This window comes from Trachurus trachurus (assembly GCF_905171665.1).
Source record: "Trachurus trachurus genome assembly, chromosome: 21".
NCBI lineage: Eukaryota > Metazoa > Chordata > Actinopteri > Carangiformes > Carangidae > Trachurus > Trachurus trachurus.
Window position 1 is genome coordinate 8,477,823 of NC_139899.1, and position 211,803 is coordinate 8,689,625.

Consider the following 211,803-nt stretch of genomic DNA (forward strand, 5'->3'; position numbering starts at 1 on the left):
GTTAACCTTTTTAAGCGCAGTGTTGATAAATATCCTCTGATGTGATCCCTATATAGAAACATTAATTAGGGTGGGGTTTAGGGTTAGGGTTCGTCTGGACCTGCTCAGCTGGTCAAAGACACCAGAGTCAGGATCAGATAGATAGCTTGGACGGATATAAAACCATATTGGAACTTCCAATATGTGTTTAGTTAATAAGAAGTCAATGTTGAAACATCCTGTCAGAGGTGGATAAAGAAATGATTAAACACCCAATGTACTGTTTAATTCTCTGCACTGTGTAAAGACATCGTATTAGCCATGAGAACATTGATCCTGAATTTTCAATTTCCAAAACCGACACAGATTTTTGCATTCAAAACATACCGGGAGCTCATAAGCCCAATAAATTGCTATAGTAACAAACTACCCAATGAGGTGCTTTGACTTTTGCACCACCCAACAACATTAAAATGCTGCACACAGGTTAAGACATCAATAATTTAAAGCCACAATCTGTGATCTAAATGTAAACCAAAGGTCAGCCCTGCCCACCATCCATCAAAAATTTAAAACACACAAGTGGAACATGCTCCCAAAGTGATTGACAGGTCTTTTGATACAGCAATGAACACTTGGCAATGACTAAATGTTTTATGGTGCTGTTGCAGTTTTTTGTGTAAAGTTCTATTCACAAATGCAACAGGATATCATGGGCATGTCTCTTGAGATAGAATTATAGGGGAAACCAGCAGTAATCTATGATAATAAATGTTGTATGTTGTTCATGATATTGATGTCATATTCTGTCTTCACCGTAGTAGACCCTAAATAAACAAAGACATGACTAACTCTGAATCCTCAATCTCTCTCTATTCCTCTAAGAAGATTCTATTTTGGAGCTGGAAATCAACAGCAGAGGACAGTAACATGGAATTGATCCACCCATTAACCAGTAAACAAGACTACTGCTAGGTTTCCCATGTTAACATGCTGACAATGCTGACACTTGATCAAAACTGTCACCAAATTTGTAAATATCCATCCTGAGGGGGTATGAATGTCTTTGACAAATTTCATGACAATCCAAAATATAGATGTTGTTGTTGAAATTTCAGTCTGGACCAAAGTGGACTTACTGGCAGACCGACATTGTTGTGCAGTGGTAAACATATGGATCCTCCATAGTGTAAAGAGTCACTAACAATCTGATTTTGCCTCGGTGTGTTAGGGAGCAAAGAGTTACATGCAGCTATTTGTCATTTACAATTACCCGACAACATGGTCTTAATCAATAGTCTTTTCGCCACTGTACTTGTCCTGTGTGTGTGTGTGTGTGTGTGTGTGTGTGTGTGTGTGTGTGTGTGTGTGTGTGTGTGTGTGTGTGTGTGTGTGTGTGTGTGTGTGTGTGTGTGTGTGTGTGTGTGTGTGTGTGTGTGTGTGTGCGTGCATCGGGGGGAGGGGTTTGCACAGATTCATTCTGAGCCAAATTCATTCTGAGCTCAGTTTGGACAGGCTTTTAATTACATCTGTTCTTAAAAATTAATCAGCCTCGGCAAATCATCCCTGAGATGACGCTGACTGAACACCGGGTCAGTAGTCCCATGATACCAAAGTCAAGCATGGAGCCATTGTTCAAACTTGCCATTTCAGCCAGTGGTAAATTATAATTATCAAAGTGACCTTTAAAATATTTTTAAATAGTTTTTGATTGCAGCTGCACATCTTGTTAAAAAGGAAGAGTAGGGTAGGAAACATTTTTTGTGTCAAGTTAAAAGTGACAGGTAAACCGTCACCAATAGTTCTGAGTAATATCTATCATCACCCTCACAAAATGTTGAATATCCTTGTTTGTTTGTGTTGTATTTCAGTTGTTTTTTTTCTTCTTCCCCAATGAAAACCACACATTATCTCTGGCCATGAATTAGCTAGCAGCCAAATTACCATGTAGAGTACTATCCGAAACAAAGCTTGTTGTGGGTGCATGTTTGTATTGAGTACTATTGTCTCTTATCAAAACACAAAATCAAGTTAATTTTCTGCATTTGAGTCTATTCCCTCATCACTTCAAGTGTTGTAAACACAAACATGGCGCACGCACAAGGACACAAACACCACCTTTCTGTCTTTGTATCTCTCCAGCGCAAAACATTAAACGGTAATGATGGAACTGCTTTCGAGCGCAGTTTAGTGTTGCAGTAAGTGGACAGCTCTGAACATCCTGTGTGAAAAGCCCCCTGAGGTTGAGTCCCTGTGTATCGAGAAACAATAAGTAACACAGCTAATGGGTTGTTGTGTTTTTGTGTTGTCATATGAGCCCCTTAATAGACACTTTGTTGATCATTTCAGCTATTTCCCTACGTTGTCACCAGCAGGGAAAGCTGTACTATGTATCTGAACAGAACATGCCAGACACAAACCTAATGGACAGTAAATGGTCTGCACATTATGGCTCAAGGTCAAATTTTTTTTTCAAACACTGTCCAATCCTATTCAATTTCCATGGCTCTTGATTTTGAATATTAATGAAATGGCCATAGTGTGTTGCATGTATAATTTTCAGTGAGATAGGAACTTACAGGATCTTGTCTCACTCTTAAACCATATAAAACTGACTACAAGGATCATACATTTGATCATGTAGTAAAAAATAAAAAATAAAAATCACAATGTTAATGTTCACAGTCCACATGCTGATGTTCAGATCAGCTACATTGGACAGTAGTGGATTGGATTAATTTTGATTTATATTTCCAGAACTTGGTTTTATAGTATTGTTCCAGGCAGTTTTTGTGATAACAAACATTAACCATCTCATTCTTGCTTCACAACTACAACATCATTTGACCATTCATTTTTAAAACCTCATATTTGCAGTTCATTTAATCTATTCTCACAGTTGTTGTTTGCTTCCAGTGTACCAGCCCAGCATGGATCTATCTGTCAGCTCACTGAAATTATGAACCTCTCTAGAGTTTGATAGCTGTGTTTAAATACTGCATGACTTGGTCTCAATGGAGTCGATGATGTGCTTCATATGCAAGTTTAATCCAAGATGTATTTACACAAAGTTGAAAGCCTCCCCACCTTATCTTGCAGTTGCTGTGTAGGTCCTATGTCATTCCCCAGTGGTATACTCCCAAGGAAATCTTGTTGTGGATCTTTTTCCACTGTATTGCAGACACTGTAAAAAGTCTCATATCAGGTACTGATCTTTTTTCAATCCTTAGTCTTTATTTTGGGAGGAGTGCGAGTTAGAAAAAATGTAACCAATGATTAAAGAAAGACCCTAAAGACTCAACACTGGATCTTGAAGCCAACACCCCTCTTGGGTGTTGTATTGACATCTGCAGAGCATGCAGTCTTGTCAGCACTCCGGATAGCACCACTGACACAAACCATGAAGTGCAGCCTTTTTATCATCTTATCTTAGATCGGAGGATAGGACAGACAGACAGACAGACAGACCATGTGTGCTGTGCTCTGGCTCCGTAACATCAAGTATTGCCTGGGGACAGAGGCTGGTGATGTAAGTGCTTATGCAATATCACTGGTCCTGAACATTCAAATAAGGCAATAATGGCTTGGATTTAATATGAGAAATGTAGGCCTACATGGAATATTCGTTTTTTCATTGTAATAAATTTTCTCTTTTTAATTGCGACATGTTCTAACATTGTTTCCAATGTTAAGAATGGGCTCATTAATGATATTTAATTTAAAATGGATCTTCTTTTTTTAATCTTCCGTCCTCTTGTTACTGTACCTTTGGTGATGCTCTGACTTTCCATTTGGGTGGTCGTCTTTAGTAACAGCAGTGTCAGTCAAAAATAATTGAACTATAATTAAAGTAACTGGTGTATGGAGAGCCTATGAAGCCAGATTCAAGTGTCATCTAGATGATTTTCATGCTGTTCTGAATTCAAGAGAAACCTATCACTGTGTGGAAGGTGGTAAAGAAATGGACACACTTATAGGCTTTGGGAAATGGTTTGTGGTTATGTAAAGTATACTTTCTACAGTTAATGGACTGAAACACGTTAAACCATGTTTTAGTCCACTAATGCATGGTGATGGTGAACTACTCAAAAAGCATGTTAATATATGATTAGCAAGATATTTTAAGAACCACACTGGGATTCGGTATTTGTCATTTAAAATGTGTACAGAACCACCATACACCATTCAGTGCTTAGTGCTGTCACTTAAACAAAATGTCAATTCCTGTTTGATGCCAGTGAAGGACTTTCTTTAAATTATTATTTCTATGCAAGCAAATTATTTTCACCATATTTCATTGCTAACAACTGCTGAGGCAATTACATGATTAGACTGGAGAGTTAATTGATCAAAAACATGGTATGACCAAGCAGTGCAAAATTTGAATGAAAAATCAAATTTAGTCTGACATGCAAGCATGACCTGAATGCTTTCAGGACAGCTGTTCTAAAGCTGAAGAGGTTGGGGTGAGAAATACATAGCCTAGTTGCAAAAAAAATTCATGGCCTGAAGCCTGATCATGTCATTTCTTGTACATTCAAAGTGAAATATTAAAATCCATTAAAGGTCGAGACAATTCGAGGTGTGATTAGTATATTGTTCTTTTGTTTCAAGAAGTTCAGACACGGACTCAGTCTGCAGACCCTGTTGATGGAGACTTTCTAAGTTAACCTGTGGGAAATTAGCAGCTACAAATGGAGCCAGTTAACAAAAACCACGATGCAGCACTCAGAAAGGTTTTAACCATCAACAAAATGCAACTAAGTGCTTGATTATCCTCTCAGGACTCTCCTTAATAATGTTTTAGTTAATGCGTTTTTCCATATAGGTCCAATGATGAATGAATTTCTGTTTCATTCAAGGTGATCTATACCTTTAATACCGTTCCCCAGTTTTCTTCCTCTTCCTTTTCTTAATTCTGTTTTTTAATTTAGACCTTTCACCCAATCGCTGGTGAGGGAAGGCGGAGGGAGAGAGAGAAAGAGAGGGGGGGGTAGGGGGCGGGGCTGGCTGGTTATGGTTTTCCAGCACCACGGACAGCTCCTGTCTCCTGTTTCTGGACTGCAGGGAAGCGACGCTGAAGCACAGCTGGACAGTAAAGCTTCAAAAACCCCGACTCGCATCGATCCTTAAATTAACCTCCAGTTCACATCGCCCACGCACCGCGTTTTCCCCTTTTCTCCCCCTTTCTCCTCTTCGATGCTTGAGGTCTCGATCTCCTTGTTTTTTCGGCCTGATTGTGGACTGCATTGCCTATGCGTCTTCAGTCTGCTTCCTCCTCCTGCCTCTTCCTGTTTCTGGCAACCACGGTGCAGTGAAAGTACTTTTTTTTTGGGAGGGGGAGTGGATTGACCTGCTCCAAGTTTGTTTTTTTCTCCCTCTCTTCTGTTCTTATCTAGATCCGTCCACTTCACTCTGTGGCGTCTGTTCGCATTCTTGATTATGTTTAAGAGTGGGATTTTTTTTCTCAGAGCCCAGGCGTGGATGTTATTTTAGGATGCAGAGGGAAGATGAAGTTGAGTGGTTTCAGTAGCCGTTGGTGCTTGCTCTGAGATGAGATAGGCGACCTGCATCCGCAACATTGGCTGTAATCCTCCGATCAGAGTGGATCAGACGTTTTGTTGTTGCTGTTTTTTCTTTTCTTTTGTGGACAACAGCCAGAGAGCAAGATGAGGTACCTCTGTGACTTTTTAAATTGCACCTAAGAGAGAGAGACAGAGACAGTGGGTCTTTCTAGCCTGCTGCTGCTGCTGCAGGAAGCGACGTTTTCTATCTTTTGTCGTCTAAACGAGTTTACATCTAAGAGGAGACCGGGAACTCTGGAAAAAACAAAGAGAGTAGAGTGGTCTTCCCCCCTCCCTCTCTCCATCCTTGACGCGACGCAAATATTAAACAGGGGTAGAAAATGAAGAAGTTTCGGAAGGTGTTGGATGGCTTGACCACCTCCTCCCCGGGAGGGACTCTCGGATCCCCATCGTGCGGCAGCGCGGCAGGGACTCCTACCTCGGCGCCAACTCCCAAGGAAATCGACGTCCAGGAGACGCTGATATCGGAAAACTTTCAGCTGTGCAAGGTGGGTACAGTAGATAAAGAGATTTATTCAGGTTCAGAGTACCAGCATCCCATCATCAAAAGAGGGAGGTCCACAGTCACACCTTGATTTCTGCTTTCACCACCTCTGTTTTGTTTTTTCACATAGCGAGACGGGACAAAATGATGTCTGCAGAAGAATTCATTAAAAGAGAAGGAGGTCGTAAAAGTTGCTTCTGGAGTGAGTTGAGCTGCTGCGCTATAGATTTGGTGGCCTGCTGGTCTGTGTTTGTGCTGAAACTTCAGCACCACGGGCAGCTCCGTGTTTCCAGTCTGCCAAAGGACAGATGCAGTTTTAGGCAAAGCAGCAAAGAAAAAGCTTTAAAAAAAAAACCTCAGTGAGATAAGATTATAAGGGCCCTAACGTCAGAGAATCGCTGTTATATTCCATTAGTCACCCATTGTTCATCTAGGAACATAAAGCTTTGCGCCCGTGGACATGTGTGCACAGCTGGGGAAGCTGGCGTGCGTGTGGGCGCGCGCGCGCGTGTGTACAGTTTTTTTGGGTACACTCCAGCTCCCACCGGTATGTGCAGTATATAGCTACAGTCTATGCGCCCCATCATCAGCATGCTGTATAGGCTGCTGCAGCCTACACACATGTGAGACAAACAATTCAAAGGAAGTCAATGAATAGCAGCCTCCCCGTTGCATCAGCAAGCAGGCACAAATGATGTAGAGCGATGACATAACTAGTATCACTCCCTTGCATTTAAAAAAAAAAAAGAAGAAAAAAGTGCACAGCTAGCCAGCGGAGGGACCCTGCAGTCCTGTCTTAGCTGATGTGCTTTTCACAGAGAAGGAGGGAGGGATGTGGATGGGTGTTGGGGGGGTGTGGGGGGGATGGAGAGAGTGGGGTTGGGGGTATTTATAGCAGCCTCTGCCGCCCATTGCAGCCCTTTTCTGGATGCATTTTGGAGCTGACTGCAGCGATTATTCCTCACCCGTAAAGAAATGGGAGGTACATCATTTTGGATATGGCTGTGCATAATTCATTGAGAACCCAAGAGAAACCAGGTTGTTTGCAGAGCTATATTATTATTGGGCAGAGTGACACTGAAGGGTTTGGGGGGGGTTGGGGGGCTGTGAGGAAGGAGGTTGATTCACAAGCTGAAAAGGATGCTGCAGAGCACCCTCGGCAGGCAGGCAGGCAGGCAGGGAGGCAGGGAGGGAAGAGAAAGTGCTGGAAAAGAACAGCATGATTGCCTGGTCCCATGCAGGAAGCTGCTGCTCCTCAGTGAGTGGCTTAATGCATGGTTGTTTTAAAGGACACTGAATTGGCTTAGTGGCTCATGAAAAACCCATGAATGTACAAATATGCTCTCCACCATCACATTTACTCAGTGTTTTTTATTCAAGCTTGTGCAGGTGCAGGTTGTGTGTGTGTGTGTGTGTGTGTGTGTGTGTGTGTGTGTGTGTGTGTGTGTGTGTGTGTGTGTGTGTGTGTGTGTGTGTGTGTGTGTGTGTGTGTGTGTGTGTGTGTGTGTGTGTGTGTGTGTCAAGTGAGAGAAAGCCATAGAGAGAGCAGGAGAAAGAAGCAGTAAAGCTGCAATTGCATCTGTCAACTCATCTTGCGAATGCAGACAGGGCCCACAGTGGGATGGATATGTTAGTGTGATTGGTCCATTACATTGTCACATTTTTGTCACCAATTATTCATTGCTGCAGGTATGTCTCAGGTTTTCATCTCCCTGCAAACCACACGCATGATAAACTGTTACTCTCAGACAGAGCTTTGGAACAATGCTGAAAACTTTTAATACCTGTCTGAAAGTAAAAGTTGAACAAGGTCAGTATTTTGTTGGATGGAGGCATGAGTGTGCAAAAGGAGAATATCTTGTTATTGTCTTCCCATAACCTTCTAATGAGGGTGCTGCTCTCTTATGTTATGCCGGGCAGAATGTGGGATGCAGACGTGCACAAAAATAGACCTTAGAAGAACCACGTAATGAATAAAAATCTGTCTCCCCTGACCCTTTTCCTCAGTCACTGAGCTACAAAGTATGAGTGTGCTATACACAGACAAAAACTGGTTTGTTCCCAGTCAGGATGAAATGGTATTTTTTGTGACTATCAGAATAAACAAAGAGGATTATTGTACGTACATCTGTGTTTCATCAACTGGATTAACATAACATAACATTTGTTTCCTGAATGCAAACCAAATGGACAGTCTCCACAACTCATTCTTATTAGAGATACAGTAGATACATCCCAAACAAAGATAAAGAAAATATGACAGTCATCATTACACACTTATGTTCATTGTCCCAAATATTTGAAGATAGGATCTGCACCTTCTAATGGGGACATAAATCTGTGAGCTGGTGCAGTATGTGTGGGAGTGTTTGGCAACCTGGATAACTTTTGAAAGTTAGTCATGACTTCTGTCCTCACTGTGCAGTGTGGGAAGATGCAATAACTCATATGCAGTGTTTTTTTGTGTTTATAGTTCATAGCAAGGTGCTGCAGGAGACGATAGCTGAGGGAAAATGGTGAGCTCACCCTTAGACCGAGGGACTAAAAGAAGGAAGGAACCCAGGTGGCTGAGAGTCTCATTGGAGCATTTCTGTTTACAGCATAATGAGTTCATTTTGTGTTAGTGATAGGAAGTCATGGAGACAGAGAGGGAGAGGGGGAGAGGTTGGATTGAATTGCATTTGTTGGATGTCAATTGAATTAACTGATCTGAATGATACAGTGAAAATGTATTCACGAGAACGACCGGCAACCCTTAGATTCACACATACGCGAGTATTAATTTGTTGAAAGCAAAGCATGCAGAGCATACAGTATGATACACTCCATCCATTTATCAGTGCACTCCAAACATATTAAAGTTGTTTCGGTGTTATGATGTAATGAAATAAAGAGGAGGACAGAGGGATAGCAGACGGCTAAATAATGGTAGAGGAGCAGGCTTTATACTTTTAGCTCAACGCACTTTCAGGAATACACATATCACTTTTCTTTCAAATTCCACAAATATTTTACTACAACAGACCATGCAGAGTTGAGTTTGCTTCAGATAAGAGTGGCATATATTTTCAAACTCAAATCCAGAAGAACAGACAAAACCCTTCTAACATTCATGCCACCTAAGGGTAAAACATAGTTATTTGATCTAAATAATAATGAAATAGAGATAGCACTCTCCCGCTGGCTAAACAATACAGCAACCCAAACATGGTGAGAGGGAAATGGGAGAATGCCCTCTCCATCAATTTACCAATAGTACAGATTTCACACAGGCTTTTATCTTTCTCTCTGGCGTAATGGTTTTGAAATCCGTCTTTAAAGAGCAGCAGTGACTGGTGATTTACAGCTTGACCTAGCAACGCTGTACACAAGACAGTTACAGCCAATAGTTGGCTCAATCTTAAATACAGTCATCACTTAAATTAATCAGTTATATTGACACTGCGTAGAAGCAATGTTTTGATTAATCAATTTATTTATCTATGCCATGTGCTTGTGCTGTGTCTTAAAGACTGAGGACTCCTTCACTGCAAACCAAATTTATCGATAGGTACTGTACCACAAAAATTTCGGTAACACTTTATTTGATGCCTATCTCTATAACGCATTATAACCATACTATAAGACTTTATAACAATAAGCATAACACATAGAGCATTATAACTCTACTATAATACTTGATCTTACAAGCCATTATATAATTCTCTATGATGTGTTATGCTTATTCTTATAAAGTCTTATGATAATTTATGAGTGTTCATAATGATAGTTATACACGTTTATAAGCCAATTATAACACATTATAACTATATTTGTAATGCATTATCGATGTGGGCATTGTCCACAAGTTACTAATAATTATAACGTATTTTAATATCTGACCTTAAGTCATGATAAAATGCTTTATAGTGTGTTATGATTATTGTTATAAAGCATTATGATCATTTATGAGTGTTTATAACTACAGTCATACCATGCTATAACTGCATAATAATTAATTATAAATATGGTTATAATGCGTTATAGAGATAGGCGTCAAATAAAGTGTTACCAAAATGTCCTACCTACCTACCTATACACCGAGCACCCGCCCACTATGATTAGATTAGAAAAATCTAATCATAGTGGGCGGGTGCTGGGTCACCTCTTAGGTTTTTGTCACCTGCCTCTAACTTCAGTGATAATATGAACAAGGACAGATGGCCTGGCCCCCATACAGCCCTCATCTCAACATCATGGGGCCAGTCTGTGATTACATGACTCAGTTAACTTCCCCAAGATTCTTGGAACAATCTACCTGCCAAATATCTTCAGGTGTGTCAAGGAGAACTACAAGAACTGGCACTATTTTAAAGGCCAAGGGATCTTACACCAAATATTTCTTTCTTTCTTTCTTTATTGTTCTTTGTCTGAAAATTCTCCGAGATACTTGTGAAAGCAAGTTTCAACAGCACCCTTTGCAACTGGGATGTGGCTGCTATTTAAGTCTACAAAGCCTGAAAACCAGGTCACGGGGTCAAAATGTGGTTATATACAGTGTTTGGAGATTGCCAAGAATAGACCAACAAGAATCCTGCAGTTGTTGGCATTTATGTTGGGGAAAACATTTAGACAGTGAGAGAGATATTTTGTTCGAGCTGACGAGAAGGTCACATGTATTCAGATTGTAACTCAGAGCAAAAGCACAAGGGTATCTCTGAAAACTTGTCAAGCCTTGAAGTGGGTGGACCTATCAGCAAAAGCCATATGTTTTGCTAACAACAAGAAGAGAAAGGAAGGAAGTCACCAGAACTGGATGACTGAGTGGTCCACAGTTCAACAAATCTTGATCTCTGCTGCGACATGCTGATGACGGGATCAGGATTTGGTGCAAACACATTTGAATCATAGATCTGTTCTGTCAAGTGTGAGTGTCACAAGCTGCTGCTGCTGCTGGTGAAATAACATAGAGCGTTTGCTTGTAGTGCTTCATAAGAGAGGAGCCTGATTGTAGTGTCATACATACTGTATGTTAACATTGTTGCCAGCCTACCGTCATGCCTCCTCTCAAATGGGCTCTTCCAGCACTCATCATCTCAGCATGAATCCAGGAACACGACAGTAACTTTGCTCAGTTGTCTCTAGATGTCTTACTAGTGAAGCACCTCTGGCAAGAGTCAGAGCACAAAGTTTGTTATTTGCCTTTCTATATGCATAAACCCAAATATCTTAGTGAGCAGCTGGTGGAAACCATGCCTGAGTCAAACAGGGAAGACACAAAAAGTAAGACGTTTAGCGTTCATTATTTTATGTTGTGTTTCACTTAAAGTTTCTTGCAGAAGGAGTTGCTCAGTGAAGATCAGTGTTGTTCAAGGCTTTTCTGTTATTTCTTTCTGTTTAACCCCAACTGTTTGTGACAATTTCAATACAAATAGTGACACATTTATCTACCGGTATTTGAATTGTTTCATGTTTTTATCATTCAGTTTAGTGGGTTTACATCTTAAGTGCCTGAAAAGTAGGGAAGTGGGAGAGAAGATGACAATGCAGCACGATTCAGACTTGAACCCATGGCAGCAAGGACTTAAGCAGGCACCAGGGCGCACCAATCATTTGTTGTTTTAACACTGACAATGCAATAACATGGCTACTGTACTCTGTACTCATCCCTGCAGCTTGGTGTAGTTTGTAGCATCTTCAGTCTACAACAACAGTTTTGAGTCACACTCTCTGCTCTTTTTGTACAGTTGTTGCCAGCAAAGAACAGCTGCTTCAGCCAAAATGTTGCATGACAGCATGCAGAAAGACAGAAAAACATAGCAACTAGCATGATTCCAGATGAACACTAATTGTTGTTGTTCTGTATCTACTGGAAGAGTAAATAGACAACTGGTTTCTAACAGTAGGTGTTAGAAACAGAAGGTGTTTTACTAGTTCTAGTTTTATTCTCTAGTTTTCAGGTCTAGCATTCCAAGAGTTCAGCCCATAAAGACCTTCACACTGCTGTGCTGTGGTATATTGTTTAGCCATTATTCTGACTGATAATGGAGACACTTTCATCCCCAGTTGCCAGGGTAACCAAGGTCTTATTGATAAGGATGTAGACAAAAGCATAAACTTAAAAGTCCAAAGCCAGTGCTACCTAAGTCTGAATTAAATACAGTAGAATGGAAAAGCATGTGACATCAAGTAGGTCAGGTCATTTGACACAGGTTTGAGAGCCCAATAAGCTTCTACACAGCTTCAACACATCTGAGCTCCTCACTCACAAGATCTTTATCACAGTCATGCCTTAGGCCTTAGCCTATTCTCCCAGTTTGTCAACACATTGTCATCAAAAACACAATTACACATTTTGCATCATTGAAGTAGTAGGACTATTGAAAGTTTGGTATTCATTGGATATTGAAGGTCTTTGTGACCAAAACGATGTAGGCTAACTCTTATTAAAACCAAAAAGTTAGACAGTGTACAGGAGTTTTCCTCTGTGCTATTCATCTGCAAAATGTCAGTCATTACATTGCTCTCAACTGATTTCATCCTTATTCCTTTTGCCACCTCTGTTTTTCTGCACCACTCACTTCACTGAAAGTGGAGTTGTGTCTGTATTATTGTAATCAATGGAAATTATGGTGGTTTCTGTGATGATCATAGATCTGACTGACAGACGCATGTCAGCTGTGACAAAATGTAACTTATTCTGACAGATTGTGCCTTAAAGGTGTTCAGAAAATTATCCTGTTTGTCGCGCCTCCTTCTACGAGTTTACCCGAGTAAGGAAAACGAATCTGATCGGTCGTTATCAAGTGAGCGGGATATTCAATGTTTGGGGCGAGACCAAGCTCGGTGTGTGTGTCTCAGATGTTTGATTGACGTATGACGGATCCAATATCAGTGGCTGATGAATCGTGAGCAGCGTGACGAATACACTGTAATTCGTGTGCCTGCATTATCCAATGCGAAAAAAAACTTTAAAAAACAGCTTTAAATTGATGAAGGGTTAGGGTAATTTTAGCATGCTAGGATGCTTTGTGCATTCAGGGGTACAATCCTTGGTCTTGGCTTAGTGATCACAGACAAGTATAGGTAGAGCAGCAACTCAGGTACAACCAGGGTAAATCAGCTGATACACATGCAAAGCCAAATTACTTCTACATACGTTGCAAAAATTGCACACTTTTACTCACATGCTATTTTGGCTGCGTGCATAATGTCTTTGGAGTATGTTATTCAGAGTCAAAACAAAAAACATGCATTATACCCAGACATCCACACAGAACAGTTCCCTAAGAGGTTTTGCAACACGTTTTGATAGTGAATTTGTTTCTAAGAGACAACGATCACTACACATGACATTTAATGTCGTGTTAGCAGTGAGAGAGAAAGAACAATTTTCTTCTACTGGTCTTAGATCTCTGCATTTGAAAATCTGTGTCTGAACCCAGTGAGGTTTTAAGAGTTTTTAATATTTTGGGATTTGGAGCTTGTTAAAAGGTGCACTGCTGAGATATATTGACCCCATTCACAATTTGAATCTCCTTTAATAAATGAGTAATCTCAAAAGGGGGTGTATGATTACCCATAACACCATTACAATCAGATATGGCTAATTTTAGACTGTGGAAGGATACTTACTTTGTGTCGTATATTGAAGCCTACCTTTCAGGAACACTAATAGACATTTAGTAATACTAATGCAATACAAGATTCAACATTTTAGATTCTCTTTGTCTTTGGTGTCTAAGACGGTTGTTTTTGATGACTTTTACCAATGCTGGTTTAATGTTTCTAGGTCACGTGGTTTGATTGGTTCACCAGTTTGATCCAGAATGAAATATCTGTTCAACTTTAAGATGGATTGCCATGGTGATCACCTGATTTTATTATAGTCCCACCAACAGGTCAAATTTTTCACTTGCCAGTTCAGCCTTTGATAAACCTCCCTCACTTGCAAAATTATATTCTCATCAGCCTCAGCTGCACTGTTTAGTGCTACTCAGCAAATATATATGCTCACATGCTTACCTTGGATGGTGTACATGAATTAACTGCTGATGTTAGCATTTAGCTCAAAGCACCACTTTGTCTAAGTAAAGATTTAGCAGATTTGCTAGCATGACCACAGTTTAGACTAGTATAGTTTAAGATGACATGCTATTTTTTTTTGAATAGGAATAGATTTATTTGGCTAATGGAAAATCTTAGCTGCTTTCCCTAAATAGATTCAGATTTTTCTCTTAATGCAAGCTTGCTTGAACCTTATCGACAGATAGGACACAAGTGACTGTATACGTGACTGTTAGAGGTGCTAATTAGTAATCCACAATGGTAATTTAACTAACATTAGCCCATGTTGTATGCATCAGCACATTAATGCGTACACCCCTAAATAGCCCATACAATACGTATTTTGGCTGCTGTTACAGAAACTACTGTAACACATTTGTGAAAATTTCAGTGTGCTTACTTTTTTTTTTTTTTTTAAACATATCTTTATTGGTTTTTGTATTCATACAACACTTTAAACATGGCAGTAATACAAATAATAATGAAAATACTAATAATACAGAAAAGGTAAATAATTAAAATGTCCTAATAAAATAAATAATTAAAAAAGGATAAATTAAATCAACAAATTAGTCAACAAAATAACTGAGTAATAAGTAGTGTGCTTACTTTTATAAGGGAAGGAGTAAATATTGAAATTGTCAACCATAGGCCCCAGTGAATCCTATATACAGTAGTATAAACCATTAGCAAAATTGTTTTATAAAAATAATCCAGAGGTTGGGGTGCAAATATTTTTTGTTGAAGAAAACGTCCTCTTTTTTTTTTTTAATTTACCGCTGTATTGCAGGGGTCAGGAACTTGGGCCCTCCTTTCCCTCCCTCTGGTTGCTGTCCTTTGACAGCATGATGACATCACCTTACCCCTCTGCAGCGACCCCGTGAGCTCTCCATGGGTGTGATGACTCAGTGGGTTGACTTCCAGCTAGTCTCACATTACCATGTGTCGGCTGCCTGTCAGAAGCCACAGTATGCGATCAATTGAGGAGGAGTTGATGTCAGTCTGAGAAGAGAGGAAAGGGAAAAAAGCAGTAGTGCAGGAGAGATGTTCTGTAAAGTGAGACACAGGATTTTAAAGTGCTGTGTGTTTGTGTATTCGGAATTCAGTGTCCACCATGTGTACAAAAACATCAACTATTGTATCATGCCAAAAGAAATATCTTCTGTTTGATTTTGTGTGGGCTCACATAATGCTTTGTCTATTCGCTCTGTAGGTGACAACAGACTGTCTGCCTCACCTCACACTGCGCAAATATAATCGAGTGAGCTTTTCAAACAGCCCTTCATTTCACTCGATTTTCCATCACTTCACTCTGATGAAGTCTGTTTTCATTTTGCAGCATTTGATCAACCACCATAGCAATTTGGCTTTGTGTGATGTGTGGCTTCTATTGAGAAGAAAATTCTCATTCATACGTATATATCTTAACAAAGACAACCAAGGAAAGCCAGTAGAAGACTATTATTATTATCACGAGGGCTGTTAATATGTATGAAGGTACAGCTCTTGAACCTTAAACCCTCAAGGTCCCACATGGAAGATCACAGATTCGCAATGCTTCTAGAGAAATGTCAATTTCAGTAATGCACATTTTCATAAATCTATTGCCCTTTCTGTGCACTTACTATGGAAGAAAATATGACCCAAAATGATACAAACACAATGCTTTTGTGCATGACTGAGACTGTTGAGTTGAAACCTAATTATGGAAAACAATCCACTTGAAACTCCAGTGCTGTAAGCTTTAAAACCAACACTGGGGCTTCTTCCTTGCCTCTCCGAGTGGTTATTGGATCCCTCTGCTCTTAAGATCTCTCCAGCACTAGACAAAGCTCATCTACTTGATGTCTCCTCTAAAGTATGGAGTTGAGTCTTCTTCTTCATTTTGATTTTAGCTCATTATAAGATCAAAGGTTCCTCATGATATTTTTTTCTGGATGAAATTCAATTAAACAACAAATGCCTTGTTACAGTACAGCCTATGTGTGTAAGAGACAGGATAGATGGAATCTGTCTCTTCTGCTTCAATGTTATACTTTGTTCATCTTCCGTGATCATTGGTGCATGTTACTATTATAATCGAAATATAGTATTAATATGTTATCTGTTTGTGAAGGAAGTTAATAATACAGATGATTGTTGGCAAATGTCACTAACTGTGATCCATCATATAAATTCTGACTCGTGCAATGTAAGACAGTATGAACATACATGTGGGGCGCCATCTGGAGAATGGTCTACATTTTTTACAGAAAGCAAAAAATTAAACTTGTAATTTTTGCTTTTGCTGCATAGCCAATGTTTGCTGTTGTTCACTCATAGGGCAAAAGGAAGTGTTTTGTTTTAGTATCAACATTCATTCCTTTACCATACAGCCCACCTTCTCTATACGAGGTAGTGCTGGTCACAGAGCATCTTAACTTCTTGCCTTAAAATGCAACAAAATGTGAGTAAATAAACAGCAGTTGATGCTGTTGTTGCCTATAGCAGAATAACTATTAAATATTGCATCATTACAAACATTACAGTTAACACTATGTTCAAGTTCTACTAAACTGACAAGGAAAATGCAATTTACCTCATGAGTGGATTCAGTTAAACATCTGACCCAAAAGGTCAGAGTGCGGGCTAACCACATTTGCTTGCAGCCTATGGATGACACCAGCAAATCTATGATAGAAACAAGATTTTTAGGAAACACGCTTGTTTGTTTTGCTTTGAAAACTAACTATGTGTGAATGTAGGTTCCTCACAGAAATAATGAGGGGGCAGACCGACATGTTACAGTGCCGTGTTGTGGGTAGCAACATGTGACTAGTTGGTTCACTCCTACTTGCCTAAGGCATGATGGAGATGCCATGACTGATTCACTGACATGCCTGCTGCTGTAAAGGTTAAACCACATACATAGTACATCCACACATGGCTCGTTTGTAACTCCATAGCTGCATGAAAGCACGACATTAAGCCCCAGCATACAATCACAACAATCACCTCCTCCACACAATACAGAGAAGATTGCCATGCGTTCAACACTCATCTCATTTATAAACAGATTTGTATCAAGTATTGCCTGCTATACAACTGGTGCAAGTGCAAACTGTGCAGTATAGGAACATTTCTGTGGTTAATCATATAAAACTTGAGATGTAATATAAATGCATAAAAATGCACACAGCCAAAGCAAGCGTACAAATATACTCGAGCCACACACATAACAGTGTGTAGTCTACCGCTCTCATACAAATGACCCCACTACACTCAGCAGGGAGAGAAACTTATCCAGGCTCATTCATTTGTTCTCATACTTCCAAGCTCTCACACAGCTTTCTCACGTACTGTACTGTATGCGTATGTATGTGGTGTGTGTGTGTGTGTGTGTGTGTGTGTGTGTGTGTGTGTGTGTGTGTGTTTTTGCAATATTTGCATGATCTGTTTTTTTGGTCACTCCTTTGCACATCATGTTACTGTAATGACATCATATCACCTTGTGAGTCTGCCCCTCCCTAGTCAGTGCAGACTTGCTGCTTGCTGAGGTCTTGCCAATGGGGCATGGGAATCTATCAAATAGGGAACTTACAGTACTGTATAGACCCTTTCAGAGAGTATAAACAAAGACAGGTGTGGCTCATTAGAAAACGCTCTGGTACACTAAATGGAATGGAGCCTTAAAGCAGATATCAGCTTCACGGCCGTTTCGGCTAATGCTGCGTTCAAGGCAGGCTTTTGAAACCGTAAGTTACAGCTTCAAGTCACGACTTGGTAGCGTTCCAGGTAACCCGTAGCTCGTGTTTTTACCATCCTGTTGTCTGTGAAAGTTCCCTATAACGGCCACTCGTAACTTCCGACCCGTGAACTCGTACCAGATCGAACTGGTATGACTTCACAGGAAGGAAAAACACAAAGTACGAGTTTCTTTGAACGCACCATGAGTTAGCAGCCCCCGCCCTTGTCAGGCATCAATTGGTCCTCGTGCTACGTCACCACATTCACGCGCATCCCTTGGCTGCACACACAGCCCTTCATGCCGTTCTCTCTCCTCATTGGATAACACTTGTATCCCACAAGGAAAATTTTCTCCTCGGGTTACAGCAGAGCAGAGTGACGGAGAGACTCGTGTTTAGGCTGAAATACTTCATGTAAGTGATTGCTGACGGAAAATAGGACTATTTAGGACTTATATTAACAAAAACATTCCACTGATATCTGCTTTAATTAGTATCCTTGGTAACACCTGTCTTTGTTTATACTCTCTGAAAGGGTCTATATGACCCTGGTCAGACCCGGTATTAACATCTTTCTCAGGTCTAAGCTCAGGTGTGAATAGACGCAAGACACTGTCGACACTGTCAACACACATCCGTAGTTTCACACACATCAGTTTTGTGTGAATTGCATGAAATCATGAAGAATAATACACTCGTCTGCACATCACAGATTGGTGTACGTGTAGATATAGATATTTATATCACAGATATAAATATCAGTTGCTACAGAGAGCAAGACAATTTCTGTCTTTTCTTGTTGTTTTATTTTGTATTCATGATGGTTATGTATCATATACTACTTGATGACTATACATGAAAAAAGCAAGTAAGGCCAGGCTTAGATTGTGCAAAGCAGTGCAGTGATTGTTTTTTATTGGAGCGCGTCACAACCACAGCGATACCCTGAACAAAGGACGGCGGCTGGAAGCCGGTTGCCGGTTTAAATGCCATCACAATATGTTAAGTCTAACGTTATAAATGCTCACTCAGTGAACCATACAACATGGAACCATCTTTGATCTCGAGGCCTCACATTGAACTTTCAGCCCCTCTGGTTGGTGGACACTTATTTTTTTTATTTTGTACAGTTGCTGGAATAAGAAAGTTTTTAAAGATGACCAAAAAGTTGGTCATCTTTAAAAGCCAGTGTTCTTTCATTGTACTACGCCTTATCCGTTCATCTTATTTACAGTATTATATGCTTCACATTTATAACAGGAATAAGGGCATGGCCTCTGTTCTTCATAATATTCTACTTGAGGCCTCTCACGACTCTCTCCCATTTAGATCTAGCAGCAACAATTCCCTGACCTTACTGTACAACTTCGTGTTTGATTGGGATTCAATTCAGGGAAAACAGAAAAGACGCTCTTCATAATCCAGACCTCAAGCAATTTCATTTAGTTCCATATAAGATAATTTACACATTATAAACTAAATCTGATGGGCAAACCTCAAGACGCTTTGTGTAACCTTCGCCTTTTGAAGGCCTCAGGTACTTAGGGTCACATGATGTATTTTTATCTGTAAGAGCCCATAACCATATGTTCTTTTTTAATTCATTAGAAAAGGATCCTGTCAGCTCCCTGCCAAAAAGATGCCTTCTACTTACAGCAAGACTTCCCATTCAGATTTTCTCTATTCTATTCTAAATTTGGTGCTCTCCACGATATGTGCAAAGTTACTGGTGAACCTGCACTCAATGTTTTTGCTTGGATCTGTTGCAATCGTGTACAGCCTTTTGTAATACGGGGCTGTGTACTCCCTGCATAACCTTGTATGTTGAACTGATCACTAAACTCTGCAGTTCCCCACAATTCCCCTTGTTGTTTTCGTTTTATTCATTGCATCTTTAATGTTTCCGTTCATGGTCACTGCTCTCATCATCAGCAGTAATTTTCAGCAAATCAACTCTAATGCTAACATTTTTATGATATCAACTGTGATCAGTGTTTCTGCTTGTGCCATCTCCATGTGGAAAAAAAAAATAAAAAAAAATAAAGGCAATGTAATTTCAATTTTAACAACTAGGCTACTGTATATTTCAACTAATGAGGGTCCATAATAAATCTATATGTTCCGATTAAAATGCATCATTAAAATGAATTTGTTACTGTAACAGATAAAACCTGCAACCAAATGAATGTAGGCTAGTTGTCAGCTGCAGAAGAGGCATTCTTTCACCTTTATATGTTTGAATATTGGATTTAACTTGTGTCTTTGTGTCTTTCAATCCTTGGTCTTAAGCAGACCTGATGGGCACAATAAATGATAAACGCTAGGTTAGAAAATAAAGGCAAGATTGTCTCTGATAAGAAATAAATGAGACTGTGATGTGTTATATAACCATTGTGTGGTTCCGACTCATTTCACACATTCAGAAACCCCTCATCTTCTCTTCCAGTCCTCCACTTAACATCTTCTTTCCTACCCACGTTCCGATATGCCTCTTTTTTGTTTGGGGCTGCTCCCGACAAGATCAAAGGAATTTGTTAGCAACCTCAAAATATCTTCCTTCAAACACTGGTTGGGGAAGCCACGTGTATCTCTGTTTGTTTGATGGGTGCTCTGAGTCTGTAGAGTAAATTGGAATGGATGAATGTGATGGGAATGCTCTACTTTTCTCTGCACTACTGTCTCTCATCCTGACATTTAGCCTCGGGGAACAGGTGCTAAAACACCTGGGTGATGCAGAGGCAGAGTTCGTATGCATGCATACAACACACACAAGGAGAAACTGTGTGTATTAAATCAAAAGTGATTAAAGGAAAACAACATGAAGTGTCTTGGTAAGTTGTTGCCGGGTCACCATGTGTTGCCAGAGCAGCATCACTGTTTGGCGCAGTCCTGATCCAGTCTCCGGACTCATTGATAAACATAATTCTTACAAATCCAGAGCACTGTCCAAAATCGCTTATCAGTACAGTAGCTAGGCTACTGTAGCGGGTTAAAATCTGGTGCCTGTGAAGGCTACAGCATATGATTCATATCATTAGGCTATAGGCCTAGTCATTAAACTATAGTTGGGCTATAGCCTAATCTATTCATTGGTGCACTATTCACACTAAACCTGAGCATTGCATAGCCTATTGTTCCTTTCATGGTTTTACGTGACCAGAATGACAATAAGGCTTTGTTGAATACCTTGAGAGCTTCCTTGAATTCATACCATGGGTCACTGTGAGACCATCCATAAGATAGACATGATTCATCACAGGATTAACGTGATTACAATCCAACTTGTATTGATTTGCAGTGATCCCTTCCCAGGGACAAGTAGCCTAGAACAGTAGATCAGTGATTATGGTTTTACCCACTGAAGTCTCAAACGTGCATTTATTTTTGATTGATTGACTTATTTTCACGAATTTATTTTTCATCTGATGACAGAATATTTTATTTAGGCTACTGCAACAAAACACCTTCTGATGCAATATGCCTGTTGTTGGAAGGCTACTATACGCCTGCCACGTTAAGATAATGTAGAGTTTTAGTTGGGCTTGTTGACTAATTGCTGCACGTGTGCAGGGCTGCAGTCTTCCATCTGCACACCTTCGCGCGCACCTGCTGTAATCAGGCTAACGCCAGGTCAGTAGAGTAGTCCCTCACTGACCTGGCTAGGACAGGCTCGCGTAACCCACGGTACATTAGCCTACTGTCGAGTATTTTTACTGCCCGCTGTCACCGAGAAGAGGGAAATATATATTTTTAAACTTTTTTTGCCACAAAAATGGACCAGACCCTAAAGTGAGGAAAACGTTTAGCTTAAAGTTAGCTAAACCAAAGGCGTCGCAATGCAGTTAACAAGGACAAGAAGCCGGACAAGAAGGATGCCCCGAAGTTGCAGGTGATAGCCTATTATTATTATCAAAACGCAGGTAGCCTATTTGGTTCAATTTCGGTTGTGACATCAAGTTACCAGAATAACGAGACAAAGGTCGTGCCCAACATTTGCTAAATTATGCCTGCTGTCAGTTTTCGTTTCTGTACCGTCTGACATTAGCCTGCCTTTCTGGTTACTTACTTTGATGCCCAGTGCCCGCTGGGACGTCTGGGGATGTGTGGAGGGTTTTGCCCTCAAGCTAACCTGCAGCTAACATGAAACATTAGCCTACAATTACCAAATTTTGCACTGGCCATTGTAGTAACTACAGTATTTTCAAAACATCAGAGTGGCTGTCGGCTTGTTACATAACAGTAGGACCTGGTCCATCAGTTTTGTCAGAAAAACTAGGGATAGCTGCATACTGTTGTTGTAATCAGTAGGCTAACATGTCAATTATTCTGGCCAGGAACTTGCTCATGCTTTGTCAAATCAAACTGCTAGCTACTTCACTGGCCTTGAATAGCAGGCCAGATGTGAGGTTTGCCCACACAAAACCTGCAGACATACTGTAGCCTCTCCCTGGAAAATTGCCTTAACTATGAATGCGACTAATTAAAAAAAGAAAAGAAAATAGTAATATACTGTAAAAGGCTAGAAAGCAGATACTAAGTATAAAACAACATTTATCTTCAGCTAGGCTATGTCTGTACTATAGCTGTTAGATAAAGATCACAATCTGGCACATTTTATTTAGTGTAGCTACAATAAGACAATCTTGTCATCATCACAGCCTGAAAATCAATATATATATTCTATTTTCTCAAGTAAAGTATACAGATATGCATGTTTCCTTATCTACCGTGTATTTCTCTCCATACTGTAGTTTCCATTTTCTTTTGCTTTCCCTCGCTGTCCACACATATACTATTCTCCCTATGCATTATTTACTGCTTATTGCTCATGCTTCAAACTGCACATCACAAGAGGTCTCTTCATCCATTACTTCATGTATTCTTGGTCTTTGCACAGCACTTTTTTGTGATTTTATTGATTTTTAGATTTAGGAGCTATCAAGGCCAGCATGCCTGACGGGACCCTCTTCTCCTCCTCTGTGCAATCATACTAAGGGAAAATTCAGAAGGGGATGACAGGATGATCAGACTATGCATACTGTGTAACCCAACTCTAAGGTCTGCAGGGTCCTCATTTATAAACGCTGCGTACAGTAGGCTACGCACAAAAGAAGGCGTATGCCACTTGTAAGCAACGTTTGGGATTTATAGAAAACAAACTTGGTGGGAGAATGTGCGCACCACCACGGCAGCTCTGACCCTGCTGCACGCACAAAATCTGCAGAAATGGGTAAACTGTGACCCCAACAGCAGAAGGATGAAAATGTGTGAAATAACCATAACGTGTAAAGATGCACAATGGCTCATCTAGCACTGCTAGAGGATGTGGCGCACTGGAGACTCCATAGTGAGCGGACCTATCGGCGCGTGATGAGCGGCCCACGAGCTGGTTCCGACTCACTAGCATTATTTCTCGGCCTGAATCCGGCAAAAGAAACAAAAAAAAGATGCGCCTGGCCTGAAGCTGAACCGAGTCATTTGTTTACCCAAACCAGCGCGTCTGAACATCTGACCAGGCCCATTTCCACATGTGTGAAATATATTTTCTTGGCTTTTTTCCCCTTTTCCGCTGTCATTGATTTGGTATGAATTAATTTTCATCAAGGGTGGTCCCTGACCTTATATATAGGCACCATATGGGTGGGGTAAAGCGCTTCCTCACGTGCGCCAACTTTAGAATTGATTGTGATTTATAAATGGAAACAGGCGTAGGACGTGCATGCGCATAAATGCGTTATAAATCTGAAAGCTTTTGTGCGCACGCGTTTTCTGTGTTTCCTCCGTACGCCACCTGTAGTGATCTTTCCTACGCACAGTTTTATAAATGAGGCCCCTGATCTCTGTGGACTTAGCTGCTCCCATCCTCTGTAGTTTCTCCTAGAACATGGACCTTTAGTTTGCCGATTTTTATCTTTGTTGGTGATCTGGTAATGAAATGTAGCCTAATGGATTTTGTAATGCCGGTACTACAGTACCCATTGTCAATGTGCCTCCCATATTCATTTGTTCATCCATCTATTCTGCTTATCTATGCAGGGTCACTACTCTGTTGCTGGAGTATAGAGACAAATTTTCACACATTCACATTCACAACTATGGGCAATTTAGATTCACCATTCAACCTAACGTGCACGTCTTTGAACTGTGGGAGGACGGTGGAGCACCGTAGGCACAGGGAGAACATGCAAATTCCACCTGGAAAGATTATGCTGAATCTAAGTTGGCTACTTGTTCTTTTTTTCCCCTTCTAATTGTGTGCTGTCATTAAAAAAAAAAAAAACTATAGGCTACTCCTCATTTTCTCAGGACTGAAAATGTTGCTATTGCTGCATAGCCAACATTGCTATTAACAGCTGTTGATTTACTAATCTAGATTGTATTATCAATTATTTGTATGTCTAAGATATATACAGGGTATAATAACGTTTTGTCTTTTTTAACTCGGTGACGGCTCAAGTCAGAATTGCCACCACTCCACAAGAAAAATATAGGCTAGTCCTTTTTATACATTTCATTTGCACTGACAACACTCATCATTTGATTTAAATTGTCCTGCTCCATAGGCATTTTGTACATGAGTATTGCATGAGTAATTCAAAAAATGTGAGAAGAAAGAAGAGACAATACTACAGATTGGGGCATAAAAAAATCTTGGTATTTGCCAGAACTCAACACTCAAAAAAATTCACTTTTTCACCTTTGCTTTCTGACAATATGAAATGACATTTGGAAATATGAAAACTCCATTATCTGTAATTGCAGATAAATAAGAGGATTTCATGTGATAATCATGATGTCATGATCCGTATTTGGAGGTATGGCTGCTCAATACCCAATTTGCTGATAGTGGTAGACATGGGTGCTACTTGCTATTTATAGAACCAGGGGTCTAGACCAGCTCTGTGTGGAGAAAGAGGGGATGGTAGGTGACATGAGGTGGTATGAGCCTCCGGGGGTGTGGATGGCTGTGTGTGTGGTTATCTGATTAAACATCAGGCTTATGTGTCTAAAGATTGTGTATGTGTGGAGGGGAGAAGCCAACACGAGAGAGAAACAGGAGGGGAGGAGGTGGATTGAGAGCAGAGTTGATGTAATGCAGCCTCTGGCAGCCATAACACAGGTCCTTTGCAGCAGGTCAACATTTGCTGCACAGCTGACTGCATTTCTTAATGTACTTCTTGGCTGCCTCAAATGCTGCATGAATATATCTTTCGTAATTCTTTAGTGTTTGAATCCCCCTTGTTACAGTAAGTTTTGCACTGTCTGACAGATATTGACAACACAAGTTGATAAGGTGTGTTTGTATACAGCTGCTTAATCAATCTTTATTAGGTACCTCTATTTTAGGCAACATAAGACTGCAGTGACATGTTACTGTGGAGATAAATAAAAGATAGAGGATGGAAGTGTGGGTGAACCTGGTCATACACACTGTGGACGTATTCACAGATACACACTAAAAGAGGGAGAAAAATAGCTTTATGGCTTTGACCTTAAAATATGTATGAGCAGCATGGAGATCCACCAGAGTAAATGTATTTCTCATCCACTTCTTAACGTCCTCTATGTATATGGGGAGTGGCTCTCCTGTATCCCAGCAACTGTGCACCAGAGTCAGGCTGGAGAACCGAAAGGTGCCTGGTGGCAAGACCTGGAGGATGAATGTGTTCTTCCTTTGATATTGTGTTTCTCCACTCTGTGCAAAGACGATATACGTGTTTTGCATATGAATGTGTATGTGTGACCATCTCATCACACTTTCAGTCGTGGCAGACTCATTTGTTGATGCATTTGTGTTGATTACTTCCCGACAATTGGGATAAAGATTTGACTTTAATTTTTTGTATGGTGATGGAGAAGGCAAGAGATTCTTAACGATAGGGTGAGGGCATGTGTCAGTTCCCATCCCTCAAACTTCACTTCTACTTAACTTTTGAATGTTCTAGTTACTTCTGATATCAAGTTCCACACCAACACCTTTTCATGCATGAATACACCAGATTAGAGTTTATCGTGCATTGATAAGCCAATGCCTTGAATTTCATATGTACTCAGCAATGAATATGAGTGAAAGGTAGTACCTGAAAAGTGAACGGTAGATCTTTGGGGGGGGGGGTAGGGGCTGCTCGGTGCGGGATTCAAACCGGGGTCGCCTGCAGTGAGGACTATAGCCTCAACATATGGGGCGGGTGCTCTACCAACTGAGCTAAACACCGCCCCAATTCATGATCTCTTGTTTCAATCTGTACTGTCATTCTTACAGTAATTAACATTACCATGTGGTAGGCTAATGTTTCCATTCAACATTGCTGATGTCCGTGTCTCCACATCCATACAGAGCAGTGAATGATGCACTGCCGGTAAACTAAATATGACTAATTGCAGACAACTGCAGTGGATCTCAAATGTGTGAGAGTGAGAGACAGTGGTGTCTTTGTCTCGTCAGGCCTTGGAATATGAATGTTGAGGCTAGTTCACTTCCAGTACAATACTGATGTGACATGAATAGATGGTACAGTTTCTTTCTCTAATTATGCAGTGGGATTTTAATGGTGTATGTATGTCATAGGAGAATATTGACCATGGTTTTTTTAGGTTTTTGAATTTTCAATAAGCTTTCAGTCAATTGAAACGATACACTCAGATGTTTAAATGTTATGCAAATGGAAATGTGCAATTATAACTATATGTATGGATACATTAGGTTGCAATTATAATTCCTTCCTTTTGTATTAGTACTGGGCCAAAGTAGCATGAGTAAACCTCTTTATTTCAGGTGCAGGACTGTTAGGACATTCACTTTATACAAGAAAATATTTTTGCTTTTAGTATTGTAAAAGCTTTTGATTTATTGACAACCTAAATGAATGAAGTGGTGGTCATAAAACTCATTGTTGTCAGCACAATTATCTTGCAAAAATAATAACATTTTTAGGGAATATACAGTTTTACGAAATCACAAGGCTTTGTCTGGATTCACACAGATGAATGTCATAGGGGCAGGCAAAATCATTAAATGATAAAATCATTCAATTACCTGCAAATGTTCAAAAAAAAAGTTTTTTCTTATTTAATTAAAACATTGTTCTGTATTTTTATCTTGCAGACGGTGCGTCATGGGTTCCCTTTCCAGCCCACTGCATTGGCCTTTGACCCTGTGCAGAAGTTACTGGCAGTCGGCTCAAGATCAGGCGGAGTACGAATGTATCCTTTACTCATCATCCACTTACTTCCTCCCTTCATGTAGTCTGGAGACACATTATAAAAACACACATTGTGTAGATAAACACATATTTATTGTCTACAAATACTGTCCCTGGCAATTACCACTGCTTATTTTTGTACATTATATGAACACTAAAATATAATTTATCACAGTCTCTATTACCACACACACACAAGAGTGATGTTTTTGCTGTCAAATTTTTTTTTCAAGTACAGTATTTACTTACTGTGCCACAGTTATGCTGCTAAGTCCAAGGCTGAATTACTTTCTCAGCCAACACAGCTCTTCACTTAAATGGAAATGTGTAAGTAACTTGAAGGATACAATAGTGACATGTTTTTCACCAGATATCACCTTCTGTTGGCGATGTTAGGTGATGGTAATTGCTGTTACCCATGTGATAAATTAATATCATAAATGAAAACATGGAAAAGGGAGAATGTGTCTATATTGTTTTATATAGGCTTTCATGTACATAGTAATTTTATTCAGTTGTGCTCCTTGTTGTGTGTTCAGTGGTTACTCTCACTGATCTTTGCAACATCTTGTTGAAAGAAATCTAAAAGGAAGTTGAGACCAAAGGGAGGTCAGCTGTATGTCTGATGAAGCAATGGGATGTTGGTGGTGGCAGTAACAGTTTAGATCATCCCATATGGGGGATCTTTGTTTGGTAGGATAGCAGTTGGTCTCAAGTTGCCTGACACCGCTTTGTATAAATGAATACATTTTAAAGCAACACTATGTAGTTTTTCAACCTTAATATTTAATGTTTCTAACCTCATTTAAGTGGTAGAAAAGCGGTTAATAGGATGAATCGTGTCGCCGGCTGCAACTGTACTATGTAACTTTACTTCCACTGGTAGGAACACGCCGCCACCGTGGTCCTGGTCCATCGCAGCTCCGCCGAGCTCAAGTCCAGTCCCCCTGCTCCTCTCTCCACCCACACACGAGTGCCCTGTGCTTGGCCGCACGGCCAGCCAGCCTCCCTTCCAGAGCTCTGAACGACGGCACCGGTACTGGCAATGGCAACAAATTCATGGAGGCTACGACACAGGTAGCAGACAGTTTCCCTTCTCAACCAGAGTACCAGTACCTCTGACCTACATAGTGTTGCTTTAATAATCATATTCAATTAAGGCAACATGCATGTCAGTATTGTCAGGAGGAATAACAACATTGTTCACAAAGCATGTATTCTTCACAAACCTGTGGCACGGCTATATACTATCCTATCTCCAGGCAGGGGCCTTCCTCTTCAGCCCCTCCTCCTACACCCCTACTGTAATTCTCATCGCTCTTTCCGCCCTGTCATTTTATGTTGCTTGCCTGTCATGTCGCAGGCTCAAAACTGTCCATCCAGCAGCCCATCCCCTGGGTCACTCGGTCATGGGGATGGGCGAAGAAGTGTGATTGCAACCCGGGTGGGAGATTACACTCTTCTAAATACCCAGGCTTTCCAGTTTCCCTGGGAAGCCCTGGTAGCTAACAATTATTGATGCTGCAGCAGCTGCAGTGCTGCTCCTGCAGGGGTGATAGATGGACAGATTGGATGATTTCTGTGCTAAAAGAAACTGAGAAAAAAGAGTTGTGACAGAGGGAGATGTAACATTGTTTGAAGTATTTCAGAGACAGGGAAAGAAATGGAGAATAGGCGGCTGAATGTTGAGGAGAGGGGTAAAGGTGGACAGAGGTGTTTGATGACACAGAGAATAGCTGATGAAGAGACAAATGTGGCTTGGTTACTGATAAGCTCATCTGAAGGCAGATATTTGATACCAATAATACCTCCCACTCCCTGAATATATCACTTTTCTCTCTAGCTCTCTAATGAATGCCTGACTGTAAAGCCAGGCTGAGAGCTCAGCTGGATTGAAGCCCTTGAGTGACTTAGTATTTACATTGACATGCTGCACGTATACCTTCCTCTGCTCCCATGTGGCCTGTCAGTGACTTTGTCTTTCTCTTTCAAATGCGTGCTCTCACGTAATCTTTTTTTCTTTTTCTTATTCTTGTCCTCCATTGCCTTCTCAAACCCGTCTACTTTTATTCATTCAATTCACCTTTCTCATGTCCTTCACAGACACTTTTCCCTTTCTTCTCAGGGCTTTGAACATCTGTTTGTTATCTTCTGACATGGTCTATCTTAGTTTTTTTCTTGTGTTGCATTTTTTTAATGCATCTCCATGTCCCCCCCTTTTGCAGCTATATTAGTGCTGTCCATAGTGGTAACCACAGTAGGAATCTATCATTCTCCATTTCTACTTTTATAATAATTATCTGCTGCACACAGAACCTACTTGAGATATCTCACAATTTCACCTGTCTGCTGTCACTCGTATCATACATCAGCCTCTTCTACTGGTGCACCAGTATTTGGTAGACAAATATATTTTTTGTTTTAGTAAAGAAATCTGTTTTCACCTTCTGGGTCTTAAAGTTAAACATTCAGATGACACTATTGATTTGTGTGGCTCTGCGGTTATGTGTGCTCTCTGTGGGTGGTGCCTGTGCAGGCACGAGTGAGAGGGTATGTGTGTGTCTGTATAGGCAGAGGAGTGATCAATATATCTGAGTTTCCATGGAGGCTTGTTGTTTTGTTAGAAAACATTTTGCTCTCTTCTGCCCATGCAACTGAAACATTAGAATTACACTCTCCTCCAGTTGAGGTCTTGTTTTGGTTGTTGATTCTACTGCAGCTGTTTATCTAATGAACTGAGCTAGACTATGAGCACAAGTGAACTGCTCTAAGTGGAGGGGTGAACACACCAAAGGTGCATTTGAGATCTGATCATCAGGTTTGGAGGTGGTCTAGGTCACAGTCTTTTAGAAGTGATGGGCAACACTAGCCATTTGTTCCTGTTCGTAAAGTCACCATAATATAAGAATTAAAATATCCTATTTAGTTGTAAAACCAGATTTCATTGTAAAGCTGTGGAAAGCACAGATATTCTCTCTCACAAACATGTAAACTCTGGATCTGCCTGTCAGATTGTCTTAAAATAACAACACTCACATACATATTTACTAGTGTTGTTTTTGGCGGCCTGTTTTAATTTTAGTTTTAGTCTAGTCTTTGTGCCAAACTGTCATTTTATTTTTTATTAGTTTTAGTCACATTCATGCTCTTTTTTGTTTTGTCAAGTTTTAGTCGGCTAAAACTCTGAACATTTTAGTCTTATTTTAGTCAGAATAACCCATGACTATTTTCGTCTATAGTTTTAGTCGACAAAAACTGATGATCATATTTCGGCATAATTTTCGTTGACGAAAGCAACACAGATATTTACACATGGAGGTGGGAACTGAGATCCCATCACAAATCGTCACTTGAACAAGGTATTTTAATCCCAGATATAAACTGAAGTAGGCTGTTTAAGAGATGTTGACCTGTGATCAGATCACCTGAGATTCACGTTAATGCCACGTCTGAAGAGGGCAAGAGATACAGTATGCCCTGTTTGAACCATGTCTTTAAATTCTTGGCTGTGTGCTGTTTAACACAGATTGATATGGCGCACGGGGTGAGGTGGCTTAAGTAGGGCTTTGTTGTCAAAGGAGATCAAAATGCTTAAGCTTATTATGATCACGGTGCAGTGTAAGGTAAAGAAGAGTGCTTTTTTTTGTATGATGTAATCTTAGACTTACTGGTAATGTACAGTACAACTGAAAAATAAAAGGGAGGGTTGGCTTGTTTTAAAAGCTAAATTATGCCTGATACCACATATAATTTGAGTCAGTATTGTGTCTGAATCGTGCTGTATATTTTGCTGCACAATTAGGAAGTAGGAAGTAAAATAAACAGCAAAATACTAGACTGAAAAAAGAAAAAAAAATCTGCACTTTTGCTTAAGATTGCTCTGTTGTTGTTGCTTTTGTCCACTTCTTTATCTGAAAATGTACTCGAGTCAAAGTGGTTCCATGTATTGTGCATATTTAGGATTCTCTAAAATAAATGTTAAAATGTTGCCTTTCTGCTGCAGAAAAAGAGTGGAGGAAGGAAACGGGTGGAGAACAATAGAGTTATAAGACAGAAGAAAGACAAAGAAGGTGATAGAGCATTGAGAAAGGGGAAGACAGTAGGGTTTATTGTTGAGATGTGACAAACGGGCATTACAACAAGTGGTTGAAGAGAGTAGTGTGGGCAGAAGAGCATCTGCATGATAATGACATAAATAAAACATCTCACAGCACCAAGGGTATTGTAGCACTGAATGCCCATAACATTGCTATAAGTGAAGATGTTGGCAGTACCCAAATAAGAAATAGAATTTACTGTAGAAAAGAATAACCTACTATGAACTTTAAGTAGCTTCCAGGTGTGACCCCTTTTTTAAACACCCAGCCACTGTTATAATGTCAATGTGTGCCTGTGTGTGTGTGAAATAAATCAATTCAATTTAGCAAGATAATAAATAAATAAACATAAAAGTTTGTATTTACGGTATTCACTATTCTGCTCACAAGTATTTTAACTGTAGCACTGTCTTTTCTTGTTAAGTATAATGTTTTCCATGAAAACAAAAAAAAGTAAATGTATGACATCATGGTCTATTTTTAGCACAATATACATCTTGTTCCACACTAACAAAGTTATCCATGATTGAAACAGCAGCAGAGCCAGTCAGATCTGATGATTATTTTCCCATCTGTATCCGGTCCCTCCACTAAACCTGTAGCCCCTTCCTCCTACACAGTATTTCCTGGCATTATTAAGAAAAACAAAAAGTAAGCAATCACATTACCCTGTCTGATAACCCACAGTATGTGTTACGTATTATATTATCAATGCAGTTTCTTTTGCAATTCTTCAATAACAAATCACTCTTTTCATAAAATTGCATCCCATGTGCAGTCATGATTTTCCAACAGATGGAGAGAACTTAAACTCTTCATCATCATTGAACAGTGAAGGTGCATGATATGCATACACTTCTTGTTGTACAGTGCTTTGGACATGTGTGCAGTGTGTTTTAGTTCCACATATTCACCATAAACGGCTGAGGTAAAGGGCCTGGTCCTGCTCTGGTGAATGATGCATATTGACGATGTCATAAGGGTTGACGCAGTGGGTTGGCAATGAGGTTGTCTGCAGTGGGCTCCTAGGACACTCCTCCCCCTGCCTGGGACAAGAGTACCTAGATCTGCTAAGATTTGGTTTATTGAGAGCATTTGACAAGTGTGTGCATCGATTTGTGTATCTCTTCTCTTTGTCTGTGCCTATCTGTGCGTCTGCTGAGTGTGCATCCATGCGTGCCATTTACCTGTGGCAGTGTTGTTGGTGTGTCTGTGTGCATGCACAGTTTTACTCCTTATTGGATTGTGTATTGGCACAGTGGAAGTGGATGTAGTTTCAATAAAGGGTTCAGTTAATGGAATTGTCCAGAGTCTGATAGACAGTCACTTCTCATAACAGTCAATCAGATCGAAGAACAGGAGAGCAAGAATGAGGTGAGAGATGGCAAGAGAAATTGGAAACATTGATGGGAGGGAGGAAGGGAGGAGAAGGGCTTCAGTTTGATATCAACAGCATGTTTCTAACGCATGGGACAGTTTACATTGATCCATGTATCACCTTTTTGAGGTGTTACCTGGCCCGGATGAGATTTCTGTCTGTCAACTTTCAGTGGAATCATATTGTGCTGCTGATATGATCATAACTAGCATTATTTAAAGTGTGATTAATACCAATAATTTTTATGTATTACATCCCACCAAAATCCAGATCCTTCATTAGCACCGGTTTAATTGTTTTCAAATGACAATACAATGCATCCCGACATGGTGGTAGACTGTCACAGGTAGGGATGTATATCGTTAGGATTTTATCAATACCGATACTTATCGCTACTCTTATCGGTAATTTAGTGTAAAAAAATAAATGTAGGCAGCATACTGTCCATGTAATGCAGCTTGGACAGAACAGAAGCTATGTATTAGTTAGGACTAGGCAACCTGCAGTGAGAGGGATTAGGCAGCTGTACATCTACTGTACATATCTGTCATCATGATAAAATAAGATCTCCTCTAATTTAGCTTTTTTACTCATAAAGTTTTATTGCTCGGACTCACAGTTCACGTCGGCTCAGGTGATCTGCAGGTTATTGTTTCACTTCACTGCTCCGACGCTGCGCCCCGTGTGTGCGTCTGTGTACAGCGCTCACACACAGACACACACTGTAAATGTAACGCTGTAACTGTAAAGCCTTAGTACATGTTCTTCACGCCGTAGACCAGCCAATATATCAGACGTGTTATTGCAAATGACATGAGCAGCTCCGTATTTTTAGTCAGAGTTTTCCCCTCCGCTTTCGTACCGAAGTAACATCATGTCGCTCTGCCTCCACACTGCTCCTCACAGCAGCAGACATGATGCTGCTGGAGCCTCCTCTGTCTCCAACACTAATAAAAGTACTTTGCTGGGTGTCCGGTGCAAGGCTTTAAACACATGATGACCTGACACAGGCAAACTGACCGGGTCAGACTCTCAGATTCTCATCGTCACTTTCAAGCAAACTATACACACTCACAACAGGAGGTGGTGTGTCAGACAGACGGCAGACTGACAGGCTTCTGTCCCGTTAATTTCGGCAGTGTCACAATTACGCGACGGTTAGGCAGTCGTTCAAAAAGTACTGATAATAGTATTGTTTGTCCAGAATCTTAATGGTACCCTGGTACCGAACCAATTAGGAACTGGGACCAAAAAATACTGGTCCTCGGTATACACCCCTAGTCACAGGTCATGCTTCTGAACTTACCTTAATGTAAGACAGGCCATGACCCACTCAACCAAATGGGTCCGTCAGTATAAAATCAGTTGCCAGATTGTTAGGTATACTGGAGGTATTAAGCTTCACAATGATAATGGTACTGTAGCGCCATGGTGTAATATTATTATATCATTATCCATAAGTCAACAACAAGAATATTTGGTCAAAAATAAAATGGCTTATCATGCCTTTCTCAATCACCAGCCTCTCTCCCCTCCCCCCCGTCACCTGCCTGTCTTCCCCCACCTCACTCCCTCACCCCCTGACCCCCCTCACCTCCCTCCCTCCCTCCTTCCCTCACTCCCCTCCTTCCCTCCCTTCCTCACTCACCCATCTCACCTCGCTCCTTCTCCCTTTCTAACTTAAAATAAATAGGGGTTCTGTATCTGCCGTCACACAACACAACGTGGAGCTGTGCGCCACGGACATGCATGAAAAACAAAGCGCATTGCACCGAATGCGCGCCGCTGGCGTCGCTTTGGCTTATGAGCGCATATGATGTACGTCTACAGTAAAAGTAATGGCTAGACGCTACATGTGAACGCCCCTATAACACTTTAACCAAGGCGGCGGCCAATATCATCCAGGCGGCCTGTATTCACTTTAGGCAGACAGGGAACAGCACAACAGTTCAGTGCTCAGACCCGACAACATGGCAGGTAGATTGAAATTCCAGTCGCAAAATTTACTGCCATTTGGCGTGTGTTTGGGTGTTAATTCCATGCCCTGTTTATATCTGATCCCTGATTGGGACATCTCTATTCTCAATGCTAAATATATCAATAAAATCAACTAAAGCTGAAATTGCACGTCATCCTCTATAAACTGAAGGCATGGCCAGAAATTTGTTGACATTGATTAGCAATTGAGGTCAGTGTTGACAACACTCCTCGTCTTACTGCTTAGTAAAAGGGTAACTGCAGCTTTCATTTTAAGAATAAAATCTCTCATCAGCAGCCACATGTTGTTCAATGACCAGCAGCAAGCAATTAGTGAACCTAATTTGGCCAATGGACCATGAGTGGATAGTGGGAGGAGGTGAATCTGTAAACACACAGCAACTGATACACTGCATTATTAATCAGTGTGTGTGTGTGTGTGTGTGTGTGTGTGTGTGTGTGTGTGTGTGTGTCAGGACAGCTTAGCAGTGCCAGTTAGACAAACAATAACATCAGATAGTCATCAATTAAGCATTCATTGTTGTCACGCGGTGTCATTGGCTTTGCTTGCTGTGTGAGCAGGCCTGCAAACATAATAACTGTTTTCCTATCAGTAGCTCACTGCAGAAGGCTTCTGGTGCCATAATCAGCTGCTACCCAGATTAAGCGTGTTGGTGCATTTGCCCGCACCGTGCCCTATTTGCATAATTTCCGTCACCAATTTTACCATAAAATCTCCAAACTTGAGCTCATTATCAGAACCCTGGTTGCCATGGATATGTGCACATGAACACATAGTCGCAATGAGATGAGTATGGTCCTGCCTAGTGACTCAGTCTTGATTGAATTACATTTAATAGGATTTGCACCCCTGAATTTGTAAGATAGAGCAATTGCAGCACTGGCACCAAAGGTGAGTAAAGTGAAGTGCTGTAGTGGGTGTAGGAAGGAGATGAAGAAGCAATATTAAGCTATTCATAACCACACACTGCACTCTGTCCTTACTTTGCCTTTGTAGGGTGCACAATTAAAGAATTGAAGGCTCTATGTAGTTTACTCCAAGGTGTGAAAAGTGTAACATGTACAATAGCAGGTGAATACAAACATAATTCACTGTTTTGTAAAGAAAATTAGTTGGCCTGCAACTAATCCTTATTATTATTGTTGTTAATTTGTTTATTTGATTATCATTAATGGCAACATGATTTATCAATTAAATTGAGTAAATGGTGTTCCACAACTGCTTGGGTGAATCAGACCATTGATGTGCTGTCATATTTTCTGAGTAGTGGGGCTCAGGTACAACCTTTCCCAACAGAATATGTGAGAACTTTCTAATGCAACCATATAAATGCATTCTATTTTGTATCCCTTTCTCTGTCTTGTATTTACCGATATGTAGTTCACTATGAATTGTGAATATTTTGTTGAAAGCTATAAGACCAGGGACTGCATCATGCTTCCTCTAACTTACCTCCTCTCTGTCTTTTGGGGCTCTAGTTTTGTAGACCAGACGCAGGCACGGTGCACCTGCCCTGCGCTGCGCCAATGGTGAATGGTGCAGCGCGGCGCAGTCTGGTGCAAGCCCGCCTCCGTCCCTCCCACCGGTGCAAGTGGCAAAGAGGGAGGAGAGAAGGCATGGAGTGGGTTTAACACAGCCTAGTCCGTTCTTTACCAATCAAATGAGCTCCTCTCCTCGCCTTTAAATGCGCCGCGGGCGAGGCGCAGTGCAAGTTTCATTTCTCCATGGAAGGAGACAGCAGTGTTAGACGGCCAAACTTCTCCCAGGAGGAAACTGATGTTCTGGTCTGGGAGGTCCAAGCTCGTAGTGTCCGAATATACAGACCTCACGGGCTGATGATGCAAAATTAGTCTGGGAGGAGGTTCCTGATATTGTTACCCAGGTTTGCTCTGACATACTGAGAACCGTTGCCCAGTAAAAAAAACCCCACATACACACCCCTTTTCCACTAATAAAAACACTCATATTTAGTAACCTATATTTAAACCCCCTGTAACAAAGATGAATAGTGTGCATAGATCTCAACATAAACAAATACCAGGCGTAACGGAAATGAAATCAGAAGCAGCTGTTCGTAAAGGATGCATCGCTGAGCGTCTCTCTTTTTCTTTTGAATTTTGAATTTTCTAGGACGGGGGATGCCAGTATACGTATGTTCACTATCTGATGCCGAGGCTGATTGTGGTTGGCTAAGAGAGGTGATAGTTTGTTTGTTTGTTTGTTTTTCATTACGGCTACGTGATGACGCGGTCACTCGCCCGCTAATAAATTAATAAGTAAATAAATAAAGCGGATCATCACAACGGCACAGTGCGTAGTCCCAACACGGCAGCGACATGCAGTCATCCACCCTCACAGTCCTGCTCTTGTGACATCCACGGCTGCTTTTTAGTCCCAGTTTGTCCCTGCTTAATTCAGGCCAAGTTTCCATTACGCATGTCTTTGATCTGACATCAGATGCGACGGGACAATCTACAGTATTTAGATATAAATGTATGTGCTGATTCAGATAGTTACATTAAATAGTGGTTGTGTTTATTGATTGCATTTAAATGTGCCTAGAACTGTGGAAACCTGCCTGTGAGGCCTTTGAGTCTTGGTGACATGTGCGCACTGTGTGCCAGTCAGGCAAATTACCATTGCGGCGCCTGTGCTTTGCCTTGTGCCAAGAGTAGACCAGGTTGGAGCTGGCGGGCTTTCGGCGCACCTTTGGCGCACCTTTTGGCACGAAATTGTCACTGCGCAAAGCTGAATCTGTCGACACCTCCTCCTGCTGCATCGCCACACCCATTTTGGCACGCCTCGGTCTACCAAATTACCAAATTCACTGCACACGTTCTGCGCCAGATGGAATTACCACTGCGTTGCGCCACGAAATTAGAGCCCCTAGTCTTTAGAGAACAGAAAAAGTTGCTGAAAAAAAGGTCACAATTCCAAGTTCAATGTCACAGTGCCCACACATTTATTACCGAAATGTACTGTATCAGGAATTTAATTTCATCTGTCACAAGCCTTACCGTGGACCCAAGGATGAGCTTTTATTTTGGTAGTTAAAGGTCGAGGCCACAGTGACCTCGAAAAACATGTTTTTGGCCATAACTTACAAACGAATTAACTAATTATGACACAATTAAACTCAAATGTCTGTTAGGATAAGGTTAAGTGATGACATTTTATATCCAAATGGCCAAGTCCAACTTTATTGTGACATCATAATGTTTTGAAAATTAGTCAGAGCTGTAACTCAGGAAGGGGAGATGTCCATATTTCTTGCAACTTGTTTAGTTGGCAAAGGCATAAAACTGTGTGCACTAAATATAGTTTTATTGTTCACTCTCGTATAACTGGCGCTGTATGCTAGCCTGCTTTTACCAAATTTGACCTTGGGGCACACAGTGTGAAACACAAATGATTGATTTTATTTTTCAAAGTTTAGCATATGGATTTCCTACTCTTATCCTTAAAGCAGGCATCTATGTTGTCATTTTGAGATGGGAATTTCACAGCCTCATCTTCTTCACCCTCACTCTATCTATACCACTTGTTGTCTTTGCTCTTTGCTCCTTCAGTCTGCTCAGGATGATGAGGTAGAGAAGTAATGAAAGGTCAGCTGACTATTAATAGCAGCATTGCGAATGGTCTACGAAATGCCACTGGTATAAACTGACAGTCCACCTACTAATAAATGATACACTGGACAATGTAGACATTGACAGGAGATGTTTTCAATCCCAGTTATGTTTTTTTTTTTTTTTTTGGCTTTTTTGCCTTTATTCGATAGCACAGTGAGATAGACAGGAAAGGGGGAGGCAGAGAGAGGGGGAATGACACGCAGGAAATGTCTGCCCGATGCGGGACTCGAACCGGGGACGCCCGCGTTGAGGACCGCAGCCTCTACATGGGGCAGCCGCTTTAACCACTGCGCCACGCACCGCCCCAATCCCAGTTAAGTTTCATACCAGAACAGGTGTTGTGGGTACTGCACTCTCTCTTACTAATCATACATGGAGGGAAGCATGTCTGACGACCTCACAACAAGGTCAGACACACCTGGATTAATCAGTTTGTCCAATAATGTAAAACAGGAAATAAAGGAGCTGGCTAAAGGAAGTAGTGGAGCTGTGCATAAAGCCTATTCAGCAGCAGATTGAACATACTGACTAAGCAAGTGAGCTACTTCAAGCCTCACTTGGTACACAAATCCAGACAGATTCGTGCGATCATTCTTATCAGTCTTTGTCTTTTGCCTTGCACTGTCTGATGTACCACTTTAGTACAGGTTTATAGCCTTAAACGAGAAAAAAAGGTGCCATCCAGGTGTGAGCTGACCTTTCATTTTATCTCATGTGTTAAGACTGATTGTTAACCTTTACTGCAAAAAGGCCACAGAAAGCGTTTACGAATATTGTGCAGTGTGATAAGTGACGGTAAAAAGTCAGAAAAGGAAGGGAATAGGAAACAGGCAGAGAGGTACAGGTGAAACTGTTCTTGAATCATTGAGCTAGTAATACCTTAAAGGGATAGTTCACCATTTTGGCAAATTGGCCCATTGCCGTAATCCCTATAGCTTTAGGAGAAGATTCGTTACCTTTAATTGTCGGTGCAAGCTATTTTTAGAACAGCGGAGCAGAGCCGCGAGCTGCTCAGAGCTACGCTTTTGTTGCTCACCCCGATAAACTCATACCATATGGGTTCAGTCCCTACTCTACTCTATTGCAGCAGCCAAAATCAAATCTGACTTGTGGCCATTGGCATTTACTGCATGTCACCCACCTCTCTTTCTACCCTTATTTCCAGTATTGGCCTCACTAGCTAACTAGCTCATAATTAGGCGTTAAAAGCCAGTAAAAATCTTTAATACCGGTACCTACGTACATAAATAAATAAAAGCAGTATTGCTTAGATTACTCATTGGCCCTCTGGCTCATGGGGCTGTACACACTGATGTGTACCACCAGCATACAAACAGCAAATGTCTATAGATGTTTTCTAGTAGAATATCACTGGAGCGCCTCTGACTTCACTAGTATCTTACTGTACCCTCCAGCTGAGAGGAACTTCAAATGGCAGGCAAAGGAAATACAGAAAGAGGCCTGTACTGTATCACCTGCATCACTGTGCCTGCTTACCTTGTGCCCATGCATACACTGTATATCTGAACCTTCAATATCCTACCAAAACGGGTGAGTGGCTTGAGTGGGTAGAAAGCACGAAGGAGAGAGAGAGAGAGAGAGAGAGAGGGTAAAAGAGAAAGCGAGAGAGATGGGAAAGGGAGAGAGTGTAAAAAGTACTATAGAAGCTGAAAGTCAAAGATTTAAGGCTTCATTTTAAGGCATGCAGTGCAAAGCACAGTACAAAGTGTTGCTCAAAGCACAGCTCTGTGACGGTTAAATGGCATGTTCACAGTTGCTCTGCTGTATGAAGGCATTCTCCTTGCAGGTGATCAACAAACGGGTCTGTGATCTGTGATCATCTGCAATCTCTGATTGGTGTGAGGTGCTTTTTTCAACCATAACTATGTTTGCCAGACCTGTAGTTTAGTGTGTGAAGCTGTGTGACCAACTTTAGGCTGTCAAACAACCACATTCATCAGATCTATTACCCATCTAATCCTGCATAATTTTGTATGCAGTCTAAAACAACATGCAGTGTGATATGTGAATGAGCAAGGTTGTCACTGGTGTCACACTCACCTGTATTATATGATAATGACTTTTTTTTCCCTTCATCACCATAAAACGAGTTTAAAAGTGTTGGGTAATACTTGTTTCTGACAAAAGACAAAAGTGTTTATAGCCCTACTCAACAATGTGTGGTTGTGATATAGATGTAAAGGGACAAAGGTTGTCTTTCATTTAAGCCATAAACCATAGTTGTGGGATTAGTACTTCTGTAGTTACTGTATAAAGCTTTAATTGCAGTGATACAAAAACAGGCGGAAATTGCCAAAAATGGCCTCTGCATGAAGAGGTTAATGATTACCATTTCTCACTGTGTCTTTTGGAAAACATTCAGTTATTGTTAACAGTTAGACACGTCAGACAAGTACTTTTCTTATCATACAGCTCCCTCAAAGTAAAGGTTTGGGTTATATGACATAGGGCTATGAAGTGCTTCCATCGTCAGTGCAGTACGTCTTTTCCTTTTAAGACAAAGTATGCATGTGTTGTGTAGGCCAAGTTCAATGATTGAGATGTAGTGCCAATCAAAATAAGGCAGTGAAAATATTCAAAATACAACACACCTGATATGTTTATTTTTTCACTTTTCCTTTTTTTCCCCCGTTTATTTTCATTTTATGTGTTAATTTTTGGATGGCTAAAATATATTTTAATGTTGTCTCTGTCCACCACAGTTTTATTGTTCTGCATTTGTGGCAGTACTCCCAACTATTTTTGGAAACTGGGAGCATGCTGACTTGGCAGGTGATTAAATGATTACCTCATAGAGCAACATGTCAAATAACTTGAAACATCACTTTAGGTTTTAGGGTATTTAGTGTATAACACACTTGACTACAGTATGCTCATGTGTTGGTTTACAAAACTAGGGGTTTGCAGCATAACGTCATCAAATTTAGCTGCTGTGCCTCAGATAGTTTCTGTTTGTTGCATCTCTAAAATTACTCCCACACAGTAAACCCAACGACATAGTTTTAATTACAGTGTGGACTTGTAGTAGTCATTAGTGTTGGCTGTTCATGTCCCGGTATTTAGCCACCATGTCTTCATATCATCTTCATTAGTGTGACTTTTTGTTCGTGTTCATGCAGTTTTATTCCCTCTCTCTCACACACAATCACAGTTTACCACATTTACAGTATGTTTTAGAGGGAACAATGGAAATGAAGCCAGAATCTGACTGGATGGTGGTCATGCTGTTATCGGAAACTGCAAATAAATTCTGTGAATACAATTAGCTGTGCTGCCAATGCAATGGTTTGTGTAATCTGTAAATCTTAAATCAGATCAGATTACATGTCCCTTTGAAATTTGGCCTTTTGGATGGTACTTGGTATGTTTACTCCATGTGGTGTGAGGGACGTTGTCTCATCAAAGGCTGAGAAAGCATAAGAGTTCATGATATAAGAAAGGATGGAAGGATGTTGGTGGAGGCAAAAAACTGCTCTGTATTCTTATCTTAGCACCCAGAAAACGATGTGCATTGCAACACAATGGAAAATTATTACCGTAGTTGGATCTATGTCTGCTTTTCAATACACTGGAATTGCAAAGTAAATAGGTAATAAAAATACCAAGATAATGAAGGATAGCTTTTCAACAATTTCCCTTTTAAATAGTGGAACACATTTCAGGTGATTGCCATGCCAGTCCCCTTATGTGATGCAAATCTAGAGTCATCTACATTATGCGTCTTCAACATACTGCATATATTTTTTCGACATACTGTATACAGTTATTATAAACATGGGAAAAAAAGAATGGGTGGTAGGATACTGAGGACCTTCAGTCTCGGGTAAAAGCAGGTTGCATTCCTCAGCTTAGAAGAACCATTAAATGCACTTGGCCTTGTTGGTCTGTCATAACTTATTCAATGTCAAAAGGGAGGGTTGTTTTCATTCTCATTGGTGTTGCGTCACATTAGCTTTAAAAGGTATAGTTTTTTATTATGGACTTAGCAGGTCTTTATTTATCACAGTTCTGTTGGAATTAGATTTGTATACAGTGGTGGCCAAAATTATTAGAACAGCTGAGAGATCTGAAAGTACCTGACCTTAAAACATGATTTCATTTAATGTTCATGAAATATGCAGATGGTTGCTCTGAGCACAATTAGATGAAGTGAGTTTTGTTTTTATCTACTTTTAACTTTATTATTTGCTTATGTCCATCTTTTGTAGCAATTACAGCAGCACATTTCTCTGGCATAGTGTCAATATATTTCCTGAGAACTTCAACACTGATGTTATCCGATGCCTTCTGCTACTCAAGCCTAAGCTTTTCCTTAAATGTTGGTAGATCTGTCCAGTTTATTTTCCAACTCGCCCCAAATTTGCTCGATGGGGTGAGGTTGAGACTTTTGTAAATAATTTGGCTTCTTCTGTGAAGGAACATTATTCTGTGACATTGACAGTGAAATAGGCCTACAGTACAATAGCTTGTTTTTCGTAAGGACAATTACCTAAATGTTCGTATGGCGGCTCCATTCTATGGTTTATAGAGCGTAATGATGATTAATGAACAATTCAATAAAAACAATTGAAACCTCTTAAATATGTCAAGTGTCCTAATAATTTTGGCCAACACTGTGTATAGTATGAGGGGAAAACTGATGATTCAATATCCTAAGCCTTTGGATTAAGTTGTACTTGTGGACAAGACGACATACAGAGAGTTATTTTCCATCTATACTCTGCTGGGGCACATGTGTGGTAGATCACTGTCTAGGTATTCCATGTAGGCTATGTGCACAACAAATTGAATCAAAAATGACGACATCAGTGGAGCTTATTTCTCTTTTGTGCTTATTCTTATTAAAGATTCATTGTAGTGCTGAGGGCGGGGGCGTACTGTTTTACAAAGCTGCTCCTCAAAATCAAAGGTAATATTTGTTTTCCAGCTTATGCACAGCTGGTGCCCTTGTAATTTTGTGGACGGACGGACATAGTAGGTAGTATAAGGACATGGATGACCATACTAAAACCTTAAACGCACCCAAATAAACAAAGATAAACAAAGATAGTCTCGCAATAATTGGCACCATCATGTCGCTATGGGTCATTCTTGTACCCTGACATGTAGTTCAATTAAAAAAATAAATGAAAAAATACCATTTTCACAAGATGCTTGTGTGCCTCTTGAAATTATTGTGATTCTACCATGGACTTTAAGATTCAGTACAAAAATCTAATAGTATCTCTGTTTGCCTGTATTTCTTCATACTCGAGCATGGTGGCCAGTATGTGGAGCTGCATGGAAACTAGAGTCATAAATCATGTACTGTATACATGTGATGATGACCACCTCTGAGATAATGACACACACTCACTTAAATTCAGTACAGCCCATATGGAACCATATTCACACACTTTTCTTTACACCAGAGTCTCAAATGTACTTAATGCAAATGAAGGGGCAGTGACCTGCCTATGAAATGTGAATCACGTAGTATGATGTGATGTGGAGATTGAAAGACCTTGGTCTACCAGATCTTTTTTCCACACTTTTTGACAATTAGTTAGCAGGACTTGTAGTGTTTTTATTTCTTGAAATAATTAGTAGATTACCTCTGAGGAAAAAAATAAATAAATCTTGTTATTTATTTAACTGATTTTTTAAAAACCTGTAGCACATTTTTTTCATGCGTCAGAATACATCACATGATATGCATATATGATATTGCCATATAAAACCTCATGTTCAGAAAGTGAATGTTTTTCTTGTGCAGACTAGCATATCCCAAAGCTAGGTGCAGTTATGGTTATAGTGTTTTTCACCCCATCAACCTTAGAGGATAGCACTGAGCTTACTCTGTTTTCCATCTTGTGTTGTTTTACAAAACAATAGCTGCCAGGAGAAAACTGGGGCCCATGAAGGTGCACAGCTAGTTACAGATGTGCAGAAGGCATGTTCAGTGTAGTGTGAGAAGATTGTAGACCTTGAAGTGCTGCTACAAAAGGAGAATTGAATCTGGTTTTGTGATGTTGCTATGGAAACATAACGCTGCCTGTCATGGATGGGCAAGATGTACTTGACTGTTCCATTTCATTTATGAGATAAAGCAGGACACTGGACATCATGCATAGAAGTTACATGTTTGATATCACAACTGAAATCAGTAATAGCCTACATTAGCAACCCTTACATTCACATTGTGTACATCACTATGACAAATGTCTAGGGTCGTTCTAGCTTATTTTCAAGGACATGCACTAGCAATATACAATAGCCTACTGTTGACTGTCAATTCTGTAATGGAGAGAATGCAAAATGTGTACTTGGTGAGTGCACAAACGGTGTTGTGACCATAGTCACTGTGTCACAAGGTGTGACAGTGCAGCATAGCACATCATGCCTCATTAATTCATCCTGTCTATCACCAAAATAACAGACCCTGGCCAGAGGGTTTTACCAGTGCCAGCTGCCTCCCCTGTTAATTTGATTCTTCACCTTTTTGCTGGGGACTGCAGTCAGTCATTGAGATGTCCAGACGTTTTGTCTAGACATCTGCATGTGGAGACAAAGAGGCTTTTGTTCTTTTACTGATTTGCCCCATCACAGGGTTTTTTTTTTTTACAAGCCCTGGTAAAACCCACTACAGGTGCCAGAGAAGGATACATTTTTGTTCATCTTTTGTAGGATGGATGAGAAGAAACAGTTGAGAATTATGCAATAGTGACCACTGAAGTGAGGGAAGACCATAGTCAAAATTGAAAAATGGACGTAGACTGTCTAGGGCAGTCACTGGCTGCATGTCATAACACTCTGTCAGAAAAGTTCTGCAGGATACAGTGCATTGCTCTGAAACTACCTAAATATCATCATTTCATATGATGTGGTTTTCACTCATAGTTAAAGTATATGCATTTTAATGATACTAAATTACAGCTACTGTAATGCAGCAAGGGTGAAACACATTATGCAGTTGGAGTATCATTTTGGGGATTTAAATCAAATTCCTAAGGGATTTGAACGCTCATGTGGCCGTGCCTTTGAACTGGAGAACCACAGTGATTTGGAGGAGGATACCACCCACAGTACAGTTGCACCAGACTGTTGGCCCTCACCCACACCTCCTCACCTGCATCAGTAGGTGGAGGATGTGGGAGAAATGAACAAATCACAGCATGCACTTTTGGAAATGTAAATCAAGTTTTGTCCAGCTGACATCCAAACACACTCGTCCAACTCTTAATTTCACACTGCTTGTAATGCTTTATAATACAAAATGGAGCAAAGTTACGTTGGTTAAACAATGGATGGTGCTGCTCATCCCAAGTCTCATTTGCTTGGATATACTGTACATACAGTCACATGAATCGTACCTGGTGTTACTCACCATTATGCTAATGAGAACAAGCATACAAGTACAAGCTGTGCTGCTTTTTGAACAAGAGATTTTTGTGGCTTCATACCAGACCCTCTGTCTTGCCAGCCATGCTTCAGAGCAGAGTGTAGATAGGCAAAAACAAATGCCAATTGCTGCTATTTCTGTTGGCTTCCATGTCTCATGCTTGGGCTGATAGGTGGCTCTTTTATCTGCGACTTCTGGCCTCTGAAAGAAAAGAGAAATAATAAAAAGGGCAGATCCCGAAGAAACAAATTCCCAGAGACAGATAGTAGGACACTGCAGGGTCAGGCTGTGAGAGAGGGAGATGTAGAAAAGAAACAGTGAAGGATATAATGGGGAGCAGGAGAGCGAAACAGGTCTAGTTGGTGCAGTGTGGGTTGGAGGTAGGGCTGCATGATTTTGGGAAAAATGTGAATCATGACTTTTTTGGTTAGAATTGAGGTCAGGAGTCTCTGGCACAATTTTGTGTTTATTAGCCTATTTATTTGTTAGGCCCTGTGGCAGGGTGGCAAGCGTGTTTTTTGTTTCCCCTATACTGTAGGTAACGGATTAATGAATGATCACGAAAACACGACTATTCATTGATTTCAAAAAAAGTATTTATTGAGCCACCAAAACTCAACTTTAAATATAACTTTTAGAAAAACAACCAGAAATAAATTAGCAACAAGTAAAAAGGTGTTGAGTGACTAGATTATTCTTGAGGATTCCCAGTGTACGCAACGAACATACAGTAGGAGCACAATAATCACCCACATACCGTAAGCACTGGACAATATTGATCTGCCTGAGGAGGAAAAAATTAACATTGTTTTCATTACCAATTAGCTACTTGTTTCCTGAATGTGTTGTCCATTTGTTCATTAGTGCAGTAATCTGAGAACTGAGGCAAAACTTAAAACTAAAACACTTGTTTAGACTAGGGTATTAGGGAAATGAAAAAAAATGGCTAGAATAACACTTTGTCACTGAATGTGACAGATTTGTCCATAACTTTTTATGAGCATTTTTTTTTTACCACCATCAGTGTATCAATCAATAATTGAGAGCACCATTCAACAATCCTTCATGACTTCAGCTATTTGTTTTTTTAGAGCGTTTTTTCTCTTTTCATCAAAGAAAGAAATACCATCCTTGGTATCCTTCAGTATCATGGGTTTAAACAGCAGAATCACAATAAACCAGGACTGCTACTAGACGTGTGTTATTACCATTTTCAATCACTGTAGCACTTTCCTCCTGCTACCTTCCATTTAAAAAAGGATATTTGGTCTCTGGTTGCTGTATAAACGGTTGTAGTTCCTGGGGTGAATGAATCATGCCTCAACACTGTAGCACTCTAATCCCTCAGTGAGCCATCTATGCGTTCACGTGTCACCATGTACACATTCCAAACGTGAACCGTGTGTACACTCCAGCGTGAGAGAAAAGGCAAGGTTGCAATAGGTGTCTGCAGGCTCTTTAGAAAAGGATGCACGCCTCCAAGCGTAAGCAGGCGATTGGTGTAGGTGTATGTGTGAACACAAGGGTGAATACAGAGACACCTGTGAGGAAAGGAGGAGAGAAAGAGGTTGGAACGAGAGATGGGTTCTTGGCAGCGTTGCAGAGTTGGGCTGATTTATCATCCCACATTGTGACTCACCATTTGTCAACCATACAGTGTGCATTTCAAAGCAGCTACTAAAAGATACAGAGAGAAAGAGAGAGCGAGAGAGAAAGAGGGGAAAGAATGGTAAAGGAGAAAGAGAGAAGAGATGAGCTCAGAAAATCTGCATTTTGAATTGTAGAGGAGAATGCCGAAAGTAGGACATGCTATATCCTGCTCAGAAACAAAGCTGTGTTGATTGAAGTAAAATGACAATTCAGGATTTTTAGATTGTCGAAAAGGTAGGTTGTGTTTAATGCCGAATCAGAATGTGCTCAGTCTTTTGAATCCATCGGTACTGTAACTGCCTTGATGTCTATCCTGATCCATTAATGTGGACCTGTGATGTGACATCTCTAAAAAGAAAACACATTTACGCATCTTCCGCATAAGACTGTAGATTTAAGAGCAGAGTGTAAGGACAGTACAGATAGCACATTATAACCTTGTTACACATGGTTGGTTGACAACGTGTGTGTGTGGGAGGACTGCAGTGTTTGGGTGACTGCCTTAAGCAATCACCACCGTGTGAGCCAAGTAATAATGTGTCACTATTGGAAATGTGTACAGTAAATATTGGGCAAAGATTACACTTGTTTTGTAGTATGGTTTGTTTGTAAACTTGGGTCCTTGTAAAGCTGTAAAAAGGATTATGCTGTTGTATTGTAAACTGAGAACATGCATACAGTCTATCACTTAATATCTGTATATTTTACACATGTGCAGTGTATGCTGACATAATACATATCCCTTCACTTAATGTCTTTCATCTTTCTGTTAAAAGCACTTGATAAAGACCACCCAACACTTAATGCCACTAAACAGAAATGGGTATGTTTATGATTGTGTCTCTCGGGGTGTTCAAAACCAGCACCAACCCCCTGCTACATGATTGCCTCTGACAGCTGTTCAATTTGCCTCACACAGGGATGACATAGTTGTTGAGCTTATTTTGGTATGCAACATGTCTGCCATGCCACACAAAGGGAGCAACAACAACAACACCACAGCATTTGATTAACTAAACCTAACCAAATACAGAATCTCTGTCAAAACAAGTAAATACATAAACTTGATTATTTGCAGTACTACTCTGTGATTAATCACAATTAAAATACTTAATAGTACATAATACTAATATTACATTAGATTTGATGCAATTTTACAGATTGGTGAAAAATACACAGATCATAGACTGTATAGACAGGCTCTACCTAAGTCACATGACGTGATTAATTGTGCGTGGATTATTTTTAATGGTAATTGTTTCTAGATTAATCACATGCATTAAAGAGTAGCTATGCTCTATGCTATACCACAATTGAACAGCTTTGAAGTAATTGTGATAGGTAAATGACCTGTACCAGTTATGGGGAGAATGGAGGTTCTCCACCTAGTGTCTCTTGGCCGAAAACCAACCTTGCAAGATTAGCGCCTCTGGCCCGCTGTCCCAGCTCTCATCTCAGCGGCACCACGACACAAATACACCCCGTAATCCGTGATCTCTTGTTTATGATAGATAAGACTACACAAATATACACATTGTATCATGTATAGGATTGCCTTCTTGACGACTTAATTAAAAACAAATGCACATGGCCAAAGGGGAGGGAGGTAGGTTAACAAAACAGCAGTAAGACTGGTTTGGAACAGCAGCCAAAAATTCAGAGGTCTCAGCCTGAACGACCTCCTCATTAAAGGTCCGGATGACCTCAACTTCATCCGTGCTTTCCTGTTGAGGTTCCGAGTGGGAGTCCTTGCTGCCCTAGGTGATATGAGGAAAATGTATAACTCTGTCTGGCTGAAGTCCATCTGCACAGGTTCCTTGAGCAGGACTCTGAAAATGACCAAATTGAAGATTATGCCATAACAAGAGTCACTCTGAAAATTGAAAATGATGCCATAACAAGAGTCAACATTGGAGATAAACCTGCTGGATGCATTGCTCAACTAGCCATGCGTGAAACTGCCAACTTACCTCAGTTCAGTCATCTCAAAGAAGAAAGGTGCATGCTCCTTCAAGATGCCTACAGTATGTTGATGACATCCTGACCTCTCAACACAACCTGAAGCAGCTGAAACTCATCACATCTAACGTTGAGCAGATCCTAGATGCTGGGGGGGTTTTACATGAAGCCATGGGTCTATTCCAATCAAAGTGGGAGGAGAGTGCCCAAATGTGAGGAGACATGGCCCAAAACAATAGTTCTTCTAAATCAGCTCACTGAAGACGACAACAAAGCCCTCAGCCTCGGGTACACACTCGACGATGACAAGCTCCACGTCATGGTCGCCGCAAACTTCTCAAAAAAGAAGAAAAAGTTGCAACTCGGCCAGAATCTGATCAAAGAGGAAGTGCGGATACAAACTCCAAAACCACTCAGACACACTCAGAGAGCTGTTCTTTTTTTTAAGGTAAGGTTTTAATGGAAAGCACAGTCGCTAGTCCAAACTTGTTTGTGCGAGGCAAATGGCACACCACAGAAAGAAACGTTGCCGTTGGAGACGAAAACGCCCTGAGAGGACAGTTCAAGCTTTGGACAGTCATTACCGTGAATCCTGACTTGAGAGGTATCGTAAGAGATGTCGATGTTCAAGTCTCTCCAAGCCATTATGTTCCGGTCAACAGCTATCAAAGACCAACTGTCAAAGGCTCCGCATCCAGCGACAAGAGAGGTACTGTGCTGCATAGTGTCAGGCGCCTTGTTGTCCTCCTTCCAATGGAAGACCAGGACAAGATCACTGACGCTACAACCTTGGGCTTGCCTGGAGTAACCTGGAGGTTGTGGGATCTTCCCTAGGACCCATGGAAATGCACTGTTAAAATATTTCAGTTAAAAGGATGTATTCAATTATTAGTTCATTATTTGGTAAGCAGAGTAAAAGTTGAGTAAAAGTGTAAAATATCAGTAAAACTGAACTGTAAAATAAAACTGTTAAACGGTGTGCTGTAAAATCTGTAAAACATAGTTTAAAACATTTAATTTAGTTAAAAATCTAAAATAGATGATGAAATTGATGAGTCTAAAATCCTTTTTGCCGAATGTGTCCATAGTTATGTGATATTTAGCAATGCTGTGCTGTCATAGTCACGGCTAATTTTGGATCTGTGTTTCTTTTTTATTTATTTATCTAAGGTTTTTCCACCTATGCCCATTGTGGAATAAAGGAAGTTATATGCACTGTGTGAAGTACAGTGTCTGGTTTTAAAGAGTGTGAAGTGTGAGTAGAGCTGTAATTGTGTAATGGAAAAGGGAGCAAAGTAGTAGTAACTGGTAGATTATTGTGTGTCTGCCCCTGTACTGAAGCAGTGGCGGCAATAATTTAGTTGTGGCGGGTCGCCACGAAAAAACGCATGTAACAGAAACCCTGTGCTTTCATGCACAGACTTTGCTCTTGGTTTGACTAAGCCATAAACAAACAGGACCAGACAGGTGTGCACACAATTCAGTGAAACAAAGACAGCATAATCCACGGGAAAGCAACATCAAATATTCAGCACTAGAGGCAAGATGAACACTGTTTATATACATAATAGCGCAGATGATTATGGCATCTGATTGGACAAGCTCCGTCACTGGTCAAGCTCTTCCACCTGTGACAAGCATAACTAACAATGTGAGCTGCAGTGAGTGCCATTGCCAGCCTTCTGTCTGTCTCTTTGCAGTGTTTATTCCTGGATCTGCGCCATAGTTACCAGTCCTGACAAGTGCAAAGACACTGCAGATCCTGGCTGATACACCACACCGGAGCAAGGCAGGAGTTTTGCCACCTAAAGCGATACCAGTTTGCACTAGCTCATCAGTGAACCAATCTCATGAAAATTGGGTCTCTGAAATAAGATGCCACTCGGAGGGATTGGAGGCCACACTTGTATAGAAGTGTATTCAGAGGCTAGGAAGGTTTCCATGTTGTTACTCTTGGATAGAGTCTGAATTCAGTCCAATTTTTGTGATTCTCATGTTTGAACAAAAACACCATGACACATTCTGTCAGGAAATCATATATGCATCTAAACATTTTTTCTTTTCTTTTTTTCTCAATATGAAGATACAAACACAGTGTGTCAAGTTGAACAGTCCTTTCACTACAGTATGATATCTTGGCAAAATAATCGAGAAGAAGTAGAAACATTTAATTGCAGATAATTCTGGACTGCACAAGACAAATTTGATGACTTTGTCTATCCCCCACAAAGACAATCCTTTTGAAATGTTACTGGTGCCTAAACCTTACATTTTATCAAAAATGTAATGACAAATAAAAGCCTAAAATGATCGTGTTCAACTGTAACAGTTGAGCATTACTAATGGTGACACCCTGATACCCTAACTTTGTTTCAGTCAGACTTAAAGATTCTTACTAAGAAGCTGTTTTGCAACTTCTGGCTCCGGTGGATTAAAAAATGACATAATTACAAATGGGTGACAAATTTAAGGGAACAAAACCCAATATAAATTGTCTTATCCACCACATGCTGCTGGAAAAGCAACGGTGAGCCTTGACACTGACTCCTACAGATCTATTGAACTCTATTGGAAGGATGGAGCATCAGTCTGCACATGATGACATGGTGATATCTTTCAGCAAACTATATGTGAAATGCACAACATGGAGGCATGAAAGCATGGCTTCAGAAATCTTAAACATACATGTAGAACTCCCCCGCACATACTGTATGCAAACATACATCAGCTAATCTCTGTCCCCATACATAAAGGATTAGGAAATATACCACAAATGTAAGCAGCAGCGAAAAACCCTGATGATGTGTCTTGAATGGTATAAAATACATTTACTTTCTGTTTTGAGGCTGAAAAGTGATTATGGATATGTTGTCTAACATTAGGTTTTTAAAAGCATCCAAGGGTTTCTGTTCATACAAGGACTGATGAACAACACACTTTGTTTTGTTTGTTTTTGTTTCTCTTAACATCCTCCTAACTCTCTCTTGTCTTTTCTATTTTCTGTGAAAATAGACAGTAATGGTCCTTGTTTGCATATTTAAGTTCTCTGTTTCTCTACACCCTCTGCTCATCTTCAGTATATCTCTTTTTTTCCCCCATCAAATGTCCCACTTTATTCTTTGCCACGTCTGCCTTCTCTTTCTCCTCCCCAGTCCCCTACATTGATTACTTTCCTTCAATTTCCCTTCATTTAACTATGTTTATGATAGTCATCATTATCTTCCCCTCTCCTATCCCTACTGTCACCCCCATTTCTCCCTCTACACAGTGTATCTGCCTAGATGGAGAGGCATTGAGGCAAAGAAGCAGGCTGGGCTGGGCTCTGGGTCATAATGATGGTGCTGGCTTCTATAAAAAGCCTGCAGGCAGCTGAATCGATATCTCCTGTTGTCAAATTGCACGTTACCCAGAGAGAGCGACAGAGGATCTTGAGCTTCTACTGGCTGCTGCTGCTGTGTCCATGCCTTGTGTGTGCATGTGTGCCTCTTGAATCCGTGTGATTGTGAGTCCTGAGTGGTAGTGCATGTACCCTGGCAGGATCTTGTACTAGCCGCACTTAATTCTTTGGAGCAGAAAATCTTTCTGAGCTTGTCGTTGTGGCACTTGATAAACGGCTCTGACCTGCATCTCACAGGCCTGAAACATTCACACCAGTGTGGCTTATCATTGTAAATAAAATGAATGAAAATCTCCACTGATCATGTTACATCTGGATTAAAATGTCATATGTGCATGCCAAGGTGAGCTCGTTTAAGTTATTGTGGCTGCTCTGCTGTGCTGTGCTTTTATGACTTTCTCTTGTATGCGAGGCTGAGGATGCTTTCCCCTGGGTTAGCTTTGACAGGAATAATGGTTTGCAGAGAGTTCACAATGAGGGCGGCTCATGTGTGATCATCTGTGCTTGATGGAGGGGCTGCTTTGTCGAGGATGTCTGGTGTTTTTACATGGAAAAGCAAAAGACCATTTAAAAAGACTTATTTGATAATCAGCACAGCAGCCATCAAAATAAATCTCCCCTTAATCAAGTGAACATTTTCGTTGTCGCTTGGCTGGGGAGGAGGTCTTTTATACTTTTAGATTCCATGCTGTCAAATGCATTTTGTCCTGTATTGTTTTGTAAGTCGGTGGCCACCATTTTATCAGATTGTTTGTTGAGCTTGCTGAATTGAGACAGATATTAGATTTTCAATATATAATGTCTTCATCTTATTTAAATCTAAATTACTGTGAGTTATTAATTGGTGGTATAAACTTAGACTTAAATCTTTAAATTTTAACCTAAAGAAAACCCAAATCAGGTTGTACAAAAAAAACTACAACAGACATGAACTGAGCTTGTCCTCACTAGAAACACCTTAGCCTGGGGTCAGAAATACAGACAATTGATAAATTTTCATTTTGCCAGTCCTCAAATTAGATGCTGGCTAGTTTTGGGGGTCTGAGATAAGGAGTGGGTCTTGGAACGTGGTTTCTTCACAAGTATATCATAAATCACTCAACGTGTGTGTTTGTCTGTGCGTGCGTGTCAGATACATTATTCATCTACACAGCAATTCTGTTGGCTCATTTGCTGCTACACTGTGATTTGATCTGGACTGACATGTATCCAAAGTCTAACCGCGCTGACACTGTAAATTTGCCTGACGGCTTTCTGTTTTATCACCTGCTGTGCCTGAGCTGCTCTGCAGGTGTGGACGCCTGCATGTGGTCATTTATTTTACATTAGCACAATGAATCCTCATTGTGTGCTCTGCTCTTAAAATCTTAGCAGTTAGCAATATTTATCTTACTAGGAACTTCACTCAATCATAGTAATGTTTTCACCAAGCAGTGAATCAATTTGTGCTGTTTTCTTTTATTGCAGGTTATTCTGGTGTGAAAGCCATTACTCCAAATAAATAATAATAAATAAAAAAAAATACAGAAATCTATCACACACAATAAAACTGGATTAGTTTTATTTTCATATCCATGCATACAAGCCTTGACAACTTCCAACTGCTGCCATTTTTGTTTTTTGACAATATTAGATTCCAATAGTATCATCATAGGATCATACAAGTGTGTTCTTTTATATTTGTCTGTGTTGTCTATAAGCCCATTTTGTTGATTCCAGTGAATAAATCAGTAACATGCACAGACTAAAAGCTGGACTAAAATATAAGGAGGACACTAATTGGCTAGTTTAAGTACATAGAAACAACATTTCACTTATTCATATATCCTCTTAGTATTGACATTTGAAGAGAAATATACCGGCAAGAGCTTTAATGCAATTATGTAAAAAGTCACTTTCACGTTTTGTACCATCAACCACATAACTGTGTGCTTCTGTCTGCCACAGTGCTTCTTGTGATAACACCACCCGGAGTTGCCTGAGCCAGACATTCAAATTCCTCACATAGGTACTTAAATCATTCTTAATTCAAGAAGTGCCGCTTTTTCCATTGTTATTTAGGAGACAGAATTGTCCCCAGGCCTATCCTGACTCTTTCCCACTTTCAGTCTGGTGCATTTTGCAGTCCTTTTCTTTGACCTGTAAAAAATCTCTATACTGCAGACATGGTTCCAGCTCCTGGAGGACCAATTTTATTGCCTCAAAGCAGGTTATCTGCAGGTTAATTACTCACTGAGCTGCTCACTGAGATGCAGCCAACAGTGTACAGGTGGTCAACCGTTGGCACGTGTGTGTAATTTCTTATACACAATAGTATGTGGTGGTGGTGTTAAGCGGTGGTCCACGCAATACAACACCACTGGCATTGTTGTATACACTTTAAAGTCATTTCCTAGATTTGATCCATTTCTGGGGGGGGGGGGGGGGGGACATGTATCAAAATGCATTAGGCAATAATCTGATGTTCTGGCAAGGAAACGACCAAAAAACAAAACAAAAAAAACAAACAGGAAATTACTGTTGAGACCAGCAGTAAATGCTTTGCAGAGCAGAACACTTGTTCTGTTTTTATAGTCATTTACAGGCTGAGCTAAAACCCGAGAGAGAGGAGGGTGCACCAAGGGGGCAGTTGTGGGTCTGAGAAGTGAAGCTCACTTCCGCATTCAAAAAACTGCAATCCCCTCGGCTTCCTCTGGGGGCTGGTGTCAGAAGGGAGCATTCCCCATAGACCCCCATGTTAAAATCGCCGATTTTACATCCTCAATAAACATGTTAAAAGCCTGGTGTCAGAACGTTTTTTTTTCTCAATCGATAGTTTCTACCCCCGCACACACTCTGAGGGGGGTGAATTTTTTTTTAACTCTACCGTTTTACTGTTATTAGGTTAAAACTCTGGCCAATTAGGGCGCGGAAACGTTGAGTGACAGGTCCGAGCAGCTCCGTGGACAGCTGCTTCGAGGCCAGTGGGCGGGTTCTCGGCCGGCCAATCCAACATGGCGCTGTTCAGGCCGCCATATTTGAGTCACAAAAACGACTCCCCAAAACCAATGGGTGACGTCACTGACGCTACGTCCATTCTTTTTACAGTCTATGGGGTGCACACAGTTCTGTTCTCATTAAAGGACAAACCCCAAGCAGAAACATTGACTTGGTAATGGCGGAGCCGTGTCTTACCTACCTCCTCAGATGAATATCTTTGCTGTGTCACCATTTCAGGTCATGGTCAGTTACAGGTCTGTTGACATCAAAAGGTGTCTCAAGGGCACTTGAATAACTCAGGCATTGCTTCTCCCCAGTGAAAACATCTACATTATCTTTCAGTCTCTGGGTGTTTCGCCTCTTCTCTGCCACTTTTTGACTGTATCTCTTTAACATTTAGGGCCAAAACTGTAATCAGGACACAGAGGGCCTGCTATGCCTTGTTTGTATGGACTATGTTGGTGTTTCCAAGCTCATTTGCTATTTTTGTAGCTTGTCTAGGCTACATATTTTACATTTTGTGATGTAAGATGTAAATACAAAGCAGGCTCTAACTGCAGCCATGGGCAGCTGGTTGTGTTTGGATGTCATGTGTTCTCAGCATAATGCTACGGAACTTTAATTTGCAATGATCTGCATAATAACAGAATAAATCGAAGCAAGATATTCGTAACAGTCCAGCACCATTACAGGAATAAAACTTCTTATTACGTCATAGTTGCAATGAGGCATGTTTTTTATGACATTCCATGTGTCAGAAAGGGTTAAATCTTTAGTTGAGACAGAGAGCATTTTTTGTGTTTCGGAGATTTTGTGACTATTTTGCAGCTGCCTGTGTCATTTGCATGAGTGCTAATTGGCTTTGTGATGTTCACTCAGAGATAATTTTGGCAAAAATACTGACAGGTTTTTGGTGATGTCAAAGCAAGGATATGACAACTTTGTGATACAAAACTGTTACAGAAGCAAGTCAAAGTGATTTACATAATAGAGGAAAAAAATAGTTCAAAACAGCAGTTTAAAGATGACGAAAAGGACGGTAAATTAGATGTAGACAAAAAATGAAATGAAAAAAAAAAGCTGAAAATTGTAGACTTGGTGAGACATTAAAGGGATAGTTCACCCTAGAATGATATTTCGCTCATTATCTACTCACCCTCATGTTGACTAAGGGCTGGAAGAATATTCAGAGTCCACCGTCCCTTCTCTGAGTTACAGGGGGTCTCGGCGTAGCAGTGAATTTCAATGCAACGGTTGCAAAGGGACACCAGAGCTCTTCGTAAAAAAAACACACACAAAAAACATCCAAATACCTCCATGATGCTCGTATGTAATGTCCGTCTTGTGCTGAAGCCCCAAATTGCGTAATTGTGCCGAAAAAAATTAAATAAGTCTATATTTTAAGCTTGTTTGTAGCGGAAGCTTCTCGAAGCTCCTCTTCCTGGTCCGTCCAAATCTCTCGTGATTCGCAGTAACCGCACTGACGCCGGCGCAAATCACGCCAGATTTGGACGGACCAGGAAGAGGAGCTTCGAGAAGCTTCCGCTACAAACAAGCTTAAAATATAGACTTATTTAATTTTTTTCGGGACAATTACGCAATTTGGGGCTTCAGCACAAGACGGACATTACATACGAGCATCATGGAGGTATTTGGATGTTTTTTTGTGTGTGTTTTTTTACGAAGAGCTCTGGTGTCCCTTTGCAACCGTTGCATTGAAATGCAGTGCTACGCCGAGACCCCCTGTAACTCAGAGAAGGGACGGTGGACTCTGAATATTCTTCCAGCCCTTAGTCAACATGAGGGTGAGTAGATAATGAGCGAAATATCATTCTAGGGTGAACTATCCCTTTAAAGTTTTGGTGCATTTACAGTGGAATAATAAACAATCACAAGTTTAATAAACAAAACTTAATTGCAGTATGGAAAATAAATCCAACAAATGTGTGCAACCAGCTGGCCAATGATAATCAGCTGAACTACTACTCAGCACAGATTGCGGCCCATGTCTCCATGAAATAAAAGAGGAGTTATGCAGAGAGTAGATGTGTTTCAACATTTTAATCACTATGACGTGAAACAGTCAACAGCCAATTACATGCACATATCTTTAAATGATGAGGGTCTGAGCATAGACGGATTACCGCATGGGCAAAGTGGGCGTGTGCCCAGGGCCCCAGATCCAATAGGGGCCCTTGGCCTTCAGAGTTTTTTTTTTTTTTTTTTTGGTACAAAAAAAATAAATAGGCTATATATATTGGAATGAATGTGGTTTTGAAAATGTAGTATGATTATAAAATCAATTGAATGCTTTAGAAATTATATGACACAATGACGTAGCCTACGTGCGCTGGGGTCAAATATACAGTGCGTTTTTAAAATGGAGACGCGGGCGCTCAGTGGATCAGCTGTTGCTGCTAGACGAAAACAAAGGAAAGAAAAAGCTGAAACGGTTGAAACGGCTGAAACTGCGCTATGTAAGTGGCCGTAGAGGACAGACTGATCCGAGTGTTGGACTAGGTTATCAAGAACTTTTCCAGGAAAAAGCCGGTGGTTTTGGTGAGTAGTTTCTATAGGCTGTAGCCGATATCCAAGTACTCGAGTAGGTTACTCGGCATCTGAGTGCAGTCCGACCCCCTGGTTATGTGTGTGTGTAGCCTGTGTGTTAATCTCTCTCGCGCTCTGTTAAATGAATAAACATAAACCGCTGCAGAGCGCGAGCCTGGCACAGAGGTGCGCGCTCTGGCGCATCTGGCACAATCTGTTAACGGCGCAGAAAGGAAACTGGCTCCACTGCGCCGCTATTTCACGTCCGACGTCTATGGTAAACTAACGTTTTTATTGACATTGTCGTGTCCGATCCGACGTAACTACAACAACTTAACACAAATGTATCTGACAGCTCTCACTTCGTCATCTGCTCCTCCTCACTAACTCACCTACACACACACACACAGGACTCTGTCCTCCTCACACTCACCCCGGCCCCTCATCCAACCATACCCTACCTGCCCGTACACATTGACAGTCAGTCAGAAATCACAGAACTTAAACATCATAACAAGAACGTTACTGCGGGGTCGCTACAATATTTACAGTTTTTCAGTTGTGCAATAGGCTCTTATTAATAATCCAATCCCATTGCTACGTGGCATGATGCGCACCAGTGTTTAGAGCCCGGTTCAGGGGAGCACAACCCTCGCGCAAAAAGACCTAAAATGACAGTAATTTTGTGTTGTTGTGTGTTGCCCGGTGTTGTTATGTGCGTAATGGGAAGAGCGCCTTTGCGCGCACACTGTTTGCATGAGTAGACAGGGGCCCGTGGCGAGTTTGTGTCCAGGGCCCGTGGTCATGATAATCCGTCTATGGGTCTGAGCAAGACAAATGTCTCCTCTCGGCTCTCCTCTGTTGTGGTAGGAGCAGGAGCAGCAGAGAGCCTCATACTGGCCCTCATTTATGAAACTTGCATACACCAAAAAAATGGGTGTACACCAAATTCACCGCAAGGATCGGCATTTATTAATCTGAGCGTGAGCGTACGGTACGCACAAATCTCACGCCAGCTCTGACCAGGTGTACGCACATTTGGAACCAGCGTAGAACATGCAGGAAGGAGTGCTGCTGTGTCAGAATGATTATTAAACCATAGTCTAATAACGCAGCGATGTGGACCACATGTTGTTGTTGTTTATATTGATAAAAAGTTAAAAAGTAGCCAAAAAAGAGAAACGCTACAACCAAGTCCGTGTTGAAAATTTAACTCGACTTTTATTTTGAGCAACTGAGATGAATTAAAAACCACGACGTGACAGATGCTCGTTAATCAGCTGTGTAAACAGAAACAGTCAATGACAGACAGACCTGTTATTGTAGATCACACACACAAACTTCCAACATCTCCTGCACCAGAGCATGACCGGACGGCTCCTCAGTCTCTCTCTCTGCCGGACACCGGAGCCCCGGTGGGGGTGGGGGGTGGGGGGGGGCTCCGCTACCTGTCCAGGTCCAGCTGATCTCCGCGGCGGAGTGTTTTTTTTTTTTCCCCCGTCACCGGGACCTGTCAGCGGGACATCAGGCCGGTGTTTCACATCCCTCCATCAGCCGAACCATGCCAGCAGTGTTGATGGTCATAAAGTCGCGTTCGCAGCAGTAATAATATGATTTCTCCTCAGTCACTTGTGTTTAGTAAACTGCAGGAGCATTTCATGAGGTCGCTGGGTTTCCTGACGTGGTCGGTGACACGTGCGTCTGCAGCCTCCATCCACCGGGATGACGCTTATCAATCACAAAATCTATCAATCTATCAATGTCCAGATATTTAATGTTGCCGCCCTCTCCCTGTTCAACGCGGTAACGCCAGTAAAGTCCCTCTTCTTGGCCGTCTTCTGTGTCTCCATGTCGTAAAAGGGGCAGGGCGACGCCTCTAAAGCAGGAATATATCGGGGCGTGACATTTAAATTACGCTCGTTTTCAGCCGCCGGATTTATCACCACCACGCCGGTTCTACGCCGAAATCAGCAGCGTACACACTTTTAGTAAATCACACGTGACACTTGCCGTACACTGATATTTACACCAGAATCTACACCAGATCCTGCGCAAGTTTGATAAATGAGGGCCAATGTGTATTCACATGGAGATGTTTACACTAATTTAGGCCTTTTCAGAGAGATGTTTATTTCCTTCCCAACAATCGTGAGTGAACTGATTAAATCAGTGCTCTGCAGTTAATTACAACACTGTGTGAGAAAAACCTGTGTAGTTCGGTAAGCCATGCACCTGCATGTGTGACATTAAAAGTAGGCCTATATGTTTTAAGTATAACTTTCCATTTATTTTAAATGATTTTACTGTAGTCATTGGATATTTGGATTTTTAGTGATCAGAAAAGAAGTGATGCAAACCTTAGCAGCAGCTCAGCATCTTCTGTTAGCCTACATATTGCATCCACTGTGCAGCATTGGTTGAACGCTGAGTTTAATGTTAAACTGCCTTATTCAGTGTCACCACTGGTTCTAATCACCTGGTTTGTTTATTTGATGAAGGCATCTCTGGATAATTCACCTCCCAGTAAATCCCCCATGACAATTGATACTGAGGGAATCTGAACCACAACAAGCTAGCAGCAATGACGACAATGGTGCTAAAGACTCCCACAACACTTCACAACGTCACCCGACACTGTCTTTTGTTAATGTTTTGATTGAGAGACTCTTAGCAGCCGAAGTTACATAATGTGCATTGAATGACATTTCACAAAGTTTTGTGAGACTGTTTGGTCCATCAGTAAACTCTGTTGGTAAGAAAACATTGTAGAGTGCTAATGCACAAAGCTGTAAACAACCCACACAGACGCACAGCAACATGTTCACACACATGTACACACGCGCGCGTACACACACCTTTTTTTCTTTCCACTCTGCTGTGAGATGTTTATACTCGAATCTAAATTACCCAGCTGTGTCCCCACTGCTCCACCAGCATTATTAAACACACAGCGGTTATTACACACCCTCCTCCTTTTCTGTTTCTCTCTCTTTTGCTCTCTCTCTCTCTTTCTCTCTCTCTCACGCACACGCACGCACACACACTTACACACACACAGGGAATAGAAAAGAGAAGCAGGACAAGATTAACTGATTTATACTGGAGAGATTTCTGAGTGTGGGTGGGGGAAATAAAGAGGATGAGTGAATAGCAGGTCAATTAGACTGAGAAACAAAGTCTCACATTGGGATCAATTCAAAAAAACAACCACAGTGCTGTCCTTTTGAGGAATTCATGGCTGTAGTCAACAATGAACCAAACTGTCAGCACAAACCATCCCAGGTACTACAAACACTACTTGTGGAAAAACATGGTTAGAGGATCTGACATCCAGCAGTTTCTTGAAATATAAACCTGGCCACTGGGTAGATGTGAGATTTGCAAAGCTACAGTAGTAGCCGCCACAGCAGTGCTGATAGGCTGAAATGCCATTTGAGACCTAGAAATTTCTTTTGTGCTGTATTTGAAGATGTTCCTTCAAAGTATCATTTTCACATGACCGCAACTTTTTTTTTCTGAGGTCGCTATATCCTTTTTCTCTGATCCTTGAAACACAAAATCAAATCATTTTATCCTCAAGTCCTAGTGAGTATTTGTGCCAAATTGAAGAAGCTTCATTGAATCATTACTGGGAAATTGTGTCCATGAGAATGGAACAGACATACAACACAAAGACAGCACGCCTCTAGCTCTGCCTTTTTGAGGCATGAAAACACACACCTGTCTGATTTATATTTGTTGAGATTATTCTTGTTTCTTCCATTGATTTGAACAATGATGAAAAACTGAAGTGACTGCTGAGATAATGCAGCATATCAACAAAACAACAAACTGGTAGTAGGGTTGCAATCCATCCATAGTGCTTTATGTTCATCATCACCCCAGTTGTAGCAGTAACAACAGTCCATACATACATATACAGTACATGTAAATATAATACTTCCATATGTATAATGGCATATATATAAGCAGATGTAATGTAGGGAGACGACATCCTCTTGAACACATGGCTGCACATGGCTGATTTGTGTTTATTAAATGTTCCATGTGTTATTACACCAGTCAAGGTGTTAAATGAAGCTGATACAAACCGTCTTATCACACTGCATATGCAGAAGGTGTCCTGACATGAAAAACATAATTTATTCATTTTTTCTTCTTACTTATGTACATCTGAATCATCTGGTGGAAACATATGGACTCTATTTATAAATGGCATCTCATATAAAGAGTTTATCTAGATATGATTTTAACCTGCGATCTGTTTCCTCTATGTTATCTGCCTGTCGTTTGTTTGCAAGGGTTCAAAAGGAACCACAAAGGAGACTGTAGTCATCCATGAAGGTTTGCTATTGTGTTTGCTTGCTTTTGGCAGCAGCCGAGGATCACAACTTGAATGCAATTACACTAAGTGTTCAATAGTATCACAGTGAAAGTCTGACCACCTCCAGAGGTCGTTTGGTGCACTTTCATGTGGTCGAGCACAATCCAGTTGCAAGCTGATCACCCAAAACTTTGTTTGTGTGTGATAGCCTGGCCGGATGAAAATGGGGTGAAGGAGATAAAGTTTTTAACCTGAACTATCCACATATTATTCAAGGGGAACTATGCAAATCTGGTCACTTTTCTGCAGTTTTGCTAAACCTCCTTGTGTTATGTGCATTTGTTTTCAACAAAGCCAACGGAAAAGCAATCAATAGAGCCATAGATAACGGTATTTATTATATACGCATTACAATGTGTATATTTGTGTAGCCTTATCTGTCATAAACAAGACATTGCGGGGTTACGGAGCATGTTTGTGTCGTGGTGCCGCTGAGACGAGTGGCTACATGGAAAGCAGAGAACCTCTATTCTGCCTGTAACAAGTTACAAGTCATTTATTTAACCATCACAATTACTCCAAAGCTGTTTAATTAAGGTAAAGATGAAGCATAGTCAAGATAAAAATCCTGCATTTCTCCTTAAATTATGAGCATTCTAGTGTCCTTCCTCTGTCAAATCTTCCATCCACTCTATTGTGTAAGATAAGACACAGGCATGGAGTTGTCAGAACAGGATGAAAATACCTGGTGACTGCAGAGAGGCCTGTCACAGTCTGTGATTCAGCTGTCAGATTGAGAGGAAACCAGACATGGCAGATTACACCTGACTGGCAACATGGTTCAGCCACAATGACACAGCATTGTTGGTTGAACAAAATGTGTCTCCATTAGTGTGGTTTCTGGTTATGGATTCAATAATAACACCGAGTCATGTCTTTCCTGACCTGAACTGTTGCCACAGTCTCACCCTCTAATTGTTTTTCTCCAACTACTCTCTCTCTATTCAGTTTCCAATGTAACTGCCATCATGCTCAGTTAATGTGATTCAGTCCGTGCTGCTACACTAAATAAATATTGCATAAAGGAGGTGTTATTTGTTTATTTGAATCATTATTAAATCACTTAGTCATCACTAATGACATCATATTCTTAGCTCTTAAAGGCTTCAAAAGAAGAGTCAGTAAGATTTAGGCTTAGTTGAAAATATTCAAGGATTGTTGGTTAAAAGAAGGCTGGGCTAAGTTTGGCCTCTTCTGCAGCTGAAGGGCAGTTCCTTCCTTCCAGACGTCACTGTGTATACCGACTCTGGTCTGTTAGAAAAAAATAAAAACCTTGCTGATTCTCTATGAAAGGAGGCAGTCAACTATTTTTCTTAATACGTCATATAGAATGTTGGTCTTTTTTTCAGTTTAGAGTGCAGTGTGTTATTAAGAGTCATTGATGAGTTATACATTACACGGATTATTAAGCAATTGTTGATGCATGTTCATGATCTTTAGCTAAATGAATAAAGTTAACTTATTATTACTTTTTTTTTGTTTTGAGGATGGGGGGTGTTGTGCGTCTAATGGTGAGTCAGCCTATCACAGTCTATTGAGTTGATCGGTATATTGTTCAGTAAACTGTGAACCGCTTGCCTATATTTAGTTCTGTGTGACATTTACAGTGATTACTAGGCAGATTTACCATCAAAATTCAGATTCCATCTGTTGCACCAGTTCTGGTATTTTAAGGTTGATATATTTAATTTAATTCCAACAAAAACTTACACTTAGTCAATTTATTCAGAGGATAGATTGACATTTGGATTTTGGAATTGTATTTCTCAACTTCCAGTGTCCTAAGAGTGATATAGTATACATCGGGATGAGGGCTGACCTACAGTAGCCTATGTGTTTGGTGAATGTAACAGTGTCTCAGGTAAAAGGTTTGTCAACATTATCTTAAACTCTGTTGGACATTCTTTAAGTATTCACTTTACTGTGCACAATTTAATTTGTGTTGAACTTCATAGTGTAAGACTCACATACAGTAGCTCTCTCACTGATTCACACAATAGAAGAAATTAGAGTCCATTGCATGTTACAATACCACCGTGCAATTGTAATATTTGATAGATGATTAACTGCATACTGATGACAACGATGAAGTGAAACATGCTCAAATGCTCCACAGGATATAGAGGACACACACTGAAGGAGTCTATGAAAGGATGCACAAGATTAAAGTGGAGAACAAAGAGGCTCTAGCTGAATTAATGGTTTGATTGTGAGGAAAAGTCAGACATGTCCCTTCTTTATCATTATGTGAGGACTGCTTTACATTGACTGTAGAGGACTGTATGATCCTTGTGCTTAGTTATAGTATTTTTGTTCATTGAACATTTAGCTTGTTGGTCTTTTCTTACAGTATTCATGCTGGTGTGAATGTTTACACAAGTGATTAAAGTGTGGGCAATGTTAGTCAACCTTGTTGTGATTTAATTACAATTTTCTCCTCCCTATCCCTTCCTGTGTTGTTATTGCTTCCTGCCACAGCAAAACAAACAAAAGCCATTTCCCTTTTTTTTCTACCATTGGACTTATACTATGTATTGCCTTCCCTGCTGAGATAAATGCATGCTCGTGATTGGAGCCTATTGTGTTCTGCTCTGGATTCATGTTGGAAACTAATTTCATTGATTATCCACAGTCGGTAATAATTGATAGTCGATTGTAGTAGTTACAGCTCTTAACAACTATGGAGGTGTCATCTCAAAGCAGTAAGTGCAAACAACACCACCAAGTGGTTACCACTCATTGATAAAACAGACGTGATGCTTTCCTTGGTTATTCTATGGTATGAGGTGTGTCTTAAACTGAATTTAGTTTGTTTATTTTTATTCTATCTGAGCATTGGAAGGTATGTAACTAAACAAAAATCAAACACACTCAGCATTAACAATGATGAGATTATATACTGCAGTATACCTGCGCTTGCAGCCAACTGTATGAAATAACAAGAGCTGTTTGTTGGTTAAATGTTAATGCATGGTGTACTGTAACTGATTTTGCCTTTGCTCAGAATATGAAGCAGAAAATAACCACAGATTTAGAAGTGATGTTTCTTCCTGTGCACACAGGGGGGATAAAAAGAGGACAGATGAGGAAATCTATTTGGATTCATGATACTGAACATGACTGCTGTCATTTCACATCACTAATTATTGAACATTTCTTTTGACAATAGATTTGCCTCCTCTGCTTTTCCTTTTAAACCACATCGCTCTGGTTGCATCAATAGACATTCTCATTGAGTGTTTGTGTGCACATATGCATTTGTGTGTGACACAGCTGTTTTTGTTGAAATACTTCAGAAATGTAACAAGCTTTTGTGAATTTTTTACATTTTTTGAAACAAGTTCACATCTCTCTCAGCCAACCACAAACAGCCTCGGCATCAGATAGTGAGCATAGTATATTTGGCATCTCTCATCTCAGAAAATTCAAAAGAAAAGTTAAGAAGAGAGATGTTCGCCGTCAAGGGCCAGGCCAGCTGCTTCTGATTTCATCCACGTTACGCATGGTATTTGTTTGTATTATGATCTGTGCACACTACACATCTTTGTTACACTGGGTTTAGATATAGGTAACTAAACGTGAGTATCTTTATTAGTGGAAAAAGGGTGTTTGTTTTTTACACCGGGCAGCGGTTCCGTGGAGTTACCATTCTGCCACTGTGAGACCTCCCGGACCAAAACATCAGTTTCCTCCTGGGAGAAGTTTGACGTCTGGCGTTGCTGTCTCCTTCGTTCACGTCGAAATATAAAATGACAAAATTGCAGTGCACCTCGCCCGCAGCGCATTTAAAGGCGAGGAGAGGAGCTCATTTGATTGGTGAAGAACGGACTCAGCTGCGTTAAACCCACTCAGGCCTTCTCCCCTCTCTCTTTCCCACTTGCGTCGGTAGGAGGGACAGAGGTGGGAAAGAGGAGTGTACTTGCACGGGAGTGCGCGGCATCTGCGCCTCGCTTGCACCTGGTCTGCAAAACTAGAGCCCATTATGTGCAACTAAGCCCCTGGTGTTAATGGATCAGCTGTTTGCACCAGAGGCAAATTGTTAAACAACACATGTTGTAATTCTAATTCATGGCATTCATTTGCTGTCACTTGCTGGTTTGCCAAGCAGAAATAAAACCAAACACAGCAGGTTCGGCGAGTTTTCTCACTGGCATTCTCTCTTGTTTGGCAGTAACACAGCGTATGGATGTAGGCGACTTCACCTTCTCGTCAGCTTTGTGTTTTGACAGCATCTTATGTGTTTTGATGTTGGTCCCGAGTGTGATGTGAATTAGAATGGGTTGTGTACAAAGACTTGCCTGTCAGGGAGACAATCATGCAGACTGACAGAGAGATGATTCAAGACGGTCGCAAATCGTTCCCTTTTAAGTCAGCCCTTGAATCTCACTCACATGCTTTGGTTCTTCTTTGTTGAGTGAATGGACTAAGTCATGGTCATTGCATTGTAATGTATTACAAAGTCTTTCTGTCTGATACATCCAGCAGGCCAGAACACATTCAGTCTGTATACATATATATGTAACACACTCACAAACAGCTAGCTCTAACTTGTTTTTATTCATTCCTTCCTGCTGGAAGTCACCAGCTGTGTGTGATTCAGAGGAGAAATACAGTACACTGTGTAATGACATGGACAGACCTGATTCCCCTCGGTTTGGTGGCTCAACATGAGTGCAGAAGTTCTCCTTTTCTTTATTTTGCTTTTCTCACTGATGTGGTTCAGATGATTTGAATGAGAGGGAATGAAAAAGAGATGACGGATGGAGAGATGGGGAAGAAATCAATTGGAGAATTCCTATTTGATGCCCCGTGTGCTCTCTCTGAAACCTTCTCGTTTTCATGGAGTTTGGTCTGAGCCTGCCTTCTTCACTCTTGTGGAATTTCATTACAGGAGATTGTGGTTTCCCAACATCCTGAAGGAAACATGGTAATTAATTGAACCTATACTGGCTGAAAGAAGTGTTGTATTGTGTATAACTAAGGCATAGCTGATGCATGAATGCGGTCGACTACAATGTGTTTTTGTTTTTTTTCTTTTGGAGCAGACAAAATATTTCCGCACTTGAAATAATTCAGGTACAAATGCATGATAACTAAATAAGTGGAATATAAATAGACCAAAAATAATGCTTATTCATTTACCAGTATTCTTTTCTTTACAAAAGCTGAGAATGATATTGACACAAGACTGTAACTTACAGTATGAGCATTTCAACCATGAACTGTCTGAGTCTTTCTTCCTCAGTGCATCTGAGATCAGCAGCCATGGTTCAACAGTTTACCATATCAGGGACCAGGGTCCATGGGCGCGTCTGCTTCTGCTGTAGATGTGAGTTAGTCTAGCAAGACTGTCTGGACATTTCTGCCCTGTTGGTTGCAGACTACATTGTGAAACTTCAAATCAGATGTGCTCACTCTGTATACCGTATTATCAATCTGTTGAATTTTTGATTGAGCTCACTGATGTATCTGCTATATGTCCAGCATTACTGAACATACCCTGTCTCTGGTATTTGAAATCCAAACTTGAAGTGCATTTATCATTTAGTAATGGTTTTCTAATTCATGACTAGTGCATTAATTAAACATACCAGATGACCTTTACAGTGCTGAAAAATGCACAGTCACTGCCTTTTTGCAGCTTTTTCATACAAACCAGCACATCTTGTATTTATACATGTGCCCCCACGGAAATACCTCTCCACTCTGCAGCAGGTTAACCTTCAATAAGGCCTCCCATTCTCCATTTTTACTCATACTCATATCCCTCTATTTCTTTCCACTGATAGATGACTGAACTTGACTGTGGCTCATACATGTTAAGGATGCCCTGAGTTGTGATGTGTGTGTGTGCCATTAATGCCAAGTGGGTTGGATTTTTAAAAAATAAATTTAAAAACAGAAAAAAAGTGCTTCAGCAAAACTAGCCACTTCACAGGAGCCTGGTGATACATAAGCTGCTTCTGAAATGGATACAATTGTTTAGGTTTATATGCACAAAGAGAAATAAATTAAAAGTTGATAATGAAAAGCTAATCAGTGGTGAGACTCAACAGGGTTGGTTTGTTCATTGCTGAACTGCTCATATGTGGATCTGCCTCACTTAGAGCATAAACACTGGCAACAAGGTTGAGTTTCGAACAACCTGTAGTGATTAAATAACTCCTCCTGAACCACATCCAAATGGCTCTGTTTTCATGTTGTGTCGTGTCCCCATCCTGCTGGTTTCCACCTGCATTGAGGGATGTGCTTGGGGATTGTGCTTCCTATATTTGTCCCCTAAACAAACTGCATATACATTTATTTGCTGATCACGTAACTATTCCTGCACCACAGTTAATGTTATATTTTTTATTTGACTAACTGAGAGGAACAAAAAATCAGTACACGATGGAATAACAAAATTGCCATCTGTCAGTATTGAGAGTTTGCTGTAAATTGTATTTATGCTCTTAGATTACGCTGTATATTTGCTGGACAGACTCAGGATGAGTTGGTCTATGTTACCACCAATCGCACATACTGTAGCTGTTCAGTGTTTTTTTTTTCTCCATGAAATTCCTTCCAAGGGCTTCAAGGTCACTACATTTAAAAAAAAAAAATGAAAATGCATCCTGAGGTTATGTTTGGATAGCACATCTAAATCAGATCAATGCCTCTCCAGTGAGAATCTACAGATAGTCTTACAGTGGTGTTATACATGAAATTTAATGAGTGTGTTATTTGTTTACTTGTTCAGTTACCCTCTAAAACAGCTAATTAAGCTCTCCTGCTCCTCACATCATGTGTAAGAGGAGCTACTTACATTTCTAGGCTTGCCCTTGACACAACACAGTGTAGTTGATGTTTGTTTTTAATTCATTTATTTGTTTTTTCATTTGATAAGTTTATTTTCTAACAAGACTAGACCTGGTATCTGAGCAGTATGCAGCTATGCGGACAGTTGCAATGTGGTTTGCATTGCCAGGATTTTTTTGGCTTGTTCATACACCTTTACCAAGACTGATAATAAAGCCATGCAGTAATGTGAAGATTACAGTCGTCAGGTTTGTTGAAACTGTTGTGTGTGGTGATGTTGTACTACATTACACTGAGAGGTGTTTCTAATATTTAGTCCGATGTAAACATGGGACCTAAATAAAAACTATTTTATTTTAATAGCATCAAATTATAAATTGAATTATATTAAAATAAATAAATCATAAAGGCATCTCTTTGTGTACATTGGAATGAGGTTAAACCTCTGCACTAGTGAAGTACAGAGCAAAGCACACAGCTCTTCACCTGTGCTCGTGTGGGTGTTTTGCAGTGAACTTGACTGCCCCGGGGTGACAGGAGGGGCACAGCTGGGGGTATGTCGGAAATCATCAAAGAGCACAATCCACCAGTCATCCTTAATGACTGCATTTGACAATTCCTTTGACCTTGCGTGCCTGCTTATACTGCATACAGTGCTTTCTGCTCTATTGCAGCTGCTGCACGGATGTACTTTAAAGCAGAAGTAAGCGATCCGGTCGTTTTGGCTAATGCTGCGTTCCAGGCAGGCTTTTGAAACCGTAAATTACAGCTTCAAGTCACAACTTACGATTTTGTAGCGTTCCAGGCAACCCACTCGTGTTTTTCCCGACCTGTTTTACCTGTGAAAGTCACTATAACGGCCACTCGTAACTTCCGACCCGTGAACTCGTACCAGATCGAACTGGTACAACTTCACAGGTCGGAAAAACACGAGTTACGGGCTGCCTTGAACGCACCATAACAGTCCTCGTCCCTACGTCACCACATTCACGCGCATCCCTTGGCTGCACACACAGCCCTGCATGCCGTTCTCTCTCCTCATTGGATAAAAACTGTAGGATACGATAAAAGTTTTCTCCTTGGCTCAGAGCAGAGCAGAGGGACTGAGAGACCCGTGTTTCGGTCCAAACACTCTATGTAAGTGATTGCTGTCGGAGGATATAACTATTTAAGACTTATATTAACACAAATTTATCGCTTACTTCTGCTTTAATCCAATAATGTTAGATCATTTTTATGTTAAAGGTTTCACAATGTTTGAATTTGACAATACATTGAACTAATAACACAGGGATATTTAAACCCAGGCACTGTAAAGTCCAGTAAATGAAGAAACTGAAGAAATGAAGAAATCCTCCAAGTGTTGGATTCAATGTTGACTCTTGCTTTTTGGCTGTATTGTGTTGATGTACCCATAGTGCACTTGTGTACACACTTCCTTGACTCTGTGATGCCGTCAGACTGGGTCGACCTGGGGTGGACTGCTACTGTCAACATGAGAGCGGAGCAGCTGTTCTTCAACTGCAGTTCCTCATCAATGAGGTAAGACAAACTCTATTACAATACAGTCTTAAAGCTGGTGATTGTGCAGTGATTATTTCTAAGTTTATGGGTTGTGTTGACAATAATTAACCCCAGGCTTATCCTCCAACACATACATCTGAAGTTCATTTAATAAGACTGATGTATAATCTTAAAAGGTGGATAAGACTTAATTGTATAGCAGACTATGCAGATTGGCATCATAACAACCCTCTGTGGTCTCTGTTAGATTTATATCAGTGTAACATTCAGGTTACTGCTGCAGAGTTGGATAGTAAAATGGATACTATATGGACCTTTGTGTCAACAGAGAATCAGAGCACGTGACTCTGCTTTTATATTGTTCAGTGGGGAACAGAAGCAAAATCGAGAAAATATCTCAATTCACTTGTCGGAAAGTACTTTGGGGAAAGAAATTGCTTGCAAGAAAGCAGAGATGAAAATCATAACCATAATCTTGGTGCACCTTGGGAAGGTTGTCCTGTGATTGCATGAATGATGCATTCAGTTGCACGCCAGTGTTATTGTTTTTTGACACTACAGGGTTTGGTTTTAAATTAAGTGGATGGATTTTTCTCAGTTCATAGAAGGGTGCCATGAAATAAAACCTCAGAAACTGACATATTTGTTTTTTGTTTTTTAATTTTTAGCATGCAGTCATTGGATTGGCTGACTCTATCAGTTGTAAAACCTTTGAAGAAGCTGATGTTATAGAGAACACACAAGATTAAACTCTGTATAACAGCCCATTTATACTACAGATTATTTTCCCTCTTAGCTTTAAAGAGCTATTTTCCCTCACTGTCTGCTTTTCTACTGACAGACTAGCTCTGTGTGGGCTGACACATGGCAGCGCTCTGCGTCAAGTGGTTTGTTTTAAGACTTTAGGAGGAGCTTTGGTAGTGCACTGCAGTTTGATGCTATATTTTGTTTACTAACAAAATACTGTAGGTGTATTAGAGAAAATACAAGGGTCCTTATGTTAAAGAGCAGAAGCCAAGTCGCACAGATCTGGAACACAGAGCTGTCTCTCCCCCTCTGTGCTGTGCTTTCTTGTTTCCCCTTGACTCTGCTGTAATCTGTGTGTTCTCCCTGCCTCTCTGCTTTTTTTCTGTACCCACTCTATTTCTTTTTAAGCCCACTGGCTCTCTCGGCCCACTTCTCCATCACTCATTGGCCTACTTGTGATGTGTCTGAGGCAAATAGATGTGGATGGGCCTGAAGAAGACATTAACTGTGTGTACGGCTGTGTGTAGGTTTGAGACTTGGTGACTCGTGTTGTCTGTGCCTGATTATGTGTTTAGCTCTTTCATGTTCTTTTTTATTACCTGGGTTTCTACGTGGAGTACAAATGGCACATACAGTATGTAGCACACAAACACGCACTCACTCCTCACAGTGACGGCTGTCAGTCCTCCCATCATCTGACAGTTGGGCTAATAGCTGAGCTATATGTCAGTGATTCTCTTGGGCTCAGTGTGTGGGCTGTCAGCCACCTTGCTAATGGTTGACTTACATATTCAGACGAGCCTCTTGACAATCAGCGAGGTGTAAAGATTTATTCACATTAGACGGATGAACTTGCAGATAGCTGTGGATGCTGAGTCTTGTATCTCTCTTCTCTCTATCACACTAAAGTATGTATGTATCTACTTGCCAGCATGTTATAATTAAGTCACAATCTCGTCACCGTGTTACGGTGTCTTTTGCAATATTTTATGTAAGGAGTTTTTTTTTCTACTACAATGTGGAGGGTATGAATAGGCTAATTAATGTGTTTGTTTGTCTATTCTGAATTTCTGAATTCATTATTTTTCTTGATGAATTATACATCTGAAGAGGCTGAGAGGGCTGTTGAAGGTTGGTGTCAGATGAGGTTTGGTGGTGAGGAGTGAAGGGAGAGCTGCTTGGGGAAGGAAAAGGTGAGATTGATTAGATTGTGTTGTGTGCAGGGAGAAGAAGAGGTCAACAGTAGTGATGTAAAGAGCTGTAGACTTAATTAAATCTTAGTTAGATTTTGTGATTAAGGTACATCTTAAAATAAACAGCATGTAACTTCTGCTGCTAGAGGTCTCTCGATCAAAACAATAACAAAAGAACAGCGTTTTCTGATTTCATCAAATAGCACAGGATCATGGGAGCTGTCGTCTTTACAACCATTAATGTAAGCTTCTCCCTGTTTGGATTCCTTCCTGTCAGTCATTCAGGAAATCAAACAGACCTGATGATTATAGCTTTTAAAAATACTGCCAAATTATCTGCAGAGGTTTTTTTTCTCTCCATGTTAATCAGACCAGAAACACCCATAATAATAATTAAAAAAAACAGTAATTTACCCCCAGTTGCTCACCTGGTAGAGCACGTACCACAGAGGCATATTCCTATCAGTTCCAGTCAGACCTGGCTCACATGTTATCCCCTTTTTCTCTGCCCGACTTCCCCATCTGTCTCACTGCAGTGATGCCATAGAGGTAAAAATCAGTGTTTCACCAAAACGTTTCTGCAGACAGGGATAATACATGGAAATTGAGATGGCTTACTTTCACTTCTCTAATAACTTATGCACTTGGTGTTCCATAGTTTTTTCATCTGCAGCCAAATCACCCACCTTTCTCCATCACAAACAGAGCAGGCAATTAAAACTAGTAAACAAACAAAGCAGTTTCACTACAAAATTCAGTGATTTGCCGATGGTGTTCAGTGAACAAAGATCAATATATCTGACGATCCAGACATCCAATGAATAAATAACTTCAACTGATTAAAATATGAAGTTGAAATTGGCTAAATTGTGGCTTAAAAATCTAATTGAAGTCAATTTTGAGCCTCATAGCAAGTAACCACACTTGCTCATAGGAGATACGGTACGCTACAATGCCACTGACATAGACACACACCCTTTACATGATTATAACAAAATATATATTATAATGTTTGAAATGACTGTGTCTAAGTCAATGTTAATATCAATAAATAATATTCTCTGATTACTTTGAGATATTCTGTATTAATAAGGAACATAGGAGCAAAGACTATTTTTAGTAACAAATTCAGAGAACATTCACACTTCCCAGTCCTCTGAACTGTTTTATCGATTCATGGTTCATTTACAATGGCAGAAAAATAAATACCAGGGCAAACTTACTATTGTTATGTATTGTTAAATAAGCCCCCTTAACAACTCAAAATCTTAAAAACAAATTGACAAATTTTTATCACCATTGTATAAATACAGATACAATACAGAAGTCTCCATCCTGACCAGTACGTTTCTTCATATGTAGAGAGGTAAGGGAGGAGGAGTAGCAGAGGAAGGACAGATGAAGTAGATGTTAACACTCACAGGCAACCAGACACACACCTCATTAATGCTTGAAATGACCCACAGTGACCTGAGGTTGGAGAACTAAATTGTCTCACTGCAGCTAATGAAGCAGCAAAAATCTTTGGCATCTAAAACTGTGCTTTTACACTTACATGGACATTTTCAAGTATCAAGTCTGCAGCACATGGTAAGGTGTATCATATGTATTTATACCTGTCCAGAAAGAACTGTTCCTAGTCTGAATTAACACTGTATTTTCTTTTTTGAGGCTTTGGGACTGAGGCCATGTATTGACTAATGCATATTGATAAATCAACCAATAGTAGAGTGTCTGATTTAATGAGCAGTATAGACAGATTCCTATCGACTGACATAGACAAATATGAGAACATTTAGATTGTAGAGTTTAGATGACAATTCACTGGACCACCACAGTGTAGTGTGATTACAATATACAGTAGATACTGTACATGCAAATGCACCTATAGCCATTTTCCTGACAGCTCAGTAGTGTAGTTCTCTGTTTGGCCCCAGTGACAGTCATTCTACCTTTGCTGTGTATCATACCTGCACCTGGTTGCCTTGCCTGTGTTGCCATCAAGACGTCAAGATAATTATACCATAATGGAACTGCAGCCCCAGCTCTCACCCTATTTGCCTCTGGTGTTCTCTCTTCTCCCCATCTGCTATGATTTCTTCATTAGCTGTTGCTCCACCTCCTCTCACTCCATTTCACTCTGTCCTGTGCATGCTTCAATCTTCGAAATGATCCTTTTGTGTTTGTGAAGTGATTAATGGTTGTACAGAAGTGACAGAAAGGATTATGGAACTTGATGTTGAGTAATGCCAGCAATTCTGTGTCGAATTATCTCCATTTAGGTCCATAACATTGGCTCAGCTCTGGTAGATTTATATGTCCTCTGTAATCCTCCACATGGTGTATAAGCTCCAACCAGCTGGCTCACAGGTCAATAAATCATTAGATATTTTTCAGCACAATCCAGTCTTTAATTTTAAAATGACCAGTTTGCCAAAATAAATAATAAGAAGTGATAAATCATACAGTAGAAATAAATATGACAATTTAGTGTAGACATGTAGTAATAGGTAGAACAGCTACTCACCAAATACTATCCGACTAAATTCATGCAAAGAATGTGTTGTCTGAATAAATAATCTCAGTATGTTTTTATAAATGAAAAAACAACAAGATAAAGGCAAATTATGAATTTGTTTATTTATTTGTTTATTAAGATCCCCATTAGCTGCAGCAAAGCCACAGCTATTCTTCCTGGGGTCCAACAGTATCAAATATACAGTTGAAAACACAAAACATAAACATTATCAAAATTTAAAACAAAAAAAAAAAAAAACAAGTGAGCGATAAGCTTAACCTAACAAAACAAAAACAGAATAAGTGTTTACATTTCTTAACTGTGCTTCATTCATTCTTCGTTATATTAATTGTTCACATACTAATCCTATTACCCACATTTCTACATATCATATATGTATACATCATTACACATCACACATCATACTTGTATATACATTCATTCTACAGTCCGTTTTATAAATTATAATAACACATATATCCATCGAAATATACTCCATATATAAATATACCATGTTGTCTTACTTTGATAAATGCTGTTTTATTAATATTTTGAATTTCTTTTTGTTCGTGGTGAGTTTGATATTTTTCGGCAGTGAATTCCATTCTTTCATACCTCTATACAAAACTGTACGCTTGATGGCGTTAGATCTTGCTTTAGGTAATGTAAAGTTTCCTACAGCTGCATGTCTGGTGATATATTTATGACTCTCTGCACTAAAAGCCAGGTTTTTAAACAAGATAACAGGTGTTTTTAGGACAGATATATTTCTAATAACAACAAACAGTGAGTACAATAGTCTGTCTTTGACCAGTAACCAGTTAAGTTTCTTGTGCATAGAAATTATCCTTGTCCTGTAGTCACACTTCAGTATTGTGCGGGCAGCTCTATTCTGTATACATTGTAGTTTATTTAACATGTCTCCAGTGGCATTTGACCAAACTGCTGGGCAATAGTCGAGATGTGATAATATTATCGATTGGATTGCTGTTTTCAAGATGTTTATATTTATAAAAGTTGCATGTCTTCTTAGAATTGATATACCTCTACCCATCTTTGCAATCATATTATTAATGTGTTTTTTCCATGATAATTTGTTGTCAACTGTCACTCCCAGCAATTTGGTCTCATGTACCTGGTCTATAGTGATATCTTTGATTTTAATATTTAATACAGGATTTCTATCAATATTATGATTTGAGCCTACAATCATGCACTTGGTTTTAGATATGTTCAGGACCAGCTTGTTTTCTTTAACCCATTCAGCCACACTTTCTAGTTCCTTATTCATAATAGTTTCTAATACATTATTAGTAGATGCTGATGTATATATGGTTGCGTCATCCGCATACATAACTGTGTTAGCTTTCTCTAATACATACGGTAAATCATTTGTGAAAATACTGAATAATAAAGGACCAAGGCAGCTCCCTTGAGGTACTCCACATGTCGTGGTTTTGGTTTCTGAGTAGCTGCCGTTAAAAAATACTGTTTGTGTCCTGTTTGATAGATAGCTATAAAACCAATTAAGTGCAGATTGCTCAAAGCCATAGCAGGACAGTTTTGTTAGTAGTAAGTGATGATCAATTACATCAAAAGCAGCTGAGAAATCCAGAAATACAACACCAACCATATTTTTGTTATCAATTGCTCTAAGCCAATCATCAGACATGCTAGTCAGCGCCGTTGCAGTGGAGTGAGCCCTTCTGTAAGCATGTTGAGAGTTACAGATAATGTTATTCGCAGATAAATAGTTATTAATTTGTTCAAATACAATCGTACATAATCGTATACAATCACCTAAATACACACAAAAATGACTGTCTCGGTGTCAGACTAAGAAAAATTTAGTTAAGAAAATTACGTGATTGAGAAGAAATACAAGCGTACTGTAAGTGCCATAAAAAAGAAATGAAACAAACCAACACCTTGAGGCACCGCTAATCAAATGAGTTTTGTATAAGTGAGTGTCACCAGAGAAACCAACCCAAAAAATAAATTACCTTCCTCACGAATGTTTACGGCAAAAACAGTTTTAATCCCAGCAAGATGCAATTAGATCACATGACTGGAAGCATGGTCTTGATAAGGCAAGATTATGTTAAAAAGAAAAACAAAGAAAGAAAATACAATCATCCGGTAGGGTTTCTGAACGCACCAGGTTATCATCAGTGTCATCAATCCCCCGTGAGTAGGACGTGATAAGCAGCAACATAACATTTCACATGAGTGGAGAGGGGTGCTGAGCAAATTAAGGGGCAGTAGATGATGAATGCTCATATAATTATGTTGTTTATTAAGTATTTCTTCTCAATTGATTTTCAGGAAGAAAAATAATTTGTCTTAACAAGCCTCATTAATCACATAATGCAGCACTGAAAAGTTACAGGCATTCATTCATATAGAAAACCTCACAAGGGCAGATGAGTTGTTTTGGTTTTTTTATTTTTTTATTGCTAGACAGTAGTAACGGTTTTAAAGCCAGCATTTGAACAGCTACAAAAATACATTGAGAGAACCGTGTGTGTGTGTGTGTGTTAGCATTGCATTTCATTGTACAATGTGTATCTAGTTTAATATGCTTTGAATAAACTGGGATTGTTGAACAAATGTCTCTTTTGCTACAGACGGGGAGTGAAGGGAAAATATTCACCAATATGGAAAACAGTGGGAAGCAATGTTTTCATGCTGCCTGGCACTGTACAGTCTTTAATCCCATGATTAAGTTTGTAATCTAAAGCTAATTCTCCCTGGGCTCCAGTGTTTAAAGTGACGCCCCGGTAGCAAAACCGCAATGGGAATTACACTGAAATTACATTTAGCTTTCTTCAGAAGTAGGGCTTAAATCAGCTGATGTCATTTGAACTGGTTTGTCATTTTCCTTTCACTGTTTCATATGATGGCTAAGTTTGCAGACATGCTCTGCCTTACAGTAAATATAACTTGTTAGTGTCTTATTTTGGGACCATGCATTGTTCTCCGTTGAGAAGAACGCATGCTATTTTAACCTGTATGTACTTGAAAGTTACTGGGGTTACATCATGTTATTGCGATTCATTTGCTTTGCATGCATGTGTTTTTGATGCCTTACTCCTCAAATCTACAGTGTTTTTTTATAGTTTGTGCTGTCTTTTATAGTCTAGTGCATCAGCACTGCAGGAATTGTGTTAAATCCAAAAGCCGAGATGTCCCTCTGTGTCCCAAAAATGATTCAATACTGATATTTATTTTACTGTTTTGTCCTTTAGGGAGCACTGGTCACAGCCTGTGCAGATGACACGCTACACTTGTGGAACCTGCGTCAGAGGCGGCCGGCTGTTCTCCATTCACTCAAATTCAACAGAGAAAGGTAAGCATAGATTCCATTAGATAAAATACACATACAACTGTGCAGACACTCACACAGTATACAAAGACACACTCAATACAATTTATGTATACTGAGTTTTCAGCTTCATCTGCCATGACTGGTGACTGGCTGATCACTCAAATATATCTGATTCTGTGGAGATCACATTTACAATCATGCTCTGCATGACGGTTCTTATTGGCACAGTCACAGTCACACACACACACAGACACACGTACACACACACACTAACACGCGCATTAGTTTATCAGCACACAAGAATGATAACATTCAGAAAAACAAACTCCATCAGACATTTCCAAAAACATCACCCTGCCGAATGTGTCTAATTTCAAGCAGCTAGTAAAAGCATGTGGGTAGAACTAATACCACACACCTCCCTCACATTCACTGTGCCTATACTGCTGCTCTGGTTTGCACGTATGTGTTCACAGCCCCAGTGATGCTGCTGTACCTTGGATAATGGCCTCCAATATAATAATCATCCATCATCACCAAATTGTAGTCAGTGTTTTAAGAAAAGTTGTAGTTTTCTCTAGCTGTCAGTTATAGTTGATTCATAATCTACCAAGAAAACTGAAATATCTCGTGTAACAAATGTATCACTGCTTCCACTCGGCAGCACCCCCTGCGTTTAGAGAAAGACCCCTACTCACAAGGCATCTCAGACCACCCAGCAGATACTGGCCACTGGACCATCTCTCATTTTTGACCATTTAATCTGGCACGCATTTAAAACTTAAGTCTGGAAGACCGCAGACTGAGCTGACACGCAGAGTGTGGAGTATACTGTACGAGGCCAACTCCTCTGTTCTGCCCATGACTCTGATCCTTTTTCACCATGTCTGATAAACCATAGAAAGAGGGTCCACTGGCTGGAAGCTCACACTTCCATCTCAGCTGGCAACTCCATCTGACTTGTGAGTCACTCCCCACTACCACCACCACACGCTGGGAGAGATGATTTCCCGGTGGTTATTAGGCAGCTGAAATGATCTCTTTAGACATGCTACCAGCACTGAGCTACATGAGACAGTGTTCACATGGTGGCTGAAGACTTGCATCATCAGAGAGAGCTAGTGGAATATTTTAATTGGATGTTTATTATGGAAATGCAGTTAGTCTGGATGCAATGTTTGATTAATTTAATATAATCATTATGGGTCAAATGAGCAACCTCTGCAGACAAAGGTACTCCAGATATCACAGGTGTTCATTTTATTCTTGGGGTTTGGCAGATGGAGCCGTGTGTGATGGTCCACCAGCACACGCTGTCCTCCCTATATCTGTTACTATTCCTATAGATGACACCACTGGAGGCTCCTGGAGGTTAGAGGACAGGTTGTTACTGCTATGTCGTTTCCCCCAAGACAGCTAAGATGCAAGAGGACAGAAGTGCTCAATGACCAGGGCAGAGATCTTGGCTGACTAGCTGTGGGAAGGCCAGACCCACTGTGGGTGACTAAGGCTGAGAAGCCCCTCACTGTGTTTGGTAATTTGGCAAGTCCACTCTCTCTCGCTCTGTTGTTCAGTCTGTGTCAACATTGTAGCATTTTCCCCAACTGGACTAAGTTTCATTAACTCCCAGCATCCTCTACTGTTCTCTTCTTTAAAGCAGAAGTGATATCCTTGATGTATCTCTCTTTTTTGATCTCTGTGTCATACATCCTCACCCTCTGGATGAACAAGACATACCACACATTCAGCCAGCTGCTTCTCTCAGTCAATCAGCTGTCCCTCTCTCTGCTTAAGGCCATCTCCTCTTCTGTAGAATAGCAGACTGTGGGATGTGGTTGTCAGCGAGGCCGTGGCTCTTTGCTTTTCCCAGCAGTGACAGCTCAGTCTCCACTCTTCACCATTAAACTTTAATAGCAAACAACTGCCTCTAGATGCAGATGCTTGGGATGGGAAAGCTTTTGCCCTCTATCGGCCTGTGGAAAACACACACAACATATACCTGTCTCTGGCCATGCACGCAGGTGACGCAGTTGATAAAAAACAACACCTTTAGTTGTGCCATGTACTCACTGTACCCCTGCCTGAGTCATTTCAGAAGCAGGATGTTCAATCTGAGGGTGTCCACTGCAGTTGTTTACCAATCCAGGACACACAGGCAAAAGAGCCAGGGGCGTGTGCTGAAATGAGCAGGGATCTATTTCACTCTGGTCAGCGTTAATTGAGCTCTTCTTGTTTCTACTACAGTATGTCATCACAGGCGTTTTCTTTGCTGTTTAGCATCTGCCCGCACTGTTCTTTTTGGTTTTTTTTTGCAATATCATAAGTGTAGCTGTATAACATGTCAACAACCGTATAGGGGGACAGTTGTTGGGGCGTTAGGTGAGCTAATCTTTGACTGATTCGGGCAAGTAGTGAGGCAAAATGATCTCCAATGATTTGTGGAACAAATGGATACCTTAGACATGAACACCTGCACCATGAGAGGGAGAGGAGAGACACAGGTGCAACACATTAGGGCGGGGCAAGTGATCACACAGATGGGAAACTTGACAGGAAGTTGGGAATGACAACAGACAAGACAGAGGATGTGATAATAAAACAGGAAGTTAGCCAAAGACAAACTTAGAACAGATTCTCTGACGAGACACACCCTGACACCACGTACAGGCAGAGAGCACCGCACAGCCACATCTATCTCTCTCTGTCTGGCTTGCTCCCTTTTTCCCTCTTTATCTGCTCCTCTCTCTGATATTTCATTTCTTTCACATTGAGCCGCTAGTCCAATTTTTTGTAGCAACCCACTGGGAAAAGTCTTAGTTCTCCCAAAGACCAGTCCTGCAGTGCTTTGTCTGCATGCTGGGAGTGACGCCTAAAACATGTAACCGTCATTGCACCAAAACAAAAGCTTTAACTATAATAGTGATTGGTATTAATCACTGGTAATAATCACTGACTAGATTGACTCAGAATCAAGGTGAAGCAGCCATCATACACAATAGAAACTTATTTGAAAAAACGTGTATTTACAGTAAACTACACAGTCCAGACTCCTCCTCCTATTCCTCTTAAACTAAACACTGCTTTTTGTGCAGGTTGAACTTACGTAACGCGATTGACGTAGTTTAAGATTGTTGTTTTCATTTTCTATTTCATATTTTCAGTCGTTTTGCAAAATAAAGAGTCTATTCACTGTAACTAAAAGCTGATTTCCACCTGTGTCACGGGCAAGGACATTTAATGAAAATGACTACATTCAGGCTAAATGTGATGGAATATGCTGCTTTTAAGAAGCACAAAGATTGCCGTACCTATTTTTCTCTGTCAATACAAGGGTGATGAAGTAGTCATATCAAACTCACCAACCTACCTACGTACTGCTGGCTTTTCATACAGTAAGTCAAGAGTCAGAGGGCTTGTTTTCTCTTAACAGAAACTTTCTACTTTCTAGAGAAGTTAGGTTTTTCTGAGTCAGAACAATAAAATAATGCTTCATAAAACTTGACTAAGCAAGACGGCCTTCAGGGATAATGACCAAGAAGAGTTATTGAATAATATATAATAATATAACAAAATTCAACCGGAATAAGCTGTATACATGCACTGAGAAGACGGATTGTTGTGCAAAAAGCGAGGTATGTATCCGGGAGAAAATTAGCGACTCAAATCTGCATCCGTCCTCAAATTTTTCTCCGCTTTCAGCCGTCTCCATCTTTTTTTATTTTTTTCAAATACATCTCCTACAGATCCTGGTTTTGTTTCTGCTTTAGTCAATACCTGTACGTTTTTGAAAATCATAGTTGTCAGTTAGTTCAGTATTTCAAATAAACGTGATTCTTAGTCTCTGGTGATATATTGAGTGATTTTATGATTACTTGCCAAACATTTCTTACATATTGCTCCTTTAAGGATATCATTTGTAGTGACAGGGATCATGTTATTAGCAGTGTGTATCAGAACTCTATTTTTAGGGTAGAATATTTGTTTGCCTCTAATCATACCTAGGAAGTCAACGTTACTGGGCTAAAAAAAAAAAAAAAGTAATAGTGCAGGAATGCACATTCATACAAAAAATGTAAGTAAGTTTTATGGAAGTGACTGAGACAGCAAAGTCAATTTAAGGACTGCTGACAGAAAATGTAGTGTTGAATCTATTTTGGGAGATGGCTAGTAAAGTTTTGTCTGTATGTGTTGGTTGACACTGTTTAAATATATTAGAATTGAACTTACACACTCATTTACACAAACAATTCTCTCATCTCTATAACTATTTGTGTATGTTTTTGTTTTTTATTCATCTAATATTCTGTGACATGTAAAATGCAAAAAAGAAAGAAAGAAACAATCCTCAGTAGCTTTCTACCTGTCTTGTGGCACGACAAGGTAGCAGTCAGAGTCAGAGCCACCTGCTCCCAGCTTCAGAGCAGTGAATCATGCTTTAAGATAAATGAAGAAAAGGGGCATCATGAGTCATCCATCAGACGCAGGGCAGTGACTTTCTATTAGCTCTGTGTCTCTAGGCTGAACCTCTGACAATTAGCACTCTAACACCTCCTTAGATTCCCTCAAGAAAAACACATGAATCAGTGGTGAAATGGTTGAGGGAATTGTTTTTGATAACAATCAACCTCCATCCCACGGCAGCACCCTCTCTCATCTCTGTCATGTCATGTGGAAAAGGATGATGTCTTTCAGTTCAAAGAGCATTCACATAAAAGAATGAACATTTGACATTTCCTGTAGTTTTGAGGACAGTAAGAGTCATCTAAGCCAATATAACCTTCTATCCCTGTTAGAGATGCACATGATTAACCGTTAACCGATAACAAGAACTTTGACCAATTAATACTGTCAGTTATTTTATTTTATTTTTTTATTAGCTCCTTATGTCGTCAACTCATGGGGGCGTCTCGACATGTGCACATGCCATCAGTCATATTTCGTAGCAAAAAGTTACACTGGAGGACTGACGGTAGGTATGAGCCAGTTATGCAGCGCAGTCCCTGTGAAAAAAGAAAATACATCATCAATCGCCCCCCGAGCGTTTTCATCTTATCAGTTAAAGGATAATCCATTTTTATTTATATAGCACATTTAAAAACAAAATCAGGCTACAGAGGTAGAATAAATGAATAAAATCAACATTAATTGAAATAGAGAAATACAAACACACCAACTAAAAGCTATAAAATGAATGGACATCCATAAGAACAGCACACCAAAGTGTTTATGTCTCAAACTGTGTTAAAAGCCAATCAATACATCTATTGATGTATCCAACATGGCCATTCTTTGCTGATACACTGTAGATAGTCATCGTAGAATTCCTTAAGTAGTTGTGTCAGATCTCATGCAGAGCAGATGGCAAGGTCGCCAGTGGCCATGATGATGTCACCAATTCAATTAATCCCTGCATCTGTTTACTTCATTAGGGGTATTTGCTCCTCAGCTGGTTTGGCATTGACTGGTCAGCTGGAGGCTAAAGCCATGTCTCCTCCTGTCCTCTTGGATTGATAATTATAAGGCTTGATGACAGTGCCTGCTCTGACTGTCTGGAGTCAAAACCATTCGTTTGACTTTCCCTCTTTTGCCCTCTGGATCTGTATTCACCACTATTTACTACTTTCCACATCCTTTCATCTTCTCGTCCTTTCCTCTTTAGATTTTTTTTCTTAAGAGCTTTGTCTTTTATTTGATCTTTCCTGTGACATTTCAAGGAGGTAATCAGCGCTAAAAGGCTTTTTCTAAGTATACCTCATCCAAAAGCGTTTTCATACATGGGAAATGTCAAGACTCACTAGGTTATTATTATATTTTTTCTGAAGTAAGAGTTAAGATGAAGTTTGACAAGAGGTTTGGATTGCATCTCATTTGTTGCTATTTTTGTGGAAGAATTGTAGTAACGCAGAAAGCTTGATCCCTAAGCTTCTTGATACAAATATGTGTTACATAGGAGCGTTAATGATAAATGCATATTGAAAGGACAGAGGACTGTACAGGCCTCTGTTTCTCACACTGTGCCTCTGCTGACCCCCTCCCCCCCTCTGCCAGTTTGAATATTGTCATCGCCCCAAGCCCCTAAAATCCTTATTGAATTGTCTGCCATCTCATTTGTCTTCTATCTAATAATCCTGCCTCTTGCTGGGTTGGTGGCTTTGGGGCTGGAGCCCAATGATCTCCCACATCTTTCCAAGGTAATCAGCATGGACAGGAGTGACTTAGTGTGTGCTCATCTTTATTCCCTGGTTAAGATGCTTACAAAGATGATGAATACTAATGCGAAAGCAATAGTGGTTTAAGCAGCCTATTATCGGATCATAATTATATTGTGGTCATGGAAACCACCAAAAGGTTTAAGAGAGGTCTTAGAAGACTGTTTTGTAAACAGGTGATGTCGTTACTCAGGTTTGGTGATTGTAAGCTCCAGTAGTACCTCGTCTTGTCAGGAATGAACATCAAGTCAAGGTCCAGGATTTATATTTGCACAATAATGACTGCTTGGAATACTTTTCTGCATTTAATGAAGATGTTATGCAATTCAAGGCTTTGAATAGAGGAACAATGGCTATGTGTGAAATAATGGACCACCTTAGCCTGTGCTGCAGAAATGTACTATAATGGAACACAGAAAAAGTTCAGTGGCAGTCATTTTTAAGGGCTCTTTGAATAACTATTTATACCAGCACAGAGTGAGCTGGTACAGGATGAGTGCAAAAGTTCACTGAGTGGCAACATAAAGGGCAGGAGGAGCGAACGTAGGCGATAACATCTATACATAAGGTGCCGCATTGTAGAGGGAGACAGACTTTCACCTTCTTGTCGAGTTCTAAATTAAACTGTGATTCAGAGTGAGTCAGGGCATCTCAGTTGAATGAATCAGGACCTGACTTTTTGAAAAGGGACAATCATTACCATCGGGCACCGCTGGTTGTGACGGTGACACCATAGATACAGCCAGGTGCAGGATATACTGAAGGCTAGAGAAGGTAAACACATGTCAACAATTGTTTCATCGAGCAACTGCCTCCTAGTCCATGTTTGCATGGTCAGTTGGTTTGTGTCGTGCCCAACAAGAGAGAACCTGTACGAACCTGTCATTCCTGCAATTGCACCTTCATTTTAAAGTTAAAAGCTGATTTTTAATTTTTGAGTTCACTGCATCATACTGCATAAATAAGACATACAGTTTTCTGAAATCAGAATTGTACATAATACTCACAAAATCAAAATCAAATACAGCAGGTGTTGATTTATTAACTATATTGTTAATTCATGTTACCACTGCATATGTGGTACAAAGCTATTGTATGTACGCAGTCCTGCATTTTTTCCCTTTCCCATCCTAATCACGTGATTAACTGCGTGATTAATCTCCCGTCCTCTTAGAATCCCACAAGAATCCTGTGACCCAAAGGATTCACAAAAAAAAATTGTCAGCCTTCATGACTGTTCTTATTCTAACATCCAGTCTCTTTCTTCCTTTGTTTCTTGTTCTCCAGGGTCACATTTTGCCACCTTCCCTTTCAGAGCAAATGGCTGTACGTGGGGACAGAGCGCGGAAACACGCACATCGTCAATATCGAGTCCTTCATTTTGTCTGGATATGTCATCATGTGGAACAAGGCCATAGAACTGTGAGTATCTAATGCTCCAAATACTGGAGATGACAGAAATGATAATAACAGTCATTGTGAGCACACTGATGATTCCTAATGTAATGACAATGACAACGGTGGTGGGGAGGGTACTGGGTCAGGCGGCACATTGGTGATGAAATAATGAGGGCCAATTTACTAGGCCGGGTACGCTCTTAATGCATTCTAAGTAAGTATGTAGGAAAAAAAAGAAAGATTAGCTCAGTACCAGAAATAAGGTTTAAATGTGTTGGTAGTCCTGCAGTGAGTAGCCCTTCGAGTGCCATTTGTCATAATTTCCTGGTTCAAATCTCAGAAGTGGTTGAGTTTAATTACAGGCTCTTAAAGTTGGACAATAAGAGGCGTTAGTGCGGAGAGAAGTGAACACTGCATTGTTGTAGCTGTAGCTGTGGATGAATATGTGGAAGTTTGTTTTGCAATAATGGCTAAAATAACCTGATTCTCCACACATCACACTCATGCAGAAGATTAATATATCGTAGGCATTGTATTCAGAATTACTGGCTGTTGCTACTTCTTATTTATATTCATATGCTAATGTTCAGCCATGTTTAAGTTAACGGTGTTGGTACTTGCTAGACTGAAGAACATTATAGCTGTTCTTACTGAATATATCCATCATTGATTTGTAATAAACATAAAATGCTTTTTTTTTTTTTTTTTTATAAAACAAACAAGTTGAGAGTGAATCAACTTGGAGACTAAATGAGTCATTAGATTAATACATGTCAAAGTCACAGGCTATATTAAAAAAATAACAACAACACACAACCTCATTGAATCAACTGCTTTCATCCTCCCATTATGGTCTTGTTCCCAGTTGGCAATAGGCATTCACAATGTTGTATAGCGGCTCTCATTTGGGCATAATACTACTTTCAATAGAAACCTTTAATAATTTGTTGACGCACACTTTTTTTCTTTGTTGCCAGTGTTGACTGTGTAGCTGCATTATGCTGCAGATTGACAGCAGCAAGTATACAAATGTGCAAAAGTGCTCGTTTGCATTGTACGCCGTGTTTTGTCTCTTGGTTTCACCCACCTACACACCATTCTTGTGGCAAATCCCCTGCTGCAGTGTCAGTCACAAGTCACTCTAATACCAAGCCATCTTGTTGCCTTATGACAGCCCAAACTATAGCGAGCAGTCATGACACTGATGTGTATGTGTGGGTGGACTGTCTGCCAGTCGTCACTAAACACTCCTTTATTTAATAATTTCTTGCTTTGGTTTATGTGTTATTAAATACTTTGTTATGTTTGTTTATTATGTTCTTGGGTTCCTCACATCCATCAGTCCCATTGACTCTTAAATGTGATATTTAACTCCTTGAGTGAATGTCTTAAAATTTGGCACAACAATGTATTTGGACTCAAGGATGAACAGATTCAGTTTTAATGGTTAAAGGGATAGTTCAATATTTTGGCAAATTGGCCCATTGCCATAATCGCTATAGTCATAGCAGTAGGTTCGTTAACTTTATTTGTCGGTGTAACCTATTTTTAGAACGGAGGAGCGGAGCGTCTGGCTGCTCAGAGCTACGCTATGGAGGCTAATGGAATTTCTTGGTTTCTCTCATCAGACTCATCAAATACAAAATCCCAAAACTCCAAAACGCTTTCGTAGACAAGGTGTGACCTGCACAATCACCACGCTATGAGATAATAATGCAACGTTACGAAACGGAGCCGTTTTCGAGGTAAATACAGGGTAAATACAGAGTCTGCTTGCTGAAAAACTGTCCCTGAACGCAACGCACATCAGCGGTTTTGCATGAATTTACCTCTAAAACAACTCTGTCTCGTAACGTTCCGTTATTATCATAGCGTGGTGATTGTGCAGCTCACAACTTGTCCACGACAGCGTTTTTGAGTTGTTGGGTTGTGTATTTGATGAGTTTGATGAGGGAAACCAAGAAATTCCCTTAGCCTCCATAGCGTATCTCTGAGCAGCCTGCCGCTCCGCTCCACCGTTCTAAAAATAGCTTACACCGACAATTAAAGGTAACGAACCTACTGCTATGACTATAGCGATTATGGCAATGGGCCAATTTGCCAAAATGTTGAACTATCCCTTTAAAGTTAAAAGTTCAAGGGCACACTGTGATCTCACAATACATGTTTTTGGCAATAATCTATATGTGAATTTGTACATTTTTAACATTAACAAATGGGTTATTGTAAGTAATCACCTCATGGTCATCATGTAATTCAGTAATTTCCCCAGTACTTGAGTACATTGACAGCATTAATAAACAGTAATACACCTACTTGGAACAGATGAGCAGTAGTTTCTGAGTTTTCTTGTAATTCTGTACAAACTCAATGGCATGATACAGTAATCATACATACGTACCAGTATGGATTTTCTTCTGGTCTATAAAGCAGCAGCTGACAAACCTACCAAACTGAGCAGGTGTCCCTGACCAATCAACTACTGGTATGGGGTTGTGTTTATAGTAAACATGCATCTGTACACAAATCATTGAACATGCAGAGCTACTAAATACTACAGAAAAAGATAGCAAAATAAAGATACCAGAGGTGCAATAAGCTGGGAGAGCACACAGCCATTTGAAAACTGGGTTTTTGTACACTCCACATTGTGCTCTGTTTGAGCCTAGATAATAATGTATAATGTAATCTCTGTTTTCTAACCGTCAGCACTCTCTACCTTTCTGAGGTGGAGTTCATGGGAAGTTGAACTAGAAGAAAGTGCATCCCCCAATACACACAGCAGCTGGGGAGTTTGATAGTTTGGGTGGGGAGGTTTTCCACCACACATGAATAGGGATGAGGGGGGACTTTCTGTTTTTCCTGCGGTGGAACACTGAGCAGGGGAGAACTCATCCACACTTTCTACTGTGTTCAAACAGCAGAGTGTGAGTCATATTTAGTGTGTGTATGTGTGGTTACAATTGTGTGTGTATCTGTGTCATCACAGTGTTTGTTTGTGTGACAGACACTCACACATGCATTAATTTAATACAAACCAAAAGAATCTGTTATAGCAACAATTCAACTGGGGCCACTGTTCCCAAACAGGAGGGCTGGGCTCTCATTGAAATTCAAATGCGTTTAGAACATATTTAATGCACAATTTCATCTTCAGGAGATTCATTCCAAAATGAGATATAAAGATGAGATGCAGGGGGGAATGGGAAAACACAGCATCCCAGTGCACACTCTGCTGCAGTTCATAGATCCTTCCCATGAACAGAATTATGTTTACTCCTGGCATCATGTCTGCCGTAATCAACTTTGGCATGTTTGGCATTTCTGCTGTTTAGACTGTGAAATAAAGAACAAGCTTTGAGTAATCTTAAAATGCAAATACACTGCATAGAAATACATGACAACAGAAATAGATGGTAACCACAACCCCGTAATTAAATGCATGTGTGAAACCTAAGGGAAATGTAAAAAAAAAAAAAAAAAAAAAGGTTAAGTATGAAAAACAACACAGAGATGGTGCAAGGCTGGTTGAACTTTTCAGTATTTAACTTGCATTATTTACCAACCTTTGGAATTTCCTTTCAAATCTATGTGGCAAGTTGGAAAAAAATCACCAGCTGTTACAAGGTTTACAGTCAGTAAGGGCACTGTCTCTGAGTTAAACATGCTTGTTTAAATTTTTCCTTGCTCCATCTCTTCAGAAACATTGTTGTATACTGTAAGACCAGTGCACAAATCCTCGAAATAAAGTGATTTAGTCTGGTAGAGGAGGGGATGAAATTCTTCCTTAGTAAATTACATATTCTGTTACAGATTAAAGGATTAAAGAATGAAGTAGGGGAGCCACATTCTAAACTCTGTGGTTGTGTATTGTCGACTGTTGTGCTAAAGGAAAACATGAATTCTAAGTAGTCTTTGCAAAATGTAAAAATGACAGCTTACAATATGAAGATGCAAATACAGAGGAAGAAAAAAAAAGAATCTTTGTTTGGTAGCCTTTTTACTGTAGGTGAGTATAGTATGGGCCAAATTGACTTGTGGGGAAAAGACAATAAAGAGGTGCCACCTGTAGGACATTTGTTTAATCCTCAACAACAGTTGTTATGTTCTTTTTTATGTCCTTCATCCTTTGCTACTTCCTGCCATGCCTCCCTCCTATTTTATCTGTCCTGCTGATTATTTCCTCTCTCCTGTGATGGGTTACCTTGGCTCTCTTGGCTGTGCTGTATCTGAAGGTCTTGCTTTGTAATATCAGCAGCAGCCTTGGTAGCCATGACTGACAGAAAAAAAACATCATGTTTTCCAGTTCCTCATAACTCAAACTATAAATTCATTCGGTTGGTCATACCTTTTTATAACTTGACATTTCAACTCTTCCGTTCTCTGTTGTGTTGTTGTGCAGAGTACTATACACCTGTAGTCTACACCTGTTATTGCTGGACTCTATCCCAGCATTCACTGGGCCAAAGGCAGGAAAATTAGCCTGGTTTTCTAGATCCCCTGAGTCGCTACAGACAGGATTGTTTGAGTGGGTTTTTGGCTTCATCTTTGAGATGATTTTAAAACATCATTGCTGAACAAGTGCAGAGACAGTAGTACTTTTGATGAAGCTTTTTAGGATGAGTAGGTTGCTCATCGGGTTGTAAAACAGTGTCATTACAGTACATCTTTAAAAAGGAACAGAATCATCCAATTAAGCTTGCTACCTTAAAACCTCATACTTCAGTAGCTCCACCAGTTTCATTTCAGCTTGTTGTGTAGGTACTTTTCTGGTATACAACATCCCTGCTACAGCCTCTGTACACTTGGAGACTAATGACCACAGAGACAGTAATCAGATCAAACTAGATAATTTGTGCTCTAACTGCTTCCAATTTTCATGCAGTGTTTATTGGTTTTTTGTTAATCATCATTAATTCTTTGCAGCAGAATCAGTGATGTAAGACTTATGTTTATACAAATCAGCAGTAGGCTACATCCACCGCCTCGCAACTTTCCAGAACATATTGAGGTGAACATAAAATGAATAAAGTCAAGTAAATGTTTATTTCTATAGCAGCAAATCATAATATAAGTTATCTCTGGATAATTGTCATAGAGCAGATCTAGACAGTACTCAATGTATTTGCAGGGATTCAACAGTTCCCACCATGAGCAAGCATTTGGCAACAGTAGCAAGGAATAACATTTAAAAAAAAAATCCTTTTAAGAGGCAGACATCTCAAGCAGAACCGGGTTCAGGGTGAGCGGCCATCTGCCTCAGCCAGTTGAACTGAGAGTGAGAGAGACTGTCAAATATTTAAGAAGGCTTTATGAAGGGGTCACAGTATTTACCTGAAGATGGTTTCAGCACAAATGTCTATGTGAGTCTAGTTGTAATTTGGACTCAGATAAAAGCCACACCCCAACCTTGCTTGGCATGTGCATTGGTGTAATCAGGTGGTGAAGTTGCATTAAAAGGGTTTTAGGCTTTTTTTTCTAAATTATCAGTCATAATTTTCCCAATCATATCCAGATTGTGCTGAATAGTCAAGTAATTAAACAGTTTTCTAATGTTTAGAAAAAACAAATTTGAGGATTTTGTTAAAGGGACAGTATGGGACTTTATTGGCTTTTTATTGACAAAAATCAAATATCGCTTTCATAAATACGTATTTCACTGATGTGGAATCGCGCCCGCATACAAACGAGCGCTTTCTCGTACCTTAGAATGAGATGTTACAAGTCGTTACAAACATACAGGGGGGGGTTCACCGAACCTTCTCTGCCATGTTGAATCGCCATGTTTTACGTTCAGTGTCACCGTGGCTGTAAGTAACCTCAAACTCGGGCCGCCGGAGCTTCTCGGCTCGGGGAGAAAGTTTTCCAGACAGCGCCTGTTAAAACTGTCACCACCGTGTAGCTAGTGTGAGGAAGGACGGAGGCACTGGTGTTGCCTTCAGGTGCAGTCAGACACCTGAATGACGCCGTGAGTGACGCCGTCGGCAAACCAACTGGATGTTATTTTACTCGACGAGAGAAAGCCGGTAAAACGTGGGTCAGGTAAACAATACGACATCACCATGACAACATATTGTCACGCCTGTATTGTTTTGCCTCGTGCTGGCGGACCGTTTGTTTACATAGAGGCTTGTTTATCCTGATACATGCAGCGTGTGTTGTTTTTCTGACTTCTGCCCGAGTTTACGTAAACGCAACAGCAAGAATACGTGCCGACATGCAACCGCACCGCTAGATGGGGGTAAATCTCACATACTGTCCCTTTAAGGCTGGAGTTGTCAGTATTGGGTAAGAGGAAGTTCAATATTAGGGAGGAGACACCTATTTTTAGGGAAACAACTATGATTCTGTTTTAGGAAACTGTTTGCTTTCTGGGACACTTTATTGCCGCCAGTGGTAGCAATGGTGATTAGTAGATAATGATTTACTAATTTAGGAAAGAGGGATGGGTGAGACGCTCTCAATATTATAAATCTGGCTAACATGCTGATGATTTGCACTCTGAGGATTTTCCGGGGCAGATTTAATGTCTGAACCTGTGAACTCCATAACTGCACTCTATATAACCCTGGCACTGGGCACTAAACCCCTTATGTCAAACTTGTTATTTATAGATAAAACATTATTGCTTCCTCCAGTAGCATGAAACCCATCTACTTTGGGTGCCCCCAAAAAGAATATCAGTTTGCTACAAAAACGAATCCCTCCTCACTACATTTATGAGCCAGCAAGCAGGTTCACAGGAGGAAACCTACCGTACATCTCCTCATCACCTTGCATGAGTAAGGGACCAGAGACTGTTAATCGATGCAGACTCATCTTTCTGGCAGACTCAAACATCCTGGCCAGACCAGATTTTGTGATCACTTACTGCCTCATCCGCATCATTGGTGCCAAGTGTCTCTCTCACTGGAGTTAGTGGTGGAGTGTACCTGTTTCTCCAAGTGTAATTCCAGCACCCTGAGATTAGTCTGTGTGGCTGAGGCTCTGGACCCAGGTATATAACACTGTCTGGTGATGATAACCCAACATTATAGGTGATGGAGACCCCTATAACTAGTGTGATTTGTCCAACCATGTGAGCTGAGGTGGAGGAAACATCCAATCCGTCTGCAAATAATTTTCTCTTTTGTAAAGGACTCCCATTTATTCGTTTGTATTGTTTTAAATGACTTGGCCTTGTTTCCTGAAAGGCAAACTTTCACTTTTACCAACTTTCACTTTGAGACTTTGTTTGGCTGGAGAAAACGACCTTCCACAACAATAGCGAGCCTTCGCCCTCTGTTACAGCCCACTGAATCAATATTCGATAACAGTTGTGAACATTTTCTGTCCAACGACTTCATAACTTGTTTTACTAATAAACTCAAAAAGAACTTACTGTAGTGTCATCCATGGCACACTGTGTGTTAGTGTGTGTGTGTGGGTTTTTTGATGTGCAACAACAGCTCTTGGGTCAAAAGTGCATATGCATGTTACATCATAAAGTGTGCATCAGCTTAGTGTATTATTTGTTCTGGATGGCTGGTGTGGCAAGATTTGCTTTTGGCATTCACCCATTGTGGCACTTCAGCAAATGGACAGGTGTGTTGCTGATGTTTTGTTGCTTCCTGCTTTCCGTGGTCTCATGTTCTTTATCACCTTCCGGCAGCAGGCAGAACTAACTGTGCCCTTCTGAACGTGTCAGTCACACTTTACCTCAGTGTCCCAGAGCCGCTCACATTTCAGCCATGATGCTTTTTCTGCTGCAAGTTTTGGTTGGGAGAAGATTTGATTATATAAACCATGACGTCCCTTCCTTTTTGCTTTTTGTCTAATTTATCATGATCCCAACACTGGCAGATAATGGGCCTCTCTTAAGTTCAGCAGTGCAAAATGTTTCTTTGCTGAGTCATATTTGTAGGCAAATCAAGCTGTGTGCTATAATGTCCTAATATCCATTTTTGAATTAAAAAAAAAAAAAAGAAATACAGGTTATGCAGGCCCAGAATGTTATATAATACATAATTGGTCTTTATTTATGCATGAATACTGTATGAAGCATGTTTTAAAAACCATAAATCACAATGTTGAATAATATGATACATGTTTTGTTGGTTTGTTTAGTTTTTGCTTAGATTTTCTAGTATTGTAGTATGTAGTGACGTGACGTGTGCCTTAAAACAGCCTCCTGCCACTCAATACTGTTACTTAGTAACGAGTGGAAGTCTTTGACTGCGACATGATGGTGATATTTAAGTCTAACAGCAAGAGTTATGATTGACTTTCAAGTGCAGTAGAGCTCTTCATGCAATTCCTAATGATCTCTGTGTTACCTTATTTTTTTAATGTGCCATGTCTTCTTTGACTGAATAATGAACTCCCAACCTGTGAGAGTCTGTACTCTGGAAGATGAATTCATGAGCAGAATTTTTTTTTTCTTTTTAGTGTAACAGCATATTGAATTAATGCAGTAGGTGTTGTGTTGTGAGGAGTTACATCATAACACACACAGCACTTCACAAGCTAATCAATATTCCCCTCTATCTATAGATGTCATGACACTTAGCTTCATGTTAGTCCATGTTAGTTTGTGTTTTTGTACAGGTAGAGTAACTATAGTAAAATAACTCATTACTTATTGTTCACATGTCCTCTTTAAACAAGATGTAAGAGTCTTCTTCACTTCCCTTTTATCTTTCCCTCTCATCACAGAGCAACTAAAGCTCATCCAGGACCTGTGGTTCATTTGAGCGATAGCCCAAAGGATGAAGGGAAGGTGAGTAGGCAGATAATAGACACAGCAGCACACTTCCTGTTCTAACGTTACCACAATCTACAACATTACAGGCCGTCTCCTTTCTCCCACTTTTTTTGCCTTTGTTAAATCTTGCCTTTAATTAAATTTCTGCCCTTTTTCTTCACTTACACATCCGTCCTCCCTCTTCTTTCTCTGTATTTCCATGCTTTATTCGCGCCTCTTTTCTGTCTCTCTAACTTGCATTCATTTTTTTTCCTAATTGCTTCACCTCTCACTCTCTCAGCTTTTCTTTCTGGCTCACTGAAGTAAAACCATTCTCTGAAAAGTGACCCTCCCATTGGTGCTCTCATGTTCTTTTTCCCTGTCCCTTGGGTTTTCACATGTACACAGAAGGAAAGAGGTGAGAGGCACCTGTAGGTAATATCCCTTGAGGAGCGTGGAGTTTTTCAGGGTCATGCTACAGTCAAATTGGTAGGGAAAGTGACAGGAGGAGGTTGCTGTAAAAGAGAGGTCATTGAGGAACACATTGATTTTCCCGATGGATTTCACTGCCACTAGGTCAAAACAGTCTTGACAACCTGTGAAGACAAAAATGAGACACATGATTACAGCTGCTGCCTCACACTGCAGTCACACACTAGGCAGTTCTGTATGTAGTATGAAAAATAAAAATAATGGGAGGTATTATTGTTACTAACCTAAAAGACTGAGGATAGCTCCCACATGTGTTTTTTTCTTTAGTGGTGGTAAATAAATACAGTCTACGGTACAAGATCCCTAATTAGGACTATGAAAGTAAATCTGACATTAATACTTGGAAAATTAATTGTAATCATTTATGCTCCACAAGAAACAAAACACAAGTAACAATAAGCTCTGTTGGGAATAATGGAGGCAATTTTCCTTATCTAAGCCTTACTAGACATAATCCAAAACAGGTCTGACTGTGTAGGAGACTGTAAAATGAAATGTAAGGTTGAGCCATGTGGTGTATGAAAAAGTGTTTTTCTTAGACATAGTTACACATCACTGCTCACACAGACTAAGAATCCATCAGCGCTGACGCCCTTTTACTCTACAGCAGAATTTATAGCAGCATTATAGCAGAAAAATAAAAAACTGATACAGATGAATGGTTTCCTGGGACAGACTGTACAGACTCCCTGGCCTGTTATGAACAACATTTGATGTATATGAGATTTCCTTTATTTAAAATATTGTTGCACCATCTCAGCTGGATATGTTAGGGCTTAATTGTATAAATCACTTGCAAATCAGACCTGTGTTTTGATGATTCCTTTGAGTTTCTTGCATCTAAAAATAGATGAACAGACAGCTACAGTGGGGTTAATAAGTCAATCTGCAATGCTTCTGCAAAACATTTCAAATAATAAATGCTAAGCAAAAATGCAAAGCATAGTTTAAGCTTCTCAGATGTATTATAGTGCATCATACATCTGAGTGAATTCAATATTTCCAGCTGTTGGACTTGACAGGATAAAAAGTACATCACAACTAATGACCTTTGTAATGGATACTTTTCAGTTTGGTTGATCAATAATTCAATTGGTAGATTTATTGTTAGTGACAATAATTGTTAGATGCAGCTTTAACAGACTTTTGCTAACCAGGCATAGCAGGAACAGACAATTCTGTATATGATACCATTATTAGTGGCTCCTGTACATTTAAGTGCCCTACTCTTGTGAGTGAGTCAGCCTTCATAATATCAGTACCTTGGAAATGGCTCAACATTTTATTATTAATATCAATGATGTTAATGCTTGTGATATTTCTATGTGGGAAAATAATTCTACTACTGCCGTCAGCCACTTTTTATTCAAAAGCACTTTCTCTGCGTGCTCTAATGTGTAGAGTTTACACAGCACAGTGTGTTGTTCCTAATACATGTTCTACGGTATATCTTTGTGCATCTGTTTACTTACATTTGTGACTATCGGGGTTACTGATGCAGAGCTTGGGCTGGCAGAGCAGCAGGTTTTCCCTTTCACATCACCTGCCTTCAACTTTTCATCTGAGGTTTTAAGACGCCGTCTTTCCTCTCAGCAGGAAAGCTGTCTCCTCCACTCTGCCTTGCAGCCTGTGCTCCTCCATCATCACATATCATTCTTGATCTCCCTCCTCTGATCTGTGATCAGATTGTTTCACTTTTACTCTTATCTTGTGCGTGTGCGTGCCTGTGTGAGGTAGATTTTTGTTGTTTTGTGAGTGGATGCCGGAGCTTTGTGCCTGTATTCATACAGTATGTATGTCACTAAAATGGGTGAGAAGGCATGTGCATAGAATTGTTTGTATGTGTATTAGACCTGTGCACTTGTACTATACAAATCAATGAACCGGATCAAATTTTGTATATGTCTGTATAGTGAAGCATATGGCTCAATTATACTCATAAGACGTCATGTTGAATTAGCAGTGAGACTCAGAAGGGGGCAGCTGAGAAACTGTCATCACAAACAACTCTGAATAAGATCACTAAAGGTTGAGGAGAGCGTGTTGGAAAAGTATTTTGGTGAGCCCACAGGCGGTAGAACGGATTTTCTACATCACAGCAAAGACATGAAAGACATGAAACACAATACTGCTGTTGATGCATGGTCTGCTCTTATATCTTTAATCACTTCTTTATTTACCATTCTTTGTCATTCACCTCTGCAGCTGCTTGTAGGGTTTGAGAGTGGGACGATCGTACAGTGGGACCTCCGGGCCAAGAAGGCAGACTTCAGAATCTACTATGATGAGGTGAGCTTCTCCGTGCAACCCAACAGCTTAAGTGAAGGCATTGTCAGGTAAAACTATTTTGTTTCATAGTACCAGCCCCTGTACAGTACTGTATTTGGATTTATGTTATACTGACAGGAAATGGAACACTCAGATGCTTTCAGTCTTACTTGGCTTATAATATAAACAAATTTTCACTTTTTCCCACTGCTCTCTGTTGGGATGCCTTTTCATAGCAGCAGGAAAGAGAATTTACAGCATGGGGCATAATTTGGTGGAGAGCAGGAAATTGCAACAAAAATGAAATATGTTCACACAGAGGGTGGTGCATGATTGATGCGATGCAAAATTTACAAACCTCGAATGACACCGAACCCTGCGAGGCAGCTGGAGAAGAATCCATCCTGCCAGCCGCACCAACCATAATGATCTGACCAATCAGCATCCTGTGAGAGAGGAACTAGTGGCAGCTGTGGGTGGATATTAGGTGTGACAGCAGCGTTCATTGTTGTTGTTCGTCGACAATGGCAGCTTCTTAATGGGTTAGCACAGTGCTGATAACGGTGATATCAGAACTGTGAGTGGAAAAGAGAAAAATGGAGATGATGAAGAATGTGACTGGATGAAGTTCGCCTATGATAGACAATGACAGACGGATGGTTCATCCAATCATCTGCCAAGTGCTTTTTTAAAGTATTTGCCTTCTTCCAAACAGTTTCCAGCTTAGTCTTCCCAGATGGTTCTGTGTAACACGCCATCTGGTGCATCAGGTTACATGACACCAAACTGCTGTGGAAATATGTAAACAGTTGTTTCCATGTTGTCATTTCTAAGACAGTTTGACAGTGAGATTTTTCTTGAAACTTTCTCTTACAAAGTAACTTTGAAGCTTGGGTGTCTGAAAGCAATACTAAACACTTCTTACAAAAATGTTACACAATCACTGCATTCCGCCAGCAAAGGTTTTTACTAAGCTTTTTTCACAAAAAATGAAAAATGTCAGTCACCTGTGGAACAGACAATCCTGTAAAATCACCATCGCCACAAACAAATTCACTGGATCGTGACGCGTCTATCAAAGTCTCACCTGCTCCTCCCTCCCCCCTCTACGCCTCTTAGTGCACTAATCATGCATGTGCTCAGAGGCTTCAACGATTTATCATACAGTATGCAAAAGACGATGCTAGAGCTTACTGTATGCTAGCTTGTTAAATTCAACAGTTGCAGCAACTTTATGGCAGAAAAGAACAAGCATTGTGCATTCCTGTGCTCTGGAGGTGTGGCTTCGGAGAGAAGTCTGAAGAAAGGGGCTTGGACTTTTCAACAGTGTATTTTCTATGTAGCCTGCTCAAACCGTTTTTCCAGGATCTCCCACTCTACCTTTAACACAACCAAAACTACATATGTCTTTAGAATTTATATCCATAGGTACTAACAGTATAGATCTGATTAAAACACTACATCAAATGCTTTGTGGCTAAACTGCATATTTGTGACGTTGACATACTCAGTCAGTCACACAGATCTGTGTTTAAAAGGCTGGCCCTGCTCCTGTGGTCCATCTTACATAAATATGTGGCCTTGAGAATATCCATTTTATCTTTTCATCTTCCTCCCATCACTTAGACTAACCTTTTTGTCTGCCAATACTTTGAACTGCAACAAAGAAGTAGGACAATTTTCAGCTTTCATCAGCATCAAGGTTTTTATTTTCAACAAGGCAGCTTTATCATCAGGTGCTAAATTTCACAGTTTTAACTTTAGTTTAAGTTTTTTTGCCTGCATCCAATTACTTCTGTTCTTCTTCTGACTGGGCACAGTGGCTGGAAAACCCTGTGCATGCTCATAGCAGCCCAGGCTGCGTCTGACAGCTCGCACCAAACTGTCAGCTGAATGGTGAAGACTATAGTGTCTGTTTCCGTTTAGCAGAGAGTGGTAAAGCATAAGATAAGAGGGTATCCTTTGTGTCAAATATGTTTGATTTGATCTGACAGTCTGTAGTATATACTATTTCAGTCTTTATCAGTTACCAAAATTAATGGTGGGATGATGCTCACCCAATAGATGGTAATGCTGTTACCAGTATCAGGTATAGAACTGATCTTACCTAGAGTGCAAATGTCTTTAACAGCTTCAGACTGGATTTACCATGTACAGTACTCTATGTCCATTACATGCACACACATACACCAACAATCTAAAACACACACACACACATCAGTCTTATTTAATTTGCTTTTTTAACCTCTATGGCTTCAAACCCAGTTTGGTCCTTGGACACTTTCACCTTGTAGCTCTGATCCTCGATATCCGCTGCCACCTCTCATCTCCTGTCCCATCTCCCTTGATGACTCACCTCCTGCTCACAGTCATTAAAGTGGCCTCATGTGCATCACCTCCAGCATCTCTGTCTCACACCTCCTCAGCTGATTACAAAAGACACACCACCACTTACATGTCTCAAAGAGGACAGATGTACTGGATTGCAGCTACTCTCACTGCTACACACTTTACTCTTATCATTAAATCATTATGATCTTTACATTATGATCTTTCACTGTCACGGGATTTGTCTTTGCATCTGTTATGTTAAACATCTTTTATATTCTCCAAAAGCACTGCACACACCTACAGTAGTATGTGAAGGAAACCAATTGTAGTACACACTGTCGTACCTTAGTTATGGAAGCTTCAAGCAGACGCTGACCTTTTTTAAATTATGTGAATGTTCCATGTACTTTAATTAACCCAAATAATAGTCCCATTTGAACAAGATGAATTATTACTCTACTCCAGCTAATTAGAACAAATCTCCAATGGAAATTTCTGCTGGCCTTTAACCTTATGAATGTGTGAGACATATGAAAAGTATCCTGCTTTCTTAAGAAAACGAGACCTAGGCTGCATCCTAATAGTCAAATGCTGCAAGCTGGCTGTGCAAATGAGGAAAGACTGATCCAGACGATATGTAAGGCCATATCTCAAAAGAAATATCTTTCAAATGTCTTTTGACATTAAATTGCAGATCACAAATTGCTAAGGTATGACGTATGTGAAAGGGCAGGGATTACAAAGAATAAAAAGAAAAGTTTATACATTTTCACATTTTTTAATGAAATGGAAGAGAAAAGTAAAATGTTTCAATATTATGAGCTGGGTGAGGTATATTTAAAGTATTCTTGGTTGACTGGGCTCATTATGCACAGCTGCAGCCATAGTCCAGTACAAACAGAGGCCATGCATTGACATTGCATTGTTGGAACTTAATTTCCAAATGCCAATATTTGACAGTAAAGTGTGCAGTTTTGACAGTGGTGTGTTTTGGTTTGAAAAAGCATTGAAGCAACACTGATATGAAAATGTGGATCATGAAGTGGGCATGTTTTGGGTAAGTGGACACCATGCCGTTTGACAGATCAAAGTGGGTAGATTGAGGGCTTGAAAGACGCCATCATAATGCAGTGAAGACAAAGCAGCTAGAAGGAGGTGGACTTGTTCTCTCGGCTTTTATGACTGCTTTGTCATTTGTTGTTTCAGTTTGAACATGACACCTCTTCACTTGAACGACTGAGGTATCTCAGCTTGCACATCACTCAGCAGCGCAGCAGAGAAAGCTATAAAGTTGTCATAAAGATATGAATTAACATTCCCATCAAAGGCTCAGAGATACACTGTCATTTTGTGCTACTGTACATGTAGTGAAAACGTGATTGTGGTCCAAAGCTGTGAGATGAACAGCAGCTTTTGTTGCATACGTAGGTGTGCATCACAATCCTGTCAAGTGTGTCTTTTATTGTATTTGGATGGAAGCATCAATTACAAACATCCTTATCTTGCCTTTTTCTTTTAATAGAATAAAAAATTGAAAACTAATCTGAAAAATGTTGATGTTTCTTATATATCATCTTCCTTTCTATCTCTGGTACAGGCCATCCACTCGGTTAGCTGGCATCATGAAGGGAAGCAGTTCATGTGCAGTCACTCAGACGGCAGCCTGACGCTGTGGAACCTCAGGAACACCACAAAGCCATTCCAGGTCACCTTCCCTCATGGTAAGACGCACACTCACAGATTACTGTTTTGTTTTACTAAACAAAATTAGGTTTTGATATTCCCAAGCTGGGAAAACTGGGTCCTTGAGTTGTTACCTAATACAGACAGAAATGGAACACACTGCAAAATGAGGATAAACCTTTAATTTGATGGATTTGCTGTAGAATTAATGTATATCTATGGGGTGAGTTTCAAACAGTTATAAAACGTGGCCATTAAATAACAGTATTTATTTTTTTTTAGTTGTGGTTGTATATTCATGTTTACGGTAGGCTATATAAATGAAAACATAACGTGGCAAAGAGAGTATTACAGTGCAATATTATTGATATCAGTTTATATCATAAAACGAGACTGTTGATATACCCATAAATGCTATGTATAACAAAAAATGGTTCACCTCTATGAGTTGACCAATTAGAACAGTAATAGAATGGTGTTTGTTCCTTTGCAGTGCAATACACAGTACATACATCTTGTCAAATTTCTGCAGCAACTTTTGTAATGAAGGGCTTGTTACCTTGTGCAGCTAGATGTGTAGAGAATGAACTCTGTGTTATACAAGCCAAGCTCACTGTCAGATATCTGCACATTTAGAAATACACGTAGCAGACATTGTAATATGTGATGAGTAGTTGTTACCTGGCCAGTTGAGAATCCGGGGTTGAATGGTTTCCACTACTACTAATGAGTCTTCCTCTGACTAGGGTTCCTTCTGTTTCTTTCTGTGAGAATGAAATGAAAACAGAGGGATAGGAAGGAGATGAAAATCAATGGAGGTGAATTGAAAACAGAAGAATGAACAGTACGCGCCCTCTGTTCTGTTAATAAATGAATGAACCAATTCTGGCAGAAGACTGCAAGTCAAGCATCATGCTGTGACAACCATTACATCTGTGGCTGAAATGCCTTTCCATCACACATGTACTTTGTATCATTAAGTTTGTTGTGCTTTATGCTTTGCTTGCTGGACACTGCTGTCATTGGTTGTGCTCAGATGTTGTGATGTAAGCTAGAGGAAGACTGGAGGCTTGTTGTCCAGCATGCTGGATGAGAGCTCTACCAACAACCTAGAATAATTGTATTACCCCTGCATATTCCAATAACAACAATGGCAATGCCACAAAGCCATTAGCCACAGCATTCGCCAGCCCTGCATTAGCTTTTGTATTATATGCTTTCGGGGACATTTTCAAAGTTGGTTTTCATCATACAGTGAATCTGCAACAGTATTATTTTTGATTGATTTAATGGATGCACAAAAATCAGAGGTAGAGATGCAGTGGAGCGAGAGAGCAGGAGAGAGAGAATGCTGAGTGCGTCACGGTACTCCTAGCAGTCTAGGCCTAAAACAGCATAACAGAGTAAAGGTCCAGGACTTTCCTGAGCCAGCTCTGACTATAAGCCTTATCAAGGATGACAGATTTAAGCCTGATCTTTAATGAAGAGAGAAACTGGGAGCTGGTCACACTGGAGAGGAGCCTGATAGTTGAGGGCTTTGCTTCCCATTTTACCTTTGCATGTTGAGAGCAGGGGCTATACTTTTAGATACCGTGGAGCTTGACCATTTAAGTCTTTGTATGTAAAGAGAAAGATTTTGGATTCTACAGGTAGCCAGTGCAGAGAAGATGGACACAGGAGAGATGCTGTGTCTTTCCCCTGTTCCTGTCAGTACTTGTGCTGCAGTAATTTGAATCAGCCAGGGGCTTTTCATGGAGTTATTGGGACATCCTGATAACAAAGAATTACAGTAGTCTTGTTTAGCAGAAAGAAATGCTTGGACTAGTATTTCATCATCCTTTGAAGACAGGATGTTTCCAGTTTTTTACAAAGAAGAAGGCTGTTGTAGATTTGTGTCTGATGTGTGAGGTAAAGGGCTGGGGCAAGGTTAAAACCATTTTTTACTGTAGCCCTGGATGCCAAGGTAAAGCCAAGTAACTACTGTGTATGATCAGATAATGTATTTTTGAATATGTACAATAACTGGTCATCCCAACATCCTTTATATCACCAAGACCTGACTCCCTACCTGATCACACCTGATTGCAAATTAGCTTAAAGCTACAATCTGGTATAGTGCATCAAATGGCAACATTTATGTTTTAACTGTACATTGTCCCTTTTAAATAAATTAAAATTGAATTGAATTGAATAAGTTTTGTTTACATACTGTAAATACTGTTGAGTGTCATCCGTGTAATGGTGAAAAGAGATATGTGGTGCCTCCTGATAACTTTGCCTTAAAATAAGCATGTATGGGGTGATAAAACAGCACTAGAAATATAAATCAGGCTACCGATCACACAATTGTTTAATAGCCTTCATCTAAAAATGTGATACACAATGTAAATGCTGGACTGGTCTGTGCTGGCGCTGTGCTTTGTGCATCCCCAGTCATCTTGTTCCCTTCTATATGACTTTCAGATTATGAAAAGCTTTATTCAATTTCAATATATTTGAAAAATAGTTCTTAATAATGACAGATTTTTTTTTCACTCTTACCCCCCATTATATTGAGAAGTAAAGTAAAATATAAAAAGAAAACATTAAACATTCACAGTAAGTATTAAAGACTTGCATTTTATTTGATCCTCTAGCATGAGGGCTATAATCGAACCAGCTTTATTTCATTTCATAAAAGCTGGAACGGAAATAATTTATGCTATAGAAATCCTATTTCTTTTCTCTTTTTTTTTTTTCGAAAACTGCAGCATTTTTTTCTACATTATGTCTTTGAGGTAAAACCCAAGGTTCTTCAGCCTTCCAGCTAAGGGCTGCCGTCTTTATATCAAAGTAAAAATCATTTCATTATGTGAAGCAGGTGAAAAACACCTCTTTTATGCGCTAACTCTGATGATGGTTTTCTTCTTCTCTTCTCTATAAAGAAGAAACATCAAAAAGTGTAATGGGGATAGGAACAAAATGTTTTTTTCCCAAACAGAGTTGTAATGGTCAGTTTCATAATGAGATACAGTATATAGTATTAGTCTCTATTATTACTTTATGATTGCAGCTGTGGAGGATAGGGTTGTGAGCCTGGAGTGGTGCATTAGTCCATTGAATAAAGAAGCTATGTAGTTATGTAAGCAGTAATGCAAAATATAATGAACAGCCTGAAATGGAGAGGAAAAAAAGATTAAGAGAACACACAATAACAGCTGTAGGATAATGCAAAGTTTCCAATTTTCTGCCTTAGCAGTCATCATTTAGTACATTCAATTTAAACAGAAAATAATTTGAATTGAGTCACATAATGCACAAAAAGTAAGCCAATAAAACTGCTGAAAGAGTGTGTTGTTTTTGCAGAGCTGAGAGGATGGAAAAGACCTCAGTATCTACACAGTTCCCTCCAATGTTGTCTTTAAATGTTGTCCACCTCTTGCTCTTTTCTCTAATTCAGGAAAGATACAGAAGGATGGAAGGAAGGAGTCATGTAAACCCATACTCAAAGTGGAGTACAAGACCTCAAGGAGCAGGTGTGTGTTTTTTTCATCCATTTTTTTTTCTGGTTACAATTCTGTGTTTTCTCTGTAATGTAGTGAACTAACAAGAGTTGTTTGTGGTACCCCAAATTGGTGACAATTATAAGCCAACAACTGAGGCAAAAAGCAGCATTTTAAAATTGTAGGCGCTTAAAACGTTTTCATGGGTAGCGGTGAGTGAAATTATACCTGATACACTGTGCTTTTCAATTCTAAATGCAAATGAAACAGCACCAGTCTTCAGCTGGTAGATTTTTTTTTTTTTTTTTTTTTTTTGCATCACTGCAATAACTCCTGGAGTACATATGCAAAGATCATAAACAATTAACATCTTTGTAAATGTTATTAATCAAGTTCTTTTTACTTCACAGTGGGTATGCTTTATTTTAGCCTATAGATGTTACACTCAAGTCTGTGCTCTGGACTGAAATGTAAATGTTGTATTATCAAAGTTATCAGGAAAGGACAGGGACTTATCAGGCAGTAGGGGGATAGGACAGGTAGTGAAAAGGTGGAGCAGTCTGGGGTAGTGGAAAGCGCCAGGGCAGGCAGTGCACACAGCAAAAAGAACCCACATTTGCCAACAGCTAAGTGCTGGGTGAGGCTGGAGGACATGGAGGCAGGTAGTGATGTAACCTGAGGCAAAAGTGGGACAGGAATTACACAGGGTTCAGGAAACAACACATGCGAAGATACTGAGAATTTATCCGAAGCTGCACTAGTCTGTTACCACAAAGGTGAACAGACAATCTGGCGAGAGCTGGAGTGAGGAGTCTGGGATATATACACTACACAGTACACACACTGGTGATGAGTTGGGTGCGTAGGAGAATTGGCAGCAGCAGTGATGGGGACGCTGCACCCGGTGCATCCACACACACACACACACACACACACACATACGCACACTACACAAGCCAAGGACACACAGGAAGCTAGAGTTGGGGGAACACAGTGGGAACACAAGGGAGTGAGGGGAAGGCAGAGCAGAGCCCAAACAAAAGAGGCACTTATGAATGTTACATCCATTATTAAGATGTGATGATCTCATCTTGTCATGCATATTGCAGGAAAACTGTCTTGAATGACACATACCTCCTAAGACGAGTCAAAGGTTGATTCATTTTCTGAGCTACCTATTCATAGCTTTGAGAACAAAAACACGATTCATTTAGCCTAACTTTTTACTAGTTCATTATATTTTGTCACTGCTTTATTATGAGTTGTTTAATAACCAGATATAATATATGCATATCTTAGAAATAGTTAAACTAACTGATTAATGCATTGATTTATTCATTCATTATTTTATTAATCTAATCATTATATAGTCATTGCGGGAACGAGCTTTGACAAAAATTCAGAGAAACTCTTCCTAAACTCTTGTTCTCCCTCCACAACAGCGAGCCTTTTGTTGTCTTCTCTGGAGGTCTTTCGTACGACAAGGCAGGACGACGACCAACATTAACCATCATGCACGGCAAAGCCATCACTGTGCTCGAGATGGACTATCCTATTGTGGAGTTCATGGTGCTCTGTGAGACTCCTTACAATAACGGTGAGTGTTTGGACACAACAATGGTACCACACATTTTCTGGCTTCAGCAGGAGAATTTAGTGTTGATATATCTGCTTCTGACTTTTTTTGCAGTCAGATATAAACATGTGAAAGATTCAAAGCACAAATTCAGTTTTGGGTAGAAATATTTCCCTCAAAATGGGGAAATAAGGATGAAGAATTGTCCCTTTCTGTTTGTGTTTCTTACAGAGGTCCAGGAACCTTATGCAGTGGTGGTGCTTCTGGAGAAGGACTTGATTGTGGTGGACCTGACACAGAGCAAGTATGTGTTTCACATACACTGTAAAAAAACAAACACTTTTCAGCAGCTTGCATGTGGTATTGTCTCATGAAATGATATATTTTAAAGGGAAAAACACAATATACATCTTTACATACATATACATTCATCCATAAGCCAAAACCTGTCATAGTCAGCAACAAACTGAGAGTGTGAATAATCATAATCATAACGTGAGGTGACATTCATATCTGTACTTCAGGGAGAAACAGAGGTTTGATGTTGTCATGTCACTTAGTTATCATGCTGCTAAGGCTACCACTTCAGTTAAATCAAATTATTATCTCCAGTGACAGAAGGAAGATGAAGGTGAAAGGTGCTGACGTGGTGCAGGTTTCACAGATGAACACCTGAGGCTAGGGAATATATTTGAATAGCAGCAAAACACCTATGTTTAAATTATGTCACCTAGCTAATTAGGTTATCCAATTACAGTAAAGCTGTTAAATATAAATATCCTCTAATAACATTTCTACATGTCAGCCCATTGATTAGCTGGTAATTGTATCTAAATTGTTCATTATACATTAGTCAGGGGACATTTATATTATTACCAATTTATCGTGCATTTCCTCACAATATCATATTGATTTTGCTCATCACAATTTGATATTTGTGATGTCATTTAGGTGATTCAAGTGTTTTTACATTAGCACATTCATATTATCATGTAGTTGTCCAATTTTTACTTCACCTCTCTCCTGATGAAACTGATAAAAAAAAGAATATGTAAAGAAGTGTCATATGTTTAAGTGATGTGGAACCTGTAATTTGGATTTTGAAGTTTAGTGAATTTTAAACCAAGATATTCTAAAAAAGTGTGTCACCCAATGGATTCATATTATTTCAGATGTGTATCATATTAGAAGTCAGTATATTCAGTATGCATGTAATCAAATATCATGTTATATCTTTGTTATTTCATGGTGGCTTTCTTTTCTACCTCTTTTGTCACGTATCTTGCAGCTTCCCTGTTTTTGAGAACCCTTACCCCATGGACATCCATGAGTCTCCAGTTACCTGCACAGCCTACTTTGCAGAATGTCCACCTGACATTATCCCCATCCTCTATTCTATAGGAGCTAAACACAAGAAGACCGGCTACAGTCAAAAGGTAGGGAGGGGAATTATGAAAGGGGGGGGACAGTTTTGTCAAATGAAAAATTATTTTAAAAAATACATAGGTTTGAATCAAAAAATTTCAATGCACAATGTTGAACGCCTCTGCGTTAGTACTCAAATAAAAAAAAATTACTTTCTTTTCTGGCTTCTCAAGGTTATGGAAATATAGACATAAACCTTTAGGAGAATGCTATTTAACATGCATGAAAATCTTATTCTCTAAAATAAATTGTTGTGACTTAAAGCTTTTAATTGTTTATCATGAACATATAAATCAACTCAGTTCTGTACTGTAGGGAACATGGACTTTTCAAATCGATGATACAACTGGGCTTTCAAAATAATTACCATCTCTGTCTGTAACCGTGTTAGGAGTGGCCAATCGGTGGAGGAACATGGACGTTAGGCTCTCACACCTACCCAGAGATCATCATCACAGGGTAAGCCAGAAATACTAACATTACAGAAATACATTTGAAGGCACAGGTAGACCCAGGTAGACATGGGAAACCATGAACCATGAAAGTTGTTGGTATCTGTCACAATTCTGATGTGATAATAATCATACAGGAGCATGGCTGTGATTCATATTTTGTGTTTATAATGCTCTATAAATGTGATTTGGGTGTATGTCAACCTCGGCACAGTGCAGCCTGGAGCTGTTATATATGAGGTTGGTGGAGATATTAACCTGTTCTGAGGAATGAACACTGGACAGCTTCTGCCTCTGGGTAATACAGTATATATTAGCAGCAATCCAGCTACATGAGGCAGACGTGACATGAAGATGTTATCTCTGTAAAGTGTATGAAAAAGTCTTGGCTCATAGTGTTTCTATTGTTTAGAGGAAACTAAGGATTCAGCTTCACCATAAGGAGGAGGATTTTTGCATGGTGCAACATTTTCTTGCCAGACATTTAAAACTTTGAAGATACTTGAGATGTATGCCAACATTTTTCCTTTAATTTCCTGATCCACTTTGAGGCCCCAGACCTGCTTTTAACATCTGGCTTGGATGACTGGATCTCTCCTCTCTGGTGACTGGATCACAAGTAGATGGATATAAATAAAGATATACGTTCCAAGCAGTAAATTATCTGAAATGATGGGATTGGCTCAAAACAACTATACGTTTTTATTAACAATATTAGTTTTTATACAAAGGGAAGAAATAAGATGCATGTGGAGACACATTTTAATGGCATGTGTGAACTAACATACTTACAACTGGCCACTTGTGATTATTTCACCAAAGATGGATGTTAATGCCAGGTCTGAATGTGGCCTTGAGCTTATTAATAGGACTAACTCTACCCAGAAGACTAAAGAACACTATGCTTTGTGTTTCCTCAGACATGCTGATGGATCTATTAAATTTTGGGACGCGTCTGCAAGTAAGTCTGCTCTTTAAATCTTTAATTTTCCCTTTCTAATTGTCTAAGCGCCATGATAACTGATACATTTTGTTCAACTCAGAGTGTTATTACACAGCATGCTTGAATAAACAATATTTCCAGAAATTCCGTGATGAGTCATTTCAGATATGCTCAGGGCTCCGAACTTGAAGCAAATTAATTGTGCCATGGTGATATGAAATGCTCCGCAACAAATTAGGCATATTGGCCATTATTATTCTCATAGATGGCTACACCCTAAAAAACCTGAGTGCAAATGTTTGATTTTCTCAAAATCTCAAAAACCTGCTGTTTTCATTGCTAGTGAGACTGGTTTATTCCAGCCTGATACCAACTAATCCTAACTGTGTTCCTATTTACCATACCAGCGTACAGCCATCAGTCTAATATACTGTATTACACTGCAATATAATCATAGGTATAAAACTATATGTTGGTATTCATTCACACATTGAATCATTCTTACTGTACATCTCTTTTTGCGGTACATCCATAAAGTTAACTGTGCACAAAAAGGAGGGGCATTTTCTGTTCCTAAAGGTTCCATCCTTTATACAACTTGTCTGTGCAGGGTCGCTGGGGGCAGGAGCCTATCCCCACTGACATCCCATACATGTCACCTGTCCATCACAGGCCACATGAAGAGACAAGCAACCTCACACACCTATGGGCAGTTGAGAGTAGCCACTTGAGCTAGTGTGCATGTCTTTGGGCTGTGGGAGGAACCTGGTGAACCAGGAGAGGACCCATGAAAGGCCCCAGGCCCGGGAACTGAACTCAGAACCATTTTGCTCAGAAGCAACAGTGCATAGCTTAAGGGGAAGTCTGGGTTATTTGTCATGGGGTTGTGTGAGGTTGTCATTTGTTGTCATTGTATTAGGCCTACCTGCCATAGATTTGAATCGGCACACTGCTAGTTTGGAGAGGCCGCAGGGAACGCAGAACTCCAGCAAAGTGATGCTCGACTGATAACATTTTCTCTAACCAGTCACCCTACAGATGCTGTACAAGCTGAAAACCTCCAAAGTGTTTGAGAAGCCAAAGCCTGGTGAGGGACGAGCTGCCGAGTTGGTGGAGGAAGACCCCTTTGCTGTCCAGATGGTCAGCTGGTGCCCTCAGAGCCGCATCTTCTGTGTGGTTGGCATCTCGGCCCACATTATCCTGTATCGATTCAGCAAATACGATGCCAACACACAGATAGTGGTGAGTAAAATGGGACTCAACACAAAAGATGTCACATCCTAGTGGTTTGATGAATGAATGTTTGATGATGCTTCTGCTTTTAAATCTGTACTAACTTGTAGAGAAAATATGTAAATACTGCTTAATATTTGTCATAATTCAATCCCTTATTGTCAGCAGAGATGGACAGAGTACTCGACCCCAGTACTTGAGTAAGAGTACAAATACTACTGGTCAAAATTTACTCCGTTACAAGTAAAAGTAACTCAGTCGACATGTTACTCGAGTAAGAGTAAAAAAGTACTTGCTTTTAAAGGTACTTAAGTATCCAAAAGTACATGCTTTTAAATTTACTTTAAAGCAGAAGTAAGCGATCCGGTCGTTTTGGCTAATGCTGCGTTCCAGGCAGGCTTTTGAAACCGTAAATTACAGCTTCAAGTCACGACTTATGACTTTGTAGCGTTCCAGACAACCCACTCGTGTTTTTCCGACCTGTTTTACCTGTGAAAGTCACTATAACGGCCACTCGTAACTTCCGACCCGTGAAGTCGTACCAGATCGAACTGGTACGACTTCACAGGTCGGAAAAACACGAGTTACGGGTTGCCTTGAACGCACCATAACGTCTTGTCAGCCGATGGAGTTAGCAGCCCCCGTCCTCGTCATGGATCTATTGGCCCTCGTCCCTACGTCACCACATTCAGGCGCATCCCTTGGCTGCACCAGACTGGCTCTGGCTGCACACACAGCCCTTCATGCCGTTCTCTCTCCTCATTGGATAAAACTTGTAGGATACGAGAAAAGTTTTCTCCTCGGCTCAGAGCAGAGCAGAGGGACTGAGAGACCCGTGTTTCGGTCCAAACACTCTATGTAAGTGATTGCTATAGATATAACTATTTAAGACTTATATTAACACAAATATATCGCTTACTTCTGCTTTAAGTAAGAGTAAGAGTAACATTCTTATTTTTCACATCAATGAATTACTATATTTTTTTCTAAATGAATTTAAAGACCTTTTTTTTAGACCTTGTTTCTGAGAATTAACTCTTTGAAACGACCTGCACTGATGTGCTGCTTTTAGGGGTTAGGGTTTCCTTCTTTGACAAACACAGCTTGTGTTCAATAGTATTTTAGAAAAAAAAAAAAAAAGAGCAGACCTGAAAGTAATGAGTACTTTTCAGCCTTCCTAGAAATTAACTCGAGTAAAAGTAAAATATTTGTCTTGGAAATGTATTCAAGTAAGAGTAATAAGTGCTAAAGAAATCTAATACTCAAGTAAAGTACAAATCCTCTGGATATGTACTTAAGTACAGTACTCAAGTAAATTTACTCCGTTACTGTCCACCACTGATTGTCAGGAACCTGCATCTGTATCACACTAATACGCTGACTGGAGTTCACTGTACTGTAGTGGTCACATTGTTAGAGGACTGTGTACAGCTTATGTTGTAACTGATAGCAAATATGACGGGTACCACAGATGAACCCATATCTCTGTGTCTGTGTCATCCCCAGTCATTAGAGGTCCGCCTGCAGTGTGAGCAGGAGGATGTCATCTCTCCATCAGAGAATGAAAATAATCCCTGTTTCTCAGAGTCCGGCTCCCATTCACCCCAACCCCACCACCAGCAGCCAGCAAGCCCCAGCAGTGGAGACAGCATCCCCTGCCTCAAGTAAGACCACCTCACATACATCAGTCGTAAACATGTTTTGTTTAGTTTGTTATTTTTATGTTATTTTGTTATTGTTATTATTATTATTATTATCATTATTATTATTGTTATTATATATTGTTATATATTTTTTTTAATCTGTCTTGTAAGGTGTTTTGAAGAGACATTTATGAATGAAATGTATTATTATTATTATTATCATTATTAATGCGTCCTGCAATGTGCCACAAACTAAGTTGAGAAATAGATCGATAGAAATATAAGTAAACACTGGACTTGAACATTCCCCTGATGTTTTACTTGTTTTAGCTTGTCTTGATGGAAGCAGACGTGTTTTATAGGATATTGGTGACAAACTGAATTTGGTAACTTTCTCCTCTGTGTTCTTTATGTCGACACTTTACCCTAATGCCTCCTCTGCTGTGTGTCTGCTTCAGGGTGAAGGACCGGGTGGTGCGGGTCCCCCCTGGCTACCAGGCAGAGCTGGTCATCCAGCTGCTGTGGGTCGATGGAGAACCTCCACAACAGATCACCAGCCTGGACATCAACTCTGCCTATGGCCTGTACGTCACCTCATGCTTTACAGTCTGTCTGTCAGCTTGTTTACCTTTCCATCCATCCATTTGTCTCTCCAGTCGATTTGCAATGTGGGTGTGTGTCTCTTAAATTATCCATAGTACTTACCAGTTCCATATCTTTGTTAGACTGCACTCTGAAATGCAATCCCTTTGGTATAGTTTACAGCTGTATACACAAATAAGATATTCAGTTGTTGCAATGGTACCTTGACAGCTGATTGGTTCTACAGTACGGTGCAGACACAACAGAATTCTTTGAATTGAAGCAGAGAGTGAAACTGAGACTGAGAAAGTGTTTTAACTGAAAGCAGAAACACTGTGCACAAAGTTTTAAGACAGCTACACCACACGTAGTTCTATCTATTAAAGTTATAATGGAGAAAAAATTACATCTTGGTGATCCTAAATGGCAAAAAAAGAGACATTGGCTCAAATTTGAACCTCATCTTGTAGACAAAACTGTTCACACAGCATGCATGGTTGGATGTATTTGTGGCACAGTTCAAGAGGAGTCTCTTTGCTCTGCAGCCCCTCTACAGGTGGAGGTTTGGTGCTCTCAGAGAGGACAGGAACTTGTAGGAATTGTAACATGTTAATCAGCCATATAAAACACATTACATTAAAACTTTACATGACAATTTTTGCAACAGAAATCTTGTTTGCATTGGGATGACTGTGGTCCTTTTGGACAGGCTGAAATGACAGTTTAAAAATGTTAAAAGGGCCATTCTCTGTTATATCACATGAAATCACTTTTCTTTGAGCTTTTTTGTTTTGATCTGTGAATGCTGCAGTTTGTAAAATCCAAACTATGTTTAAATGGCACTGAAAGGATGGTAATCACCATCTTGAAATTGATGTTTCCATGGAATACATGACATGACAAGCTCTGTTTAATGACTTGGTTAAAAAAATCCATAATGGAGACAACACTGTGGATGCTGTCACAAGCTAAACCATCTGACCATGTGACAGTAATACAAATTGAGCCAGACATCTGCATGCTGGTTGCAGGAGAGCAGTGAATGATAGACTGGGCAGAGGAGAAGTGAGTGACATTTATGTTTTTGCTGCACTTATTATTTTTTCTAAGTGCTCTGTTGAAAGGCCACTGATTCCTGAGTCCTTTGTTGTGAATGTCGTCTAATTCTGGTCAGTGGCGGATCAACCTGAACATCTTTTGGACAGAATAGAAAAAAAATAATGCAAACAAGTTTCTTTTGATTAATGTAGCCAGACGCTCCAAAGACAGTCTCGCTTGAAATCTGGAAATGTATTTTTTGGACAACAGCAGTGTGAGATAAAGGAACTCAATGTGAGATAAAATCCTTTTATGAAAATGTCACAGTTAATTTGACTGTTTGATTCTGATACTTGTTGCACCTTTAACAGTGCTACTGTAACAGTGTGCATGTCCTTTTCCTCCATGTGAATGCATATGTGTGTTTGTGAATGTGTTCATCCAGTTTGGCGTTCGGGAACTGTAATGGCCTTGCAGTCGTGGACTACTTGCAGAAAACAATCCTGTTGTGTATGTCGACACTGGATCTGTACGGAGCTGCCGACCCCTACCAGCGCCTTACCCGCTCCCCTCGCAGGAATAGACAGTCGACCTCAGGTAGCACACGCACCTCTGGGATCCTGCCACACACATCTGCATCCACACAAAAAGATGCCAGAGGGGTCATCACGCTTAGAGAGATTAATTTATCACTGTCTCAACTATTTTCTACTCTTCTGTCCACTTTCTCTCTCCCTTTTCTACCTCTACTGGGGTTTCTTCTTCCTTTTCTTCTGTCTTCCTTTTCTGGAGCTTTACTTCTCTCTAAGGCTTGACTGATCAATCAGGCAAATCTGACAGTGAATGATCTGAAATCAATAACGAGGGTGGTGTAATTACATTCCTCGTATAATTGATCAGTACCACTGCTCTTAAGCCGTTAGTAAAAGTTGTTGAAAAGTTACTGAGCTCATTTACACTAAGTAGAGCACACACACATTTTCTGGTATGTGTACTGTAGAACAAGTAGCTTTGCCTATAGTGTTAAAATGCTCGGCATGTGTGCTGCTCTCATTTGATTAATCAATTTACACATTTTAGATCTTTATCTGAATACAACAGCAGATTATACCAGTAATACTCACTTTCTTCTGCCTCTTTTGAGTGAAATTTTTATTTTGAACATAGTAGTATTTCTTCTTTCACTTAAGTAGAAGATTGAAATGAAAGAGAAAAGCCTAGTTGTCAGTTTGTCAGGCATACATTAAATATCAAAGGCTTTTCCACTCAGATCCAAAGAAAGTGTTTCAGTCTGAGTTAATATTAAAAGACTACTGGCACAGATTCCAAATAAAGTACAAAAAGAAAGTCTAGTTACATTTAAAAAAGGAGGTAATTGCATCAGAATCCGAAACCTGCATCAGTCCAACTCTGTTTCTTCCCTCTCTCTGCTCTGTGTCACACTGTAACAAACAAAGACAAAAACACTTGTCCATCTCAGTATGCCTGTCACAGATCTGCACTATGATATGAAGTGCATGTTAACAAGCTGTGTCATTCCATGTCAGCATTTTTATGCATGTGATCATTTGTTTTCTCTGTCCTTTCTGTTTTTAGTCCTGCTTGAGCATAGATCTGTAGTCAAGAGCCACAGAGGTCTCGTTGTACTTCCTGACCCCTGCTACCCCTTTTTTCTGCTGCTGACCTTGGCTGGTGATGGTCTTTCTGAGGGCAGCCTGTCGTTTATAATAACATACAGTAAAAAGTATTCCCCAATCTACCACGCAGAAGCTATTATGTACAAGCGCACTAAAATTCGACCCCAAACCAAGTTAAAGTTTTGTAGCAGCTCCAGTGGTTGAGTATTTTAGATTTTGAAGGTCCTTTAAGCCAATTAGAGTACAGAGTTTTTTATTACATAATTCCCACAAGTGAAGCTGAAAATGCTTTACAGCTACTCAGGAATTGTTTGAAGGGATGGATGACTTTGAGAGCCAACTCTTCATTTGCTGTTGCATAAATGCTTTTACTGACCACAGCATCACTTATCGTTCCCAACTTCCCCTTTTGTTAAATTCTTTCTTCATTGGGTCTTTAAAATCATTTTTTAGACGAGAGAAAGAATAAAAATGACCAGCTGTGCCCTTTCCTGTACCCCAGGTGGTGGTATGGTCTGGAGCTGACTTTGGCGAAGTTAAAGCGATAGTTCAGCTTTTTTGAAGTGGGGTTGTATAAAGTATACAGTAGTATCTGCAGTAGAAAGGTCTCTGCTCCCCCCCACAGAGAAACACCGGCGCATCACACTGCACCGAGACACAGGCAGTACACTGTTGTGAATGAGGTACAATTTATCAGCATATTTTTGCCGCCTACAAGAAGTTCAAGAGTACTATCTAAAGTAAAAATTTACAATGCATCAGCTGGTCGGAAAAAAGTTTTTTTGTTTTTTTTAACCTGGTACTAACCAACTCACTCAGTACTCCTCCATGCAGGCAGTCTCCGTGACGCGTTAGTACCAGATTAAAAAAATAAAAACATGTTTTCCAACCAGCTGATGGCTATTTGTACCTCATACAACCCCACTTCAAAAAAGCTGAACTATACCTTTAATATATTGCTGAAGACAGAACTTCAAAAACGCAGTCAAAAAAACTAAAGAAATACATGGCACTTACTAAACTGTCTCAGAGCTGCTGGCCTTCTCTGTTGTAACAATCCAGCCTGTGAGGAAATAGTTTTCTGTCCTTTCCACAACATTTTTAGCTGTTATCACCACACACACATATATATGTGTATTTTATATATAAATGTCAGTCAAATGTAGTGTATTCATGTCACTAAATTATGCTTAGTTATTTATCATTTACAGTAGATGTGTTCCTTATGGTTGTAGTGTAGTGCATTATTAATACAAGTTTTCACATGTTAGAAGGGCAAATGGCGTATGAACAAAATCAGATGTAAACCAATAACTAGAGTATTATTTGATGCAAACACAGGAGATCACTTCCTGTATAAATGACCAGTCACAGCATTTCCAGGACTAGCGGGTATTTCTTGTCTGTCCTCCCCTGACACTAACTCGGTTGCTGCTTGCACTCAGTTTCTTTTCCACTCTAAGCCTGTGTGTTCTTCTCTCTCCCCCTTCCCTCCCTTTTCTCCCCCTCCCTTCCCTACATCCTAAAATGGTACACCTCCATTCCTTCCCCGCCCGCCCTCCTTCTACTCACACTTAACTTCACCTTCCTTCCACCCTGATCTTGTTTCTTATATTTCTCTCTTCTCTACCTCCTGTCCTACACCACTTACACACCTCTGCTACCTTTCTCTCTTTTCCCACCTTTTTGCCCTCTCTCTCATCTCTCCTCACCCTGAATCTCTGCCTACACTCCTCACTCTTTATTCCTACTCTCAATCCTTTCCATCGCTCCTCCTTCCCCTCACCACCTCCTCATCATCTTCCTCCTCCTCCTCCTCCTCTTTCCACCCTTTGGTGACTCTGTGGCTGCTGATGTGGGCATGTGGGCCTGCCTGACAGAGTTTTGCATGCGTGGCCTGTCTAACTTTTACTCAGATTCAAAGAAAAGGATCCGTACATCCTATCAGAGTAAGTCAGGCCTTCCTAAAGGCTGGGGGCTCTGTGTGTGTGTGTGTGTGTGTGTGTGCGGGAGGGATGGGGTCATGTTTAGGTGGACAGTATACAAGGACAACAGGGTTGATAGGAGATGGTTGCTAAAGCGATTTTAAAGGGAGGATGTGGGCAGAAAGCAAAGGGACAAACCAAAAGAGATGATTGGAATAAAAGTGGTTGTTTCTGATCTTCGAGCTGAATATTATATCTATATTTTTCCAAAAAAAACAAACCAGCCTATTCCAGTCATGTCCAGCAGTATGTCCTTTGCAGAAAGAGAGCCACTCCTTTGAGTCGGTTAAGTGAGGGCAGTTATAAATAATATATGATCCATGTGATGTATATTTTACATGTCTTTTAGTTAGTTGGGTGAATAAAGCCGTGTTCATCTACTGGGCACAGTGAAACCAGGATGACTGCTTTGAGTCAACGATTACAAAGGAATTCTTAATTTTATTCTTCAGTAAAGGTTTAATCAGAGTCAGTTTTAATAATAGTCACCTGTAAGGCCATTGGAAATGATTGAAAGAAAATTTGCATCAAGTGGAAACTTTCAAGAAAGAGAAATAATTAAATAAATCAAAGTTTTCTGAACTGTGACGACCCAGTGAGGCTGTTAATGAAGCCTTAATGGACACTGTTTAACCACCCAGTGTTTTTACTTTAGACTTCAAGGAACAAGAATTTGAAATTTTGGCATCTGTGATGTTTGTTTGTTTGTTTCCCTTTTCTTTTTTTCCAAAAAGGAGAAGTCATGAATTCTCATTATGGCCTGTGCTTGGTGCATGATCAGATTTGATGTTTGTTCTCTCTTGTATTTATTTTGATTGTATATGATTCTTTATCACAAGATTTGCACTACATTCTGTAATTGAGTAATAATGGGAGTATTAACACTTTATCACCCAACTGTTTGACATTCAAAACAAAAGCTGGTATATACAGTATATTTAGTAAATAGACTGTAGTGCAGATAATCAGGATTCAGCCACTTTGCTCCCAGAATGGACTCAAAATCCACCCAGGACAAAGAGCAAATCTTAAACATCAGTAAAAAGCTTGATCCACATATTATTGGTAATTGATGATGTAACTCGTCAAATGATCGATCAAGTTTTTCTGATTAACAGTGGTCTTAACTCTTTCTTGGACTGTGTGTGGTGTGGCTCATATCAACCGAACTGACCTCTGTTCAATCTGTCCCACTGACAAAACTGAGGTAATCTGACAGTCTTTGTGCGTTCTACTTCTTCTTCCTCTCGGCTGCCATTGGCTGCGGCAGGCCTTACTGAACTCTCTGACAACCAGCAGTCCATTGACATGGAGAGAAGCAAGTCGCCCACTTCAGGTAACCTGCTCACACACACACACACTCTCTCTTGCACAAACACACACATCCCAGCCTCGACAAAGTCAATTTTCCCTGTTTCTCTTTGCACTGTGAAGCTCAGCCTGTGGACACCTCACCCATCACCAGAGCATCTTCACCTGAGAATGGCAGCTGTTTAATATGACAACTGTTTTTTGAATTGAAATATTGAAGAATTGCTGAAAACCAGTGAAGCAGGGTGACCTTGTTAATGAGAACTTGTTATGTCGTTATCAGGGTGTTTGGCTGCAGTATATTATGATCTGTCTGATGAATTTTAGCACAGCTTTTAGCTGGTTTCCCTTTATTCCATTGCTGTGTAATGATTGTGTGTTTTCACAAAGGAAAGCAAGAGAAAATACCTTTCGTACACCTTTCCCTTGCTATCCCTCCTTCTCCTTGTTTCTTCTTTCTTGATGTTTGTCCAAATCTTCTTTTCTTGGACTGAGTGAAAAGTTCTGCCACTTTAGTGAAGAATCTGCAAAGACCCAGCCAGAATCTCATGTGCAGAGAGAATAAAAGATAGCAAGAGCAGAGGATAGGGGTAGCTCGAGAAAGCAGGCCCTACATGTGGACCTTGAACTATTGTTGATACAACAGCTAACAGCAGTGGTGATAACCTACAGTTGATAAGAAGTGGCAGTAATTTGCATCTTTTCATTAAATCAATATGTGGGCATCTGAGATTAGATCAAAACATTTCTGAAATCCTTTCAATATGTATTTAACCATTCATAATTCATTATAGAAATCTCATTTGCCCTTGTGTAAGTCCAATATTTGCTGGCACACTGGTGTGCAGCAGTGCTCGACAGCATGTGTAGTGGTAGATGCTAGAGGATGTCTAATGAAATGGACATGTTTACTTAGGTGGTCTGATTAAGCATGTGATATGAATGCCCTTCTAATTTGTAGTAATGTTAAAGTAATTTTCCTGCTTCAGGTTAGTTACTCGCTGCTTGGAGATAACCCTACAGTATGACAGTGCTGCCAGTGATCATAGACTGAGGTCTGTGATGAAAGGTGTGATGCAAAAGACGAGAAGTTAAACTTTGAATTTGCATCTTGTGTGTGTGTGCGTGTGTGTGTAAAGTGGAAACGGGCAGATGAAAAGACAGCTCGTGATTGCAAAGCAAGAAACAGACACGTACTGGGGAGAGTCAGAGAGAGGGAGAGAGAGACTGTAGGACATTTCCCAGCAGGTACTTTTTGTATCTATCGTGGGAAACCACTTTATCTCAGTGAATTCAGAACTTAAAGGTCAAACGGAGAGAGTGTAACTGTGTGTAAATCTGTGCTTAAGCAGACATGCTGTGTCCTCAAAGCTCGGTCTGCTTTGTAAGGTTTTAGTTTGCACGCAATTTATTAAATGCATGAAATAGGGATGTGGTGTATGTGTCAGTTTAGTTTAGTATTTATTTATTCAGCTAAATAGTTGGTATAATTGTATATGTATGTAAATGCAGTTTAATAGTATCTTCTTGATTTTCTCTGAAATAACACAGCGACAATTAAATGATTCAAGTTCTGGGAAAATGCAGTCCCAACAGGGAAATGGCAGATGTTTCAATATTAAAAATATTATCTCTTCGAACCAAGCAGATGTACAGTGAAGCAGTTGTTTCTCACAAACAGGGATAGGCCACAGCTAATCTTTGAACAATAACGTGTCATTAGCTGGTGATAAAGTCATAAATTCATCCCGAGGAGTCTGTCAGTGCTGAAGCATGATAATGATGCTATTGTGTGGAAATATTCAATTAGTCTGATGTATTTTACAGAGAATAAAAGCTTTGAGGATTTTTGCCAACACTAAGGCACTTTGCCTGGCTCCGAAAAAATAATTTGATAGGGTTCGGGACACCAGCACTGCTGTTGCAGTACAAAGCACCCCCAGCTTCCCCTTTGACTGCACAGGTGGTGAGCGCACTTGGCTGCACCTTGCTTTGTCAAACAGTGGCCACATGGGCCTTGTGTGTCCAAGTCTTTGACTGACTCATATTCTGGCTGCTCATCTGAGACGGTGTCCATGTGAAATCCTCTCAGAGTCACAGGGACACTGAAATGCTTTTTCTCTGATAACCTGGCAATTCCCAGAGGGAGGAATATGTGGCCATTAATGGGAAGGGGAGCACAGAATACAAGCACATCTGATCGGGGTGTCTATTAGACACCTCCCTGTGGAGGGTTCAGGTGTGTTGTTGGTGTTTGTTGTTTTTAAAGTGTGTGATTATTTTCACAATGCTCAAACTACATACAATAATTTTAAATGAGAGCAACTTCTCATGTAAGAATAAAGCTTTGAATAAATTAAAGGGTCCAAAAAAGAAGAGACCTGCAGAGATGACCTAGAACAGTCTGAGGGGATTATGTCCTTTATATCCTTGCCAGCCGAGGATATTTCAGTTTAACCTGGGAAGGAAAGATGTTGCTTTGCTCATCCTGCTGCTACAAGAATCCTTAGCCAGATAGATGCACGGAAATACTTGGTTCTTGATGTATTGTACCAACCTGTTCTTTGTATCTACAGAAAGCTGATTGTAGAAGTTTTGAGGAAAGAAGTTGAGTTTTGCTTTTTAATCTGTCAAGCAAACTTTTGAAGCCCAAAATTGTGCAAACTGGAAATAACAATGTTCTAAATGATGCTCACTGACAGATATAGCACAGAAGCAAACATCTTAATGCCCAGTAGCACAGAAATACAGTTGTACTTTATCTGCAGGAGGCCAAATAATGTGACTCAACAATGACTCAGAAAATGTGCTTTCATAACATTCACATGTTCCATGATGGAGGACTGTGCTTCAAGCATATGAGCAGCGCTGTTGCATTGCAGGCTATAAAGGCAAAAAACTTTATTTTCAAGCCAAATACTAGAATGGCACTCAGTAGAGCGCATCCCCCTCGCCAAGGCAATCCCACACATGTCTGTGAGATCCAGATTATTATCTGGATCTGCACCAAATTGTACAGTTTCATAGAGCTCAACACCAGAAATATGTGTCATTGTTTTTGTATCAAGTTCCATACATAATTCTTGAATCCTGACACATATTGAAAAAAGAAAATAGTACCAAAAAAATCCTGGATCTGCCCTTTAACCAGTGCAGCACTAAAGTTTTATGAGCTAGCTAATGGATAGCAAAGCTTTTTGAGGCTTCTCTTTTCAACAGGTTTCGCTGGCAGGGATCATGGACTATACAAATGAACTGGATCTGACTTGACTGAAACTGAGGCTGGGTTAGGGCTAACACATATTTAGATTTGATCAGATTTCACGTTATATGGTTACTGCTTTTCACAGGCTTAGCTGTTTGATGTCTGTTGTTCAAGATTTGTAATCATGAGCAGCATTTTTGTGGCTTCTTCTTTCTATACCTCTTATTTTGTCCGTTCTCACTTGTCTACTCTCGCCTTTGAGCCTCTTAAGGAGAGCATACGAACAGGATAACAGAACCAGGACAAGATGTTCTTTTCTGTCTTGGCAGGGAGTCTTTCGGCACTGTGGTGTTGACTAGGTCATGGTCATCCTGTCCTGTTACAGGCTTGTCATCTGCTAATTAGAGAGGGAAGAAAGGAGGAATTATGGAGAGATGGAAAGAAACAGATACAGTTCATAACAGTGTGTTCAAGTGTCTGCTTCACTAGCATTTACACAGAAAGAGGAGAACGTATATTCATTTTAGTGCAATTTCAGTGTCCAATCAAGACAGAAATGTTAACCATGAGTAACAACTGTGTGACCCAAATGAAAATGGCCGATGAAGTCAGTCTGATTTAACAGGTTTTGTGGACTTTTTTAACAGCTTAAAAAGCTTTGGTATTACTGATAAAAAATGATCAAATACATTTAAATTGGTTATTGGTTATTATGACTGGAGGCAAATGACACAGCAGAGCAGAGAGTTCATGGTTTGTTTCCTCCTGCTGAATATCAGCTTTCCATCCCTCTCTATGGCCATTAGAGGCTGTCTGGCTGTCCCTGACACACCAGGTGTCCTGTGTCTGTTCAAAGCCGTATACAGACTGTGGACAGCTTATTAAGGAAGCCAGCCATCGTCCTGATTCACCCTGTGTCAATAACTGCAGGCGTCTCTCTCAACTCTTCTTTACACATCTTTCCCTCCCTTTTTCCCTGACCTTTTTCCATCTTCTTTTTGTCATTAGGCTCGGTAATTGGCCCCTCTCCTGCTTGAAAGCTGCCTCCCTTAACACTCTTCTGTTGTTGTCTTTTTAATGTGCTGGGGTCTGATGTTTTGGGGTGACCAGTTCGAGTTTTATCCCATGTGTGGCTGTAGCAGGGCTTACTTGACCAGGTCCAGCAGGGAGATAGACTAACCATCTGACCTGAAAGGATATATTTAGCACTGGGCACATCAGGGGAGAGACAGGGGAGGTAATCGCTGAAACTTTACAGTGTGCTCAGCTGATGCCACCTGCCTGGCTCTGTGCAACTCATGGTGGTTTGATAAAACGTACGCCTGCCAACAGATTTTTACCCTAAGGCTTTTGCAAACGCATCCAAACATGCTATTATGCCGCTGTAAATTAGTTGGGCTGTTTACGGGATGGAAAAAGCTGGATTCACGTTTTGCATTTGTCATGATTTTGTTGTAAACAAAATGATCCAGACAATAAGTTGTGACGTGAGGTTAAAACTAAAATTCTGGTTCACTTTTCTATTTAAAAAAATGTTATAAGTACATGTTCAGTTAGTTTTGGCCATTGTGCACTGTTCTCTGAATAAATAGATATACCCCTTATGTGAATAACGTTAGGAGTGCACATCCTCTATCAGAGTTCCCACAGCTCCAATTGGTCATGTTTCTGTAATTAGACACTTTTTGCCCCAGTCTTTCATGCTTGGTAACAAACATGAGCACAGGGAGAAAACTTATTGACACCATAGACTGTAAAAAATATGGACGTAGCATCCGTGACGTCACCCATTGGTTTTGGGGAGTCGTTTTTGTGACTCAAATATGGCGGCCTGAACAGCGCCATGTTGGATTTACCAGCCAAGAACCCGCCCACTGACCTCGAAGCAGCTGTCCACGCCACAGACCGCTCCGGACCTGTCACTCAACGTTTCCACACCCTAATTGGCGAGAATTTTAACCTAATAATAGTAAAACAGTAGAGTTAAAAAAAAATTCACCCCTCTCAGAGTGTGTGCGGGGATAGAAACTATCGATTGAGACCAAAAAACGTGATGACACCAGGCTTTGATCTTGGGGGTCTATGGAGAATGCTGCTTTCTGACACCAGCCCCCAGAGGAAGCCGAGGGGATTGCAGTTTTTTGAACGCGGAAGTGAGCTTCACTTCTCAGACCGACAACTGCCCCTTGATTGACACGCTTTTGGTTTTGCTGCTTCTTTGAGTTTCAGTTATGATCATGACTTCAGGGGGTGGAAGTAGCATGAGTGTGTGTTTGGAAGTAAATATTACACTACATATTCCGTTGAAGCATACAGTAAGCAGATGCTTTAGGTCATTGCAGTATGTGTAATCAAGCTGAGGGACTGGCTGTATGGAGCTGATAGGTGAGGCTGTTGGAATAGTCAAGATGGCTGACTTAGAGACCGGAAACACAACACCAGTGGCACTGCTGGAAATATCGGTGAACCGGTGGTAGGAAAAGTAGTTGTAGTGAGTGTTTGTGTTAGTGATGGCTGTGCTGGTGAAAATGTATCATATCGCAGAATCGTGTTGTTCCTAACCTTCTTAACCTTTTTTGTTTTCATAACCTCTCAACTGTTTTCTTCCCTGTTACCTGCAAGACTCTGCCCCCCCCCCCCCCACCCCCACCCCCCTTCACCCGCTCTGTCTGTCTCTTCCCCTGTTGCCCTGAAAAGTCTTGTCTGTTCTGTTGGATCTCCTATTCCAGTTCATTACCCAACATCCCTTCACAATGATCCACGCGTCCTGCCAGAGCCTGTGGCCAGTCTGAGAGCCAGCCACTGCAGTCCAGTCTTTTACTTACTGGACAATGGTAAGAGGAGGGATGTCTCAGAGATCTCAGCCTCTTCATGGACATCTGCTTGTGCTTTGTTTTATTTTTATTTTATTTTATGGCAATAATGCAACGAAGGAGTTAGATTGGATCATTGGGTTGTTTTTCGACAGGTGGTTGGTTCGCTGTTGCACCTTGCATGCTAACTCTGCTTCCACACTGTGAGCAACATTATGAGTAAGACACTGGGAGCTCTGTTGCTCCTTACACAAACAAGGAGTCGGGGAGTAACTGATACAACATTGAACATTGGTGACTTTAAAGGGATTGGCTACAGTAGAATCTATCAAGGTCATTAAATGTAAAGACCAAAGCCCATTATTCACTTTTGCAGATTGAGGTAGCTGAAGTAAAATGGAGAAGTAAATTGCTATGACCATTAGGGATTAATAGAAAATTTAAATCCAATACTGTCACCATCATAGTCTTCCACAATGGGGCAGACAGATGGTGGGTGGGAACAGGTTTATTGTCTTTGTTGCTGCACTGGTGAATGCTCCTGATTGGTTAGCAGTTAGCAGTAACAAGGACTGCAGGCTACACTCTTGGGCCCTACAGACTGAGAGAAACTGGAGAAGAAAATCTCACTACGAATACGCAATCGGATCCTCTCGCATGATGATTGGTCACAAAAGAATGATCCATCATCAACCAAGTTGCTTGCAGTGTAAACAAGCTGATAGGGGCTGTGTTTCTAGGAGTCGACTGTCTGATGCTGCTTTGTCAATGTGTTCCATGCATTTGTGCGGACGACTGGTGCCGGTGTTGCATTGTCTCTCTGCCCCGTGCCGCTGCAGGCCGGTAGATGTTGTGATGTTTGTTGTATGTGCCAGATCTGGGCTTTGACCTTGGATCCGTCGTCATCTGGCAATGCTGCAAGCCAGGCAGGCTTAGGAAGAGGAAGGGGTTGTATTCCAGCAGGGTACTTCTCCTCCTCGCTCGTCAGAGCCTCTAGCGCTTCATTCTGTGTGATGTTAATCACTGTGCCTCCACTGGAACCACACATCTTTGTCACGAAAGGACAACATGCTACTTTACCATACTGTGGCACTCTGAATGTCTCCAATTGTGTCTTTCTGACTGCGTGTTGTTAAACCCATAATCTCATCTTGTTGTCTTCTCCACTAACATTCATCACTGTCTCATCTTTAACTGCATGGTGCCCACTATGTCTATGTGGTTGGCTGCAGTGCTGATAAAATTGATCTCAGCTTGCTCTGTGCGTTTATCAGTGTTGTGGTAAAACATTAGTCCCATTTGGGATCTCAGCATTCCATATGTTATTATAATTCTGTGAAATATGTGGACCTCTAAAATAAAAATTCTTTTTTTTTTTACTTCTCAATCCAAACGTTTTTTTTCTTTTCTTGACAGTATTTTCATCGTCTCAGTAGTGTCTTGTGTCTACTGTCTGTCAGAAAAATAAAATCTTTGTCTGCCGTTGGCTAGCACAGAAAAAGAGCAAAGTGGAGCATAACATAACAGAAAATATTGGAGTTTAACTTTGCTTTGCTGTAGGCCAACACTTTGTCAATGGGTTAATGATCCCACCCACTGCACCATCAAGAAGTAATGTTTTAGTGGATATAGTTTTGCATAGGGATGTGAGCAAATCAATCAACATAGTGCTTAGATCACAAGTCGGGCTTATCCGACATTAATTTTTGTCACACGTGTTATTATATTATCACAATCAAGATACCAGACTTGGAGTAAACGGTACTCCATCTGTGAAAATGAATTACATTACCTGTAGTGATAATTATATCACTTATATACTATATAGTATGTATGTAAGTACAAACTTGGTGTTGCCCATTGTTATATTTATCACAAAAGTATGATGTTGATCAACTGACCTAAGTTAGTATATAGGTTCAGTGAACATGTAGGTATAAAAACAACTGGAAGTGAGTGATAATACATGCAGCGTATGGTTATGTATTCATATTCACAATTGAAAAAAAAATATGAACTGCTCATGTAGCCACTGAACTGTTAAACAGAAGGACCATCTGTGGGAAACAGGTTTATTGTGAGAACATTTTCTATGTCATTGTATCCCTGTTTTACTATGGAGGAAACACAAACACATGCAGAGCTCATCTATTATCTCTTTATTAACGCTAATCCAAAAGGCTTTACCTAAGAATGGGAATAAAAATTCATTGAAATGAATTTAGAGCACCACGACCACCACAACCCAAATCCTCCCTCTTCAATAAAGGAAATTAAAAAAAAAAGAAAAAGTTTTTCCTTTAAATAACCTTTGATCCCGAGCTATCAATGTAGCACAGACAATGAATTTTATAAATGGAATGAACAGTAGAAAAAACTAAATAAAAAAAAATTGCCATTTCCTCCAGAAGCCCTAAAGTCCTTTGCTCTACTGTTCTCTTCTCTGGTGCTCTGTGGCAGAAGGATTGAAACCTGAGTCAACATTGTTTTCCAAAGGAATCATCACAGATTCCTTTGATGCATTCTCCAAATCCCTGAGGTAGAGTTAAAATGTTCAAGACAGTAAAGAATGCAAATTCATCGTCATACTCCTCTTCACCTGATCTTGAAATTTATCAGGCGACATGTGAACACCATCCTGTATCTTTCAAAGAAACAATGAAATATTGCCTTCTTTTTGAGGAAAACCGACACATAACATCTCAACTTCGACCTTTGCAGTTCTCTCCTTACTGCAAAATGCTTGCAAAATGTTTAAACAAGTTATTTTGTTGCCTCCAGTGTCTGACTGTGAGTTTTTGTATTGACGCCCTGTGGTGTCACTCTGTTTGTCTGTTCTTGTTCGTCCATGTCAGACATCCCAGGCCTTAGAAAATGCAGCAAAGACCTTGGTCAAAGTTTATCAGATTTTAGACACATGTGCAGTGTTTAAAACTTAGAGTATAGGTTATTCTTGCCTTGTTGTAACTCAACAATGACCAGTAGTAGTAAGACACTACTATACAGTATAGCTTCTGCACCCCATTTGTTATGGGGTATTACTGTTGTTGTAGAAATAGCTGGGAACACTGGCCTGGGACAACTACGGAGCATGCATTTTGAAATATGCCTGCCGTGTGCAACTGCACCAATGTGCATGTTCTGGTTCTTTGTTCGTTTGAGTGAATTCCATTTTATTTGGTTTGGGGTTTTTTGTTTTGTTTTGTTTTTGCATTTTAATTTGTCATTCTTTGACTAAGATTACACCAACTTTATTTAATTTTTTTTCATTAATTATTATTTATTTTATTTGAAAGGATTAACTGGTGCTTTGTTTCCTATCCTTTTGTTTCAGTAAAGGGACCCGGCAGAAAGTTAAGTCTGCCAACAGATCTTAAGACTGATCTTGGTACGGTAGGCGAAAGCCAGCAGTTTTCACTTGATTTTCTTTGAGTCATTTACTTTCTCTTTCTGTCGTATTTATTAGACTTTTATGTTGCTTTACTAGTTTTTATTCCCACTCAAACTTTCTTCTTTCAGTTTACTTGTCACTGTCTCTTCCTGTTCAACCAGCGGCCTGACGTGTTCGTCTCATTTTGCCCCTTTTTAATCTGATTTAATTTAAATCTTCTGTGTTGCTTCCGTCTACATTTTGCAAGTGTTTATAAAGGTTTGTAACTCATGGCCATGTTTAAATTTGAGGCTTTCTATCGCTTCTTCGTGATTGGACCATCCTCTGATTTTACACAACCTTTCCTCCATTGACAGCCTTGCTCTACAGTGATTGGATCACACGCTACCTCTCTCATTTTAACTGGATCATTTCTCTCTTAAACCTGGATCATCTGCATCACAGATACTGAGCGTTCCCTCCCATACATCTGCTACATACACATCCCAGTCTCAGGTTTCTCTTTGCTCTGCTTCTGCAGTGTCACACATGCTGTCCCCTCTAAAAACCTCTGCTTCTTTAACACAAAATGTGCCAGTGCTTACTTATTCTTGTGACCTGCTTCATTTGATAACTTTATTTCATGTGACAGATATAAAAATAATATGCTTTTGTTTGATTTTATCACTGAAGTACTGATGAAGCGAGATTTGCAAAGCTTTGACTTTGAAAAGAACAACCTCGTCTGCTGCAGCACACACGCTTGGTGTCATCACCACCAGAACATTTCAGGCCCATTAAATTTCCTTGTAGGTTCAAATTGAAGTCTGACTTGTCAGTAGGATGTATGTAAGTAAAAGGGCAAAAATACTTGTTTGTAAGTCTTGTTAATCTCTACAATGAATGGGTTCTTTGTCAGAACAGTCCATTTAGTAAAAAGAGGGAAAGTGCGTGTGGGTGTGTGTTGTGTGTGTCTGTCTGTAGAGCGAGTATGTGTGCTCAGCCTTGATGCGTATACAATCCGTAGGTTCTTTGGGAAGTGTGTGTGTGTGTGTGAAGATACAGCGCCATTCTTTCTGCTGTGTAGTTTCCTGCAGAACATTTTGAGGCAAACGGCCGATTTGCTGCATCTTTGTTTGAAATTCACAATACTGAGACACAGCGGTGTCGTCATGTAGCCCTCACATTGGTTGACCCATCATTATCCCCGGTTTCAAATCCCTGCATTGCCTCGGCAAGTCCTGCTGTGAAGCTATGTGAGTGTTGCACGCAGACTGGAGGGCTTCCTGGAGCTTTTCATCTTCACTTTGAAACTGAATCATTTGTGCGTCAATGACCTGACCAGGAGAGTGAATTGGATATGGCGGGGGGGGGTCACTGTCTATTGTTTTTACTATTTAAAGTGTGTCCAAGCAAATTTCCATCAGTACGATAAACAGTAATGTTGGGACAATTTATATAAACTAAATTCAACCTTTATTCCAACACTGTACGACCTACCAATGGCACGATACATACGTTTAGTGATGGACCTGTTCAATAATTACACCAGTTCTATGTTCTATGCAATTCTACCCACGGAAATTTGCTTGGACACACTTTAGCACAATGCTGTTGATCCTCCTCAAGACAAATGATAATACAAATATGGTAAGCTTTAATAACACCTTCCTACTTACCCCAAAATATTATGACAATTTGTGTTTTCTGCCACAGGGATGTAATTACAGGAGAGAACACAATTTTACTTACTTACCTCTCAAAACTAGTGAGAGCACTTTAATGTTTGGTATCATGAAATGGTTATTTGCAGCTGTCGTAACAGCTTTTCTTGTCTTGCCAAGTAAATTGCATACATCAGAACCTCTGAGTGCACTCAAGGCACATTCTTGCTATGTTTTTATTTGTTTTCCAACCCATTAAAAAGGTTTGGCTCTAAACAAATGATTTTGCACACACACAGAAGAGATGTACATTAAGTAAGGACAAAGCTTCCAACAAACAATGTCCCTGAAGAGAAAGCATGTAAAAGTGTTTTCTGTCTGCACCACATAGTTGATTGTTTAGCAAGACCAACTTAACTGGAGTGCTCATTTGCATTAGAAAAAAAACCTGATAATAGAGTTTTTATATTCTTTTCAGTTCCTTTGATCTTCACTCGTAGATTTTGTTGCAGTCAGTAATACAATAAAGCTTCTGGCCTTCAAAAGAAATAAAAAACAAAGTGGAGATGAAACAAGCCTTTTTTTGTTTTTGTTTTATATTCATATCTCTTTCCTGGCACAAACTGGAAGAAACTGCACTCACACTTTGCCTTGATATTTCACTCTTCTTTCTTTTGCCCCAGCATCTCTTTCTCCTCCCTGCTCATATACTAACGCAAAAGCCACTCCAACCCTTTCTTGCTCACTCTTACCTTCCCTTTCTCTCTTAGCACCATCTTTCTCTTTGATCTGATTTTCAACATTGGCTTGCTTCCCTAACACTGCAAAGATTTCCGTCTTCATAGGTCATGTAGTGTTCTGCTGAACTGATGTATTAAGTCTGCTTTTTTTTTAACTGATAGCAAAATCTCCCAATAGGGTGAGAAAACAGCAGCTATTTACTTGAAACAGAATTCTCTTCCCTCATTGGCAGATTTCTCCCTCGTTTAAAGGAAGATTTCACTGCTCATTCTCAGACTAAATGACTTGTGGTGATGGATATTGCAGTAGTGGATTAGAATATATTTGAAAGTTTCTTTATTTCCCTCTTTGCGTTGTTTGCTAATGCTTTGCCGTTGTTACAGATCATGTCAATGGACATTGCACTAGCCCCACCTCCCAGCCCTGCTCGGCAGGGAAGCCTCGCGTCCCATTGGGTCCTGAGGGACCACGGCTTACCCGCAGAGGCCCTGGCCGACCGCCCTTCCGCAAGGCCCAGTCTGCTGCTTGCATGGAGATCTCTTTGCCTGTGTCCCACACTGAAGGTGTGTGCTTGTCTTCCCAACTCCCATCCCTATGCCTCTATAACATGCCCTCCCTCCCAACAAGTGCATGCCATCCTCTCACTCTGGGGTAAGTGGAATAAGGCTTGATACATAGTTAACACAAGGCAAGTGTATGCTAATGCAAGTTAGCAGCATAAAAGCTGAAATCAAGCTGTAGTTGTCAGAAGCGGTCGCTGTAGGAACATACAGTCAACTGAGGGCCGGATGGGAAAATCATCAATAACTGCATCAATCTGAAAACCAGCAGACACCTGATACCTTCACCTGCTTTGCACCATACAGAACCATGTGTATTTGATGCACTGAGGTGGTTGATGCAGGGATTTACTGTAGAAAGAATAAAGATAGATCACATTCCTCTGTGTTCTGCTCGCCCTCTCTCACTCTGGCTACTACAAATTGACTAATATACAGTACTGACCTGAGCTAACCAGGTAATGTTATTTCTTTCTCCCCTAAAGTAACCTAAACTCCACAACACTCATACAGGGAGACACCGCTCCCACTTTGGAAGCCACTGCTCTAGGGTGAGCAAATGAATGGATAGTGACCAATTTGCAGATGCTTCTGATATAAACATTCATAACTGACTCTTCAATCAAATTATCCCCCAATCAGTAATTGTCCAATCAGTAATTGTCCAATCTCAGCTCAGCAGCCATGTCAAGGCACTGTATTTGATTTCTCCTCACACTGAAGCAGTGTAAACTGCTATAGCAAGAAACTAAGAGTTTGGGTACAAGCCTTCAAAAATATAAACAGTCTCTACAAATTATATTAATTCATTTTTTAGACTAAGGTAACCTGGGATCAGCCAACCTGCTCACACTAACAGCACCAGCTTCTTCAATTGCAGCATCAAGCAGTATTTGAGCTACATCTTTACTCCAAACAAGTACATCTGCAGCTTGCATTAGCATCCCCTTACAACTTCTGGACAACTGGATGCAAGAAGCAGCCCTTGCATTGTGTCCCTTAAGACTATTGCCTGTGTCGACCATGTCTCAGACCTGGAGGTTGGTGCAATTTGAAGTGTTCTAACTAATTGTTTCCTTTCTTTGTTCATTTTTATGCACCAAATTAATCACTGTATTTTTCTAACCAGTCATAGTATGCTGAGGTAGTTTCTATCTTTTTCTGTCATGTTTCTTTCTCTTCTCATTAATAACTCTGCACGTTTTGTTTTTGACTAACTAACAAGAGCGCACAGGAGGTTTTTGTTGTGTGGCCACACCTTTCAACTTTCTCATTATCCACAAAACTTTGAGCTGAGGGAGGCATTTCATACGTTTATTTAGTTGATGTGTTTGTGAATGAGTGTGCAATGCCTTTATATTGCAACTACCACTCTGTCTTTTTACTTTCCAAGTACCAAATAGCCCTTTCCATGATGCGCACAGATTAAAAAAAAAAAGGTGAACAAGTACAAGACGACCATTCAAGCATGATTCGCACTCTGGCATTTTGACATGCTCACTGACAGATCTGACATTTATTTCCTTCCATGTGAACTCCTTTTATTCACACCCTGACTTCGACTTGAGCCGCCTAAAAATGAATTGGCTGAAAGGGCTTCATATCCCCATAATCAGTGTGAAAATCTGTGTGCAGGTTTGTGTGCCAGTGTGCGTGTGTGTGTACATCAGCTTTGTGTGTGATAACAGGGAAATGTGTGCATTTGTGAGTGTAAATATGTTCCCCTGTCTTTGTGCGTGCTTTTCTAGCTATACTGTATGAACTGAATAATTCAAATGTACACCATCTGATGCTCTGGATGATCGTAAAGCTTGTGGGTTTAGTATTGCCATTCTGCTCTTCCAAAAGATGTGACAGCAAAAGCAAAAAAAAAAAAAAGCTGACGAGAGAATGTGCTGTCAAGTGAGGACATGAAATGTTGCTCCCATGAGTTTAATTTTAAGATATTGACCTCAGAATTGACACAGAAAAATGGCCTTTGCCTGGATTGTACAAGAACATTTAATTACACAGCATGTATGAAATGTTGCACTTAGTCTGTCACTGCCAGGCAACAGACATCAAGACACCGCTGCGGGACGTCTATTGATTTTGAATCAACAATATCCTCCCTCTCAGACAAAAGTGAGACACACATCTTTCATCATAGCAGGACTCCTGACATCCTCCTGTAGTGTTGAAACATTTATTTCTCTTTGTTACTCTCAGAACCAAAGATTTTCTCTGCCAGGCAAATCTGTGAGTTGCACTTTTAGTCTTTACAGTGACTCACATAGCTGGGTGATTTTTGGGTGGCAGAAATGTAAGCGAGACCGGCAGACACTGGCCAGAGCGACTGCAGGTTTCGGGAGTGGGTGATTTATAAAAACTGACAGACATTGTGATTTGCCCTGAAGGCAGAGAGGGCGTTAAACACTTTAATTTAAAGTATGGAAAATGTGAAAACTTACTTTGGCACCTCCAGCAGGAGATTGTCATATATTCAATTCAGTTTATTTATATAGCTCTGAGTCACAACAGAAGTTATCTCAGGGCACTTTCATATAGAGCAGGTCTAGACCGTCCTCTTATATTTTATATTATTACGGAGAGAAAACTTTCTCTCATGAGTAAGCACATGGAAAAAGTTTCTTTTAATGCAGAAACATTGAACTGAAGCCGACTCATGGTCTGCCTTGACTGGTTGGGGGGAGGGACAATGGGGAACGGGCCCTTGTTGTTATAAGATTAAACACAACACAGATGAAACTGATACATATCTGGTATACCACCGGCACTGCTTTCATATGACGCCCCTAAGGAGAGTACACATCTCCAAAGCTCTGTCTGGGCAGGTCACTCGCTCATGGTCCTGTCCCTGTTTGCTTTTAGATGTGTGGCTCTGTGAGATCAACAGATCTCTCTCCATAGAAGACTCGCAGCAACTCACAGTTATTCCATGTTGCTAGATCCCATTTTCTACACTTCTGTGCTATGAAGTTAAGAGTTTAAACAAACGTACCCGTGCAAAATATATTTTCCAAGTAGTAAACAGAATAGGTGCAGTGTTTGTTGGCACACAGTCGACCCTTTTACATCAGTTGTGTAATTAGATTCCTGCCACCATCTTCATCAACCTCATTATGCAGCATTGAGCTGGAGCCAAGAGGGAAGCAATTTTTCATCAGCATAAACTGAATGTTTCATTAAAGCAGCTCAGGTTGCATTTAAACCACACCAGTGTAGACAATGAAAGAAATTCTTCTTTTCCACCGTTGCGTTAAAACTTCCCGACCATAAAGCTTAAAGCTAAAGGCACAGTTCTCAAAAGTCACTGTCAGAAATTCAGCAGGAAAGGAAAAAAACATATTTATTAATCCAGTTTTAGTTTGTCAGGCTGGTGCGCAATGTTTCACTTAGTGCTGTCAACAAGCTAGCAGAGTCAAGAAAAAACAGCAAGGGATGGATGGAGGGCAGTCCAGCTCCTGTCTGATGCTAGAGAAGCCTGTCATCATGTGTCTAATGGATAAGCACCTCTCCACTCTGTGCCTATAAGTGGTAGACAGTATCCTCCTGCTTGAATAGTGCTGAAGCAGCTCAGGGAATGTGACCCTGGCTTTAATCAATTTACAGTTAGTCATCAGTGTCTAAAATCTGACATGGTATGACAACTATGACAAGAAGGTCCTTTGTCTTTTGCAGCAAGTGCATTTCGGTGTAGAGAAGAGGGTGTCAGACAGGCGCTGTGGGGCACTTAAAGGATGAAAGCTGCTCCATCTACACACACACCCCAGTGCATGAAACCAATGACACTTTCTTGGACCCAGTGAAATTCTCCTGTGTTTGAAAGGCATCTTTGGTTAATGAGTTTTGACACATCTGTACACTGAGTCATTGGGATGTCGTTGCATAAATCTTCTCCAATGTGGAGACATCACCAGCTTTCCTCTTGACCAAATTGTCAACTTGGCACACAAGGTATTATATAATCTAACAGACAGCTTGACGTGACGTTTTCTGAGCATGCCCCCTGCTTACCCCACTTCATATTAATGTGGGATGTCATGAATATTTTACCCACTTCTTACCACTTTAGAACAATATCAAAGATATTGTAAGATACTGTTGGATTTGCATGTTAAACAGACCTAAATACTCGAGCACTCATTAGTTTATGCCTGGAAACTGTAATGTTGCATGCATATATAAAGTAACTCAATATTTGATCTTGTTGCTGTGTTTTGACTTAAGCACTCTGCAGTCTCCTGTAACATTTAAATCAGATTTCTAATTTTAGTTAATCAGATTTTTCACTTCTCCTGACTGCAATACAGCAAGATATGCAATAAATTGTATGTTGTGATTGATTCACTAAGTGGAGTGTGATAAGGATGAAGTAAGATGAATCATCAAGAGCGGCAACAGTCTGCAGGAGCTCTATAATGTGTGTTATTATGTGTGAAGAGTTGCTTTTCTCAGCAGACGGTTGGATATTCTCTGACTGCTGACTCCCTTTGGCACTGTTGTTTATCAGTTTCACTGGGTTACCACAGTGAAGAGCCAGCAGGATCACTGGAATAATTAAAGGTCAACGAGAGGTGCGAGAGATGAGGCCGATCTTAATGAGGCCTCCATGCCAGCAGAGGAGACAGAGGAGGGAAATGGCAGGGGAAGCCAGGCTCAATGTACAGTAAACATCCCTCCCATCCATATTTCAGTTATGTATGAAATATTGAAGGGAAATGTTGAAGACACTGTTGTGTGATACATTTGTATTTGCCAGTGCACAATGGTAACAAAGCTGGAAGTGTAAGTTTAAGGACAGGGAAGTCTGTAAGACAGAGTGTGTGTTATCAGTTAATGTGTTTGTTAGAGTAGAGGGAGGTGTTGTTTCCACCTAGTGAAACCTTTAAATTAAGTATAACCCACATACGTTGCTGTAGTTCACCTTAATGTAGTTCACAAGAAAGAGAGGCAGCACTGAACTGTATTTTACTAACCTATTGTGCAGAGGCTGAAGAGACTTTCAAAACACACTCATACACACATCTATGTCCACGTTCCAAGGTAGAAAAACAGATGCTGGAGCATTAGGTCTTTTATACACGGTAATATGGTCCTCATTGGATAACAGCAGTGAATCGTAATTTTTACAATGTTACATTTTAAGGTCGAAGATTTCTAAATTAAATCCACAACTAAATCTTGAAAAAGCCAGCCTTCATCATCTCTCTGTATGTGTTAGTGTTACAGCAAAATTTGGCAGAAAGCTCTGTCCATGGCCATTGGAGGTGTATAGATATAAACATGGAGTTAAGCCAAGTCTCCAGGTGTCTGTCCTTGTCTCTCTAAAGTGTCCGTGCGTGGGTGTATGTGCATGTACCATTGTATAAATCTGGCACTCTTGTCTGTCTCACCGCTTCAGATTGTCTGCCTTTTCCTTATCACCTCCCTGACACCGGCTCGCCCCGCCTCTAGCTCCCTGTAAAGGTGCCCCAGGGGTGCCCATGTCCTGTCAGAGTATCACTGTGCCTGACTTTCATTAGCCAGCACCCCACCGGCTCTGTCACACAGCGTAAACACAACCCAGCAATACACAGCTAAACTGAGCCGCTGCTGCCCAGACTCACAGCAAAAGGCTGTTTTTGTCCCTGTGGCTGCCAGCAGCACTGTGCAGCAGTGTTGTCACGGTACCAGAATTCAGGCTATAACATCTAAATATACCAATGCTGCTCTGATACTGTGGGAAACAATACAAAAACCAACTAACAAACAAACATGCCAATCTATTTATGGAGGTCTTTGCTTTTGCAGCATCATTTACGCTCTTGAGTTTTCTGTTTTTGTGTCAATTTTGTAATGCAATGCCATACCAAGTCATTACACCAGTTTTGAAAGCAGTTTGTAAATTGGGATCCACTCCAAACGATTTTCTACTTGCAGCAGAAAGCAGTATTGACATTTTGATTGTCGTGCAACATTGCTGTACAGTAGCTCCTCACCGACCACACTGGACCAATAGTGTAAAGATGACGTCGCTGCTTCAGAGAGAAAATGGATATGCGAGGAAAGGTTGTGTGGCCACCGTAGCTGTAGTCAAGCAGTCATACTCTTTCTCTGCCTCTGTCTATATTTGAAGGAGTCTCTTCACACTCAGTTGCATCTTTCTCTCTTCCCCTCTCTTTCATTCTCTGGTACCGCTGTTCATCTGTCCATCTTGTCTTGTTTCTTGGGTGCCCCCACGTGTGTGCGTTTTCTTTTTCTTTGGGGTCATGGCGGGTGTGTGGTTTGACCTATGGGGTTCATGTTGTGGTGGGACGAATAGGTTATGCATCCAGGAGGGCAATGCTCCAGCAGTTACACGGAGTCGCTATGTACTCCCACGACGAGCACCACACCGCCAGCGCCTACTGCTGGAGTGACAGAGGTAAGGGGGCTTCGGCCAAAAAAAACCCATCAACTGCTGTCCTGCTGACAGATATCCGTTCGTCCGTCAGTCCGTCAGTCCGTCCGTCCGTCAGTCAGTATGTCAATCCGTCCTGCGGCTCTGTTTCATCTAAAACATGCCTAGAAGTGTTTGCTCTCGTCCCAAGGTGTAGGAGTGGGGATGATCCCATCTTTGTAGCTGTGCACAGAGTATGTTTTGCAGTCAGCATTTTGGCATACAGCGCCCATTTGGAGTTGTTACATAAAGTCTGCACTCTGTGTAACATTTGGCTGGGAACGCAGTACTGCACATCGCCTGGCTTTGAATAATTCAGAAATGCAGCAATACAGAAATACTTTTATGATGGAGGCTCTAAGTACACAATGGAGGACCTGAATGGGCAGCACTCAAACACAGTTAAAGGAGTTTCTGAATTTGGTTCAACTGCCATTGTGTGTACGTGTGTGTGCATTCTCGTGTATGTCTATCTGTAAATAGATGAGTGTGCGTGTTGTTGGTGTGTGCTTGTGCGTGCGAGTCTGCCAGTGTCATCAGCTAGTGCGTTCTAAACTAGCACAGACATAAATATGAGTGTGTGTGTGTGTGTGTGAGCAGGAGAGTGATGTGAAAATAGGTTTGTGTCCAGTGTCCCTTTGTAATGTTTGATCTCCTTGCTCCTTTCAATGGTATTTTCCAACATGTTCCAGTGTTTTACATCATGGCACACACTCAAACTATGTTTCATTTTTAGAGGTGACATCAGGTAAATTGGGCCATCAGGTAAAATGAGCCAGTTAAGGTTTGAGCCTCCTAGCTTTTTAAGTTTTAACAGGCAATGGCTGTAAATGATTTCAAATTGTTGCTACAACTGTACTTGACAAAAAACAATTGATTTGAGTGGTCTCTGGTTGCTGTTGTGAGTGGGACAATGCTTTATATCCAGCCTGCTGAGGAGAAGTGTGCGAAAAGTGGCCTGGCAAACAAATTTCACTTGAAACTGATAAGGTTGATAACTCCCTAAAAAAACAGATCTACAATAAAAAATGTGATTTATAATACACATTGTGATTCCCCCCATTGGATAGAATGCAAAATTCTTGCTAAGCTTACTTATTTTTAATTTAAATGCATTTTTTGTGGGTGGCCCAATTTACCTTAATACATCATGGTAAATTGAGCCATGCATTTCAGCTAAAATGGGCCACATACAAAACACAGTCTTACACTGAAGTTACACAGAAATTGAGGGTGCAAAACATGTTCAAAGTTAGATATATATCCAAGGTTGGTCAGTGCCACTCATGGTGCCATTAGCACTGTGGGGGAAAAAATGGCATCTATAATGCCACACACACATATACACACACAGTAAAAGAACCTATAACATAGTCAGTTAACAAAGAGCATAGCAACAACATGATCATGTAATTTTAAAATGCATTTTAAGATTAAAAAATGTCTTCAACCTCTTATGTATTCACTGTTAATGTTAAGTTTAGTGTTGTAGTTTAGTAGTAGTGTCAATTAATTATTAAAATTTAAATGATTTCTGCTAAAATTACTGTGTTGTTCTCTCATGGCCCAATTTAACTGAACGGCTGGCCCATTTTACCTGAACCTTCATCGTACCTCGAGAGGGAATATCCCGATACATTAACTCTCATAATTCCAAAATAATTATACTTTTTAATTTTTTTTTCACACAGAAACATTTAAGAGACCTATGTCGATTTTTAAAAATATCAATGGATTTCATGCATAGCGTTTTTGATGGTCTTATTAATCGTTTACCAAAAAGTGGCCCAATTTACCTGACTTCACCCTACTTGTCTTCTCTGCTTGTTATCGCTCCCTCTCTTCTCACGGAATACCTTTTTTTCTTTTTTAACTTCCTGTCCCTTCCTACTACTGTTACCTCTCCATCGTCCATCACATTGCTGTCTCCTTCCATCACTATTTTACTGCTTCCATAAATATCTGTCCTTCAACACGATTTTTCTCTGTCTTGTTTTCTCTCATGTGCTTCCCTCTTCTGTCCACGCTTCATGTCTCTGTCCTCTTGCATCGTTTCTGCCTGTGCTGTGCATCTGTGTTTGGCTGTGGCTGCCGCTACAGAGAGTCGTGAAAACTCCTTCAGCCGCTCACGCAGTTCCAGCGTGTCCAGCATCGACCGGGACACCAAAGAAGCCGTCACCACCCTGCAGTTCGGAGAGTCCTATGGGCGCAAGAGCGATGCCCTGCCCACCCCGTGTTTGTGGGTGGGCACCAGCTTAGGCGTGGTCCTGCTCATCCCGATGTCCATTCCCACGGAGCAGGAGGAGAGGATGGAGGAACCTGTCACCATTGGGCCCAGTGGTAAGTCCCAGTGACTGGGGATCATTACAAAGGCGTCATGTGGGCTGTTGGATGCTGACTTTTTTTTTTTTTTTCTTTTCCAATTCAACAATACAAATTAACAATAACATAGATCAGTAGATGGAAAACAATGGAATAAAATAAAGCAATATAATGTCATTTGGAGTAGTTTTTATTAAATTTAAGAACCAGTCTGTAGGATTGAGTGGCATCTAGAGGTGAGGCTTCAGACTGCAACTAACTGAATAATGTTCCCTTCACCTCTGATTTCCCAAGCGTGTCGGATGTTGGCGGGCTTTTTGGAAGAGCACATGTATGTTGATATGAAGGGCTCATTTGAAGCTAATGAAAACACAACAAATTTCCAGTGATGAATGAAAACTAAATTATGTATAATATGCTCTATTTTTAGATCAATGTTACAGCCTTCATAAGAGCAACTGTACTTTGTTATCTGAGCCCAACACTTGAAGAGAGATACATCCAACATTTGATTACAGGTTCTTTAGAAACTTAACTGCAATTAGAAGATTTGAAATACATGTGCAGAGGTTTATACTTACAATTTTCTTTTGTCAGTCAAATCGATAAGTAGATCCTTTTCACAGCAAACATTTTGGTTGTCTCAGCCGGGCCAGGGCCGTTGCTAGGTATTCTGGGCCCCCTGAAAGAATACTAAAGTGGGCCCCTGAATTTTCCTGAATTATTTTCTTGGACTACGTATGTATTATCATTTTTTATTTAGCCTACTTTGTTTTGATGCTAATGCAGCATCACTATGAATATTAGTCAGGGTCTTATGCAGAATAATTCAGTCATACAAAGATTGGACTACTGGGGTTTTTTGTGGGACCTACTGGGCGCTGGGCCCCTAGAATTATCATCACCTTTCTCCCCTATACAACGGCCCTGGCCGGGAGTGCACAAAATATCCAGAGTTCCCCCATGAGCGAGCACTCGGTGACGGGACAAGGCAAAAGTCTCTCTTCAGGGGAAAACACCTCCAGCAGAAGTGGGCTCAGGGTGGTCGGCCATCTGGCTGTTCTCCCTCTCAGCATTGAGCTTGGTGGAGAGCTGGTGGTTGAGTGAGAGCTGATTGTTGTTGTCAGTAGTCGTCGACTCCCCCACTTCTCTCTGCAGAAACATTTTCCTTCCAGCTGCCTTTTGCTGCATGAGTCTGAACTCCTCTGCCATCTTTTGTTGGAGAGTGTCCCGCTCAGCCCTCCCATCTCGCTCGAGGAGCAGGTTCCCTGTCACCCCGTCAGGATGAACTTTGATCTCCTTGTCGAGCTCTCACTGAGGTTTTCAGCTTGCTGTCTCACTGGGAGGACACCTGAAGTTCAGCCATGAAGGTCTTCTGCCTAATTTAATGTACCACCTGCAGCACCTCGTAGTCTTGTTGAAGGAGTTTCTTCTGCTTCCTCTTGATGTCATTTTAACATCTTTTCCAAATTGTTTTTTTTTCATTACCCAAACTGTGACCTCTTCCTGCCTATGATGAGCAGATTTTCTGATTTATTTTTGTTTTTATTCATAAAAAATGAAAAGAAAAGAAAGTTCCCAAAGATAGCTTTTCCTAAAGAGACTCAAAGCTTAAAAAGGCATAATCAATACACACATGTCCCAAATATATGGGCTAGTGGTCTACTAAACCTACAAGTAAGTCTAGGCTGTTATCAACCCTATAGGGGTTGTATGAACGCTCTCTGAATGCACTGTATGTTTTAAAGCTTTAAAAATCCATTTTCAGAATGGAGGTGAGTTCTTGTATAATACAAATGCAGACACAGACTGAACAATAGTACTGTATGCTTCTTCACTTCCACAGTCCCTGCACCATGGGGTCTTATTTTTATCATCAGTGAGGGAAACGCTGCAAACTGTGCAGTCTGTTGGACAAAGGGGTTCTGCACTCACATAGAGGAGAATTTACCCTCCGCTCTGCCATGCCTCCACACTGTCTGTCATTATTTCTCTTGGTGGGAGTCACTACTAGCTGCCACCAATGAAAATAAGCAGCAGCTTATCTCAGGTGACCTCCTGGGCAAGGGGCTTCCTCCTGTCAAATAATTTCAGGACACTGCACTCCTTCCTCAGTGGAATTGTTTTCGCACTAGTTCTACACTTATGTCTCTGCAGTGGCAATTCTCATGGACATAATGTCAGTAACACATTGATGAAACTTCATCACATTTGCCACATTCTTTCTTAGGGCTGACATGTAACAAAGATGCTAAAATCTCATAGGAAATAATACACATGTGTTTTGCTTGTTCTTGTTTTATTACTACAGGAACAGTGGGAGAGAGGGTGACAGGAAAGTTAGAAAGAGAGAAGAGAATACATGCAGCTAAGGGCTTGAGTCAGATTCAGACCCAGGTCGTTGTGCTCAATGTCAGCCAACCAGAGAACCTCAGACGTTGTACTTTAAAATGGTTGAAATGAAGGACAAAACATAACAACACTGGAAACCCAAAACAATGAGCTGAAAGATGCTAAAATGCTCCATGTGTTGCTATCACACAGTAAAGATTACTTTCTGCAGATAGATAAATGCTGTGCAAAGAGCATCAGACCATAATGCTCCAAACCCAGTAATAATCTCTTTGTAAATAAAAGCATTAGCTTTTATTTAAACTCCATTTTATATTTGACATAAAAACATCCACATAGACAAATTAATGAAAACACAGCACTAGCACAAAACAAGGCTTTTATAATAAGGGCAGGTCATTTCCTGAGGATTTAAGTGCAGTGTATTCAGCTGTGAGCAGTCTTACTTCTACCACCGGGCTACTAAAGCTCAATCATTTTTCAATTAGCGGGAGAATCGTTGATTATGGGGAACTATCGTGCATGATCTTTCACTGAGTTCACTCTGTGCTCAAGAGCAAGAATAGATTTTGCAATCCGATGGTGTTGGGCACTCTAAACAAAACTGAGCTACTCAAACATGCATTACCAGTCCGGAGGCCCCGCTGTGAGAGGAAAAAGGTCTCCTTCTCAGTGTAAAAACATCAATTGAACCAAAATCCAGGCCCTTTGAAGCAGCAGTTGTTCTCTTGAGACTAAGTGAACAAGAAGCCAGCTTATTACTGGAAGGTCACAGATTCTGTTGCAAGGAAAAATTGGCGAACAGAGAGGCAAGTATTGTTGAACCCTGCCTGTGTGTTTTATGCTCCTGTGGATTCCCTGTGGAGAGTGGAGAGTTGATTGTGCAGTAAATGTTGTCTTTGAGAAAAATGCCAGTATACTCTGGTATATAGTGTTAGTAATAGATTACTTCGTAGCCAAGAGTCAATAACAACTTCCATGTGGTGAACAAACCAAACTGGGCTGCAGTGTTTTTTGTTTTTGTCCTTTTCACGTCTACTACATTTTGGATCCAGCACATCGCTAAGACATTTTTGTGGTAGTGATGTGTTGAAGTTTTGGAAATTTGAGTTTTAGATGTCATGCCTTGCCTCATGCCCTCATGTCTTCCTTTTTTGCCTCTACCCACACACTACTAGGAACAGTCCTGATGCTGAAGGGCTCAGTCTTGCGCTTTAGCTTCTTGGACTGCATGGGAGCGCTCATTCAGAGTCCCTACGAGGTTTGGCGGGACCTCAACGCCCCCGAGGACCCCGACCGACCGCGGAGGCGCAAGCTGGTCAACTTTTCGCCGTCATCCTCCCAGGACGCCTACGGAGAGGGACATCTGGCTGTGGTGTGCTCCGAGAGGCAGGCCAAAGTCTTCTTGATGCCCTCGCAGTCTTGCCTCTTCGTCCACAACATCACAGAGTCATCCTTTGTCCTGCGAGCCGACGTGGTATCTGTGTCCAACAGTGTGTGCCTGGCCTGCTTTTGTGCCAACGGTCACGTCATGACACTCAGGTACGTAGAAAGTTCTACATCTCTATTGTCTGTCTGTGATTTACCTAAAATAATTCACAGATACATTAATCAATTTAGCCTATACAGCAATGTAACTTTCAGTGTCAACGTAGTGCAGTGTTTACTTTACTGCTGCTTTGCATTACCCACTCTGATGCTTTAAATAAAATGCTTTGTATACACAGGTAAACTCTGCATAGTGGGATCCATTACAATACATTAAAATATACTGCACTTCTGGATACGAGCAAACTACATGCAATATAAACTTTCTCTGAGTGTTCAATTTGATTTCATGTAAATAAGGAAGTTTTATTTATAGTTTACAATGCTCATACAGTTTGTAATTTTGTAGATTTGATGATCCGTAATAATCATTATATTATCTTTTTCATGTAGCTCGACTTATGTAACCGAAATATGGCTCTGAAATGTAATGTGATTTATTCACTAGGTTCTATTATAAAGCTGTTTCTGGTATCAGTGTTCACTCTCTTTTTCTTCTCACCTAAGTTTGCCTAGTCTAAGACCACTGATGGACGTCAACTACCTGCCTCTGACCGACATGCGCATTGCAAGAACCTTTTGCTTTACCCATGGGGGGCAGGCACTATATCTTAGCTCCCCGACAGAGATCCAGAGGATTACATACAGCCAGGAGATGTGTGACAACCTGCAGGTCAGCACTGCAGCATGCGCCACATCTATAACAAGCAATGTCTCGTATTTTTAGTTGGTGCGTTTTAGTTTTAGCAGGCATTCATGTAGTTATGTACAAAAAAGACTCAATTTTTTTTCTAATTTTTGCATCTGTGTGTGGGGATCTGCTTGATGGCATGTGTTGTCTGATGTTTTTGCTCCGAGTTTAGAAAAGTACTGGTGCAGAAAGTAGTTGAAGGCCAGAGCTCACAGGAGCCACTGAAATGCCACACTTGTCATATGTGGTCTTAACCCCAGTGGGTTGATTGTTTTGATATGTTTACAGTGTGAATGCTCTTGCACATGGTTATATTCATATTCATAAATGCTTTATCTCAAGAGCCATCATCACACTCTGACACATGATAACAGATGGGGCTTGTAACGTGATGTTGCCGTAGTGCCACCTACAGGCAAACACTGGTTACTCAGGTTATGGTCTAATTCTTCCCAGTCATTGAGGATATTTGTCGATCTACAACAAGCTTATTATCGTTCAGTTGTACTGTATGTAGCCTACAACCTGACTTCTGAAGGATAATGAAAAGAGAAAGAAAGTGGGGAAAATATTCCCACTTTGGCACCACTCTATCTCATTGATGGTCAACAAATATTAGCAACACACTGCTGGTGCTAAACTGTTTAATAAAAAAACCTTTGTATTTCATTGCAGGAAATGCTGGGAGAGCTGTTTACACCAATAGAAACACCAGAAGCTCAGAACAGAGGTTTTCTAAAAGGCTTCTTTGGAGGAAACGCCCATACCTTCGACAGAGAAGAGCTCTGTATGTTATTGTCTGTCTTTATTTGTCTAAGTGCTTTATTCCAGTATGTGCTAATTTACTAAGAAGGTAATCCTAATCAATCAGTCATCACATCAAGTCTTCCAAAGGTAATATTATGAACCAGGACTGTGCTTTATTTCTTCATCACCATTGTTTCTTTTCTCTCTCTCTTTCTTGACCTGATGTTGTGGGCAGTTGGGGAGGCGGCAGCAGGGAAAGCATCCCGCAGTCTGGCACAGCATATCCCAGGGCAGGCAGGGATGGAGGGCATGAAGGTGGCGGCGGGTGGAGTCGTGGGTGAGCTGGCTCGGGCCCGCATCGCCCTGGATGAGAGAGGCCAAAGACTGGGGGAGCTGGAGGATCGAACCGCCCTCATGATGACAAGTGCAGAAACCTTCTCCAAACACGCTCATGAGGTAACGACAAGAATATCACAGTAGTAATAAGTTCAGTCGGAACTGCAGTCTGAAAAATACATTTTACCTAATTTTAATTTACGAATTTATAAGCACTGCTGTAAATTGAAATGAAGCTTAAATTACGATGTGGTTAATGTGTTAATGGTTTTTATTAGCATTAAATTTGAAAGTATTCCTTACAGTGTTACAAATAAATATCATGAAACTAAATTGGGGGAAAAAAAAGTCTAAATAGCTGCCTGAAACACTTGAGTTTCCTTCCAATCCCCTTTCCCTAATTTTTATGACAATGACACACAGTGATTATATAATGTACAGTAATGATAGAAAACATTTGAGGCAAATTTTAAAAATGTCATTCCAAAAAATCACACTCGTGCTGGAAGTGAGGCAGCGACAACTTCCTCTCATCACCAATAGAATATGATTTTTGTCTCTTTACAGCTGATGCTGAAGTGCAAGGATAAGAAGTGGTACCAGTTGTAAGAGCAGGACGGGGGGCTGAGGGCCTTGGACTGTTGAAAGCTTTATGCCGGTACGGGGACTTTTCACTCTACTAATGAGAGCTGTTAAATGAGAGACTCCAGAGTGACATTGTCTTTGCGGCTTGTGGACTGGCTAATATGAACGGCACTGTCACATTGCTGAATGACGAGGATGGGCTAGCTCCTTGTCTAGACACGCAGCGATGAGGACGGAAAGATGATGGCGGCGTTCGAGGGACCGAAGAAACTGGAACTGGAAATATCCAACAAGTCTGTGTGTGTGTGTGTGTGTGCGTGTGTGTGTGTGTGTGTGTGTGTACGTGTGTATGGTTGGGTTTTCTGGACCTCACTGTGTAGATACTCAAAAGATAAGAAACCAACAAGAAATGCATGAAACAAAAATGGATGACTATTAAAATATCCAACTGCCATATTAAAAGCAGCATGCTACTTTAACAAGAGAAACAAAAATAAAAAGTTTTATTTAATGATGTAAGCCAACAACAGAAACTATGAGAAACTTTATATTTTTTGAAATACTGACAAAAAACTATATATAAAAATGGAAATATATACCTGCATTGCTATTAAGCCAAAAGTTTTGTTCTTTTCCTTTTTTCTATTTGTTTTCATTTGAATTATTTTATTTTTCTCAGTAAATATTACTTGACACAGTATAAATGCACACTGTTCGCTTTCTCTACACACACCTAGAATAATGCTAAAACTTTGTTCATACCAATTACTCTGGGCTGCACAGTGCAAACAAATCAATACTGCTCACACTTAACTCTGCACAGTCTAATCACACAAATTTAATTTCACTTTTCGGCTGCTGCTAATTAAAAGCATTAAATGATGATGAGGAATATCTCACTCCCCAACTATAATTTTATAAAAACAGAGAACAGATTGGTGTGAGACGTATACAGAGGCTGAAAGGAAGAAAGTGTTTTCTGGACACAGTGTGTTTATATCTATAGAATGAATCTATATACTATTCACGTGCCATAAAAAAAAACAAAAAACAAAAAAAACAAGATGGGTAAACTCACTTGATGTAAACTAACTAACAAAGAGCTAATGTGTAGTGAGTAGTAATCACACGTTTCCTGTTGATCAGATGAGTAAAAGTTCCTGGGACTGGCCATCAGTGGCACTGATTAAAGTCAACAAACAGAAATAAAATACAAATGTGAGGGTGTTTCTTTATTATTATTTCTGGTCACCACTGGTTCACCATATGAGTCTTTAGCTGCCTTTGTCAGATGTACAAGTTTAGTGAGCCATTAAGGTGTGTAGGTGTGTGTGTGTGTATGCGTGTGTGTGTGAGAGGAAGACGTCAGTGTGGACTCTTTCTCGGCCAAAGCAATCAAAAATGAATGACACCCTCCCATTTCTAACTCCACCTCAGTCTTATAAAAAATCGTGGTTTGTGCATTTTCACCCTTAAACCAGTGTGGTCCTCTTTTCATAATGACAAGCGATACTCTCAGTGGTTGTTACTGTCTGTGTGAGGGGAACGCAAAGGAGTTGGAAACACATCTGTTTAAAATGCTTGTGAGTTGTTTATCAGTAAAAACTTCAGGAGAAGTAACAGTATTTTTTCAGTGATGTTCAGATGTTGAGTCAGTGAGGAAACTATGTACATGTGTAAAACATTTGCAACAATTTCAACTAAAGGCAAATATGTTTTTTTTTTCATTCAATATTGTTCTTGATGACTATGATATCCTCTTGTCGCAGTCCTATATTTGATGGTGAAGGCCTCTCAACCGAAGGCTTCTGTATGTTATAAACAACAAAATGTTTCATGATACATGGTTGTGTATCATATTGTGATTGTGTTGTACATGTCAATGGATAGCCACACGACATGGGAAAACAGCATTACCTGAGGGGGAAATTTCGTACTTGTGTATTTGTCTGTATTTTGAATTGATCTGAAAAGCAAAACAGAGGATTAGTGATTAATGTATCAGGCCTTTATGCACACAAGCATTAACATATGTAACACATTGTGTCTCAATCTTGTTGATGTTACTTCTACGTAAAATACAGACAGCAAAATACATGTAGTCAAAGCCTAAAAAAAACCTTAAAAAACCAGACACTGACACAAGTGAATCTGCATTGGTGATAATTTTTGTGTACTTCCTGTCAGGCTGTTGAGGCTTAAATTCCCTTTGAACCCATTTGTTTTCACCAAACTGAAGTCATTTGAAATCCAGTAGCAAAGCCACATGGATTTCAGGAATTACACATTATTCGATTGAATGAGATGTCTTAAACATGACAAAAAATAATAATAATACATTTCTCCTCTATCTCTCTAACATGAATGGGATTTGTATTCAGTGCAGTTCTGTCAATGGCAGACGAAACACAAAAACAAAACTAAAAGAAAATTGAAAAAAAAAAAAATCAGACTTCTATGAACAGGGTGTTTTGTTAGTATGTTCTTGGTTTTTATATTAACTGTACAGTTCAATCTTGGGTGAAAGGTGAAACAAAAAACAAAAGATTCTTGGGATACTTTTCTCTGTATATGTTGTACCTGTTACTGCTGGTACTGTATCTGGTATTCTGACTCTGTCTAAATCACTGGAACTCTGTAGTTCTTCGCACTGTAGTATCCTGAAAAGGCATTTCTCTGGTTTTCTCAATGATGGCAGCAAAGTTTGTCTTATTTGAATGGATTCTACCACTTTTTGTTCTTATTGATATTATACTAGTGTAATAGAAATTACTTGACAAAAAAACTGAAAACATGTTGATGCAAAAGCAAACTGAAATAAACATTGATTGATGTACACAGTTGGGAGCTCAGTTTCACTGATCCCTAACGAGAATCAGCTACTGTCATTTAGCATGTATTAAGAAGTGTGTTTCTTGTGTGCTGCTTTTTACCTTTTTTCAGGACCTCCATGTCCATTTGACCTGCAGCTCCCTGAACATGAAGTCCCCTAACATCAGACTGGCTTCAAAGTGCAGCATGGTTTTATTATGATCATTATTATTCCAGTAATATATACTTTACCCTCTCAGTCTAACCTGAAGGGACACATCATTTCACAGTGATAGCTAGGCCTACATCTTAAAATGTTGTGTGTTGTCTCAAATCCACAGCTGTTATCAATTCCTGCACACTCTCTCCATCACAATTCTCATGGTTGCAATGTAACTGTGTACTGTGTCTTTACGCAAATATTGTAGGCTACTTGTATACAAATATAATCCAACACAATACCTTTCACTTTACAACATTCACATAATTGCTTTGTGAATTAAATTTTATGTAGAAATAGTGCAAAAATGCTATAGATTATGCAGTTTAATAGTAGTAGTATAAAACAGTTCAAATGAGCTCCACCACAGCTGACCACAATAAAACACTATCAGCACAATAATAATCTAATGATAAATATAGCATTTAAAAGCGAATTTATTTTCTTACTGCGGCACAGGACGATGTGATATTCTTTACAATGTGTTTTGGTACTGCCACACTTAAAGATCTAAATACATTAAACTATTGGCCATATGGTTATATATTTTATATTTAAGTAAACATACCAATACCACGGGTTTAAAAAAAAACCTATCCATCAGTACAATACGATAGTATGACGCTGTATGAGGTACTTGCTTTCAAGAATTTATCGCAACAGAAATTACGTTTTGGTCCTAAGAATCAATCCCTCCCAATTCATCATTCATCATGAGCATCAAAAAAAAAAAAGAAAAAAAAATTCATCATGAGCATCATCCTCAACTCGGACTTCCGGGTGCTGGTGCAATCAGTGTTTCGATCAGGAGTCATCGCTCACTGAGCCAATCCAATCCAACCTAGGCGGAGGAGCGACCAATAGGAACAGTGCATCGCGCGTTCTTGTCCCGCCCCCAATAGATAGTTTACTGAACTGTACAAGAATTTGGGAATGGCTAACGGTTAGCGCCCTGTCACCGACCACAGACTGTTATACCCGACATGTATTAAAATAACGCAACCCCACCGGCACTGCCACCGCTGAGCTGTCTGTTTGTGTGTGTGTGTGTGTGTGTTTGTGTTTCCACATGCAAACGAAACACAGTGACGCCGAGACGTTGCCAACAAGACCCCAACTCAGCTTACTGCGTTTTGGGTGTTTCTGAAAGCAGCAATGACAACAAGTTTGGACAGTGGACATCGGTGAGACGAGAGAGTACCGGCTAACGGTGAGACGGGGTCAAGCCTGGACAGTTATGTCTCCTGGTGTGATGTGCTGGCTGCTGCTCCCCTGCTGTCTGGAGGTGTTCACACAGGGGCTGTCAGGGGCTCAGGCGGGCTCGGTGCTCAGTGCTGCTAAAACTTTGGTGTGGGGACCTGGACTGGAGACAAACGTTGTACTTCCAGCTCGATTTTTCTACATTCAGGCGGTGGACAGCTCGGGGAAAAAGTGAGTGAACTTAACTGTCTGTCCGTTTTTTTTTTTCCATGTAAGATTTCATTGGCCAACGGTGCTGCTTTCAAGTGCTCCACGTAGCGTCATACTCTGGAGATTTTGAGGTGGTATGAATCAGTTTGAGTATGGTACATTCTACTTTTACATTAATTATGTCAGTTGTTTTATTTTAGTGTTTGAGGCAGAGGACACAGTGTTTGTTAAAACAAACAAATAACTTTGTCTCGAGTCGAAGAATAAAAAAAATAGGCTAGGCATCTCACAGGTATGTGAATTCTCCAATCAGCAAATACGGTACGTTACGTTTATTCATACGAGTTTGTCTTAAGTTTAAAAATAAATAAAAAGTATGTGAGATATACAGTATATAGGCTATATAAAAATCTCATCAAGAAATAAATGTCCTTAGGCTAAATGTAGCATGACCATAACATGTCATGACCATCATGACCTAGGCTAATTGTCACTGCGCACAGAAAGGACAACAGTAAATCTTTCAACCATGTGTTGTGTAGTATGAAAACTAAGACATTAAACTAGTCAATAATAGGAGAGCAGACATGAAAGTAAGTGCCCCAGGCAAAAAGATGCTGGAGAACCTCCAATGACCCCTTTTATCCAAAAGCTCCCACGGGACCAATGAAGGTATCGCACTCTGTGCGTAGTTAGTCAGTGTCACTTTCACTTTGCTTTGTGTCTCGATAGAGATCAGTTTCTCAGTTCTATTCATAGACCCTACAAAAACGACATTATTGTTGTCTGTGAAGAAGGAGACACCATATTACTGTGTTTATGCCAAACGGCGAATTAATTATAGCAACATGACTAATTACAGTATTGTCACCAAGTAATAGAACAATAATGGGAATATTGTTTTGGCACAGTCAATCTGAAATCAAAATAGAAGTGCAGACATGCAGCTTACTGTACGGTGATCTCACCATTAGCTCAGAAACATTTTCTCAAACATTTTCTCTCAGATCTTCTCAAGCTACACTGTGTGTTATATTCAACAACTAAAATTAACACTCAGTTTTCTGCACCATTATTCTTCTACAAGTACACAACTGTCAGCATCTGTGTTAGGAGTCGGTGTTACACTTGTGCCAGCAGTTCAGTTTGTCCAGCTGTGGTCTTTCCCTTAACAGGAATAAACTCTCCATATTCTTCCTCTCACAGTTTAACAACATCACCTGGTGAGAACACCTTTGAGGTGAAGATCGTCTCTCCAGTGGAACAGTTCACCAGGATTTGGACCCAGGTGCTGGATCGTCGGGATGGGTCATTCCTGGTCCGTTACAGAATGTATGCCACCTACACAGACCTTCACATCCACGTTCTGCTCAAGAGCAAGAGCAAGCAGGTTGCCAAGTCGCCATTCGTTCTCCGAGGTAGAATACAACCCATGCTGCCCTAAATTAATAGATACCGGTATTTTAAGAAAAGATTTGTATTTTTCTGGATCGGTGGTTCCTAAAGAACACATACTATATTCATGGCAGGTGCACAATAAAGATCCTGGTCGTGTTTCTGTGTTTCTCCTCTACAGGCCCAGTCTACCATGAGGGCTGTGACTGCCCCCAACCCAGTGGTTCTGTATGGGAGGCCGACATGCACTGCCCTCAGGTCATCCCCCAGATAGACAGGGACCTGTCCCTTTACGCTAGTATCGACCCAGATCGTAACGCAGAGGAAATCCCTCAGCGCTTTGGACAGCGGCAGAGCCTCTGTCATTATACCATCAAAGACAACAAGGTACGCTATGTTAAAAGCATCAGACAGACACCTATGCATAAACCTAATAACACAACGGTTCACATTTAATATTTGGCGTTGTCAGAACAGCTCAAAAATATGGTTTCAATATTTCTCATTCTAAAAATGGCTTAAAAATGCTGATAAATCAGGGATGGGGGAATGCTATTTAAAAAATATGAAGAAACGTACTCGGAGCACAACAGGAAACTAGTGTAACTGTGGCTGAAAGGACTGTCTGGAAGTCAAGTTTAAGGTGTCTCCACAATCCACGGTTTCTCTTTTGAATACAAACATAGCCGGGTAGTATTTACTTAGGCTAGACGGTAATTGGGGTCATACAATGATGTGAAGTCGACCAAGAGCACCCGAGGCTATGTGACACGCCTGTAAGAGTAGTGTGTAAACCAGGTGTTCAAGGGTGCAATCTTCTCAAAATACCACTGCGGACATCAATCCATGTTGTTGTGATAGTGATATGCCTAAAGCCCTATTCGCACAGTGCTAGCATTACGTGGGAACGCACGGTAGTTTATTAGTAGTCACTTATCTGCAGTCCCATGATTTCACACTGTCCACACACAAAAGTAATTTGTGCCAAACACTAAACTTCAGATTAGAAATGTACTAGTTGCTATTTTAAAGAAAGCTTTCAGCCACATCACACAGTCTCTACGACCAGATGTTGATGAGTTTAATTCGTACTAGAGGGTGAAAGTTTATTCCCAAGGGCCTTTATGATGATTTTTATGATCTTAAGGATTTTTATTCCCTTTAGGTCTACGTAAAAACATTTGGAGAACATGTAGGTTTTAGGATCTTCATGGATTCCATCCTCCTGTCACTGAGCAGAAAGGTAAGCTTTGCCTCAACTACATGTATACGTCCTAAACATGTGACATGTGAATGTGATTTATTAATTTGTTAATATGATTTTCCTTTTAAAGATCCTGTTGTGTGTTCTGTGTCCAGGTGAAGCTCCCTGATGTAGAGTTTTTTGTTAACTTGGGCGACTGGCCATTGGAGAAGAGGAAACCCACTGACAACATTCATCCTATCCTTTCTTGGTGCGGCTCTAACAATACCAGAGATATCGTCATGCCCACTTATGATCTGACTGAATCCGTCCTTGAGACCATGGGAAGGTAAGGCCTCCGTCACCATCACATCAGTCACTGCTGCGCACATTTAAAGTATTACGCAAACTAAGGTCTCATGAATATCATATAACCATTACCTGAGAGCTCGACAAGTGGCTCCAAAAAAAAATACACAGGAGCTGTCGATTATGTGACAGCTCATATCTGTAGATGTTTCTGTATACTCCAATACATTTCATACAAGTCTTTTTCCTGTCTAGCAGGTTTGGTATAAATGCATTTGTCGAGTACAGCTTAGCATAAATATCGATTAAGTTTCAATTTGCCGCTGGCTGAGTCAGAAAATTTTGAATCAAAAATAATAATAGCTCTGAGTCCTTTAGTTACAAGGTTCATGTCATTATCGTGGAGACATTTCAAAATGTGCCCAACTTCTCACAGCGGATGACAGTGTGGAAAAGCAGTGTGCAGCTTGTAGGCCAACACTGTCATAGCACAGAACTGAAATAAACCTCAGGCAGGATGCTCATTATTTTCTCATCATCCCTCTCCTGCTTGTATTAAGTTATACCTCATGCATTTTTATTAGGGGTGAGATGGCTGATTTGTGCGTGACAATAAGAATGTTCTTGTCAGGTTTTTATTTTAAACCTAGACTGAGCCAGAATTCAGCTTTTCAGAAAGTCTCTCAAACCTTGTGAGGAGTGATATTCATTCACCACATGTATCCCAGTGTTCCTTTGTATAATTCATAGACAGACCAGACACTGTTATCTACTTTCAGATGGTACAATTTAAAAAACAAAAACATTCTTCCTAAAGATGTTCCCTCATTTGGTGTTTTGATGATGGTGGAGAGCATTGTTCTCTCTTAGTGGTTGAGATCTGGTGACTATGATGTGATAACATACACTTCATTTTCATTTCATCAGACCTCTTCAGTCATTGGAGGCCACGCAGCTGCAGCCATTGTGCTTCTATTCATTATATTGTTTATCCTCTTTAATATTCTACTGCCATTGGAGTCTGGCAGCCTTAGACAAAGTTTTGAAGTTTTTCACAATGGGGACAAACTTTGATCCTTTGGTCAAGCCACAGTCAGTCAGTCATCTCATTGATTACTGTGTTAGTGCAAAATTGCAGTAAAGCCATCAAAAAGGTGATGAGGCAGTGTCTTAGAAACACTAAATATGTATAAAAACTCAACTAGGTTTTAAATATGTATAATTTTGACTGTTATAGAACTTTAGAATAAAAGTTCTTGTATCTGATAAAATTATACAAGGTCCCAAGGTTGAAACAAGGCAATTTGTCATGTCAGCCTCATTGATGTGGCTGCCATTCTTTGATTTTTATCACAATTTGGAAGAATCATTTCCAATCTTCATCACCTATCCAACAGAGCCAATTAAATTTAGTAACAAAGTAGCCAAACATGAAATCAAGTCATATCTCAGCCAAACTTTAATCTACTGACATGAAACTTGCTGTGACTGCTAACAACCCTTTGACATAATAACATCACATTTCCATGACAACTGTGTGTATGTTTTTTCTTTGTCGCCTATCTACGTATGAGGCGGGATTTAAAACCAGATTAAACATTCAACATCGTCTATCCAATAAACAGAGTGAGCCTGGACATGATGTCAGTTCAGGCCAACTCGGGGCCGCCATGGCCAGAGAAGAATGCCACAGCCTTCTGGAGGGGGAGGGACAGTCGTCAGGAGCGACTGGAGCTGGTCAAGCTTTCTAGGGCTCATCCAGACATGATAGATGCTGCTTTTACCAACTTCTTCTTCTTTAAACATGACGAGAGCCTCTATGGACCTCTGGTCAAACACGTCTCCTTCTTTGACTTTTTCAAGGTAAGTTGCTCATGGCAGATGGTGAGTTGTGTCTGAGTTGAGAGAAAATAAATATTGTGCAATGTGAGGTTTCACATGCTTCATTAAAGGACACTCTGACAATGACTTTGAAATAATTCATATCATGTAATCGTGTAAATGTACTACAATCACCAGCCCTTCAGAATAATTAAAGGGATAGTTCAACATTTTGGCAAATTGGCCCATTGCCATAATCCCTATAGTCTACTCTAAGGAGTGGGTTTGTTACTTTTATTTGTAGCGGAGCAGAGATGCTGCTCAGAGCTACACTACAGAGGCTCATGGGATTTCTTGGGTCCCTCATCAAACTCATCAAATACACAATCCAACAACTCCAAAACGCTCTTGTGGACAAGTTGTGACCTGCAAATTCTAAAAATAGCTTGCACCAACAAATAAGGGACCGTGTCCACCAGCACTTGGCGCTCTGGGCTAAAGAACCTACTCCCTAGAAGACTATAGGGATTATGGCAATAGGCCAATTTGCCAAAATGTTGAACTATCCCTTTAACTCATTGTTTTACAACCATAGGAAGGAATTTACAGCACACATGTTCAAACACGCTTAATGAACCCAGCCTTCAGAAAAAGCCAGATGGGTGAGATAAGATGACATGCCTGAGGCCACAGTATTGAACAGGCTGAAAACCCAAACATTCTTCTCAGGAGATCATAGTCTAAACCAGTGCTTTAAGTGATTTTCACAAGTCTAATCTGTAAAATATCTATTTCTCTTCCATCTCCACTAGTACAAGTACCAAATAAACATTGATGGCACTGTGGCGGCGTATCGACTGCCCTACCTGTTGGCAGGAGACAGTGTGGTCCTAAAGCAGGACTCTGGCTACTACGAGCATTTCTACAATGAGCTGCGGCCGTGGGAGCACTACATTCCTGTAAGGGCGGACCTGGGGGACCTGCTTGAAAAGATCCAGTGGGCTCGTGAGAATGATGAAGAGGTGATGATGACGATTGTAGACATGGTGCATTATGTTTTGGATAAACACACAAATAACTTTGTTAGATTTTGTCGGTTTCTCTAGTCTCTGTTGCTGTAAAAACAAGATGCTATGACTCTCTATCTTTCAGGCAAGGAAAATTGCACTGGCGGGTCAGCAGTTTGCTCGCAATCATCTGATGGGAGACAGTATATTTTGTTACTACTACAAACTTTTCAAGGTAACATTTTCTGCAGTTGCAGAGTTATATCAGTCGATATTTTGAAAAAATCCACATTACCAAAACATTACACAACTTGCTCAAACGATCGTGCTGTGCTCACAGAGTATTGCATCTGCACTGGTATTACATTTTTCATGTCATTATGGATAAAGTGGTTTCATATAATTCAGAAATGTGTTTTTGAATACACAGTCGTTCTCAGGATGAACTACCCCTGTGTGCCATGTTCCTCTTTGTAAGTTCAGTGTTCTTCTTGTAGCAATATGCCAAACTCCAGGTCACAAAGCCTACAGTGCGTGAAGACATGAAGATTGTAGAGCAGCCCACTGATGATCTGTTTCCATGTTCCTGCCGCAGAACGAGGGTAAGGGACACAAATAATTTCCCTTTGCACCAAAGTGACCTTGTTACTGTTTCCCTTCACCTCAGCTTGTAGTTTCACACTCTCCTGGTTATGGATCACACCTGCAGAATCTAGATCCACATCACTGAATTGCTGACTCTCTCTCCATAGTTTCCTGTAGTTATTTGCCAAATGAAGAGGTAGAAAGGGGAAATAAAAGCAGTCGTCAATCTGGATCTTGCATAGTTTTGACAGGACGGCACATTTACTTACTTTATCTACCCTGAAGAATGAGTCGGTGCTTAGTCTGGAATGATAAAATCAGTTCTTTGAAAAATGAAGTTGTCAGTAACCTGTTAGTGACTGACAATGTTTATGTAGTTTGTTATAATAATGCCTGTTATGTAATGAACTTTTCCACAGCTGATATTTAAACCTTGTCAGGGAAGAGAAAGCACAGCATTAACCATGGCTCTGTTCGGTTCAAGTGTACCAGCATGTACAGATGTACCTGACGATGAAGCAGTTTAATGACGATCAGTCATCATTTGTTTTATTATATACACCTGTGCTTTCTGCACTAGTGTTGTAATAAGAAAAAGCTGAACATAGCAGTGTGTCTCCATCTGGTGTATATCAACTGTCACTACAATGAATCTCTTCTTAAAAGAAGCAGATGGCCACCAAGACCACTGTCAAACAGCATGCACCCAAACTTCAAAGATGAAAGAATTGAGGTTGTGCTAAAGTAGCTGACTTTTTGTGTATTCCTGCTGACAAACACAGTGACACTGCACCCACACAGGTGTTTTCAATTTACTCCACCTGATTACACGTCCACTGCGGGCTGGGCATGATTCAGCAGGATTTAAGGGACAATGTACTAGCTATATGTATGTAATGTAAAGCTAACTGTAATTTTGAAAGTTCAGCTCCTTTATTTGACTTTGTTTGTTTCTATTTTGTTCTCGTTTCCTCTGGAGTTTGTTGAAGAGTCAGTTTTTCACGTTTTAATGAGTAAGTTTGTTTGGAGTGAACTGCTGTGGAAACATACTGCACACGTGATTTTAACATCAGTCTGTCTGTTTGTTTTTCAGGCAAAAGATGAACTTTGATTCACCTGCCGCCCAATCACAGCGCAAGCCTTTATATCTGATATACTGCCAAATAATTTGTCCAAGTGTGGATCGATTGTATAATATGAATGTCTCCTTGTGTCATTTTTGAAATAAATGCGTTTCTTTTTTATGTTGTATGGTGTTCTGTCTATTTACAAGAAAATACTTCAATGCATCAGATCCATTTATAAACTGCGGTCAAAAAGTGCCTGTAGAATTGTCCTTGTAATACTACTGTAATGACAAGCAGAATACATTGTTCAGATGCTGTGAGACTGTTGAACTGTTCCACACTGCCACACCTCTGAACTTACATTTTACTTTCTGATAAATCTAATAGATTTGTATTCACTTTTACCTATATAAACTTCTTCTAGTTTAGTATGTTATTATTTATTGTTGATTTATTTTTATTACTATAGCATAGAGACCTAATACTGCATCTCCTTCCTCGTGTTTAATGGTGTGAATGACTATCTTTGGTGGAGCTGTAATGAACACTCCCAAACGCTAGATGTCACTCATTTGTAGTCGTGCGATGTTTGGTATCAGGGGAAGGAACCATGGCTCTATGGATCTAAAATCCATGGAAGGAACAGGTTGGTTGTGATGGACAGGTTTGTGGAGGTAAATATCAAACTGTAGCAAGATAAAATGAACATACCGGTAGTTCAACACAGCCCCAATTAGTTACGGTACATTCTGTTTAGTCAGTTATGAACGGTTCTTTTAATAACGCGCGGGCTTATTTTTAAAGACCTGTCTAGACATGTTTGTGACTATTGGGCTGCAGAGATCGTATTGATGATGAGGTGGTCACTGCTGCTCATTAACTTTCAGGAAACGGTGAAGGTGCCGTTTGGGACCAAACATCTGGAGGCTGCTGTGTGTGTCCCTGCCTCCGTGAGGGACGTTCACACAGCCGTCATACTCACACACGGTGCAGGTGGAGACATGAACTTTAAGCAGCTGGTGTCTGTAGCACACGGCCTGGCATCCAGCGGCTTCCTCTGCATCCGTTTCACGTGCAAGGGTTTGAACTTGGGCTATAGGGTAAAGGCTTACCATGCTGTGTGGGTAAGCAGTGCACTTTAACTCATTCAAATGGCACTTGTGAACCGTACCATTACTTTTATTGATCGATTATTGATTTATTAAAGGGATAGTTCAACATTTTTGGCATATTGCCTATTGCCATAACCCCTATAGTCACAGGGGTAGGGAATTACCTTAATTATCGGTGCATGTTGTTTTGAGATCAGTGGAACAGAGACGCGAGCTGCTCAGCGAACACAATGGAAGTGAACGGTAGCTACATGGTCTCCTGTCCTCAAAACTCATCAAATAGCCCTACACAATCCAACAACTCCAAAAACGCTCTTGTGGACCTGCATATTCACCACGCTATGAAATGATAAAGTAATATTATGAGACGGAGTTGCTTTCGAGGCAAATGCGTAGCTGGAACTACAGACATGGCTGCTGGGTGGAGTGCTTCGGCTTTGCTTCATGTGTCATAATGATAATTTGACATGATTATTTCATAGCGTGGCAAATGTGCAGGTCACAACTTCTCCATGAGAGCATTTTGGAGTTGTTGGACTGTGTATTTTATGAGTTTGATGAGGGACAGGGGACCTGTACCATTCACCTGTTTGATCCGACTCTCAAAACAATATGCACCGATAATTAAAGCTAATGAACTTATCCCTATGACTATAAATTATGGCAATAAGCGCATTTGCCAAAATGTTGAACTATCCCTTTAAGTATGATTCAGTGTTAATAAACTGCCCTCTCCTCCCAGGACTACTTGAAATCACTACAGAAGTTTACCATTACGCACATATTCGTCGGAGGTGAGCAGCAGTAGGCTTACTACTGTGTAGCCTATATTACATGAAATAGATGCAAGTGCCACGCAGATGAAAATACCCACATCATATTGTATCATGGGTTCAATTAACCCTCAAATTAATATTGTGCGTTCAAAGACTACAACATACACAGCAGCAGCAGTCAGTGAGTGGGATTTCCTGTGTGTGAAACATGTGTCCACAGGCAGGTCTATGGGAAGTCGTGCTGCTGCAGCTTTAGCGAGGCAGCTGAGTGATCAAAGAGAGGATGCAGCAGTGCAGGGTGTCATCTGCCTGGCTTTCCCACTGCACCCCCCAGGACAGACACACGCTCATCGCCAGCGGAGTGAAGATCTCAGGGGGTTGCCTGAACACATGCCCGTCCTGTTTGTGTCAGGCACCGAGGACAACATGTGTGACAAGGTGTGAGAAATTCATATTAGGCTGACCCTAAAATAATTTTTAAAATGTGATGATACAGAAGTGCAATTTCCCTGTTTTAAGTATACACTAGAGCTATTATTCTCTTGTCAAGCATGGAACAAAATATGTGTAATTACAGATTTGTGCTTTGCATTTAAATTATTGTATTTTAATGTAAGTGCATATATGCTGTTTTTTTGGTTCTGATGTTAGAAAGTTGTTTTAGCACTTGTCTTGTAACTTGAGTCCTTGTTCAGAGAATTCATATCTCTCTTCATCTCAGTCATTCACCATTCAATTGAAATTGCAGACAGCTTGTATTGTTGTGTCCAGTTTTCTACTATTTGCTTTAGATGTATGTTCTGATCAACTATCTCAGCTTGTTAAGTGAATGACTATTTGATGATGTTTCATAACAATGATTTGGCTTTCCCTTTGCCCAGGTCCTTTTTGACGGGATAGTAACAGAAATGAAAGCTCAAGCTGAAGTTTTTTGGCTTGAAGGAGGCAGTCATGGGCTGACAGTGAAAGGAAGATCAGAAGAGTCTGTGTTGGATGAAGTCAACTTAAAAGTCATTACCTGGTTGAGTTCACAAGGAGATTAATATTGTGTGTGTGTGTGTGTGTGTGTGTGTGTGTGTGTGTGTGTGTGTGTGTGTGTGTGTGTGTGTGTGTATAATGTGGAATAAAGCATTTTCTTTATACAATGGTGTCCTTTTTCAGAGAGTCAAGGCAACACAGACATAAAATTACACAAAATCACCAAAACCATTCTTAATTTCAAAGAACTTTGTTTTAACACATTTGACATTCAGTCCCTGTAGCTGGTTATTTGCCTTAGTAGGTCATCTGCAACTCAGCAAAAGGCTCCACAAGAAATTGACATTTACGAACTATGCTGAATTTGCATTTAATCACCCTGGAGCAGAGATACCAACACTGCTCCACAAAGAAAAGTAATCAGAGTCTGAACATATCAGAACAGTAGTGGAAAGAACACGGTAATGCTGTACTGATGAGTACACAAGTGCAGCAGGTAGCCTATCTGTGCAATAATATATTTTAATATTTTTTATTTATTTATAATGCAAACATTATTTATTTTATCGCGAGAAATTAAAGGCTTTCCGGTAATTTAGTAAGGATGCCACTCTTTTTATCTTTTATTTTTTACTTTTTACTGTTTTGTAGGCTGGCAACTGAACCATAGATGTGTAGCCCTCGTTAGCTCGCGCTGCTGTGAGACGGTCAGCTGAATGCCTAGCAGTGCACTGTGCCTTTAAAACGAACCGTGACGTTTCTATGTTGTTGAATGCAATTGGCTGGCGGACTTCCGCATGTTTTTTTTTCTTCTTTAGTTTGTAGCAGCATGGCAGAAGAACCGTGGAACAGGGTAAACATAAGTTTCCCTGGCGCTGTTTCCAGTGTCCGTATACATTTCAGTTCAACATCAGGTAGGCTGCCCTGGTATGATGATAAAATAAACTTATTTCTTTCCTCCGAGACATCATTCGCCTTCCACGTGGTGGTGTGGTGTGGTGTGGTGTAATAGGGGGTCACTCTCCTCGTGGATCAGATATGGGGCAGTGTTTACATGTGCGTGTTTCCCCCTTTTACAGGTACACGCGTTAAAATCCTGCTGTCAGAAAAAGAGGCACTGCTTAAACTCCTACAAAGTGAGATTCTGCAAACGGAGATACGGCTGCTGTATGAGCTGCTCTACGTGCTAAATAACAGCTTCAGAAGGAACAAGACGTTAAAGGGCTTAAAACAAGTAAGCGCCAAGTCCGCAATGATGCCAGTCGATTGGGCTTCACCTAACGTAACCAGCCAGCTGTTGATGTCCTCTCATAATGACACACCTTGCATGTTGTCATTTCTCTCTCAGGTTGAACAATGTGTAAACAGGCTGAAGAACATGAAGTTGGATGAGGTTCTCAAGGAGCTGACTGACCTGTGTCCCAAAGCGCTCCAAAGGTAGATTCAGGTTCATGTGACTTTATTTGTAACCAGAAGTAAATTTGTTGTGCAGCAAAAAAAATAGAGGAGGGCATCCATTCCACAGTGACAATAAAAAATGACAAAGACTCCAGAGACATGGCAGAGTACAAACTTAAGGCAGGACTGAGTCTGTGATGGGTTGTTTTGTCAACTTGCAGACATGCAGTGCAGACCTGCATCATGTCAGAGTTGGGGGTGATTATTGTTGAAAGTTGACATGGCACATAATTATAAACTGCTCAGAGTTGTCACTGCAGACCATTTGAAAAGTCAAGAACAAAATTTAAATAAAAAAGAATGTCCAGATGCTGTAGCTATATTAAAGTTACCTTAGTAGCTAATGCAATGAAGCCAAACATGTGCAGGAATGACCCGTGGCTTTGTGTGTGTGTGTGTATTTTTCAGGAGTCTTGGCATCAAGGCTGGTGAGTGTGATGTTCCCAGTCAGCCCATGCTGGAGTGGCTCTGTCTCAAAGTGCTGGGAGCCGCCCAGCTGATGAGCTGCACGTTGAATCGCTGCAGCAGGGCTTTTGTGTATCCTTTTCCAGATATGGCGTCTTTATGAAACGTCTTGATGCGTTAGTCCTGCTGATTTATGTGTTTTATGTTTGCAAATGTGTATCTCTGTGTTGAACGAGGCTTGATTGTCTCTGTCCTCTTTATGTTATGGGTTTGCCTTAATATATTTTTGTCTCAGACTCTCAAAGCAGCAGATGAAATGGGAGGAGTTTGTGATCTTAAATATGGTGATTACTAGCATGCTCAGTCGTCTGTGGTGAGTGTTTTTTCCTCATTCTCACATCTGTAATATATCTATGCTCTAAGGTAACTCAGTATATTTGCTGCTCCGAATTTGTATTGATGTTTTAAAAAAAAATGCATCTGAAAGCCTCCATCTGTACTTGTGCCTCGTTAGGGTGATGTTCCGTGGTATCCTGGTTTGCCTGTCCACTTTGTACCAGCGGCTCCTGGAGTTCCTCAGAGAAGTAGCTCTTGCCCAGCCCATGCCCTTCCTCACAGACTTCTCCCTGCCAGCAGACCTGGCTCAGTTCCTGTGTCCCTCTGATGCAGCGTTACTGAGCAAACACCCAATGCATGCCAAAGACCAACAGAAAAAATGGCAGAAGATAAAGAAACCCATTGTTAAAGTGGCGAGCCAGCGACAGAAGGCTAAGGAAGACCTCGGTACTGCTATTGAAAGAGGTGTGGAGCTTAAGGCCCTGTTCAGATGTTCTATAAAACTCAATCTCATTCCTTTATCAGTGTAAATGCAGCAAACACCTACCTGGTTATTCACACATAAAGCTGGGGTAAACCAACTAATGCAGTGGTAATGCAGTGACTCTTACAGGTTGAAATAGAGCTGTAATGGTTTTATAATGTTCAATACATTACTGGTTTTTCTTTTCCAGGTGGAGATCATGGCACTGACATGAAGCCATTCCTCAAAGTTATCAGAAAGTTTACAGAGGTATGTCATCAAACCATCATTTTTTAAAAATCTTTTACTATTTGCAGAATATTTAAATGAAATGTTCTTATCTAACAATTACACTGGCACCCAAGGGCAAATCCTTCACGCAGGGAACTCACAAGGCTGACAAGAGACACAAATTCAAGAGAAAAGTGAGAGAAGCGACTAGTTTCGCAGACATGGCAACCCATCTAGAAGAAATGATCCTGTGGTGCAGATCCCAGAGGATGGATAAGGAAAAACGTCTTTTAACCTTCCTGCGTTTGAAGTGCCACAAGATGAAATGCCTAGAGGATGCGGGTTACAAGTAAGAGCAACATCACAGAAACTACTTACTTTATCATTCTGTGACAAATGTTGCACGCTCATATGATTTCTCCTCATCCTCAGTACCCAGAGGAAGCTGCGGAGCTTCAGACGAGATGTTTGCTGGGCCACATTTCGTCAAGGGCCAGCACCGAGAACCTGCCATTCCTCTGCCCCAGAGAGGAGAAAGACTCTACTGAGAACACGATGTCAGTCACTCAAGAGTCAAATCAAAACGGGTGGAAAAGGGAAACATGTGAAGAGACGAAGGAGGAGCAGTGAGCTATCTATGTCAGGACTGTCAAAGCCTGGTCAAAGAAGCAGGACCACTTCTAAGACAACACCTCAGACCACCAACCGTGAGCGCCATGATGACATAGATGATATTTTTGCCTCAGTAGGATTGTGACACTTGGGTATAAGTACATTGTGCATTGTCCTCATCAAATAAACAATAGAAAAAATGAAATGAAACATTCAAGGAAACAAATGACTGCGTGCAGCTCAGTATACAATGTGACACGTTCCTCTGTTATACTGACTTAAAGACAGCAATAACTAGAGGTAAGCAAAGAAACTTTTTATTTGATGCTGTCAATGAATTGGATGTTGCAAAGGATCATTTTAACTAATTCAAAGTTCAAAGTTTTGAATGATAGGAATTAAAAATTGCAATTGGCTGTGGCCTCTTTTTTGGCCCCAGATTATAAAGTCACTATTAATTTTTTTAAATAATATGTCTCATGCCAAGTGCAAAACCAATGTCTGACATCTCAATAAACATAGCAAAAGCACTATAATGTAATAATATGTCTATTTTTTTTTTTTTTTACATTTTTTTAAATTGTATTTTTAGTAATGATTCAAATTGGTAATAACTTCATGATAGTGATTGAAATGTATGATGGAATTATTGTGGTACTGAAAACTTTAGCCCCGTTCATACATACTGCCAGTGCAATGAGAAATGCATTTACTACTAGATAATATAAAATCAATATGACAAATGAAGTAATGTCCCAAATGGATTGGCATATCTAATGCATAGACTGTAAAAAGAAGATCTAATGTCAGAAAGGTTGTCTAGAGATGACCTGACTAACCAAGCAACTTTAAGGCTCCACCTGGTGGTGATGGTCATTAATGCGCTCAATTATTATTCCCTGACTGTTAATATGATACAATATGGAATATATTTCTCCGCTTTATTGATTGTGAAGCCCTTGGCAATGTGAAAAAGCAGAGGTGCCACTCTTCTCAACTAAAATTGAATTTGTGCTTTTAGACTGGCTGTGTGTTATTGGACAGTGTGGCCTCAGCTCTTGCCCTTTTGAAGTCTGAGTGCTGTGCAGACAAAACTGCCACCAAATCAGAACATGCAGGTGTCTGGCAGTCTGTAGCAGCCATGACTGCTCAGGAGTGAAAGCTGTGCACCAGATTGGGAGCTGAGAGTTTTTTTTTTTTTTTTTTTTCAGTGGATATTTAGCTACTGCCCACTATCTTATCATCCTTTGCCAAAGGCAGCAAAGTCCTCCCATCTGCACAAATACAACAGCGCTGTGTTTTTTTTACTCCTCAATGAGCCTGACTGGGTTGAGTTATGGTGGCATATGAGCCCACCAGCTTCATTTGTGCATATGAGTCTGCACTCTGCAGATACCTGATTGCTGTGCTTTTTAGGTTTTTATCTAAACCACTTAGTCAAGGTCAACTTTTGCACCTTCCTGCAGTGAAGGAAAGGAGCAGAGCTAAAGGATTTAAGTCTGTATTCTGCATACATGAGCACACAGGAAGTCAGCCCCTTTTTTCTCTGCTGGAAGTTAGAGTGGCTGTGCCAAACACTATCACGATTTTTCCACTTTGTCAATGTTATGGACACAGAGGAGGATATGAATGTCAGCAAACCTCATGGACAAGTCAAACAATGCTTCTATTAACGGCATATAGGCCTATCTTTGATTTTCACGAGTTGTAAGTCATAATTAAATGAATGGTTCTCCAGGGGTTCTATCATGAGTTATAGGGTCTGTGGGCATAATATAATCTAAGCGTCAAGAAAAGGAAAGTGCATCCATCTAGGCCAACCAAGCAAATTAATTTTTACCAGTGCCATTGCTAAATCAGCCTGGTTCCCAACAGCTCGGTGACATGAGGAATAAATGTATTCCAAGGGTATGCATAAAGTGGGAAAACAAGTGTAGAAAAGTGCAAGGTCAAAATCCTCATTAAGAGACACTGAATAAAAAAAGTGCACCAATGTAATGTGTTTTTTCTGTCTTGAATGGGAGGAGATAATCATCTTTGTATGTTTTTTGAGTGTTATAATAGTGTTTAGAACATGTTTTCTATCTTATTGTCATACAATCTAACTGATCAAGTTTACAATTTCATATGTGGAATAACAGAATTGGATATTCTTATGAAATTAAATATAATATTGTCCTCCATGTAGGCTATAGATGCAAAGAGTTTTTTGTACCAGCGCAAGTATAACATCATCTCTTCTAAAGAATGTGTTCTTTTTGTCTCCATGTCCAAGAATAAATGTATGTAAAACCCTCTGGAGCATAAAAAGCAGAGCACATACGTACTAGTATTATGCACCATTCCCCTGCTGCAATTAAGATGAGAAGAAGATGAAAAAAAAAAAAAAAAACACATGTTGGATGTGAAGACCATTATATTATTTTTTCATATTTGAGGCCAGTGGTCTTAAATACTTATGTCTTTTGGGAGAGAACAGAGACAAGCTTTTACTCAATTTCACAAATTTGGCCTAAAAAAAAGCCCACAGATGTGCTATTACTATTTTGCTGTTATGTATGAAAAGCTAGACCAGACAACTAGGGCGGATGAGTGCACACCTTTTTAATGGTATTTTTTGAGACTTGTGTGAATCCAGAGGACTCTTACAGGTTTACTAGAATTAATGTTTAAACAAGTCTAACAGTTTATTGTTTTAGCCATAATTTTATTGTAAAAAGGTCATAACAGTAGTTCAACATTAACCCAGTTTACTAGAAATCACTTGTACTGTAGGCCTACCTCACTTCTGAGCAAAGTTTGAGCTGCTGGGTTTGGGGAATTAAGGCTACTGTATTATGAGACAAAGTGTAGTTTCTAATCATGTAGGCTATTATAGCGAACTATAGCCTATGTTAAAAGTTAAAAGTCGGCAGAGAAAATTAATCCGAAAAATTCAAGAGCTTTTTGTGGTCAGATAATGTATGTATTTATTTTTGTTGTCTCTCTTTGTGAATAGAATGTGTTTTTAGTCTTCTGTGATGAAACAAACAAACAAACAAACAACATCAATTTACCGTTCTTTGTTCTTCTTTTTTATTGACTCAGTATTGAATATCTGTTTATTTGTCTGTCTGTTAATTATTGGACTTGGAGTCTGTAAAATAAAGCTATAGCCTACTATAGCCTACTAATTAAAATGAAAATCAACATTTTCACAAAGTAAATAGCCTAGAGAATGCGCTTTAATTTTTAATCAGTTAAAATGCTGTGATCGCTCAGTTCCATTTCTTATGTCAGCCCTCATGTTTATGTGTGTCAGCCCTTGCATTGTGTGCTAACCACAGACTGTACATGAGGAGGTGATGACAGACGGCAAACTGAGCGAGCGGCGACCGTGTCGTCACTTCCTGTCATCCGGACTGTTTCACATCCGGAAGGTGGGGCTTTTTGTTGCAGGAGCGGTTTGCGTTTGGAGAGTCAATGCCTCGAAATGCCCTATTAATGCAGTCACCAAGATAGCATCAACCGAGGGCAGAAATACGACTCCTACTCTGGTAAGGCTTCAGACCTGTGTTACCGGGGGCGGGAATATGAGTGTGTGTTTGTCCATAAAGCCTCTAGAGAGTTGATAACAATAAATAAGAAGCAAACCACACCTGTTTTAAGGAAGGACGAGCGACCAGCGGAGCAGGGATGACCGTTTGAAATAAAACCGGGTACAAATAAACAGTCACTACCTTGCTTTTAACTAGACTAGTCCAGCCGTTTACTCGTGTTAACGTGTCACTGTATATCACGCTATCTGTGCCTAAGCTCACTGGTAAACACAACCTATAGCATTAGACGTCACGTTTACGGGAAGTTATCGTTACGTTAGCGACGAGTCACCGTTTAACAACCAGCCTCACTGTTACTGTTAACTACACCGTTGTGTTTAATGGTGGCCGCCCCGGTAACGTTATAGGCTCATCAGTGACATAACGTCACATTTGAATATGTTTGCATCGATTTAACTGAGGCGGCGGTGTCGCGGTGCGTTAACTGGGGTCACTACTACTACACCAAAGTGTGTGTGTTACTGTTAATGAGGCTTCGTGGTGATGGTCAGCTGCCTTCACACACACACACACACACAGTCGGCCCCGTGAACTCAAGAGGAGACTCTCTCCCCCTGTTAGAGAGTTGTAACTTCGGGGTTCAGTGAAGTTGATGTCACGCTCAGTCAGTTGTTCAAATTGACTGTTGCGTGTTGTGTGCGTGTAGTAGCCTATTTATTTGTTGATAATTACCTCAGCTGGCTTTGTACTGAAAAGTTTTCCTTCCGACAACGACACACCCAAGCTGGCTCGTGGTTTCTTCAGCTAACGTTGGTGTAATCCTAACTGTCAGCAAAACGCCCAGTGTAATAACAGTGGACAAACAATAGCCTAGTAACAGCGTTTTTCTTATCCATTGTGTGAAGCATGTGGTTAATGTTGTGTGGCATAGTGCTGTTATTGCCAAGTGTTAGTGCCTCTATGTCTAATCTACTAAATTATCGTTGTAACTTTACTTTGTTGGGACCTCTGCGGTGCCTGGACCCTGAATTTGCCTCTATAGTATAGTATAGTATAGCATAGCATAGTGAGCCTGGAGGCAATTCAGTCACTATCAGTAAAGTTATGTTTACATGTTAGCATGTCCAAAGGCCGTTGGATGACAAGCATGTATTTAGTGTTGAGTAGAGACTCTTGTGTTTACTGATGCTCCACTTTGCAGGTGAGTGTAATGTTTTCAGATTTTATCAGCTCTTTTGTTTGGAGACAGGTTGAGGATAGTAGTGGGAAAGCACTCACCTATTCCATCTGGTTAATAATAAAAAATACTTGTTGAGGTGTCAGGAAAAGGGACACATATAGGCTAATTCATTACCCAGCTTCATGTGTCTCCAGTGTAGAAAAGGGTTACCGGTAGGCAATCTAAAAACAAACAAAAACTTTCATAGTATTTTCTCTATTCTCTTCTTTACTGAATGGATACAGGATACAGGATTTTGTGGTTCAGAAATGCATTAGGGGTTTGCTCCACTCCGGGTTTGTTGTTTATTCAATAAGTGCTGTGATAGAGCAATTGATTACTCAGTCAGTGCTTTCAAGCTTTCACCAGAGGTCTGTACATTGCTTCCCTTAGGCAGTATAATTCATAACTAAAGCTTGTCTGTTGTCACCAGATTGCACAGTGCAATGGCAAATGTGGCACAAGGCAATGAATCACTTGTGTAATATTAAGTATATCCCAAATAAAGGGTGAAAGCAGTTGAGACACATCATTTCATTGTCCAGTGATCATTTAGGCTCATTAGAGACTGTGAGTACGTAAGTGGGTAAATTGTTTTTCAATGAAAAGCAAATAAATACTGCGGCTTTGTTTTATTAAGGCAAGATAAAGGTGTTATATGTGTCTAGATTGTTTAATTGATTTTCCTGTTATTGTCTTGTATTATGAGGTTTGTAACGATTAAACCACTGATCTGCTTAGGGCCTTTTGAAAAGCTGCCGAGTGGGTTTGTGTGTGTGTGTGTGCTGCGGTGGAGTTTGAAGTAATGTTTGAGCGTCACAACACAGTTGGCCTCATTGAGAGCCAAGAGCTGTTACGATTTGTACCTTTATCCACTGGGTCATATACTTTTTAGATTCCTTGGTTTCCAATTAACATGCAGCAAGTGAAAGCTATACGCTCAACCAAGTAAACAACCCACTGGATATTTAAGCAACTGAACAATTGACTTATGAAATTTAAACTTAAAACCTATGTAATTACAATGAGATAACAATTAAAGGCAAGTTAACTTAACACTTGTGAGATTTCCAGTGCAATGGTTGTAAACAGGGGAAGCAAATAGATTTTCCTGGATTCATCAAGTGAAGAAGACTTTGTTGAAACAAGAAACAAGCTTGATTTGTTTCCATCTATTGTCTACTTAACCATGCAGGGATGGGGGGGGTTCTGGGGGCTGGAGCCCTCATCCAGAATAGGGCGCAGGATTCACCCTGGACAGGTCGCCAGTCCGTCACATCGCCGACACACAGAGACAAACAACGTACACATGCTAACATTCACACCTACAGGCAATTTAGAGTTGCCAATAAACCTTTGGGCTGTGGGAGGTATTGTACCTGCAGAGAGCACACAGGCACAGCGACAACATGAACATAATGAACTCAGAAACCTCTTGCTGTCAGAGCGCTAACCACAGCACCACCACCACCACCCTTTGATGACTTTGCACAATATTAGTTAAAGTGGACTTGCTAATAAGTTGAGTTTGTGAGGGTTGACCGCTTGCAATCAGCAGAAAAGATTGTGAATAATGAGACAAGTTGCCACTCTAGCAGATGTTTAAAAGCCTCGGGGGATACTGTCAGTTTGGGTGAGATCTCAGACTCTAAGTTGATAATGACTGTGAAGTGCGTATAGTTCCAGTACTTTCTCATAACCTCTTTAGCAGCTGGAAAAAGTCAAGATTTATAATGAATAAATAAGCAAGGAGAGAGAGGTTTCCAACGATTCAGTCTGAAAAAAACTCAGGTGTAATACAAGCTTTGTTTGGTGGCAAACCACCATTTACACATCTGGAATGACTTGCAGCCAGCCTCTCATAATTAAGTTGTGAACTGAATGCTGATTCCAGCACAGTCACAACAATTTCAGGCAAACAAATATAGGAATTGTCTGGCAGTCCTGTCTGACTCTAGGTTTTTAAAAGCTGATGTGCACAGTTTTTTGAGCTATTTATGAGGTGGTATTTTTTTATCACTACATCATCTGATTATTTAGTGTTTTCCCCATGATACCATATTATTATTTCTTTTACAAACTGCTGTTTCAGACTTTTCAGGACAAAAAGCCCCCAAGTCATCGTTTCGACTGCCACAAGAAGTAAAAAACACCCCAGGAAATTCCAGAGTAATACAATAGAGCTGTGCTTTGACTGGCATTGACCCACTCTGGCAGCATTGTAACCCCTTCATGTCAACAACAACACATCTGGATTGTCTCCAATTGTGGTAAATTACAGCTGTCTGCATAGTTGTGACCTATAGCATACAGTGACGTCAGAGAGATGTTGTGAATGAGGCTGAACTGGCCCTACATTCCTCCTCTTTCCCTTTCGTGAGCGGCTGGGTGTTTATTTTCGACCATATCTTCGTCCTCACTCGGATGACTTTCTTAATGCCAAGCACTGTTGTTCCTTCCTATTACTGCAGCTTATCAGAATGAGACAAACATTTTCCGCAAGGCTTCATTTCCCTCATTTTGGACGCAAGCGAGTTGGTTCGTATCTAAAAGCTCCATCTGCTTCTCTAATCGGTTCTTCATTTTCTGATGAGGATCCTGAATTACCTAGGTTCTTGGGGTGTAATAGCACTGGAGTCAGAAAGCCATCTGCTAATGATATTGGCAGTGGAAGTGGAGGGCAAGGGCAAATAGACCTATAAGGTTTCTTTTTTTTTCTTTTTTCATGGATTGGTAAAGTGAGTGATAATGTGCAGGAGATGGGGTTGTAGATAAGTGCATACCAAGCCGCCATCAATTGTCTGCTTTCTGTCAGTAGGGAGGAAAGGAGTTTTATGTATTTCGTGTGACTCTCAGTAAATTACTATGTGAACTGTGGTCGAGGGTTTTAATAAATCCTTGCTCCTATGCAGAATGCACAAAGAGGGGTCATACTTTAGAAATTGCCTCATTCAAGACACATCTCCCAGTGGTCATTTGACAGAATATAAGCTCTATTTCACAATACGTGTTTGACAAGTGCGTAGATGAGTTATCTTTCTTTTTGCTCACTAATTATAAAAAGATTTTTTTTTAAGAAAGAAAGGTATCTACAATTACAATTTTTCCACACTGGGGAATTCATTATTTCTAGGGTAGAGTGATTCTTCTCCCTCAAGGCTGCCAATTTGACATACTGGCATACACAGTAGATAATATCATTGTTATGTGTATGTGACCAACTGAAAAACACTGCATCCTGTTTTCTACAATTAAGAGGAACAAGTTTATGCAAATATTTATTTGCAGAACACTATAGTAACTCAACTTTTTTGACGCATGAATTCCCCTTTACTCTCTGCTGGCATCACATTGGTTACGCTTCTGTTCTGTCTATGGTCAGGTTTAGGCAACATATCCTTTCTCTCACAAGTTTAGAATTAGACATTATGTATAGGAAAGGCAGGACATGGAACAAGTTGATGCTGTAATCATCCTAATTACATATCCATCTGATGTGCAATATTACATAATGTAAAAGTGACACTGAACAATTGGTTGTAGACTATGTGGTTGTTATGCTAACAGAACAGGTACAACGGAACATTATCAGACTAGATTGACAAAATGTGAAAAAAACACAAATTACTTACTTAACAAACACTTCTAAAACACATTAGCTGTAGAAGTTTGAATTGAAAGAATTTATAAGCTCCCCAAACATAAAAAATGTCTCTTTGTAACTTTGCGTGATGCTACATTAGCAGTATTATCATTAACAGTTATTTAATTTGCATCTACAATACAAGAGCCTTTGGCACTTCACTTCCTCTTTAGGACATCCTGGACACTACAGTGACGCAGTATTTAAAAGTGATTAGATGAAGCACTACATGAGATAGCTCTTGGAGATTAATTGAACAAAGAATGATCCTCATCTCAAAATGTTTCTGCTAGACTGATGAGTATACAGCTGTTGGGCCACGTCGCAATAGAAACTTTAGCTCTCTTAAAGCAGAAGTAAGCGATCCGGTCGTTTTGGCTAATGCTGCGTTCCAGGCAGGCTTTTGAAACCGTAAATTACAGCTTCAAGTCACGACTTACGACTTTGTAGCGTTCCAGGCAACCCGCAACTCGCGTTTCTCCGACCTGTTGCCTGTGAAAGTGCACTATAACGGCCACTCGTAACTTCCGACCTGTGAAGTTGTACCAGATCGATCTGGTACGACTTCACAGGTCGGAAAATCACGAGTTACGGGCTGCCCTGAACGCACCATAACTTCTTGTCAGCCGATGGAGTTAGCAGCCCCCGCCCTCGTCATGGATCTATTGGTCCTCGTCCCTACGTCACCACATTCACGCGCATCCCTTCATGCCGTTCTCTCTCCTCATTGGATAAAAATTGTAGGATACAAGAAAAGTTTTCTCCTCGGCTCAGAGCAGAGCAGAGGGACTGAGAGACCCGTGTTTCAGTCCAAACACTCTATGTAAGTGATTGCTGTCGGAAGATATAACTAGTTAAGACTTATATTAACTCAAAAATATCGCTTACTTCTGCTTTAATGACGAAACAAAGTTTTGCAGTTGAGTGTCTCATTTCTATTGTATCATTTAATTTCCTTTGTGTAATTGCTGTATCTCTGCTCTAAGCAGGAAATCAGTGTGGCATGGTTGTAAAATGTTGAGAAGTGACCTACACAACGTTAGGTTAACAAGCTTGTCTGTCATTTAGCACATCACACAGCATGCCAACACAACGTTGTCAGGTTATGATCCAGAGCCAGACAGAGTTAGTTGTCATGTAAGCCATATAGTGCGTGCTCTGCTCATCACTTGTGCCTCTTGACTCGGCCTCTTTGTACGCTACACACCTGCACTCTGAATGTTCTCTCCTCCAGACAAGGCTATCATTTCCCCCAACACATAGTGAGCGGTTTGTCTCAGCCCATAAATGTTCCTCTGTGCCCATTTATGTATAAGTCGGTGATGAAGACAGGATGATTTCACAGAGCAGTTTATGCCATTATGTCTGCTGTGTTTAGCTTTAGGCTACACTACGCTCTGATGTTCCAGCATGGAAATATTGCACGGCAGAATCATTTTGACTGCCCCTGCTTTTGAAAACGTTAGTGTGCCAAGGAGTGAGGTTTACAGTCACCATAGGCCCCATGAACATATCTGAGTTGTGAGGGAGCGGGATAGCGGGGGATGTGAGGTACATTTTCCTGTAGTACTGTCATGGTTACAACTCGGCCAATTTTAAAACCATGATGACACCACGGGCCCCTAGCATGGTGTAGGTGGTATCTACAGCCTGTTGTGATCCTTGTAAGTAAAATAAAAAAATAAAGAAGGAACAAGTTGGAGATAAGTAGTGGGCAGTTTGGAGTTACTCATCAGGAACGAATGGATTTGTCAAAGAATGCTGACTGAGGTCTGAACTCGTCTCTCCATCCACCCTGACTCAGTCCAGTGGAATGCATAGGTAATGGGGGGAAATCATGAATGTTTTCATTATACTGCATCTCAGGGTTCCTACGCAAGTATGGAAAGTATGGAATAATATGGAATTTGATTTTATACATTTCCAGGTCTTAAAAAGTATGGAAAATGGAAACTATTGTATGGAAATATATTTATCTTAATATACTTATTCAGTCTTATTCACATTTTGTATGCGCTATTGTAGGCTACCTAGCTACAATCTCCTGGAAATGATTTGGTTACATAATGGCATACAAATTCAGAATAATGAAAACAAATGATTAATTGCATGATTTATTAACATGAAACACATCTATTGGCTCAAATGTCACAAATTATTTGATTTTTTTTACTGAGACACTGCAAAAACTCAAAATCTTTCCAAGAATATTTGCCTTATTTCTTGTCAAAGTGTATAATTTCTAGTCAAAACTAATCTCTTTCACTAAAAATAAGACTCATCACCTAAAAATTAACTTGTTTTTAGATCATTTTCACTTGTTTCAAACATACGAGTCTTATTTTAAGTAGAATGAGATTTGTTTTGACTAGAAACGACATTTTGACTAGAAATAAGACAAATATTCTTGGTAAGATTTTGAGTTTTTTGTAGTGGAAGTCCGGAAATTAGGGTCTGGAAAAAGTATGGAATTTGGAAATGTAAAATGTGTAGGAACCCTGTGCATCTGCTTCAGGGATGCTTGGAAAGACATCACTTATGTGTTTCAGTCTACCCTCCCAGAAAAACCTTCCTGCATTACAGTCTCATTGTGTAGTAATGTATATGCTCAAGACCTCGCTGCAGTTGCACCAGCTGATTATTTCCACTTCAATAGGAAAGGAAAAAAGGGGGTTAGAATATAGGGTAGATGTATTTGAAAAAGCTTCCCACTTAGTGTTGCTGAAGTAGAGAGGATTGTTGCACAGAGAGGATTTAGCTGCCCAGTTTCGTCAAAGGCTCCTCTATATGCGCTGGCCAAGAGTAGTTAGTATGCACTGCAGGGCGCTTTTTGAAAAAACCTTCCTTGCTACTGTGTACTAAAAATAAAAAATAAAAAATAATTTCCCTATCTTCACTGGAAATGACCATGATAACTGCTACGTCTTGTCTGAATACATTTTTGCTGTGCCTCTGCTGTTATTTGCTCTTAAATTATGCATTGTTTGTAGCTGTGTGATAAACAAACCTTAGGATCTGGAATCCCAGTTGCTGTGTGTTACAAAAAAGCCATTCTCGCTGCACGCAAATCCTTACTGTGGTGTCTCATCTAAGATGTATTCTTGTGGCCACAGCGAGCTGAAATTATGACAGTGTGGATAGGTAGCTGCCCAGTAAGCAGGGGCTCAGCCCTCCCTCCGTGTTTGCAGTGTAGTACAAAAACATTTTCAGTCCAGGAGTAGTAGAAAGTGAATGGGACATTTGAGTTCTGCAACAGCAGTGAGGGAGATTGGCTTTGTTTTGCTCACAGCAGAATTTTCAAGGAACTGTGTGTTTAGACATAACAAGATATAGCGGTGGAAAATGAAAAGGGTAAAAGAAATTGTCCAAGTACGTGGAATATCACAACACTGTCGGAGGAAATTTACCACAAATATGTCCTCTCAGATGACATCACATCCTGTAGCCTCACATTGACAATTCACAGTGCATTGCTGCTACATCGTGGTATTTCAGTTCAACCACACCTAGGGTCACTTCAGAGCATTTTGTTTGACTCATTTTGGCTAGCGCTCATGATGAGGGGAATGGTCACGGTGAGCTAATCTCCCTCTCAGATCGCTGGGATTTGAAGGTCCCTGTTTTCTCCATTAGATGGGGAGTAAATGCCCTCACCCCTGTGACCTGTGGAATGCAGAGAGAGAGAGAGAGAGAAACCAGGTTCTCTGCAACTAGGATTCGATTCAGATAGTTTGAATTTCCATAAACCAGAATTCACATACTACTGCTTCACTCAGAGTGGAATATATGAATCTCAGTGCATTTGCAATTTGACCATCACTCTTGGAGCAGGGCTCAGTGGCAGACATTATTCATTTCTGCACACCAGTCAACATTTTCATGCCGTTACAATCAGCTGATCTAGATGAAATGATTTGTAATGGATGGTCATGTGACTTTGATCGATGCCTAATCAATAAAAGCATACCTGGGAAAAGAATGTGGATGATTTTGTTCTCGTGTACAACTTCAAGAAAATTGCCTGTTAGTGGGAAGCGGTTGCAATGACACAGGTTGTTAGGCTCTGTCTGTTTGCTGTGATCTTTTATTAGTGTCGGTGTGAGTCCTGGCAAACCTTGGCGCGCCCTTGCCAAGGGTCTTAAGATGAGTCAGGGGGGAACACTAACCCATTCTCCAAAGGGAATATTAATGAATTTCTGTAGCCCACACTGCACTTGTGTCATCTATATTTCAGGAGCTCAGCAGCCAGAGTGGTCTGTTAGGCTTTACCCCTCCTGCTCCGTGAACCAACACCCCCCCCCCCCCCCCCCCCAAAAAAAAAAAAAAAAAAAGACTGCAGACTGTAGATCCATATCTGGGTCAGGCCTAAATATTAATTCCTCTTTTGTCAATGCCCTCCATTTTACCCTGCAAGCAACTCGTGTTGAAGTGCAGCTGGTGGAAATATGGCAACCCCACCCCACCCCACCCCCTCCAAATGTGTGAACTTCCTTTGGAAAGTCTGCACTAAGCACTTTCTTGTGCATGGTCTTTTTTTTTTTTCACCTTCAGTTTGTTAATTGTGATCACTTTATACATAGCATTGGAAACTGCGCGTACATGCGCACAGTGAAGTGGGTTACAAGTAAATAATTGAAATGGTGACCCCATGCATACATGCTGCCTCGGAATGGCAGAGTTTGTCACCGTGTCTGTATTTGTGTGGATATGCTTCATATGAGCCCTTTCACTGGCCTGGTGATTGATAACAAAGGCAGGAAGAGCACAGGTCAGACTTTGCATCCTGGTCAGAGAGAGTGGAACGGAACCGAGGTGCCACATCCTCAGCATCCTCAGTCTTCAGGCTATACGGTGTCTGACCTACGGTGGCTATGCTGAAGAGGAGGTCAAGTTTGATGCAAATCACATGTTGTGCTTTTGGACAATGTAAGGAAATGTTGCAGCAAAAGTTCACATGCACAACTACTTTTTTGGTCATATAATCTGGCATGTTATTGACTCATATATAAGGACCATGTATTGTTATTAAAGGGATAGTTCACCCAAAATTCAAATTTCGACTAAGGGCTGGGAGAAGTTTCAGAGTCCTCCGTGCCTTCTCTGAGTTACAGCGGGGCTCCGTGCAGCACTGCATGTCCATATGACGGTTGCGAATGGAGCTCACTTTTCTTCGTCCAAAAAGACACGCCAAAAAACATCCAAATACCTCCATAGTGCTCGTCTGTAATGTCCCTCTTGTATTGAAGCCCCAACATGAGAAATTGTTCCGGAAAAAATTAAATAAGTTGTTTTAAGCTTGTTTGTAGCGGAAGCTCCCAGTCTTGCTCTGCCGGAATCTCGCGCGATTTGCGGAGCTGTGAACTGGGTGTCAATGCAAATCGCGCGAGATTTGGACGGACTAGGAAGAGCAGTGCTGGGAGCTTCCGCTACAAACACTGGGACTCAAAACCCACCTGTCCAAAACTGCATTTTCCCTATGAATATCATTTTAACCAGATTTTTTTTAATCATCATTTTTTTACTCTCTATTGTTCTTATTGTTTGTGTTCCGCTGTTTTTAACCAATGTATGGTGTCCTTGAGTGTCCAGAAAGGTGCCTATAAATAAAATGTATCATTATTATTATTATTATTAAAGAAGGCAGAGGGATAACTCCACGTAAGACATAGCAGAGAGAGAGAGATAAGTGACAGGGCGTCATACAAACCACTGTGTCTATTTTAATGCCCCATTGATAACCTGCTGATCATTATGAGCCTGTTTTCATTAAAAATACATAATCAGTAGATCATAATTAATGCTAATTCTATATCACCTGTGGTTAGTACTCTGGTGTCTGCAGCTGAGAGACGGGCTGCGTGTGCTGTGTAGTGTAGTCCCACCTAATTGAGTGCAACAGGCCACTGAAATAAAACAACGGGTGACCTAAACCTAACCAATTCTACATAGCAAAGAGATTGAGTTACATACTGCCTCTTATTAAAATTCTGTTACATTCTGGGCTTGAAATAGGCACAGGTTAAACTATTGTGGATCCAGATGGAAAAACGGTCCTTCTCGGGGCATCCAGGTCATTTACCTGGTGAAGGGCATGCCATTTAGTGCTTAATTCTTGCCGTGGTGGACCGGGTTAGAGTCTGGCATGTGGCCCTTTGCTGCACGTCATAAACGCAACCCTCAATTCTATGACTGGCACGAAGAAAAAAAAGCCTAAAAAGAAGTACTGTAACCTGAAAATGAAAGCTGCTCTGTCTCTACTAACTTACTTTCTCTCTGAATGATAATTCCTATACAATCACAGCTCAGCTTTAATTTGTTGTTGGTTATTTTGTGAGGAGCCTGACTCCAACTAGGTCTTGACCCAGTCTCGTTTGTGTTTTCTCTCTGTCACATCGGTTGAACACTGAAATGATTTGTCTATTGTTACAGAGACGTGGCTTATGAATAATGGTGTGAATCAGCACAGCGCTCCCATTAATATGACATCTCAGAAGGAGAAGTAATATGTTTCTTTTCAAAGATGGAGGTGAGATGATTGGGAGGACAGAAGGCCTAGGGGAAGATGAGGTTGCTTTTTCCAAGATCTGACAACAAGCTCATTGAGTTGTCTGACTGAGAGGCCTCTCAAGATACCAAGTCACAGTGTCTGGTTCCTTCGGTTCCCAGCTCAAGATGACAGTAGATTGTATCAGTACAATCAGACATCTGCTCGTCTGTGTATTTAACTGCACATAGCAGGCAGTGAGGTGAGTTTGTGGCTGGATGTTCTGTTACAGCGGTTGCTGATTGTTGACTTATCTAGCAGGATTCCCAAAGGGTGGAGTCCAGATAACAGTGAGTTAAAACTACAGACAGAACTGTGTCAGTGGGGAAGCCTGCAGAAAGTGATGAGCTGTGACTCCTGCTGCATTAGGAGCAAAGATTTTTTGCTGCTTTGTTGATCGTGAAGGGTTAGGATACTTCTTATGACGTGATATCACATTTTCTGTCATTGACTTACAGCTATTGACCATTGCAATGAAAGGCAAAATGCCAGAGCCAGTCTCTGAAGGATTAAACGCTCATTAAACAGCCATCAATGGCTGTTTAACGATCATTTTAATGCCGTGTACCATTAGAGTCAAACTAGGGATGACCCGTATTGAAGTATTTTGCCAATTTCCAATCATTTTTATGGGAATGTCAACTGAAGCTGTAAATATTGCAATTGATATGATTATGATATTTGCATTTTGCACCGTTTGAGCTAACCTACTTTACAAGTTATAAGAAATATGTTGTAGAAATTACAACATATAAAATCCGTTTCCTTTTTTTTTTTAGAAATTAAAAGTAAAAGTAAACCAGAAGTTCAACTAACATACATGTTTAGGTGGATTAGACAGAATGATACCATAGTGAAACGTGTGTTTATGTGAAAACATGAACACACAAGATATTCAACAAATTGCATCTCCATCATGAAGTTATTTAAAAGCTGAATTGTCCTCTATGACCAAGGATAAACAAAATAGCACTTTGTGGTTGCAATGTGTATATAATCATCCTCATATCCATGTGATACAGCCCATTTCTGGCCATGCAAGTCAAGACAGGACAGGCCAACATTTACAGCACACTGTAGGAAGATATGTCCGACAGAGATGAAAGATATTGGGAAGTCAGGCGAAAGCAATTGAGTCTGAGCTTTCACCCTCCGAGGGCAGGGCCTTTACAGAGCAGATAGATGACCAGTGACGTCTATCTTCTATTGAGGGAGTTTAGGAATGCATTAAAATAGGGCATCAAGTGCTAAATGCCTTCTTGTAGCGGAGAATGATAGCTTCATTACTACTGATCAGCCACAATGACCTTTTGATGGCGAACTTTATAAAGTTCTAGGTTTCATGAGCAGGCAATTTAGCACTTTAATGGGAAGGGTGGGGGTTAGGATTCAAGATTTGTTGGAGCAAAGCCTAGAGCCTTTGGCGCAGCAAGTTACTGTCACAGTGAAAGCTGTTAAGTAACAACTGCCATCTGTCCCTTCAGTTGTCCGCACACCTCTCTACTCTCTATGCATGGGGTTTATTTACTGTAGGCACTGATCTGTTTCCGCATTTGTCGTTCACAGCTTGTGTCAGAGAGCGTTTGGGTGCGAGGAAGTGTTTGCGTGCATGTGTGTGCGCGCGTGTGTGTGAGAGTGTGAGAGAGACACAAAGAAGAATCCAGCGATGGCTACCAGTAAAGGAAAAAACCAGAGCTCTCTGGCACTGCACAAGGTGATAATGGTGGGCAGCGGAGGCGTGGGAAAGTCAGCCCTCACCCTGCAGTTCATGTATGATGAGGTGAGTCCACACAGTCCCTATAAACAACTTAAATTATAAACCACTCCATTATGTCCACAGCAGATCAAGGAGCAAGGCTTTCAACATTTAGCATCAGCCCTGCTGTTCTTTGTCTGACCAGTTCACTTTTTTTTAAATCCAGTCTTCTAATTTAGATATCACTCACTGGATAAATAAGCGTGCTATGGTAGGCTAGACTAAGTAAAAACTTTCTGTAGAGGCTTCCAATTTAATGGCCTCCTTTCAGTGGTTCACCAACAGAGAGCTTTTAATGTGAGGCAGTCGCAAGAAACGTTCAGTACGAAATGGTTCAGAAAACACTGAAACCACTATTTGTTACATGAAAGTGAGAACATGATCGCGAGACCAAAAGTGGCTCTTACATCACAGAGATACTCAAAAGGTTGACAACATAGGGACTGTTATAAAAAAGGACACTTTTCTCAAGTCAATTGCTTCCTGGACCACAGTGATTTACTACGACAGGAGCACTCAACACAAGTGAGGGCAGACACAGTCACAATTTAGCCCTGCTGCCCGGCAGCATATCAATAGCATTTTCAATCATCTGTCTAATTATGTGGATGAGGCCGAGGCTCCACCATAGATACTTATGGGTTGTTAGTAGTAGTAGTAGTAGTAGTAGTAATAGAAAAGCATAGTGGTAGGCTATTATTTGTACATTTTTCTTTATAAAGGTTTCATGAATTAGTTAGCTTCTACACAATAACTTAGTAGTCAGTGAGTACTGTATGCATTTACTGTTCATACCTTAAAGGGATACATCACCCAAAATTGATAATGCACCAATTTTCTACTCACCGTCATGCCAAGGAAGGGTTGGGAGAACTTTCAGAGTTATCAAAACGCTTTTGGAGTTCCAGGGGGGGTCCGGCTGGCAACAGATTTTCATATAATGGCAGCGGATAGTGCTCACTTTTGAATCATCCAAAACACACACCATGAAACATCCAAATACCTCCATACTGCTCCTCCTACTGACCCAAATGTCCTGAAGCCACGACATGAAAAAGTTGTTTGGAAAAAAATAATTTGATCTCTGTTTTTAGCCCTGTTGTAGTAGCAGCTCCCAGTGGCTCTGTTGATGTTTGTGCACATGCGCGAGATTTGCTGCGAGATGTTCGTTGGTCGTTGTAAACCATTGGATGTACAGTATGATGTAAACACGGAAGGATCTCGCCGCAAATCTTGCACATCTCGCGCAGCCACTGGGAGCTACTACTACAACAAGGCTAAAAACAGTATGGAGGTATTTGGATGTTTCATAGTGTGTGTTTTGGATGATTCAAAAGTGAACTCCATCCGCCGCCATTATATGAAAATCCGTTGCCAGCCGGACCCCCCCTGGAACTCCAAAAGCGCTTTGATAACTCTGAAAGGTTCAAACCCTTCCTTGGCATGACGGTGATTAGAAAATTGGTGAATTATCGATTTTGGGTGAAGGATCCCTTTAAGGTTGTTTTAATGCAACTGGTAGAATTGTGTTTGGGCTTCTGAATATCTAAAGAAATTACATCTCATCCCCAGTTTGTGGAGGACTACGAGCCCACCAAGGCAGACAGCTACAGGAAGAAGGTGGTTCTGGATGGGGAGGAGGTCCAGATTGACATCCTGGACACAGCGGGCCAGGAGGACTACGCTGCCATCAGGGACAACTATTTTCGCAGCGGGGAGGGCTTCCTACTGGTCTTCTCCATCACAGAGCACGAGTCTTTCACCGCCACCGCTGAGTTCAGGTACTGATGCAAACAAGCAGATTCAAGCACCTATCTCAGCTTCACTCCATGCCCATCGAGAAGAGGATGATGAGTTTTAGACTGCTGTATTGGTGCAGCATAATAATCACTTAACATACAGTGAAGTGTTTACCACCGCTGATATGATGGATGCCATTCTAATTAATTTGTTACCTGTTGTGGTATGTAGCCATAGTGGGTATACGACCCAAAGCAGCAACTTAAAAAGAGGCATGTCCCTTTTAAATTTTTTTTCTTTTGCCTGCATTCTGTCTGCCAGTACCAGATTGTAAATTAGTAATGCAAATCCAGGTAAGAGGGTTGTTGATGAGCTCTGCATTTGGAAAATAGACCATGCACTTCAGCTTTGCTTTAATGATGCTCCTATAGTGTGTTATGCAATATTTGTAAAGAGAGGATGTCAGTGTGGGTCTGTTGTGGCAGGAAGGTTTTGATAGGATTTAGACAGCTTCGCTTCATCCCCAGCATGAACAAAATACCGAAGCTCAAATGCAAATTGAGGCAACAGCACTGTAGAGTCATGCACACCTCCAAAATTTTGATGAACTAGAAGTGAGTAAGCAAAGCGGCTGCGGCTGCGGCTGCATCTACCTGAAAGTGGAAAAAATCAAAGAAAGCTCACTTATTTACATAAGTAAAACTGGCAAACGCACTAAAAATACACATTCTGTTGTGTGCCGGCAGAGAGCAGATTTTGCGAGTGAAGGCAGAAGAAGACAAGATCCCTCTCCTGGTAGTAGGGAACAAGTCAGACCTGGAGGAGCGTCGGCAGGTGTCCGTGGATGAGGCCCGGGGGAAAGCTGAAGAGTGGGGCGTCCAGTATGTAGAGACGTCAGCCAAGACCAGAGCCAACGTCGACAAGGTGCATCTACACAGGAAATATGATTGAATGATGACCTATTAAACATCACCTTGTATATATCACTATAATAATCAATGTACTTTAAAATTTTGGATTTTTATCACTTCTTTGTCAGATTTGCATGTCATGACAGCTATGAAGTCTAAACTCTACCAATGTCTCCTTCCTTGCCAGGTATTCTTTGATCTGATGCGAGAAGTACGAGGCAAGAAAATGTCAGAAAACAAAGACAAAAATGGAAAAGGAAAGAACAAGAAGAACAAGAAGAGTTTCAGAGAGAGATGCTGTTTACTTTGAACTCCTCATGGACCATAACACCCTACAATACAACTGCGAGGTTGGGGGAACAAAGCAGAGTGTCCTTGCCATTGTCATTCAAATGAAATTTAATCTTTTTTAATAGCTGGTTATAGTTTTAATGTCTAGAACAGTCCCAACCACTTTTTTTTGTTGCCATTTTTAATTGATGAAATCTGAGTAACTGTTGCATTGGAAGATAACCACTGTTGTGACTGTGACTGCAGAGCTTGATGGCTCATAGTAAGCCGATGACCAAACTGCCAGTGACACTAACTCTGCTGCTCAAGACAGTCTCCACTGTTTAACTCAGCGATTATACTGCCTTTGACTTTGGTTCAGTGTGTTTTACACTAGAATTGTTGAGTCTTTGTCGAGTAAACGGTGTGCTTTATTTCTTTACCTGCTCATAATCTTAACCCGCATATTTTCTGTCTTTGTATAGACCCTTTGAGTCTATGACCATCATTGTACAAGAACTCTAATGCTGCTGTCTTACATATTTGTAATCATTAATGATGACAGTGTCCTGTCTGTAGATGTTGGCCTCGTACATTCATCTGTTCAGCCTTGTGTTCATTTTTTTTGCATGTTTTGATATGGCCGTTGAAACCGGAAGTTTCGACTATTTTCATTTTCGATGACGCTTTACCATTTTTGTTTGTAGTTCATCCAGTTATTTGCTATTTTCTGATGTTAGAAGAATCATACAGTGCAATCAAATAGTTGTTGCCAAACAGGGTTCTTTTTTTTTCCCAGTACCAGGCCTTACATGATTACTACAATTCAATCATGAGATGCCTAGAATTTCTTCAGGAGGACTATTGCAAAGTGAAATCTTTCATAACCCAGAGTCATATGTAGAAGAAAAAATCCTGGTGGGTATTTTAATGTGTGCTTGGTATTTTGAGGCTGTGAAAAAAAAAGGCTGTGATGTTGCTGTTGTTGTAAGTAAATGAGCAATTATTGAGAGGGGAGAGAAGACCTGGTTTTCTTCATGGTGCTTTACCATGTTCGTGCAATCTGGCCTTTTCCAACTCTCTTTACTGTGCACATTACTTCCTGTTTTACATGAAGTTTGGAGCCTTTGCCGGTCCCATGCTGTAAGACAGGTGTTGACAATCCAGGAGGCCGCCGTGCTTCTGGTCCACGATGCCATTCTAAGCAGTCGCTGCTCATCGATCTGAACAATTCTGATGCTCTTTTTCTTTTTATTCCTGGGTCCTTTGAACAATATGCACTACATTGCCAATACCTAAGAAGTGGACTTCATGCTGACTGGTGTCACGCTGGAGATTTTGAAACAAATTGTGCCAACAAAATTACAACAACAAAAAAAAAAGAAAAGAAAAAATTACACTATGTTTGTGGATGTACTGTGTGTGTGTTTATTATCGGAGTGCGTGTGTGTGTGTGTGTGTGTGTGCGCATTTAGCAGAAAAGCCCACCACCTCTCTGTGTCTGTGTGAGTGAAGCTTTGATGAGGGTGCCAACTTCTTAACTGTTGTTTAACCCTTTGATGCACAACATGGGTCTAAAGTGACCCGAGTGAGTTTTTTTGTGCTATATCTTTGCGAAAAATGTATTTCATCATATAGAATTCCAGGTATTCCTCAATTAACTTGTTTTTGATCATAATACATCCTTATTTTATTTTTTACTTTTTCACTTTTTTAATAAAAACACATTTTGTATCACTACCCCTCTAATGCGCAACATGGGTCTAAAATGACCCACATTCATTTCCAATGTGATTTCATGCTGAGTGATAGTTTCTTTGCTGTAACTTTTGAAATCTATCTATTTTATGATTGAATGTTCCAAGTATTATTTAATATATTGTTTTTTATTAGTGGGGTCATTATTTCCATTTTTCATTTCTTACTTGTGAACAAAAATGAACAAAAATGTCTCAGTGAGTGGACCAGTTGAAAAAACAAGTATAGCAAGAATACTTTAATTTTAGCATTCCCTCACTATCTATACCAACAACAGACCATTGTTTCCTTGATTATCAATAATGACTAGTCATTACTTGTCCTTTTTCCCCATTAATAGCTCTGTTGACATATTCTACTGTGGTCAACAGCTAGCCATAGTTTATTCTATCTGAGTAGGCTATTTCAATGTTATATCTTTGAAATCACTGCACAGTATTTATCATTTTCTTCAGTAAATATTCTTTTTTAAGCACATATAATCATATTTACTTGTTTTACAATTATTCCAATTTACCTAAAGAAACATTTGATGACTCATTAAAGATAACTGTGCATAATTGATAAGGCTTTAGTTACCTTAAATAAGTAGCTACATTACTTGTCATAAAGGGAAATACCTTAATATTAGCAAGTTAGCTAACTTTTAACATGATGACATGTTCTAGCTGGTGACAACAATAGAATAATATTCTATTGTAGACACCAGCTAGAACATGTCAACAGCTACTTAGCTAGCTAGCTGGTGACATGTTCTACTGTAGTTAACTAATACAGTAGAATGTAGAAATGTCAACTGCTAGCTAGCTAACTGGTCCACTCTCTGAGACTTTTTGTCTATTTGTTCATAAAATAAGAAAGTAAAAATGGAAATAACACCCTGTACTAATTAAAAACAAGATATTCAAATGATACTTGGAGGATTCAATCATAAAATATATTGATTTTAAAAGATACCACAAAGAAACACTCACCCAGCATGAATTCACATGGAAAATGAATGCGGGTCATTTTAGACCCATGTTGCGCATTAGAGGGGGTGTTCATATGTTGTGCATCAAAGGGTTAATCAAGTGCTACAGTGAACAAGATGTTTCTACCACTGCCTAAACCATTCTTTGTAACATGTCCTTCTTTTTTTTCTTTTACCTCCTACTACTGTGAGTATGCTTTTATCTCTCCAAAGTGAGAGTGTTGCTCAATAAATGCTTTGTTCTTTTTAAATACGGGCCATTATTATGTCTGTAAAACTGTCCAAGGTTCACACGCCACTCGGCTACACAGGTGCCACCCAGATCCGATTTTTATATTTCATTCAACCACAGAAGCAGACATGTTACAATTGGTACAAAACAGTTAGAAACCCTCTCAGTAAGTAAGTCAAAGATAATTGGCTCCTTCCATATGACTTAGTGCTACATATTGCCATCCAATGGCTGGTGGAGGTATCGGAGCTGCTTAATGTATGGACACTGCAGTTACTTAGGCCTTAACCAATGAAGTGAAATGTTACGGTTGTCATTTCTTGTTCCCTTTGGGGCATTCCGTGTCCCAGTTTAGTCAAATAACCCACCAGTTACTCACTTTGCATTGATTGTTCCTCTGCCATCTAGAAAAGGCTGCCAACGGCCTGTTTTTCTTCACTTTGACAGTGATGTACAACCATCATTTTTATTAACCTTACATGCTTATCTTTTATGACAGGAGTGGTGTAACATCATCCTCGAGATGAACCAGTCGTGGGCTGTCATCGCTGAAACCCTAAGGGGTGGTCCGGTCAGTGAGGCTCATTTCGCAACATGAAAATTGGGTTGACAACATCACCAGGCAAAGACCGACCATATATCACTTTCAAAATAGTTTTCTAGCGAATGATAGTGAGTGTCCTCTGTTTGTGTTATGTAAAAGGAAGGCAGCATCACCGACTTGTATGAGTTAATATGAATATATGTCCCCTGTGGCCAAATATTAGAAAGCAGTGTGTGATCCGCTCGTTGGATACTGATGACCACTTCCTTCTAAATCCAAATAAGAGGAATAAAAGTTGGCAAACAAATGCCCACAGCAGTCCTGCAGGGACAGAGTTTATAGTGACCTCATTCTGCTTTATTTAAAAATCTCCCATAGTAATCCTGTAGGAATGGAGCATTCACAGTGATATTTCTATAGCCTTCTGGGAACAGAGAGTCCATCTTTTCCAGCACTATTTTAGCATTAAGTCCCCTTTGGTGTCGACACTCAAGTATCCCTCATGTCCTCAAATCAATTGGCTATTTGTTAGCACTGCAGTGGCTCCAGGCTGTGCATCTTAAAAGCCTCAGAGATAAGACTGTTACTTCTCAGCTCTTTTGAGATGAGAATTGTATATTTACAAGTATTGATCGGACAGGCTAACACCAGGTGAATTCCTAAAATTCAGTGTTCACCTTTTTTTTTAGAGGGGGAAAGTGCTGAGAAACAATTCTGAGGGAGTTTAAGCCGCCTGTAGCATTAATGGCAGCCACTGTGCATGCTTCACATAAACACACTAATCCCCAGCAATTTATATCACTGGTGAAAACCCACCAGGTTTTTATGAAAGCCTGTGGCAGCACTTCCACTAGAGAAGCTAAACATGTCACAGCTCTGATAAGCACATTTACCTGCCTGACACTCACCTCTGGATTCCCACCGTCCCGCCTCTACCTCTAAGTAGGCAGATTAGGTGGTCTGTTAAACCCGCAGGACGGCACTTATTTAGAAATATATGAAAGGGCAAAGTGAGTCAGGCTAATGACCGATGCAGTGTCACCGGCACACTCTTGGGTCTTTTATCATTTTGTAGAGAGGGGCCCCCGTCCTCTGAGTAACCCTCATTATATCAGAGCTAATGTTGGGGATGAGGATGTTCAAGTGATAAAGCACCATCACAGTCCTTCATTATACAGAAAGAGAAACAGACTCTGTGGAATTGTGCACGACCTATAAGATAAATGCAATGGACAGAGAATAACTCCAATTTTAGCGACTGTGCCATATCCTGCTGTCTGCACTGTGCGTCTCACAGGAGAGACATGCATGTTCACTCTTTGACCATGGGAGGGCAGTCTTGCTATTCTGTGGGGCCCATGTCTGCTGCATCATTAGTCCTCTCACCGAGCTTTCATCCACTACTAGGCTTCATTCGAAGGGGACTATTGACTGACTGCAACTGAATGTATGCTTATGTTTATCGGCTGCTACTAAACAATCTGTTCATGCAGAATTATGTTTATCTATTAATTACACCAGCATTAGAGATGCCACTCTTTGTTTTTCATTTTTATAAATCAAGAATAACTTTACTAGGGCAAAGTTAATTTCAACTGTCGGGCGCACACTGCACTGAAAAAGAATAAGAAAAACAAACTTCATCTATATGTCTAATTTCCAAAACATATAGTGTTTACTGTACACTCATATTCAGTGTGTGAAGCAAAGAGTACATAAACAGTCAGTAACTTTCAACGACAACAGTGAGCCGTCACACTGGATCACACAAAAATCGAACAAGCATAATCGACATGTATGGCAGCTGCTGTCACCTTCAGACAAAGATACAAAACCTATGTGGACACTTAATGGAGCATTAGCCCATAAAGTGCATTGTGTAGATATCATATAATAGTATAATAATATAATAGTAACTGTCTACAGCCTCACAATACAGCACAAACAACTGTCACTGGAAGAAAGTAAGCCCTTGTTAACCATCGACCACGCTTGCCGTTTAAAAAGAATGAATTGCTCCATCAGCAAATCTTCAGTGCAGATAGTGTCTTCTTATGTTATCCATGCTTTTTCTGTTTCTGTGTATGTGTGTGCCAGTACACACTGTACAAAAAGATCACCGTGACAGTATACTGGCATACAATGTAGTCAACCACTGTGCTCACCACCACATCTAGCAAGATACATCAATATTATACGTGTTGAGGTCCATGTTAGTTCCTTAATTACTAGACATGTTGTGTTAATGATCAAATCAGAGCATTGGGATTAAAACAAAGGTTGGAGTACAGATGATTTTTGTACATCAAATAATCAACAGTCAGCGACAAAAAAATATAGTTAGAGACGTTACTTATTTTTTGACATTATTCTGTGAGCATTTCTGTTAGTATTTCCTGTCTGTACACCATCTTGAGATATATTTTTATTTTGAAATGCGTGTTCGAGGAGCAGCATCTGCTACGTAAATTTGTTTTAATTTTTGGAGGCTGAATATGAGCTTTTATGGTGAAATACTGGGTCGTTTTGCATCTCTTAGCCTCAAACAGTTATTTAACAGTCTAGAGGGGAAATCAGTCTTTGGTGGAACTGCCAGCGACTCATAAAATGTGACAAAGTGCCCGAGCCAGAAGCTGTTTTTATATAAAGGTTCACAAGCCAATAACACTGGGAATCACTGCTTTAGGGCTTGGCCACAGAGGACAATTGATAAAGCATATAGGGTGTGTTTCATCTCTTCCTGTAAAACACTGTGAATGCACTTCAACTTCGTCACATAGAAGGTGCTTTTGTCTGTCTTAATGAAAACCTGGAACTTGATGCGGTGTCCTGAATGAGTTCACCGAATGATGAAAGAAGAGAAGACTAACATAGCTGTGAAATTGTATAATTGTTATTTCCTTTTCTGGTCAGAAATGGATTAGTAATGGTTCACACTGTCAAAGCCTGTGTATGTCAGTCTAATTACACCTGACTGATGTTTGTTAGAATGCAGAGTTGTTAGAACCACAACTAGAAAACAGTAATGTTAAGATATAGAAAACATATTAAACAAGCACCTGTTTTATGTAGGAGCAGCTCTTACTCCGGCATACCACCATGGAAGTTAATTGTCAGAGCAGTGGCTGGCAGTATATACAAATTAGCACTGTCCTCCTGTAATCAGGAACACAGAGGACACAAACACATTATCAGGATCTCATGTAACTCTTGACTGCGCTTTAAATTAATGAAAGAACCAGCCTAGCAAGACCAATTTGATGTTTAAGCAAACAGTGTGAATCAGAGTATGTCATGCAAATCACTGCAGTTGCAGGTTATGTGTTCAATTAAAAGCTCGTCCCATCTTCATCAGACCTGATCGAACCTTCACTTGGACCAATAACAACATGACATGTAAAACGCTGTAGGGAGACACATCCACTTAGCCTGTCAGAAATAACTTTTAGAGCATTTACACTTATGAGTTCATATAATTGTTAAATCTACTCTAATTGCTTCATCATTTTACAAAATAATAGGCACACTCTGGAAGCGTACACCTAGTAATTCAGGAAATGTTCTCCAAACCCATGTTACATATTTAACTATGAAGCAACTTCATTGGCATATGCTGACAGCAGAGAGTTAATATTCCCAACATTCTTCACATGAATCTGTCTATTCTGCTGTTCTTTTTTTCCCCACACAGTGATTCAACCTATATGCAATTTCTGAACCCTTTACTGTTGTAAACAGTGTGTGCCATGGTTCTTTCCTGGGAACAATCCTCTGGTGCATGCTCCTCGCACTGAATTGAGAAAAGAAAAGATCTGCTGACAATCACCATGAACCACATGAGAGGACCACATAAAAATGCAAACATTGTAGGCTCCCGGTTAAATCTCATAAATTTAAGACTAAAATGTCCGTGGTAAAGTACTTTTGCATTCATCATCATAATACTATTTGAGGTATACTCACCACATGAATACTGCTTTCCTTGTAATCTGTTCCGTTTGGAAAACGCTTATTTTTTTTCTTTTCTGTGTGTGTTTTCCAAGGCCAGCTTGCCATTTTGAACGCAGTATAAAAGTGAGATTGCTCCATACTTTTTTTTTTGTAAAGAAATCACAAATCCCTTGCATTTAAATGAGCAGTCTTACACCTGATATGTTTCATCTTGAGCCTCAGTTGTCCCACCATCTGTGTCCATGCAGCTTCAAACTGGCTCCAGAGTAAACAAAACACAGTTTCACTTTTTTATGACATGCTCGTATTCTTATTTTCTCTTAAATTATTTGTTAGGAAAGTAAACATGACAACTCCATGGTTGGAGCACAGGGAAAATATACAAGGCACATCAACTCCCAACTTTCAACTCCTTATCAGTTAATATTAATAAATACCTTACAGTATATAAACACATAATAAATGTACTTGTGTTTGTAAGCACATAGAAACATTCTGAGTGTATTTAAATATAGCATTTGTCAATAACAACATTGCCTTTTTATTTTTTTTGTATTGTTTCACTACATTGTCATTCAATATCCCTGTGTGCACCGGTCTCCACATATTGCCGCTCACAGGATCGTAGTTGCTGACAAATAGATTGATAAGCACTCACATTGCCTTACAAACATATTTAATCTTTACGCGCTTCTTATTAATAGCTATTACATAATGGAGGATAATGGATACCAGAAAGCCTGAGTAAAGATTAATGTCTTTAAAAGCATGTTGCCCACAAAAACATGAGAAGACCTTCTCTCTCAGGTTGTACAGCTATTAGATATATATGCAGTGTCTAATTTTGAGTGTCAGAGTGTAATTGCTGATGCCCGATCAACTGTGGTTATAGCTTGATTAAATATTCACAAACATGAGGAACCTGTTGCAACATAACTGAACAAACATATGTGCTCTCATGCATGTTGAGCTGACTGGTTGTGACCTCTGCACAGTCTGTTTATGCAATAAATATGATGAGACTGAGAGGTGTATGAGACACCACACCACACTCCAGGCAAAGCTGTCACCCTGGTAGCATTCAATAAAGGGTGTCAATGATATTAGAGGCTTTTTAGCCAACTGTCACAACCATATTCAGGGGATAGTCAAGACTGCCATTGAGAGGTGCATGAACTGTAAGATGTAGCCATCTTGCACAATATCAACCACCCTCTCCACAGTGTATAGGCTACTGCTGTAGGTGGCAGCCATTGTCTGATACTCACTGCAATGCAAGATTGAGAGGTTCAGGAGGTCTTTTGTCCCCACATTTATCCATCCATCGATGTACTTGCAATGCAACACGCAAGGGTTGTGGCAAGAATAAATTGAAAAAAGCAATAATTACTCCATCCATAAAGATTCCTGGAAGAAAGCCCTCACATCCATGATAACATAATTCATGTCAGAGGTGGATGGGTGGGCTTAAAGTGAAGATTCATTAGTAGCTATATATAATAGCGAGCAGCGGGATACAGGAGTACTGTTCACATTTATCTGCATGAGGTCCGTGGGCAGTGATTGCATCAGGAAATTATGTTGCTATGTGTGGGTCATTAAAGAAGAGTGAATTCAGGGGCCATAGGGGTGTGTTGTTAGGAGCCTCCACACAGCAGTCCTCCTTGTGCTGCAGGCATACTGATGCTACACCTGCCTGACAAGTATGATGAGATATGAGCAATGTGGCAAAGGGGATGTGGTGTAAAATCTTGCACCAGCTTCAAAAAAGCTGTTTAAGTTACAGCTGAGATGGGGGGGGGGGGGGGGGGGGGGGCACTTCAGGCTTCATTTCGAGCCTACAGCTGTTCAATTATCTCAGAGGAAACACGTTTGCTACTCCATCCATTTTTTATGCGCTTTATTAAATGTGTGAACGGATGTTACCCCGCTTCCTGCTAAGTGACCACTCATTGTGTTTGTTAGGGAGGTGCTGACCCAACCAGCCGCTATGGGATTAGCTGAAGTTTGGTTCCACAGCTGCACTTTCGATCTCCATGCTAATCAGCAGGCTTTCTGTTCCCCAATTGCTTTCCTACTGGATGGCCTTTTGTGCACTTACATAGCAATCTCCCTCAGGTATTAGGGTGCACCGTAAGAAGCACAAAAAATTTACATAGCATGTGCATGGAGGCTGGACAATTAGGTGGTCATTATGTAAGCATGGGTCACGAGTATAACTAAGATATCAAACAGTTATTCAAATAAGATATTGGTCTTTCCCAGGTAAAATTCTATCCATCCAGGTCTCAAAGGACTCATAGGCAACCTTCTGGCTTGTATTGTAATGTCCAATGTGATTTATCTTTTCTGTTGTAAAGTCCATTGGCTGCATGGCACTGTGACATATGAGCTATAAAAGGATTCAGATGAAGTTAAAGATGCAGCAGTGACTGCAGGCTGCTGAGGAAGGCCATATCCTGCTCACGGCCAATCAAACAAAACTAAAACCTTCACAAGAGAGTCTCCAGTGTAGATTTCCAGGCTATCTGTCACTCTACATAAATGAGGCAATGGGCACATCACATTTGCATTTTGTTTCTCTGAAAATGTAGCCTAATTATAATGTTTGTTATGTGTTCAGTGATGCACTTGACTTGCATGAAACCAAATATGGCCAAACAATGACCTGTTCTCCTTATCCAAACAGGAAATGAAACACATGGATGTTTTGACACTGTTCTTGACACTGTTAGTGTTAAAACATGACACTGCTAATATAAAAACCTGCTCGAAAAAACACCATAGTAACAAAAAAATTAAGAAAAAGTAACATCATAGAGGCTATGTTATGTCTAATTTTCCCGATTTGAGTGACGTCGCTGCCTTATGGGAATGGTATCATGCAGGAATTCATGCATTTTCTACATGATTTTTGGATGGACTTGAGAAATAATTTAACTAACTTTCTTGGTGTTTCATAGGCTATATCCACCATGGCCTACTAACTAACTAACTAACTAAATAACTAGGCTACTGTTTTTAAGCGGAAGTAGCCTACGTCACTTATGGTCAATATCTTTGTCCTGTTTAAAAAAGAAACCTTGTCAATTTCAAGGTATCTCTCTTGTAAGACCTGATTGTGTTCCTGATTTTTTAATGAAAAAAAAAAAAAAAAAAAAAAAAAAAGTTTGGTTCCTTTGGCAACCCGTGACACATCTGGCTGCGTGTGCCTCCGAGGCCAGCACAGAGTCCGAACCGCACAGCGGTCTGTGTACAGGTGGAAGAAGTCGGGAAGCGAAGAACAAACACCGCGCAAACACCTAATTAGAAAACACTGCTGCCAAAAAAAAGAAAAAAAAAGAAAACACTGCTGCCAAGAGTGACGCAGGCCGAGGGATAGGCCTACGACATAATCAAGAGACAGGTGTGCAGCGGTTGCTGGAGAGACGGTCGACATTTTGACAGTTAGCCTATGACAATTAGCCTACATAGGCTAGGCTATATTTGTTTATAGTCGGGGAGCCACAGGCTCAAAAATGGGTTGAACCTGACATCGTCCGTTATACTTTTTATTTGTGTTTTTTCTGTTAAATTTGAGACTAAGGAACAATAATTGAGGGGTCTGCTCTGCCGGAAATATCGCGAAAAAAAATTGTGGCCATTTCACTGTATGCACCCTTTATTTTTCGACAGGAAATTGTAAAAAATGATTTTTTCTTCAAATCCTCAGTAGCCTGGGTAGGCTGTCAATTAATGCATTTCAGATACACAGAACACATGTGGTGACAACATCCACTGAAAAAATAACTCTTAAAACACATTTCTACATGATTTTGTATCAATTTTATGGAAAAAAATTAGGCGTTTTCTCACTTTTTCCCAATATTTTCATCTTTACTTCATTGGCAATCAACTATGGGTCCAGGTTATGACATCAGTCAATGTGTCATCATTTTCAGCAAACAGTATACTCATTCCAGTGAAAAAATTATAAAAATCCAACCAAAATCATTGGTTCTATGATAATTTCACTACTAGCTGGCGATCAACAGGCTCAGAACCTCAATGGAATTTTAGGCTAGGCCTACTCTCGAAATTCCAAAAGACATACTGGATGTTTAGCATCATGGTACACTCACAAACACCAGCTTAGTATTTGAATGAGTTTGAAACAACCAACAGTTACCAGTGTTTCTAGTTTAGCTGTTAGTTGAAATTCAACTCCCGTGGGAAACCCCCTAAAAAAAGTAGTTGGGGTAGTTACCTGTAACCAGACTTTCAAAAATTCCGAAATTTTTAATTTGGCCTTAAGTAAGTTGTGAGGGGTCAAACTAGGGGTTTTTCACGATTCTGAGTTGATTGCAAGCATTAGCTTTTCATCCAAAACACTCCTTGGTGTAAAAAAAAAAAAAAAAACCAGCCACACCCACTTTTCCTGTTCATCGGAAAGGAACAACCCCCTCCCCCCACCAATAGAATGTATTAGAAGTTATTCCGTAGCATGGCACAGGTTGTCTTTAATGTCACATATGCTCAATATAATATAACTTACATTCTACCCCTTTTTCTTGGTAGGACCCTCCAGGATTTTACAATGTTTTAATTGCAACTATTAACGCAAATTCAACCAGTCCTCATGTATTCTCTTCCGCCACGCAATTTATCACCACAACCTCTCTTTAAATTTGCTATCATAGACCACTGTGGCTAGTTATGGTCACAGGAATTAATGATGTGATGTTGTCAATAGCTATGTGATTTTTTTTTTGAATTAATAATAATTTTTAATTATTGTTTTCATATATTAAGCTATTATGCGGATTGGGAGTGTGAGAGAGAAAAAAAACACTGGGTGCACACCAGATTTCACATACCAGTAAAAGCTGAAATGCACACACACATCTCACTGCTGGGTATACTGTACATGTAAATTAAAAAGTTGCTTTATTGGTTTCTTTTTTTATTATTTGCCATGGTAAATAGGCCTAAATGTTGCTTAGTGGTAGTTAGTTGGTTGACAATATACAACTTTTTACGTCTGATACATTAATATTATCTACATCTTTTTTGAAGAACTTGATGTTTTTCATGCCACTACATTAAAGCAGAAGTAAGCGATCCGGTCGTTTTGGCCAATGCTGCGTTCCAGGCAGGTTTTTGAAACCGTAAATTACAGCTTCAAGTCACAACTTACGACTTTGTAGCGTTCCAGGCAACCCACTCGCGTTTTTCCGACCTGTTTTACCGGTGAAAGTCACTATAACGGCCACTCGTAACTTCTGACCCGTGAAGTCGTACCAGATCCAACTGTTACGAGCTGCCTTGAACGCACCATAACAGTCCTCATCCCTACGTCACCACATTCACGGCGTCCCTTGGCTGCACACACAGCCCTGCATGCCGTTCTCTCTCCTCATTGGATAAAAACTGTAGGATATGTTTTCTCCTCGGCTCAGAGCAGAGCAGAGTGACTGAGAGACCCGTGTTTCAGACCAAACACTCTATAGAAGTGATTGCTGTCGGAAGATTTAACTATTTAAGACTTATATTAACACAAATATATCACTTACTTCTGCTTTAATAACATGCATAAGAAACCTATTGTCAACTTAGCTTAATTGTTAGTTGACACAGGTACAGGTTCCTTCCAAACATTTAACTCATTGAGTGCCAACCACGTAATTTTACGTTTTTCGTTCCCATGTGTTGTGTGCCAAAAAACTAATTTTACGTGCCCTCTAGGAGACAAAACGCGTTCTCAAGTGCGCTCATGGCAGCCAAAACATGTGCTAAAGTGCCCACTAGGAGCCAAAACGTGTGCTCAAGTACCCTCTAGGAGCCAAAACGCGTGCTAAAGTGCCCTCATGGCAGCTAAAACATGTGCTAAAGTGCCCACTAGGAGCCAAAACGTGTGCTAAAGTGCCCTCTTGGGAGCCAAAAACGCACACTGAAGTGCCCTCTAGGAGCCAAAACGTGTGCTAAAGTGCCCTCTAGGAGCCAAAACGCGTGCTTAAGTGCCCTCTAGGAGCCAAAACGTGTGCTAAAGTGCCCTCTTGGGAGCCAAAAATGCACACTTAAGTGCCCTCTAGGAGCCAAAACGCGTGCTTAAGTGCCCTCATGGCAGCCAAAACGTGTGCTCAAGTACCCTCTAGGAGCCAAAACGCGTGCTAAAGTGCCCTTATGGCAGCCAAAGCATGTGCTAAAGTGCCCTCATGGGGGTCAAAACATGCTAAAGTGCCCTCATGGGGGCCAAAAACGCACACTTAAGTGCCCTCTAGGAGCCAAAACGCACACTTAAGTGCCCTCATGGCAGCCAAAACGTGTGCTCAAGTACCCTCTAGGAGCCAAAACGCGTGCTAAAGTGCCCTTATGGCAGCCGAAACATGTGCTAAAGTGCCCTCTTGGAGCCGAAACATGTGCTAAAGTGCCCTCTTGGGAGCCAAAAACGCACACTTAAGTGCCCTCTAGGAGCCAAAACATGTGCGAAAGTGCCCTCTAGGAGCCAAAACGTGTGCTGAAGTGCCCTCTAGGAGCCAAAATGCGTGCTAAAGTGCCCTCATGGGAGCCAAAACGCGTGCTAAAGTGCCCTCATGGCAGCCAAAACGTGTGCTAAAGTGCCCTCTAGGAGCCAAAACGTCTGCTAAAGTGCCTTCTTCAGTGGTGAGGACGCGCTATTATGTGCCCTTTTTTTTCCTTTTCGCCCCTGCCCTTGTGCACGCCACTGCTCCAGCAGCTCGGAGCCGAAACAGGAAGCTCTCAGCCGACAGTCCTGCCCGGTCTTCATCTCGAGCAACACCGTGTCCTCCCGCGGTAAAATGTGATGGTCTCTCGGCCAAAGCAGGCCGGCACCACCGACCCGTACCACAGAAGGACCGCGACCACCGGTGGGACCGGTGTTCCCGACCTGCTTTGGCCGAGAGACCATCACATTCTGCGGCGAGAGGCTGTGACACGGCACGGTGCATCTGTGTTATTGTTGTTTATTTTTAACACCATTTTAACATCACCTTATTTTAATAATAATAATATCTTTTTCTGGAATCACAATAAGGTTTCACCAGCTTTATCATATCTGATATTCTCATTTTGCTTGAAGGCATCATTAATGAAAGAACGTAGTTAATATTATTTTCATTCAATATATTCACATTTTATTTTTATTGAGAAGATTGTATGCTAGCTGTTCAAAATCATATTCCTGTTCTGGACATGTGTGCTGCTCATATGTCAGGAGTCAATGTTGCTCTTTACTGGATTGCCAGCCCCAGGTGTTTTACAGTTCTTCTACCTGGCATGTCACTGTTTACATTACAAAATAAAGTTTGTGCAGTGGCCTGCATGGAGCTGACCTGCTGACAGATGTGTAGCTGACAGTGACTTTCCTCATCACTAAATCTATTCCTATACCCTCAATCTTAACCCTCAATCACAAAAATGTGCGCCCCTGCTAGTGCTAGTGCTGTCCTGATTCTCAGAAAAATTAAGTGCAAGTTTAAGGGCTGTATAGCCCTCAATATTGAGATTTTCCGACACCACCCTTGGGAGCAAGGGCTATCCAGAATGCAGTATTTTCTTTGTTAATAGAGATATGAATATTACGAAAACCATTGTATTATCTAAGTCTAGGGCCATTTTATGGAGTATTTACCTCATTGTTACATAACATTTATTTTCTTATTTTAGGGGTATCGGCATTTAAGGGGTGTCCCATTTCTAAGTCACAAAATAGGCCTTAAAGCTGTACAGAAAAGAAAAATTAATTTGAGCCCACTGTGGGTCTTAACATTAGTGTAATAACTCATCTATCAGACGATGTAGCCCAAACTCTGTGCAAAATTCTATTTTCGAGAAAATCTGGGATGAAAGTGTGGTAGTTTTTTTCAGCATTGGATAATGCAGACACACGGGTTATGCGTCACGCTGCTCACGATTCATCAGCCACTGATATTGGATCCATTATCCGTCAATCAAACGTCTGAGACAACACACACACACCGAGCTCGGTCTCGCCCCAAACATTGAATATCCCGCCCGCTCAATAACGACCAATCAAATTTGTTTTCCTGGCTCGGGTAAACTCGTGTGGCAACTTGTGGAAAATCGTAGAAGGAGGCGACAAACAGGACAAACACAAGCTTGAGGGTTGAGGTTGAGGGTCCTGGAGATATCTGTACAGTGCTCAACATACATCAGCACACATGTTATGAGTTTTTAACTCATAACATTAAAGTAAGGTTAATAACATTACTTAGATTACAAAATCTTTAGCACTCTATTAGTTGATGCAAAGATGTATACACCCCACAACAAAAGCTGGTACCTGACAGCACTATGTGTTTTTTGTGTCCTCTCTTCATTTCTAGCAAACTTGTTTCAGTTTTTGCTGGTATGTGAAATCCAGTGCATGTCCAGTGTCTTTTCTCTTTCATTCACTTGCTACCGATCCATGTAATAAATTACATTTAGCCTATTGTAATTTTTTAATAAATTTTGCGACATTGCAAAATCCTGGAGGGTCTGTATAATGTCCTACCAAGAAAAAGGGGTAGAATGTAAGTTATATTATATTGAGCATATGTGACATTAAAGACAACCTGTGCCATGCTACGGAATAACTTCTAATACATTCTATTGGTGGGGGGAGGGGGTTGTTCCTTTCCGATGAACAGGAAAAGTGGGTGTGGCTGGTTTTTTTTTTTTTTTTTTACACCAAGGAGTGTTTTGGATGAAAAGCTAATGCTTGCAATCAACTCAGAATCGTGAAAAACCCCTAGTTTGACCCCTCACAACTTACTTAAGGCCAAATTAAAAATTTCGGAATTTTTGAAAGTCTGGTTACAGGTAACTACCCCAACTACTTTTTTTAGGGGGTTTCCCACGGGAGTTGAATTTCAACTAACAGCTAAACTAGAAACACTGGTAACTGTTGGTTGTTTCAAACTCATTCAAATACTAAGCTGGTGTTTGTGAGTGTACCATGATGCTAAACATCCAGTATGTCTTTTGGAATTTCGAGAGTAGGCCTAGCCTAAAATTCCATTGAGGCTCTGAGCCTGTTGATCGCCAGCTAGTAGTGAAATTATCATAGAACCAATGATTTTGGTTGGATTTTTATAATTTTTTCACTGGAATGAGTATACTGTTTGCTGAAAATGATGACACATTGACTGATGTCATAACCTGGACCCATAGTTGATTGCCAATGAAGTAAAGATGAAAATATTGGGAAAAAGTGAGAAAACGCCTAATTTTTTTCCATAAAATTGATACAAAATCATGTAGAAATGTGTTTTAAGAGTTATTTTTTCAGTGGATGTTGTCACCACATGTGTTCTGTGTATCTGAAATGCATTAATTGACAGCCTACCCAGGCTACTGAGGATTTGAAGAAAAAAATCATTTTTTACAATTTCCTGTCGAAAAATAAAGGGTGCATACAGTGAAATGGCCACAATTTTTTTTCGCGATATTTCCGGCAGAGCAGACCCCTCAATTATTGTTCCTTAGTGTCAAATTTAACAGAAAAAACACAAATAAAAAGTATAACGGACGATGTCAGGTTCAACCCATTTCCTTGAGCTTTTGAGCCTGTGGCTCCCCGACTATTAGCCTATGGTAAGTTATTGTCCAAAAGTGAAATATTTTGCTTTAGCTTATTTCCAAATGGATGTGATTATGCACATGATTTTTATGGTGCATATGTCTGACGGCTTTACTGTTGCCAGGACATGTGAAGCTGAAGCTAGCTAAAACTTGGATGAAGCAGGAGGACAGACAGTGACGTTATGGAAATGTGGATAACATCGGTGGATTATCCAACTGCTGGAGAGCTGCTGCTGCTGACTGACTGTTTTAGGACACCAGGAGTCAAGGTAAGATTTACTTCCCTGGAAATCTTGGAGGTTTGCATCAGATGTGGCCTCATGCTGAGGCGGAGATTAGTCTCAGGGGGGAAAGTTATGGCTTTGACGGGCATGCCTTCTTTATGGTGGAAACTTCTTGACTTAGTGAGTTGTAAGGAGGAGCTGCTGCTTGGTCGGATAGGTGTGTTCAGAGAGTGAGACTCTCATGATGAACTTTATTGCACTGCCATCAGACCTTCACTGCACGTCTCTTTGACAAGTTTATGAACAGTGATTGTTTTTGTATGGGCGGCACAGTTGATGTTTAACTTTATGAACTATGGTATGTTCCTTGCCAGACTGGAGGTCTGAGGGACTGAACTGAACTGTCAGTTTATGTGAGGCGGCCAGCAGAGGATGTTGGGTTAACTTGATGGACTTAAAGGTCTACTGGATAATAATCATCCACCATCAGCAGCAGTGTTATGAAAAGAGTTTTGTCCATGACTTTTGTCCTGTAGCTAAAACTCGTTAAATCCAGGAAACAATACAGTAGTGATCTTCCTTCAGTCTTTTGTTGTCTGTCTCTTCTTTATCTATTTCTCACTGTTTTCACGTCCTTGCCTTTTACTGTTTATTGTCCACTATCCCTGTCCTTCACATCCCTCTAACTACAAGATGGCTGCCTTGCTGCGAAACATAAAACTGAACTTTTTGATTTTTCATACATGTATGTTTACATTTGTTGTGCCTATTGTTATACAATTATGAATTATGTTACTTTTATTGACTACTTCATATCCACTGTATTGGTCCTGGTCCAATATTGTTCATAATCTCAGTCAGGGTGGCATTTTAGTTCAGTGGTTGTTGTTTTACAGCAAGAAGGTTCTTAGTTCTCTCTCTGGGTTCTCCAGCTTCCTGCTTTGGTCCAAAGTTGTGCACATTATGACTGTTGACGACTTCAAATTGCCATGTGTGTGTGATTGTGGGCATGTGAGGTTGTGTCTCTCTATGTAAGCCCTGTGACAGGCTGGTGACCTGTCGCGGGTGTGAACCTGCTTGCCCTATGTCAGCTGAGATTGGCTCCAGCCCCTCCGGAACTGATGAGTGGTATAGCGATTGGTAGGAATTGATAATCTGAGCCATCACTTAATGAGTGGAAACAGTAGGCTGTGGGGTGTGGAATCAGCTTTTTGGAATCAGTCTTTTTCTTTAACCAGCTATTGTCCACAGCCTCTAAAACTATATTTAATCTCCTTTATAACATGTGTCATTTGATCGTTTATCCTGGTGCCAGACTTTTTTTATTTTTTATTTTGTGATGGCAAAAATTCAAGGAGCCAGCAGTCATTGAGAGACAATAAATGAACCAGGTCCTGTTTGCAGTCCAGAACTATTATGTCCAGTGCTTCTTTCTCCCTGCAGGCCACACACCATCACACACAGAATCCTAGTGTGTGCCAGCAGCCTCCAGCATTCACACAATAGGATTACAGATATATCAACAAAGGTTAACAATTTCGATGCTTAGCTGTGCTGTATTGTGCTACTTACAGTAGTTGCAGGCGACGTTACCCTGTCCTTGGAACAAGAAGTAGTCTTTTCCGCTGTTGCATTTAATTAAAGCCCAGTGAGCTTGTGTCCTTCTTTCAGAGTTAGCTGTTCCAGACTAACTCTGCTGTGGCTTCTTTTGCTTGAAAACATAAGGCTAAGGGCCCTAGTTTCGTCGACCAGGTGAAGTCTGTGATCAGCGCAGCTTCGCCACGTCAACGGGGTGTGGCCCAGGTCCATTTCGCAAGTCTGGTGGGCCGCGCAGTCAGACTTAGACCGGCGCAACCCCTCCCCTCGTCCCTCCCACCGGCGCAAACGGCGAAGAGGGAGGAGAGAGGGCGGGAGGGAGACAGAAGGAGGAGAGAAAGGCGTGGAGTGGGTTTGACACAGCCGAGTCAGATCTTCACCAATCAAAGGAGCTCCTCTCCTCACCTTTAACTGCGCGGAGGGCGATGCGCGCTGCAAGTTTGTCATTTTATACTTTGACATGGACGGAGGAGACAGCGACGCCAGAGGCCGAACCTCTCCCCGAAGGAAACAGCTGTTTCCCCGGAGGTCCGAGCTCAGAGTGACCAATAATGAGTTTACTAATATACTTAACCAGGATTGATCTGATACACTGAGAACCCCTACGCAATCTAAGAAACAACAACTAATAAACTAATAAAGAAACTCACATTTATTCAAACCCTGTGTATAAGATCAGAGGTGTAGGCTACACTAATCACAACATAAACACACACCATGTGGATGAAATCAGCAAGGACGCGCTCTCTCTCTCTCCCTCTCTCTCTCTCTCTCTCTCTGTCCTCCTCTCTCTCTCTCTCTCTCTCTCTCTCTCTCTGTCCGTCTCTTTTTTTCTCTTTTTTTTTCTGTGATAGAGATGCTGAGTACTGTAGTAGGCTATATACTGACTATCTGATACCGAGGCTGTTGTGCTGGACTAAGAGAGATGATGATTTGTGTTTTGTTTTTCATTACGGCCGCGTGATGCGGTCGCACGTGCTTATGAATTAATAAGTAAATAAATAAATACAGCGATCATCACAAGGGCAGAGTGGTATCTCAACACGGCAGCGACATGCAGTCATCCACCCTCAGTCCTGCTTGGGACATCCACAGCTGCTTTTCAGTGCCAGTTCGTCCCTGCTGTGTTAATTCAGGTGGAGTTTCCTTTACGCACCGACAGCCTTTGATCTCTGCTTTGATCTGACGTAAGATGTGACGGGACAATCTATATAGATATAAATTCACGTGTTGATTCCGTTAGTTGCATTAAATAGTGGTTATTGTGGATATTTATTGCATTGAAATGTGTCTGGAACTGTGGAGATCTGCCTGTGAGGTCTTGGTGACGTGTGTGCACTGCAGGTCAGTCAGCCAAACTTCCACTGCACCTGCTGCGCTCCGCGCTGCGCTGAGACTAGACCTGGTTGGAGGTGGCGAGCTTTCAGCGCAACCTCGGCGGGACATTTTCGGACGAAACTTCCACTGCACCAAGCAGAATCTGTGACGCCTCCCCCTGCTGCGCCGCCACGCCTATCTCAGCGCAGCGCGATCTACAAATCTTCCAATCTGACTTTGCGCTCGGCTGCGCTGGTCGAAACTTGCATTAGACCGGCTGCGCTACCTTGCGCCACCTGCGCTGCGCCAGCAAACTAGGGCCCAATGTGTGGCGCTTAAGTAAACTTGTACACACTCAGTTAATCCTAAACAGACACTTGTGTCGCTGATTTTGAGGAAAAGATGAGTGCTGCAGTCTGCTGTGAGTATAGGCCTACAGAAGAGAGCTGTGGTTCCAGGTAGCATCAGTGCTAATCTGGTGACGAAGGCGTCATATTTTCCCCGGAGAGGGCCAGAGAAAGAGTGAGGTATAAGGAAAGGGAAATGGCAGGATTTTACCACCATTCTCTGGCCAGTTCAGTCCCCAGGGGAGGCGAAGTAAGTTCAACAAACAAACAAGTTATTTCTACTATCTTAAATGCAGCAAAAAAAAAAATAGTGGCACGAACGTGGTCACAGGCGAAAGTTTTCTACTTGAAATACTCTCACAGCGGAAGGTTACCATAACAGATGAAAATATGTATGAAAGAGCGCTTCAGCAGAATACTGATTAGATAGTGGGATTAAGTTGGATTTGTGGCAGGGATGAAATCGTCATCTTCATCTTTATCCCTTGCTCTTCCTCCATCCTGTGTGTGTGTTGTAAGGCTTAGAACATAGCTTTGACTTTGTCACCTTTGTGCTGGGTTTTCTATTTTTTTTTAGCCTTGCTGGTGGCATCGCTTTAGGGATGGTGATGTTGGTTTTTCAGTCCATCTGTTTTACTGCTTTTTTCTCAGTGCAACACTTTGCTTCAGAGTGAAAAATATTATTGGATGGACTGACATGAAAGACATTTAGGTTCCCCAGAGCAAGACTTTGATGAGTCTCCCTCTTTTCGTCTCGCACCAACAGCTCAAAATGTCCACTTATCAAATACTTTCATGAAAGTGTACCTCTAAAGGACAGGGATTAGGCTCCTGTCAGCCTCCTCTGCACTTCATTATAAATTAGCATGCTAACATGATAAAAGTTGATCCTTGTCACAGGTACATCTTCGATTATGACATTCCTAGTCAAAACTGAAGAAATCCTGGGGTCTTCACTGAATGTGAATGAGAGGTGATGTGAGAGTATTCCCCAAATCAGAATTAGACAAGAATATTGATACTCCTCGCATACGCATGTGAGGAATCAGCCACTGTTTATCAGTCCTGTGTCCACAAATCGAGGGACCAGAATTTCAAAACCTTCAAGTTACAAAATGATAATGTGTTTTGCTTCTGGCAGAAATAGAGAGGGAAGCTGGAGGCCTCATGAATTCTGTCAAAAACACACTGGAAAACAAATCCTCTCTGCTCAGGATGAAAGCAGTACTCTTGATCTTGTTGTATATCGTGTCTGTCGATCTAATAACTGTGAAAGATGGATTCTTGATTAGGAGAGCAAAAAGAAGCTCATTGTCACCTTAAAGGCAGGGTAAAAAATGTAACAAAAGATTCTCAATACAGATGATAACTAGAAAATAACAGAATGCACAACACAAAGAAGCGATAGCTCTTTATTAATCTTCCCCTATGTTGTTATTTTAGCCAGGGTCATCAGTCAATGCAGGAGGATGCTCACAGCACAGCCCACAATGCTGCTGTGCAATATTATATTCTAGAAGAATGGTAAAGGAGAAGAAATAAATATATGGATCCTGATCCTGTCCTGACACAATGGTGGGCACAGGAAGACAGGGAGGAAAAACACCAGATAAAGAGTTTTTTCCAAGACCTGGATTACATTCATTCTTCTACCCTCACCCTTACAGTATGTGTATGTGTGAAAGTTCCAAGTGTTCTGTGACCATATAGTATAACCCTGCCCAAGCTGCCCAGTATCTGAGTGTCCATTGTCAAGACAAGGTCTTCATGGACTGGTTCAGTGAATGAGAGTGTCCTCAGTTGGAGAATGGAGATTTTTGTGTAATGTAATAAGACCCCCCAGTGGTTGCTTTGTGCAGATAATGGATTACATTTATAGCGCTTGATGGAAGCGTGGCTGCCATTTCGCACCAAACGGCCCCTCCGACCACCATGATCATGACCATGATCATTCATACGCATGCACACGAGGCAAGTTGGGTAAGGTGTCTTGCCCAAGGACACTACGACAGAGCCTGGCCACTGCCGCCCCATGTTGTAAGACACACAGATGTTGTAAGACACATACAGGCACTGCCCATCACCTGACTAATACCAGATGGTGGCAGCATGATACTACTGGGGGACTGGTAGGACTGGTTCCCTGGTTAGAATCTAGGGAAGAATCTAGGGAAGGATGAATGCAGCCAAATACAGGAAGGTCCTTGAAGAAACTCGGAGCCTGTGACTGGGGGTAATGGTTCACCTTTCAGCACAACAATGACCTGAAGCACACAGCCAAGAAAACGCTGGGACAGGCATGTGCAGATAGGCCTGCCCTTTTGGCCTCAGACTAGATAAGTGCCCTTTTTTTCTCTGTTTCTTTTTTATTTCTTGTCTTAATTTTATCTTTCAGTTTGTAAATTTAGCCCATGGTCATGCCCTCAATTCAGTTACCAACTAAAAGCATGGTGTGGCACTTGAGAACTGCATTTGAGGTCTAATTCTTCAAGAAGCACAAGCCCCTGCTCCTACCTCCCCGGCTTCCCTTGTCACAACCACCTAAGAGAGAGAGACAAAGAAGAGAAGAGACAGAATATTTGTCCTCTCGCTGCACACAACAGCTGTGTGTTCCCTGTCCTTACTAAAAAAAAAAGCTGATTTTTATGAGAGTGGGTCTTCGTCTCTAACTCCCTATGTAGAAGTGGCCGGTTTGCTCTGTTAAAATTACAGTAATACAAGTCAACACTTCCTGTTCTGTAAGTGTTTGAGACTCTATCTTTTATTGCTGTGCTGCAGTAGTATTGCTGGTGTTTTTTGTGGTGAGTCACTTGAAGTTGGGCCACTGACAGCTAGTCTGCTGCTAGTGTTACAACTGGAAGCAGCTGTAATACCTCAATCATGCAATCTTTACCAAATAAACCCTGAATCATGCTCCTTTCATCCCATTGCATTGAACATACTAAGCCTAACTTGCAACTGAACATATAGGAGTCCTACATTGTAGTCTTGAAGGGTAGATTAGTAGATTTATTGTTTTATTAATTCAAATAATAGCCTTTTATTGTCTTGTTTTCTAAAGTTCTTATAAATAGATAATGCAAAAGACCACTTTGTCTAAATCTGTTGTAAACATACACATACATGTATGGGTATAATAAATAAATATGCAACTAACCTTATTAATGTAATGTATAAATATTTATCTATAAATAGTTATTCAAGGGTTTTCTTTTTTAAGCATGTGCACCTCAAAAGGTCTGTGTGTGGTGCCTTGCTGGAGGGACCTAAAAAGAAGTTCATGATTGTCCCTGAATGACCCAGTCCAGAGTAGACATACCTGCTAGAACATCTGAAGAGAGACCTGAAGATGACACTTCACATAGTCTTCCCATTCAGTCTGTCAGAGCTCAGGAGGATCTGCTGGAAAGTATACCATAAACCATCCAAATCTAGGTGTGCAAAGCTTGTAGAGACTTACCCAAGACAACTCAAAGCCATAATGCTTCTTCTGCAAAGTACTGAATTAGGGTTGGAATACCTTTGTAAATGAAAGATTTCAGTTTTTAATTTTTAATCATTTGCAGCCCTTCTAAATTTCTAAGATTTCAGTTTGTCATTAGAGTTTACTGATGAAGGAACTGGCAACTTGATGCTTGTAAAATTCAGTTTACAAGCAATTAAGTGTGCAAAAGCTACAATAACTTAACTTGCAGAATGCAGTAATGTTTGCCCCAGGTGTGCATAGTTTTGAAGCAGTCAGTGAGTGTCTGCTGGGTTAGTTTTGACAGACAACTATTTTATCGACTGGGCTTCACTGAGTAACACTTAACAATGGATCCCTTGAGCCACTTTGGCATTTTAGAGCTCATTTTCTGTCTGAGTGCAGGTATGGATAAAGGTAAATCAGGAGTCATGATGAGGCTAAGCCCTGTCAAAGTGGTGGTGGAATAAAGAGTACAATGTGGAAGATGGTCAGAAACACAGCAGCTCCTCTTCGGGAGACACCATTAGCCACCAGCTGTTTCCCTGTCTGTTATACCGCTGCCATGCAATCTGCACATCTTTCATGTGGAATAACCTTGTTTATCCCATCACTTGCAATACGGTCACAACAGCTTGCTTAACGATTACAAAGGCAGAGATTGAGAGGAAAAAATAGAAATGTGGCATCTTGACTTGTTTGTGACTACATCCCCATGTAAATCTTTCATTAATCATACTGGGTGTCATTTATTTTTTTATTATTATTTTTTTTTTACAGCAGATGTGTTGAGCAACAGTCTTTAGAATCAAGTCAGTGTTAAGTGAACCACTGAGGGGGACTTTAGGAAACCCCTCCCATGATATAGGGAATAAAAAATGATGGGTAAGGAACAAATCCCAGTTTCCTCTTCATGAATGTCTGCTTAAATTGACTGCAAAAGAAGAAATGAACCCATGTTGCATAATTGGAGGACATTTTAGTGGATAAGAGGATAATTATGAGTATAATTACCTTTTGTAGGATTAGAGCTAATGGAACACATTCATCTATATGTCTACATGTCCACCATTACGGCAGTGCTTGACATATTACAAAAAATTGTGGGTGTCTTAGTGGTAGTTAAGTAAAATTAAATACAGATGATTTAATTTTATAAAGGTGACGTATTTATTTGAGGGGGAATGTCACTTTAAAAAAAAAGTTAGAACAGATTGATAGCTCTAACGTAGTTGAGGACTGGATCTAGGAGGTGATTATGTAGTGTAGTGTAGTAGTTCCACAATATGCTTAAAGGGATAATTAAACATTTTGGCAAATATGCTGATAGCCATAATCCCTATAGCCAAAGGGATAGGTTAATTACCTTTAATTATTGGTGCATTCCAGCCAGGAGTATTTGCTTCATGTGTAATGTTGCATAATTATACATGATTATTTCATAGCATGGTGAATGTACAGGTCACAACTTCTCCACAAGAGCATTTTGGAGTTGTTGGATTGTGTATTTTGATGAGTTTATTGAGGGACAGAGGACCAGCAGCTACTGTTTGCGTTCGCCTTTACCTCGCGGATCTCAAAGCAACATGCACCAATAATTAATGGTAATGAACCTACCCCTATGACTATAGGGATTATGACAATAAGCAAATTTGCCAAAATGTTGAACTATCCCTTTAAAAAACCTGTTTAATTCAGTGATGATTAATGCAGCACTGGTACATTTTACCATTCGTGTGGAATAATATCTCAGTAACTTTATAACACAAACCTTTACAAACTTGGCACACATTCACCAGGATTCAACTGAATCTATTAGAATTTGCTGGTTGAAGGTCAAAGGTCAAGGTCACAGTGACCTCATGCCATGATTTTTGCCTTGTGAAAGTGATATCTTCTTTTTTCACTATTTCAAATGGCTAAAATGTAAGTTAACTGCATAGTGGTATGGATTGTTCTGAATCCCCAGCCCCCCCCCCCCCCCCCCCCCCCCCCCCCCCCCACACACACACACACGCAAACACATTGACAGATGACCCTCTGTCATAATTGGACTGGCCATCAGGAGCACCATGTGAAACCCTGCTGTGTGGCAGGGTAGAGTGATGTAGAGTGGGCCATCTACTAATCAGAGGGTTAATGATTCAATCCCTGGCTCAACTGGTCTGTATTTCTTCATGTCCTTGGGATGTAAGTAGGATGTCATGTTAAAGGGAAATTTCACCCAAAATCGATAGGCCTAATTCACCAGTTTTCTACTCACCATCATGCCAAAGAAGGGTTTGGAGAACTTTCAGAGTCATCAAAACTCTTTTGGAGTTCTAGGGGGGGTCCAGCTGGCAACCGATTTCCATATAATGGCGGTTGAGTTGAGTTGAGATTACTTTATTTATCCCATAGGGATCCAAAACACACACTGTGAAACAGCCAGATACCTCCATACTGCTTGTCTGTACTGACCCAAGTGTCCTGAGGCCACGACATGAAAAAGTTGTTGTTAATTTTTCTGAACAACTTTTTACACTATCCGCCACCATGATGATCGGTTGCCAGCCAGACCCCCCCTGGAACTCCAACAGTGTTTTGATGACTTCTCCAAACCCTTCCTTGGCATGATAGTGAGTAGAAAATTGGTGAATAATCGATTTTGGGTGAAGTATCCCTTTAATATATTATAGAGTGAGTGATAAAGTGCTGAATGCATAGGGGAAAAAAAGTGGTTTGCAATGTAAAGTGCTTTGAGTGGTCAAAAACACTAGAGCACTATAAGTGCAGTCCATTAACCATTGGTACACCATCAAAAAAATCCATTAAGCTTTTACCCATCCCTGTCTCTGTCTTTACCAGGCTCCTCTGTGTTCCTGTTTTCTGGGGTGTGCAGAGCTTTCCTGTTTGTTACAATATATAAATGTTCTACACAAGGTGAAGTAATGGAGCTTTTAGGCTAAACGTATAACTGTGGCACAAATTGCGGGCCAAGTGCCTTATCTGTTACTACTATTCAAATATCATTTTATCCAACAATTACACTGTTGAGACAGTTACTTCGTCAACAGCTAGCATCACTATCACAGCTGCTGTGCCAAATAAGTGTTTTGATGTACAATACAGGGTTCGTACGGTCATGAAAAACCTGGAAAAGTTATGGAAATTGAAAATGCAATTTCTAGGTCCTTGAAAAGTTATTGAAAAATAAAATCCTCTGTAAAGTTTTGGAAAAGTCATTGAAATATAGCGTGGACAATATTTAGGATGTGTAAAGGCCTATTAAAATTATTTTCTTTCTCTTTTTTTTCCGCGGAACGGACGAGAATTACTAATGCACGTGAGTCTGGCCGCAATAGCGGATCGGACCGGGTCGGGTCTTTAAGGTTAAGAGCCAGTCGCTGGAAACAGTGTTGAGTTCTCTTTTGGCCTCATATAGACAGTGCCATGGATTTATTGGTGAAGAGTGAACTGCTGATATTTTGTCTTAGTGCTGAATATGACCAAGCCGCTGTCTCAGTGCTGAAATGAATGACAGCGTGTCAGAGAGAGAGAGAGAGAAGTTTGGGGAGCTCTCCCCAGTGCTGATCGCCCGCGGCGGATGCATTTTCTCCACCAGATGCGCCGCGACCGTCTCTGCCTATTTCTTTTCTTTTTTCCACCAGTTTTCCTGCTCCTGTACATTTTTGTCTTTGACATGTCACGCGC

At 40.5% G+C, this 211,803-nt stretch overlaps 4 protein-coding genes across 4 annotated transcripts; all 4 read left to right on the forward strand.

Annotated features, from left to right (window-relative positions):
• Positions 1–5,884: 5,884 nt before the first annotated feature.
• Positions 5,885–146,343, forward strand: stxbp5l (syntaxin binding protein 5L; the record flags this gene model as incomplete). Its single annotated transcript, XM_083997452.1, has 30 exons — positions 5,885–6,052; positions 26,926–27,023; positions 70,705–70,786; positions 78,475–78,575; positions 86,051–86,185; positions 94,856–94,919; positions 97,581–97,664; positions 101,572–101,695; positions 105,097–105,172; positions 106,582–106,736; positions 106,947–107,019; positions 108,004–108,151; positions 108,532–108,599; positions 109,513–109,553; positions 110,563–110,777; positions 112,275–112,432; positions 112,870–112,995; positions 114,477–114,628; positions 117,549–117,617; positions 118,924–118,989; positions 124,899–125,003; positions 128,317–128,370; positions 131,141–131,320; positions 137,622–137,723; positions 139,839–140,078; positions 143,591–143,954; positions 144,468–144,633; positions 145,327–145,438; positions 145,634–145,854; positions 146,302–146,343. The coding sequence occupies 30 exons, from the start codon at positions 5,885–5,887 to the stop codon at positions 146,341–146,343; spliced, it is 3,789 nt and encodes a 1,262-aa protein (XP_083853578.1).
• A 3,916-nt stretch (positions 146,344–150,259) lies between these two features.
• poglut2 (protein O-glucosyltransferase 2) lies at positions 150,260–158,309 on the forward strand. The gene is made up of 10 exons (XM_083996539.1): positions 150,260–150,781; positions 151,967–152,178; positions 152,337–152,542; positions 153,321–153,398; positions 153,515–153,687; positions 155,273–155,510; positions 156,281–156,490; positions 156,621–156,710; positions 156,973–157,077; positions 158,154–158,309. Exons 1-10 carry the CDS (start codon positions 150,588–150,590, stop codon positions 158,169–158,171), a joined length of 1,524 nt encoding a protein of 507 aa, XP_083852665.1. The 5' UTR covers positions 150,260–150,587; the 3' UTR covers positions 158,172–158,309.
• A 450-nt stretch (positions 158,310–158,759) lies between these two features.
• On the forward strand, positions 158,760–166,580 carry LOC311004300 (nucleolus and neural progenitor protein-like). The gene is given in 15 exon segments (XM_083996290.1): positions 158,760–158,801; positions 159,015–159,251; positions 159,982–160,033; positions 160,236–160,453; positions 160,897–160,973; positions 160,975–160,977; positions 161,819–161,907; positions 162,073–162,227; positions 162,342–162,430; positions 162,860–162,988; positions 163,152–163,229; positions 163,371–163,657; positions 163,867–163,925; positions 164,021–164,235; positions 164,319–166,580. Coding segments are annotated over 15 exon segments (2,031 nt in total). The 5' UTR covers positions 158,760–158,783; the 3' UTR covers positions 164,644–166,580.
• Positions 166,581–167,828: 1,248 nt separating this feature from the next.
• On the forward strand, positions 167,829–187,092 carry LOC311004987 (ras-related protein Ral-B). The gene is made up of 6 exons (XM_083997250.1): positions 167,829–168,034; positions 181,010–181,223; positions 182,772–182,980; positions 183,686–183,863; positions 184,038–185,666; positions 186,942–187,092. The coding sequence occupies exons 2-5, from the start codon at positions 181,110–181,112 to the stop codon at positions 184,158–184,160; spliced, it is 624 nt and encodes a 207-aa protein (XP_083853376.1). The 5' UTR covers positions 167,829–168,034; positions 181,010–181,109; the 3' UTR covers positions 184,161–185,666; positions 186,942–187,092.
• The last annotated feature ends 24,711 nt before the right edge of the window (positions 187,093–211,803 follow it).

Excerpts from the sequence above, each read along its gene's own strand:
- LOC311004987 (XM_083997250.1), top strand. The coding sequence starts at position 181,110 with ATGGCTACCAGTAAAGGAAAAAACCAGAGCTCTCTGGCACTGCACAAG. Across the intron at positions 181,224-182,771 it reads TGCAGTTCATGTATGATGAG|TTTGTGGAGGACTACGAGCC; the intron begins GTGAGTCCACAC and ends TCTCATCCCCAG. Across the intron at positions 182,981-183,685 it reads ACCGCCACCGCTGAGTTCAG|AGAGCAGATTTTGCGAGTGA; the intron begins GTACTGATGCAA and ends GTGTGCCGGCAG.
- poglut2 (XM_083996539.1), top strand. The coding sequence starts at position 150,588 with ATGTCTCCTGGTGTGATGTGCTGGCTGCTGCTCCCCTGCTGTCTGGAG. Across the intron at positions 153,399-153,514 it reads TCCTGTCACTGAGCAGAAAG|GTGAAGCTCCCTGATGTAGA; the intron begins GTAAGCTTTGCC and ends TTCTGTGTCCAG. Across the intron at positions 156,491-156,620 it reads CTCGTGAGAATGATGAAGAG|GCAAGGAAAATTGCACTGGC; the intron begins GTGATGATGACG and ends TCTATCTTTCAG.